Here is a 273,531-nt window from a genome sequence, read left to right on the forward strand (position 1 = left end):
TCAGTAGCACAGTAGCATCTCGAAAAATATTTGAATAATTCCTGAAAATCCCTAAGGATTCTCAGAAATTCCCAGTCGTCTGGGATGTATTCTACGAATTTTAGAAAATATTTTCAATCATTTATAGAAGTCAGTAGCATCTCAAAAAATATTTAAATAATTCCTGAAAATCTCCAACGATTCTCAGAAATTCCCAGTCATCTGGGATGTATTTCAAAAGCTATAATAGTTATTTATGCAACAAGTTGCAAAATGATGATTTTTTCAGCACGAGTCGTACATTTATCCAACGAGGCTTGCCGAGTTGGATAAATACGACGAGTGCTGAAAAAATCGAGTTTTGCAACGAGTTGCATACAAATTTTTTTTGCAATCCCGAGGAAAGATGGGTTTTCATTAATTAAATTACTTATCCTTGAGCCCTACATGGAGTAGATACCATTTTGTTTCAACTAATCTTTTTGGTCAGAGTAGGACATGAAACAGGTCGACAGTCAGTCCTGCCATAACTTTTCAAGCTCCATCCAAACCAGTTAACGATTTCAAGAACCCTTCAACTCAAGAATGAGTGACTCCGATTCGGACAGCCCCATGGATGTTGATGCTGCGGCGGAAGCGGCGTTGGCTGGACTGCTACCTGAAAAGTCCAAAACGCTGTACGAAAACTCATACAAACGATTTAACGATTGGCGCACGAAAAATAAAATAGCTGCAGTCGACGAAAAATGCATGCTTGCGTATTTTTCTCAAGAAATGGGTAGCCAAAAGCCATCTACCAGCTGGACCCACTACTCCATGCTCAAGAGCACATTAAACATGCATATGGGCGTCGATATAAGTGGGTTCCGAAACCTGATTTCATTCCTAAAACGAAAGTCGGATGGCTTTCGTCCGAAAAAATCAAAGATTCTTACAAAGGAACAAATCTTCAAATTCCTTAAAGATGCAGATGATACCATTTATTTGGCAACAAAGGTAAAATTTTTAATATATAAATACACATACATATGTGGCTAACGAAAATTCTATACATTTTAAGGTGGTGCTAATTGTTGGTGTTTATGGGGCGTGCCGCCGGGAAGAAATTTTGAAGTTGACATTGGCGGATATAGAAGACATGGCGGATAAAGTTACAATCACCATCCCAAACACCAAAACCAAGATTATGCGGCAATTCGTTATTACGAAGGGAAATGCACCGGAGGTCGACATGCTGAAGCTTTTCCGGCAGTACGCGCAGATGCGTCCAGCGGGCCTAACACATTCTCGGTTCTTCGTCGGATATCGGGCTGGAAAGTGCACGAAGCAGGTAATAGGCATCAACGCGATCGCAAAAATGCCAAAAACCATCGTCTCACGAGTACACAGGCCATTGTTTCCGACGATCATCAGCTTCTCTCCTCGCAGACTCTGGAGTAGACATTTCTACTTTGAAGAGACATGGCGGATGGAAGTCTTCAGCAGTTGCTGAAGGTTACGTAGAGAATTCGTTGCAGCGGAAGAAGGAGATTGCGGAAAAAATTTTCGGAGCTGATGGCGAAAGTTCTCGGGAGTCGGAGAAGACCGAGAATATGCCTCTCCAAAGTAATTCAGCAAATTTGGATGAAAGCGCTGATCTCGCGCTACCGTCTACATCGACAGTACCTCGGCCTCCGGAATGCAGCTTTGCTACGTTACCGTCCACTGCGTCAAATACCCCATATCCAGTCCAATTTAACAATTTAACTGCCTGTACAATTAATTTTTATCAAAATAAGTAAACTAGAGATAAGATACCGTAAAAAATAAATAAATGTTGCTTGTTAAACGTTACATGTGTCTTTCATTTTTTATTAAACTGAAAAAAAAAACTTGAGAATAGCATTTCCTTATTTGGACTAGATTTTCATGTTCTTAAACCAAGAGTTATAAAACAAATTAATCCTCTGAAAAAAGGTCAGTTTGTAAAGTGTTGCATAATAGGCAACATTATACCACACTTTACTGTTGCATAATGTGCTACATTATGCAACACTTTTCTGTTGCATAATGAAAAGACAAAAAGTAGGCCGTTACTGCACATCAGCTCACAGCGTAAACAAGCCTATTATGATTAGGAATTGCAAAAAAATATTCTCTATCATTTTCAGAATTAAGTAGCTACACGTAAAATATATAAATGATTTCTGAAAACCTTTAAAGGTTCTCGGAAAATCCCAGCTTTCAGAAATATATTCTTTTGAAATTATACAAGGAGATTTGGGAGAACTATTTCTTATTTCTCGAGGAATCCCCAGATGAGATTCCTGGATAGAAAAAAAATCCTTAGGAAATCACTAGACGGACTCTTCATATCGAATTGTTGGTGCAATCCCCAGATGCAATTTCTGTAGGAACCGCCAGATAGAATTTCTGGTAGAATGTCCAGATCGAATTTCTGGATGAATCCCCAGATGTAATTCCTGGAGTAATCGCCAGATGGAATTCATTGGGCATTCCCCATTAAGAGTTTCTGGAAGATAGAATTACTAGAGGAATACTCAGATGGAATTACCGTCTACCCTCGTTCGTTTGACCGCATGTAATCTGAACACTTTTTAGTTTGACCCCCTCTAATCTGCACATCGTTCAAACTAAAAATGGTTCAAACGTCATTCTGCTAATGGAACGGTGTGAAACGGAACGCAGAACCAAAACAAAACACCAAATCAGGTTGCCAGTAGTGTGATTTTCGATGCTAACAGAGTTGCTAGACGTTCAAATTAAAAATGAACCCCGTTGGTTTGCATGAGGTGCCGTTCAAACGAACGGGGGTAGACGGTATTGGAAGAATTATCACACGGAATTCCTGGAATAATTCGAATTGAATTCCAGGATGAATTAATGAAGGAATCTTTAGAATCTCCTGAAGGATTTTCAGAAAGATCTCATCGAATCTTTTTCAAGATGTAATTTAGGAGGAATACAGATATTACATTTCCTTCCAAACTGAATTCAAGGTACACTTACCGAACATCTCGTTCTTGTTCTGCAGCTGATGCACCATCAGGAGGCGCTCAGTTTTCAGCTGCACCTTGAGCAGCTTCAGCTACATGGTTCACTCGTCGTTTGATGTGTGGAAGGCGAAATTTTCGACGGTATTCGGTAAAACCGGAGCGGACTCCTATCCACTATATCCCACCGTTGATAGAGGATGTGAGACGCGAGGGTAAACTCTGGTTGGAGGATTCCCGTTGCACCGAGGGCTGCTGGGACGGTGGCGAGTCCGGAGGCAGCACGGTCTGCGGCGTAGCGCCCTCAGTGGCTCGCCGGTTCATCATCCGGTCGATTCCCTCCGGAGGTGGGCGCCCTCTGCCCTCTGCTGGAGAATTTTCAAGGCGAAATTTAGAAAGAATCCAGGGATTATGTTCCTGACAGAATATCCTATCAACAGCCCTACGTCAAAAAAATCAGAGAATTTTAGAAAATTCAGATCTGGTGCTCGGCCAGCAACCACGCAGTTTTTTCGGTGATCCGTTCCCTATAATATACGCCTGCAGTTCCTTCCGCAGTTTGCAATTTTCCTTCACGTATTTCCATTTTGAGTGTAAGACCTACAAGGAGAGATAGGTAATCTAAGATTTCTCTTATGCAAATTAAATTTAAAGGACACTTACAGAACTTCTCGTTCTTATCCTGTAGCTGTTAGAGTTGCCCCTCCGGTAACCCTTCTCGTAGCATTCGGCTTCCAGCTGCGCCTTGCACTCCTTCATCGTTTCGGTTGATCGTTTTCGGTGTGGGAGGGGAAATGTTCAACGATGTTGGCCCAACCGAATGGTACTTCCATCCACCATGCCCCTGTGTCCGCCGCTGATCGATGATATGAGCCGCGAGGATACTCAGGCAAGTTCTTGCCTTACATCGAGGGCTGCTGGAAGTGTAGCGGAGACAGAATGGCCTGCGACATAGTATCCTGAATGGCCCGCCGGATCATCATCCGGTCGATTTCTTTCCGGAGGTGGGCGCCCTCCAGCATCGATTTGAGAAAATATCTGACAGCAATCTGCTGCCGTTTTCAGAATCCGTCGCAGATCTGCTGGAAGAACCGCTCCGGATACCAGACGCATCTAAAGAACAGCAACAGCAAGAGAAGTGATCTGAGGATGTCCCGCATAATCACAAACTGTAAATGCAACGTTTCTCATACTGTAGATGACCATTAGCAATTATCATTTAACCATTTATCAAACTATCGGAGATAACAGTAAGCTAACCATTCCAGGTACAGATTTGCCAGTTTGACAAATGGTAATCCGCCAATTTACAGTATGTGGAATAGGCGGTTAAGATTGGTTACCATAAAAAATCGCTCGTTTTCTCGAACAAATTTTTCGCAATACAGTAAAGAATATGGTCAATATATTATCCAGTTTCCGGACGATTTGCTGTATAGCAAATGGTTAGAGTACAATTTAACCATACATATCGAGAAAAAACTTCAATGTATGTATTACGAGTGATTTATAGTTCTTCATAGTAGAATAACTGTGTATCGTACTGTTATCATATGATTGTGTACTGTTATTTTGTATGAGTACCGCGAGAGAGAAATAAGTAACAAATTAAATATTAAGCAAAGAATCAATTACTTTTATTCATGAAATCGCGTAGACATCACATACTTGCCGCTAGCTTGGAAGAAGTTTGATTGGAAATCGAATCGACGAAACTCCATCCACACTCGATTGTCCCAGCTTTGAACGCATACATAGTAAACAGCACTCCTTCAGGACTTGCCTGCAGAGGAGATATAAAGATAACGGTCAGTTCACTTTCACCACCAGCATTTTTAAGTTGGTACAAATTACTCACCATAATTGAACGATGCACCCCATGCCTCATTCCGAACGTTCCGAATTGTCCAAATCTCGGTCCGGATGATTGGGTCACCGGATCAATGCCGTGTAATGTGACCGTCCAACTGTAGGCCGCCGATGGATGCCTCCGGGTGGAAACTGTTTCTTAATACAAAGAGAAAAAATGCACAGTAGGTATAAGCTGGGTGGACACAATGTTTCCGTTAGATAAAATACTCATCTGTAACAGCTACTACGGATCCAGTGCACTGATATTAGACGAACCAAAAATGCTTCAAAACAAAATTTCAATTTGAATTTGCTGCTTCCACATTTTTTTGTTTTGTTTTAAAAGCCACCAGTCGATTTTCATTGGTTCACAAATACCAATGCGTGCCACTGTTTCTCATATTGTAAAATATCAGTAGCATATAGTAAAACGCATGTATGTAAGTGTGTTGCACAGAATAAGCACGAACAGTTTGACATACATTACTTGAGAGCTACAGTCTCCATATAATTCAACAATATCTGGGCAGTATAATATAATGTCACCACTTGGTATGGATTGCATGGTCCGTGATTTATAGTTGATTGCGTTCAATCTCATATTCTTCAACAAAAAAGCAACTGTTTGCCATACGGTAATAGCTACAGATACATGAAATTTATTGTTAGGAGTTTAAGACAAACTGTAAATCTCTATGCGGGGTGGGCCGTCTCGGTCAGATACAGCTCGTAGTATGGGAAGTGCACCTTGAGGAAGTTGTCTGGAAGGGATACGTCTGCTGCATACAGAAGCGAAACTGTTGGCGGAATTCCTGCTCGCCTGGTTATGTGGGAATCCTTCATCTGCCAAGAGAGAAAAACCAATACATACTAATTATAAGAACACTTAAACAAGGCAAATTAACACCTAAACTCACCCGGGACCAGCGGAGTCCGTCCATGTTTTTTGTTTTTTCATTGCACCGGCGGGACTGCAGCAGAGAGAGGTTCGGGTCATTTTGACATTTTGTTGCCTTTGTTCGAATGTATTCGAATTTGGAGTAAGTGAGAGGTGAGATGAACTTCACCATTCGGTCTCCTTCTCTCACACGCCGCAAAGCCAAATGTCAAAATGATCGAAGCTTGACGGTTTGATTTTTCGTCGATATATTCGGCACTGGGTAACGACAGAGTGCACTCAGGGAAAAAGAGGGCAGTTTTTTACACCCGGATCCGATTCTTATTTTTGAACATGTGCAATCTACTGCAGTATAGATTTGTTCGTGCAGTTGAAAATCGGAATTTCCGACACGCGAAAATCTGCTAAACTGTCTGTCGGACGTACGTCGCGGGCACAGTGCGCTGGATAGAGGGCCAGGTCGATTGTCGGATGTAGGGAATCTTCGGGTTTCAACCGCGACGACAATATTTTTGCCTGGGTTTGTTAGAAGCTAGTCCACCATGGTCATCCAGGCCATAGGGCACTGCATGAAAATCTTTTCTTCTCTTTCGCTCTTACTGAAACTTTGTAAACAACAAGGCCATGAAACGTCAAAATCCCATACAAAATCAAAACAGTGCAGTGTCCTATAGGGCACTGCATTGTTTTGATTTTGTATGAGATTTTGACGTTTCTTGGCCTTGTTTTCAAAATTTCTGTAAGAGTGAAAGAGAAGGAGAGAATTTCATGCAGTGCCCTATAGCGAGGCTAGCTTCGTCGATGACTGTTTCTCAATTACAATGAAAAAAATATTGCGACATTTGCACCCATTTAGACTCGGCCGAAATTCATTATCATCACAGTCGAATTTCGCACACGACTTCGCAGCGGCTGACATACACAAATTCGGTTGAGTTCATCGCAGGGGCGTCGGATGCACAGCGGATAAACAAAATAAGTTTGATTAGTGTCAAATGCCGCTGGGAAATGATGATTCAGTGGATTTTCAAATTATCACAGTAGTCTAAACATTGATGATAAACCCAATAACGCATCCATCAAACTAGACGGCTGCCGAATGATATCTCAATCAGCAACCGCTACACTCTTTATTCATTCCCGGTATGTACAATTTGCAAGGGGCTAGTCGCTTGGAACATTGTGCCAAGAGGTGCCAAGCACACCGTCTTATACGCTGTGTGGCACACCGAGGCACTCTGAGGCACAATTTTGACACTTGAGTTTGGGTGAAAAAACTAAGCAACCATGTGCATTTGACCTGCAAAATGAAAACAAACAGTTGGTTGTCTTGGTAGTTGCCAAGCAAAATCTGAATCATCAAGCAGTGGCACTTCGGGGCACACTGAGGCACAATTCAATACCCGGTGGCACACTAAAAATAATTGGCGCAAGTAAAGATGTGCTCAGCGACTCCCCCTTGACAATTTGGCAATCTTCTTCAATGACAACATAAATACCTACACCAACAAATCCAACACTCCAAACTCGTACCTGAAGGTTCGACGCTATCCGAGCGTTTAACGTTATACCGAGCGTTATACCTAACTTCCAACAGGGTTTACAGGGGTGAAGGTGACTTGATTCGTCAATAGAAGTTGCCCAATGAATTAACTACATCGGCTCTTTTCCTACTCTCCGCATCGACCAATGTGGCGCTAGCTTCTATGCGCGAAAAATCGCTAAAAGTAAATCGCAAAAATATTGTATGGCGAATAGCATCTAAAGGCAAATTTATCGAAGTGGAATACATTATTCGAAAAAATATTTGGTACTGGTTGTGAACAATGGTGACTACTATTAAGCCTACCAAATATTTTTTCAGTAAAAGCTTTCTATTTCAAGTAATTCAAGTTTAGATGCTTTTCACCATACAAAATAAAATTGATTTACTCCTGCTGATCAACTGTGAGTGTGCGCCAAGCGGGTAATCCATCCCGGATAAAAAATTACCATTCATTACATGGTAAATATTGTTAACATATGACTGGTTTTATTGTTCACAATAAACCACACAGTAGATATATTGTTACTTTTTACAATAGAAATCAAGCTCATATAGCTCATACAATAAGTGAACATTAGCTTTATTAGTGACTAATTGATTCGAATGTTTTTCAATAGTTCTTTAATAATTTAAAATTTCTATCAGTAAAAATCAATTTAAGTTGTTTTTATACAGTTGGAAAAGTGTCTGCAAAGTTCTCATGGACTTTTTATTAAAAAAGGGTTTATTTTTCAATCACATATAAAACAATTCGTAACAAATAAATGACAATATATATTATTGTTGCTTGGATCATGTTGTTCTACTCTGTATAGTCCGAGCTATAATCAAATACACAATCACTTGACATATTTTTTTTTGTTTTCATTTTAAATTTTAGTACAGTAGATGTTTCGGTTATCGAATGTTAATCGTTAAAACTGCAACGACTGACAGACGTCAAACCGTGTTGGCAGATGAAGCACTCAATTAATAACTGAGGAAGTATTTATAGAAAACTTACTGAAAACTTACTGAGTTCTCTTGGAAGCAAATGAAAGCTACTACATCCTAGTAGAACGCTATTGAATTTTATTTTGATTGGACGTTCGGTTACCGAGATATCTTTCAAAGAGTGCTAGGGAGTAGTACAGTACAACTTAATTATTTTAGATATTTTTGACAAAGTGTATCACCATAAATTTCTCAGCCGTCTATCAACCGATTTGGGTTCTTAAGGCCCCAAACGAAAGCTACTACATCCTAGTAGAACGCTATTGAATTTTTTTTGATTGGACGTTCGGTTACCGAGATATCTTTCAAAGAGTGCTAGGGAGTAGTACAACTTAATTATTTTAGATATTTTTGACAAAGTGTATCACCATAAATTTCTCAGCCGTCTATCAACCGATTCGGGTTCTTAAGGCCCGAAACGAAAGCTACTGCACCCTAGAAGAACGCTTTTGAATTTCATTCCGATTGGACATTTTGTAACCGAGATATCTTTCGGGGAGTACTTTGGAGTAATACAACTTAACTTTTTAAGAGGTCTTTGACAAAATGCTTCATAATAAATGAATCAGCCGTGTGTCAATCGATTTGAGTTCTCTCAGCATCAAATGAAAGCTACAGCATCCAAGTAGTATGCTATTAAATTTCATGCCGTTTGGACATTTTGTTTCCGAGATATCTTTCCACGAGTACTAAAGAGTAATGAAATTTACGCTTTTGAGAAATTTTTGATAAAATGTATCATAATACATTTCTCAGCCGTTTGTCAACAGATTTTTTATGATCATATTTGGTTACACAAGTTAGTTATACATGAAAATGCAATTGCTGTGGAAGTAAAATGACCACATAGACATCCCTCGCTTAAGAGTAGAAAGCCTTTTGATTTTTCTTTGACATCCCTTATACTGAACTGTAAACTGTAAACAAAGAAACGTTGTTAATAAAAGTTGTTCCTTTTCTCTGGTAGCACGCGTTTCGAGATATTTGCTCATTCGTTCCGAATTGTTCGTTTACGGGTTAATCCGCGGTACGCTGCGAAGTGCTCTGCCAACAGGTTGTGGACCCAGGGTTCGGTAAAGTGGACGGAATTCGCGAAAGACTGGTTCCCGGAGGAATTGCGTTATTTTTTCTCCGACGTCGTTCTGTGGCTGTGCTGCGCGAATAGAGGAAAGATGGCCGACAGTGTGAAAGTCACATTCGCCAAATTGAACGGCAGTAATTACGTGTCATGGAAATACCGTATGATGACCATGTTGGAGCGGGAGGAAGTTTGGCACGTAATCGTGGATCCGAAACCGGAAGAAGTAGACGAGGCATTTCGCCAGTGGCAGAAGGATGATAGGAAGGCCCGCACCACCATCGCCTTATTCGTGGAGGACAACCAGCTCCGGTTTGTCAAGAAAGCGACGTCAGCGAGGGAGATGTGGCATAACCTCAAAACCTATCATGAGAAGGCCACTATCGGAAATCAGGCACTACTGTTGCAACAGCTGTGTGCACTGAATCTCAGCGAGGGCGGCGATGTGGAGCGGCACATTGAAGAAACGGAAAATCTCTACGAGCGACTGGATAACGCCGGGGTGGAATTGAGCGAGCTGCTGCGTATTATTATGATGCTGCGGAGCTTGCCTCCATCATTCAACAGTTTTGTCACGTCTTTGGAAAATCGGCCGCAAGAAGATTTGACGATGGATTTGGTCGTGGCTCGACTGCGGGACGAATGTCAAAAGCGGGCAAGTCAACCAGGAGCCAGCGGAAACAACGAGAAAGCTTTGAAGACAGAAGTGAAGCCGAGGAGTGACAAACGGAAATGTTTCTTCTGTAACATGCCAGGCCACCTGCGAAAGAATGGACTACCCGCTTTGCGCGGAGCCACAGTTGATCAGCAGGAGTAAATCAATTTAATTTTGTATGGCGAAATGCATCTAAACTTGAATTACTTGAAATACAAAGCTTTTCCCGAAAAAATATTTGGTAGGCTTAATAGTGGTCACCATTGTGCACAACCACTACCAAATATTTTTTCGAATAATGTGTTCCACTTTGAAAAATTTGCCTTTAGATGGTATTCGCCATACAATATTTTTTCGATTTACTTTTAGCGATTTTTCGCGCATAGAAGCTAGCGCCACATTGGTCGATGCGGAGAGTAGGAAAACAGCCGATGTAGTTAATTCATTGCCGGAAGTTTCTGGCAACGAAGAGAAATGACAACGTTAATCAAGCTGCGCCTAAATCCAGCGAGCAGCAGGCGAAACAGGCTCAGGCGGAGCCGGAACCGAAGCCGAGACCATCGACCAGTTCGAGCACGGTGCAGGGCGCTGTGTGCTTCATTGCCGGAGGAGCGATTCCTGGAGCCTGGACGATAGATAGTGGCTGCACCTGCCATATGACCAACGATCGTCAGTTTTTCAACGAGTTTCAAAGGGACGTCGTGGTCGAAGTGACGCTTGCTGACGGTACCACAACGAAGTCAGCAGGCTGTGGTAACGGAGTACTGTTTGGCGTGACTGGTGATGGAAAACGCATTGCAATCAGACTGGAAAGTGTTTTGTACGTGCCGACGTTGGAGGGCGGATTGATTTCTGTTCGGAAACTGGCTCTGAAAGGATTCGCAGTTGTGTTCCAGGTTGATCGCTGTGAGATCCGAGCGGCGGATGGAGCTGCCATTGCAGTTGGCGAAACGGTTGGAAATCAGTATAAACTCAAGACGGCGGAGCAGTGCAAAGCGGTCATGGCTGACAACCACAGCGATCGATGCCAGCACACCTGGCACAGGCGGTTGGGCCATCGGGACGCCAGCGTACTGAAACTAATCGAATCAAAGGATTTAGCCAATGGATTGGACGTGAAGGACTGTGGTCAACAACTTGTCTGCGAGTGTTGTCTTCAAGGGAAATTGGCACGGAGTCCATTCCCACCGGTCGTCGAGCGCAGTTCCAAGCAGCCTCTGGATTTGGTCCATAGCGATCTATGTGGGCCTATGGAACACTCGACACCGAGTGGCAACAAGTATCTAATGACCGTAATAGACGATTACAGCAGATTTTGTGTGGTGTACCTCCTGAAATCGAAGGCTGAGGCGGCGGATAAGATTCGTGAATACGTGCGCTGGACTGAAAACGTCTTCGGTCGGAAGCCACGAGCTATCAGGACGGATGGCGGAGGTGAATACACCGGGCACGAATTGCTGAATTTCTACAAGGCAGAAGGCATCGAGACACAGTTCACGGTTCCCTACTCCCCCCAACAGAATGGGGTAGCGGAACGGAAAAACCGTTCTCTACAAGAGATGGCCAATTGTATGCTTTTGGATGCCAATTTGCCAAAGCGGTACTGGGGAGAAGCGGTGCTCACCGCAGCATACACACAAAATCGGCTGCCATCGCGTGTCGTCGAACGTACTCCCTACGAGATGTGGACTGGATCGAAACCGGATCTTACTCGGTTCCGGGTATTCGGATGTGCTGCTTACGTCCACATTCCACCCAAGTAACAATGACAGCTGAATAACAGCTTATTCAGCCAAAATTTTCAAAATCTAGCTTGAGTGTGCTTTATTTGTCTGTTACACAGTAACAATGTTTGTTGGGCAGACAGCAAAAGGAAGAAGTTTGATCCCAAAGCACAGAAACTTGTATTCGTTGGCTACTCGGATCACCATAAAGGATTCCGATTTCTTGATCGTGCAACGGACAGAATCGTGATTAGTCGTGATGCTCGTTTTATGGAGTTGGCGAGCGTATCGGAGCAACAGGAACCCGACGATCTGCAGGAACGAGTTGCTGGCCAGGAGGAGACATCTGATGGTGACTGCGAAGTGACAGCGAATGGTGGTGAATACGAAGCGGAAGTGATTCAAGAAGAAGCCGGTAGTGAACGATCGGTATATGAGGACGCTGATAATACGGACGAAAGTGATTTCTTCGGATTCGAAGACGAGAATGAACTAGAAGCAGAAGAAGAAAATCCCGAAGGTGAAGTGTGCTTGAGAAGATCTGATCGACAAACTCGCGGAGTTCTACCAAAACATTTTGAGAACTATGTGGTTGGACTTGTGCAACATTGTGAAGAGCCAGACGATTTCCGGCAGGCTTTGGCCATGCCTGAATGGAACACTGCAATGAAAGATGAACTGAAAGCCCATGAACTGAACGGAACATGGGAACTCGCGAGTTTGCCGATTGGGAAGAAAGTGATTGGTGCCAAATGGGGTTTTAAACTCAAACGTGACGAGACGGGTAAAGTGATCAAGCATAAAGCTCGAATTGTTGCGCAGGGCTATACACAACGTTTCGGTGTAGATTTCACCGATGTATTCGCTCCGGTTACACGGCAAACAACTTTGCGTGCGTTCCTTGCAATTGCGGGGAAACAGAAGTTAATCCTGAGGCAGTATGACGTAAAAACAGCTTATTTGAATGGTTCTTTGGACGAGGAGCTGTACATGCGTCAGCCCCCGGGATTCGAGGCTAGCGGTCAGGAGGAGTTGGTATGCCGCCTCAAGAAGAGTATATACGGCCTGCGTCAATCAGCGAGATGCTGGAACAAGGCTCTGGACAGCGTGCTTCGTGACCTCCGGTTCCAGCAGTGCGAATCAGACCCATGTCTGTATGTGCGGCGGAGTGGATCGACCACCGTTTATCTACTGGTGTACGTAGACGACCTTATTATTGGGTGTACGGACAAGGACGAGATTCATCGCTCTACGTGACAAATTCGACATTACCGATCTTGGACCAGTACGATTCTTCCTGGGCTTCGAAATAGAGCGAGAAAGCGGTTACTATTCGTTGAAGCTCACTTCGAACATCGAACAATTGGCTGCCAAGTTCGGAATGCAAAATGCGGCGCCAGTGAAGACTCCGATGAATCCGGGGTATGTTACCGCTAATTGTGACAGCAAGAAATTTCCAGATGTGAGCCGTTATCGTAGTCTGGTGGGAGCTTTGTTATATCTGGCCGTGAACGCTCGTCCGGATGTATCCATCAGCGTTGGACTCCTGGGAAGAAAAGTGAGCGATCCCAATCAAAGTGACTGGGCTGCAGCTAAGCGAGTACTCCAGTACTTAAATACAACGAAACACCATAAGCTGAATTTCGGTCCGGGCCAGGATTGGAAGTTGGTAGGCTACTCGGACTCCGATTGGGCGGGTGACCAGCGAACGAGGAAGTCCACGTCCGGTATTGTATTCTTTTTCGGGGGAGGCCCCATCAGCTGGATCAGCAAAAGCCAGGCAACTGTAGCGCTCTCCTCGTTAGAAGCCGAGTATAACGCGCTAACCGTGGCGTGCCAGGAAGCCATCTGGATCAGGCGTTTGCTGCAGGAGCTGGGCGAGCCCCAAAGTGAAGCGACGACTCTTTTTGAGGATAACCAGGGCTGTATATGCTTTGCGAAGGCGGTCGAGTGAAGCACATCGAAACAAAAGGACATTTCATCCGGGAGTTATGTGAACGCAAGACCGTGGTACTAACGTACTGCCCTACAACCGAGATGGTCGCCGATGCGTTGACCAAGCCCTTGGGACCATCGTTGCATATCAGATTTGTAGAGCGGATTGGACTCGTGTCTTAGTGGTAATTTAGGAGGAGTGTGGAAGTAAAATGACCACATAGACATCCCTCGCTTAAGAGTAGAAAGCCTTTTGATTTTTCTTTGACATCCCTTATACTGAACTGTAAACTGTAAACAAAGAAACGTTGTTAATAAAAGTTGTTCCTTTTCTCTGGTAGCACGCGTTTCGAGATATTTGCTCTTTCGTTCCGAATTGTTCGTTTACGGGTTAATCCGCGGTACGCTGCGAAGTGCTCTGCCAACAATTGCATCAAATACATAAAAGCTACTATCTCTTTGTAATATTTGAGCTTAATAAACAGTAGCAAAAATATCACGGAATGTATGTAGGAAAAGCCTTTTTTTATGATCAAATTTGGTTTCTCAAGGAGCTCTGCATGAAAATGCAATTGCATCAAATATATAAAAGCTACTATCTCTTTGTAATATTTGAGCTTAATAAACAGTAGCAAAAATATCACGGAATGTATGTAGGAAAAGCCTTTTTTATGATCAAATTTGGTTTCTCAAGGAGCTCTGCATGAAAATGCAATTGCATCAAATATATAAAAGCTACTATCTCTTTGTAATATTTGAGCTTAATAAACAGTAGCAAAAATATCACGGAATGTATGTAAGAAAAGCTTTTTTTATGATCAAATTTGGTTTCTCAACGATCCGAGGCCCGGAGGGCCGAGTCTCATATACCAATGAACTCAGCTCGACGAACTGAGCAAATGTCTGTATGTGTGTGTGTGTGTGTGTTTTTTTTTTTTTTTTTTTTTTTATTCTAGGAGTCCAAAAATCTTCTAAAGACGCTGTGTGGGATTCGAATGTGCGCCTACCCACTAAAAACACTCTCCTAGTTCGCCTCCACCTTAAATTCCCCTCCGGTACCACCATGCAGTATTTCTTCGGAGGGGAGGCGTTATGTGCCTTGTGCACCATCACCAATTCGTTATCCTAGTTTTCTTCATGCTATGCGCACCGCTTCATTAGTATGCTGTTAATATTACAGTATCGCCACTAAGCGACATGCATGCTATTTTTCAAATTTGTTATTCTAATTCGTTCTTGGCCTTTCGGCTCCTGTTAGCTTGTTATTGCTTAGCGTACCGCCATTGAGCGGCAAACTCTATGTTAGTACCACAAATTTGTTATTCTAAAGCCACGCTGAGTTCATCGGCTCCTACTGATGTGCCCCGAAGAACGATGCCCTCCCGGTGCCGCCCGAGTGCCAATCAGCACTCGAGGCTTCCGCGCACGACTCGGATAGTCCCCGACGGTGGATATATCCTACCCGACGAAGAGTTTCCCGACACTGAAACTTCTCCCGCAACCGACTTCCCGGGCAGATGCCAAGGTCAGTCCTGCGATTCCGGTTGGAGACGGCTTCCGGTTCACAGGCGCCCTGACGACCATGCTCCGGTGCTTCTTCCCGATCGCTCTACTCTGACAGTCCCCGGCGGTGGATCTGTATTACTCCGACAGAGAAGTCCCCGACGAAAGACGTTCTCCCGTTACCGCCCGTGTGCCATTGAGCACAATGACTTTACGCGGACTACTCGGATACTCCCCGGCAGTGGATCTATCCTACTCCGACAGAGAGTTCCCCGACGTAGGAAGTTCTCCCGAATACCGACCGAGAGCCAGTAAGCTCCACACCTTAATCGCTCACGACACCGGTAGTCCCCGACGGCGGATCTACCACACGCGGACGGAACTACTACGCTTGCCCCGGATTGTCTCTACGATCATTCATTTGCTGCTCTCGCCATTTCCGCTGGAGAAACGACATTATCTTTACCACCGCAGCATTCACCGCGTTCCAGCAGGCTTCGTCGCGGCACATTCTAGTCACAATGTTGTCGGCCCTTATACCAGCACCGCAGATTGCTGTCATCTCGCTGCGCTCCACAGTGAAACGTGGACACTCGAAAACAACGTGTTCCGGCGATTCCTCGACATCTCCGCACTCAGGGCAGAACGGCGACCCTGCGTGTCCGAATCGGTGCAGGTATTTCTTGAAGCAGCCATGACCTGACAAGAACTGCGTCAAATGGAAATTCACTTCCCCATGATCTCTGTTTACCCATTCTACCAAATTTGGAATAAGCCGGTGGGTCCACCTTCCCTTCGCTGTGGTATTCCACTCGTGTTGCCACTTCGCCATCGTGACGACTCGCGCTGCCTTCCGAGCTCCTCTAGCGCCCCTGGCCTCGTAGCACTCTTTGTCCTCTTCCAGAACGAAGACGATAGGGACCATTCCGGCGATCACGCACACCGCATCCGATGATATCGTGCGATAGGCGCTCGCCACTCTCATGGCCATCAGTCTGTGCGTGCTGCAGAGCTGAACGCGATTCCTCCTAGTTTTTGTTGCGGTCGCCCAAGCCGGACCAGCGTACCTTAGGATCGATGTGGACACGCTAGCTAGTAACCGCCTCTTGCTACTGCTGATTGCCGAGTTGTTCGGCATGATCCTCGACAATGCTGTGATCACCTTTGCTGCTTTTCCGCAGGCATAATCGACGTGGCTATTGAAATTTAACCGGTCGTCGATCATAACGCCGAGATGCTTTAATTCCCGCTTGGAGTCTATGGCATGTTCCCCGACTATGATTGCAGCCTTCTGCACCACCTTGCAGTTGCTGATCAGCACCAGCTCCGTTTTCTGGTGGGCTATGGATAGTTTCTTCCTCTGCATCCAGCTCTCAACAGCATCTACCGCCTCCGTAGCAAGTATCTCCACTGCTTCTAGGGACTCGCCAACTACCACCAACGTGATATCGTCCGCGAATCCGACGATTTTGACGCCTGTCGGTAGCTGCAGTGTCAGCACCCCGTTGTACATTGCGTTCCACAACGTCGGACCTAGGATAGACCCCTGTGGGACGCCTGCACTTATCGTGACGTTCTTTTGCCCTGCACTAGTATGGTAGCACAGAGTCCGGTTTTCGAAGTAGCTACTGAGAATCCTGCAGAGGTAATCCGGAACCTTCATCTCGTGCAGCGCTGTAGCGATGGCTTCCCAGCTTGCGCTGTTAAATGCATTCTTCACATCGATCGTGACGACGGCACAGAAGCGGTTACCCCGTCGTTTTTTCGTCCTTGCTTTGTCGGCTGTAGCAACAACCGCCTGGATAGCATCTATCGTTGACTTCCCTCTTCGGAATCCGAATTGCATCCCCGACAGACCATGCTCTCCTTCCGTGAAAGTTGTCAGCCTATTGAGGATGACTCTTTCTAGCAGCTTGCCGAGCGTATCCAGCAAGCATATCGGCCGGAATGAACCTGGTTCACCGGGTGGCTTGCCTGGTTTCGGTAGCAGTACCAGTTTTTGCCTTTTCCACTGAGACGGGAAACACCCCTCATCTAGGCAGATCTGCAGAGATGTCCGGAACATATCTGGGTTGGCCTCGACAGCTGTTCTCAACGCTATGTTGGGGATACCATCCGGGCCGGGCGCCTTCTTCGCCTTCATTTTCTTGGCCGCTGCTATCAGCTCGTCGTTGGTGATACTCACTCTCTCCTCGCCTGTATGGCCGTATGGAGTCGGTGGCCATATCGTAGGCTCGTGTTGAGGGAACAACCCTTCGACGATTACTTGCAGCTTCTCTGGGCATGTCTCAGCGGGTACCGCTGGGCCTCTGATTTTGGCCATCGCCACTCTGTATGCATCTCCCCATGGATTTGCATCAGCATCCCGGCACAACTCCTTAAAGCTTGTTTTCTTGCTCCGCTTGATCTCCTCCTTCAGAGCAGCTTTTGCGGCTCGCAGCACTACTCTACGTTCTTCTCTCTCGCCGTCGGTTCTAGCTCTTTGCATTCGTCTCCTGGCTTTGAGGCAGGCTTTCCTGAGGTCCCGAAGCGCTTCATTCCACCAGTATGCCGGACGACGTCTATGGTTCGGCTCGAACTTTCTAGGCATGGTTGTGTCGCACGCACGCACCAGCGCTGCCGTTAGCTCCTCCGGCCTTAGATTCGATCCCGGATCTTCTCTTCTGAGAGCTTCGACGAACAGCTCCTTGTTGAACTGCTTCGTCTTCCACATTCGATCGCGAGGTTGACTGCCAGTTAGTGTACTCCCTGGCCGTGATCCAATACTATACCGGACCTCCTGGTGGTCGCTGTGAGTGTATCCGTCGCAAACTCTCCAGTTCATGTTTCGCGCCAGCACGGGACTACAGAAGGTGATGTCGATTATTGATTCTCGACCATCCCTTCGGTAGGTGCTGGTGCTTCCTACGTTGGCCAAGTCCACGTCGAGCTTTGCTAGCGCTTCTAGCAGAACACGCCCTCTTGGGTTGGTGAGGCGGCTGCCCCACTCAATCGCCCAGGCATTAAAGTCACCGGCGATTACGACTGGTCTCCGGTCGGCTAGCTTGTCGGTTATCTCGTCTAGCATCTGGTTGAACCGTTCTGTAGTCCACCGAGGAGGTGCGTAGCAGCTACAAACAAAAACTCCGTTAATTTTGGCGATCACGAAGCCTTCGTTTGCCTGGTACACTACTTCCTGGATGGGATACTTCCCCATCGTCCATATAGCAGCTGTCTTCGCCTTATCTGCGATCCAGTTATCGTCTCCAGCTGGTATACGATACGGCTCAGAAAGGATAGCCACATCGCACTTCGACTCCGATACGGATTGCCACAGCAACTGTTGTGCTGTGTCGCAATGGTTGAGGTTTAGTTGAGTTACCTCCACTGCGGTTTAGTACCTCTCGCCTGCTTAAAGGCCGGACATCTAGGGCCTCCCGTCGCGTGTCTGTTGCGACTTTTGTCGACACAAAACAGACATCTTTGCTCGTTGTTGCAGTCTTGCGCCTTGTGACCTTCCTGACCGCACCACCTGCACAGCTTACTCCTGTCGATTCCTTTGCAGTTCCGCGCCAGGTGGCCGTATTCCAGACACCTGTAGCACCCTTCCGGTCGCTGGGAGAACCTCAGTGGGCAAACTGAACAACCGACTTTGATTTTGCCGATTGTCATCGCTTTGTTGGCTGCGTCTACTGGAAGCTTTATCGACGCTGCCTGCGTTCCAAACGGTCCTCTTCTCAAGCGTACCGTCATTTCCACGCCTTCCAAGTTACATTGATCCCTCATGGCGAGTCGCACTTCCTCCTCGGTGGTGATCTCGTCCAAATCCTTGCATTGGAGCGTCGCTTCGGGACACATGGCTTTCACGTGCACCTTTTCGCCCATTACTCTCTCTGTAAGCTCTTTATACGCTGAGCTTCTGTTTTTCGAGTCTCTTTTCAACTCGAAGATCATGTCTCCTGCTTGGGTTCGTCTGATCTTCTGGACGTCATCACCAAACTCCTTGAGTTGCGGATCCGTTCTCATGGCCCGCAAGACGTCGGCGTACGTGTCTTCGCTGGTTTTTACGATGACCGCTTCACCTTTCTTCCTCCTCCTGATAGGTTTTTGCGTTTTAGCGCTATCCTTTTTGTTTCTGTCCTTCCTGTTCCGGACTTCGCGCCAGGGGGAATCACCCTTTCCGCCGCTAATCACTTCGTTCGTCGGTCTTGCATCCGCATTCTTTTGTTTTTTGGGTGCTGCGAGCCTTTCATCTCCAGGTGATGATCTGGTTCTCTTTGGGGTGAATGCTGGTGTGCTATCCATCCCCAATGGCTTTCCTTTCGTCTTGGTACCTCTACCGGGGGCTGTTCCGGTTTTCGCCTGTTGTAGGACCGCTGCTGCCAGGGCGTTCTTAGTCGCCGCCAACTCGGATTCAGCAGCTTCCGCTCTCTGTATCAGCCTTCTCCAGTCTTTGATGGCTGACCCAAGGCTACCTTGGATCCTTGCAACGAGGTCCTTGATATCCTTGTGCACGTTGTGCCTTTTGTCAACGAACTCACGGAGTTCGTCCGCTACAGTTTTCGCAGCTTCCACCTTTGATTGTTTTGGAAGCACATTCCATGCGCTTCGCAGCTGCCGTTGCTGCTGCTTCTCGTTCTGTTCTTGTTCGCGCTGCTGTTGGTCACACAGCTCCTGCTCTCGCTTCTGCTGCTCGTGCAGCTCTTGTTCCCGCTCCTGTTGCTCCAGCTGCTGTTGTTGCATCTGCTGGTTCTGTTCTGTCGGCGACCTCGCCAGACCGCTTCTTGCGAACGGATTCTCCGCACCTTTGCCGTTGATGTTGTTGTTGTCGTTATCTTTATCCATGCTTTTCGGGTCCCCCCTCCGAGCCGCTATCTCCACTCGTCGTAAGTAGTCGTCTATTGATCTCATGGTTGTCTATGTAACAGGGAGGCCATGATAAGGTTGTCACGGTCCTTCATGGGGTACCGTGATCAGAGCCGATCGACGCTAGTCAGGAATCTTCAACTGAGCCTACTTTCCACCAGCTAAGGTGGCGAGTTTTGAACGTACTAGGAGGCCTGCCACGGTTTTAACGGGACGGGGGCAAACGTACCATTAGCCCAAATGCCGTTTCAGAACGGTGTCACCCATTCTTAGTAAGGAAGTGGAATAATACGCAAACCAGCTCCATAGCGTCGTGTTGATTAAATCCTTGTGAAATCCTAGTCTTTGCAGCCAGTATACCGTAATTAGGACCTAACTGGTATCGGTCCTAATGTGCTCAGCGGCACGCCTTCTTTTGAGCCACCTATGGAGTTAGGCGCTCGGTCACTTTTCCACCTCCTAGAGGGTGTAGGGGGCAGAGAAAGTGCCAACTGGTGGTTTTTCATTGGCGCTAGGGAACAAGCCCCTAGCTCCCACCTCCTGTGTGTGTGTCCTAGTGTGTGTGTGTGTGTGTGTGTGTGTGTGTGTGTGTGTGTGTGTGTGTGTGTGTGTGTGTGTGTGTGTGTGTGTGTGTGTGTGTGTGTGTGTGTGTGTGTGTGTGTGTGTGTGTGTGTGTGTGTGTGTGTGTGTGTGTGTGTGTGTGTGTGTGTGTGTGTGTGTGTGTGTGTGTGTGTGTTTGTGTGTGTGTGTGTGTTTGTGTGTGTGTGTGTGTGTGTGTGTGTGTGTGTGTGTGTGTGTGTGTGTGTGTGTGTGTGTGTGTGTGTGTGTGTGTGTGTGTGTGTGTGTGTGTGTGTGTGTGTGTGTGTGTGTGTGTGTGTGTGTGTGTGTGTGTGTGTGTGTGTGTGTGTGTGTGTGTGTGTGTGTGTGTGTGTGTGTGTGTGTGTGTGTGTGTGTGTGTGTGTGTGTGTGTGTGTGTGTGTGTGTGTGTGTGTGTGTGTGTGTGTGTGTGTGTGTGTGTGTGTGTGTGTGTGTGTGTGTGTGTGTGTGTGTGTGTGTGTGTGTATGTATGTGTGTGTGTATGTGCGTTACAAAAAAAGTCACGCACGTTTCTCAGCCGTCTGTCAACCGATTTGAGTTCTCTTGGAAGCAAATGAAAGCTACTACATCCTAATAGAACGCTATTGAATTTTTTTTCGATTGGACGTTTGGTTACCGAGATATCTCTCGAAGAGTACTTATGAGTCATACATCTAAACTTTTTAAGATTTTTGACCAAGTGTATCATAATAAATATTTCGGCCGTTCGTCAATCGATTGGAGCTCTCTTGGCACCAAATGAAAGCTACAGCATCCTAGTAGATCGCCCAGAAATTTTATTTCGATTGGACATTTGGTTACAGCACAGAGAACAGACATCCAGGCTAGAACAAATTTCATCCAGAAAGTTGTGTAAGGATTTGAATCTTCACTTGAGTGAGGTTGCAAACCAATACACGATGACAACACTAACGCCGCCAAACACCATATTGCCACAGTCAGTGGTGAATTGAAACATTTCAAGTGGTGAATAAAATTAGCATGGGAAATTAATCGATTGCAGCGCCACGCATAAAAATGTAACAAATACATACATGCGACACATCAAACTGCGGCATTCTGGATAACCTGATGAACAGTTAGCAAGAAAACAGTCTCAGACCATATCCAAGCCGGTAGTGTTCCGGAACCGGTTCCGGGTGTCCCGCCGGAAGTGGCCAAATATAAAAGTGAACCAAATCCATGCATGCGACACATCAAATTGCGGCAATTTCGATAACCTGATGGACAGTTAGCATGAAATCAGTCTTAGACCATATCTGAACCGGTAGTGTTCCGGAACCGGTTTCGGATGTCCCGCCGGAAGTGGCCAAATATAGAAGTGAACCAAATTCATGCATGCGACACATCAAATTGCGGAAATTTCGATAACCTGATGGACAGTTAGCAAGAAAACAGTCTCAGACCATATCCAAGCCGGTAGTGTTCCGGAACTGGTTCCGGGTGTCCCGCCGGAAGTGGCCAAATATAAAAGTGAACCAAATCCCGCCAGAAGTGGTCAAATATAAAGTGAATGAAGTCCATGCATGCGACACATCAAATTGCGGCAATTTCGATAACCTGATGGACAGTTAGCATGAAAACAGTCTCAGACCATATCTGAACCGGTTGTGTTCTCGAACCGGTTCCGGATGTCCCACCGGAAATGGCCGTATATATTGACAAAACTTTTGCATACGGCACATCAAATCACGGCTTTTTCGACAATTTGATGACCGGTTATTGAGGAAGTAGGCTAAGACCACATTATGGACTGTCAGTAGTGCCAAAACTAGTTCCAGGTTTCCCTCCGAAAGCGGCTAAATATAAAATTGAGCCAAAACCAATACCTTTTTTGATAACCTAATAAACTTTAGCAAGCAAATAGGCTCAGACTATTTAAGAGACTATCGGTAGTGTTCCGCAACCGGTTCCGGGCCGGAAGTGACACCAAACCCATGCATGCGATAGCTCAAATCACGGCTTTTTAGGTAACATGTTGAACAGTTGCAAGAAAATAGACGCAAGCCATATCAGTGTGTTACGGAACCGATTACGGGTGTCCCACCAGAAATGGTCAAATGTAAAAGAGAACCAATGCATGCGACATATCAATGACTTATTCAGTAACAAGATAAACGGTTAATCAACAAATAATCTCAGACCATATTTGGGAGAACCGGTAGTGTTCCAGAACTGGCGACAAGACGAGTAACGCGTCGCAAGTGGTAAAATAAAGAAGGGAACTAAACCATAGCGGCGTTTTTGATAATCTGATGGACGGTCAACAAGAAAATAGTCTCAGACTACACCTAGAACTTGTAATAATATTTCGGAATCGGTTGCGGGTGTTCCATCGGAAGTGATTCAATAGATGTGAACCAAAATCACGCATGCGATACATAAAATCGCGGCTTTTTCAAAAATTTGCTGAACGGTTAGCAAGAAAATAGCCTCAGATCACATTAAATTTCGGCTTTTCAAGTAACCCGATGAACAGTTGACAAAAACATAGTCTCAGACCATATTTGAGACAACCGGAATCGGTTGCAGGTGTCCCGCTGGAAGTGATCAAACGAAAAATTTTACAAAACCTATGCAAGCTGCACATCAAATAGCGGAATTATAAAGGTGAATTATAAAGGTGAACAAGCTTTTTTGAAAGCATGTAAACGTTGGGTAAGATTATAAGATTATATATGCAAGAGAACAAAATCGTGACCAGAGCGATCTCTTCACATCACACCATTTCAGATTCCTGCGGTGTAATGTATAGAAGGATGGATCAACGTTTTATGGAAAAAATATAATTTAATCGCATCAACACTTTGTACAATTTTTCAATCTTCAATCTCCTTATGCTTCTAAAATTACTGCTCACAATTTGGGTGCGGCTGGTTGAGCCCTCACTTTTCTTATTGCGATTGAAATTTGAAAGGAAATGAAATTCAAGAATTTGAATGCATTTTTCTCGTATAAAGGTCAAATTTTACAAGAATCATGTTACCAATGATAATAAAATATAGCCTAAAGTGTGCTGAAATAAACATTGGCGAAGATCACAAAGTGATCTGTGATTGCGAATAAAGTTAACCTTCTTCATGCATTATCTGAAGCTCACCCCGCTGCCGTAGTGGATCATAATGACCCTTATACACGACTAGGGTTAAGGTGGTCAAGCAGTCAACTGAGAGGTCTGATATTTTTCAGCTTTGTTTTGCTGTTGAACATAACATCGGCATATGTATCATCAATAAGTTTCGAAAATCGATGATGGCTTTGTTAAAATTGTTGCTTTTCTATATGAAGTGTTTTCAGGATTCAGGAAACGGCTAACGTGGAAGTAAAGTTCATGAGTACATATTCGACGAGAAAGGCACTATCACCACTAGGTGGATTAATCTGGGTTTTTATGATCAAATTTGGTTTCTCAAGGAGCTCTGCATGAAAATGCAATTGCATCAAATACATAAAAGCTACTATCTCTTTTTACCCTTCTTACACCCATAAGAAGGGTATAAATACCGCTTGGAAAACCGACTTTCGATCCGAGGCCCGCAGGGCCGAATCACATATACCAATCAACTCAGCTCGACGAATTGAGCAAATGTCTGTATGTGCGTGTGTGTGTGTGTGTATGTGTGTGTGTATGTGTGTGTGTGTGTGTGTGTGTGTATGTTACAAAAAAAAGTCACTCACGGTTCTCAGCCGTCTGTTGACCGATTTGAGTTCTCTTGGAAGCAAATGAAAGCTACTACATCCTAGTAGAACGCTATTGAATTTTATTTTGATTGGACGTTCGGTTACCGAGATATCTTTCAAAGAGTGCTAGGGAGTAGTACAACTTAATTATTTTAGATATTTTTGACAAAGTGTATCACCATAAATTTCTCAGCCGTCTATCAACCGATTTGGGTTCTTAAGGCCCCAAACGAAAGCTACTACATCCTAGTAGAACGCTATTGAATTTTTTTTTTTGATTGGACGTTCGGTTACCGAGATATCTTTCAAAGAGTGCTAGGGAGTAGTACAACTTAATTATTTTAGATATTTTTGACAAAGTGTATCACCACAAATTTCTCAGCCGTCTATCAACCGATTCGGGTTCTTAAAGCCCGAAACGAAAGCTACTGCACCCTAGAAGAACGCTTTTGAATTTCATTCCGATTGGACATTTTGTAACCGAGATATCTTTCGGGGAGTACTTTGGAGTAATACAACTTAACTTTTTAAGAGGTCTTTGACAAAATGCTTCATAATAAATGAATCAGCCGTGTGTCAATCGATTTGAGTTCTCTCAGCATCAAATGAAAGCTACAGCATCCAAGTAGTATGCTATTAAATTTCATGCCGTTTGGACATTTTGTTTCCGAGATATCTTTCCACGAGTACTAAGGAGTAATGAAATTTACGCTTTTGAGAGATTTTTGATAAAATGTATCATAATACATTTCTCAGCCGTTTGTCAACAGATTTTTTATGATCATATTTGGTTACACAAGTTAGTTATACATGAAAATGCAATTGCATCAAATACATAAAAGCTACTATCTCTTTGTAATATTTGAGCTTAATAAACAGTAGCAAAAATATCACGGAATGTATGTAGGAAAAGCCTTTTTTTTATGATCAAACTAGCTGTACTCGGCAAACTTTGTCTTGCCTACTGCGTTTTTTGACGTTTCAAGTTTCTAGTCAAGACCAAGTCCCTGGTCGAAAGATCAATTTTCAAAAACTCTCAATTTTCCATGTTTTTTGGCTCATAAACCTTCCTTGGGTGAAAACTAACAGAACAAAACTTAGACGATCAAAATTGGACCTTCCGTTCGCAAGTTATGCGCGGTCCCACGTATGCCACTGCATTTTTATATATATAGATTTGGTTTCTCAAGGAGCTCTGCATGAAAATGCAATTGCATCAAATATATAAAAGCTACTATCTCTTTGTAATATTTGAGCTTAATAAACAGTAGCAAAAATATCACGGAATGTATGTAGGAAAAGCCTTTTTTATGATCAAATTTGGTTTCTCAAGGAGCTCTGCATGAAAATGCAATTGCATCAAATACATAAAAGCTACTATCTGTTTTTAATATTTGAGCTTAATAAACAGTAGCAAAAATATCACGGAATGTATGTAGGAAAAGCCTTTTTTATGACCAAATCTGGTTTCCCAAGTTAGCTCTACATGAAAATGCAAGTGCATCAAATATATAAAAGCAACTATCTCTTTTTAATATTTGAGCTTAATAAACAGTAGCAAAAATATCACGGAATGTATGTAGGAAAAGCCTTTTTTATGACCAAATCTGGTTTCTCAAGGAGCTCTGCATGAAAATGCAATTGCATCAAATACATAAAAGCTACTATCTCTTTGAAATATTTGAGCTTAATAAACAGTAGCAAAAATATCACGGAATGTATGTAGGAAAAGCCTTTTTACCCTTCTTACACCCATAAGAAGGGTATAAATATCGCTCGAAAAACCGACTTTCGATCCGAGGCCCGGAGGGCCGAGTCTCATATACCAATGAACTCAGCTCGACGAACTGAGCAAATGTCTGTATGTGTGTGTGTGTGTGTGTGTGTGTATGTGTGTGTATGTGTGTATGTGTGTGTGTGTGTGTATGTGCGTTACAAAAAAAAGTCACGCACGTTTCTCAGCCGTCTGTCAACCGATTTGAGTTCTCTTGGAAGCAAATGAAAGCTACTACATCCTAGTAGAACGCTATTGAATTTTTTTTCGATTGGACGTTTGGTTACCGAGATATCTCTCGAAGAGTACTTATGAGTCATACATCTAAACTTTTTAAGATTTTTGACCAAGTGTATCATAATAAATATTTCGGCCGTTCGTCAATCGATTGGGGCTCTCTTGGCACCAAATGAAAGCTACAGCATCCTAGTAGATCGCCCAGAAATTTTATTTCGATTGGACATTTGGTTACAGCACAGAGAACAGACATCCAGGCTAGAACAAATTTCATCCAGAAAGTTGTGTAAGGATTTGAATCTTCACTTGAGTGAGGTTGCAAACCAATACACGATGACAACACTAACGCCGCCAAACACCATATTGCCACAGTCAGTGGTGAATTGAAACATTTCAAGTGGTGAATAAAATTAGTATGGGAAATTAATCGATTGCAGTGCCACGCTATTGCCACTTCTGTTGCCGATTTCAAAAGACCGTTAAATTCCTTACACAGTTCCAGAACTGGAGTTGGATGTCTGTTCTCTGTGGTTACAGAGATATCTTTCGAAGAGTACTTAGGATTTATACAACTAAACTTTTTGACATTTTTGACCAAGTGCATCATAATAAATATCTCAGCCGTCTCTCAACCTATTTGGGTTCTCTTAGCATCAAATGAAAGCTACAATATCCTTGTAAAAGGCCCTGAGATTTTATTTCGATTGGACTTTTGGTTACTGAGATATCTTTCGAAAAGTATTTCAATAAATTACTTTTTACCCTTCTTACACCCATAAGAAGGGTATAAATACCGCTTGGAAAACCGACTTTCGATCCGAGGCCCGCAGGGCCGAGTCACATATACCAATCAACTCAGCTCGACGAATTGAGCAAATGTCTGTATGTGCGTGTGTGTGTATGTGTGTGTGTGTGTGTGTATGTGTGTATGTATGTTACAAAAAAATGTCACTCACGGTTCTCAGCCGTCTGTTGACCGATTTGAGTTCTCTTGGAAGCAAATGAAAGCTACTACATCCTAGTAGAACGCTATTGAATTTTATTTTGATTGGAAGTTCGGTGACCGAGATATCTTTCAAAGAGTGCTAGGGAGTAGTACAACTTAATTATTTTAGATATTTTTGACAAAGTGTATCACCATAAATTTCTCAGCCGTCTATCAACCGATTTGGGTTCTTAAGGCCCCAAACGAAAGCTACTACATCCTAGTAGAACGCTATTGAATTTTTTTTTTGATTGGACGTTCGGTTACCGAGATATCATTCAAAGAGTGCTAGGGAGTAGTACAACTTAATTATTTTTGATATTTTTGACAAAGTGTATCACCATAAATTTCTCAGCCGTCTATCAACCGATTCGGGTTCTTAAGGCCCGAAACGAAAGCTACTGCACCCTAGAAGAACGCTTTTGAATTTCATTCCGATTGGACATTTTGTAACCGAGATATCTTTCGGGGAGTACTTTGGAGTAATACAACTTAACTTTTTAAGAGGTCTTTGACAAAATGCTTCATGATAAATGAATCAGCCGTGTGTCAATCGATTTGAGTTCTCTCAGCATCAAATGAAAGCTACAGCATCCAAGTAGTATGCTATTAAATTTCATGCCGTTTAGACATTTTGTTTCCGAGATATCTTTCCACGAGTACTAAGGAGTAATGAAATTTACGCTTTTGAGAGATTTTTGATAAAATGTATCATAATACATTTCTCAGCCGTTTGTCAACAGATTTTTTATGATCATATTTGGTTACACAAGTTAGTTATACATGAAAATGCAATTGCATCAAATACATAAAAGTTACTATCTCTTTGTAATATTTGAGCTTAATAAACAGTAGCAAAAATATCACGGAATGTACAGGGGATGGCCAAAATGTTTGGGATAGGCAACTTATTTTCTCCCACAAAAAAAATCAACATGCTATAACTTTTCATAGAGTGCATCAAAAAATCTCAAATTTTGACTGTTTGTCAAACTATTATATGTGCATCATTGGAACAAATTTGGGCTCCATTGATTAATGTTTCGCAAAGTAAGAACCGTTCGGGTAAAACACTATTTTTTTGGCAACTCATTTTTGAGTTGTCTTATCTCGGAAACCAGTAAACCGAATTGAATGAAATTTTGAACGTAAACTAACAATATGTATATGCTTCACAAACGATTAAAACATAGGTACTTTTTAAACTATGAAAAAAGTTATCATGGATTGACACTTTTTGGATTTTTCTCGAAAAAGTGTAATTTTTTTACATCAATGTCTATAAATTTTAGTGTTGATATCCAAAGATTTTCCACTTCTGTTCTCAAGTTATCTTTAATCAGATATATTAGAGCCTATTTAGATTGAAGAAAGAACACATTTAGTAATTTTTGTGTGGTATTGTAAATTTGACTTATTTTCCTCTATATGGGTAAAAATTTCAACCCGGTATAACTTAATTCGTCATGAGAAAATATTACATTTTATAACATCGAATTAAGTATCAATATATTGTTGATAAACGTTAGAAATTTCATTCAATTCGGTTTACTGGTTTCCGAGACATGAGAGTTCAAAAATGAGTTGTCTAAAAAATGATGTTTTACCCGAACGGTTCTAACTTTGCGATACATTAATCAATCGAGCCCAAATTTGTACCATTCATTTATTTAGTTCACATCAAATTCATGATATTACTGAGTCAACAATTTGGCGCCATAATACTCGATTTGCAGCTGCAGCTCTCCATCCTCGGTCACGCCCAACACTCGCCAGATCACGCTCCACCTGGTCCGCCCATCGTGCTCTCTGCGCTCCACGCCTCCTTGTACCAACCGGATGGTTAGCAAACACCAACTTTGCAGGGTTGTTGTCCGGCATTCTTGCAACATGCCCTGCCCACCGTATCCTTCCAGCTTTGGCCACTTTCTGGATACTGTGTTCGCCGTAAAGTGCAGCGAGCTCGTGGTTCATCCTTCTCCGCCACACACCGTTCTCCTGCACACCGCCGAAGATCGTCCTTAGCACCCGTCGCTCGAAAACTCCGAGTGCTTGCAGGTCCTCCTCGAGCATCGTCCATGTCTCGTGTCCGTAGAGAACCACCGGTCTTATTAACGTCTTGTACATGGTACATTTGGTGCGGGGGTGAATCTTTTTTGACCGCAGTTTCTTCTGGAGCCCATAGTAGGCACGACTTCCACTGATGATGCGCCTTCGTATTTCACGGCTCACGTTATTGTCAGCCGTTAGCAAGGAACCGAGGTAGACGAATTCTTCTACCACCTCGAAAGTATCCCCGTCTATCGTAACATTGCTGCCAAGGCTTGTCCTGTCTCGCTCAGTCCCACCTACCAGCATGTACTTTGTCTTAGCCGCATTCACCACCAGTCCGACCTTTGCTGCTTCACGTTTCAGGCGGGTGTACTGTTCTGCCACCGTTCCAAATGTTCTGGCAATAATATCCATGTCATCCGCAAAACAGACAAATTGGCTGGATTTCGTGAAGATCGTACCCCGGCTGTTGAGCCCGGCTCGTCGCATAACACCTTCCAGGGCGATGTTGAATAGTAGGCAGGAAAGTCCATCACCTTGTCGTAGTCCCCGTCGAGATTCAAATGAACTGGATAGTTCACCCGAAATCCTTACGCTGTTCTGCACACCGTCCATCGTTGCTCTTATCAGTCTAGTCAGCTTCCCGGGAAAGCTGTTCTCGTCCATAATTTTCCATAGCTCTGTGCGGTCGATACTGTCGTATGCCGCTTTGAAGTCGATGAACAGGTGATGCGTTGGGACCTGGTATTCACGGCATTTCTGGAGGATTTGCCGTACGGTGAAGATCTGGTCCGTTGTCGACCGGCCGTCGATGAAACCGGCTTGGTAACTTCCCACGAACTCATTTACTTTAGGTGAAAGACGACGGAAGATGATCTGGGATAGCACTTTGTAGGCGGCATTCAAAACGGTGATCGCTCGAAAGTTCTCACACATTAACTTGTCGCCTTTCTTGTGGATGGGACAGATTATCCCTTCCTTCCACTCCTCCGGTAGCTGTTCGGTTTCCCAGATCTTGACTACTAACTGGTGCAGACAGGTGGCCAACTTTTCCGGACCCATCTTGATGAGTTCTGCTGCGATACCGTCCTTACCAGCCGCTTTGTTGTTTTTGAGCTGGTGGATGGCATCCTTAACTTCCCTCAGCGTGGGAGTTGGTTCGTTCCCGTCCTCTGCTGCACCAACATAGTCATTTCCTCCGCTGCCTTGGTCCTCCGTGCCTACATTCTCTTCGCCATTCAGGTGCTCGTCGAAGTGCTGCTTCCACCTTTCGATCACCTCACGTTTGTCCGTCAGGAGGCTCCCTTCCCTATCCCTGCATATTTCGGCTTGCGGCACGTAGCCTTTGCGGGATGCGTTGAGCTTCTGGTAGAACTTGCGTGTTTCCTGTGAACGGCACAGCAGTTCCATTTCCTCGCACTCCGCTTCTTCCAGGCGGCGCTTTTTCTCCCGGAAGAGACGGGTCTGCTGCTTCCGCTTCTGTCTGTATCGCTCCACATTCTGTCGGGTTCCATGCTGCAGCATTACCGCCCGCGCTGCATCCTTCTCCTCCAGAACCGCTCTGCACTCCTCGTCGAACCAATCGTTTCGTCGACTCCGTTCTTTCAGTATATCGGCGAGTATACGGGTGCTCCCGATGAAGTTGAGAGATCTGCAGTTCCACGTACCGAGCTTCCAATCGCAAGTCCCTTTTCGTCGCTGTGGTCGTCGCCATTGGTATCGGTTCGCATTCTTCTCTTGTTGATTTTCCGGTGCTAGTCTTTTTTACGGCTGGCTCGCAGGGCCTGACACCAACCCACTAACCCAGGGAGCTGGGCTTACCTTCCCGGAAGCTACGGGTTCTGTACCAATGATGCGCATATAATATGTTGACAAACAGTCAAAATTTGAGATTTTTTGATGCACTCTATGAAAAGTTACAGCATGTTGGATTTTTTTGTGGGAGAAAAAAAGTTGCCTATCCCAAACATTTTGGCCATCCCCTGTATGTAGGAAAAGCCTTTTTTACCCTTCTTACACCTATAAGAAGGGTATAAATACCGCTTGGAAAACCGACTTTCGATCCGAGGCCCGCAGGGCCGAGTCACATATACCAATCAACTCAGCTCGACGAATTGAGCAAATGTCTGTATGTGCGTGTGTGTGTGTATGTGTGCGTGTGTATGTGTGTGTGTGTGTGTGTATGTATGTTACAAAAAAATGTCACTCACGGTTCTCAGCCGTCTGTTGACCGATTTGAGTTCTCTTGGAAGCAAATGAAAGCTACTACATCCTAGTAGAACGCTATTGAATTTTATTTTGATTGGACGTTCGGTTACCGGGATATCTTTCAAAGAGTGCTAGGGAGTAGTACAACTTAATTATTTTAGATATTTTTGACAAAGTGTATCACCATAAATTTCTCAGCCGTCTATCAACCGATTTGGGTTCTTAAGGCCCCAAACGAAAGCTACTACATCCTAGTAGAACGCTATTGAATTTTTTTTTTGATTGGACGTTCGGTTACCGAGATATCTTTCAAAGAGTGCTACCCGGATAAAAACTAACCATAGGGTGTTTGGTGAAAACCATTCATGCACCATACAGTGTACCAGCTACAATAATGTATATTGTAATGAAATGGTTCACTAAAAGCTTCGCACATTGTAGCTACTATACATTTACATTCGATTTTTATGTAACAATATATTATACTGTTTTTCTTACGTTTGAACCATTCACTTTTCCGAAACATTATTTTTCCGTGCATTATTAATTATTTATTCAGTTTTAGATTTTTTCCGTGCTTTGTTTTGTTGATGTTTGTGACTTTTTTGATGCAAAGGAAAGGAAAGAAAAAAATGTGAATAAGTTGAAACATAAATTTAAAAGTAAAAAGAAAATCGCGTTAAGTACTGTTCCTTTGAATCCCACTAAGAATCAAAGGAACAGTACTTAACGCGTTTTTTTTACTTACGGTTATTCCCCTAACAAGCCCAGGTTAATCATCATCATTAATTTAAAGTCAATAAAATGTTTAAATAAGTAGTAAACCAGATCTCTTAAGAACTGCAGATCCAAGAGATATGGTGGACTAGGTATGTAGAGTGCGATGAGAGGAATACGATTGACGTACTTTATCGTAGAGCCATCTTTAACATATGGACTGGACTGAATACTGAAAGAAATTCTAATATAGGTTCGTCTGTGGGTTCGCTTTTTAACCTAACTTATACTTGAATCGAACTTGACAGTTTTCCCATGAGTTGTTATGTATTTCCCCGTGTATTTCAATCTTTGGTCAAACTGGAGCCTCAATATTGCAAAAACGGTTAAGCACGCTGTAATGATACTTATGTACCTCGTCACCCACTTCATGCAACTACATTAGTGGTCTAATAATACTTAGCGCGCTCGGCATAGTTCCATCATGCCGCTCAAAGTGTTGCCACAAATAATGCTTAGTTTGCGAAACCCAGTTATCTGGCTGGTGGGGCATGGGAGCCTAAGCTTCAACTGTTAATGCAATCAGAGACTAATCAGACCTCGACTCAGACTTAGACGTGGGCGATCCAATATAAAGGGTTATCCAAAACGCTCTGGAGAATTCCCAAAGCGCATTCTCATAATGCTAGTAAGCCTAAGATGCCATTAACAGGCGGAAAATGACAAGATAATATAACATTATATGGTTTATGTAATGTAAACCAATACAACATAACAAAAGAGAACCATTCCAAAACCATTTAATTAAATGTATAACCAGTAGTGAAACTACAATTGAAAACAATATATTTACGGTACATTTTATTGTTTGAAACCATATGTGTACCATACAATGTACGGTTTATTAAAACCCACGTATCAGTACAGGTCGGACTCGATTATCCGGAGACTCGATTATCCGGAGACTCGATTATCCGGAATTCGATTATCCGGAATTTTAGACTCGATTATCCGGAGTATTTTTATTGCGATATATTTTTTTTTATTTCAATGATGAAATTTGACATAATTAAGTATTATAACAGAGTGCAGACACGATTTTGGAAGCCCCCGATTCCGTTTTCCTCCGATTTTGTCGGCTTTTTGACCCGATTATGTTAGCCTTTTTTAACGAGAGAATTAAAATGTTCAACACTCAGCATTAACATTTTACATTTCCAGTATTTTACAGTGTATCTCAAATTCAGTTGATAATTTTTGGCGTCATATACAAATTACGTAACAAAAAAATCTCGCGTTATATTTGAAAAGGGCCAAACAATTTTAAATTTCTTCACAGAGAGAAAACGCTAAATGTTGCATCTGTTTTCAAAACATGCCGTGAACCACCCAGGAAATTTTTAAAGAATGATTGCTGGCATTTCTTCAGATAGTGTTTGTGGGATTTCTTCAAATTTTTCTTCAAGGGGAAACCTTTTAGAGATTTATTTCCTTTTGCTTGGTATTCCTCCAAGAATTCCTCCTGAGGCTCCTTTGGAATTCCGCCGGATATTGCCCGAGGAGATTTCACGAAAAATTTTCCGGCCAATAGGGTCCTAAAATGAAAAATATTTTCCCGATTTTGCTGCATAACACGAAGATGCATGCTCTTCTGATCTCAATGGTAATTTTTCCGAACTTAAACAATGACAGAATAGTTAATAAACTCGAAAACAAAATAATGATGAGCAGGTCTTGTTTGACATTCGAGGTCAACCTTGACGTAATGAAAGTGAAACGGTGGGTTGCAAAAGACATCACATTGGCTCACTTTTGACAACAAATGTTCCTGTTTGACATACACGGTAAACAAAATTTACCCAAAATTGAGTGCTAAACAAGGAGTGTTGCAAAAATTATTAAAATTTTTGAAAATATATTTTATGGGCTTTACCTAATAGGAATACTTAAAAAATGAGTAAATACGTCGCTTTAATCAATGCTTCATCGAACTATGCAGAAATTGTGATAGGCCTTTAGGAGCCTATTCTTGTTAAGATTCCATCAGGATTTTATACTGAAAGTCTTCCACGGATTTTTGTAGTTGTAATTTAAATACCCACAGGTGGATTTACAGTTTTTTTTTGTGGAATTATTTATGGGGATTTCTCCAAGTATTTCTTAAAGTTTCCTCTGAAATTTTCTGTTGATATTTTACCAGAAGTCCTTGAGGATTTCTTTAGGTATTCATGCAGAAATTTCTCCTAGGATTCTTTCAGGAATCTTCCAGATATTTTTCTTCATTATTTCCAGCAGGTTTTTTTGCATGGATTTCTTCAGAAATTCTTCCGGATATTCCTCAGAATCTTTTAGAGATTTTTCCAGGAAGTTTTAAATTAGGCATGTGTTCTTCTACTTCTTCTTCTTCTTCTTCTTCTGTATGGCTCTACGTTCCCACTGGAACTTGGCCTGTCTCTCTCCAACTTAGTGTTCTTTGAGCACTTCCACAGTTATTAATTGGAGGGCTTTCTTTGCCAGCCATTGCATGAATTAGTATATTGTGAGGCAAGCACAATGATACACTATGCCCAGGGAGTCGAGAAAATTTCCCCGACCGGAACGGGAATCGAACCCGCCGTCTCCGGATTGGCGATCCATAGCCTAAATCACTAGGCTAACTGGAGACCCATAAATTAGGCATGTACACTTTTCAAAAATGTTCTCTGATTCTCAAGTCCAACCCATATTTTGATTGGCATCCAAGAAGAAGTCACTGGACAAAATTTCAGCCAAATCCATTGAAATTAAGAGGTCTAAAGCATAGTTTTTAGGACACATTAGGCATTCAAAACTTTTAATAATTTTCGCTCAACTCCTACATCATTGATACCGAAGAAGCAAATAACCAGCAAAAGCAGTTACTTCTTTTTGGATGCCAATCAAAATATGGGGGTGGACTTGAGAATCAGAGAACATTTTTTTAAAATTACACAGGCCTATTCTTCCTATACATATTCCTTCAAGAGTTTGTTCAAAATGTTTGTTGGGTTGGCACCACTGCTCTCAGTATCGTTTTTTTATGTGTATTTTAACATAACGCTAATTCTACACTTTCTCAGTATCGTATGTGTATTATAGACACACGGAAGAGGTTGTTTCTAGATTATAGCACTCTGAAAATTAACGCTGAATTCATCATACAACAGCCCCATTCACTTCAAAAGTTTTTTTTCTCGTCCCTCAACATTTTCTCCAATTTACATAAATCACACCCCTTTTCCTCAACCATGCCTTTTTAGGGATTTAATGGATGGCCCCTTACGATTTATGTTTTGTTTCACGAACCAATAACCTTATTATTTAGTTCAAAATTGACAGATAAGTGCCCCGATTTTGTAAACCTTAAACACTATTAGGAGCATACGGAATACAGCATACTAAGGGAATGTACATAAATTACGTCACATTGAGAGTGGCGGGGAGATGCAGCAAATTGTCATGACCCATTAAAGCTTCAGAAAACTTGTATAAAAAGTGTGACTAGGGGAAGCAGCAAAAAAGATTTTGACGTAATTTATGGACGACCCCTTATTCGAATTTCTGGCTACGCCACTGCTTCATGAAAATGAAATAACAAAAACATGTATTTTCAAATGTTTTTGAATTTTGGTTTCATTTTTATATGTGATTCGATTATCCGGAAAATTCGATTATCCGGAGTAAAATAAAAATCGATACTCCGGATAATCGAGTCCGACCTGTATTTATAACAATTCATTTACAATATATTGTATGGTTTTGCAAAAAAATATATATGGAGAAAAATATTTTTTTATATTGTTACGATACTTAACCACCCGTATAGTATATTTTAAAAATCTTATTTACAATATACTGTATTGGGTTCTACATTACATTTTATTGTTTTTGTATTTTTATTTTTACAGTGGTGTCTATTGTAAAAATATGGTTTTAAATAGTACTGTTACAATACAACGTTCGGTTTTTCTACTGTATTTTTTATTCGGGTAGGGAGTAGTACAACTTAATTATTTTAGATATTTTTGACAAAGTGTATCACCATAAATTTCTCAGCCGTCTATCAACCGATTCGGGTTCTTAAGGCCCGAAACGAAAGCTACTGCACCCTAGAAGAACGTTTTTGAATTTCATTCCGATTGGACATTTTGTAACCGAGATATCTTTCGGGGAGTACTTTGGAGTAATACAACTTAACTTTTTAAGAGGTCTTTGACAAAATGCTTCATAATAAATGAATCAGCCGTGTGTCAATCGATTTGAGTTCTCTCAGCATCAAATGAAAGGTACAGCATCCAAGTAGTATGCTATTAAATTTCATGCCGTTTGGACATTTTGTTTCCGAGATATCTTTCCACGAGTACTAAGGAGTAATGAAATTTACGCTTTTGAGAGATTTTTGATAAAATGTGTTCGGATCAAGATCGGCACAAACAATTTTCGTGAATCGACCGTTTATTTTTGGCAGATCAAAAATTTTAGTTTGATTTTCTCCTCTATTGGCTTCCCTCCTACCTTCCTTTACAAGCAACGTAGCCACGAATTTTGTCCTCGAAATACTCAAATTTGGACCACTGTGCAAAGTCTCGTCCTCGTCGTGCGTCGATATCTGATTCCTTAGTCTGCTGTCCAATGTCTTGTCCCGTCGGGCCTCAATTTCAAGCAAATCTCCAAATTTGTCCCCGTGGTCCGAAGAATATATGTTTGCTTGTGATCGTTTAACCAAACCTCTCGTCTACAAATCACTCGCGCACCTTTCTCTATCTCCACTTCCTTTTTAATCACCAAACAACTATCCTCAAATTCTACTTTTATTAATATACCGATTATCCACAATCGCAAAATGGTATCTTCAAAACTGATTCAATTCTTCCTATTTTGTTTTTATTTACTTCATACCTTTGACAACTATCTGACTCTCTCTCCTTCTCATGTCATCTCTACTGTCACTCTGACACCTGTCAAACGACACTTACCAATACCTCATCGACCAAACGCATATCTCGTGGCAACCGGCACTTATGCAGTGCTGCCAGAACATTCCCCGGCCCGTAACTCTGTCCCGGAGGCCTCATCCGGCTCAGGGTTACCACAGTCTATCTCCATCCTGGCCAGCTTCACTGTCGCTCGCTTGTACCTTCCAGTGCTGGTACGCACCCACGCTTGACGGATTCTTCCGTCGCCGGACGCGATGACCTCTTCAACTACTCCACCGACCCAGCACTTCCGGTTAGCACCCTCGACCACGTACACTACCTCTCCAACTCGCAATGGCTTCGATTCGCCGAACCATTTCGTCCTCTGATTCAATGACGGCACGTACTCCTTAATCCACCGTTCCCAAATCACGCTGGCTAACTGCTGCGAACGCTGGAACGCGTCCCGAAGGGCCTTGGCTGGTTGGGGAGGTAACCGCGTCACACACGGTTGGTTCGGAGATGCACCCCTCAGAAAATGGTTTGGAGTGAGTGCTTCTACTTCTACGGACTCCTGCGACACGTATGTCAGTGGACGGGAGTTGATAATGTCCTCCGCTTCCACAATTGCCGTCTGCAGGATCTCGTCCGTCAATCGCCTTCCGTCATCGAGCGCGGTGAGCGCTTCCTTCGCCGAACGTACCAATCGCTCCCAAACGCCACCCATGTGCGGTGCGGCCGGGGGGTTGAACGTCCATTTCGTCCTCGCGTTCGTCAGTTGGTCTGCACAGTCATCGCTGATACCCTGCACAGACTCCACTACTTCCTTGCTGGCTCCTCGGAGATTCGTCCCGTTGTCCGAGAAAAACTCGACCGGCCAGCCACGACGGCCGATGAAACGGTGTATCGCCATCAAACACGACTGTGTCGTCAGTCCATGTGCCACCTCCAAATGCACCGCGCGTGTTACCATGCAGGTGAACAGCGCGATCCACCTCTTCTCCGTTCTGCGTCCTATGGTCACGTCGAACGGCCCCAGGTAATCGACTCCGACGTAGCTGAACGGCCGTAGATTCGGCGTCAGTCGCTGCACTGGCAGTGCCGCCATTCTTGGAGTGTCAGGCCGACAACGATTCACCTTGCACCATACACAAGAAGCTGCCACTTTCCGGACTACAGCATCGACGTGGAGAATGTAGAACAGCTGCCGCAATTCGTTCTTCACCGCCTGACGGTATCCATGGCCACTCCGCTCGTGGTAATGCTGAACGATCAGCTGCGTACCCGAATAAAAAATACAGTAGAAAAACTGAACGTTGTATTGTAACAGTACTATTTAAAACCATATTTTTACAATAGACACCACTGTAAAAATAAAAATACAAAAACAATAAAATGTAATGTAGAACCCAATACAGTATATTGTAAATAAGATTTTTACAATATACTATACGGGTGGTTAAGTATCGTAACCATATAAAAAAATATTTTTCTCCATATATATTTTTTTGCAAAACCATACAATATATTGTAAATGAATTGTTATAAATACTGATACGTGGGTTTTAATAAACCGTACATTGTATGGTACACATATGGTTTCAAACAATAAAATGTACCGTAAATATATTGTTTTCAATTGTAGTTTCACTACTGGTTATACATTTTATTAAATGGTTTTGGAATGGTTCTCTTTTGTTATGTTGTATTGGTTTACATTACATAAACCATATAATGTTATATTATCTTGTCATTTTCCGCCTGTTAATGGCATCTTAGGCTTACTAGCATTATGAGAATGCGCTTTGGGAATTCTCCAGAGCGTTTTGGATAACCCTTCATATTGGATCGCCCACGTCTAAGTCTGAGTCGAGGTCTGATTAGTCTCTGATTGCATTAACAGTTGAAGCTTAGGCTCCCATGCCCCACCAGCCAGATAACTGGGTTTCGCAAACTAAGCATTATTTGTGGCAACACTTTGAGCGGCATGATGGAACTATGCCGAGCGCGCTAAGTATTATTAGACCACTAATGTAGTTGCATGAAGTGGGTGACGAGGTACATAAGTATCATTACAGCGTGCTTAACCGTTTTTGCAATATTGAGGCTCCAGTTTGACCAAAGATTGAAATACACGGGGAAATACATAACAACTCATGGGAAAACTGTCAAGTTCGATTCAAGTATAAGTTAGGTTAAAAAGCGAACCCACAGACGAACCTATATTAGAATTTCTTTCAGTATTCAGTCCAGTCCATATGTTAAAGATGGCTCTACGATAAAGTACGTCAATCGTATTCCTCTCATCGCACTCTACATACCTAGTCCACCATATCTCTTGGATCTGCAGTTCTTAAGAGATCTGGTTTACTACTTATTTAAACATTTTATTGACTTTAAATTAATGATGATGATTAACCTGGGCTTGTTAGGGGAATATCCGTAAGTAAAAAAAACGCGTTAAGTACTGTTCCTTTGATTCTTAGTGGGATTCAAAGGAACAGTACTTAACGCGATTTTCTTTTTATTTTTAAATTGATGTTTCAACTTATTCACATTTTTTTCTTTCCTTTCCTTTGCATCAAAAAAGTCACAAACATCAACAAAACAAAGCACGGAAAAAATCTAAAACTGAATAAATAATTAATAATGCACGGAAAAATAATGTTTCGGAAAAGTGAATGGTTCAAACGTAAGAAAAACAGTATAATATATTGTTACATAAAAATCGAATGTAAATGTATAGTAGCTACAATGTGCGAAGCTTTTAGTGAACCATTTCATTACAATATACATTATTGTAGCTGGTACACTGTATGGTGCATGAATGGTTTTCACCAAACACCCTATGGTTAGTTTTTATCCGGGTAATCCGATGGTTGTCCGGTAGAATCACCGGAAATCGTAGGTCGAACGGTAGAAATTCCGCCCTCTCGGTTCGACCTTCGATCCGAATCAATCCATCCTCATCGATCATCGGAGTCAGCTTGTACAGCGGACTGGACCTCTCGATCGCTATCCATCGGTCCACCGATCGGTCTTTGTTCTTCCACAGCACTTTCAGCTCGTCGATGAAGCTCTCCGACTGCGCTACTTTTAAAAGACACCGCTCCGCCTTCTCATACTCCTCTTGTTTCAGTGGTATGCGAACTGACGCTCCTGTGGATGCCATCCGCACCTTCAACTGGCCGCTCGTTGCTCGTAGCGTTTCAGCCGGCAGCCTTTCCTTCCTTCGCCTGCAGTTCGACACGAATCGATACACGCAGGCCACTGTTCGTACCAGAACCGTCCACTTCGAAAAGCGGCTCGCGTCCACGAGAACCGCTGGAACCTTCACATCGTGCAGCAGTAGGTGCACGCGTAACTCCTCCGTCGTGTTCGCCGGTGGCATACTCTTCCTCGGCCAATCTTCCTCGCTCTCGTACAGAAACTGCTGTCCTCTCACCCAAGCGCTGCTTGGCTTTGTATTCGGATCCTTGCCCCACTTTGTCAGCTGATCAGCTACGTTCAGCTTCGTGGGCACCCATCGCCAGTCTGCCAGCCTCGTCAGGCTCAGGATCTCTCCGATGCGGAAACCGACGAACTGCTTATACCGACGCTGATCAGATCGAATCCAGGAAAGCACGACCTCTGCATCCACCCAGAACGCCACCTTGGTGATGACGAAATTGTGGTTTTCACGCACCGTTTGCGACATCCGTGCAGCAAGCACCGCTGCCAGAAGTTCCAGTCGCGGAATCGACAGCTGCTTCAACGACGCCACCTTTGCACGACTGGTCACTAGCGCGCACATCACTTCTCCTCGTACCATGGCTCGGAAATACGCCACGCATCCGTACGCCGTCTCGCTCGCATCCGCAAATATATGCAGCTGCACGTCCTGGATCTCTTCCGACCGTGCACTGCCAAAGTAGCTCCGTGGAAGCTTGAATGCTCGAACTTCGGCCAGAATGTTCGTCCACCGTTTCCATTTGTTGAACGCCGCATCGTCGACCACGTCGTCCCACTGACAGCCTGTCCGCCAAAGATCTTGGATCAGCATCTTTCCTAGTATTGTTACTGGCCCCAGGAATCCCATAGGGTCGAACTGCGCCATCACGATACTGAGCACGATTCGTTTGGTCGGGCGTACTCCTCCTCGAAGGACGGTTGAATACTCTGGTTTCGACGCGGTGGCAAAGCAGAAAGTGTCTTCGACCGTATCCCATACGATTCCCAGCACCCGTTCGTACTCCGTGCTCTTGTCCAGGCTAAAATGAACTGCTGTTTCCCTGCTTCGCTCCCCGAGTTCCTCCAGGACCGCATCTGAATTCGAAACCCAGTTCCTGATGTGAAAGCCACCGCGGGAGTGAACATATTTCACCTCACTAGCTCGCTGGATCGCTTCTTCCACAGTGTCCACGCTATCGTAATAGTCGTCGACGTAGTGACGCTTGACTATCGCTACGGCCGCTTCCGGATACTGTTCCGAATACTGCTCGGCGTTCAGATTCTTCACGTACTGTGCTGAACTGGGTGAACACGTTGAGCCGAAAGTCGCTACGTCCATAACGTATACCTGCGGAGCTTCGTCACTGTTCGCCCTGAAGAGAAACCGCTGCGCCTGCTTGTCCTCCGATCTGATGCGAATTTGGTGGTACATTTCCTGGATGTCACCACCGAAGGCGATCGGACGTTCTCGGAAATGGCAGATCACTCGTGGCAGCGGAACCAACATATCCGGACCTTTAAGCAGCTCGGAATTCAAGGAGATCCCGTTCACCGACGCAGCAGCGTCCCAAACCAAGCGGACTTTGCCCGGTTTCCTTGGGTTCACCACGACGTTCAGCGGCAGATACCACGCAGTTCCCTGTGGTGTTTCCGCCAGCTCCACATCAGTTGCTTTGTGAGCGTATCCCTTCGACTGGTATTCCTCTATCTGCCGACACACGTTCTCCTTCAGCGCTGGGCTTCGCTCCAACTTCCGATCAAGTGCCGTCATCCTTCGGTGGGCCATAGGGTAACTGTCGGAAAATCGCCTTTCGTCGCTTCGCCACAAGACCCGTTTCAAAACGATTGCCCACTCGCTTCGTCGTCGACTCGAATATCTGCCGAGCCCGCTTCTCTTCCGATGGCTCTGGTACGGCGAACGATGTATTCGGCGCTTCTTCCAACACGTATTGCTCCCGCATCATGTCATGGAGCTCCTGATTGCTCACTGGTGCGACGGAGTGAAGATTCAGGTACGTCTGCACCATCGGTCTCCGCTTTTCGGAACCGTAAATCGTCCAGCCCATCTTAGACCGAACGGCGATCGGCTCATTCGGCTTTCCAACCCGTGACTCCAGCGGCGCGAACAGATGCAGATTATCCAGTCCGATGAGGATCGTAGGCACACCTGAGGGAAAGTCCTTTGCCGGCACTCCCGCGAGATGTGAGTATCGCTTGACCACCTCTGCGTACCGAATGTTCTGTTTGGGCAGCTGCAACTCTGATACCGTTCGCGTATTGAACAGCGGATACTTTTCCTTCGAGCCCTTCGCCGACATGGAAATCTCTACGGTCCGAGACTCGTTCTCAAACCGGTTGATATTGCCGGTCCACGTGACTATCAGCGGCTCGAGTGTTCCTTCTGCCTTCAGCCGTTTTGCCACTGCATCATCCACCAGCGTCGCCGACGAACCTTCGTCCAGAAACGCGACGGTATCGTACTGTCGCTTGCCGACGTAGAGCGTCACTGACATCATTCGGAAGATAACCGTGCAGTCCGACTTCGCTTTTTGCAGCTGCACTGATTCTTCCACTCGGTGCAGCAGAGGATGATGACCGCCCCGGCAATTCCCCATCATACACCGGATCTTCGACGAACACCGACCTCCACTGTGCTTGTTCAGGCAGATTCCACAAAGTTTCTGCCTCTCGACTTCGCGTAGCCGCTCCACGACGTTCATTCGTCTGAACTCATTGCAGTTACGGATGAGATGATCCGTTCGCTTGCATATCCAACATGGCCGGCTGGCCATCTCGCTGCGAGAACCTTCGCTCTGCTTCCGCTCGGATTCGTGCACATGTACAAACTCCTTTCTCCTCGGATTCTCTCTCCCAGGCCGCGCTCGCTCATTCACTGACAGCGTTGAGAACTCCGTCACCTCGGAGACGTCGGAAACGATGTCGGTTGTGAATCGAGTGAACATCCTCAGCGGACTGTCCACTCTGCCGCGCTTATACCGGACCCAATCCAGCTTGTAGCTCGGCGGCAATTTGTCGACCAGCTCCTGCACTAGCATGGGGTTGTTGAGGTGGTCGTTGAGCTGTGCCGCCTCGAGATGATCGCACAATTGCTTTACGGTGATGCCGAAACTTATGAAGGTTTCCAGCCGATCGGCTCTCGGCGCTGGAGCGTTTCTCACCTTCGTCAGCAGCGTCTTCAACAGCTTCTCCGGCTTGCCGAACAAGTTCCGTAAATCTGCAATCACGTCCGGAACTGAGTCTGGTAGAACCAGCCTGCTTCTCACAGCCTCCAGTGCGTCGCCTTGCAAGCAGTCCTGTAGCCGCTTCAGGTTCTCCAGATTCGAAAATCCGCATGCCGCCGTCGTGTATTCGAAGCTGCTAATGAACAGCGGCCAGACTTCTGCTTCTCCCCGAAACTTTGGAAGGTGTTGCGACACTGCTTTTCGAGCAGCTAGTTGCTCCCTGGAGATCCGACCAACGCTTGGCCCTGGCCCTTCAGCACCTCTGCTTCTCCGCAGACTGCTATGCCGGCTGCTTTCCGCTCGATCGTCTAGCTGCTCTCCGCCCGGATAAAAAATTACCATTCTTTACATGGTAAATATTATTAACAAATGACTGGTTTTATTGTTCACAATAAAACACATAGTAGATATATTGTTACTTTTTACAATAGAAATCAAGCCCATATAGTTCGTACAATAAGTGAACATTAGCTGTATTAGTGACTGATTGATTCGATTGTTTTTCAATAGTTCTATAATAATTTAAAGTTACTATCAGTAAAAATTAATTTAAGTTGTTTTTAAATAGTTGCAAAAGTGCCTGCAAAGTTCTCATGGACTTTATATTAAAAAAGAGTTTATTTCTTAATTACACTTAAAACAATTTGTAACAAATGAATAACAATAAGTATTATTGTTGCTTGGATCATGTTTGTATAATCAAATACAAAATCACTTGACACATTTTTTATAGTATTCGTTTTAAATTTGAGTACAGTAGATGTTTCGGTTATCGAATGTTATTCGCTAAAACTGACAGACGTCAAGCCGTGTTGGCAGAGGAAGCTCTCAATGAATAACTGAGGAAGTACTTATAGAAAACTAGCTGAAAAGCAGGTTTAGCCAAGTGAGGATGTTAAGACAAGAAAAAGATGAACAATGATTTTTCTAATGTTTTCCAATAAATTAAAGGAATCTAGTAAATAGTGAACTGCCATTGATAACAATACAAATACAATTAGTTTAATGGGGTCAATTGAACCGATGTTAAAATAAACATGCAATAATATTTGTTGTTATGTAAACAGATTTCGCCTTTGAAAAACCAAAGAATTCATATTTCTCGGTAACATTTTTCTCCAGCATTTACAGATACTAATGGCCACATGAATTGTGAACGATTTATGGTATGGATCATACGACCTGAGGTCTGACTTGTGATATTTGGCAGTTATTTGAAAAGATTGAAGATAGATCTTATCAACAGCTGCCAAGCAATACATACCAGACATACATCAGAGTGTTTGATTCTTATCATAAAATGTGCATATCATTCTGGCGGCCGTTAGTGCTCGTAAATGCTGGATATAAATGTTAGCGGGAAATATAAATTCTATGGATTTTCAAAAGCGAAAACTGCTTACAAATAACAACAAATATTATTGTATTTTTATTGTAACAACGATTTATTTGACGCCATTCAATTAATTGTATTTGTATTGTAAGAACAATGAAAAAACATTAAGATATATTGTTATCTTTTGAAAATTGCCCTAAAAATGTCTCATAAAAACACAATACATTCTATTGTTTTTCGCGAAAAAGTGTATGAAAATTTTCTCAAAATTTTATGGTTAAGATACATAACGACCACCATTTTTTATTGTAAAAGTGCCATTTACCATTCGCCGAATGGTATAGAACAATAGGGGTGATGGTGAGTGTGTTGTGTAAATTACAATATGTTTAATGGTGAATATTTTTCGAAAAAATGGTGTTGTAATAATAAAATTTATCGTATTTTTATGATACTTTTTATCAGGGCGTAGATTCGGCCAACTCTTGGCCCCGGCCCGTCAGCAACTCTGCTCCTTCGCAGACTGCCTCGCCGGCCGCTCTCCGCACGAACGTCTTTGAACGACTCGTCGCTGCTGCTGTCGCCATCACTGTCGCTGTCCTCACTTGAGCCATCTTCAAATTCTGTGATCACCGGCACTTTCGACATTGGCTTTGGCTTGCCAACTTGCTTCGAGCATCCCGTTCCAAATGGTTCGTCTCCTTTCGGGTACGCTCCCCGAAAATCCGCGGTCGACGGCTTGTCGACTGCCACTGACTGATCCTTCAGCCACTCCTTCACTCTCTTCTTCGGATGGTCCTCCGAAGCTTCGCCAACAGCGCTTTCTTGGTCTTTCAGCGCGTTGACTCGGTTGACGCTGCTCGTAAACTGCCTCCGAATCGCTTCCCGCTTCTTCACAAACGCTTGCTCTGCTGCCAGTTGGGCGTCCAGTAACTTCTGTTCGTGCTCCAACTGCTGCTCCTCCATTTCGCGTTGAACCTGGAGTTCCAGCTCACGCATCTCCTGTTCTTGCCTCTGCTGCTCTTCCTTCCACGCCTTCTGCCTAGCAAGTAGCTTCTTCCGCGCCGCCATCTGCTTTGCAAAGGCCTTCTCCTTGGCGAGTTGCTCCTCTTCCAACTGCTTCTCAATCGGATCCACATCAGAGCCAGCTCCCAGTTCGGACCCTCCATCGCTTCTTTGGCCGGACTTCTTGCTCCGCTTCTTGGCCGCTGCATCCGGAACTTTCAGCTGCTGCGCACTACTTGGGAGACACTGTGGGCACCGCCAATCACTGTTGACAACCCCTTGATCAACACCAGCGCAAGAAAAATGTGCCCAGTGTTGACACTTCCCACATTGGACCCAGTTTACGTCCTCAGACATCGACTCCGACATCGAGCAGAACAAACATTGCTCGGTCTTGGAGGGTGAGGAAGCCATTCCGAAGAATCCGATTTAAAATTTTTGATTTTGTTCGGATCAAGATCGGCACAAACAATTTTCGTGAATCGGCCGTTTATTTTTGGCAGATCAAAAATTTTAGTTTGATTTTCTCCTCTATTGGCTTCCCTCCTACCTTCCTTTACAAGCAACGTAGCCACGAATTTGTCCTCGAAATACTCAAATTTGGACCACTGTGCAAAGTCTCGTCCTCGTCGTGCGTCGATATCTGATTCCTTAGTCTGCTGTCCAATGCCTTCCCAGCACGGAGGAAGTTAGGCGTTCGACACTGTTAGGCATTTGTTAGATATGTTGCTCATCGAAAATTTCTGGAGAGCATAAATCATAACCCCGAAATTATGCTCAGTGTTCGATTCTTTCGCGCATTGTTGACATTTGCCTGAACGGCAGTTAAAAAAATAACTTTGTTGTTTGCGGCAGCGTTCGTCGGTCGGGAAAATGTAAAAAATTGCGCGTTCCAATTAGTTAAAACCGTAACAACCTGGTAAGAACCATTTCAGTCGTTCCGTCGTCCGACCCGTCAGCTCCTCGCCGCTGCTACTGGCCAATAAGTCCGGTTCGTTCTCGTCGTACCGTTGCCGGAACCAGTCATCTCCAAAACAGTGTCCGATTCCGTTAAGTTTGGCCTCATCGTGTCGGTGAGTCATTTTAATTTTAATTTGATTTATTTTTCATTTAATTTTTATTTAATTTTTATTTAATTTTAAAATTTAAAATTTATTAATCAAATTTTAATAAAATTTAATTTAAATTTTCATTAAATTTTATTAAAATTTTAACAAAATTTTAATAAAATTTTAATAAAACTTTAATAAAATTTTAATAAAATTTTAATTAAACTTCAATTAAATTTTAATTAAATTTTCATTTTTTTGAATTTAAATAAAATTTTAATAAAACTTTAATAAAATTATAATAAAATTGTAATAAAATTTAAAAAAAATTTTAATAAAATTTAAATAAAACTTTAAAAAGTTCTAATATTTTTTTTATAAAATTTTAATAAAATTTTTAAAAAATTTAATGAAATTTTAAAAAATTTCAATAAAATTTTAAAACATTTAATTTAATTTTAATTTAATTTTAATAAAATTTTAATAAAATTTTAATAAATTTAATTTTCATAAAATTTTAATAAATTTAATTTTAATAAAATTTGAATAAAATTTGAATAAAATTTTAATTTAATTTGAATTCAATTTTAATCCAATTTTAATTAAATTTTAATTAAATTTCAATTAAATTTTAATGAAATGTTAATTAAATTTTAATTAAATTTTAATTTAATTTTAATCAGATGTTAATTAAATTTTAATTAAATTTTAATTTAATTTTAATTCAATTTTGTTTTGATTTTTATTTAATTTTAATTTAATGTTAATTTTAATTTAGTTTTAATTTAATTTTCATTTAGTTTTAATTTAATTTTAATTTAATTTTAATTTAATTTTAATTTAATTTTAATTTAATTTTAATTTAATTTTAATTTAATTTTAATTTAATTTTAATTTAATTTTAATTTAATTTTAATTTAATTTTAATTTAATTTTAATTTAATTTTAATTTAATTTTAATTTAATTTTAATTTAATTTTAATTTAATTTTAATTTAATTTTAATTTAATTTTAATTTAATTTTAATTTAATTTTAATTTAATTTTAATTTAATTTTAATTTAATTTTAATTTAATTTTAATTTAATTTTAATTTAATTTTAATTTAATTTTAATTTAATTTTAATTTAATTTTAATTTAATTTTAATTTAATTTTAATTTAATTTTAATTTAATTTTAATTTAATTTTAATTTAATTTTAATTTAATTTTAATTTAATTTTAATTTAATTTTAATTTAATTTTAATTTAATTTTAATTTAATTTTAATTTAATTTTAATTTAATTTTAATTTAATTTTAATTTAATTTTAATTTAATTTTAATTTAATTTTAATTTAATTTTAATTTAATTTTAATTTAATTTTAATTTAATTTTAATTTAATTTTAATTTAATTTTAATTTAATTTTAATTTAATTTTAATTTAATTTTAATTTAATTTTAATTTAATTTTAATTTAATTTTAATTTAATTTTAATTTAATTTTAATTTAATTTTAATTTAATTTTAATTTAATTTTAATTTAATTTTAATTTAATTTTAATTTAATTTTAATTTAATTTTAATTTAATTTTAATTTAATTTTAATTTAATTTTAATTTAATTTTAATTTAATTTTAATTTAATTTTAATTTAATTTTAATTTAATTTTAATTTAATTTTAATTTAATTTTAATTTAATTTTAATTTAATTTTAATTTAATTTTAATTTAATTTTAATTTAATTTTAATTTAATTTTAATTTAATTTTAATTTAATTTTAATTTAATTTTAATTTAATTTTAATTTAATTTTAATTTAATTTTAATTAAATTTTAATTTAATTTTAATTTAATTTTAATTTAATTTTAATTTAATTTTAATTTAATTTTAATTTAATTTTAATTTAATTTTAATTTAATTTTAATTTAATTTTAATTTAATTTTAATTTAATTTCAATTTAATTTTAATTTAATTTTAATTTAATTTTAATTTAATTTTAATTTAATTTTAATTTAATTTTAATTTAATTTTAATTTAATTTTAATTTAATTTTAATTTAATTTTAATTTAATTTTAATTTAATTTTAATTTAATTTTAATTTAATTTTAATTTAATTTTAATTTAATTTTAATTTAATTTTAATTTAATTTTAATTTAATTTTAATTTAATTTTAATTTAATTTTAATTTAATTTTAATTTAATTTTAATTTAATTTTAATTTAATTTTAATTTAATTTTAATTTAATTTTAATTTAATTTTAATTTAATTTTAATTTAATTTTAATTTAATTTTAATTTAATTTTAATTTAATTTTAATTTAATTTTAATTTAATTTTAATTTAATTTTAATTTAATTTTAATTTAATTTTAATTTAATTTTAATTTAATTTTAATTTAATTTTAATTTAATTTTAATTTAATTTTAATTTAATTTTAATTTAATTTTAATTTAATTTTAATTTAATTTTAATTTAATTTTAATTTAATTTTAATTTAATTTTAATTTAATTTTTATTTAATTTTTATTTAATTTTAATTTAATTTTAATTTAATTTTAATTTAATTTTAATTTAATTTTAATTTAATTTTAATTTAATTTTAATTTAATTTTAATTTAATTTTAATTTAATTTTAATTTAATTTTAATTTAATTTTAATTTAATTTTAATTTAATTTTAATTTAATTTTAATTTAATTTAATTTAATTTTAATTTAATTTTAATTTAATTTTAATTTAATTTTAATTCAATTTTAATTTAATTTTAATTCAATTTTAATTTAATTTTAATTTTATTTTAATTTAATTTTAATTTAATTTTAATTTAATTTTAATTTAATTTTAATTTAATTTTGATTTAATTTTAATTTAATTTTAATTTAATTTTAATTTAATTTTAATTTAATTTTAATTTAATTTTAATTTAATTTTAATTTAATTTTAATTTAATTTTAATTTAATTTTAATTTAATTTTAATTTAATTTTAATTTAATTTTAATTTAATTTTAATTTAATTTTAATTTAATTTTAATTTAATTTTAATTTAATTTTAATTTAATTTTAATTTAATTTTAATTTAATTTTAATTTAATTTTAATTTAATTTTAATTTAATTTTAATTTAATTTTAATTTAATTTTAATTTAATTTTAATTTAATTTTAATTTAATTTTAATTTAATTTTAATTTAATTTTAATTTAATTTTAATTTAATTTTAATTTAATTTTAATTTAATTTTAATTTAATTTTAATTTAATTTTAATTTAATTTTAATTTAATTTTGATTTAATTTTAATTTAATTTTAATTTAATTTTAATTTAATTTTAATTTAATTTTAATTTAATTTTAATTTAATTTTAATTTAATTTTAATTTAATTTTAATTTAATTTTAATTTAATTTTAATTTAATTTTAATTTAATTTTAATTTAATTTTAATTTAATTTTAATTTAATTTTAATTTAATTTTAATTTAATTTTAATTTAATTTTAATTTAATTTTAATTTAATTTTAATTTAATTTTAATTTAATTTTAATTTAATTTTAATTTAATTTTAATTTAATTTTAATTTAATTTTAATTTAATTTTAATTTAATTTTAATTTAATTTTAATTTAATTTTAATTTAATTTTAATTTAATTTTGATTTAATTTTAATTTAATTTTAATTTAATTTTAATTTAATTTTAATTTAATTTTAATTTAATTTTAATTTAATTTTAATTTAATTTTAATTTAATTTTAATTTAATTTTAATTTAATTTTAATTTAATTTTAATTTAATTTTAATTTAATTTTAATTTAATTTTAATTTAATTTTAATTTAATTTTAATTTAATTTTAATTTAATTTTAATTTAATTTTAATTTAATTTTAATTTAATTTTAATTTAATTTTAATTTAATTTTAATTTAATTTTAATTTAATTTTAATTTAATTTTAATTTAATTTTAATTTAATTTTAATTTAATTTTAATTTAATTTTAATTTAATTTTAATTTAATTTTAATTTAATTTTAATTTAATTTTAATTTAATTTTAATTTAATTTTAATTTAATTTTAATTTAATTTTAATATAAATTTAATTTTTAATTAATTCAAATTCAAGTTTAAATTAAAGTTAAAATTAAAATTAAAATTAAAGTTAAAATTAAAATTCAAATTGAACAGGCTCCGAGTTTTTTTTATTGAATTTGTTCCGTCCAGCTTTCATTCGAGGCAAGAGTACGGTTGTAGTAGTGAACGTCGACAAAAGTTCACTACTACAATCATACTTCTTGCTCGGATGACAGCTGGAATGAAAACAAGCAGCATAAAATTTATGCCTAACATTTGTCTAACAGCCCATAGTAAAACATGTCTAACGTTAGTCTAATGTTAGACTAACAAACATGTTTCGAATTTGCAACATGCCTAACAAAAGTGTGTCATATCTGTCTAATTTTAGACTAACATTAGCCAAAAGTGAGACAAAAAGTTAGCCTAACATGCTGGCCAGTTAGTCTCACATTAGGCTAATGTTAGGCTAACCCTCCGTACTGGGTTGTCCCGTCGGGCCTCAATTTCAAGCAAATCTCCAAATTTGTCCCCGTGGTCCGAAGAATATATGTTTGCTTGTGATCGTTTAACCAAACCTCTCGTCTACAAATCACTCGCGCACCTTTCTCTATCTCCACTTAATCACCAAACAACTATCCGCAAATTCTACTTTTATTATTATACCGATTATCCACAATCGCAAAATGGTATCTTCAAACTGATTCAATTCTTCCTATTTTGTTTTTATTTACTTCATACCTTTGACAACTATCTGACTCTCTCTCCTTCTCATGTCATCTCTACTGTCACTCTGACACCTGTCAAACGACACTTACCAATACCTCATCGACCAAACGCATATCTCGTGGCAACCGGCACTTATGCAGTGATGCCAGAACAAAATGTATCATAATACATTTCTCAGCCGTTTGTCAACAGATTTTTTATGATCATATTTGGTTACACAAGTTAGTTATACATGAAAATGCAATTGCATCAAATACATAAAAGCTACTATCTCTTTGTACACACTAAGATTCAGATGTTCCAGCTCAGCAATTTTTTCACTGAGTTCAGTATTTTTTCCATCTTTTTACTGAGTTTTCAACAGCAGATTTATTTCGGTACACTCGGTAATCGTATTTACCGTTCACCAGTAACGATATTTACCGTGCTTTAGTAACTTTTGACAGTTTGTGAGCTGAGCTCGGTAACTCATTTACAGAATATCCGCAAAATAAATAACCGAGCGTACCGAGTTAAATCTGCTGTTGAGAACTCAGTAAAAATATGGGGAAAATACCGAGCTGATCTTAGTGTGTAATATTTGAGCTTAATAAACAGTAGCAAAAATATCACGGAATGTATGTAGGAAAAGCCTTTTTTACCCTTCTTACACCCATAAGAAGGGTATAAATACCGCTTGGAAAACCGACTTTCGATCCGAGGCCCGCAGGGCCGAGTCACATATACCAATCAACTCAGCTCGACGAATTGAGCAAATGTCTGTATGTGCGTGTGTGTGTATGTGTGTGTGTGTATGTATGTTACAAAAAAATGTCACTCACGGTTCTCAGCCGTCTGTTGACCGATTTGAGTTCTCTTGGAAGCAAATGAAAGCTACTACATCCTAGTAGAACGCTATTGAATTTTATTTTGATTGGACGTTCGGTTACCGAGATATCTTTCAAAGAGTGCTAGGGAGTAGTACAACTTAATTATTTTAGATATTTTTGACAAAGTGTATCACCATAAATTTCTCAGCCGTCTATCAACCGATTTGGGTTCTTAAGGCCCCAAACGAAAGCTACTACATCCTAGTAGAACGCTATTGATTTTTTTTGATTGGACGTTCGGTTACCGAGATATCTTTCAAAGAGTGCTAGGGAGTAGTACAACTTAATTATTTTAGATATTTTTGACAAAGTGTATCACCATAAATTTCTCAGCCGTCTATCAACCGATTTGGGTTCTTAAGGCCCCAAACGAAAGCTACTACATCCTAGTAGAACGCTATTGATTTTTTTTGATTGGACGTTCGGTTACCGAGATATCTTTCAAAGAGTGCTAGGGAGTAGTACAACTTAATTATTTTAGATATTTTTGACAAAGTGTATCACCATAAATTTCTCAGCCGTCTATCAACCGATTTGGGTTCTTAAGGCCCCAAACGAAAGCTACTACATCCTAGTAGAACGCTATTGAATTTTATTTTGATTGGACGTTCGGTTACCGAGATATCTTTCAAAGAGTGCTAGGGAGTAGTACAACTTAATTATTTTAGATATTTTTGACAAAGTGTATCACCATAAATTTCTCAGCCGTCTATCAACCGATTTGGGTTCTTAAGGCCCCAAACGAAAGCTACTACATCCTAGTAGAACGCTATTGAATTTTTTTTTTGATTGGACGTTCAGTTACCGAGATATCTTTCAAAGAGTGCTAGGGAGTAGTACAACTTAATTATTTTAGATATTTTTGACAAAGTGTATCACCATAAATTTCTCAGCCGTCTATCAACCGATTTGGGTTCTTAAGGCCCCAAACGAAAGCTACTACATCCTAGTAGAACGCTATTGATTTTTTTTGATTGGACGTTCGGTTACCGAGATATCTTTCAAAGAGTGCTAGGGAGTAGTACAACTTAATTATTTTAGATATTTTTGACAAAGTGTATCACCATAAATTTCTCAGCCGTCTATCAACCGATTCGGGTTCTTAAGGCCCGAAACGAAAGCTACTGCACCCTAGAAGAACGCTTTTGAATTTCATTCCGATTGGACATTTTGTAACCGAGATATCTTTCGGGGAGTACTTTGGAGTAATACAACTTAACTTTTTGAGAGGTCTTTGACAAAATGCTTCATAATAAATGAATCAGCCGTGTGTCAATCGATTTGAGTTCTCTCAGCATCAAATGAAAGCTACAGCATCCAAGTAGTATGCTATTAAATTTCATGCCGTTTGGACATTTTGTTTCCGAGATATCTTTCCACGAGTACTAAGGAGTAATGAAATTTACGCTTTTGAGAGATTTTTGATAAAATGTATCATAATACATTTCTCAGCCGTTTGTCAACAGATTTTTTATGATCATATTTGGTTACACAAGTTAGTTATACATGAAAATGCAATTGCATCAAATACATAAAAGCTACTATCTCTTTGTAATATTTGAGCTTAATTAACAGCAGCAAAAATATCACGGAATGTATGTAGGAAAAGCCTTTTTACCCTTCTTACACCCATAAGAAGGGTATAAATATCGCTCGAAAAACCGACTTTCGATCCGAGGCCCGGAGGGCCGAGTCTCATATACCAATGAACTCAGCTCGACGAACTGAGCAAATGTCTGTATGTGTGTGTGTGTGTGTGTGTATGTGTGTATGTGTGTATGTGTGTATGTGTGTGTGTGTATGTGCGTTACAAAAAAAAGTCACGCACGTTTCTCAGCCGTCTGTCAACCGATTTGAGTTCTCTTGGAAGCAAATGAAAGCTACTACATCCTAGTAGAACGCTATTGAATTTTTTTTCGATTGAACGTTTGGTTACCGAGATTTCTCTCAAAGAGTACTTATGAGTCATACTTCTAAACTTTTAAAGATTTTTGACCAAGTGTATCATAATAAATATTTCAACCGTTTGTCAATCGATTTGGGTTCTCTTGGCACCAAATGAAAGCTGCAGCATCCTAGTAGATCGCCCAGAAATTTTATTTCGATTGGACATTTGGTTACAGAGATATCTTTCGAAGAGTACTAAGGATTTATACAACTAAACCTTCTGAGATTTTTGACCAAAAGTATCATAATAAATATCTTTGCCGTCTATCAACCGATTTCGGTTATCCTGGCACCAAATGAAAGCTACAACATTCTAGTAGAACCCTATACAATTTCATTAGGATTGGACATTTGGTTACCGAGATATCTTTCAAAGACTACTTGGGAGTAATACAGGTTAACTTTTTTAGAGATTTTTGACTAAGGGTACCATAATAAATATCTCAGCCGTTTGTCAACCGATTTGGGTTCTCTAAGCACCAAATGAAAGCTACAATATCCTTGTATAAGGCCCTGAAATTTTATTTCGATTTGACATTTGATTACTTAGATATCTTACGAAGAGTATTTCAATATATTCTTTTTTACCCTTCTTACACCCATAAGAAGGGTATAAATATCGCTCGAAAAACCGACTTTCGATCCGAGGCCCGGAGGGCCGAGTCTCATATACCAATGAACTCAGCTCGACGAACTGAGCAAATGTCTGTATGTGTGTGTGTATGTGCGTTACAAAAAAAAGTCACGCACGTTTCTCAGCCGTCTGTCAACCGATTTGAGTTCTCTTGGAAGCAAATGAAAGCTACTACATCCTAGTAGAACGCTATTGAATTTTTTTTCGATTGGACGTTTGGTTACCGAAATATCTCTCAAAGAGTACTTATGAGTCATACTTCTAAACTTTTGAAGATTTTTGACCAAGTGTATAATAAATATTTCAACCGTTTGTCAATCGATTTGGGTTCTCTTGGCACCAAATGAAAGCTACAGCATCCTAGTAGATCGCCCAGAAATTTTATTTCGATTGGACATTTGGTTACAGAGATATCTTTCGAAGAGTACTAAGGATTTATACAACTAAACGTTTTGAGATTTTTGACCAAAAGTATCATAATAAATATCTTTGCCGTCTATCAACCGATTTCGGTTATCCTGGCACCAAATGAAAGCTACAACATTCTAGTAGAACCCTATACAATTTCATTAGGATTGGACATTTGGTTACCGAGATATCTTTCAAAGACTACTTGGGAGTAATACAGGTTAACTTTTTTAGAGATTTTTGACCAAGGGTACCATAATAAATATCTCAGCCGTTTGACAACCGATTTGGGTTCTCTAAGCACCAAATGAAAGCTACAATATCCTTGTATAAGGCCCTGAAATTTTATTTCGATTTGACATTTGATTACTTAGATATCTTACGAAGAGTATTTCAATATATTCTTTTTTACCCTTCTTACACCCATAAGAAGGGTATAAATATCGCTCGAAAAACCGACTTTCGATCCGAGGCCCGGAGGGCCGAGTCTCATATACCAATGAACTCAGCTCGACGAACTGAGCAAATGTCTGTATGTGTGTGTGTATGTGCGTTACAAAAAAAAGTCACGCACGTTTCTCAGCCGTCTGTCAACCGATTTGAGTTCTCTTGGAAGCAAATGAAAGCTACTACATCCTAGTAGAACGCTATTGAATTTTTTTTCGATTGGACGTTTGGTTACCGAGATATCTCTCAAAGAGTACTTATGAGTCATACTTCTAAACTTTTAAAGATTTTTGACCAAGTGTATCATAATAAATATTTCAACCGTTTGTCAATCGATTTGGGTTCTCTTGGCACCAAATGAAAGCTACAGCATCCTAGTAGATCGCCCAGAAATTTTATTTCGATTGGACATTTGGTTACAGAGATATCTTTCGAAGAGTACTAAGGATTTATACAACTAAACCTTTTGAGATTTTTGACCAAAAGTATCATAATAAATATCTTTGCCGTCTATCAACCGATTTCGGTTATCCTGGCACCAAATGAAAGCTACAACATTCTAGTAGAACCCTATACAATTTCATTAGGATTGGACATTTGGTTACCGAGATATCTTTCAAAGACTACTTGGGAGTAATACAGGTTAACTTTTTTAGAGATTTTTGACCAAGGGTACCATAATAAATATCTCAGCCGTTTGTCAACCGATTTGGGTTCTCTAAGCACCAAATGAAAGCTACAATATCCTTGTATAAGGCCCTGAAATTTTATTTCGATTTGACATTTGATTACTTAGATATCTTACGAAGAGTATTTCAATATATACTTTTTACCCTTCTTACACCCATAAGAAGGGTATAAATATCGCTCGAAAAACCGACTTTTGATCCGAGGCCCGGAGGGCCGAGTCTCATATACCAATGAACTCAGCTCGACGAACTGAGCAAATGTCTGTATGTGTGTGTGTGTGTATGTGTGTATGTGTGTGTGTGTGTATGTGCGTTACAAAAAAAAGTCACGCACGTTTCTCAGCCGTCTGTCAACCGATTTGAGTTCTCTTGGAAGCAAATGAAAGCTACTATATCCTAGTAGAACGCTATTGAATTTTTTTTCGATTGGACGTTTGGTTACCGAGATATCTCTCGAAGAGTACTTATGAGTCATACTTCTAAACTTTTTAAGATTTTTCACCAAGTGTATCATAATAAATATTTCTGCCGTTTGTCAATCGATTTAAGTTCTCTTGGCTCCAAATGAAAGCTACAGCATCCTAGTAGATCACCCAGAAATTTAATTTCGATTGGACATTTGGTTACAGAGATATCTTTCGAAGAGTACTTAGGATTTATACAACTAAACTTTTTGAGATTTTTGACCAATTGTATAATAATAAATATCTTAGCCGTCTGTCAACCGATTTCGGTTACCCTGGCGCCAAATGAAAGCTACGACATTCTAGTAGAACCCTATACAATTTCATTAGGATTGGACATTTGATTACCGAGATATCTTTCAAAGAGTACTTGGGAGTAATACAGGTTAACTTTTTGAAAGATTTTGGACCAAGGGTACCATAATAAATATCTCAGCCATCTGTCAACCGATATGGGTTCTCTAAGCACCAAATGAAAGCTACAATATCCTTGTATAAGGCCCTGAAATTTTATTTCGATTGGACCTTTGATTACTGAGATATCTTACGAAGAATATTTCAATAAATTCTTTTTACCCTTCTTACACCAATAAGAAGGGTATAAATACCGCTTGGAAAACCGACTTTCGATCCGAGGCCCGCAGGGCCGAGTCACATATACCAATCAACTCAGCTCGACAAATTGAGCAAATGTCTGTATGTGTGTGTGTGTGTATGTGTGTATGTGTGTGTGTGTGTATGTGCGTTACAAAAAAAAGTCACGCACGTTTCTCAGCCGTCTGTCAACCGATTTGAGTTCTCTTGGAAGCAAATGAAAGCTACTACATCCTAGTAGAACGCTATTGAATTTTTTTTCGATTGGACGTTTGGTTACCGAGATATCTCTCGAAGAGTACTTATGAGTCATACTTCTAAACTTTTTAAGATTTTTGACCAAGTGTATCATAATAAATATTTCGACCGTTTGTCAATCGATTTGGGTTCTCTTGGCACCAAATGAAAGCTACAGCATCCTAGTAGATCGCCCAGAAATTTTATTTCGATTGGACATTTGGTTACAGAGATATCTTTCGAAGAGTACTTCGAATTTATACAACTAAACCTTTTGAGATTTTTGACCAAAAGTATCATAATAAATATCTTAGCCGTCTGTCAACCGATTTCGGTTATCCTGGCACCAAATAAAAGCTACAACATTCTAGTAGAACCCTATACATTTTCATTAGGATTGGACATTTGGTTACCGAGATATCTTTCAAAGAGTACTTGGGAGTAATACAGGTTAACTTTTTGAGATTTTTGACCAAGGGTACCATAATAAATATCTCAGCCGTCTGTCAACCGATTTGGGTTCTCTAAGCACCAAATGAAAGCTACAATATGCTTGTATAAGGCCCTGAAATTTTATTTCGATTCGACATTTGATTACTGAGATATCTTACGTAGAGTATTTCAATAAATTATTTTTTTTTATTATATTCACTTGTTATCTTGCATTTGTTTTTGACCAGTCTATGGGAAATTATTTTTCAATAAATAATGCTGATCTCATACAAAGTGTATTCTAGCAGGTTATTGTTTTCAACAAAATTATAATTAACAAATTACAAATACACAGGAATTTTATGAAAACTAACAATATGTTAAATGAAAGCTTTAAATTTATATATTGTGGGAAAAATGCAAGAACTGTACAGCCAAAATAACTAGTTAATGCCAAAACTGATTAACTTAGTAGATGTATCATTTTTGTCCTTTCAACACCATAACCATGAATACCAAGTACTTCGGAGTTAATTTATTCGACTGATTAAGAGATATTAGACAAAGTGCATCTTGCTGATTTTTTTTATCCATTTGTTAATCGATTCAAGATTATTTGGCAGTTAACAAAAGATACAATATTCCAGAATATGAAAGCTATTTTTTTAACATTCCATATAAGATTCTTGGAGGTATCTGGCATTACTGGTAAGTCCATGGTCTATGCTATTTTGGGAACCATTTCACTAGATGTCAAATCCACAATATTTTCTAGAACTTTTGGCCAATCGCACAAAATAAATTTGCTTAATACGCATAATACAACAATATTTTTAATAAGTGTAAGAAGGGTTCTGTTCACCATAGGTGGATTAAATCGGGTTTTTTATTATTATATTCACTTGTTATCTTGCATTTGTTTTTGACCAGTCTATGGGAAATTATTTTTCAATTGATAATGCTGACCTCATACAAAGTGTATTCTAGCAGGTAATTGTTTTCAACAAAATTGTAAATAACAAATTACAAATACACAGGAGTTTTATGAAAACTAACAATATGGTAAACGAAAGCTTTGAATTTATATATTGTGGGAAAAATGCAAGAACCAGACAGCCAAAATAACTAGCTAATGCCAAAACTGATTAACTTAGTAGATATATCATTTTTGTCGTTTTTACACCATAACCATGAATACCAAGTACTTCGGAGCAAATTTATTCGATTGATTAACCCTCTAATACCCAACCCCGCCTTTAGACGGGGTATAGTTTGAGCATTTTTGTAATTTTTGTTCCGTGGAAAATAAGAATTTTTATATTTTTGGCTGATATTTAAAACTGTTTTGTATATCTCAAAATGGTTTTTGGTGTATTTTAAAGCGTATAAACATTTTTTAAAAATCATTGAAAAATTGATGTTTTGGTCACCTTTTAGAAGTCATTGTTTATTTTTTATTCAATCGCTACAATTAACATATTTTAAATTTTTCCCAAATCATTCTATCCTAGTTTAATAGTTTAAGAGAATCGAATACACTCTAAAATTATTTTCCCTAAAATTACACAGAAAATAAAATTTTCTATGAAAAAAATTTAAAATAAAAATATTTCAACAAGGGAGTCATAAAATCTCAAAATGTTTTCATCTCAAAAAATCCGTATCCCAATAGGCTTCCAGGAAAAATATAAAACTCTGGGGATGTTCAAAAATAAAAATTAGAAAAATCAAAAACTGAAATTCACGAAATCGAGAATTAAAAAGAATCATCTTCCAAAACATGTTTAAATCGATTTTAGATGACGAAAAATGATATTTAGATCAAAATAAAAAATTTGGGTATTAGAGGGTTAAGAGATATTAGACAAAGTGTATCTCGCTGATTTTCTTATCCATTAGTTAATCGATTCAAGATCTTTTGGCAGTTAACAAAAGATACAATATTCCAGAATATGTAAGCAATTTCTTTTAAATTTCACACAAGATTCTAGAAGGTGTCTGACATTTCTGGTAGTTAAGTCCATGGTCCATGATGCTAATTTGGAAACCAATCCACTAGATGCCAAATCCACAATATTTTCTAGAACTTTTGGTCAATTACACAAAGTAAATATGTTAAATACAAATAATACAACAATAATTTTAATAAGTGTAAGAAGGGTTCTGTTCACCATAGGTGGATTAAATCGGGTTTTTTATTATTATATTCACTTGTTATCTTGCATTTGTTTTTGACCAGTCTATGGGAAATTATTTTTCAATTGATAATGCTGACCTCATACAAAGTGTTTTCTAGCAGGTAATTGTTTTCAACAAAATTGTAAATAACAAATTACAAATACACAGGAGTTTTATGAAAACTAACAATATGGTAAACGAAAGCTTTGAATTTATATATTGTGGGAAAAATGCAAGAACCAGACAGCCAAAATAACTAGCTAATGCCAAAACTGATTAACTTAGTAGATATATCATTTTTGTCGTTTTTACACCATAACCATGAATACCAAGTACTTCGGAGCAAATTTATTCGATTGATTAACCCTCTAATACCCAACCCCGCCTTTAGACGGGGTATAGTTTGAGCATTTTTGTAATTTTTGTTCCGTGGAAAATAAGAATTTTTATATTTTTGGCTGATATTTAAAACTGTTTTGTATATCTCAAAATGGTTTTTGGTGTATTTTAAAGCGTATAAACATTTTTTAAAAATCATTGAAAAATTGATGTTTTGGTCACCTTTTAGAAGTCATTGTTTATTTTTTATTCAATCGCTACAATTAACATATTTTAAATTTTTCCCAAATCATTCTATCCTAGTTTAATAGTTTAAGAGAATCGAATACACTCTAAAATTATTTTCCCTAAAATTACACAGAAAATAAAATTTTCTATGAAAAAAATTTAAAATAAAAATATTTCAACAAGGGAGTCATAAAATCTCAAAATGTTTTCATCTCAAAAAATCCGTATCCCAATAGGCTTCCAGGAAAAATATAAAACTCTGGGGATGTTCAAAAATAAAAATTAGAAAAATCAAAAACTGAAATTCACGAAATCGAGAATTAAAAAGAATCATCTTCCAAAACATGTTTAAATCGATTTTAGATGACGAAAAATGATATTTAGATCAAAATAAAAAATTTGGGTATTAGAGGGTTAAGAGATATTAGACAAAGTGTATCTCGCTGATTTTCTTATCCATTAGTTAATCGATTCAAGATCTTTTGGCAGTTAACAAAAGATACAATATTCCAGAATATGTAAGCAATTTCTTTTAAATTTCACACAAGATTCTAGAAGGTGTCTGACATTTCTGGTAGTTAAGTCCATGGTCCATGATGCTAATTTGGAAACCAATCCACTAGATGCCAAATCCACAATATTTTCTAGAACTTTTGGTCAATTACACAAAGTAAATATGTTAAATACAAATAATACAACAATAATTTTAATAAGTGTAAGAAGGGTTCTGTTCACCATAGGTGGATTAAATCGGGTTTTAACTTAAAAATTACCAAAATTCCTAAGGTACAAAATATGAAAATTTGAAAAGTTTTGTGACATATTAATTTTGTACCAAACGTGCATTCAAACAGTCCAATAACAAGCTTTCATATGCTGGGTAATTATTATTATTATATTTTATTAAAGACACTTTACCAAAAAAGTTGGCATTCGTGTCCAGCTGGGTAATATAAAACATAAATTCCATTCTCAAAATATTATTATTTTACTTTTTTCGAATAATTCATTTTTCAATTTTATGACTTAGGCCACTTTGGCAGTGAAAATGTCATTGAAATACAAAAGCTGGTATGCTTTTAATTAAGAATCATAAAACTACAATACATTATCTTTGTTATAAGGCGAAAAAAAAATATCAATTCCGTTTTTTGAGAGTTTTGGCCGCCCCTTTGTATGGAGCCCGACCAATGTGCGATGGTCAAAACAATCGTCTTTTGATTTGTACTGCAAAAATAGTTGAAAAGTGTACCATTACATTACAGTAATTGAAAGAGAAAGTGAACAAAGAGAGCCTCTCAAATGCAGATAGGACCTATTGAAATGTTTGGCCTGATTTGTTGTTTTGTAAACAGATTTCGCCTTTGAAAAACCATAGAATTCATATTTCTCAGTAACATCCAGCATTTACAGGTAGGTACTAATGGCCACATGAATGAATTAACTACATCGGCTGTTTTCCTACTCTCCGCATCGACCAATGTGGCGCTAGCTTCTATGCGCGAAAAATCGCTAAAAGTAAATCGCAAAAATATTGTATGGCGAATACCATCTAAAGGCAAATTCTTCAAAGGGGAACACATTATTCGAAAAAATATTTGGTAGTGGTTGTGCACAATGGTGACCACTATTAAGCCTACCAAATATTTTTTCGGAAAAAGCTTTGTATTTCAAGTAATTCAAGTTTAGATGCATTTCGCCATACAAAATTAAATTGATTTACTCCTGCTGATCAACTGTGGCTGCGCGCAAAGCATGTAGTCCATTGTGAACGATTTATGGTATGGATCATATGACCTGAGGTCTGACTTGTGATATTTGGCAGTTATTTGAAAAGATTGATGATAGATCTTATCAACAGCTGCTAAGCAATACATATCAGACAGACATCAGAGTGTTTGGTTCTTACCATAACCCTTTCGGGACGGAGCACAAAAAAGTTTAATTTCCATACAAATTGCTCAACTTTGGGACTTCAGAACTCTTAGATTTCCCAAAGAAGCAACAATTATTTTTCCTCATTTGAAAGAACTACTCTTTATCTTTCGATTTCTAGCTTTGACTACCTGGATAAATCGGAAATAAAAAATATGCGACACATACAACTTTTTCATATTTTACGGTTTTTGCCCACTTTTTGTTTAACTTGTTGTGGTACATTTCACAGGCAATGTAAACAAGAGTTTATTTACACACAAACAAGTATAGGTAATGGCTTAACTATTGAAACAGTTTACATCACATAAAACAAAGTATAAACAGACGAAAAAAATATGCAAAACTGTTACCGCTCAACAGTATAATTAATTAACTGCATCGGCTGTTTTCCTACTCTCCACATCGATCAATGTGGCGCTAGCTTCTATGCGCGAAAAATCGCTAAAAGTAAATCGCAAAAATATTGTATGGCGAATAGCATCTAGAGGCAAATTTATCGAAGTGGAATACATTATTCGAAAAAATATTTGGTAGTGGCTGTGCACAATGGTGACTACTATTATGCCTACCAAATATTTTTTCAGTAAAAGCTTTCTATTCCAAGTAATTCAAGTTTAGATGCTTTTCACCATACAAAATAAAACTGATTTACTCCTGCTGATCAACTGTGGGTGTGCGCCAAGCGGATAGTCCATTGTGCTGGTTCGTCACGAAAGGGATAAAATGTGCATATCATTCTGGCTGCCGTTAGTGCTAGTAAATGCTGGATATAAATGATAACGGGGAACATAAATTTCATGGATTTTCATGGATTGTAACAACGATTCATTTGACGCCATCCAATTAATTGTAGTTGTATTGTAAGAACAATGAAAAAACATTAGGATATATTGTTTCCTTTTGAAAATTGCCCTGAAAATGTCTCATAAAAACACAATACATTCTATTGTTTTTCGTGAAAAAATGTATGAAAATTTTCTCAAAATTGTATGGTTAAGATCAAGAATAGATAGAATTTAGGCTTTTCTGCGTAGTCTTCCTTTTGCCTGCGATTGAAATCGGTCTCTTCTACGATGCTGCTGAAAATGGTTCACTTGCTTCCTATGGGCCGAAACGACGTCTAGCTCTTGATTGCATCTCATAATCCCATCACTTCCTCACAAAATATTCAAAGTTCCGCAGACTTTCACAAAGGTGCTACGCGAAAATAGTTTCTATTGGGTTTCTATTACTTTCTTTATACTTCTCGGAAAATGAATTAACTACATCGGCTGTTTTCCTACTCTCCGCATCGACCAATGTGGCGCTAGTTTCTATGCGCGAAAAATCGCTAAAAGTAAATCGCAAAAATATTGTACGGCGAATACCATCTAAAGGCAAATTTCTCGAAGTGGAACACGTTATTCGAAAAAATATTTGGTAGTGGTTGTGCACAATGGTGACCACTATTAAGCCTACCAAATATTTTCTCGGGAAAAGCTTTCTATTTCAAGTAATTTAAGTTTAGATGCTTTTCGCCATACAAAATTAAATTGATTTACTCCTGCTGATCAACTGTGGCTGCGTGCAAAGCGGGTAGTCCATTGATCCAAAACCAAATAATCCCGAAAACTGAGAAGCTGGACCGCGACTGAATCAAACAATCAAACGTCACAACAAAACGAAACTATCTCGATGCATGTGTAGTGGTGGGTGAAACATCAGTTTTGACAGTTCAAGTACACTGTTAATTTGTAGTACTGGATGATAATCGCAAATGCATTTAATCAGGCCCCTGACACGGCCTATATCAATGCATTGGAATCATGGTAGACAGGATGTCCTGGGCGCTAATAAATAGCGCCCACTGTCAAATGCGAAAACATCAACAATCAGTTTTTGGAATCATTTTTTCCAGCTGTTATGATCACAAAACACTTCATACTCGCTTAAATATTAATGTACGGTAAGAGGAGCATGCGATTAGTTGAATTAAGCAACCCAACAAACACGCATTGTGAATGTGATTTCGTGTGTGGCTCACAACATCAAACAAAAGCTGCGTTTGTTGATTACACGCTCGTTTCAATTTGCACGAATATGAATATAAGGCATTAAATGCAAATTTTTGAAGTGAAACGCCCCTTGGTTAAGATACACAACGACCACCATTTTTTATTGTAAAAGTGCCATTATATTCGTTGAATGATATAGAACAATAGGGGTGATGGTGAGTGTGCTGTGCAAATTACAATACGTTCAATGGTGAATAATTTTCGAAAAAATGGTGTTGTAACAATAAAATTTATCGTATTTTTATGATATTTTTTATCAGGGATTGAATGCAAATTGAACGTGTAAACAGCACCATTCATCTCACTTGAGCAAATGACTTGACATGAACGAAACATGCTGAACTTTTTCATTCAAGTCAAACGAAATCTCACTTGATGCCTGGTTTACATGGTGCAAGGTGACTCCTAGATCGACACTACTACACTACACTACACTACTAACAAAAAAATCTTCCATAGACATTCATGGAGATACAGAAATTTTCGGTCTCTAGAACAACGGTTACCTTACTAACATTCCTTCCTTTTCTCGATTATTATAAAAACGAGGTCAGCGCCGCTATTGACCTTTCTTAAGTTGGGAGCTCTCGAACTGTGCACATCTAGGTACACATTGAGAATGCAGTTACCCAACTAACAATCACTCATTTAACAGGCACCATTATGACGAATTAATTCAGCATAATGTTGAATAACATTTGAATTATTTTCACTTACAACCTATGTTCGGGTTTTGTTCACACAAATTTGGAGAAGTTATAAAGCATGTTGTGCACCAACTTATTTTTTTGTTGTTCAAAGCGTTTTACAAATGTACAAGAAAGTTGTTATTAAGCTTTGGCAAAAATGACTGAAAATAAATAAAATGCAAAAATGTTGAACTCTCACGATAGTAATTATTTGCTCTCATGTTGAGAACACCTATTATGAAATAAGAATTACATATAAAATTACTGTCAGTATTTTTATCGCACGGTGAGAAAACTTGTATCGAATACGGCCAAAAAGTGTTGGTCCTTATTGAAGATATTGTTTCCAGACGAACTAATTGCGATATGAATATGTTTTTGAATGTATGACAATATGTGGCGCGGTATGGTCTTGGACATGGTGCATTCACAGCATCTGTTCAGGTAATCTACTCCCCTAATAAAAATATATTATAAACTGCTGATAAGATGAATCATTGTATCATTCCATATATGATCAGGATGATAGCCCATAAGGGTTGTTAAGCACGTTTTATCATATTTTTCTATTAGGGTCATGCTCAGTCGAAGATCCGTTAAGCATTTTTTTTTTATTTATGCTTTTCTCATGGAATCTTGATAATATGTTTAATAAATAGTGCATAAGGATGTTTAGGGATACTTGAAATGTGTCGATTTCTGAATGCTGTTTTGTTATCTAGGTTACTGTGGGAACAATATTCAGTAAACACGACAGCACTGAAATGTCAAATGCATCGATCCAAGCATCTCGTACAATCGAACTGCTGCGGAAGATAAAAAATATAATAATCAAAGTACAAGATATCTTGTTACAGACTAATAATAATAAATAAATGCCTCATTTTTTACGTTGATTACGTCTCTTGGCACTCAATGTTAAGCAACATAATTCTATTCTGTTTTATTTTATGTGATTCGTTTAAAATTTTGGTCCTTTAATAACTTGGTTGTCTAAACAGTTTTAGCCATGATTTATCCCATAATCCGAACAAAGTTCCGAGTCAAACTATGACGGGCTGAAGGCGTTTATTTGACAAGTGAAAAGCACATTGTTCAGGAGCATATGCTTATTTATCGATACAGCTTAATAAGATGCAGACAAATGTTTTGTTAAACTCTTTTGTTAAGAAATCAATACTTGTCGAATAAATTTTTTATTAAATTTTTGAAAAGTGCTTCAATTTATCATTGTTAATACCGATGAGGAAAGTCGAACATTGACTATTTTCTCAATTGAAAAATTATTTAAACAGTAATGTATAGAGCATAATTTTAGTTCAGCTATCATTACCATTATTAAGCAACAATGTGCTTGTTTGTGACTTGCAATTGTTAGTTGGGTAGTCCGAATACCAAAATCGTTGGTGTGCTAGATGGTACAGTAGACGTTCGCTCGTTGCAAACGGTTTAACTGCAATGCTTTATAACTGCAAGTCCGCTAAGTGCAACAATTTTGCAGTTATCGCACCGCTATCTGTCAAAAACAAAACGTCAACAGAGTTGCGATGTTTTTCAGATGCACTACACCTGCATTGCGATGTTTTTGAGTGCATTCTGGCTGCGTCCAACAGCATTTGACAACTGTTTGACGGCTGTCAGTCGTTGCAGTTAGCGAATTTCATTCGGTAACTGAAACGTAAACATGTTGCACTTATCGAACGTCTACTGTAGTTGGAAACTGATGTTTTGTGGCTTCTCAGTCTTGACAACATCAAAGCGTTGTTATTTTATTTTGCCCCACGTTTCGGTCCATTTGGGACCTTCTTCAGGGACTCAATAGCTAAAGTGGACGAGAACACTGTAACTATTGAGTCCCTGAAGAAGGTTCCAAACGCAACGAAACGTCAGACAAAAAAAAATAACAGCGTTTTGATTTTGTCAAGACTGAGAAGCCACGAAACATTAACCGAATACCAAAAGACCAGACCGAAAAGCATGAGGTATTGTTCTTTCCATTCAAAACCACCCCACCTTTCAATGACTTCAAAAAAGCATTATTTTATTTCCTATTGTATTTTGTTTTCTTTCTCTCTGGTTCTCTGATGTTTTGATATTTCAAACAAGGAGGTGTCAGTTCTTTTCACTTACTCTTTGCGCTGCATTACGTACACTTGTTGGGGTTTCCTTGACGAAACTACCACTATTGTTTGCTTTGTTTGTTGATTTTGTTTTTAGTGGGCGCAATGTTTTTCGTTTTTATCTTTTATTTTTCTTTTGTCAGGCAGAGAGAGAGATTGGTTCCATTCAACAAATGTATGTATGTGTTGGTTGTTCTGTGAAAGAATTTTCGTATTTATGTTCGTTTTTGTAAGCTTTTTTTTAACAATATCCCTCGAATGGGTCATTCGTATAGCTCTTGGAATGCTTTCCGTCGACTGACAATAGTGTGAATGTGTTTGTGTGTATTTTGTGATTGTTTGTAAGTTAAGAAAGGGCAAAACTTCTAGGCAATTGAGAAACAGTTATCCATTGAACAAACTAAGGGGAATAACTTGATACAGCTGCCGCATCCTTCCAAAACATCAACTAAACCTTCCTGAGTTGTCCCTTTCGATTTGTTTTGATCTATTCGCTCCAAAGTCGTCGCGCGTTCATAAGGAGACTCGTAAAAGAAGCGTAAATTGGCAGTGTGGCAAAGAATTCATACATCGGCCATATTGAATAGAACGTGCTGAAAAGGTGAGGAGTAGCATGTGTTAGTGAGATTGTATAAATAAGGCCGCAGAAGTCCAATACTTACATTCTATAGTAAATCCTCGGAACCGATCCTCACGTCGCTGTCGGGAGATTGACGTTGACGAGAAGATCTCAAAAGCTTGCTTCCGCTAAACGTAGTCAGTTCAGGTTGATCTCGTAAGCCGGCTTCTTCTAAGCATACTCAGGCGGCAGCTGATTGCAATCAAAGATTCTAAACTCAACTTCAACGTAACGGATTATAGAGAACTGAACAACTAGCTTCTGTTCGAACCCTACCATTCGCTTCTCTGAATGTATATAAAGTTCTATTGTTTCCTCATTTAATTCAATGTTGCTCTATTGAGATATTTTACAATCTACGGAAAATTCAAAACGGATAACGCCGAAATTTAAGAAGTTCGATTCAATATAAACGCAAAGTATGTCTTCCGATCGATTTTTCCTAAGCATTCTGAATAGTTTTACAAGTGAAAAGAATAGTGTTCTAATCTTGAATCTGTTCCGTTCGGATTGATATTCTTTTTTTTGGCTCGAGACACGCTGTCTGTATTCTTGTTTTCGTGTGACCATTTTCCTACAAAAAAAAAAACTTAGTGCTGGGCGATATACATATTTTGCAATTCTTGCTCTTGAACAACTTTGTCCGTTTGCGCTGATTAGTTTTTCTTTTCTTTTATAGGTTATCTAGTCTACAAAGAGAAGTTTGTTACACGGCTTAGGATGGTCGTTCAGCACTTTGCAAAAGACGTCCAAATGTCGCGGAAACGGAAATCGTGTGCTATGGGTTTCATGCTGCTCGACGCATTTATCTGCACGTGGTTGGCAATCTGTAACTTGACATTTTTCAGCGGATGATGCTGGTGATACTGCCACTTATTTGGCGAATCGTACCGATAAAGAAATTAATAGAAAATTGTTAAGAACTAAAGAAAAAGTACGCAAAGCCCACATGAAACAAAAAACAGAATTTACAAATGTGATTGTTGAAGAAAGCGAAAACCGATTAAAACTAAATACAAAATGTTGAGAATGTATACCAAAAACTTTGATTTTTGGAACAATAAGATAAATAGGGGTATCCACAACGATCCACGACAGATCCGGCTGGAATTCACTTTAAAAGTTAACGTAAAAATCATTTTAAAATAACGTTGAAGGTCAAAAGTTTAGTTTTGTTCGTTAAACTCAGCATTTCATTCCGCTATAAACTCAAGCCCAATAGGTTATGGGCCCAGTTACCGCTGGAAGTGCGTGAGTTTTGTGGATCTTTGTAGCATGTTTTCGATTCGAGCTTTGTAGGGAGCAGGGACGGCATGATCCTCAGTTTCTGAGCAAAAGTTAACGGTTTAAACATGGAAATGGGCTGCACTGTGCACAGTTTCTATGCGGAATGCCAACCTTGGTCGGAAGTGCTTGTGAAAAACAATATGACGGACACAAAAGCTACGATCACAAAGCTAAACGGCGGGAATACGCGGTGAGGAAACTGCTCTGCCGAAGGAGAAACTGCCGATCCGAATCCAGCAACCGCTGATACGACCTGGATCTCCAACAACGAGAAGGCGCAACCAAGCGCAAATCTGGTGTGGTCTGGTACTGGACGACATCGCGTCGGAATCGACGAACCATTCAGCTATTTTTAGATCAGCAGAATCCAGAACGAACGCTTTCAGCTAGTCATGAGTCTTGCCATACTATTACCCGGATTGTGCTTCAGTTTGGTGTTCACAGATTTGTCGGCAATCTTTCTTCCTCATATAAATATCTTGATTTATCAAGTTAATTATTCTTTAAGAGCTTTTGCTATAAATGTAATTCGGGTAAAAAATACCAATAATATGGTTTTGCGTGTAATAACAAATGTCAAATGTTTTTATAGCAAAAAAGGTACATCCTTGGAGGTGCATCACACAGCTCAGTGAAGAGCTATAAGGCAATCTGACGTTTGATCATCTTTCTCTGTTTCGCTGCCGAGGAGGATAGGTTTGTTTTCATACGGAAACGTTTCCCTATGAAAATATTAAACACAAAATTGCTATCTTCTGTGGCTGCTTGAGAGAGAAGGGTGATGAACGCTAGATTGCCTTATAGGAGCTATACCACTATACCACTGGAGCTATACCACTGGACTATCGCACGAGTTTTCAAGAGTGCGAAAACGTAAATAAAAGTGCGCGTTTGCTGCAAATCAACTCGGTGTGTTCAGAGCACTTATTTAGCATAAATCAAAGAAATAGTGCGCCGAAGACATCAACTGGTTTTGATGCAATCGCGCACTTTTATTAACGTTTTCGCACTTATGAACACTGAGTGCGCAGTCCAGTGGTGAACTAAATGCGCAATACCTAGATTGAATAAATGAGAGGCACTGCACTGGTAGCGATATCAGTCAGTGCCTAAGATTGAAGAACAAAGCCTCGCCTGTGTTTTTTAAGTCCAACAGGTTATGGGCCCAGGGACCTAATAGTAATAGGGTGGTGGTTCGAGAAGCGAGGAGACCAAGATGCGGTATCCAAGATACGATGAGGAGGCCAATACCCGATGAGGTGTCAAGATGCGATGAGGCCTGATGCCAATATTCGTTGAGACATCAAGATGCGGTGAGGGGACCAACACTCGGTGAGGATTGATAACCGTGTGGGACCTGCGCTGGAATCAAGAGGCAGAGGGTGCTGGCTGATCGAGGACGCTGGAGCTGGATGGCAGAAGCTACTCGGGGCGGAAGACGCATTGAGCCAGGAGGAGCTTGATAGTCTCTTTAGTAGCAGACGTTGGTTGGAGCCAGGAGCCTGGTAGCAGAACCTGCTTGAAGCCAGGAGGAGTCTGGTAGCTAGGTTGCAAAGGAGGAGCTCAGTAGGCTGGAGGAGTTCGGTGGCCAGGTGAAGCTAGGGACGCGTCGGATCTGAGTGTGTGATGAGGAGGAGTGTGGTAGATATCAACTGGTAGATAAATGGAAATAAATTGTAAATGTGTTATACCTAGATTGCATAAAGGAGAGGCACTGCGCCTCGCTTGTTTTTATTTCCAACAAAACGTCATCGAATAGACCGACTAAACAGTCTCGGCTCGTAGTCGTGGATCGATGAAGATCGCAGCTAAATGCGCGTCAGAATGTGAACTGTAGGACACATGAACACCGACACTTGGTCCAATTACTGTCGGGCCTTTTTGGATTCTAGACACCGAGCGACCAACACGCATTTCTACCAACAACGAAAATCTAGTTGAAACGTTTGAACTCAATCTACCCTTTCATCCGTTCATTAAGTAGTTCTTCCGCACTTGTGGCTGCCATTTTAAAGTGTAGAACGTGAGTTTAACACGACTTATGCCCTTTTATTCCGCAAAATGGCAGGTGTTCTTCTTTGCTTCTACCTTGAACGCAAATTCATCAACGACAGCATCGATCTCCTGTAGTTTCCTGGTGATAGGCATCGAAGTTCATCATCTTTCAGAATCAGCTAGGTTGTCCGGATGCTCTCCTAGTCATGTCGAAAGACTTCCCAAAAGAATTGCCTCTTCAAACCATATTCTCCACTATTTATCCGTATCCAACTGTTTAAGAAAGCTAGCGACCCAACTAACAATGATAGCTGAACAACAGTTTATTCAGCCAAACATTTCAAAATCAGGCTTAAGAGCGGTTTATTCATCTATTGTACAGCATTAATGTTTCATTAAGTCTCTCCACGAAGTTGCAAGATGTGGTAACTTAATAATCGTTTTCCTAAAATAAAAACGCAAAACTAAGCATGATTTACCAAGCTCTGATTACTTCGGCTAATGTTGTGTGTCGTCATAGTTGAATGCGTCGTGAATAACCCTCACTTTAATCAACTAAACAAATACCAAAATGGCCTACGCACCAGCAGCATTTAAAATGAAAATCAAAACACTATCTAGTTCATCTCTCGGTTCGCCAACGTGTTTGCACCCTCTCCTGTAATCTAGAGGACTTTTGTAGTAATTCTCGATAAGTAAATACTCCTAAACTTCAACTAATTATAAGATCAAATGTGTAACTATAGATTTTAGATTCTCAATAGTGTGAATGTGGCTGAACACGTCTGTCTCTTCATCCTCAACGACCGGTCCTACTCGAGCGAGATGTCTCTTTCGCTGTGCTACGCTCTATCACTTATGTTCGACCTTATTGTACGCTTCCGTCACCGTAACTACCTTTAAAAAATGGCTATCTGGATTGGAATTGTGTTCCGTTTTGGGGCACGCGCGCTGCCATAACGTTCGAAGGTCTTTCGTCATAATAATTTACATAATACGTCTAAATGGTTTTGTTACTAGAGTAAAGAATTCCGCGGATTCTGGAAAAATCTAACCGTGCCGTCCCCTCCCTCCCGGGCTCGTCCCACCTTTTCCTCCGACCGGGGAACCCAGGGATTGTCGTCGATGCCTTTCGTCGTCGTCCGAGTGCACACCGCCGAACCGCACTAGGCTTCTGCTCCTTGGCGAGCAGCGAGAAGAGGACGACGCTAGAACCTAAAGCGAGTAAATTCGCGAAATCGATCGAATATTTACATTTAACCGCCGCCGAAACTGCTCCAGCCGAAACGTAAACGTGCGAGTCCTACGCAGTTGATAACTACATGGTTCCCACAAATGTTAAAAAGAATCTATCAGATCGAACGCGTTCCCAACGGCGTTCACCTGCTCGACCACCTTCCACTTGTACTTGAGGGCCTTCTCCGTGAAGGGATCCTCCGTTTGGATGTCGATGTTCTCGAACGAATTGGGCAGCACTAAGCGGAAGGCATGGAGAAACATACGCGGCGGCGACGTGTCGATCTTCAAACTGTACGTGTAGTCGCCGACGATCACGTGCCCGATCTGGGAACAGTGTAACCGGAGCTGATGACGCCGGCCGGTGATTGGTCGCAAGAGCACTTTGGTGACCGGCTTCCCATTGTAGTAGCCTCGATCCAGCACCAGCACTTTGGTGATGCTGCGGCGGGGATTTTGGCACAGTTCATCCTCCAGGATGGTGCACATTTTCTTGCTGGTGTCCTTGAACCGGATGTCCTCGCCTGGAAAATTCCAAAGAGTTATGCTCACGAATACGAAGACGCAATTCCCTCTAGTTACCCTAATCATTTCAAACCCAACATTCATGAATAAATACATAACCAATCATGGAAACTCACACTCACCGATCGCAATGTCGATCACTTCCTCGTCGAAGTCCGTGTGGCCCCGCAGCAGCGCCAGGTAGTACTTTCGCGCCCGTTGCTCCTCGAACACCTGGCAGACCTCCTTGCAGGCGTTCTTGTTCAGCGGAATGCACAGGATCCCACTGGTGGCGAAGTCCAACCGGTGGGCAAAGTAAAAATCATGCGTCAGGTTGTCCTGCACGTACTCCGGGAATTGCTTCCGCATGATGGTTTGGACCGTTTTCTGAAAGGAGGAATGAGATAAACATATCGTGAAAATATGATGTTGGGTTGAGGGGGTTCTAACCATGCTCAACCGCGAATGGAGCCTTGGATGCACCAGGGCAAACACCCCAGTAAGCAGCCCTTACTACACTACGGCGGGGCACTACCCAACTAACATTTCCAGCACTATAAGCTTCAGTCATTTGCTTTCTGTTGTGTAACCATCGAGTAAAAGCAGTCAACGCTGAATAAAAGGAAAGCTAGTCAAATATAAATCATAAGCTACTACACGACTGCAAAACAAGCACCATATAGCTACCAAACTCGGTTTTCAGAAATCCATTGCTTGTCACTGGGGCTGCCTTTACTCCACTCTATTCCAACTCCGGTAGATTTCCCGGAAGATGTGAAAACTTGAACACATCGAATAGAAGTCCCCACTAACAAAACAGCTGCTACTTTACAGTACAATTCGTTGTACTGACAAATCCCCAAACCAGCAGCGCTTTAAAGGCCGTTATGCCTTAACTTATCGTTTGACAGTCTTTGGTACTTTCTCGTCCACTCGTCCCAAATTCCTTGCTTGCTCACTACTAACGCATCACTCATGGTGATTGTGTTGAAGAATGTTTGAGGAAGTCTAGTTTGGTTCACTGCCTCATGGTCAGCCTTCTCGTTTCCTTGAATACCCATGTGGCTTGGAATCCACTGAATCCGGATGTTGTTTCCACGCATTCCGTAGAACTCTTTGTAGACTTCCGCAAGCATGAATTTTCTTCAAAGGATTTCTCGTTAAGCAACATATCGCAGGCCCGTGAGTATCCGTGAGTCCGTGAGTATCACTGCCTTCTTGTAGCCCTTGTTTTTGATTAATTCCACCGCTTTAATGATACCAAGGAGTTCGGCGTTCGTAATGGAAAAGTTGTTGTTGATTCCCTCACTGATAACTTCCGAGTCAGTTTCGTCGAAGACTGCAAAGGCCACGCCCGTGGCCGTTTTGGAAGCATCGGTGAAAACCTTGTGGTGTTCATAGCTTCCTTAAATAGCGTTTGCCAGATTTTAGCGTTTGCGTTGTCCTTCGGTTGGTTTTTCGTTAGTGTTGTTTTGACGACCCTATCGAACTCCACTCTTTCGAAATACCGCATTCGCATCAGGAATGGCATTTCCCGATCCGACGGGTGGACCTGATAGAGCAGGTCTACGTGTTTATCGGCCATCTCAGTGAGGTACGATTCGTTTCTCATTTCCCTGCTCAGTGTGATGCTGATGAATTCTAAGAAGTACACCAAAACCTTGCGACTGGCTACCGGTCCGCAAACATCGGAATGCACCAAGTCCAACGGATTTTCTGCCCGCGACGAACTAGAACGAAAAGAACTTCTTGTGTGCTTACCCTGAGCGCATGCGATGCAGTCCGCTGTTGCACCAAGTCGTTGCGACACTCCGTCCACCATCGTAGGAAGCTTGCTCAAATACTGCTGATTCAAATGTCCTAGCCTTCGGTGCCACAAGTTGGTACTGTCCGTCACTAACGCTCGTTCCGATCGCTTTTGATTCAGCTTGTAGTACATTCCATTCTCTTGAGTACCGGTGACCACGATATCGCCATCCTCGTCTCGAACTTCACATCCTTCCGCTTTGAATAACAATGTCATATTCTTGACGCAAACCTTGCTAATGGAAAGCAGGTTCGTTGTCAAGTCCGGCACCATCCAAACGTCTTTTATTTCTATTTCCCCTTCTTCCAGTTCCAGCTTCACCGATCCTCTAGCCACAGATTTGATGCTTTGACTACTGACGGTTTCGATTGATTGTACCCAGTCCGTTTGCTTGTAGAATCCTTCCTCGGTCCGCGTCATGTGCGAAGTTGCCCCGGAGTCAAAATACCAATTTTCTCTTCCAGATCCCATCGCTAACGAGACACACAAAGCTTTACCTTTAGGCTTGAAAGAGCTTGAAGGTTGCTTCTGAGGACAATTGGCAGCATAGTGCCCCGGTTTCTTGCATGTAAAACAGGTACCGTTCTTCTTTTCTGCACCACCTTTCGTTCGCTTCCACTTCTGTTTCGAATAGAGAGCACCCTCAGCGCTGGAACTCTTCAAAGGCCATTTGACGTCTTGGATTATGTTCGTCTTCACCTGAGACGAGACTCGCGAAGACGGTCTTCTTTTCCTCAACTGTGTTATTTTTTTCTTCTTCCTATCTGTGTTGACATTATGTTTTGGGCTGGTGGTTCAAACACGTACGTAACCGCATCACCTCACATGCAGTGTGACCATAGACTAAACTGAATCCCATTCACGCACAAAATCATGTTGAGGTGAAATTTTGCATCGCCAACAATCGCCAAGCCAAAAAATCATTGGAATATTTTGTTTTCATTTTATTTTTGACAGTACAGGAGAAGAAAATGCTGCTCGGAGTGAGTTTTGGCTTCAGAATTTATCTCGGATAGCAATACTTTCCTCGTTTTAGGTAACGTAATCAAACGGGCTACAACTGACAGCTCAGATGAGCTACACTTGACTAAAGTGTCTCGAGTATAAGGCAATCCATGACGACTTTTCGCGATGGGGGTGACAGCCAAAAATGTAAACATAGTGTGAGTACAACTTACCAAAGTTTCGTCAAGTGTCGTCGGTGCTTAACAAATTTCTTTGTATTCAACTGTCACCCCGATCATCGTATGTCAAAAATACATGGTAAACAAAAGAAATCAGCTGATCGCATCTGTCTCATGGATAGCCTTATACCAAAGTGGCGAATCCTGGTCGTTTTGACAGGTCTCCTGCTCGATTGGAACTATGGGGATGACAGCAAATTGGCTGTTCCAATTTTGACGTTTCTCCTCTTTGTTATAGGCCTTTTCATGTGACAGATCCGTACATGCATTTGTTTACAAAGCTTGAACAACAGCTGCTAACAAGAACGTGTCATCTTCATAGAAGAACTGTCAAACGCCCGAACAATCAGCTGATTTAAGACGTCAAATGAAAAGGCCCATTCCAGACTCGTTACACTTGACCTGAGACGAGACTCGCGAAGAGGAAAAAAAGCAACGTCAAGTGCAGCCCAACTGAGCTGTCAGTTGTAGCCCGTTTGATTACGTTACCTAAAACGAGGAAAGTATTGCTATCCGAGATAAATTCTGAAGCCAAAATTTACTCCGAGCAGCATTTTCTTCTCCTGTACTGTCAAAAATAAATTGATAACAAAATAATCCAATGAATACTTTGCTTGGCGATTGTTGACGATGTAAAATTTCACCTCAACATGATTTTGTGCGTGAATGGGATTCAGTCACACTGCATGTGAGGTGATGCGGTCACGTACGTGTTTGAACCACCAGCCCAAAACATAATGTCAACACAGATAGGAAGAAGAAAAAAATAACAAAGTGGAGAAAAAGAAGACCGTCTTCGCGAGTCTCGTCTCAGCACTTGACGTTGCTTTTTTTCCTCTTCGCGAGTCTCGTCTCAGGTCTTCACTACATCCGCGGTTAACTCCATGCCCGATGCTTGAAGGCTCATAATCATCGGATTGTAGTATTCGGGCAATCCTTCAGCAGCAATGAAGCCAGCCATTGATCGTTGACTTCAAAACCGATTTCGCTCAAATCATCTGCTGTTGTCACCAACTTATCGATGTAATCTTCCACAGAATCACATTCTTCCAACTTGATCGTCGTCAACTTGTCCAGAAGACCAAATCGTCGAATCAGCCCGTTGTCCTGGAAAGCTTTCTGCAGTTTCTCCCATGCTTGTTGAGCGGTTTCCGCATGCATGACCAAACTAAAGTTGTGCTTCTCTAAGCTTAAACAGATAGTCGCCAATGCTCAGTCACACATATCCGGGTCGACTGCAACATTTTCCAACGGCTTGACCGCACGCTACGTACCTTAACGTATTAACGCCATTTTCATTGAAAACGCCCACGATGCATAATTCTGCCTTCCTTTGAGCTTCTCCATGGCCGGTAGGTTTACAGCACTTCCGAACGTTCGAACCGGAGCTCCTGGTCGTACACCAACTCCACTAGTAGTCGCGCCTTCGCCGATTCCTCCCGTTCCTCCGCTAGTGCTTGAACCGCCACGAGAACTCTGGTTCCTCCTCTCCTCTTCTTGGCGTAATGTCCTCATTGGGACAAAGCCTGCTTCTCAGCTTAGTGTTCTATGAGCACTTCCACAGTTATTAACTGAGAGCTTCCTCTGCCAATGACCATTTTGCATGCGTATATCGTGTGGCAGGCACGAACATACTCTATGCCCAAGGAAGTCAAGGAAATTTCCTTTACGAAAAGATCCTGGACTGACCGGGAATCGAACCGGTCACCCTCAGCATGGTCATGCTGAATAGCCGTGCGTTTACCGCCTCGGCTATATGGGAACTCTGGTTATCCCTTGGAAGAACCATTCCGGAAACTTGCACGAACTTTGCCAAACGATTATTTCAAGCTTTTGCCAGCTCTGGGCCCATAACCTCTTGAGAGGAATGGAAAACGCGTGTTTGCTGGTTGAGCTTTGAAGAACTAATGAATATTTATTTTCAGTTTATTACATAGAAACAAGTGGTTGCTAATAAGCGTGTCGGTAGCTAGGGTTGCCAAGGATAACAATTAACAAATCGTAGGTTACTACTCTATAAAATACAAAAACAAAGTACAAAGTACAAAGTAGGCGGAACCGAACACGACCGGATCCGTCTGGGTAGTAATGTTACGATAGACGGGTATACTTTCGAGGTGGTGGAGGAATTCGTCTACCTCGGATCCTTACTGACGGCTGACAACAACTTGAGCCGTGAAATTCGGAGGCGCATCATCAGCGGAAGTCGGGCCTACTATGGGCTCCAGAAGAAACTGCGGTTGAAAAAGATTCACCCACGCATCAAATGCACCATGTACAAAACGCTAATAAGACCGGTGGTCCTCTACGGGCACGAGACATGGACCATGCTGCTAAGTGTAGAATTAGCTATAAGTTAAAATACACATTAATAAAAACAAAAAAAAAATGGACCATGCTCGAGGAGGACCTGCAAGCACTCGGAGTTTTCGAGAGACACGTGCTAAGGACGATCTTCGGCGGTGTGCAGGAGAACGGTGTGTGGCGGAGAAGGGTGAACCACGAGCTCGCTGCACTTTACGGCGAACCCAGCATCCAGAAGGTGGCCAAAGCCGGAAGGATACTGTGGGCAGGGCATGTTGCAAGAATGCCGGACAACAACCCTGCAAAGCTGGTGTTTGCAACTGATCCGGTTGGCACAAGAAGGCGTGGAGCGCAGAGAGCACGATGGGCGGACCAGGTGGAGCGTGACTTGGCGAGCATCGGGCGCGACCGAGGATGGAGAGCGGCAGCCACAAACCGAGTATTGTGGCGTACTATTGTTGATAATGTCTTGCCTTAATGATGTTAAACAAATAAATGTAATGTATGTATGTGTACATTGTACAGCCAACGATGGACGTAAAACGAGGTTGAGGAGTATTTCAAAAATGTTTGTTTCCTTGACCTCTCCTAAGCATACATTGCAACAGGTTTGCGTAATTAACCCTAAAAGGGATACCTTCATGGCCTCAGTTTCGTCACCTCGCTGAGTGTGTTCCATCAAAGACGAGCTCTGAAAGGCGCCTGGGGTCCAATGGACCCCAGGTATCCCTTTTAGGGTTAAGTAACCTTTCGTTACTTGCACGGTTGGCCACCACCGTCAGTACCAGTGTAGTCAGTCCTGACTACAAAAAGCGAGGTTTTTTTCAACGTGTTGTATAAAATACAACAGCGCGATCGCTCGAGGGTTAAGTAAACTATTAAACTATTTTAGTATAAGCAGAAGATTCTAAAACAGGATTTGGCCAACAAAGTAAGCACGTCGAAGTCCAATGATCATCGTGTCAAGGGACGTTTCAAACTGGGTGCGTTTATACTTTCTATGAGTCTTTAAGGGGATGACAGCAAATCGACTGTTTAAACTTTTTCCTAATTAGTTATTTTTTTCAGATTTGTTAATACCTGTTATTGCAACAAACAGCAAACTGTTAGTATTCGACTGATGCTGAGTTTCAAATATTAAGTAATCAGAAAGTTTACCCTTCAATTATGACAGAATATGTACAATTTTCTCCCAGATCCCACAAAAAAAAAAAAAACACTTACCTTTTTCGTGTCGTTGGAATTGATGAGCAAATCGTGTTTCTTGTTGATGACCAGGAAGTTCCCGCTACTGTACAGAACGTCCACCGTTTCATCCTTCTTCTTGTAGTTGTTTCCCTCGCACAGGGACAGGATAAAGCTCACGAACCGGTCGCACAGGACCAGGAATGCTTTGACGATTTTCTCCACCAGTCCGGTGGAGAAGAACTGGACGATTCGATCCACGATTTCATCGATCATTGCTTGCTACACTGCGTGATGGCTGGACCCTCGATTGGATTTTCGATTTAAAACTAATGTGCTACTATTTACTTAGTGGCTAGCAGTTCCGGGATTCGAAAAGCGTAAAAGGACTAGCTATTTATCTGCCTACTTTGCGTTTCCTGTCGTCTATTTTGGGTTCCGCGGAATCTGTCAAATTATTTATTCACGATGCATTCGGGTTTTGCTCCTCTCGTTCGTGTCCTGTTGGTGGACGTTTCTCTCGCGATCTCCCACGGCTCTCCGTCGTTTTCCAGCACCTCGTTCGAATCTTCTTCAATCTCGCTCTCGCTCTCTCCACTGCTACTGCTGCTGGTGGAAATCCTGCTGCAAAAATGATTCCACTAGCATCGAGCAAAATTCGTCTGGCCCAAGGGAACCCTCGATTCCTGGCAGTTTTTCGTGCTGTTGGCCATTCGAACGCGGCTATCGCAATACGGCAACGGTCGGTCCACCTTCGGAACTCTCATCACCAACTAGTTTCGGTCGCGGACGGGGCCAGCAGGATGGAAAATTTGGGAATTTTCTTCTCCTCGACACGCACTCGAAAATTTGTAGCTCCTCCGCACTGTGCACAATAATCCTTCACCACACTACCGAACTGACTGGATGACGATTACCCACTTACAACATCACCGCCGTTCGCTCTCCGTTGCCGAGTGTGACTGAAAGTCCTTTCCACGAGCGAGAATATCCTGTCACGATCCGCTCGCATCCGCTGATGTCATCGAAGGTTTTCCTTTGGACTGTGCGATGTCGATGTCGTTTCCTCTCGTTATCCTTGCTAGTGCGGTCGGTGTCGGCGGGGTGTTTTTGACAGTTTGTTTTGCTTTGGCCGCGCGCTCGTGAAAACTATTCGAAGCCAAAGAGAAAAAACTGTTCGAACTCGGGATTGGTTTGAGAAGGTCGAAAAGCAAGCTGGTCGCAGTGGAGTAAGAAGATTTTTTGCTTTATTTATGGAGCTTCTGCTGATTTTTTCGAATTTTTAGCATTTCAACGAGAAACTCGACCTCTACACGAAAAAAATACCACACGCAGAAAAATGACGCTTTTTTGAAACAATAAAACGCTTGGTTGATTTTCAAACTAAGAATTTACTTATACCAAAGTTATATTTCTCTCTGTTCTTACTATGAGTTTATCGATTAAAACAACCAATCACCATTTTTCATACAACGTTAGAAACTTCATTTGTTTCTGCAAAATGGGGACCTCAAACATGGCCTGGAAGCACTCACACATCTCTGAAAAACTTACCCCAACTTCGCCACAACGAGGAAGGTGTAGCAAATCCATCACTGCAACTTCCAAGTGCAGTTTTGGCCGTGATGGATAACCACGCGCAGGTACTAAAGACAGCATTCGCAAAAAGTTGGTCGACTTCGCCTTTTAGTCTCTTTTTATTCGATCTCCTTTCCACCAGCTTGCCGAGCGCCTAAAAATAGATTTCCGAGCTGCCGCAGGAGCTGCCGTCACCAACACAATCACATTCCGGCTTTGTTATTGTGTATTCAGTTCAAAGTTTGCTTATCCCGACTGTTTGTGAAACTGTTCAGAACAGTCGTCGAATATCGAGGGGATTCTCGATGTATTCTACACTGCAAAAACTGCAAATATTTATTCTATGTGAAAATTCACATCGATACAATTGACCTTCCCACACATACATTTTATTACCTAAAATATAATCAACATGTTTGTTGCCCATGCTTTAGATAAGTTTTACAAATAGTTAGTATGTGTTATCACCTATATCCAAAAAATATGTGTGTACACACATAATAACAATGCATGGGCCCGTGATGATATGATGATATTGTTCTACCATCTATTGTAGCAAGGCAGCTGCCTATAGCACTGGAATAATCTGAAAAGCGATTTGATCAAGATTGTCCTGTTGTTAGTAGTCAGTCATTCTCCTGTATGAAGGGCCAAAAAGGGTTGTGCGGACCCGCAAGCAGAGACACTTGCGCGAAACCCGCGTCAGGGGAAAAGAATCTCCTTCCAGAAGAAAGTTCTCACGAACAACTGCAAAATCAAGCCCTCGATTGACAGAATACTCCCAATAGATGGGGTCGAAGAGCCCGCCCTCAATCCACGAAATGTTAACAACAAGGAGGAGGCAGTTCCAAGCTCCTGTCCAAATCGTTTCAATCGGGTGCCCTGATGGTCCCTCCCTTTCCAAATATATGATGAGATATGTATATGCAATATATGTCAGTGTGTGTTGTGTATGTTTTGTTATACATTTGTTTGAAAAGCAATCATAATCATGGTTAATAAGCATTTACAAACAAAACATTTACCTGATTACTCCTGAAATAAAATGTGGATTAGCATCAAAACATTAAAAAAAAGCACATCAAATCTCGATCCTGGAATGTCTGCTCACCACTGATCGGCCACTTTAGGCATGAAAACATTAACAAGATCGAAATTTGATGTGGTAGTAGATCTTACGCCGCAACGCACCATTCTAAGGTGATCTACCCACGTTACGGGGCAAATAACAATGCATGGGCCCGTATAGAAAAATACGATTGATGAAATCGTTCATATCATACGATATTTCTGGAGCAACATTTGAAAAGGGCATACAAGCATTGGTAAACAATAGCTTCATACGTCGCTCCTGAGCCTCCCTCAGCTTATTCACAAAAACTAAGACCGTTTTATCAGATAGAGCAAAGATCGATCTTTCGGATAACAGTGTTCATTTGCGTGGGCGGGCTGCTGTTATGCTCTACGGAGCGTTTTAGAAAAAAAAACACAAGACCTCTTGGGCCCTTTTCAAATGTTGCTCCAGATTTGTTCGTGGAATGATTGTTATAAAAGTTATAATAGTTCAATGATTGGATGATTAGGGCGAAAAAATTGGCATTATTCAATATGTTTCAGGAATCATAACATTTATAATGATGATACATCCAATAGTACATTAATAATTTTTAATAATATGGTTTTGTACGCTCGGTAAGCAAAAGAAGTTTTTATTCGATGCACAAGCATTGCAATCCTTTTGGAGTGGGAAATCAACCCATTTGTGCAAATTTCGGTGTAAATGCTTGTGTAAATGGATCATTATTAGCGCTGGAATCCAGTAATTCTGATCTCTAGAAGTGTCCAGCAAAGAGCACTTTGTAGAAAAAAAACTGACTCAATGCCAGCAGCAGCCATGGATTAACTACTGCAAGTTTCTTGGCAAATTCTCATGAAAGCTTACCTTTGCCGGCTGCCATAGTATGCAAAATGCCAAAAGGAAGATCGGTCGTTGATACTGGGGCACAACACTTCGAAGGGTTCTTACTCTTGGGGATTTTCCTTCCGCAACTTCTTATGTGCAATGTTACCTTTTCGCATCTTCAGATGAAGAACATTTATACATTTGAGCCACCCGCGAGCACTAATTCTGTTTGGAGTAGCGAGTAAATACCGTGCGAGGAGTAGTGGAAGCTTGGATCCAAATCACACGGTTCGATTCCCGATTCAACAAAAAAATTACAAAAAAACACATCGGAAGTAAGCAATGATTCACACAATCGTAGACAAATTTGACAGTATCCGAAAAATGCCCGCAGGGGTGTACTTTTTTCTCAGTCGACAAAGCAGATTCGATGAAATATTTCCATTTTGTTTTTATTATTCGCTGTATCATAACGTTGATGATAAACTGATCATAACATGTATAATTCCGCAAAATTTTTGTTCGAGAAAAATGGCATTATTGAATGGTAACGATACTTAACAACCCATTCGGTCTATCATCAAAACACCAAAAATGATAACTGCAATCATCAATATGATTTGTCTTGTCATCGATTTATCATCCAGTTTACGATAACACATGTGATCAGAAAATGATACACTGTTAAATTGATGTATCATATCGGTTTATTCGGGGGGTCTGTGTCAGCCGTTCGCGATGTGCGAAGTGAAAAAATGGCGACTGAAACGCGTTTACAAAAAAAAATGCTGCAGAAGTTGCAGCTCCCAGTGGAGTTATTTTACGTAAATCATAGCGGCCATGTGCACAGGGACATGGAAAAGTTGTCCTCAATCACTTGACATCGAAAAATCATTGGAAACTCGGTAATTTTCAAGTGTTTTCACAGTTTGGAACATCACTCGGAGCTGCAAAGTTGACCGCTTGGTCGTTCTCTGGTGGTTCACATTCAACCAACTTTTCGGTGCAGTACGATGTTTGACTCATTTCAAATGAGCTTTTGGCTTTGTTTTAAAATCAATTCTACAGTTTTATGCGAGGTTTTATGTGATCTAACTTGTAACATTAATCCCCAGTAAAACTTCTATTCTCTCATATCAAAACCATTTGAGCACATCTATTGATTATATTTGCCATTCTGTATTGTTTTTATGTGTAATCACACATAAGAACGATAAACACCGAGAAACAGCTCATTATGTGTGTGACACATAAACAGTACAGTGACGATTCGTTCGTTGAGAGCTCGTTAGATGGGCTGTCTCGATGGTTGAATGTTCACTGGTTGGGGCAAAACCCAACTAAAAAGCACTGTCAATGTCAAAATAGATGTCAAAACGAGTTTGACGTCTGACCGCCGTCGCATCACAGCTCCTGTATACAGAACGTTTACGCAAGTATGTGAGTGTTCCGTGACGTATTTCTCGTCACTTGCGTGTGTCTAGAGCATTTTGATCAGTTGTCAGTTGCCCCAACGAACGAACACGATTCGCTAATCGGGGCGCAGTCGTGACCCAACCAGCGAATCCGGACTGTATTTGTCTAGACACATTGCAAAAATATATGTGTACGAAACATAAAATAAATATTTGCAGTTTTTGCAGTGTACAGAAACCAATTAATCAGCAAATTTGTTCAAGCACATCATTATTTCAAACGTATAGGTCTTCTGAAGAACAAACATTAGCAATTATCCTGGAAATAATATAAATTGCATTTATTAAACCTCACTTTAAAACATTTGAAACATTCATTGCGAAAAAAAATATTTTCATAAATTTGATGAGTGATAAACATTGCATCTGAACACCCCCCGACTTCCGCGCCAAAAAGCTGGTGGCTTCGCTGCCGGCAACAGCTGATCAGGGCGACCGATTATCTGTCCTTGTTCCACCAATTGAATGTCAAATCCGTCACCGACTGTTTCACCGACCGTTTGAAACGGCGACTGTTTCGAACAGTCGTGAACAGTTTGGAACTGGACGGTCAATAAGCCAGCGTCCATTTATTACGTAACGCTAAAATTGGCATTTTTAGACCCCCCTCCCCCCTCCGTAACGCTTTTTTGTATGAAACCCCGAAATTTTTTGTATGGACCGTAACTCTCGGCCATGCTCCCCCCCCTCCCCCTATAGCGTTACGTAATTTGTGGATGGCGCCTAATAGCAAAAGTGCAGTCGTTTGAAACAAACCGTTATTTTATATTGAATCTACCAAATCTCTGTTCTAACAAACTGTCAAAAAATTCGACAAATGAAAATATCTAGATTGAGTTTAAATAAGGGCGAAAGTAACATGAGCGAGTTCTCTTCATCTATTCTCTCTTCTGCAAATTAAAGTGACAAGTCTATGGTGACAAGATACAAATTCAATCGAACTTTTTTACACTTAGACGCTAGATTGCATCGCAACCTAGTGATTTATGACCAAAAAATGAAACCATACTTGCATCTCGTCACTCTTATTTGAAGAAGAGAGAGTCGATGAAGAGAACTCGCTCATGCTACTTTCGCCCTTATTTAAACTCAATATAGATATTTGTATTATCAAACAATGGAACAGTTCATTTTAAACTTGAAATTAGTTTGTCGCTATAGTAAACTGAAAAATTGGTTGATTTAAACTAGATTTTAATTGTGTTTACAATTTATTTCTCTGCGTGCATATGGAATATATAAGAAAATCTCGCGTTTAGTATACAGGCGTGTAGATACAGGCGTATCTACAATGGTCAATTTCTCTCCATCGACTTTCTCTTCGGATTATTCTGCGAAATACGATCTATATTCGGGTGATCTATTATGCCTCTCAAGAAAAATCAGAGTATGGCGATTACCTGCCTCTGGCTTCTGATATTAGCGCGACAGTCACTAATCATAACAGCGTCACCAGATTTAAAAGTATATAATTCCACTATATGGGGTTTGACAGCAAGAACACTCATTCCACTGAGCTACTCTTTCCGTTCGTCACAAATACATTCAAAAACATCTGTCACTTCGCGAAACCCACGTGCTTTTGTTTTTGACGGGAACACTTTTTCTTTTGTTTTGCCTTGCGACTGTCATGCGGCGGTATGCCTTGCGAGCGTACGACCGCCGCAGGACTCTAATAAAAGATAAGCGCGACAATATCCACAGACAAACAGACGTCTCACCTTGCGTCTCACTCTACTCACTTCTAATCGTTTCCCTTTTCAACAGATTATTCAAATATTCCGTAGTTCGCAAATCGCTCGCTCATTGCACTCGAATCGTTTTTGCTCCTGTTTGACATTTGCTCACTGCCACTATCTACTCAGTGGGTTTGCGTACCACAGCCGAGACCACAGCATAATTAGCATTGGGCGATTGTGTTTGCGTGACGATGATTTTTATTGTAATTTGTTCCAAGTGATACGTCTGTTTATTACCGCCTATTCTACATACTGTAAATTGCCGAATTTCCATTTCTCATACTGGCAAATATGTACATGGTATGGTTATCTTACTGATTTCTCAGACAGTCTGAGAGTTGGTTAAATGACAATTGCTTGGTCACCTACAGCATGAGAAACGATACATTTACAGTTCGTGATTATGCAGGAAATAACAAGGCCAAAAGAGAGAAATGGTTGGTACACTCGATCGGTCGCAGTTATCGGCAATGTTATCGGTCCCCTAGTCGGTCCCTGACCAACACGGATGACATGGGCAAATGGGATGGTTGTTCACCGGATTCACTGACGTGGTGATCGGTTTCTGACCGACACAGGTGGCTTGGGCAAATGGGGTGATTGCATGTACCCCAAATTTTCAATTTTACCGATACAAAAGTTTGGATGAGGGGCGTTTGAGAATGTGGAGTTGTAGTCCGATCATTCATTAGGACCACTTCCTGGTGTTGGCCGGGGCTCAGCAACACTCAGAACAAATAACATATTATATTTAAAAGTTCTGCACTTAGTTTATGACCAGTTGCTTTTGCACTTGAAAACTATGTGCAGCGCTATCAATTTTTTGTCGATTCAATCATGATAGAACTTATGTGCGTAGCTTTTGGTTTTCAATCGTTCAGTATATGGGTTTCATTGGAACGAATAATAGACTCATTTCCACGTGGGATTAGCTTCAAAATGTAAATAAATGAAAAAAAGGAAAAAATGTCGATCGAGCTAATTTTATTTCACGAATAAAGCACCTCGTACAGCACCATACCCGGATAAAAACTAACCATAGGGTATTTGGTGAAAACCATTCCTGTACCATACAGTGTACCAGCTACAATATAGTGTATTGTAATGGAATGGTTCGCTTAAAGCTTTGCACATTGGTAGCTATTATACATTTACATCCGATCTTTATGTAACAATATATTATACTGTTTTTCTTACGTTTGAACCATTCACTATTCCGAAACAATCTTTTTCCGTGCATTTTTAATTTTTTATTCAGTTTATGATTTTTTCCGTGCTTTGTTTTGTTGATGTCCGTGACATTTTTGTTGCAAAGGAAATGAAAGAGAAAAAAGTGAATAAGTTGAAACATCTATTTAAAGTCAATAAAATGTTTAAATAAAGTGGTAAACCAGGTGTCATAAGGACTGCATATCCAAGAGATATGGTGGGCTAGGTATGTAGAGTGCGATGAGAGGAATACAAATGTAGGTCAACTCGGAAAGACGCAGGCCAGATTACCGTAAATCAGTGGATGAGTTCAATACTATTCTTTCTCTTCTTCTCTCATGTGAAATTGCCTTGTACAACAACCGATTTAAATGCGATTTATCTTTGACATTTTTAACATAAGGACTGGACTGGACACTGAAACGACTTCTGAAATAAGTTCGTCTTCGCTTTTTAACCTAACTTATAGTTGAATCGAACTTGACAGTTTTCTCATGAGATATGTACACATTTCATAGTTCAGTCAAATTGGAGCCTCAATATTGCAATAATGGTTAAGCACGCTGTAATGATACTTATGTACCTCGTCACCCACTTCATGCAACTATATTAGTGGTCTAATAACACTTAGCGCGCTAGGCATAGTTCCATCATGCCGCTCAAAGTGTTGCCACAAATAATGCTTAGTTTGCAAAACCCGGTTATCTGGCTGGTGGGACATGGGAGCTTAAGCTTTAACTGTTAATGCAATCAGAGGCTACTCAGACTTAGACGAGTTTAGGTTAGTTTGGCCAGAACTGCCATTATCGAAGGAACATGACGAGATAATATAACATTATATGGTTTATCTAATGTAAAACAATACAACATAACAAAAGAGAACCATTCCAAAACCATGATTAAATTTATAACCAGTAGTGAAATTACAATTAAAAACAATATATTTACGGTACATTTTATTGTTTGAAACCATACGTGTACCATACAATGTACGGTATATTAAAGCCCACGTATCAGTATTTCGAATAATTCATTTACAATAAAATGTATGGTTTTGTAAAAAAATATATATGGAGAAAAATATTTTTTTATATTGTTACGATACTTAACAACCCGTATAGTATATTGTAAAAATCTCATTAACAATTCACTGTATGGTGTCTAACATTACATCTTATTGTTTTTGTATTTTTTATTTTTACAGTGGTGTTTATTGTAACAATATGGTTCTAAATAGTACTGTTACAATACAACATTCGGTTTTTCTACTGTATTTTTTATTCGGGTATACTAGCTATTAAAGATGAAGAAAATGAAGTAATCCCGTTGTCGACTCCGCCATTCATTCAGCACTTGGGAGAACCACCGGACGCAGGCATGACGGAGCTAGATTGTTTCTGCTGCGAAAGTTCGTCATTTTACCGATAGTGAAGCGATTGTGTCCGATGCTGCAATAGTAATTAACTGAGTTTGAGTGCTAAACATGTTACTAAGAAAGAATTATGTACTTACCTTTGAAAATATCCATTATTCGGGCAGGCTAATTCAATTTAACAGCGCACTTTCGTGCAAAACATTCGTCTCCTGTGCGCGCCATTATGGTTTCTTGTCGTTTTGCTTGCTTTTAAATTTTATGTGCGCAAGGTTACGTCTTATGCTGTAACACTTAGAATGTATGCTAGTAATAGTATAAATCACCTTACTTATAGATTTTATTATTTGCACATAAACGGGCGATTCTCTCTCTCGCCAGCAATCTATGGGGTTAGCGCACATTAAATCTATCAGTTGATTAATTTGAGTGCAGTATAGGAAAGAAGAGCAATTTCTCTGTCTAGTAATGTTTGTGAATTTCGTGGGAAACTTAAAATATGACCCACAGATGTGAAAGAGTGGTTTGTTTCAAAATGCAGTTACGCCCTTTTGAAATGTTGGTGCCGATATGAATAAAACTGAGTAAATACTCTTTATTCAGATCTCTGTGAAGATTCACAGACATTTGCTCTACGGCTTCACATAGGTTTAGTAAAGATTATTTACTCAACCATATCTACCTATGGATTACTGCACGAATTTATTCTGGCCTGCTTACTCTTACACGAAATTTGACGTTTGAGTGGTGTCGGCACCTCTTAAACGTCAAATTTTCCGTTAGAGTCAGCAGGCCAGCAGAAATTCGTGCAGTGGACCATGGTCACTAAATTGGTGGACGCAGATTTGCTTTGTTGATTGATGATGGGCGGAGCCAACTAACATTAAAAGCGACGCGTTAAGTAAATCAGTATTTGGAGATTTTACTGGGGGAACCGTGGGGGAAACACTGGCGTCACAAACCGTACTGAATTTGTTCCTGACATTAAAAATATCTTTCTATTAAACCGTTCGCAATGCTGTTTTATTATGGCGCCAGCACCAAACCGAATAGCGACGTTTTGACTAGCGACACTTTTCGACTAGCGACACTTTTTTTCAGTACCGGGTAGTGTGCGCTGTGTGCGTTCAATGATGCACTATCATATACGTCACTTCCGATACAAAATAAAACAGCATTGCGAACGGCCTTTAGCATGGTCCACTGCACAAATATGTATGCTGGTCTGCTGGTCCACAGCCTGGTCTTCATATCGACAAAGCGATATTGATGATATTCGACCATGGCGCCCGATCCCCATTTCACCTCTGACAATTTGGTGTGATTGTGTGGGTGTAATATCCCGCAACGGGATGTGTGCTGGTAGACGGGGTGGAAAAAGCTGGAAAACGCTTTGGGAAAAACGGGAAAACAACAACAAACGCCACCCACTTGTGTGTTGGTATATGTATCATTCGTCATCGTCGCCCTGGTAGTTCGTCAATATCGTTCAGTGGTCACCAATTTTGGGCAAGAAGGTACCATATATCTGGAGCTCGATTTAAATAGGTCGTATGTGCTTTTGTCGATATAAAATTCGATCAGGTTATTTTAGTTATTGTATCAATATGGAAGATATTTTTGAGACTTTTAATGATGGAACGGAAAGCTTATTTTCTGAGGATTCTGCTGTATGTATCAACTTTGTTCAATTTCAACGGTTTTCGCTACAATAAGTAAATCCAACTGATCTAATTTTTAATCGACAAAAGCACATACGACCTATTCAAATCGAGCTCCAGATATATCAGGCCAAACATTTCAATAGGTCCTATCTGCATTTGAGAGGCTCTCTTTGTTCACTTTCTCTTTCAATTATTGCAATGTAATGGTATAGCACATTTAGTTCACCACTGGACTATCGCACTAGTTTTTACGAGTGCGAAAACGGTAATAAGAGCATCGCCACGGGAGTCCTCATCGCTATCCCTATTACACCACTCCTTGTCGGGTGCTATTTTAAGATAGCACCCCACCTTCCCACCAGTGGTTTCTATTTTGGGTTTAGGGACTTGAAAAACATATTGATTTTCCACCGTGCGTTGCTAAAAGTGGTCCTTACTTTTATCGGACGTAGTACTAACTGAAACAAATAAAATATGCCCTTATGGCTTTTGATTAATCTTGCATAAAGTCACAAAGGCATGAAGGGTCACAGACAAACACACGCAACACTTCTAACATTTCGTCACAGACAAGCATATGTCTCCAGTCTCCCTCTAGTCATTTCTTATCGTTTTATTTTTTAAAGAATATTCAAATCAAATATTCTGTAGTATGCTTGGTAGTATGCAAATTGTTCGCAGACGGCGCTCACATAATTTTTGCTCCTGTTTGACGTTCGCTCACTACCGGCACCTACTGAGCGTTTTGTGAAATAGCGTGTTTGCCATTGGTGATTATGTTTACATGACGATGATTTTAATAGCAATTTCTTTCAAGTGATACGTTTGCTATTCAAAATCATAGTCGTGGAAACATATTCACCCAATCTTAAAGGACTGAGCTTGGCCAATAGAGTGGCCAATCATAAACTAGGTGACAACTGTGAGCGAATGTAAATCTTGAACATAAACGCTGCGAGCGCCACAGATGGGCAGTTGGTCAACTATTAAATTTTTCAATAAACCGTTGAATCGGTGTACGTGGGAATTATTAGTGTTGTGTCTGTTTGTTTGTGATAGGGTGCTGGAAAACATCTAGTCACGTAAGACAAAGTGCATCAATATTCACCTCATGCTTTATTGATCCACTGCTGTTCATTTTCCACACCACTGCTCAGCTTACTTCACCACAAAATATAAATAAAGAAAATGACGTCACACAAACCATCGGAATAGCAACTCAGTGCAAGATTTGAGTGGGTCCCCAAATGTGGAAACCCATCACTAATCCCATGTCGCGTCCTTATTTTCCATTCCCGTTTAGATACCACCGGTGTGAACATGGGTCCCTATTCAGGGCCCGGAAATAGGGATAGGGACCCAGATAGGGACGCCCGTGGCGATGCTCTAAAAGTGCGCGATAGCATCCAATCAACTCGGTGTCTTCAGAGCACTTGTTCACCATAGATTGAAGAAATAGTGCGCCGAAGACATCAACTTGATTTGATGCAAGCGCGCACTTTTATTTACGTTTTCGCACTTATGAAGTCGCAGTTCGCAGTCCAGTGGTGAACTAAATGCGGTATACACTTTTCAACTATTTTTGCAGTACAAATCAAAAGACGATTGTTTTGACCATCGTTCAATGCTAGGAGACAATCATAATACAAATAAACAGCTGATATATTAACGAAAGAGAGGGAAACCAAAGAGAGCCTCTCTTCTGCAGATAGGACCTTTAGACATGTTTGGCCTGATTTCTTCTAAACTTGTCTCAACCATTTTTGCAGTTCAACGCTCTTCAATACTAAACATTCTAGATTGAGTTTAAATAAGGGCGAAAATGATTTATTCTTTGAGAATTTTATTTACCTCGGATAAAATTATAAACCTCAGTTTTGGAGAATGCCTTGCGAATCCCTGGTTCAATGCCGCCGCAACACACACTTGCATCTTCTGTTGCATCTTCAATGAGCATTTCTCATCGCCAGAAAGATGACAGAAGCATTTCCCAGCTGTGCGATGCGAACCGACCCATTTCTGTGTGGGTGTTGGTCGGTGCTGGACTGGCTGGCGGCGGTGACGACGGCAGCACAATCCTCAGCCAGCCACACATTTTACCAATTTTAAACGCCACATTTGTTGTGGCCAATCAGTTGTCCAGGCCGGATCGGTTCGTGATAAATTCCGCAAACATGGTGGTCGCGCTTGGCTCCGCTCGCGCTAGTGATATCAGTTTGCCACTCTGAACAGATGTTAATCGATTGGTGATTTGACACGGTAGATCCTGCTGGATTAACAAATGTGACGAAATTATGGTTGTGCGTATCGGAACCGGTTTGCGTCGTGGTCGAAACAGGCCTTAAAGAAGGGTTTTTGCTCAGCTAAATCAGAAAAGTGTGTGAAGTTTAGATGCATCTGTGGCAGTTCTCAAAATCATTAAATTTTCATCGCATTGATTAAACTGATTCAAAGGTGTTTCCCGGTGCCTTATGATTCTTTATCCACACAAAGAGTGTCCTAGAGTGGAAAATGCCATTGAAAAGTAGTTTAAAAATCGATCGCATCCCAAGGACACCAAGTGCAGTGCGATTCCGAACGGCGACAACGGGGGTGGTTGGAAGCGGATTTTCCGGAGCGAAGAAAATTGTTCCGGGTGTTGGTTTATTGCATGACCGAAGAAGAAGGGCTAACACGTGCACCAGTAAGCCAGCTCACCACTATCATCGCCGGCGGCACCAGCTGGTGCAGCAATAGCAGCGCTTATTGCGGTAAGTGATTTAAATTCATTAGAGGGAAATGGCGATCAAATGCACCATTCGTACAAAATAATGTTTTTGGCTTAATTTGATAAAAAGTTTATGAGCTTTACTACTACACTACCGTTCTAGGTAATATAGTTGTTAGTTTTGGACGATTCTGACTACTTTACTTCGAGCAATTTAATTTGGTGTTTACATTCAGAAAACATAAACAATAAAATATGTTAATACAGCTGCCATCTTAAATTGTGGGTCGCCATCTTGGATTTTCGACCGTCATCTTTGTTTTCCTGGTCACCTTTTTGCACTCTAGACGTACATATCAAATACAGTCAGGTTTTTACGCGGTTTCTATTTACGCGGCGACGTTATTGAAAACTACATATAATTTTTTGTCGCCTTTTTTTTGGTCGAAGGTTGATCGAGAAAGGGCCGTATGAATAAAAAGTAGTAATCCACAGTTTACTACAATTTTGTAGTAAATACTACAATTATTGGTATGAATAAAAGTAAACAAAGCATTTACTACACTACAAGTTTCGAACTTACTACTTTTGTGGAACATGTTCCACAATCGGTATGAATAAAAGTAGTATTTACTACAAGAAATTTGTAGTCTGCTCCTGAGGTTGCTACAAAGTCTGTGATGCGTGTGTATGAAATCACAACTTGTGTTTGCAGTTCTCTTTTGACGATTGCGCTTATTTTTTTTTCAACAAAAAGATTAATCTTCGAGAATGTTTAATTAGATGCAAGTTTCGACGAACATTACCTTCCGGAAACCGAATAAAGTACCATCAAGTTCCAGCAAAATACGATGTTTTGCCGTCGTGGTCCCATGGGGAGGGTTTTTGAGCAATTTATCCCACATGGAGCACCGCGATGATGTGGCAATTGAATTTTCATGATTTTTTTACAGACAATAGCGGCTTTTGCTGCGGCTTTTTATTAATGTTCTGGTGAGTTGAAGCTACTGAGGAAGTCTGTAAGAGCATCGCCACGGGCGTCCCTATCTGGGTCCCTATCCCTATTTCCGGGCCCTGAATAGGAACCCATGTTCACACCGGTGGTATCTAAATGGGAATGAAAAATAAGGACGCGACATGGGATTAGCGATGGGTTTCCACATTTGGGGACCCACTCAAATCTTGCGCTGAGTTGCTATTCCGATGGCTTGTGTGACGTCACTTTCTTTATTTACATTTTGCGGTGAAGTGAGATGAGCAGTGGTGTTGAAAATGAACAGCAGTGGATCAATAAAGCAAGAGGTGAATATTGATGCATTTTGTCTTACGTGATTAGATGTTTTCCAGAACCCTATCACAAACAAACAGATGCAACACTAATAATTCCCACGTACACCGGTTCAATGGTTCATTTAAAAATTTAATAGGTGGCCAACTGCCCATCTGTGGCGCTCGCAGCGTTTTTGTTCAAGTTTTACATTCGCTCAATATTGTCACCTAGTTTATGATTGGCCACTCTATTAGCCAAACTCAGTCCTTTTAGATTGGGAGAATATGTTTCCGCGACTATGATTTTGAATAGCAAACGTATCACTTGAAAGAAATTGCTATTAAAATCATCGTCATGTAAACATAATCCCCAATGCCAAACACGCTACTTCACAAAACGCTCAGTAGGTGCCGGTAGTGAGCGAACGTGAAACAGGAGCAAAAGTTATGTGAGCGCCGTCTGCGAGCAATTTGCAAACTACAGAATATTTGGTTTAAATTTTCTTTAAAAAATAAAACGATAACACAGCGCAACATTTTTTTGTCCCAAGAGCAATCCTATGTGTCTCTGACAGATTTTGGGCCGCTGAATCCGAATCCGGGCTCAGATTTGCTCCAACACGTCACAATTTTGAGCTATACCTCAATTTATAGGGCAAAATATGCGATTTTGGGCTTTTTTGACTGCAAGCCATTAAACATGGAAATATTTTTTTTAAGCAATCAAAAGGTTAATCTGTCAATTAACATCTAAATTAACGACTCATGCAAAATATTTCGTTCTACTTAATCAAATTTGATAGATTTAAGCATTTTATGTTAGTATGAAAACTTGCATGCAACTTTTGAAGGGTGACTTGTATGGGAAATATCGTACCTAACATAAATCGCTTAAAACTATCAAATTCGATTTGGTAAAACGAATTTTTTTGCATGAGTCGTTAATTTAGATGTTAATTGACCAATTAACCTTTTGATTGCTTAAAAAAATATTTCCATGTTTAATGGCTTGCAGTCAAAAAAGCCCAAAATCGCATATTTTGCCCTATAAATTGAGGTATAGCTCAAAATTGTGACGTGCTGAAGCAAATCTGAGCCCGGATTCGGATTCAGCGGCCCAAAATCTGTCAGAGACACATAAGTTTGCTCTTGAGACAGACCAAAAGTTATTTTTTGTTACGCTGTGTAAGAGATGACTAGAGGGAGACCGGAGACGTCTGCTTGTCTGTGACGAAATGTTAGAAGTGTTACGTGTGCTTGTCTGTGACCCTTTATGCCTTTGTGATTTTATGCAGGATTCATGAAAAGTTTGGGCATTTTTAATTTGTTTCAGTTTGTACTACATCCGATACAAAATGAGGACCACTTTTAGCAACGCACGGTGGAAAATCAATATGTTTTTGAAGTCCCTAAACCCAAAATAGAAACCACTGGTGGGAAGGTGGGGTGCTATCCTAAAATAGCACCCGAAAAGGAGTGGTATAATAGGGATAGCGATGAGGACTCCCGTGGCGATGCTCTAAGCGTGGTCTGTGGCGCAGCGGCGACCGTGAGTGCATGCCGATACACATGGCGCAATTGAGACAGATTTTTATCCAGCTAAGATGCCCTCACGATCACCGCGGTATCATGTAAAACGAACGTGGAGTACTTCTTCAGTATTGTTAACTTAAATGAGAAAACTATTGCATTAATCACTATTTTGCGACCATAGTTTGTTCTGGATTGCCAACTGGTGGAGAAAAGCAACCAAGAATTAACTACCAAAACAAAAACAAATAAAGTAGTAAATACTACTTCGAAATTTTCGAAAGTAGTATCTACTACATTGTTCGAAAAATGGTTTTATTCATACCAAAGCTACTACTTTGGAGTGGATCATATTTCAAAGTAGTAACTACAAAGCACGAGTAGTTACTACTTTTTATTCATACGGGCCATTGTGTGACTTTTTACGTGGTTTTTGAGATTTCGAACTGAGTTCACGAATTAAAGCGATACGTATCTCCGGCGAAAAAAAAAACTTGACTGTATCCCCAACTTGTATGGTTTAACAACAATCAATACGAAACTAGCAATTCGCCCGTGACCCCAGTTTCGTCAGATTTCAATGACCCCAATCCCCCAGTACGTACTTTTTGAATGCGCACAAGGAGGCGACGCTTTTGACACTTCTAATTGTCAATCGTGTTTTTTTTTTCATGTTATCATCGGTGGCGTGGTTGCTGGAGGTGGATGAAGTGGCCATAGCGGACGGACTTTTACATATACTGCTGGATGGTGCCGGGTATCACGGACGCAGATCTGAGTGATCTCACGGAGCATAAGCGGTGGTTCATAGAGAGGTCATTATGGTATCAGCTTTGCAGTGACGCAGCCGGAAAGAACAAAATGGTTACGAGGTTGTTGATCTCTCACAGGCCACACGATACTGAGTGCTTTACGACGCTTCAGGTCAGAACCCAATGGATATTCCAATGTTTCGGTCGGCAGGAAGATAAGGATTGCGTGACAACTTTTGATGGAACAGAAATCAACGCGATTTATGAATATCTAGAAGCCCGAAATAAACACCGTGTACACATATTTTGTGGACTACACTGGGGATTTACCCAGCCATTTTTCCCCGCGTCAGTTATTCCAGGGATTCTCTCGAGCTTGGAGCTTTCCAGGAGATTCCCAATGTGGAGCTTTTTCTCCAAAGGAGAAATTCTGACCCGAAACAAGTTCAGCGAGCATGTTGGTTTATTCAGTTAACCTCACGGATATACTAGAGGATTATCCTCAGAAGGGTTCACTTTGCCATTGATAGGCACACGGTCCCTAAGGACGTCTAACACAGCAGATTTCCATAGGAGAGCCAGGTACAACGCAGGAACGTCGGCTTTGCTGATACGAAGGGATTTTTTTCCGATGGAAAATCGATTCAACTGCAAACCCAGTGGATTGCACACCGGGACCCTATCCGGTCTACCTACGTGCCAAGGTGCGTAGCCACCATGCTGCAGATCAAATCAACTGTAGCTTCCGGAATGGGCTCGAAAAACCTCGATTCTCCCAGAATCCTTTTTGATTTTTTGGGTTTCCTGAAGGCGAATTTCGGCGCACTTTTTCTTCGAAGAAACGATTTTTTTTTGCTGGTGAGTAAGGGAAGAAAATTTCTTCTCTTCCAAGAAATTGTGCGCCGGAATTCGACCACTGGACGTTTTCGGACGAGGGAGAAGTAGTGTCTAAGTCAAAGGTGTGGGTGGACCCTTGTTGGAAAATACTTTGTTTATTTATTTCATTTTAATAATTTACACTGGACCAGTCTGTGCTGTTGCACAAGTGAGATGTGCATCTTCAGCTTCGATAGAATTGACCGGGACTCGGGAACGATAAGGCAAGAATGACGTTGAAGGGAGTGCGCTTTTATTGATAAATGACCAATAATGTGGCCCTAGGTCTTTCGATGACGCAAGTGGAGGTCACTTCATGTAGGATCCTGATGAAAGGCAATTCCTTGATCGCTCTGAGAGCTACAGCCAGATGCTTTTCCGTGGACGCCGAAGCAGATGATTTTCGTGTCATTTTTTCCAGACATGAAATAAATAAACAAGAATGCTTTGACCATGGTAACGGGATTGCCGAATTTACTTGTTTGCTATGATGAATGGGCAAGAACATGAAGCGAATTCACAAGTGAAGGCGCCGCTTCGAGCGAAAACAGGAACGGGCGAATTTACTGGGGGAGCGAATGGCGTCATGAATTGAACGGAATTTGTTCCTTACTTTTACATCTTGGAATTAAATCTATGGTTTAAGATCCTAAAACTTCATGAAATCAACGCCATCTTGAATTGTAGGCCGCCATATTGAATGGGACAGTAGTTTTAGATTCCGCGAATTCCTTGCAATGCTCAATATACAACTGCATAAAATAGCCGCCATTTTGAATTGTGGGCCACCATATTGAATTTTAGGCCACCATAATAGATTACACAGCGTAACAAAAATTAACTTTTTGTTTGTCTCAAGAGCAAACTTATGTGTCTCCGAAGGATTTTGGGCCGCTGAATCGGAATCCGGGCTCAGAATTGCTCTAACACGTCACAATTTTGAGCTATACCTCAATTTATAGGGCAAAATATGCGATTTTGGGCTTTTTTGACTGCAAGCCATTAAGCTAGGAAATATTTTTTTTAAGCAATCAAAAGGTTAATTGGTCAATTAACATCTAAATTAACGACTTATGCAAAATATTTCATTTTACCAAATCGAATTTGATAGTTTTAAGCGATTTATGTTAGGTACGAAATTTCCCATACAAGTTACCCTCCAAAAGTTGCATGCAAGTTTTCATACTAACATAAAATGCTTAAATCTTTCAAATTTAATTAGGTAAAACGAAATATTTTGCATGAGTCGTTAATTTAGATGTTAATTGACCAATTAACCTTTTGATTGCTTAAAAAAAATATTTCCAAGCTTAATGGCTTGCAGTCAAAAAAGCCCAAAATCGCATAATTTGCCCTATAAATTGAGGTATAGCTCAAAATTGTGACGTGTTGGAGCAAATCTGAGCCCGGATTCGGATTCAGCGGCCCAAAATCCTTCGGAGACACATAAGTTTGCTCTTGAGACAAAAAAATGTTGCGCTGTGTTATTTGGTCTAAAGTTCCATAAAATAGTAGCCATATTGAGTTTCCTATGTAATATTTTTGAACTGCGAACCAAGCTCTGAACATCCTTTCCATACCAAACATACCACTTTTGTATGATTTTAGAGCTTGTCATTATGTCATTAAACAGACGCCGTCTCGAGTTTTGGCCGCCATGTTGGATTTTAAGCCGTCATGTAACATTTTGATTACTCTAGACATCTTTCCCATTCCGCATATACCAATTTTGCATGATGTTTAGCCTAAAACTCCATAAAAGAGCTGCCATGTATTGTGGACCGCCATCTTAGATTCTCTGGTCACCATTTTTGGACTCTAGATATCTCATACCAAATATATCCAATTTATGGACAAGGTATTTGGGGTACATAGCTCAAATTTTCTAGAGCACCGTTTTTTTTAGAATCGGTGAACGGGTATGGCTGTAAATGCATCACGCTGATTATTCAGTGGCTGTCATCAGCGTGATGCATTTTTATCCAAATCCGTTCAACGGTTCTAAAAAACGGTGCTCTAGAAAATTTGAGCTATGTACTCCAAATACCTTGTCCTTAAATGGTTTTAAGATCGAAATCTCCATAAACCAGCCATTATCTTAAATTGCGAGTTGGCATTTCGCATTTTGGGCAGCCAACTTGAATTTTGAAGTTGGGTAAGGTTTCTTGTGGTACAATTATGAAGCCTTGTCTGCAAAAGTGCTATTTTTTATGCTATTTATATATAGCAGTTTGACAGCGCGGACATCATCGGGACCAGTGGATACGGAGATCGGGAGTTCGATTCCAAGTAGTGTCAAGTACTTTAATTATTCAATTTCTAAAGCGATAGTTCCAGTTTCACATGTATTGCGTCACCGGTATCCATAACCTAATTATATTTAATCGATTAATGAGGCTGAAAAAGCGCCTTTTCAAGATGTTATTCAGTTAGTGGTTACATAGGAGCTGAGAAAAGAGCTATGACTTTGTGGCATAGAAGCTGCCCGCACAGCATATACATGTGGATTAAGTTCGCCAGATTCATTGGTATATGGCTTGCATGGAAGCTTTCGTCCATATGTACAACACAGTACTCAGCATCAAGTCGTATTGAGGACGCTTTGTTGATTTTTACACTCACAATAAATGTTAGTTGGGCCATATTGTGGATTTTCTGAGCTCCAGGTTGAATTCTGCCCACTATTCTTCAACCATTCTAAAGGTAGCAAAAAATCGGCGCAAATTGAATTGTCGCATGATGGGTCTTAGTTAATTTTTATTTATGGCCACATAAAGTGTGAAGTGCATTTCATCCCGCTCTCTTCTGTTGAAAGCTATGAGCAGTTTCACACACTGACTGCTGTAGGGCTTCCTGGTGAGTAGGCGTCAAGAAAGTGGCGTGTGCCACAGAGTCCAAATCATACCTAAAGGGAAAATGCGGGAAATGCTTTCGTAGCTTGCTGGGAGGAATTTAGTGGCTATTCCCGCTATTTCCAATAATATTTCACGTCTTCTTCTGCCCAATTCTTTTGCGCTTCGTTTTAAACGCATGAGCATTGTTTTGCTACTGCTATTAGTACCGGTAGTTATTTTTATGGCTCGCGAATGTTATACTTATGGTTGCCCCGAGCTAGACCTAGGCTACCGACTTCTTTGAAGCACTAGGATTAGTATATTCAATTAATTCACTCAATTCTTAAACGTGAAAACCATTAGTTCTTTCATGGATAGCCAAGACTGTGAATCTGTGATTGATTATGACGATTTAAAAACACTTCATGTTTGTGTTCATTTACGCGCCGACCAATTGCATTGGCTGATGGATCTAAAGGAACAACCGTAAAAGCACAGACAAACAGACGTCTTACTCTACTCACTTTCCATCGTTTCCCTTTTAAACGGATAATTCAAATGTTTTGTAGTACGCAAATCGCTCACTCACGGCGCTCGCGTCGTTTTCGCTCCTGTTTGGCGTTTGCTCACTACCGCCTAATTTGCTATTATGGTTCCGTGACGATGATTTTAAATGCCTTTTGTTCCAAGTGATACGTCTGTTTGTGGTAAAAGTGTCACGATCAGGGTTGTTGGCCATCAGCATAATGACATTATATTCAGTGACGATGAACATTTTATTTCTATCTTCGTCACAAACAAAACATCGCTTGACGGTTTATTCATGAACACAGTCACCTTCTAGGTACGTAGTGAAAAAAAATATTCGAGTACATCGTCGCTCTCTTACTTCTGTCAGTTGCTCGAAAGAGATCCACAACTGAACCATTTCATCAGTTGTCATGTTTTGCTTGACGAAAAAATAATAAATTTAGTCGAGCATTTTTGTTCATTCGATACTCGATGAATACGCATTCTGCTTAATTTTCATGGCCTTTACTCTAAATTAGGAGAACACCCGCTTTGAGGCTTAGAGCATAGATCTATTAAGGATGGTTTGATATTAATTGCGCATGAAAACCTATCACTAGAATCAAATGTTATGCTGTTATCGAAGCAAGCAGTGCTGATCGCGTTCTAACCAGTAGGCTTAGTAGGCTAGCCAGGACGAAAGTTTTCAAGTTGTCATTATTCCTCAAGAACTTGAAACGTTACCCGGTCATCCTATACAGCGGCCGTTCGCTCGTTGCAAAATGTTTACTTTGCAACGAGCGAATGCCATTCGCTAATTGCAACGTCACTTTGACACTAAAGTGCATCGAAATGCACTGACAGCATGACTGACAGCACGAATTTGACACTTGATTGCTTTTTAATTGCAAAAACTTGTCAAATTTTGCAATTAGCGGACTTGCAACTAAAAAGCGTTGCAACGAGCGGGTTTGCAACGAGCGAACGGACGCTGTACCTTCATTCAAGAAATGAAAGTTTCATTTAATAATCAAAACTAAGTATTATTTTCACGGTTTTCAATATTCAAGTGTAAGGACTATGTGCTGTTCTTGCGTATTGGTTGAAATTCTCAGGTTGGAAATATTACAAGAAACACCTGACAGAGCTGAAGAAAATCTAAATAAGGCTGAGTATACGCCACACTACTAATTTATAAAACGAAAAATTCGGATTGGTAAAACATATATGCATTGTACTTTTCCTCTTTTTTAGAACAAAGGGAAAAACCATATGTACCTAAGTAGGACCACATTGCTTGCCGTGAATAATGAAGATACTGACACTGAACAACATAACGCAAAGGGCTCATCATCATTTACCATTTTTACAAAGGCTCCACTTGGCGGTTTACCAACTCAAGTTAGTATTAAACAAGTTAAACTACACGGACATAGTAAAGGCTTAATATCACATAAAGCACGACTTAGGTATATTTACTTTTTACCATACTTATTCTATGTGAATCTAGGTTAGACTCGTTCAGCTAACCTGGCAAACGGTTCAACCCAATTACCGCATAATCGAGGTCTCCGATGAAGAAATCTGCCGTGGTAGCAATATTCCTCTCACACTGATACCCGTTCTTATCAATGCAGTTGAAGCCCGGAAATTGGTGCGAGCGAAAATCGATTTTCTCCAAATCCTCGCGCCGGACCTAACTTCGGAAGTGGGGCGTTGTTTAGCAGACCTGATGATCTACACAACGTTACGAAGTTACGTCTGATGCATAGATTTGGAGAAAGATCGATTATCGCTCACACCAAATTCCGGGTTTCAACTGAATCAATAACATAATTTACTTTAGCATCGTTTCTAAAACTGGACGTTAGTCGTGAATCGAATCTCAGTCCTACCTGCAGCTCATTCGAGTTGGGCCAAAGTCAGTTTTTGTGAAATATGAGCTTTTAAAAAACATCATTATGCACAATACATTCCACTAGACAAAGATGGGAACACTCACTTGCAAAGAGTTACACTCACTTGCTATTTTCTCAGCTCAGAAGCGTGCAAACAAAAACCGATGTATGGACGACTTTTGCCTTATGGTTTTGTGTAAAAGTTTGTCGAATATAGTAGAGGTCGCACACGCATACCGAAGTCGCGAGGGAGCTGCGAAAGCAACTCTCCACGAGCTGAATGTAAATTACACTCGCTTTCAAAGCTCCGTCACGACTTTGGTATATGCGTTTGCTACCTCTACTCTATTCAGCAAACTTTGAGACAAAACCACAAGACAAAAGTCGTCCATACATCGTTTCTTGATTGCACGCTTCTGAGCTGAGAAAATAGCAAGTGAGTGTTCCCATCCCTGCCACTAGAATAAGACTATAATACTGTTTTAAATTCATGTATTTGTTTAAAAGAGCCTCGTTGGATAAATGTACGCCATGTGTTATGAGACTCTTCAATGGAGAGTATTCATTTAGCAAATACAAGAGTTCAACTGGAAAACGCTTTCCATTTATCGTTTATGGCGGTAAGCCGATAATGTTTCATTGCTCGATTAGCAGGATAACTGACGTTGGACGAGATGACTTCACACCCCGTTTAATGAGGTAGGTTGAATTCCATTCCAGAAATCGAGTACGAATTGCTGCATTCCTACCCATTTGATGGTGAATGAGTAAGCGCAGAATGCAGCAACTTCGAGCAAGTTCAACCTACCTCATTGACCAGGACAAATATCTAAAACTAATGTACAGTTATTGCACAAGTATTGGTCAATTCCTTTTAAATATCATAATGAACTGAATGACTAGTTGCGGATTCTATAACACTAGCCCAAATGTCACTAGCCCGAACGACACTAGCCCGAATGTCACTAGCCCGAATACCACAAGCCCGAATTGAAATTCATCTATCAGTATCTTGATAATAATATAATACGGAAGAACAGCGTGTGGGCTAGTGTCTTTCGGGCTAGTGACTTTCGGACTAGTGTTACAGAATCCTAGTTGCGACCTTGGTTGCGACAGATGGACCCAAAATTGTGCAATGACTGTAATATGTAAAAGATGATAGAAGAGATTTGCGATGTCACACGAATAAAAAGCATCATTTTTTAATCATTTTATTTCTTTGTTTTTAAAACGGATTTCAGCTTATCGTAGAGAGTAACAAACACAACTTCATTTGTGAAGATTAACTAGGGCGTTTTCCGCTGTAGAACCGGAAGTATGGCCGGCTTATATATATAAAAACAAGTTCAAGAAAAATAACCGAATTCAGTTTAACAAGTACGCCTCCTACGCTACACCGAGTCCATAGAAATTGCCTTCCAGTCGTAGAGATGGTGCAGAATTTTGTCGAAGACATCACCGTTCAATTTTATGAGCAGGATATTCTGCAAGACTTCATCAGAGAGTCCACATCGAAGATCAGAAAATACTAGATTTAAAGCGCTAAACGCCCTTTCTACCGACACTTGGGTTGAGGGAGCCGCTAGTATAACCATCGCCAACTCATAGAGCTCTGGATGTGTGCTCTTACGTGCTCTCCAGTGGTTCCAAGGATCATAGTTGAATGGCTGTCGGGGTTCTGCTTCCAACTGTCGTAGCTGCTTATGGAATGAAGATGTTTCGCATGCAAATGATGACGACCCTCCAAACATCTCAGTGATGAAACTGTCCATGTCGTCCTGACTTGCTGATTGATCCAAAGATGCAGAGGAAGTTTGGTCAGCTGACGAACCACCTCCTGATGTAGAAGGGACAGCCTCCTTGATTGATTTCAGTCGAAGCCATAGGGTTTTGAGAAAGTTCTGAAATAAAAGTACAATGAATTGAGTATTTTTTCTCGATTTCCTGGAAGATTCTAATACGAAAGGTAATTTCATTTACACACCTGCACTGATTCTTTTTCATCTCCTGTCGTGAAAACCGTTGATCCGGGGAAGTTTAGTCGTGGGTCCATGTATATTGATGCTTTGAAGCCAATGCTTTCAGTTAGCTTCTTAAGCCGATCCTTCAATGCTTGTGATAACGGCTTCGAATATGGACTGTCAATTTTTTCGACATCGTAAATTGTTCTTAACCATTGCAAGTAAAACTCGTTCAACGGAACGTGCTTTTTTTGCAATGTTTTTGTCAGCTCGTAAACTGGTTCGAAGGCGTTAACGAAATTTTTCAAAAATAACCAGTCAGCATCCGATAGCTCTGAGGAGAAAAAAATGTTATTTAGTTTATAGGCTTATAGGCTCATCATGAAAAAAATACAACCAGAAAAGACCCACTACAGGTCAAGAATGGAACCCTTAATATGAAACTGCTGCTATACTCACCAAGCTCTTTGTACTGCTGGCCCAGTTTGCGGTAAAATACTTCTTGCTTGACGATGGAATTACACATTTTGTATTTTCCATTCCAGCGAGTGACACCCCACAATGGAGCTGTTGTTGCCTTCATGTGTTCAAAGAACAAACTGTATTTAACTTTTCGGGAATCTTTTACAAATTCGGTGATTTTCTTCACATCTGCATCATTCTTTTTGACCACATCACCAACAGCCAGCTGTACGGTGTGAGCTGCACATCGAACAAGATTCAGATGAGAGCCAATTTCTTGGCTTACAGATTCCAGGAACACGTCAGTGTCTTCGGATTCCGGCACTTCTGGGTTAGCTTCGATAGCTTCGATTTCTGCCAGTTTCTGCAATTGCTTAATAGCAGAAATCATATTTGCACCATTGTCCGAGGTAGCAGAATAGATTTGAGAGATGTCCACTTCAAAGGCCTGCAGCGTTTCGAGGATTATTTCCTTGAGGAATTTTCCTGTTTGTCCCTCCTTGACTTCGAGCACGGCTAAAAGTAGGTTAGGGGTGGTGGGGGTAAAGTGGACAACCTAAGCATTTTGGTCGTTTCCCGCGGAAATGCGGCAAAATCCATCTGCTTTTCCGAGTAACATGGAAGGTAATGATATACTCTAAAAATCTTGTAAGGGGTTGCCTTCAAAAAATATTGTTTTCTTTAATTATTTTCTTCACCAAATCGTGCATCAAAATAGCGTGAAAAAAATTGGTGGGGGTAAAATGGACAATCGATGGGGTAAAATGAACAAGTCGTTAAAAGTTATATAACAGCATATTGTTTCTATGTTTTTAAAAACAAACTATCAAATTTCATACGATACCTCTATTTTGTTGTTTTCAAACTTTTAATACAAACTTTGAAACACACTTAAATAATTATTGTAAAAATAGTGTAGAAAACAACTAGGGGCAAGACACTGTGAAATCCGGAGCAACTCTGAACAATCCTGAGTAACTCTTTTTGGTCGAATCCATTCAGAAACGTCTCTACGAAGCGGGAAATCAGGCAAGACTGCTCGATTTTTCACTCGTATCAGGCAACACTTCGGGATAACCAGAGTGATCCAGAGCAATCCAGAGAAATTCTGAGCAACACTTCGATAACAGAGTTACTCTCGCTGTATCTGTCTTGCCCCTAGGAAAACAAGCACTGTTTTGGATGAAAATTATATTTTGTTGATATGAAATTTTTTTTTATAACTTTTTACTTCAACTATCTCACGATAGGTATGACGGCTAATGATTCTGAAGTTTGCAAAAAAATATATGAAATTTTGGTGAAATTTGAACCGATTGTCCATTTTACCCCCACCGGTCTGATTTTGTTAAAATTATTCCCAAAACATTTTTTTTTACAAAACTTATTTTTTTTCGGTCAAATATATTCATCTACGTGGGCTCTATTGGTATAGGGTGTAAAACTTGTTATAATTTGAAAATAACTTACGAGAAAACCTTAGCAATTATAAGCAAATTTTACATCATTTCCGATTTTTCACGTGATTTTTAAAGTTTTTGTCATCTTGAAGAGGTTTATTTGATTTCAGTGGTCAAGATCAGCAAAAGTATAATGATTCATGCTTAGGCATAAGCTTCAATCGTTGAAACATTTTGAAAAACAATAAAAGCCATGAAACTGTACCCTGTCCATTTTACCCCACCTGTCCACTTTACCCCACCACCCCTACAGTGAAAAACACCGACGTTATTGTGGATTTATCGGCTACTTGTATTCTACCGGTTACTTAGGTAGCCATTACAAAGAAGCCGTTTTCATATAAAAATCAACTTGATTGTCAAAAAATGAATGTCGCTGAGTAGCTACTGGCAACGAAGAATAGCGCATACAATAAAAATGTTAAAAATCATTTTTATATTATTCTTTTTATAAAACGGCTACTTTGGAGGCCATACTGAAGCGACCGGTAGAATACAAGTAGCCGGGAAATCCACAATATTTTTGTTTGAAAAGAAAGGCGGTGGAAATAATACAGGGATGTTCAGTTTGTTTATTGATGATAGGTACTTACCAAGCGTTCGAATTACAATTTCTCCTCCTTTCTCGTACTGTGCTTGGATGCACACTATGTGGCGGTTATGTTTTGATGCAGAATCAATCATGATCGAGATCATTTTTCCGCGCATCTCTTCTTTAATCGCCTCCTTGATTTTATGGGCTGCAGCGGTTAGGTGGTCTTTGATGCTGTGCCGGTTTATACCGAATTTGAGAGCATCAGTGAGAGGGTTCAAAATCAATCGGAAACCTTCCCACTCGAAGCAGTAGAGGGGGAGATGATGCTGTGTGACCAACTTGATGCAGCCCTGTAGTAGAATCGTTTTGTCGATGGCAACCAGAACCTTCGGAACAATGCGACTTTTTTTCTCCGGTACTTCGGTTTTTCCAATAAGCTGCAGCCGAGCAGCGGCTTCCGGATGTTTCGTTCGGAAATGTCTCAGGAAATTCCCGATGTCCAGCCGCTCCTGACGATACACGCATCCGCTCATCGGATCTATCATGCATCGATGAGTGCTTTCCTCGACACGCATGCATTCCAACGCACGGGTGCTGAAATTATCTTTCCGTTTTTCACTACTTTCGGCCATTTCCACAAAATTGAATCACACGCGTCGGGAAAACAAACAAAACTGATGATGGTGCTAAGACGACGACGACGGCGGCGGAGACAAACGTCAAACTTGGTGATAGTATTGAGAGAGAATGAACCACCTGACAAGTTTTTCAAGTAGATTCATTCAACGCTTGATGGTTTTTATTATTTTTTTGTCCTCGCATACAAACACAAAGAGAATAGAGGGCAAACAATAAGAGAGCATTCTAGTTTCATCGACATACGTCGCTCTTTCGTCGTCACTGATGAATGACGCATCGAAATGAAGATTTTTTTGAGGTGAAGATTTATTTTTGGTTTTCGTCAACCGTCACTGACGAAAAAGATGGTTACCAACTCTGGAGGCAAGGATGTAGACTATCATCGCTACTGTTCCTCATCGTAATCAACGAGATCCTGGTAGGTGCGATTGACCGTGAACTAAATCGTGGATTACTTTAGCAGCCCATTACCATGGAGCACCTAAATAATAACTTCTAATTGACTGATGACGTTGCTCTCCTTGCTCTCCTTGCTCAACGGCGATCTGATATGCAGAGCAAGCTCGATGATCTTGCCAATCGTTCCTCAGCGGCAGCTTTACGGTAGCTGTGCAATCAGTGGAGAATGTTGAAAGCTTCCAATATCTTGGTAGCCAAATGGCGGCAGATGGCAGCACCAAGATCGACATAGGTGAACGGATCAAGAAGGCGATGCCTGCTTTTGCGAGTTTAAGACATGTATGGATAAACAACCAGATCAGTCGACGCACCAAAATCCGACAATTTTCAACACGAACGTGAAATCTTTGCTGCTATACGTTAATGAAACCTGGTGTGTACCAGTGGAGAACACTCAACGGCTGCATCAATAGATGCCTGCGGTACATAATTCGTGCATGGTGGCCTCACAATTGGATCTCTGTTGAGAACCACTGAACAGTCTCGCGTCTCTCGCCGCTCTGCTTGCTCACCGATAGCATTTCAATATGCGATCGGTTGAAGCACAAAGGCAGACATTAGGATTAGAAGTATTGTAGTCGTCCTACCGTGTACGTGTCGCGTCATAGTCATGTAAAGTTTTGTGTAAATAAAGTTACGTTTTAATTTGTTCTTGTTTACACCTGGAGTATCATTCCACTATCATGTGTCTCGGCCACCCCGAACTCCAGGATGTAACAATCTCCAACGTGGAGCTCCATCGTCGATGTCATCAAAAGCCGATAGCGACAGGAATTCGGGGGCGAAAGTGGAGGTGGGTCGTCCACAAACTACTCAGGGGCGGAAACGAAATCTGCAAGCAAGCGTTAGACTGGAACCCAGCAGGTCATCGCAGCAGAGGCAGACCCAGAGGCTCATTGCGGCGCAGCCTCAACAACGAAATCAAGCAACAGAAATTTGACCTGGCCAAAGGTCAAGGCAATGGCCGGCAATCGCCCAGGATGGAAATCTTTCAATTCGGACCTCTGCACCACCATGGGTACCCAGGACTGAAAGTAAGTAAGTCTGAGAAGGTTGCAGGGGCGTTTCATGAGGATTTTAGGGGCGTTTCATGGGGTCTCAGGAAGAATCACTGGCGTTCAAGATGGGCTCAGAGCGTTCCAGAGGTTTTTAGGAGACTTTTCTGGAGTTCAAAAGTATCTTAGGATGATTTCAAAAGGTTTCCTCAGGGGCGTATCAGGTGGTCTCAGGAGGACTCAAGAGATTTAAGGGCCGTTTCAATGGTTTTCATGGGGTCTCCGGAACTTTCCAGGGTGGCTCTGCAGCTCACTGAATATCTTGAAACGCCTCTCAAAGGGCTATAAATTGTGTATAACAAATCAGAAACACCCCCGAGAAACTCATCTTGAATGCCCCTGAAGCTCAGCTATGAGTCTCTAAAACTACAGTAAGCCATCTTAAATTCTCATGAAGCCCCTCAAACACCCCTGAAACTCCCTGGAACCCCATCATTTAAGGCTCTTATGAAACTCTAGAAACCCTCTTGACCCCTTCTCTAATTGGTTTCTTTAGCGGTGTTGAGATAATTCTATATTCAGAATCTGCATGCAAAACTGAGCCGAAATCCAAATTTTCATGATTTTTGGAGCCCGGGAACCTATTTAAAAATCAGTAAGACGTTTGTATGGGAGCGATTTGTCGAATCACCCCTCGTCGCATTTTGTACTGGGCGAAGCTGTCAAGCAATTGGCCAGCTGTCAAAAGGTGATTTTGAAAAATCTCTTCCAAAGCGATTTTAGATACCAAAATGAAGTTCTAAAGATCTGAAAAAAATCATGGTGTTTCAGAAAAAGGTGTTCTTTCGTATAAAATCAAAAAATCAATACATTTTTCTTAATTTAAAAACCTAATTCTCAAAGAATAACCTTTTCTTGAGAACTGAAGTCGGTGTTTCAAAGCTAAGTGGTTTCTCAAGCGACTTAAACTTCTCAAAAATTGTATGAAGAAATAAACATTTATTTTATTTTTGAAAAAAAAAAAATACCCGATTCTACTAAAACGTAAACATGTTGCACTTAGCAAACGTCTACAAAACCCTAATTCTAAGCACATTTTTGGCCCTTTAGGGTCCTATAATCGTTAGTTTTAATAGAATCTAGTATTTTTCCTCACAAAATATTCATGTTTTTTTGCTTTTAAACAATTTTTTAGAAGTTTATGTTCCTTTCAGCTACCTGTAACTGAGCAAGAGCCGTGTTACTCCCAGCAAGGATGAAACCCCCGTCTTCAAGCCTCAGGGTCGGCAAGACGCTCGTGACACTCCGCGAAAGAAAACACTTATAGATCGGCTAAAGAAACTCCCTCTATATTCTTGGTCTCGTGTACACTTTTATTTCACTTCCTTCTTGACGTCCTACTCTCCTACCACTTTCCTCTAGCTATCTCCCTCCTAGCTTTCTGGCGTCCGCCCTTAACACCGGACGACGCCTCCCACTTTCTTACTTCTCTACTCCTACCTTATTCGCACTTCGTTCTCACTTCTTTGGGGCCCCGCGCACTGCAACGCCTTCGCTCCGCTCCTTTCGCCTGTCCACTGGCTTCACTCCTCCTTCCTGGGCCAGGGGGCGGGCAATTCTTCTCCTTTCCTCTTTCTCGATGGCTGCAGCCTCTCGCGGACCTTCCTCCTGTCCCGTGCGCCCCTCGAGTGTGTTGACGGACTCGAGGCTTCAGTGATCCGTAGAGTCACTGGAAAAAGCCTGGGTTCGTCGGCGCGTTTGGTGGTTGTATCGGGTACAGGGGTGATGCGGACGCACTACAAAAAGGTGAGTAGGGACTACGCTGCGGTGTGGCTCCAAAAGATACCGCAAAGTTCGGTTTTAAAATAAAAACCGCGAGGTCCTGTGGGCACAATGGGAGAATCGCGATGGCGGGTTAAGCACTATACGGATGGGCTAGGTTCGGGGTATTGTTACGGAATTTACCTGGATGTCCGGATTGCTCCAACTTCTCCACTTTCCTTTTCTCCTTCTTTCCACTTTTCCGTGCTTTCAATTCTTTCTATTAACTTCTCCAACTAAGCTTCCTTCCAACTTTACTTTTCTTCAACAAACTTTCCTTCTACCAACTTTTCAAACGACTGTTGTCTCTGAAGATCACCAGGCTAATGATCCTCCGTTTTGAAGATCGTTGACCCCGAACCATTGGCCATTGACCCGTCGTAAGTGCCGAAGATCCTCCTCATCATGGCCACCCAGTTCGCCTCCCATGGCCGCCCATTTCGCCACCCCCATGGCCGCCTATTCGTGCAGTCCTGTGCAGCCTGGTGGTGGCTAGCAGAACTACCGTCGTCCTTGTATAGGGCAGTGCAGTGATGGCTGCGTTCGTGGGATTTTTGGGACGTTACACTTAACCTAACTACAAACGTTTTCTTTTTTTTAATACAAAATTCAACGAATACTACACGCGACAAATCTCATCAATACTGGACGTTACACTGACACTTGTTACATACCACTCAGCTTTGAGATACAGACACGATCATTTTTTTAGCTAAAAAGATCATTTTCAAATAACTAATATTCATCATTTCCTCTTTTTGCAAAAGATTTAAGGGACGGCCTAATATTCACGACAAAGGAAACAGCGCGTACACAAATCGATTAGTCGAAACACCATCCCAAAATACACCCACAGCTGAAAAACTCTGGGCGTCGCATTAGTTGCAAGATCGTCAAAAGTTTATGCACATTTTAATGTATACACCTTGAGTACAAAAAGAGATTTCAGTGTACTGTAATATACAATTTGAAGAGTAGTTAGGCATTTCTCAAAGTGCTCTAAGGCAAATTACGCATCGACATAATAAAGAAAAAAATTTATAATCTGCATCCAATGGTAAAGATACACCGTTATTCGCTCGCAATACATTTACAGCGGTCATTAACACCAGGAAACAATTTATCGTGACCAGAGTTGGTAACCATCTTTTTCGTCAGTGACGGTTGACGAAAACCAAAAATAAATCTTCACCTCAAAAAAATCTTCATTTCGATGCGTCATTCATCAGTGACGACGAAAGAGCGACGTATGTCGATGAAACTAGAATGCTCTCTTATTGTTTGCCCTCTATTCTCTTTGTGTTTGTATGCGAGGACAAAAAAATAATAAAAACCATCAAGCGTTGAATGAATCTACTTGAAAAACTTGTCAGGTGGTTCATTCTCTCTCAATACTATCACCAAGTTTGACGTTTGTCTCCGCCGCCGTCGTCGTCGTCTTAGCACCATCATCAGTTTTGTTTGTTTTCCCGACGCGTGTGATTCAATTTTGTGGAAATGGCCGAAAGTAGTGAAAAACGGAAAGATAATTTCAGCACCCGTGCGTTGGAATGCATGCGTGTCGAGGAAAGCACTCATCGATGCATGATAGATCCGATGAGCGGATGCGTGTATCGTCAGGAGCGGCTGGACATCGGGAATTTCCTGAGACATTTCCGAACGAAACATCCGGAAGCCGCTGCTCGGCTGCAGCTTATTGGAAAAACCGAAGTACCGGAGAAAAAAAGTCGCATTGTTCCGAAGGTTCTGGTTGCCATCGACAAAACGATTCTACTACAGGGCTGCATCAAGTTGGTCACACAGCATCATCTCCCCCTCTACTGCTTCGAGTGGGAAGGTTTCCGATTGATTTTGAACCCTCTCACTGATGCTCTCAAATTCGGTATAAACCGGCACAGCATCAAAGACCACCTAACCGCTGCAGCCCATAAAATCAAGGAGGCGATTAAAGAAGAGATGCGCGGAAAAATGATCTCGATCATGATTGATTCTGCATCAAAACATAACCGCCACATAGTGTGCATCCAAGCACAGTACGAGAAAGGAGGAGAAATTGTAATTCGAACGCTTGGTAAGTACCTATCATCAATAAACAAACTGAACATCCCTGTATTATTTCCACCGCCTTTCTTTTCAAACAAAAATATTGTGGATTTCCCGGCTACTTGTATTCTACCGGTCGCTTCAGTATGGCCTCCAAAGTAGCCGTTTTATAAAAAGAATAATATAAAAATGATTTTTAACATTTTTATTGTATGCGCTATTCTTCGTTGCCAGTAGCTACTCAGCGACATTCATTTTTTGACAATCAAGTTGATTTTTATATGAAAACGGCTTCTTTGTAATGGCTACCTAAGTAACCGGTAGAATACAAGTAGCCGATAAATCCACAATAACGTCGGTGTTTTTCACTGTAGGGGTGGTGGGGTAAAGTGGACAGGTGGGGTAAAATGGACAGGGTACAGTTTCATGGCTTTTATTGTTTTTCAAAATGTTTCAACGATTGAAGCTTATGCCTAAGCATGAATCATTATACTTTTGCTGATCTTGACCACTGAAATCAAATAAACCTCTTCAAGATGACAAAAACTTTAAAAATCACGTGAAAAATCGGAAATGATGTAAAATTTGCTTATAATTGCTAAGGTTTTCTCGTAAGTTATTTTCAAATTATAACAAGTTTTACACCCTATACCAATAGAGCCCACGTAGATGAATATATTTGACCGAAAAAAAATAAGTTTTGTAAAAAAAAATGTTTTGGGAATAATTTTAACAAAATCAGACCGGTGGGGGTAAAATGGACAATCGGTTCAAATTTCACCAAAATTTCATATATTTTTTTGCAAACTTCAGAATCATTAGCCGTCATACCTATCGTGAGATAGTTGAAGTAAAAAGTTATAAAAAAAAATTTCATATCAACAAAATATAATTTTCATCCAAAACAGTGCTTGTTTTCCTAGGGGCAAGACAGATACAGCGAGAGTAACTCTGTTATCGAAGTGTTGCTCAGAATTTCTCTGGATTGCTCTGGATCACTCTGGTTATCCCGAAGTGTTGCCTGATACGAGTGAAAAATCGAGCAGTCTTGCCTGATTTCCCGCTTCGTAGAGACGTTTCTGAATGGATTCGACCAAAAAGAGTTACTCAGGATTGTTCAGAGTTGCTCCGGATTTCACAGTGTCTTGCCCCTAGTTGTTTTCTACACTATTTTTACAATAATTATTTAAGTGTGTTTCAAAGTTTGTATTAAAAGTTTGAAAACAACAAAATAGAGGTATCGTATGAAATTTGATAGTTTGTTTTTAAAAACATAGAAACAATATGCTGTTATATAACTTTTAACGACTTGTTCATTTTACCCCATCGATTGTCCATTTTACCCCCACCAATTTTTTTCACGCTATTTTGATGCACGATTTGGTGAAGAAAATAATTAAAGAAAACAATATTTTTTGAAGGCAACCCCTTACAAGATTTTTAGAGTATATCATTACCTTCCATGTTACTCGGAAAAGCAGATGGATTTTGCCGCATTTCCGCGGGAAACGACCAAAATGCTTAGGTTGTCCACTTTACCCCCACCACCCCTAACCTACTTTTAGCCGTGCTCGAAGTCAAGGAGGGACAAACAGGAAAATTCCTCAAGGAAATAATCCTCGAAACGCTGCAGGCCTTTGAAGTGGACATCTCTCAAATCTATTCTGCTACCTCGGACAATGGTGCAAATATGATTTCTGCTATTAAGCAATTGCAGAAACTGGCAGAAATCGAAGCTATCGAAGCTAACCCAGAAGTGCCGGAATCCGAAGACACTGACGTGTTCCTGGAATCTGTAAGCCAAGAAATTGGCTCTCATCTGAATCTTGTTCGATGTGCAGCTCACACCGTACAGCTGGCTGTTGGTGATGTGGTCAAAAAGAATGATGCAGATGTGAAGAAAATCACCGAATTTGTAAAAGATTCCCGAAAAGTTAAATACAGTTTGTTCTTTGAACACATGAAGGCAACAACAGCTCCATTGTGGGGTGTCACTCGCTGGAATGGAAAATACAAAATGTGTAATTCCATCGTCAAGCAAGAAGTATTTTACCGCAAACTGGGCCAGCAGTACAAAGAGCTTGGTGAGTATAGCAGCAGTTTCATATTAAGGGTTCCATTCTTGACCTGTAGTGGGTCTTTTCTGGTTGTATTTTTTTCATGATGAGCCTATAAGCCTATAAACTAAATAACATTTTTTTCTCCTCAGAGCTATCGGATGCTGACTGGTTATTTTTGAAAAATTTCGTTAACGCCTTCGAACCAGTTTACGAGCTGACAAAAACATTGCAAAAAAAGCACGTTCCGTTGAACGAGTTTTACTTGCAATGGTTAAGAACAATTTACGATGTCGAAAAAATTGACAGTCCATATTCGAAGCCGTTATCACAAGCATTGAAGGATCGGCTTAAGAAGCTAACTGAAAGCATTGGCTTCAAAGCATCAATATACATGGACCCACGACTAAACTTCCCCGGATCAACGGTTTTCACGACAGGAGATGAAAAAGAATCAGTGCAGGTGTGTAAATGAAATTACCTTTCGTATTAGAATCTTCCAGGAAATCGAGAAAAAATACTCAATTCATTGTACTTTTATTTCAGAACTTTCTCAAAACCCTATGGCTTCGACTGAAATCAATCAAGGAGGCTGTCCCTTCTACATCAGGAGGTGGTTCGTCAGCTGACCAAACTTCCTCTGCATCTTTGGATCAATCAGCAAGTCAGGACGACATGGACAGTTTCATCACTGAGATGTTTGGAGGGTCGTCATCATTTGCATGCGAAACATCTTCATTCCATAAGCAGCTACGACAGTTGGAAGCAGAACCCCGACAGCCATTCAACTATGATCCTTGGAACCACTGGAGAGCACGTAAGAGCACACATCCAGAGCTCTATGAGTTGGCGATGGTTATACTAGCGGCTCCCTCAACCCAAGTGTCGGTAGAAAGGGCGTTTAGCGCTTTAAATCTAGTATTTTCTGATCTTCGATGTGGACTCTCTGATGAAGTCTTGCAGAATATCCTGCTCATAAAATTGAACGGTGATGTCTTCGACAAAATTCTGCACCATCTCTACGACTGGAAGGCAATTTCTATGGACTCGGTGTAGCGTAGGAGGCGTACTTGTTAAACTGAATTCGGTTATTTTTCTTGAACTTGTTTTTATATATATAAGCCGGCCATACTTCCGGTTCTACAGCGGAAAACGCCCTAGTTAATCTTCACAAATGAAGTTGTGTTTGTTACTCTCTACGATAAGCTGAAATCCGTTTTAAAAACAAAGAAATAAAATGATTAAAAAATGATGCTTTTTATTCGTGTGACATCGCAAATCTCTTCTATCATCTTTTACATATTACAGTCATTGCACAATTTTGGGTCCATCTGTCGCAACCAAGGTCGCAACTAGGATTCTGTAACACTAGTCCGAAAGTCACTAGCCCGAAAGACACTAGCCCACACGCTGTTCTTCCGTATTATATTATTATCAAGATACTGATAGATGAATTTCAATTCGGGCTTGTGGTATTCGGGCTAGTGACATTCGGGCTAGTGTCGTTCGGGCTAGTGACATTTGGGCTAGTGTTATAGAATCCGCAACTAGTCATTCAGTTCATTATGATATTTAAAAGGAATTGACCAATACTTGTGCAATAACTGTACATTAGTTTTAGATATTTGTCCTGGTCAATGAGGTAGGTTGAACTTGCTCGAAGTTGCTGCATTCTGCGCTTACTCATTCACCATCAAATGGGTAGGAATGCAGCAATTCGTACTCGATTTCTGGAATGGAATTCAACCTACCTCATTAAACGGGGTGTGAAGTCATCTCGTCCAACGTCAGTTATCCTGCTAATCGAGCAATGAAACATTATCGGCTTACCGCCATAAACGATAAATGGAAAGCGTTTTCCAGTTGAACTCTTGTATTTGCTAAATGAATACTCTCCATTGAAGAGTCTCATAACACATGGCGTACATTTATCCAACGAGGCTCTTTTAAACAAATACATGAATTTAAAACAGTATTATAGTCTTATTCTAGTGGCAGGGATGGGAACACTCACTTGCTATTTTCTCAGCTCAGAAGCGTGCAATCAAGAAACGATGTATGGACGACTTTTGTCTTGTGGTTTTGTCTCAAAGTTTGCTGAATAGAGTAGAGGTAGCAAACGCATATACCAAAGTCGTGACGGAGCTTTGAAAGCGAGTGTAATTTACATTCAGCTCGTGGAGAGTTGCTTTCGCAGCTCCCTCGCGACTTCGGTATGCGTGTGCGACCTCTACTATATTCGACAAACTTTTACACAAAACCATAAGGCAAAAGTCGTCCATACATCGGTTTTTGTTTGCACGCTTCTGAGCTGAGAAAATAGCAAGTGAGTGTAACTCTTTGCAAGTGAGTGTTCCCATCTTTGTCTAGTGGAATGTATTGTGCATAATGATGTTTTTTAAAAGCTCATATTTCACAAAAACTGACTTTGGCCCAACTCGAATGAGCTGCAGGTAGGACTGAGATTCGATTCACGACTAACGTCCAGTTTTAGAAACGATGCTAAAGTAAATTATGTTATTGATTCAGTTGAAACCCGGAATTTGGTGTGAGCGATAATCGATCTTTCTCCAAATCTATGCATCAGACGTAACTTCGTAACGTTGTGTAGATCATCAGGTCTGCTAAACAACGCCCCACTTCCGAAGTTAGGTCCGGCGCGAGGATTTGGAGAAAATCGATTTTCGCTCGCACCAATTTCCGGGCTTCAACTGCATTGATAAGAACGGGTATCAGTGTGAGAGGAATATTGCTACCACGGCAGATTTCTTCATCGGAGACCTCGATTATGCGGTAATTGGGTTGAACCGTTTGCCAGGTTAGCTGAACGAGTCTAACCTAGATTCACATAGAATAAGTATGGTAAAAAGTAAATATACCTAAGTCGTGCTTTATGTGATATTAAGCCTTTACTATGTCCGTGTAGTTTAACTTGTTTAATACTAACTTGAGTTGGTAAACCGCCAAGTGGAGCCTTTGTAAAAATGGTAAATGATGATGAGCCCTTTGCGTTATGTTGTTCAGTGTCAGTATCTTCATTATTCACGGCAAGCAATGTGGTCCTACTTAGGTACATATGGTTTTTCCCTTTGTTCTAAAAAAGAGGAAAAGTACAATGCATATATGTTTTACCAATCCGAATTTTTCGTTTTATAAATTAGTAGTGTGGCGTATACTCAGCCTTATTTAGATTTTCTTCAGCTCTGTCAGGTGTTTCTTGTAATATTTCCAACCTGAGAATTTCAACCAATACGCAAGAACAGCACATAGTCCTTACACTTGAATATTGAAAACCGTGAAAATAATACTTAGTTTTGATTATTAAATGAAACTTTCATTTCTTGAATGAAGGTACAGCGTCCGTTCGCTCGTTGCAAACCCGCTCGTTGCAACGCTTTTTAGTTGCAAGTCCGCTAATTGCAAAATTTGACAAGTTTTTGCAATTAAAAAGCAATCAAGTGTCAAATTCGTGCTGTCAGTCATGCTGTCAGTGCATTTCGATGCACTTTAGTGTCAAAGTGACGTTGCAATTAGCGAATGGCATTCGCTCGTTGCAAAGTAAACATTTTGCAACGAGCGAACGGCCGCTGTATAGGATGACCGGGTAACGTTTCAAGTTCTTGAGGAATAATGACAACTTGAAAACTTTCGTCCTGGCTAGCCTACTAAGCCTACTGGTTAGAACGCGATCAGCACTGCTTGCTTCGATAACAGCATAACATTTGATTCTAGTGATAGGTTTTCATGCGCAATTAATATCAAACCATCCTTAATAGATCTATGCTCTAAGCCTCAAAGCGGGTGTTCTCCTAATTTAGAGTAAAGGCCATGAAAATTAAGCAGAATGCGTATTCATCGAGTATCGAATGAACAAAAATGCTCGACTAAATTTATTATTTTTTCGTCAAGCAAAACATGACAACTGATGAAATGGTTCAGTTGTGGATCTCTTTCGAGCAACTGACAGAAGTAAGAGAGCGACGATGTACTCGAATATTTTTTTTCACTACGTACCTAGAAGGTGACTGTGTTCATGAATAAACCGTCAAGCGATGTTTTGTTTGTGACGAAGATAGAAATAAAATGTTCATCGTCACTGAATATAATGTCATTATGCTGATGGCCAACAACCCTGCTTGCCTCACTCCAGCAACGACCCGGATGGGATCGGACAAAACACCGTTGTGCAGTACTTTGCACGAAAATGCCCTGTACTGTGCTTCAATGAGGCCGATGATTTTCTCAGGGATACCCTTGAGCCCGTGCTTGAGAAGCTCGGGCGTGAATTCGTCTTTCCCAGTGGCCTTGTTGTTCTTCAGTCCTCTAATGGCTTCTACTATGTATTCTACCAGTAACCAGGTCCCCGCAATACTTGAATGGCAGCCACGCACACACCAAGCGTCTACAATTCACGAGGCAAAAGGCTCACTCGTCCATGTTCATTTAAGGTCGTAACGTTCCAGATACCGAGTTTCCAATCATAGTCCTTTTTTTCGGGTTTGTGTTATTTGGAATAAGGTCTCGTAGCAATATTTAGCATAATCATTCGATTATGTCAAATGTCTATAATATGCTAAACGGCCTTATGCCAAATATCCTGCTCTTGATTTTTCTTCTGACCAAGAATATTTATCATTAAGGGTTGGTGACGGTTTTGACGTAGGACTACGTCTCTCTTTTCTATACCGGGTGTCATTCTTAATTTTCAGAAATCGGCCGCGTTACGTTTGAAGTGGAGATTTTGAGCGTTAATAACTCAGCCGTTTCTCGTTGAATTTTCAAAATTTTGGCTCCAATTGATTGGAAATCTTTACACCAATTATGTCCAATATTAACATTTGCTGATTTTCAATAACAAACTATTGAAAAATTGGGAAAAGTGAACCCATGTTTATTCCAGCCAATCACGATCGAGCACATTTTGGATGCTCCCGTCGAATATAAAAGCTACTGCTTCTTCGCATCTTCCCTCATTTGTCTTTGTCGTCTCGAGGTGAACGCATCGAACGAGAGCTGTTCACTTTCTTTGTTTGCGTTTTCGCTCATTCTTCTTTGACGGCCGTGTCGGCTCGGTGTCGGTGCGGTGGTTGTCGGCAAGGGTGCTGTTGTACATTCGCCTTCTAACCGTCTAACCGTCGCAACAGACCAAGGAAGGAATACTTTCATCGATTGTTCGGCGGTGGTGGCAGAGGCAGCAGCAAAATCCGGAATCGCACCCACGGCAGCAAGCGGCGGGCCAATTTTCGACGGCTTCCAGCAAACAGCACGGAGAAATCCAACACGCATTGCGTGGCATGATAAATTCATGTCAATTTTCTGTCTGAAATCGTCCAATATTCAAACGGTTCTTTTCAGAACCATAGAAAATTATTCCTCAAGAGTTGTGAATCAGATAATTATTTAATTCCATCGCTCGGTAGAAGTGTGGTGCAACCGAAAAGTGAAAAACTGTATGTTTGGTTGCCCCGCAACAATAATTATGCCGGCCACTAATGATTCCACCAGGAATTTAGCAACGTTTTATCATACCCAGACCATTTTTCGTGAAACATTGTTTGATTTAACCATTTTTCGAATTTAAATTATCCAAATCTTCCAATATTTTGGTTACTTTATTCGTTAAATGAAAATTTTCCCATTTCTCGGTTGATTAACCGTTTCAAGCGTCTGGTGCATGCGGGGCGGGGCATGTAATCGAAATAACCTGGAATCCAGTCAAATGGGAGGAGCTTCATCTGCTAATCTATGGACATAAAAGCTGTTCCCCCTGATTTCTTTCGTCATTTTCGTTGGATCAGTCAAGCAGGGTGGATGTCACCTCCACAGCTGAGCAGTGGCACATCAACCCAGCCGCAACTCTCGGCTATCGTGCGGATAGCACCAGGAATCTCATCCATGGCAGAAAGCGGCGTACCAGTTTTCGGTGGCATCCTGTATTTAGCATTAAGGAGAAAACCAACACGCATTGCGAGACATGATGTTTTCATGCCATTTCGTTCCTAAAATCGTCAATTAATCAAACGGTCCTTTTCAGGACCACCGAAAATAATTCCTCAAGAGTTGTAAATCAGATAATTTCATTCCATCAATCGAGAAAAATGTGGTTCAATCGAAAAATCAAAAATTGAATTCCGGTCACTAATCGGTCCACCCAGAATTTAGCAACGCATTGTCCTATCAGAACCATTTTTCGTGAAACACTGGGGAGCGTCCAGAAATTACGTCACGTTTAAAGGGGGGGGAGGTGGGTCAGCAAAGTGTGACAACCCATACAAAAATTTCAGAGGTCCCATACAAAAAGTGTGACATAGGGATGAGGAGGGGTTGAAAATGACTAATTTTTGTGTGCCTTAATTTAAGGACGATCCCTTGTTTGATTCTAGCATTTTTCGAATTAAAATGATCTAAATCTTTTTATATTTTGGTTACTTTATTTTGTTAAATGAAATTTTCTCTCATTTCTTGGTTGAAAATCATTTGAAGCGTCCGAAGCATGCGGGGCGGGTCATGCAATCGAAACAAACTGGAAAGCCAGCCGAATGGGAGGAGCTTCATCTGCTAATCTAGGGGCATAAAAGCTGTTTCCTCTGATTTCTTTCGTCATTTTCATTGGATCAGTCAGGGAGGGTGGAGGTGAATATCACGTCCACGGCTGCGCAGCAGCACGTCAACTGCGACGAGTGATAGCACCAGGAATCTCATCCACTGATCACGGCTGCGGTGGGCCCGGCAATGGAAGTTACCTCCGCAACTGGGTAGCTGCGCACCAACCCAGCGAGGGCTCTCGGCTATCTATCTGATAGAACCAGGAATCTCATTCACGGCAGCAGGCGGCGGCAGTTTTCGATGGCTTCCCGCATTCAGTGTGGATAATTTTCAATTGTCTTTCTAAAATCAACCGTTATTTGAACGGACCTTTTCAGGACCAGAGAAAATTATTCCTTAAGAGCTGAGTGTCGCGGACTGACTCAATATGCTCTCTCATCGGGAGCCAAACATTGAAGATGGAGGTTATGTTAAACCTTGTTGAACCTGTGTGATTGATTGAAGAGTATTGTAATCTAGGTGCTGCGGATATAATCAAAACTGTTGTCACAATATCTCCATTTGCCGCTGTCAAGCCGTTGGAAAGCGAGGAGAAGGATAAACATTGTTTTGAGTCTATTTTAGCTAATTTTGTAACAACTGTCCATCAACATTTCTATCGCGAATGGAAAATAATAAACTTTGAACACGAGAACAAAATCGGAATAATGGTGGATTGATCATGTTTATCATTTCCGAACAGCGTCGCGACGGCGTGTTTGTCAACCGCGCTGAGAGAGGTGGTTGCAAGAAAATTGAACGCTCGTGCGTGTTTACAAGCTGTGTGCCGGGAGTGTGAAGGTGTGTGTTAGCTAGCTTGAAAAATAAAACCGTTTCTATTCGCACCACCTAGCTTAAGGCTTTTTACGGCGTCATCACCATCAGCAGCCATGTTTGATATGTGGCTCGAAATTTCAAAGTGATAATTCTCAGCTACGAAAGCGAATATTGGTATGAAAAAGTATCATCCCATATGCTCACTCGCAGTGATTGCGATGATACTTTTTCAGCTGGGTTACTGCAGAATTGTCAGTTTCTTATCACTTCAAAAACGCGAGGCAAACAATCATTGAAAATCAAAAAGTCAATGATTTGTTTGAAAGCACAGTGATGCATCATGACACCTTAAGAGTTATGAATCGGATAATTTTCGGATATATTTCAACGATCGGTAAAAGTGTAGTGCATTCGAAAAGTGAATGGTTGAATGCTTGGTGGCTCAGAAACAGCAAAATCGATCACTAATCTTTCTACCCGAAATTTAGCAACGCGTTATCTTATTCGGAGAATTGTACCTGAAACATTGTTTCATTCTAATATTTATCGAATTAAAATGATCTTAATTTTTCAATACTTTGATTAGTTTATCCGTTCGATTCGAAATTGTCTCAAAGAACGGTTGCAGTAGTTTGAAGCGTCTGACACAATGTGGGCGGGTCATGCAAACGGAATAAACTGGGAAGCCCGCCGAATGGGAGGAGCTTCATCTGCTAATCTAGGGGCATAAAAGCTGTTTCCTCAGACAACTTTCGTCATTTTCCATGGATCAGTCAAGGAGAGTGGAGATGCCACCTCCCAGCTAGGCAGCAGCACACAAACTCAGCGATGACTCTCGGCTATCGTGGTGGCAGCATTAGGAATCTCATGCACGACAGCAAACGGCCGCATTCAGTATGGGTAAAATCGCATTGCGTGATGAATTCATGCAATTGTCTTGCCAATATCTTCCGTTTTATAAACGGTCTTTTCCAGGATCAGCGAAAATGATTCCTCAAGAGTTATGATTCGGATAATTAAAAGCGACAGATTGAAAGCTTGGTAGTTCAGCAATAGTGAAGTGGCTACTAATATGTTCTTCCTGGATGAAAACAACGTATTGTCGAAAGAGTTTCACGTTAAACTTTCGTTGAAAAGATCTATCTAACGCCGTTCAATTATCTAATAATAGGCTCCTAAAGGCCTATCTCAATTTTTGCATGATTCGATCAAGCATTGATTAAAACGACATGTTTACTCATTTCTTAAGTATTCCTATTAGGAAAAGCCCATAAAATATATTTTCAAAAAAATCAATAATTTTTGCAACACTCCTTGTTTAGCACTCAATTTTGGGTAAATTTTGTTTACCGTGTATGTCAAACAGGAACATTTATTGTCAAAAGTGAGCCAATGTGGTGTCTTTTGCAAGGGTTCATTCACAAATGTCATAACGCCAAAGTTGGCCTTTTTTGATACCCACCCACCCCCTCGTTACACTGTTTGTATGGGAAAAAAATATTTTTGTTCGAGCTGTAATACCATGAAGGACACCCACCCACCCCCTTCAGCGTTATGACATTTGTGAACAAGCCCCAACCCGCCGTTTCACTTTCGTTACGTCAAGGTTGGCCTCGAATGTCAAACAAGTTCTGTTCATCATTATTTTATTTTCGAGTTTATTAACTATTCTGTTATTGTTCAAGTTCGGAAAAATTACCATTGAGATCAGAAAAGCATGCTCTTTCGTGTAATGCACTAAAACCGGGAAAATATTTTTCATTTTAGGACCCTATTTTATGCGCTCGATGAAAATTCTCTCATAGAACAGTAATTTAACCATTTCTCTTCAAAACGAAATAACTCTTGAACTAGTCAACATCTTTCCAAGTAACCGAACCAGCTGAATAACAGCTTCTTGAGCTAAAGTTAGCTTAAGAGTGATTTGTTTTACTCTTATACAGCAAAAATGTGTGTTGGGTTGTGAATGCGTTCAGCGAAAGCGATCACACAACAACTTTACTCAACACATCAGTCCACCATTTGTATTATCATAACAACAAACATTGTATTATGGAAATATAAAAGTCGGAATCTCGTTCCAGCCTTTGTCCTACGTCAACATTGCGGTTATGTCTCAGACATTACCCACTCCTAGTTTTTCAAAGAAGGGGAGGTTATAATACTGTCGCTTAACGTTTTCATAATTGCAAGTTTTTAGAGACGAATGCCGCATTGCGGTAAAACCTCTTAAAAAAAAAAATGCAAGCACATCAATAGATATTAGTATAATCTTTAAAAAATATACTTCGTCTTTCCGATCTGATGCAATCACTATTGCTTTTATTTGTCCTTATTTTACATGGTTTGTAAATGAAACTACCATGCCAAGTATTCACAAGTGCGGAGCAGTGCGGATGCAGACGACTATTAATCAATAGGTCCCGACTTCGAATCTTGTCAATGTTGTTTGTTTAAAAAAAAAGTGATTGAAATATGGTGTTGTAGGAAAAGAGACATTTCAGTTTGCAAACAAACGAAAAAAATTAAAAAAAGTTAGTTCACTTTTGCAAATTTATCGATACAATCCCATTGAAGAAACGTTTAAGAAACTTTCTGGGTGACCTCTGCTCAATCAGATCTGGTGATATCGAAACTTCAGTAAAACTTTGTTCAACATGTTTTATTGTATTAGAGTGGAATAATTGTCGTAGCATGGGTTTTATCATAAATCTAGCTGTTAATTTGCTATAATTGTTTCTTAGACATTTCATAGGCATTTAAACAACAAAGCATCATACAACTTAGTTGAAAAAACGTTGAAAAAGAGTTTCTAATATGCTGATGGTTTAAACGTTGTACCATAGCTGCACAACCGCAGTACGATCATTGAATAAACATAAATTTCCTAAGCTTATAGACCGGTTGAATAGATTCCCATTTCTGGGCGAACAAGAGTTGAAGTATAATTTCAATTAAAGTAAATCAAATATTCTTCAGCTTGCAGCTTAATAACGCTGCTTCGAGAAGCATTTCTTAAAGTAATAATTAGGTTCTTTAGAGGTATCCGGATTATTCCATAATTGGATTGTCCGCCTCAAAAATTAGTCGAAATCCAAAATTTCATAATTTTTGGAGTCCGGGAACTATTTTTAATATGCATTTAAAGTTTGTATGAGGAAATTTTTTGTTCGGGTCGAACTGTCATTTTATCGATTGAACTGATTCTATCCACGAAAATAAAAACTGTTTTGATAATTTAACCATCAAAACAAAGGTATTGAAATCCAATAAAATCACGTTATATTCAGAAAAATGAGCTCTTTTGATTAGGCTATAGAAAATAGTAATATTATATTCACTAAACAACCCAATTGCTTCTTGGGTGACGGTGGCTCAATCGGCTCAACAGAGCACACGCTGCACAGTGGTGCGAGGATGGTCAAAACCTAAAAAAATGAAAATGCTTTTCACGTAGATGTGATATTTTTGTCAGCATTCTAAATATTTCAACTGTCAAAATCCAAAATTTCAGATTGATTCCCGTTTTTCAGTCAAAATTGATCTAAAACCATAGTACGATGCGAACGACAGCGATGTGGTTGTGTGATTTTGTAGGCCTAAGATCAGTGTTTTCGATTGGTGTATGATTTACTTTGCGAAAACTTGCGATAGTTTTCGTGATTTTCATAGGTTTTTTATGGTTTTGAGTAAGATGTATTGGCTGCCTTTTGTTCAGCCACTATGCGACTTGGATCGCAGCCAGCCTAGTATCAAAATCGGTGATTCATCTACAATCCCAAGGAACATTCACTCATTCAACCAGCATTGCAATGACATTTTTATTCCACATTTGATTGAATTACAGTTTAACATTATTTCATCACAGCTTGTAATAAGGCGTTGTTCAAATAAAAATGGAGAAGTTATTCAGCAATATTTTCTGCAAGCGCGATACAGACTTTACAGTCGGAAGTAATCTGTGTTATACCAGCCTCATATTAAACTTGTATTCAGCTATAATAACCTGCTGCGAAAACAAAAAACAAATTGAAATGCGAGGTGTAATCATGTTTATTTGTCGCATCTCATCGCATTTATAACACACAAGCTCTTCTATAAATTTCTCAACTTGGGATTTGAACTCGTGATCTCCCAATCACCCGTCGCATGTCTTGCCGACTACGCCATCCTGGAATTGGTAAGTTGCTCGCTGAAAGTGTAACATCTTCGCAATGCTGTGAAAGATCAATATTCAGATTTATGGAAGGTTGTAAATATTTATTTTAAAAAAGTTGTGAAGATGACTGCAACTTTGAAATTGCTACGAAAATTAGCAAATGTTTCGAATATTTTGCATTGGAGTGCAACAAACATCTATACATATTTAATATTGAGGAACGTTCCAATACTGCTCTATTATAATCACTTTGACCTGTTGTTCAATCGAAAAGTGATAATCGAACAAATAAATCATAAACTCTTTTAAATAGCTTACTGTTAAGCCATTATTGGACGTTCCCACAATAGCTGTAGTATTAACATCGCAGGCATTTTTTCAACTTATGTAGACCACAATAATCAGCTAGCGGAAACTGTGGAACATAAGCTTTTAACGCGTAGAAAAAAGTTCTTCTTCAGCTTATATTAAAGCTAGTAATGGCAAATCGAACAAACAAAAATTGCTGACGTTTGTTAAGCTTATAATTAAATATGCTGTTCACATACGTGCCAAATGTTGCATTTTGGCTTATTTACAATGTAAATAGCATCATATCGGCTTATTATTCAGCATTTGGTTTTGTTCAGCTGCGGATGTTATAAACCAACAATAGTTCGACATGTATGCTTATTAATTACTTTGAATTGTTCCTTGGGTAGTTACAGAATGCAACTCTGCTTTGAAATAGGCCTGTAATAGTTGAGCAATCGTACCTCGAAAAAGACCAGAATTTCAAAACTGAAATTTAGTGACTACCGCTCATTTATTCAAAGAATAAGAGAATTGCTGCTAGTTCCAACAGTGACGAACGCCAAGAAGAAGGGTAAAAATAAGACAATCTTGGTATAACAGAAATAATAATAGGTGCATTTATACGGCACCTATATAACAGTAGGTACTTTTTGTGTCAACGGTAACACTCATATTCCACAATTGACGTACAAACTTTAAAAGGCTCGTATTCTGCTCGTCCATCTAAAGGCATACTATTTTCCAACAGGCGTCATAGAGGTGGATCCTTGAGCCGCAAATCGAGGCGAAGTAGTCCTACTACTCCTCATTTCAATGACCTCGCAAACTCGACCGTAATCGTTTTCCAGGAAAGTGGAATTCTTTTATTTCATCGAGCGCACGAATAAAATGCACAACCGGGGAAGGGGTTGAATGAGGTGAGGATGAACGGACAGACGACGGAAGGAATGTGAACAACAATGAATGGAAATATGATAGTGGCAATGAGATGAATCTAAATAGGAACTACGTAGGTACCTTCCTAAGCAAGCTATCATCGTTGTTAGGCGTGGGCTAAGTTTAGTAGCTTCACATCGATTACGAATGATGATAATGGCAGTGAAAATTGTGTTGAAGAGTTGTGGCTACGTGACGCAATACATCATGAAACGGAAAGTGGAAAGAGGATGATGACTCACTTTATTCACCCCGCTTGGCATGGAAAAGGGGACATGACTATCCAGTTCGTAATAGGTGATAAGTATACCCATTAGTATGGGACACGCTTGTATGGAAAAAATAAATCCTCGCTCCAGTCGACTTTTTAGATCCCATTTAGGTCCCATATGAACTGTACAAAATTTCAGCGCAATCGGTGAAACTATAATTTAGCGCAAGCGGTTCAAAGTTTTCATAGGATTTACTATGGGAAAAGTTACACTTTCAAACAAAAAATCCCAGAGGTCGCCCATTGTCTCGTTAATTCAAATCAATCAATGCTTATTGTAGAAAAATCATTTATGAAACTTTCCTTCGAAGACCACAAAACGATTGGATGTGTGTGGAAAAAGTTATTGATTTATTACCGATTAGTGATCCGACGAACGGCTTTTCGTTTTGTTTTATCAGCAGCACTGTAGCTGCTGCCTTGGCTGCTGCTGTTTCTGGGGGTGGTGATGCCACCCGCCACTCCATGCAGCAACGGCAGCAGCAGTGCTGCTGATAAAACAAAACAAAAAGCCGTTAGTTGAATCACTAATCGGTAATAAATCAATAACTTTTTCCACAAGCATCCAATTGTTTTGCGGTCTTCGAAGGAAAGTTTCATAAAGGATTTTTCTACAAGTAGCGTTGATCGATTTGAATTAAGGAGACAAGGGGCGACCTCTGGGAATTTTTATCTGAAAGTGTAACTTTTCCCATAGTAAATCCTATGAAAACTTTGAACCGCTTGCGCTAAATTATAGTTTCACCGATTGCGCTGAAATTTTGTACAGTTCATATGGGACCTAAATGGGATCGAAAAAGTCAACTGGAGCGAGAATTTGATGTTTGTCCCATACTAATACCCATATGAATTTAACAGTGAATCAGCTAAATTTGCAATCTTACACCGTTCATCAATTACATATCAATTTCCATGATAAGCATACCTTCTTATCATTATTTGTAAACAACAGAAATAAACTGCCCCATGTGAGGTAATTAGATAAGCCACGTGCGTATGGCTTGCCCTTCCCCTTGGGAAACACGCGACATCACTTGAATCTGCTTAATCGCCCATGGGGCCATCAATCTTTGCGCGATTGTTTTGCAATGATCTTACCCAGAAATGGAAATGGGAAACGCAACTTCGCGCAACTCGAGGCAATGCCAATTGAATTGAACGAACCAAGAAACGCACTCGGTTCAGTTCGGCCCCGCCGCGGGGTCAACGATGTTATCAGTGGTATTAATTATTTTCAATTGATAACATTGCTGGTCGTCGCTAAACGAACAAACTAGCCGGCGCAGCGCGGCAAGGCGGTTACTCGCCCGGAGGAACACAAGTGCACCAATATTTCACGGAAGGGGCCGGTCTTGATTAATATTGAATGATTAATTGGTCTTGTGTGTATTGTGCCCATGGGTGTGTTTAGCCATCAACAAATGGCAAAGTGATTGATTGAGCAGAGTTTGAGAACTGGTAGTTTAATTAAAATATGTTTAAGTTAACAAGAAACAACGTTTAGTTTAAGTGGCTCTTAGAACGAGGCTAAACATTACATGAACAAACCTTTTTCTTGTTAACTTAAATAATTCCCCACTGCTTTGGTGGCATTTGAACTCACTTTAATCAATTATTGTATTTCATGGGCAATTATGCACCCACAGGCAGTGCTGTTATCTGAACAGATCTGATCTATGACTCTGACTGATTTAACATGCAGATTAAATTACAAACAATTGCTTATGATACACCGGGACAGAATGAAACAGGTGGGGTAATATGGAATAACGGGTTAACATGATGTTATCTAAGGGGCCGTCCATTAATTACTTAACACTCCCACTGCCATGCCATAAATCACTTACACCAACTGCCATGCCTCAAAACAGTGGGAACGGTATTTTTCAACTTCTAATATCTCAGCCATTTTTCATCCGATTTGCTTTTGAAGCAATGCATTTTCCCAGCCTTCTAGAAAATTTTCATGCTATGGATTGGATCAAAGTTCTATTTTTGAGTACTCAAAAACTCGGAGCAAGTACCTTAAAAAATGCTGTTTTTCTGGAGCCATTCCGAATGTAAAGTAGTTTCCACACATATTTTAATGTTAAATTGCTAATATTAATAAAGCAAAATTGTTGCTTAGAAATATATGGAGATATTCAATATTTAAGACTATAAAATCTTCACAAAATTACGTATAATACAGAAAATTTGTATATTCGGTATGAACTTTACATTCATAGCGACAACCCCCTGTGTGTTATTGCTTGGAAACAAGTACGTATACAGATTGTGAAAAGTGTGTGAACTACAAAATCTTCACAAAATCCCGTATAATACAGGGAATTTGTATTTTCAGTTCGAACTTCAACCTCTGTCGTCGCAACAACCTCTGTGTTTGATTGCTTGAGAAATGATTATGTGTACATTAAGAATACTTTACCAGAGCGATAGATAGAAAAATGATTCTTAGAAACTACAAAATGTTCACAAAATTATGTATAATACAGATTTTTTATATTCGGTTTGAGAGAAGTTATTCATTGCGATAACCTCTGTGTTTTATTGCTTGAAAAGAAGCACATGTACATGAGAATAGTTTTTCGAAACGATTGTGAAAAGTGTGTGCTTAGAAACTACAAAATTTTCACAAAATTATGTAGAATGCAAGAATTTTGTATTTTCGGTTTCAACTTCACGTTCATCGCGACAACCATATGGAATATCTTCCAGAAACCCTTTTAGAATATCTTCCAGAAAATTTAACTAGTGATTATCTCAAAATTAATTTAGGAATTCCTTTAAACATTGTACAAAACATTCTTCTGGGATCCCAATATTTCGTTCATAAATTATTGCATACATGGATTCCTTCATATTTTTTTCTAGGAATTCCTACAGAAATTTATACAGGAATTTGCTAAGAAAACTTCCTTGGGGTTTCCTAAGTAATTCCTCATGGGATTGCTTTCGGGATTCTTCACTGGATTTCTTCAGGAATTCATCCTGGGATTATTTCTTCTGTAATAATTTCAGGAACAACTCCAGGGATTATAATAAAATTCCTCCAAGAATTCCCCAGAAACTCCTTCAAGAATTTCATCAGGAGTTTCTCTTGGAATTCTTTCAGGAACTTTTCCAGGAATTAATCCATTGCTTTCTCCAGGAACTTTTTTAAAAATTCTGTTAGGAATGCCTCTCGAAATTGCTTCCGGGATTTCTCCTGGGGTTTCTTCAGGAACAAATGCAGCAGGGAATCCTTCAGGAGCTGCTAGAGGGATTCCTCTAGGAGTACATCCTTTTTTCTTAGAATTACATCAGGATTTCTCCAAAAATTCTATCTGTAATTTATTCAAAAACTCATACTGGGATTCCTCCACGAATTTGTTCAGGGATTCTATAGAAATTCTTCCAGTGATTTCTCAGGGTATTGTTGCAGGGATTCTTCTTTAAATACCTCCAGGGAATCCTTCAGAAATGCCTCTAGATATTCCTCTAGGAATCCCTCCAGAAATTCTTCCAGGAATTCTTCTAGAGATTCCTCCAGGAGTTTCTCCAGAGATTCCTCCGAAAATCTCTACACGCTTTCCTCTAGGATATCCTGCAGAAACTTCTCCAGGAATTTCTCCAAGGCTTCACTCGGGAATTCCTTCTATGATTTTTTCTGGAACAACTTATTTTTAAAATTCCCGTAGTAACTCTTTTTAGGATTCCTTCAGGAACTCCTGCTTGTATTCTTCAAGGAACTCCTCTAGGAATTATTTCAGTACTTCCTTAAAGAACTGTTTAGGGATTCCCTTGGGAATTTCTATTGGAATTGGTTCCGGGATTCCTTCAGAAGATTCGTCAGGAATTCCTCAAGGGATTTCTTCAGGAACTGCTAGAGGGATTCCTGCACGAAGTCTTCTAAGAATTTCTTCAGAATTTCTCCAAGAACTCCATCTGCGATTTCTTCCGGAATTATTTCTGGTATTCTTCTACGAATTCCTTATGAGTTTCCTCCGGAAATATCTTCAGGAATTCCTCTGGGAATTCCTGAAGGGATTTCCCTGAAAATTCTTCCAGGAATTCATCTAGATTCCTCTAGAAGTTCCGCCAGAAATTCCTCTAGGGATTTTTCCAGGAGATCCCCTGAAAATTTCTTGACAGGCATTGCACAAGGATATCCTCCAGGGATCCCTTCTAGAATTCCTCTAGGGTTTTCTCCATGCAATCCTGCAGGACTTCCTCCAGGAAATGCTTCAGGGATTCCTCCAAGAATTCCGCCTGGAATTTCCCAAGAAATTCCCATAGGAATTTTTCCAGGAGTTCTTCAAGGGATTCCTCCAAGGGTTTTTCCAGGTACTCCTGCAGGAATTCCTCCAGAGATTTCTCCAGGAATTACTTCAAGGATTACTCCAAGAATTCCACTACGATTTTTTCTAGGCGTTTTTCCAAGGATTGTAACTTGGATTCATGAAGAAATGTCTCCAGGAATTTTTTCAGATGTTCTTCCAATAATTGGTCCAAGGGATTCCCCAGGAGTTCTTCCAAAAGTTTCTCCTGGAATTGCTTCACGAATTCTTCCGGGGACTTCTCCAGGAATTCATGCAGGCATTCCTACAGGATTTCATCCAGGAATTTCTGTAGGGTCTTCTCGGGGAATTCCTCCAGAAATAACCCAAGAAATTTCTTCAGGGGTTGCTTCAAGAAATCCACCAGGAATAGGGGAATCAACATATTTTGGACACAGCAACGCACCAATATTTTTTGGACACTTACGGCAAAAACAAATGCGAGTGTCCAACATATATTGGCGTAACGCTGTGTCCAAAATACGTTTTCCCCTAGATCTAGGAATTCCTTTATAAATTCTGTCATCAATTCATCCAAGAATTTCTACAGGAAATCCTTCAGGGATTCCTTCAAAAGTTCATTCAAGATTTTCTCTGGGAATACCCTTTGGAATTTTTCCAGGAATTCTTCCAGATTTCCCTGCAGCAGTTGCTGCAGCGATTCCTTCAGAAATTCTGCTAACACTTCATCCAGGATTTTCTTCAGGGATTTCTGCACGAATTTCTCTAAGGATTTCCCCAGGGATTTGTCAGAAATTCCTTCGAGAATTTCTCCATGAATTGTTCCGGAAATTCCTCTAGAAGTTTTTCCAAGAATTTCTCAAAGGATTATTACAAAAATTTCTCCAAGAGTTCCATTAGAGATTCCTCCAGAAATCCAGTAATTGTTTCAATAATTTCTCTAGAGATTCCTCCAGGTTATCTTCCAGGAATTCCTCCAGCAATTCCCACAAAAATACCTCCAGGAATTCCTCCAGGTTTTTGTTCAGAAATTTCTCCAAGACCTCCTGCAGGAAAATCTCCAGGAAATACCCCAGGAATTTCTTCAGGAATTGATCCAAGAATTGATCCTGAACATTCTTCAGAAATTATATCAGCAATTTCTCCAGGAATTCTTCAGAAAATTAATTAGGAATTTCTTCAGAAATTCTCCAGGAATACCTTCAGGATTTTTTCAGGGATTCCATCAGGCATTTCTCCAGGAAATACTCCAAAGATTCTTTCAAGAATTGTTTCAATGATTCCTCCAGGGTTTCTCCATGAATTTGTCCTGGGCGTTTCCCAAGAATTCCTCCAGGAAATCCTTCGAAGATACCTCCAGGAAATCCTTCAAAGATTCATCCAGGAAATCCTCCAGAAATTCCTCTGATAATCAAAGATTTCTTCAGCAATTCTTCCAGGAAATTTTCCAGGAATACCTTCAGGTATTCCTCTAGAGATTTCTTTAGGAATTGCTTTAGGGATTCCTCCTGGGACTTTTATCTAAGGATCAAGGATGGGATCATTCATTTGTAATCATTTACATTCACTTGCGAATGACTCGCTTCAGAAACATCGTAGTAAAAATTAATGTATGGAGCACTGTTTCATTTTTGTTTTACCTGAAACTTTGTAGAACAATGTACTAGCGTAGCGTCAACAAAAAAGTCAACAGAAGGGAGCAAACGCAACTCTCCACGACGTGAATGTAATTTACATTCACCGCATGGAGAGTTGCCTTCACAGCTCGTTCACGAATTTGGTATGCGTGTGCGTCCCTAATGCTATTCGGCGAACTTTTAGATAAAACTACAAGGTTGAATTCATCCATACGTAGTTTTTTGATAGAATACTTCTGAACTGAGATAGTATCAAGTGAATGTAAATCTTTGCAAATGAATGATCCCATCCCTGCTAAGGATTCCTCTAGGGATTAGTTCAATAATTTCTTCCGGGGTCCCTTCTGTATTTTTTCTAGAAATTCCCCCAGGAATTTCTCCAGGGATTTTTTCAGAAATAGGAAAATAATAGAAATAGAAATCTTCCAGAATTCCAGGAAATCTTCCAGAAATTCCTCAAAGATTCTTCCAGGGAATCCTTCTGGAATTTCTCAACAGTTTTTTTCTAGAAATTTCTTCAGAAATTCCTTACAGAAATCCTCTGGAGATTTCGCCAGGAATTGCTCCAAGAACTCCACCAGGTATTTATCCAGGAATTGCTGCTAGGTTTCATCCAAGAATTCCTCCAGGAATCCCTTTAGGGATTACGCCAGGAATTTATTTAGAAGTTGCTCCAGGCATTTCTTCAGGATTCTCTCTAGAGATTTTTTCAGGAATTGCTCCAAGAATTTCTCCAGGATTCCTTAAGTTATTTCTCCAACATTTTCTCCAGGAATTCCTCAAGAGATTTCGTCAGAAACATTTCAAGGGATTCCTCCCAGAATTCCTCAAAGAATTTCTTGAGAAGTTACTCCACGGAATTCTCCAGAAATTTATCTATGATTTCTTCTAGGAATTCCTCAAGAGATTTCTTAAGAAATTTATCAAGGGACTCCTCCCAGAATTTATCCAGGGATTCCTATACTTTCAGAAATTCCTCCACCATGAATTCTTCAAGTGATATCTTCAGAAATTCCTTTTAGGTTCTCTTCAAAAATGCATTAAGGAGTTCCTTCAGAAATTTCAGAAATCCTTCAATCAACTTTTCCAAGGATGTACCCAAGAATATTTCCAGGATTACATGACAGTTTTTTTTTTATTATTTCAACAATTTCTGGAGGAATTTCTCTTGCGAATAGTATTAGAAGATAATTTAATAAAGATGCATACAGGAACCAGGAAATTATCCAAACATTCTTTCAGGAATCCCTCCACCAGTTTCTTTAGAAGTTTACTCAGGGATTCCATTAGTAATTCTTACAATAAGCGAGACAATTAGTCCTCCAGGGAATCTTCCAAGCAATACACATGCCACAAAAGAGTCACGGCAGTTCAGGTTTTGGTTATGCAGAAGTCACAGTGACTTACTTTAAACATATAAGTACTTACATGCTAAAAGTGATTTCAGACATTTCTTCAGGGACAATTCATCAGGAATTCTCCCAGGGAAGACTCTTTCGGAATTCTCTCATGAGTTAATTCAGGAATTTCTCTAAGAAATGCAACAGGAATTCCTCTAGGAAATCCTTCTTAAAATATTCCAAACATTTATTTTTGAATAAACTCCAGGATTTCCCAAACACTTCATTATTGGAGAGTTTTTCGGAAATACCTGCAGGAAATTCTACAAAAATTCTTCCAAGGATCCTTCTGGGAATACGACAGTTGACATTTCTATAGCATAGGTTCCCAAACTTTCAGATGCGCGACTCCCTCTTGCTAACAAACGTACTTTTTTGCGATTCACCATAGAAATTCTCTCATATGTTGTCTGTTACAGTAAAATATTCGACTGTACATCGCGTCCCCATGGATGAAGGCCGGCGACCCCCCTGGGGAGTCGCGACCCACAGTTTGGGACACCATGTTCTATGGGATTATGCTCTGATATGAGTACATGCAGTATATGAGTATATAAAACCACTTTAGGGAGATTCCAGCAAGGATGTACTCGGAACAATTCAATTGAAGGTTTATTTTTAGAGGAATAGAGATCCAGGACATTCCAAGATTTACAAACTGGATAGTTAATTACTGAAAAAACTCCAGTTAGTCATGGAAGATATTATGTAGACTTTTTGAAAAAAAAGCTTCGGACGGGTTTCCATTATGTTCTACTGGAAATATATGTTGAACGAAATCATGAAGAAAAATCTGGGTCAGGGACTGAGCTCCAAATATAATATGTAATGCACGAGTGAAAAAAATCGTAAATCTTTCAGAAATTTGCCACCGCTACCAGCACTACCTTGATTAGAGTAGAAAATGCAATTTTTTCAACGTATTGTACAAAATAATGGTTAAATAATGCTTTTGAATATAATGTTATTATATTCAATTTCATCGTGTTACGTTTAGTTGTAAAAGCTAGTAGGTACACATTTGCTTAGGGTGCTTGACCCCTCTCCCCCCTGACCGAAAAGCTGGCTACGCCCTTGAGCTGTAGTAAGCGCTATAGATCATCACGGAATCATGTACAATTTAGGAAATTTTACTGTTAGATTGGAACTTCCCGTACGTAAAGATAAATCACCTGGTCTAACAGTGTTTACACACGAAATTTTTTTTTATTAAAATTGTGTTTTGAAATCCTAGAAATCTTTTTAAAAATCGTATAATAAAAAAGATATGTTAACACTGAATCGAAATAAACAAACGATAATTTAAAAAAAAAAACTACATAATTTTCGCTAAATTAGTAATAACACAGAAATTTGTTATGTCCGATTCTAATTTTGGACACCCTCCAGGTAAGATGCGTGAAAGAAATTACACAATTGAAACAAGATCTGCAAGATGTTTAATGTTCATATCAATCTCCTAAATATCATCCAACAGTAAGAACAAATAGAAATCGAAACAAGAAAATAATAAGTAAACAAACAAAGATTACGATAGAAAGTTCTTCTCATGTACTCTTGATTATTTCGAAATAATTAAACAAAGAGGATGCCGCTACGAACGCTGTGTTTTCACCAAAAATACAAATTTTCTGTATTTTACGTGAAGGTATTGTAGTTCTAATGGTTCCATCTTCTCACAATCATTCTGGATATGTATTCTTATGGGTTGTAGGTCATTTCCCTAGAATGCCTTTCCACAGAATCCCATTCCCCAGAAAAGAAATCCCCAGAATGAGCCATTCCCCAGAAAGCCGTTTCCTAGAATAGGATATTCCCCAGAATTGTTCATATCAGCCATTCCGTAGAAAAATGATATAGTAGTGCAACTCCGATTGCCATGAAACTTTGTGGGTTCGTAGTTCTTCAAAAATAATTAGACCCGTATTTTTTTATTTCCTCATTAGGGTGATCAATTTTCAGATAGGGTGGTTCTAAAAATCATGGTTTTTTAAAACTAAAATTAAATAAAATTATAACTTTTGAACCAGTTAATCGGTTTTCTTTTTTTGTTTGAAAGCCATTGAATTCTTAGTTTTCAGGAAAAATGCGGTGAATGGGCCAAATTTTTTTTGTGCAAAAAATATGCAAATATATTAGTTTTTTTCACGTTGTCAAGGTCTCGGAACCAAAGGGGTACCCTGGTTTTATATTTTTATCAGAAAATTCAGGAAATTTGGCGGAACATATCAAAAAAACAGAAATGTATGTTTTTTAGTTTTTGAGATATGATGTTTTGAATATAGAGAGTCATATAATTTGATACTAGCTGCTCTAAAATTGCTTAAAATTGTACATTCGCGTAAAACTTTGCCTTGTATTGCTTTTTTGAGTGATTCCTGGTCTTTTTAGTATTTATACATGTATAAGGATTCAAAATATGATCAAATTAAAAAAATGTTTTGTAAGGGGAAAATGAAATTCAAAAACGTATATTTGTTGAACGAGTAGGTTTGAGGTCAGGGAACTGCCACTGTACGTAATTTCGTGAAGATTGTATATTTAAAGTTTACAAGCCTCTCACAATTATTCTGGAAAGTATTCTCATGTCTTCAAACAATTAACCACAAGGGTTGCCATAATGAATGTGAAGTTTATGTGATAATGAATTTATGTTAATGTGAAAATACAAAATTTTCGAATTATTCGTAACTTTGTGAAGATTTCGTAGTTTAGATTATCAATTGTTTAGAAAAGTTGTTCTCATGTTCTTGTGATTGTTTTCAAAAAAATAAACACAGTGGTTATCGCGATAACTGTTGAGTTTGAACCGCAAATACAAATTTCCTGTATTAGCGTAATTTTGTAGTTTCCTTAATTCACACTTCTTACAATCACTCTGAAAAAGTATTCTTTTGTACACGTGATTGTTTTCAAGCAACGAACGTGAACGTGAAGTTCAAATCGAGTATTGAAATTCCCTGTGTTTCACGTAATTTTCTGAAGATTTCGTAGTTTTTAAGAATCATACTTATCCCCATCGCTCTGGAAAAGTACTTTCATGCGCATATGATTATTTAAAAGGGAGTGTAGAATTAGCATAAGTTAAAATACACAAAAATAAAAACAAAAAAAAAATATTTAAAAGAATAAATTATACACAGGAGTTGTCGCGATGAATGTTGAGTTCCAACCACAAATACAAACTTCCTATATTATACGTAATTTTGTGAAAACTTTGTAGTATTGATGATTCATACTTCTCCCTATCACTGCCCTGTAGGAATGTATTTTTATGTATGTATGTTTGTGATTGTTTTGAAGCAATGAAACACATGGATTGTTGCGACGGGCCTGAATACAAATTTCCAGTATTTCACGTAAATTTGGTTTTTTTTAGTTCCTAACATTTACACAAATGTGAAGTTCAAACCGAATATACTAATTTTCTGTATTATACGTAATTTTGTGAAGATTTTGTAGTTTTTTATTGTTTACACTTCTCACACTCGCTTTAAAGAATATTCCTATGTACACGTGATTATTTTCAAGCAATAAAACATGGGGATTGTCGCGATGAACGTGAAGTTCGAACTGAAAATACTAATTTCCTGTATTATACGTGATTTTGTGAAAATTTTGTATTTGTTAAGATTCACACTTTTCACAATCGTTTGGAAAAAGCTTTCTCACGTGCACGTGATTGTTTTCTAGTAATAAAACACAGGGGTTATCGCGATGAATATTTGAATGATGAATTGATTGATGAATATAAAGTTCAAACCAAATATACAAATTTTCTGTTTTATACGTAATTTTGTGAAGATTGTATAGTCTTAAATACTGAGTATCTCCAGATTTTTATGCAATAATTTTGCTTTATCAATATGGGCAGTTCAACATCAAAATATGTGTGGAAACTACTTCACATTTGGAATAGCCCCAATAAACTGATTTTTTAAGTACTTGCTCCGAGTTTTTGAGTACTCAAAAATAGAACTGTGGTCCAATTGATAGATTGAAAATTTTATATTCATCTAGAAGGCTGGGAAAATTCATAGCTTCAAAAAATTTGCAAATTGGATGAAAAACGGCTGAGTTACATCAAGTTGAACTTACCGTTCCCACTGTTTGGGAGGCATGGCAGTGGGAGTGCACACAGTGGTTGAAATCGCGAAAAACACGATCGTGGGCATTTTGAGTGTGATAATGTGAAAATAATATAATGTGATGTTCTGCAAAGTTGTTACATATTTTAAGGAGCAACTTTTGATAACTTTTGATTTTTGATAAATTTACCCAAAAGTTAGATGAAAAATCTATTTTCTACAAAAGCAAAGAAAACTAAATGGTGTCTTCAGCAAAGTTATAGATAATATCATGCAGAAAAATATTGCCGAAGAGACTTTTGCTCTATCTTTTGAAATGAGCGATATATAATAAATTTAGTATAAAAACCACTTAAAACCTTGAAAAGCCACTAAATGCTTTATATCTCTTTTGGATTAGGTTTTCGAGGCTTCCGATGTTCTGAAGACTTTTTCATTATGTTATTGTGCATCTTTTTTCTTATGACAGTGTTGCCATATTTTCATTGTTTCTATGTGATTTTTTAATTTTCCTATAAAAAATAACTGTTTTTAATAATGAGATATCTCGAAAAGTTGCAAAAAGTTGCAAAAAATTCAAAGCATGATGAAAAGTTGAATGAAATTGCTATCTTATACAGGTTAACTGATGAGTTGCTCTCTGTCTCTTCGATGCTTAAAATCTGTTTGAAAATTGTCACTTTCACACTTTTTAATGTTGAAATAAATACTTTTTCCATGTGATAACCTAAAAATTGTGCTATACAATGTTCAGCAAAGTTGTTGCATATTTTTAGAGCAAACTTTTGACAAAATTACTTTTTAAAAAAATTGCCTTAAAGTTAGATAAAAAAAATATTTTTCTTAGGAATCCGCAAATCAAAATGGCGTCTTCAGGAAAGTTGTTCTAAATGTTAAATGGAAAAACTTTGTCGAAGACACCATGACCATTTTAGAGCTGATTTTATGAAAAAACCCCCTTAAATGTTTAGAAAAACATGAAAATTTCACTTAACTTTTTTATATTTGATTTCCTTGACATGGAATGTTTTAGGAACTTTTTTGTATTCAATAAATGCACAATTTTGTCGAAGACACCAAGAAGTTATCTTGAACATTTCTCTTGATAACATGCGTTTTCAAAGAAAAAAGCACATTTTTGAACCAACATATTTTTTTCATCTAACTTTAAGGCAATTTTTGAAAAAAGTAATTTTATCAAAAGTTTGTTCTAAAAATATGCAACAACTTTGCTGAACATTGTATAGCACATTTTTTAGATTATCACATGGAAAAAGTATTTATTTCAACATTAAAAAGTGTGAAAATGACAATTTTCAAACAGATTTTAAGCATCGAAGAGACAGAGAGCAACTCATCAGTTGACCTGTATAAGATAGCAATTTTATTCAACTTTTCATCATGCTTTGAATTTTTTGCAACTTTTCGAGATATCTCATTATTAAAAACAGTCATTTTTTATAGGAAAATTAAAAAATCACATAGAAACAATGGAAATATGGCAACACTGTCATAAGAAAAAAGATGCACAATAACATAATGAAAAAGTCTTCAGAACATCGGAAGCCTCGAAAACCTAATCCAGAAGAGATATAAAGCATTTAGTGGCTTTTCAAGGTTTTAAGTGGTTTTTTATTCTAAATTTATTATATATCGCTCATTTCAAAAGATAGAGCAAAAGTCTCTTCAGCAATATTTTTCTGCATGATATTATCTATAACTTTGCCGAAGACACTATTTAGTTTTCTTTGCTTTTGTAGAAAATAGATTTTTCATCTAACTTTTGGGTAAATTTATCAAAAAACAAAAGTTATCAAAAGTTGCTCCTTAAAATATGTAACAACTTTGCAGAACATCACATTATATTATTTTCACATTATCACACTCAAAATGCCCACGATCGTGTTTTTCGCGATTTCAACCACTGTGGAGTGTTAGGATAGGCCGAAAAATTCCTTCTTATCTGCAAACAGCCTTTAAACACTAAACACTAACTGCGTAAGCCATGATTATCTGATTATTGAAATGTCTCATGTAAATGGCGAATGAAATAATCAAAGATTGCTTTTTGGTGATTGCGACAGCTTAATCAGTTTACGCTGTTTAGTGAGTGCCCTAAATGTAAAAATGTACGTTTATTCCAAGGTTTACTCATACAAATCTCTATCGCAATGCGAAATACGGGAACGCAATCAATCGCATCCAAATTTTGCAGTTGTTTTGAACGCTAAAAGTAATCGAAAAAGTGTTATCCCAAAAAATCGACCTTGTTGACCCAGTCTATTATTCATGCTTTATAAATTTTATATTTATGAACATGAAAAAAATGTTAAAACATTATTTATAATAATTCTCATTGTCCAAATGCCGCTTAACCCGCTCAGTTGGCCCGCGGCACTATCAACACTATTCACACTACGCCGGCTCAACACGTTGCTGCTAGCAGCAGCAGTTGTTGTTGTTGCTGCTGTTATTGGTGTCGATTTGTACGATGAATGATGATTACATCCAGCCGTCGTTGTTCGCGTTCGGTCAGTCCCAGTCGAGCGCTGCTACTCCCCGCGTCGTGACGAACTGAGTACGAGCTGCTCCCTCGCCGCGCGCGCGATATTGCCTTATCTTATATGTGACTACGTTCGCAACACCGTGTGCCAAGTCCGCGCCGTCCACGTTGAGTTTGCATTTTTGTTTTTTTACGTCTCTAGCTTAAATTTTTCGGGGAAATAGTGTTTGCAAAAGTGTGAAACTGCACCAGCGACGTGTGTCCATAGTGTCACGGTACGCAGATTTAGCTGGAAAGTGCTTGTGAAGTAATCCGGAGTGATCTGCGGAGTATGTGCACCGGAGCTCTAGACGTTTGTTTACGGATGTGATCTTGAACCTGAAACCGCAGTCGAACACGTTTTTCTAGAAAGCAATACATACTCAGACGGAGAAAAGCTGTTGTGATTGTGAAGAGCTTCGATAGATGTGTGAGAAGAAAGATACTAAAAGCCGTGTGACGTCGTGCTAAAAAATTGGATCATAGTAGATGCGTCACCGTTGATACAACGTGCAAGTCACAGCAACTCATGGGACGACATCGACGGCGACGGTCGTGACGATACTCGTGATAATCATCATCGCACAGTTCAGAAAGGTGACGAAATTTTATGATTTTCTTGTTTAATATCAGCGTGTCGTCTGTACAGACTACAGGCAGAACCAACACTTAATCTTAATGACATTTTTTTCTCGGAACTGGCAATAGACGGGCTTGGTGGTCTAGTGGCTACCGCTTCTGATTCATGTGCAGAAGGTCATGGGTTCAATCCCTGGCCCGTCCCTTTCATCCTACTTTGTATCTTTCTATCTACTTCCTCTCTCTCTCTCTTCTCTATATATACAACTCATGTATATTCATATGTTCATAGCCATCGCTAGAACCAGAAACGAATTGGAAAAAAGTCGTTTCCCTCCCTTCAAATTTCCACGCACAGCACAGTGTATATAACGCCTACAAGTTATGCAACCAAAGCGTGCTGTGCCGCTTGACCTTATTCACCTCATTCACCACACAATCTATCACCTTACGAACACTATAAATAACCCCATATCCATGGATCGCATCACCGACCCAACGGTGACTCCCAGATCTGCCATCCTTTCAGTCTAACAAATACCCCAGTCCGTGCTGGTTGTGGGGATGCAGAGGTGATCTCGGTCTTTAGTAGCAACAACCAGCACACTCTAACATTCCTTTCCCTTCCCAACTGACTATAAGGACGTGGCCGGCGCCGTTATTGATCCAAAATGTATGAGCTGCTAGAATTGCACTTTGAGAATAAGTGGAGTGTCCCAGCCCTTATTCATTTGGATCTCAGTGCAATTGGTACCAGCTCAGATCAATCACGGAGTAGCAACCATTGATATGTATAGTCAGATTTGATCGTTTGATCGTTTTTTTTTTCTCGGAACTGGCATAAAAAGAAAAAGTTTCCTTGGAAAACAACAAAAACTTGTCTGTCACGGTCGCGTCGCCAGATTTGGTCGTGAAATGGTGACAGCTCAAGAAATAGCGCGACAAGCGCGAAAAAATTCCCGCAAAAAAAGTCGGTGCCGGTTTATCGCGTAGTAGTGTTTGCGCGATATTTGTTTACATCAGGTTTTCGTACCTACCTTCCACACCGGCGTAGACTTCGAAAGTGTTGAATTAGCAAAACAAGACGATGATACCGAAACGTGCAGCGTGAGCGCAGTGTAGACGTTGATCATTGCGCTGGCATGCTGTGTTCGCGCGAAATTGAAACAAGTAAAAGGTCGTTTGATAAATCATTCGTCGATAAGTGTTATGTTTCGCGCGCCATCAATTAATATCGTTGTTTGCTGCCGGATCAGGTTTTTAGCTTAGATCTGCCTTGCACAAACGATAAGCAACCGTCCTTTCATTTCCCTTGAAGAGTAGGTAAAGAACTGATCGAAATGACTTGCAATTTACAAGTTCATATTTTAACTGGATTTATGATTAGAAGTTCAAGCTCAGTCATATTGTGTGCTATCTAGGTTTATGATTGCTCCAAATCTACATGTTCTACATGTATAAAATGAACTGTATATCGATAGTTCGATAAAATGTTTACTTTTTTAAGCAAAGTAGAGTATTGGTTTTTTAACTAAGCATCGTAATTTTGTCTTAGCGTGACATCCCAACTGTAGCAAAGACTGCTTCTCAGCTTACTGTTATATGAGCACTTCCACAGTTATTAAACGAGAGCTTTCTCTGCCTTATGACCAATTCGCCACTTTGTAAATTTTATACAATATGTTTGTTCGAGGAGGCGTGCTGAACTTGCAGTACTTGTAGTTCCCACAAGTTCGACTCAATCTAAGACACCAATATCATATTTGTTTGCATAACCAGCAGAACCACAAATTATATTGCTGGGATTTCCCTGGAACAGGAATCGAATCATCGCATTCAATTTCAGTTTGGTCTGCTGTAGCATCAGGTTCCAAGCTATCGTTTCGTAGAACTGCCAGATCTAAACAAACACATTTCCTGTTTGTATAGTAAAGGGTATGAAATATCGTTTTTGCATTAGGTAGGCATAATTTGTGTCACACAACCCAACCCAAATATTTCCTTACTTTGTTGTCCTATTCAACAAGGTTTAGTTTGCAATTTTGTTATGATTTTATTTCATATGATCATTATGATCATTTCACCAAATAAATGTTAGTACGAAAACAAGAAACGCAAATGTAAGTACTGTTTTTTGATATTCTCACTGCGGCCATTCAGAATGGTTCTACGGATGGGAAAGAGTATCGTGTCATTTTTTTTTATCTTCCTTCCCATCTTCAACGGATTATTATAAGTTCAACGCAATCGTTCAGGTTCTTTGAATGACATCATTGATAAAGTTTCTAGAATATCACATATCCTACTGTAAAACTCAAAGTCAATCCTTGACTAGCTCATCCAAAAATTATGCCTCGACCAAGTTGGCAGAACGCTGTTCATACCCTTTTCTGAACCGAAGGGCAGGGAATTTGCAACATTTTTATTAAACACAAGTCCAACAGATAGGGTTTCGAACTACTTGGCCACCCGCGTCAATTCCGGCACTAGTGCGAACTTCAGACAAATCAAATGGATCATCCACTTCCGTGTCACCCATCTTCTGTCGCAGACTAGGAGCCACTCGTCATGATGCTAAACGTTGTTTTGAGCACACTCTGAAGCCGCACAAGTGCTCAAAACAACTATTACATGCAGACGAGTGCACCTAGTCAGCACAAAGATGGGTGCCGAAGTGATATCCCATTTGATTTTGCTGAAAGTTCGGCACTAGTGCCGGGAATTGGCGCTGGACTAGGTGCAGTAAACTCGTTCAAAATCAACTTTCCGGCAGAAAATCTTCATAACAATCACTGTTAACAACAAGTACACGCAATAAGGTATTTAATTTAGATGACAGAAGTGGACGAAAACGGCCGTTGCGTTGTGAATTGAGGTAATGCACAAATTTGTTTACCTGTAGTGCCGAGAATAGGGTCAAAAACCCTATTGTGATAATACGATCAGAAGCTCGTTCTATGTTGACTTCCGGAGTTCATTCCGACTGAATTTCGACAAATGTGGAATTAGCGAAGAATGAATTAAAAAGTGTGGTATTGAAAAGTATCAAATAAATGGGGTAATACTTGGTAATACGGCATTAAAAGCCGCCGCTTAGAATTTGAAAATGCCCACCACAATGGCCACCTTACAAATCATTACAATTGCAAGAGCACAAATCGGGTTTTCTAGCAGACCAACAAGGCTGAAAATGCCAGTCGTTGTTTATTGCTAATTTAGAGAAAACTTTCCGTTTTACGGTAGAACGAAAAGCTACCGCAGCTGTCACACTACTGATTTTCACTGAGGTATCATCGATCTACCCTAGCGATGCCTTGGATAGCCTTGGATACGACGCCGATGATCATTGTTTGTTGTTGGTTTTCAGTTCAATTCACCTTGCAAGCATACTTTGATTTGGCCTTCAGTTTCAATGATAGGATGATTTTCATGCCTGCGGTAGGACTTTGACAGCTGCGGTAGAACTCGGCGGTTACCGCAGGGTGGAAATTTTTCTAAAAATCCGCAATACTCACTCGCAAAAAACATTCAGTTAAATTTTCAGCCTGCTTCGTTTGGATGCCTAGATGCAAGGTCTCGGGATGCAAGCAAACATGACGCAAAATGATTTTTTTTTTTTGAAGTAGACGAAAGGGACCTTCACCTTAACAAGTTCTGTACTGCCCCCACTCGCATAACAGTCCCATTTGCAAAAAGGAGGATTTGAGAAAACGGCATTTGAAGTTTGAAAACGTGTTTCCATATAAAACTTTAAAAAATCGCCAAAATTTGAAAAATATTTCGATCATCTCGAAACTTTCACAGATTGCTTTGCACATGAATATATAACTGTAAAAAATATTACAATCGCTACAAAGTTATTCAGTTTTGTGTTTCGTGACACAAAAATCCATTATGGGACTGTTATGCGGGTACTTTTGATATGGGACGCTCATGATTTGGTATTTTTTTCACACATTGACATAAAAATTCGTATTTTTTATTATTGTATTTGGAAGTACATCGAAAATGGTGACTATTCATAACGTTAACTCAAAATTGATGAAAAGTCAAATGGGACTGTTATGCGAGTGGGGGCAGTGTATGAAAGACACAAAATGTTTGTGTGAGACGTAATGCTTTGACAGAGCATACAGGGGATACTCAAAATAACTGGGATAGGTAAAATTTTCACTTTTCCAAAAATGTTTAACTCGCTGTAACTTTTCGAAAAGGGCATCAAATAATCTCAAATTTTTACTGTAAGTTCATCAACTAGTTGTGTATCAGTGGTCAAAATTTGGAAAAGATCGAGCCATTCTACACGAAGTCATAAAGGTTCTAGAAAAAGGTATGATTATCCGATAGCCAACTTTGAGCTGTTATATCTCCGGATTCAATGAACCGAATGCAATGAAATTTTGATCATTTATGACTTATATAATGAGCTATCAAAAACTTTTGAGTCAACTTAAAATTCTTTATACGAAAGAAAATTATTACGATTGTATTATTTTTCTAATATACCACCAATTTATCCAAAACTTCATCATCGTTTCAAAATTTGAGATAGTAATTGACTTTAATATGAATATGTTTTGAAAGGAAGTAACAAAATAACTGGCATTAAATTGAAAAAGTAATGGGATGCATATGAAAAATAGATAAATTTACTAAAAAAACATAGAATAAATCAAACCGCCATAACTTTTTTTCTTATTATTAGTTTCAAATAAAGTACCCTGTTTTTCAAAGTTATTTGAGAATATTTGATGCCCTTTTCAAAAAGTTACAGCGAGTTGAACATTTTTTGGAAAGTGAAAATTTTACCTATCCCAGTTATTTTGAGTATCCCCTGTATGTTTTTGCAAATCAGTATCATCAGTATTTTATATATCTCATTTTGGTATCATCATTCGCGGAGCCAGCTTTTTCTTTTTTCTTACTCACTCCCCTAAACATGCGAGAGAAAGAGCGGAATGAAAGAGGGGGCAAGCTGCCCTCTCTTCCATCGCTCTCCCTCTCGTGCATGTTTAGGAGAGCGAGCAAGAGAAAAGAAAATGCTGGCTCCGCCAATGGGTATCATAATCGCTAAACTTTTTCGCAATGGTTGATTATGCAACGATTTTTTTTTTATTTTTATTCGTGAATTTTAACTACAGCTAAGTGTAGAATTAACTTAATGTTAAAATATACGTTAATGAGAACAAAAAAAAACTACAGCTAATTATTCATATGTATAATGAAAAATAGTTGCATATTGTTCATTATGCAACTCATTTCAACTACAATCAAGTATCAATGTAGTTGTGAAACATTTTGATTCTTAAACAATTAGCGTTGCAAGGAAAAAATGATGCTCTTTAAAATTGATTCAAAATAAAGAACCAGATTTGAAATTCTAAACGATTAAAAAACGATCAATTCTCACTATACATGTCAATGGTTGCTCCTCCGTGGTTGATCTGAAACGGGTACCAATTGCATTGAGATCCAACTGAACTGGGACATTCCACTTATTCTCAAAGGGCAATTTTAGCAGCTCATGCATTTTTGATCAATAGCGGCACTGGCCAAGTCCTTATAGTCAGCTCGGAAGGGAAAGGAATGTTAGAGTGTACTTGTTGTTGCTACTAGAGACACCTCTGCGTCCCCACAACCCGCACGGACTGGGGTATTTGTTAGACGTAAAGGCTGGGGGATCTGGGAGTCACCGTTGCGTTGGGTCGGTGATGCAATCGATTGATAGGGGATTATTTCACCGCATGTTTGCTATTCAAATCGAAAGCCGCCAGATCAATAGTATTCATGAGGTGATAGATTGTGTGGTGAATATGAAGGTCAAGCGGCACAGTTCGCTTTGGTTGCATACATGATTTTCATGTCTGTAAAGAAAATATTAAAAAAAGCTAATGAAAAATATCGATATTAGGTAGTGATAGGGCAGGATCGTGGCTTCCGGCTGGGATTGGGATCACACACGGGCAGAACACTACCGGGGCCGGTCACTATCGCCGGAACTGGGCACCACAAGAATTCACCACACAAAAACTACTAGTTTTACACTTCTGGATCACTTTATTTGGCGTTTTGGAAAAGAACTTTATTTCTCGAAGGTTCGATTCTTACTGACTAATTTTATTCTATTTCGTTCTAGTTTTACCCTACGTTGTGTGAAATATTTCCATTTAAATGTGCTATAAAAAAAACTACTATAAAATCAAACATTTCAAATTGCTACCAACTAAACTGACAGCACGGTTACTGTAGCGTACCTGCTTTCGACAGCTAACAGTTTGAGAACTGTCAGGTAGGTATTTTATAAAACGGCTAATGTATGTATGTATATAGGTAGCCACCATCCTAGCTTGAGTCTTGCTCTGCATGCAGTTCCACTTAACAGTGAAGAATAAATTTCATTACCGCTCTGAATTCAACATACCGCTGTATGAAGGGCCAAAAGGGGGTGTGGCGCCGTGGCGGACCCGTAAGTAGAGACACTTACGCGAAATCCGCGGGTTTATAAGAATCTCCTTCCAACAGTATGATCCAACAGGGTGAATAATGAGATTCACATCACTTGTCAAGCTTTCTACGGGATGGTTTGTCACAAGAAGGGCGCGTCAAATCCATTGCAACTGTTGGGATAGAAGTACCCACCTACAAGGATGTTATAGTATCGGTATTTTATAAATCGGCTAATATCTCAAAAATAGTAGGTTTTGTAAATTTGACGTCTTCGTCAAACTTTTTCAGCATAAGTAGCCGTACAACTTTGCCGAAGACATCATATCGCTAAAATGCAATTTGGCCAAAATGACTTACAGGACTTTTATGCGAATAACATACGAAAAAATCACTACCGTTCAGAATATCGACTCTGTGAAGGAAAATGTACTCTCCAGTACAGTGTCTTGCCCCAAGGATTGAACCCATAACCTTCTGCATACGAATCACGGATGTCGCCGGTGTTTGCGGCTTTCTCGCCTTCGTCGGCTAGGGAGTCCGCCCACTCTCTTTTGTCCCGTCTGCATGAACGTTTCACTTCCTTCATAAGAGCCGAATAGCGCTGACGGGCTTTGGCTCCTCGTGTTTTCGCTCGTTCTATCGTGGCTTTAGCGTTCCTTCGCTCCTCTGTATTCCTCCAGGTATCTTCTGCGATCCATTGCTTTCTCCAGGTGCGTAGCTTACTCAAATTATTCTCGCCGGTGGCAAGGAAGGCGTTATTGATGGCGCTCCATTAATCTTCTACGCTTTCACCTTCTGGAATATCCGTAGCACGGTTCTCTAGCTCCTCGACGAAGGACCTTTTCAACGCAGCGTCTTCATGTCGGCGTGTGTTGAACCGGCGCCCGAGTTTCTCCTCCTATTGATGAGTCCTACCAATACGCAGGATCTCGCCGATTAGGAGGTAATGATCGGACGCAATGTTGGTGCTACGTTTGTTCCGCACATCAAGAAGGCTCCGTCTCCATTTTCGGCTGATGCAGATGCGGTCGATTTGATTTTCCGTGACGCCAGCACTTATATTACTTTGTGCACTGGTCGATGAGGAAAGAGCGATTCCCCAATTACCATGTCGTTTTTGCCACAAAACTCTGCAAACAGGTCTCCATTTTCGCTCATTTCTCCGAGACCATGGCGTCCCATGACGTGCTCATAGTCCGAGTTATCGGAACCCACCTTCGCGTTGACGTTGCGCATGAGGATCTTGATATCACCTTTCGGAATCTTGTCCACGACAGCATTCGTAACATTGGATTGGTGCGTAACATTGGATCATGGTAAGGTTTCGAATCCGTGTTTCGAATCTTGTTGTAATTATTCTCTCATTAAGAGGTTCCCACTTCATGAGCGTAGCGTGGGCGTGAGCGCTGAGCAGGAATCTAACTCCACGGTGGCGAGGAGCGTATTCACCTCGAAGGCCAGCGCATAGCAGAATTTGACCTGACGCCAATCTGTGTTCTCAAAAGTTCGGCCAACGGACTTTGCTCAGTCCTAGGATCTCAAGTTTCAAACAGCATGCCTCCTCAATGCATTGGCTGGTTGTGCCGGTTTACCCTGCTGGGCTGCTGGGCTAGGGTTAATACATTCAAAGTTCCAATTGTTGTCCGTTATTTCGTGCTAAAAGTCGTTGCCGTTGAATCAGTTCGTAATCTTTCATTTTCGGTTTCTGTAACGGTTTTTGGGTTTCGGAAACAGTAGGTTGTTGGCCTAAGGTCCCCTATCCACCGTGGTGGGGCTGCCACCTTAGGTATATCTTCCGGTGGAGGAGCATTTTTGCATTTTTTTTTTTGTCTCCCCAGTCTCCCCTACACATCAACAAATTAGCCAGCTTGATAGTAATGTTTCTCAATCTTTAAAATTTGCGTTCGATTACGCTTTGGCATACTGCTTATTAAACCAAATCTCGCTCACGGCGACTGGGTAAGATGTCCGATTCTAGTCAGATTTTTTTCTGATTCATTCATCTGAAAGTAGTTCTTTTCACGTGTTTGCATATAGCTGCCGCGGAACTCTTATCCTATCCGTTGACCATTCGTGAGATCTGGAGTGATAATTGCTTACAGCAAATATTTATTAGGAATGACGCGCGTTTTACGAACACGTGTCTGGGTAGCTGGTTTCTCCACAACGATCGTCATCCCGATGACGAGAAGACTAACAATGTACATATTGAACCAATAAGCAAATTCGTTCCTTCCATGAAAAGTATAGGTCGGGATCGGCCTGTGACAAGTCGAAATGGCGTAATAGTATATAATTCAAGTCGAGTCTCTGATACGAGAAACCTATCTTATCGGTTCTTCCCCTTCCTGCCTGACCAGTTCCACTTCATTAATGTCGTTTCTTTTTTTATTCCATAATCATTTGCGGAATGCAATTTGCAACAACAAGTTCCATCGGTTATCGATACCTATCTATGTATACTTGATGAATATAGATTTTTTTTTTGATGAATCACAAGTAGTGCGATATTAGAAGAATGTTTTTTAATTAATTAAAAGTAATAAAGCAAAGAATAAGATATTCGGTTTCAGATTGCTTACTTATTTTCGATTTTGCGAAGTTTAATATCACCTGCAACGTTTAATCACCTTTAATCAATCAAACAAACAAAGGTATTTAATCACCACATGTTGGTTCCTATGGAGAGCAATGTTTGCCAGAAAATCATCACGGATTAGGTGCTGGACAAAGCGTTCTAATCATTTCAGAAGAAATAAGTCAAATTGATAGGTCTGATCTTCAAACGATGCATTATCCACTTGTGGGATAAACTTGACAGTTTAATCCCGCCAAGATTTGGAAATAGCAAGGCTGCAAACAAGCAGTTTTATCAAAACATGTTTAAAGTATTTACATTTTGGAGATTTAAAAGAGGCAAGCGATTTAGTGCGCATTCAATCGATGTCTATCAGGTTCATCCGAAGATGTAATATCCACACATCCGGGGAAGTGAGTATCGAATAAGCATTCCAGGAAATCATCATCAGAGGAAATTAATTGGGGCTCGAGGCATGACTCACGAGATTGCTATTTCATTTTTACTGAAAGTAGCAAACATCGGGTCAAACGCAAAATGCCGAACCATATAGGACAGGTGTTAATTAAAGCATTATATTGGACCAGAGCTGTATTTTTATGCTGAAGATTGATATGAGCTGTTATAACCATAGCCACTACCCAAACTAGGCAAGATCAAACTTTTACAATCACAACACAAGAAAAAAAGAGCAGCGATGAAAACCAATTCGGTATCGATTGAAGAACGCCAGAGGCGAAGATACACAGAAGACACTGTGAAGAACGCATAATACGAAGAGCCATATAGATTATAATTAAAGCTAAACAACATACTAATCCGCCGGGGCCCGTGGCGCAGTGGCTACACGTTCGCTTCATAAGCGCATGGTCATGGGTTCGATCCCAGCCCCGGCACTTCGTCAGTTGCTCTTTCCCCCGAGAGCGACTGGCACTTGACTCTCTTCTGAGCTCTCATAGCTCAAACGGACCCGGATATTTGGATATCGGCGAACGGCAACCCATAATGGACGACCCCCATTCGGACTGGAAAAGAAACAACAGCCACACATCATTTCCATCATCGTTCTCATCATTCTACCAAGGACAGGGTAGAAAAGTGAAAGCAGCACAAAGACAAACCAGTTCGTAGAACCAGATAGTAGAATAAGAATATAATAGAATACATTTAGGCGCTGTACAAAGTCTAAGTGCAGCCGCCAATTGGAATCGCTCACGTAGTGCCCTAGTGGACAAAAGAGCTGTAAAATAGATTAAGTGGTTAAGAACGAACATACTAATCCCACCTTTATTTAGCCTCGCAGTTGAGGCTTAAGAAGGATAGCAGATTATCTCGGAGAAACACAAGGACAACTGCACCATTGCTCCGGTTAGCGCAATGGACACCCGGGGCAGAATGGACACCCTCAATATTTTGAAATATGCGAACTTTTTTGAACTTTTAATGAAGGGAGAATATAGTCCATTTGTCTAAAACGTAGTTTCAGGAAAAAAACATTCGAAATTAAAATTATACTTCATTTTACACGAAAAAGTTGCGTCCTCCGATTTTTGTGCATGGAAATTATAATTTTCACACCATCTAAAATAAGATTTAGTGATTAATTTATTGCCGGTCGATTGAAACCTGATATTTCTAGAACACATGCAAGTAGTTTTGCTGTATCTACATGCTTAACATGTTTATATTTTCTTCTTTATTATATCATAAATCAAGTTTGGAAATATCTTCTGCTGCCGGGGCAAAATGGACACTCACCTTTTCGAAAGAAGCGGCAAGGGAAAAATATAACCTAAATCACAAACCAACCAAATTCTTCGATTTCAGTATATTATCGGTTAAATGTTCACTATAGTAGACATAGGGTGAAACAAATTGGTCAAAAAACGACAGCAGTGGAAAATAGTTGTTCTAGGCACAGCTGTACATGCCGACAAAAACGAAGCTTTATCCAAAACAGCCTGAATTTAAATTAACTGAACAAATATGAACTACTTCGGCGTATTATTCATCCATAATAGTTGTTTTGTAATGAAATGACTTTATAGGTGTAAATAATGTACGAAATTCGTAAAAGTCTCATGGTGTCCATATTGCCCCATGGGGGTGTCCATTCTGCCCCGTATGCTTGAAGACGGTCATGAAAAACTAACATTTTTCATAACATTTTTTGAAGTGGATAAATCATTTTTCTTCGTGAGCATTCTTATGCAATGGATGCTAAATAGACTTTAAAGGGATACATGTATCAAAAAACTAAACTTTTTTGACATCTTGCCAGGTAAAGTTGGCAAAAACCTTAGGGTGTCCATTAAGGTGGCCCACACTTATATGAAAAACAAAAATTTTCTAAAAATACCAAGTCTTACCTCCTCAATCAGTTGTTTTGGACTCCCAGAAGCTACGTTTAAAATTTGAGCAAAATCGGTTGATCCTAAGGGGGCGCTCAAAACGCTTGAAGTTTGTATGGGAAAACTTGGCCAAATGTATGCAAAAATTTAAAGTTTTCGAATTTTGCCGCTAGGTGGCGCTGTAAGCGTTCAATGATCAAACCCTTTGGTATTATTGTAGGTGACTATATGCCAAACAACTTTGTCGAAGACCGCAAAGTGATCCAACGTCTGTGAAAAAAGTTATACCCTAGGAAAAGTGAGAACAAACTTTATTGTTATTTTTCCAATACATGTAAAGGAATAATATCAATAATGAAATCTCAATACTTTGCCTCACTTTGCCTAGGGTATAACTTTTTTCACAGCCGTCGGATCACTTCGCGGTCTTCGACAAAATTCTCTGGCATATAGTCACCTACAACAATACCAAAGGGTTTGATCATTGAACGCTTACAGCGCCACCTAGCGGCAAAATTCGAAAACTTAAAATTTCTGCATACATCTGGCCAAGTTTTCCCATACAAACTTCAAGCGTTTTGAGCGCCCCCTTAGGCTCAACCGATTTTGCTCAAATTTTGAACGTAGCTTCTGGGAGTCCAAAACAACTGATTTAGGAGGTAAGACTTGGTATTTTTCGAAATTTTTGTTTTTCATATAAGTGTGGGCCACCCTAATGTCCATATTGCCCCGCCTACCCCTATATCTCAAAAATAGTAGGCTTTGTAAATTTGACGTCTTCGGCAAACTTTTTCAGCATAAAAAATAGCCAAACAACTTTTCCGAAGACACCATATCGCTAAAAATGCAATTTGGCCAAAATGACTTAGGGCTTTTATGCGAATAACGTAAGAAATAAGGGGCCGTTCATAAACCACGTAGACTTTTTGGAGGGAGGGAGGGGGTCTAGCAAAAGTCTACGCTCCATACAAATTTTAAATTTTTTGTATGGACAAAAGTCTACGAGGGAGGAGGAAGGGGGTTCTGAGATGGCAAAATTTTGGTCTACGTGGTTTATGAACAGCCCCTAATCACTACCGTTCAGAATATTGACCTGGTTCATAGATATATTTTCTCTGAAAACACCAAATATGGATCTCGACATTTCGACGAGCTAGACGTTTTTTCCGTGTTTCCTGCCCCATTGTGGGACGGACCAGGGATGGAACCCATGACCCTCTGCATACGAATCACGGATGTCACCGGTGTCTGCGGCTTTCTCGCCTTCGTCGGCTAGGGAGTCGGCGCCCACTCTCTTTTGTCCCATCTGTATGAACGTTTTACTTCCTTCTCGAGAGCCGAATAGCGCTGATGGGCTATGGCCTTGGCAACGGCTTTGGCTACTCGTGTTTTCGCTCGCTCTTTCGCGGCTTTGGCGTTCCTTTGCTCCTCTATATTCCTCTAGGAGCAAGACATTGTGCAAACGAGAGCAACTCTGAGAGATTATGAGTTACTCATTTTATCGATGATCGACGAAATTTGTTGAAAGACATCCCTAAAACTGCAATTTTCATTTAGCACACGCAACATTTTGTAGGCATAAATGGGAGAAATTCTGAGGAACTGTGAGGAATTCTGAACAACGCCTCGAACACAGATTTTCTCACGTTAGATCTTTCTTGTCCCTGCCTAGATATTCCTACAGGTATCATCTGAGATCCACTGTTTTCTCCGGGTGCGTAGCTCACTCAAATTATTCTCGCCGGTGGCGAAGAAGGCGTTATTGATGGCGCTCAATTGATCTTCAATTGTTCCGTGTTCTCCAAAGTTCGGCCAACGGACTTTGCTCAGTCCTAGGATCTCAAGCTTCATACGGTATGACTCATTAGCTAGTTGTGCCAGTTTACCCTGCTGGCTTAGGGTTAATGCATTCCAAGTTCCAATTTTTGTCCGTTGTTTCGCGCTAAAAGTCGTTGCCGTTGAATCAGTTCGTAATCTTTTATTTTCGGTTTCTGTAACGGTTTTTGGGTTTCGGAAACACTAGGTTGTTGGTTTAGAGTCCCCTATCCACCGTAGTGGAACTGCCACCTTAGGTATAGCTTCCGGTGGAGGAGCATTTCATTCTCAGCCGCTGGATGCCAGAACAGACGCTGTTTGAGCCGCACCTCCTTGGTGAACAGACGCTTGAGACGTACCTCCTCAATCTAGCTGAACTCAGAAGGACAACATTGCCCAGGCTGCACTACCAGCTAAGCACACAACTCTTAGCTGGCGGTCTTTGTCATCGCTTGACCCGTGGAAGCATGAGGTAGGAACTTATGAGGACCAGAGCTATGTTGGACGCTCTCCTTTGTCATATTGCTCTAGCTCAGGGCTATTTACTCTCAGGGTCGGCTGCCACTTACTACGGGAGGACTCACGACACCAACACTAGTCAACAACAGAGGGGGACAACACAGGAAATTCAAGCCCTTCTTCCTAGATCAAAAAACGCTGCACAAAACTAAGCTTAAACATTTTTATTCTTATTATATTACAAGGTTACATCGAGTAAAGGGGGGGGGAGGGTTATATCGTTGCGGCCGTGCTAAACGTTGGAGCTCATGCAGTGGAGAGAGAGAGAGAGGTAGTTGTTTATAGTTTACTTGCCCAAGATGCCACCTAATAGGCGGAATGCCTATAGTTGTAAGGGGTCCGTGGTCTTCTGGCTGGAATGCTGGTCGGTTGGGCCATACTCCTACTGGCGATTCTTGAGGGATGGCTGGCTGCGGGAGGAGCCTTCCGAGGATCCTTCCGAGGGATGTTCTGATCTGGGTTCGCTTCTTCCGTCCTTTCCTCTAGTGGGGTTGAGAAACGTGTGGTTCGGTCTAAATGGTGACGTCCCGTAGACTCATGTACGCGGTGACAGCCAATCGGATTTTGAGCACTCCCGAGAGCGGGGAAACCCACGGCCCTCCCGGGGACCCTCACCTCAATGGCGGCGACTGTCACTCTCGCGCCACGTGTGGCTCGTGGAAATAGCGATGGGGCTCGCCGGCCACCAGCCTAGGGCTCGCCACCAGTCCCAGTAGGGCGGCAGATACTAGTCGTAGGGGGCGGAATCCAGCGTCTGGAAGGCGACGCACGCTATGTCTGAACCAGCAGATTATAAAAATTGAATGTACATCAGGTTTCTTTCTACCAAACATCAGTATTCAAGCTATATTTTCATTTGCAGAAGGTTTTAAAATATTTCATCGGAGAAATTTTGATTTTTGCACCTTTTTAGCTGTTTTTCATACAAATTTACATGAAATTCTCATTTTCGGCCAATTTCGCTCCCATACAAAATGTATGGAAAAATTTTCACCGATAGAATATTTTGAAACCTTCTGCAAATGAAAATATAGCTTGAATACTGATGTTTGGTGGAAAGAAACCCGATGTACAATCAATTTTTATAATCTGCTGGCTCAGACATAGCGTGCGACGGTGATCCACGGAGCACTTCCTCACTTTTTCTAACTCGGCAGTTCTTCTAGGGGGAAATCCACTCAACGCCCGGGGTTCGGGGCCACTTTTTGGTCTTTCTTCTTTTCGGCGTTATCCGGTGTCGACCCTGGTCCGACGATACAGGGGATCAATCCTTGGCGGGTTATTCCCGGTGGACACGTTTCGCAGGAAAAAGAAAATCGTCTTTACACGTCCGAACTATCGGGTTGTCCAAAACTTTCTGCCAGCTATTCTATTTCTCAATCAACTTCTCCGTTTCTTCTCCCGCTCTCCTCTTTTCTCTCTCCCCCTCTCTCTCACTCGGAAGTACACAGTTCTGACAACTTTGGAGATATTATATATATTTACAGGTGATGAGATTATGAGAAGTGAGACAACTACGAGGGGTAATATACCCTGCCTATCTAAGACTAAATTCTAGAATAATATTTGATAATGTCCTAACGTTTGCCCTCACACTACTATAAAGCTAGGAGGAAAAAAAAGGTCTTAAACCTACTGCATTTGTCCCGCAGTATTGTTGCCATGGTTTTGGTAACACCTTATCGACTCACCATTTTGCAGCCCGTCCCAATAATACAGGGCTTAAAATGCTCTGATTGACTTTCCGAATGTTACTCTAGCACATCACTACACTGAAATAAATTTTGTTGTAGTTTCTACCGAATCCATGGTAAAAACAAGAACTGTACCAACAAATTTCAACCGAATGCAAAATTCTGTTAAATGTACTGAAACATTGTCAGTAATACCATGCATGCTGTATTTTTGACTAAAAAAAATCTTGTTGCTACTATTTTGGCATTGTTATTTTAACCATGTCGACTTGAATGTTGCACGTCTTGGATAAACATGGTCAAAAATACAATGCCAAAATAGTTGCATCAAGAATATTTTACGTCAAAAGTACAACATGCATGGTATTATTGACAATGTTTCAGTACATTTAACAGAATTTTGCATTCGGTTGAAAATTGTTGGTACAATTCTTATTTTTACCATGGATTCGGTAAAAACGACAACAAAATTTTTTTGGGTGTACGCTAATGCTGTGTATAATAACTAAGCGAGCGTGACTGCTTAAACAAGTTCCCGTTTGATTTCAGATTCGGGTCACAATATTTTTCTGAATCATCTTTTATGCACCTTGAATTGTATCTAGAATAAAACGGAGAAGCTCGTTTCACATGTTTGCATACTGTTGTCGCGGAATGCTTGTCCAATCCGTTTGTCATTCATGAGATCTGGAGTGATAATTGCTTACAGCAAACATTGATTAGGACTGACGCGCGTTTTGCGAACACGTGCTTCCAATAGCTAGTTCATCATCCCGGATGGCAAGAAGACAAACAATGTACCTCACATATTGCACAAATCAAGCAAGTAGCGAAATTCGTGTCCACCATGAAAAAGTATAGGTCGGGATCGGCCGCGTGACAAGTCGAAATGGCGTAATACATAGTATATAATTCGAGTCTCTGATACGAGAAACCTATCTTATCGGTTCTTCCCCTTCCTGCCTGACCAGTTCCACTTCATTCATGTTGTTTCGTTTTTTTTTATTCCATAAACATTTGCGGAATGCAATTTGCAACAACAAGTTCCATCGGTTATCGATACCTATCTATGTATACTTGATGAATATAGATTTTTTTTTATGAATCACAAGTGGTGCGGTATTAGAAGAATGTTTTCGAATTAATTAAAAGTAACAAAGCTAAGAATGAGGAATTCGGTTTTAGATTACTTACTTATTTTCGATCTTGCGAAGTTTTGCACTACATCACGATTAGGATAACACATTAGACCTGATTTGCGGCTACCGCTCTCCATCCTCTGTCACACACAACGCTGTTCAGATCATGTTCCATCTGGTTCACCCATCGTGCTTCCTGCGGTCCACGCCTCCGTAGTCGAATCAGTCGCGAACGGAATCAGTCGCAAACACCAACTTTGCAGGTTTGTTATCCGGCATTCTTGCAACATGCGCTGCCCACCGCATCTTTCCGGCTTTGGCCACCTTCTGGATGCTGGGTTCACCGTTAAGTGCAACGAGCTCGTAATTCATCCTTCTCCGCCACACACCATTCTCCTATACACCGCCGAAGATCGTTCTTAGCACGCGTCGCTCAATATGTGGCGGTAGTGAGCAAACTTCAAACAGGAGCAAAAATGATGCGAGCGCCGTCAGCGAAATACTGAATAGTTAAGCAAACCGTTAAAAAGTGAACGATAAGAGCTGAGTACAGTGAGACGTCTGTTTATCTGTGTCCGAGTGCTTACAGATCCTCCTCGAGCAAATTCCATGTCTCGTGTCCGTAGAGGGCCACCGGTCTTATTAACGTTATGTACATAGTGCATTGGGTGCGTGGGTGAATCTTTTTATACCCCAGCTTCTTATGGAGCTCGTAGTAGGCACGACTTCCACTGATGATGCGCCTTCGAATTTCACGACTGGCATTGTTGTCAACCGTCAGTAAGGCTGCGAGTTTCCTTCATTATTGCCTTGGTGTATTGTGCCTACGTACTCCATGTCATTCAGGTGCTTATCGAAGTGCTGCTTCCACCTTTCCATTACCTCAGCCCGTCCGCCAAGACTCTCCCGTTCTTATTCTTGCATGTATCAGCTCCTCAAAACATCGTCAAATATGCAAGTGCCCCCGGTGATGTTTAGAGATCGTCAGTTCCTCGTACCAAATTTCTAATCGTAAGTTCTTTTTGTTCGCTGGGATCGTTGCTATAGATCTTTGTATTATTCTTTTGACTTTCCATTGCGTTGCTTTTACCGGCTAATTGGCAGGGTCTGACACCAACCTCTAGATTTCCGGAGGACCATGGTGCAAAGTTAAGTTAAGAGTCCTTCACTGACACTCAGACGTTGTTCAGCTGCTCCTAATGTGGGGAACATATACTGTAGTGAGCCATTCCTAACCGTGAGAACAGACGCTTAGGCTTACAAAAGCAAACACTCTTTTACCTGTCAGCCTACGAACAAGCTCCCACCGAAGTTCGTTATTGGATCTTACCTAAGGTTTGTTACTAGTGATGTGTTGAAATGTCCAAGATATGTGAGATTTTCGTGATTTTGTGTTTCGTAATTAGTATTGTTATTTCAAACCAAAGAAGTCCATGTCTGTACTGGACACTACCCAACACCCACGGTGATGTCCTCTCTCTTCTTCTTTTTGGCTTAACGTCCTCACTGGGACAAAGCCTGCTTCTCAGCTTAGTGTTCTATGAGCACTTCCACAGTTATTAACTGAGAGCTTCCTCTGCCAATGATCATTTTGCATGTGTATATCGTGTGGCAGGCACGAAGATACTCTATGCGCAAGGAAGTCAAGGAAAATTCCTTTACGAGAAGATCCTGGACCGACCGGGAATCGAACCCGTCACCCTCAGCATGGTCATGCTGAATACCCGTGCGTTTACCGCCTCGGCTATATGGACCCACGGTGATGTAACGCAGCAAATAGTTCTGCTACTCACCACCAGGCGTTGCAGAAGGACATGTTGGGCGGCCATTGTGGGTGACGTTCAGAGGGCCATGATGGGGCTAAAGATGATGGCCGGATTACAGCACGATCGAAGGCTTGGAACATAAACCGCCATCGCTAATCGAGCAATTACGTTGCCAATCTCGAGAAAGCAAGACGTCCCAAGAAACAGAACTAGCTGAATAACAGTTTCTTAAGATAAAGTTTGCTTATGAGTAGTTTGTTCCTCTCTTATATAGCAAAAATGTTTGTTGGAGTGAGCTAACCAAGTAAATGCTAAAAATTAAAACTGTTCGGGAAATAAGTTTGTGAAAGTGACTTTGTCACATAAGTCAAATGGAAGAATACAGTGGAAGAACAGAAATAGCATCCAGGTTACCCAAGACCTACAATAATTCCGACCAAACCCATCATTAATCGCCAAAATCCCCCGTACAAGACCCAAAATGCTTACCTGAGTTATCGCTTTGGGTAGCCACAGGCTTGATAATCCTCCTCGAAATCAAAAGAGTTTTGCATCAAGCTCTAGAGCGGTGTTTTGCTTCCGCCTCGTCGCGAGGGAACTAACGAACCCCAAACAGAGAGGCAATAAAACTGAGCGAGGAAGAGGGGAACGAAAAAAGAAGCCGACGATTATTTCGGGTTTTGGAGTGCGATTTTTGCCTCGAGAGTCTTTCTTTGTATGGGAGTGGAACTCCCGAGTGCTTTTTGAGTGTGAGTGGACGTGAGAAACACAACAAGCAATTATGAGTGTTGGACGAACTCCTCGCTGCGCGACAAGCTCGCGCTCGGTGTTGTTGAGGATTTGCGTTGTGCTTTCTGAATTTTATTTTCACTCCTCAGAAAATCGCTGAAATCGCTTCCTCATTTTCTCGTGAGGGAGTCTCTGTCAAGCCTGCCAAGCGTTTACCTGTAAATAGGCTGTACTTTTCATTAAAAGGGCCCGCGTATTCCTCCAAGGTTGCCCGGAGGATTACCGGAAGTACGCCTCAACCCTGTAAGAACCAACCGTAGTCCGAAGTCTGGCCCAAACGTCTATTGCGACACTCCGTCGACCTGATAGATCGCCATTGGCCAATCAGATGCCTCCTAAGCAGTGAAAAGGTGCGGCCATTTTGAATGTATCCAGATTTCACGCGCCCAAACAACTGTAGCGACTCTGACTGCGCCAAACAGCCGCCCAACTCAGCGGACGACAAGAAGCAGAGAAGGATATCAACGAAGAGAAGGTGTTGTAGCGGAGCAAGAAGAAGGGGGCCCGCCAATTGAGAAAAATAAACAAGAAAGAGGTATGAAGTAGAAAGTAAGAAAGTGGAGAACAGGAACAATCAATAAAGAAGGTACCTAGATTGTGTAGTGCAATAGTTGTAATAAAGTGGGTTTGTGTAACGTGAAGTGTTTAAGTGTTTCCTTGGCCGCGATAGTCCATTCCGTACGCCGACACTGAGGCTGTTGAAGGAGGGGCAGAGATCGCCCACTAGTTACAGGTTGCTTGCAACTCGGCCGGTGCAACGGGGAGGTACGGATAGGACGAGTTAAATGACCTCATACCTCAATTGGGTATGTAGTACGCGTTACCTTTACCGTGCCCCTCAGGCCATATCAACGAGAAGCCTTTATTGGCATATAGAGTTGAATCTATTTTATCTTCATGTATACACTTCTTTTCACCTATTTTCACTATCTTCCCATATCATAACGGCCATGAGGCATTATCCATCGTGACTTGCGTTTCATGAAAACAATTATTTTGCAATGCATATATTCAGAGACTCCTCACCTGTAATAGCAGGCAGTAACCTCCAATTACTGTAGGGGCCGTGACATATAGTAGTACATAGTACTAAGTAGCTTCCCTTGAAATGCACCGAAAGTGCAACGAAGGCACCTCGGTCTGTCTGGCCGTTTTATGTATTGCGGTGTGTGCATTTTCTCGCGGTTTCCGTAAACAGTCCAATCCAGCGATTCGCTGGCAGCAAAAACATACAGTTGCTTTCAAAATGAATACACTCCATATTTTTAGTCTACCGTATTGTTCATTTCATAGGTGTGTCAAATTAGATACTGTTTTAAGATAAACTTGTAAGCATTTAAATTCAAAGGATATCTGTATATACTACGATAAGCCAATTTCCCACTAGACACTACTCACTAATAACATGGAATCATTGCAACACTCAGTATTGCAGCACCATAAAGTTTGATATCACCCAAAATAAGGATATAAAATATGGAGTAAACCCAGAACTTAGAATGTGCAGGTGTTGCATTGGGTCACAATCGTTTTTACCCTGGAGTTCCTGTTTAGGGTGATGTCAAACATTGAGTGTTGCAATATCCGATTCCATCGATTCCATATTTTCGATAGCCAGTGTATAGTGCAGCGAGTGCAGCAGCGAAAATCGCAAAAATCATTATGCAAATATGAAGCGATTCTTCAAAGGGCAAGTGTTGTGGCTCGGGTTTGACGTAAGGTATAAAATTAGCTCCTTTGTAAAGCAGTTACGGGAGCGGGTTGCATATAATTCCAGGGCTGGCTGCGCGTAATTACCAGTACAATTGTCAATTATATTACTAATGTGCCTGCCGCCTATTCTTGCTATTCCTACATTTGTTTGCAGTAACAACACGAATGACATGTTATGATGACAAGTGTGCCTATAGACCCAGTAAACTGTATGTAATTGAATCAATTATAGCCGTTGCGGCTAGATGAACTATTGGAATCAGGTAGGGATAGTAAATACCGTAATCCGGGGTCAAATTGATCACTTTAAAACAACTTTTGCGGATAACATCAGTGCCAATTCAAATATTGCCAAAAGAATTTCTGTAAATCCTGTACCCAGTGGATCTCCATGGAACCATGTAACAGAATTTTGTTCAGCAAATTTAATCTTTAAGTTAAATAACTCCAAATATCAAAAAATTGGAAGTATCACTTTGGGGCGAAATTGATCAGTATACAATTAAGCATCGGTTGGAAAGGGAAATTTCTTCCTTCGTTTAATTTTGCTCTTCTAAAACTGAACAACGCGTTTAAAATCTTACAACTAGTGAATTTAACCCTAAAATATCTTCATGACCTCAGTTTCGTCACCTCGCTGAGTGTGTTCCATCAAAGACGAGCTCTGAAAGGCGCCTGGGGTCCAATGGACCCCAGGTATCCCTTTTAGGGTTAATATTTTAAATGCAAGATTAAATATTAAAATTTCCCCTTAAACGCCTTAAGGTAGGCAATTTCATTTGAAATAAGTGATTTCTATCACAATAAATTACTATTTCATCATAAAATGAACTTTATTTTAACTATTTCATGTTCTGAATAGCTACATAACTTCCCAACCAAGGCTCTACAAAAATGTTAAAGCAGAGAATTTACGGGAAGTCCTATTAGCAATCGATTGTTTAGTAGCAATGATTTCAGCTAAATGAGAAATACATTGCAAATTCCTAAAAAAATAAGGCAAAACTAATTTTATTCTACAAAACATAAAGTCTACGCTCATCTCTAGACATCTACGAACCAGATGACGTAAAAAGTTTAAGACCATTACGACGCTTATTTATGAGTTCCTAGTATGGAATTTCAATGTAGTACCCGAATGTTCAATTTCACCCCGCTGATCAATTAGACCCCAGTTTACGGTACGATGTCAATGGGACATCGCGAGATGGGTTGGATAATAGCCACGTGAATGAAACACTCTGCTATCTTAGATGAGTTGTATATGACGCATTAAAATGTGTACGTCTATCACCATTTAATTGAGATTCAATTTAGTTTAATTGCATTGCTGGTAGTATTAATCTTATAAGTGCCAGAACTACAATAATCACATTAATTACCTGTATAAAAATCTCTTTAATTTTCCTATCGCGATTTGACTATGAAACAGATTAACAGATTTATGTAGATATTTTTTAACTGAATATTTCTCGCTAAAACCAGGTCGCCATTTACATAAAGTTTACAATTTTTTCTTGCTTGTTCGCTAGAATAGGATTGAATCCCTACAGCCACAGCTGTAAAGGAGTGGTTATTCAGCACAACCATGCTAAGGGTAACAGTTTCGATTCCCAGTCGGTCTAGGAAGTTTTCGTAAGGGAAGTGCAATGCATGGCTTGTCCTACCCGCGATTTTCAGATAAATACAAAAAAAATATCAATATATTTTACAAAACATCCTCCTCTAGAATGGATAACTTGAAAAAAAAAAATTAGATCGAACTATCATCAAAGAAAAAAAATCGGTGGCGCCGCTACTAAAGCTGGATAGTTTGTCTAGCAATTCCGTAAATAATTTCTTCACTCAGACAGCACTCAGCCAGGACAAAATCAAACAAACAGCGTTACTCAGTTTTTTAAAAGAGGCCAAACTTTATGATACGATATAGTGATTTAACAAAAGGACCCCGACATGGACATCGACATCGCTGAACATCGAAAAGTGATAGAGTTTTTTCGAAAGCATCAATAGAATAGAAAATTGGATTTACTTCTGAACATTGTCAGCCCCTTTCCCCTGATTCTAAAACAGGTTTCCACTATCCCAACCTATCCCCTTTTTCTGGTAATACGAGATGAACCAGCCGAGGGCTGAAAATCTCAATAATAAAGAAAAATAATAATAATAATTTCTTCATAGACTCTTTTAATAAATTTTGAACAAAGCATTACTCAATGGATTCAATAAAGAATTATTCCCACGAAAACTTTATTGCAAAATTCTGCAGAGAAATTTCACGCAATATTTGTCCAGAAAAAGCGAAGTTAACTCCATTGAGAGCATTCATGTAGGAGTAGTTATTATTTCAGCAATTTGTTTTGGATTTTTTTTTCACGAACTCTTCCGCGGTTTCCATTATTTTTTTCTTTCTGGATGTCTCTAGTGATTTCTCCTGGAACTATTAAAAAGCGGACGGAACATTCATTTTAGATTCCATAAGAAATGCTGTCAAAAATTTCACCATTAAATTCTTAAACACTGTAAGGAATTCAGTAAACAGAAAAGAATTTTAATAAGGCAGTTACAAATACCGTTCACAAACTCGAACACACAGTAGACAAAAGTGCTCGTCAAGCAAATTGTAATAACGCTGTAGTTCTCGTGGTTCCTTTCTATCCTGAGGAAGATACATTAGAAATCACTCGTGACATTATTGAATGCTATGGTTCGAATGTCGGCACTGATGTAATTGTGTCAGCTGGTTGGCTTGGTGGGAAAAACAAACCCAAAATGCACTCATCCCTATTCGCGTCTCGTTCAAGGACGGTAATTCGAAAGAAACAGTGTTTAGTAAAAAGAAGGAATACGGAAAATTACTTTCTTCTGCGGTCGATAGTAGCTATCTTGTGAATGGTAAACCAACTTCGATTACAATACGTTATGAGTTGACTCCGTTGTCATTAGAGTTGTTAAGTCAAATGCGCGAATATCAAGAAAAACTTAAAATCAACCCAACAAACATTTTAACTGTATAATTGCTGAACAAACAGCTTTCAATCAAGCTTCAACTTAGGCAACTGTTATTCAACCATCTCTGTTTCTTGGGAAGTATGTGTGGACTAGCAGAGGCGGTAATGTTTTAGTTCAAAAGACTGAGCACTCAAAACCGGAAATGATTAAAACAAGGGATGATTTGTATGAGCTAGTAAATCGGTACAGTAACAGCTCTCCGGTTAGGGACACTCCATCACTTGTAAGGAAGTGCAACAATAGCAGTAACAATTAGTTTTAAAAAAAGTTTTATTTTTGTTTATTTTGTCTTTTTTAATATTTGTTTTATTTAAAATTGCTAATGTTGGGTAAGATATCAAACTTTGAACTAGTCAAATTGTAATCTTAATTTGAACCATTTCGGAATTCATTAAAACGACGTACTTTTTAGGCAAATATTGTCCCGAAAAAGATGTTAAACAGCTTTCTGTAATATAACCTGATAGCATGGACTTTAAAGGCATTGAAAAAAGCGTTTTTGTCATGGAAAACAGGCAATTGAAAAAATACTGTGATTTCACCCATTTCCCCCCAGAGAAAGCACATATTCGGTGCACTCATGCAGCTCATGCATTGTATCACACGCAATATGTGAACACGTCAAATGAAAGCTTATTTATCGTAGAATCGACCAACCGAATAATATTCCGCATTATTTGTCATAAAATTATCAAATTTAAGTAATTCTTACTTGGAGAATGTTATCTTAAGTTGAACCATTTGTAATCTAAATTTGAACTAGCAAACGGGGGCGAGCTTCCAGTGTTGGCCTGCAGATTGCGCTAGTGGTTGTTTTATTTACTCTTGGGGGATAAAAATTTCCAAATTTAGTTTCCAAGTTCCTGAAGAGTTTAGAACATTCTTAGTTGAAATTCCACTGCCTAATGAAAAATTGTTATGGGAATTAGCAGATTCATGTGTTTCTATTGTTCAGCACGAAATTGGCTGTTGTGGGAGATGCTCGAGCTGCTGCCGCCAGTAGTTCAAATTATGATTAAAATTGGTTCAAATTATGATTACGATGGTTCAAATTAAGATTAAAATCATTGTTGACGAATAATCGATTTTTTCAATGTAATTCGGTGCAAATACAAACTTTTTACCACTTAGCAGAAAGCTTATACCCGTGGCTTTCATGTACATAAGATTTTGCCGTGGTAAATTATTTCCATGTGGGAGAAAAAATCACTCAAAATTTGCGCTACTTCGGAAAGCCGCAATTTGGTTCAACTTTTGATTATCTACCCTAATATTTTTTTTTCATTTTTTTTTATTCTTTATTATTGTGTTTTTTAACTTAATGTTAGTTCAACACACCTTTAATTTTTTTTTGCCTTTCTCGTACACTAAATGTACTGGAAAGGCTATATGTTCACTCCAAAAATGACTTTTCGATAGAAGGCCCGGAGGGTCGAGTCACATATACCAATCAACTCAGCTCGACGAATTGAGGTGATGTCTGTGTGTATGTATGTGTGTGTGTATGTATGTGTGTATGTGTGTGTACAAAAAAACTCACATCCCTTTTTGGCAGTAAACCTCATCCGATTTCAATGACCGACGGTTCATTCGACGCAGAATCTGGTCCCATTGTTTCCTATTGAAAATGGTTCGAATCGGTCCAGCCGTTCCGGAGATATGGCCATTTAGGTGTTCCGGAACGGTACCCCAGGAAAGGGCCAGATATGAAAATGCATCAAACCTATGCATGCGACACATCAAACCACGGCATTTTCAATAACCTGATGAGCGGTAAGCAGAAAAATAGTCTCAAACCATATCTGAACCGGTAGTGTTCTCGAACCGGTTCTGGGCGTCCCGCTAGAAGTGGCCAAATATGCAATTAAACCAAACCCATGCATGCGACACATCAAACCACGGCATTTCCGATGACCTGATAGACAATGAGCAGGAAAATCATCCCAGACCATATCTGAACCGGTAGTGTTCCGGAACCGGTTCTAGGCGTCCCACTGGAGGTGGCCAAATATACAATTGAACCAAACCCATGCATGCGACACATCAAACCACGGCATTTTCGATGACCTGATGGATAATGAGCAGGAAAACCATCTCAGACCATATCTGAACCGGTAATGTTCCGGAACCGGTTCTAGGCGTCCCGCTGGAGGTGGCCAAATATACAATTGAACCAAACCCATACATGCGACACATCAAACCACGGCATTTTCGATGACCTGATGGACAATGAGCAGGAAAATCATCTCAGACCATATTTGAACAAGTAGTGTTCCGGGACCGGTTCCGGGGTTCCCGCCGAAGTGGTCAAATCTGAAAGAGAAACAAACCCGTACATGCGTCACATCAAATAGCGGCTTTTTAGATTACCTAATGAACGGCCAGCAAGTGTTTCGGAATTGGTTTTGAATGGCCGGGAGAGGCCAAATGTAAAAGTAAACCAAATCCAGGCATGTGACACATCAAATCGTGGCTTTTGCGATAACCTGATGAACAGTTAGCTAGAATAGCCTTAGGTCACACTAAAGACAACTGGTAGTGTTCCGGAATGGGTTCCGAGAGTCCCGTCGAAATTGTCAAACTCTGCATGTGACACCTTCAATTTGCAGCGTTTTTGGTTAACCGATGAGCAGTTAACTCAAGACAATTATGTCAGACCATATTTGGTTCAGCCGGTAGTTACCTAGAATCAGATCCGGGTAGTAAAATATAAAATTTAACCAAACCCATGGATGCGGCCTATCAAATCACGACCAGTCTTGTAAATATTGTAAATATTGTAAATATTGTAGTCTTATAAATATTCGACACTTTTCACTACCTTCATTTCGTTGCAGCAGTCGGGTGTCAGCTTGCTTTGTTACATTCGTGCGCTACCGTTACCTCTTACCTACACACAACACGAGCAGTAGAACGAAGATCAATAAACATAAGAAAGAGTCAAATCAATGTCATCTCAGATGATGACTCATTTGACACGATGACACGTGTGTAATTCTAGCATAACGCATAGATTCTCAGCCAATTCCGATTATGAATGTTTAATATGAGTTTATTCTTTCATGTTGCATTGAATACGGCACACAGATGGGCAACATAGCTCTTGTTATGGAAGAAGACAGGAATAACAAAAGTCGAACCGTCTTCCGAAACCGCTATCGTGGTGAAGTGCATTCGTTGGACATTTTTGTTTCGAACAGTAGTTTGATTGATTGTGTTGCGAATACCGGAGACAAAGAAGGCCGAATATCGACGAAAAGGTTCAAATGACTGTGATCTCTAACAAGACTGATCACGACTTATCGGCATCCTAACGGAAAAATAGGGTCAGACCCGGTAGTGTTGCGGGTTCAGCTGTGGCTTCAAAAGTGGGTAAAAGTAAAAGTGAATCAAACTCATACATGCGATATATCAAATCGCGGTGATTAGGTAAAGGTGAAAAATAAGCAATAAAATAATCTCAGACCATAATTGGGACAACCGGTAGTGTCATGGTCCATGACTCATGGAATCAGATTCGGCTATCCCACCGGATATTACCAAATATAAAAATGAACCAAACCCGCATATACGACACATCAGATCGCAGATTTTTTGATAATCTAATGAACGATTAGCAAGGAAATAGCCTTAGATCACATTAGAGACAAGCTTTTGTGTAGCAGAATCAACGTTAATGTGAAAATTTAAATCGTGGCTTTGTTTAATGGCCTGATAAACGTTAGGTATGAACAACAGTGACGAATCGATATAAGTTCACATATATGAAAGAGAACAAAATATAGACAAAACTAAAGCGATCTCACCAAATCGTACCATTTCAGATTCCTAAAGTGTAAATTTATAGCAGGATGGGTCAACGTTGAATGGAAAAATAAGATTGATCGCGTCAACAGAAGATGGCAGCTGTTTTAAGTAATATTGAGCTCTAAAACTATGTAAAATAAGTGTGTTTGGTATGGGAAATATGTTCGGAGTCCACTAGAGTATCCAAGATTATGGTCCAAAATCCAAGATAATTGCCCAGTATTCAAGTATAGGCACTTATAGGATTTTTAATTCTTGCATTATGGGCATATTTTGTATGGAAATCAGAATTCAAAATTTGTAATCAGAAAACCCAAGCTGTCCGCTGTTTCACAAGGTCTGCAATATGACTATAGTTTGAATAGGAAAGAATGCCGGTCTTCGTCCAAAACTGGTAACCAGAAAATCATAAACGACATGCCAAAATTCAATACGGCGACTATTTTATGTAATTAATGAATACCAGGACATCCAAGATGGTGTCTCAATGTTCAAGATGGCGGTTAGTTTAGTTGGGGTGGATATCCGGAGTCATAAAATGATGACCGGAAAATATAAAATGACGTTTCAAAATGTTGCGGCTTCATGACACTTATATGGTTTGAATTTTGTTTTATAATTTCTGAATATTGGATGTTATGCTAATATAAAATGTATCCATATTGAGTAGATATAGCAAGCAGTTTTCATTTTGTATTTATGTCAATGTCGTCAACATGTCGCTTGAGTTTTGTTGAAAGGATATTTTAAAGCACGAGAAAGGCACCATCACCGCTAGGTGGATTAATTAGGGTTTTTCATGAATATATCGATGACTTCAATTTGATTTATCCGGAATGCGTTGATGATCAGTTTTGAATTGCTCAATGGAATATTAGAGGGTTGAATAATTTGCAGAAATTTGATAATATTGTCTTATTTTTAGATAATGTCCATGTTTCAATTGATGTTCTTGTTGTTAGTGAAACGTTGTTGAAGGCAACCAATTGTGGTTTATATAAAATATCTAGGTTTACTCCTGCTGTTTCTTGTCATGGAACTTCATCCGGTGGCCTTGCTGTTTATGTTAAAAATGGGTTAAGATTTAATGTTATAATTTTTTTTGTTTTGGATGGTTTTCATATGATTCATATGGAAATAAAAAAAATGGGCTTGACTACAAAGTTGTTGGATTGTACAGACCACCGTCCTTTGATTTTAACAAGTTTTACGATGAATTGGAGAATATACTGTCTGTTCAAAATAGCCGTTCACGTTTTTTGGCTGGTGATATGAATATTCCTGTTAATTTATCAAATAACAATGTTGTGATACGTTATAAAAATCTCTTAGAATCATATATTTATTACTATTCGAATACGTTTGTGACTCGTCCAACAAGCAAAAATATTTTAGATCACCTTATATGTAGTAGTGACGTTTTGAGTAACATAAGAAATGATACAATTTATACAGATGTTAGTGATCATTTACCTGTAATTTCCTCGCTCAAGCTCAATAAGCCAAAGAAGTCGACTGTCCTAACAAAAAAAGTAATTGATAAAGCTAAATTACATGATCTTTTCAAGCAGTTTTTGGATGGTTTCAATTGTAGTGATGATGTAAATGGTTCAATAAAAGCTATTACAGATACGTACAGTAGTATTCTCGAACAATGCACGAAAATCAAACGGGAGCATGTTAACTTGAAAACATAGCATTGTCCTTGGATAAACTATTACGTGTGGCAGTGGATAAAACTTAAACATAAATACCTTAAAAAATTTAAAAATGACCCTCAAAATGAACATTTGAAAACTATGCTTAAACATGTGAGCAGAAAATTTGATAACGCAAAGCAAAGATGTAAAACTGATTATTACAGACAATTATTGGAAAGCACTTGTCATGCTAAAATGTGGAAAAACCTGAATGAAATTATGGGACGTTCTAAAGAAAAAGCTTCTTTTGAGCTAGAAATTAATGGGCTCAAAACATCTAATAATGCAGAGGTATGTGAAAACTTCAACAATTTTTTTGCTCAAATTGGCTCTAACCTTGCCGCAAAAATACCAAAATCTAATGTAAATCCTTTGAGTAATGTTACCAGAATAAACCCGTCAATATTTTCAAGACCTGCGAATGTAAATGAAGTAACTGAAATAATTAAGGATCTCAATGTTAATGAAAGTTGTGGTCCAGATAATTTCCCTGCTACTGTAATTAAAAACAATGCATAAGTGTTTTCAAATATTTTTGTTGATCTCTTTGATAAAATTTTAGTGAAAGGTAAATATCCCGATTGTCTCAAAATAGCAAAAGTGACACCTGTTTTCAAGTCAGGAATTTCGTCAGATCCGCTTTAGGCCTATTTTTACTCCCTCTGTTTTCAGTAAAGTTTTTGAAAAATTATTGGTGAACAGATTGGTAAATTTTATAATTCAAAACAATATTTTGTATAAGTATCAATACGGGTTTAGGAAAGGGAGCAGTACTACAACAGCGATAGTTGAACTTGTTGAGTTTTTGCTTGACAAAATAGAGAGTAAATGTTTAGTTGGAGGGCTCTTTATTGACTTGAATAAAATCCTTTGACACGCTGAATCATAATATTTTGCTCCAAAAGCTGGAATATTATGGGATTTGGGGCGTGGCTAATGACGTAATTAGAAGTTATTTGACAAACCGACTACAATACGTAGCTATTGAAGGGTCTGGAAGCTCGCTAAAGTCATTGAATGTCGGAGTTCCCCAGGGAAGTAATATAGGGCCTCTACTATTTCTTATTTTCATAAATGATCTAGGAGATTTACAACTTGAAGGCATACCAAGGTTATTCGCTGATGATATAGCAATTTTCTATCCCAATAATAATATCTCTTCGATTATTACTAGCATGAATAATGATTTACACATTCTAAAGAGGTATTTTGATTCCAACTTGTTGCCTTTGAATTTATCGAAAACAAAATACATGATTTTTCACTCCCCGCACAAAAAAGTTTCTTCACATTCGAATCCGTATATTGAACAGACAACTATTGAAAAAGTACTAACTTTTAAATATCTTGGTGTGTGGTTTATATCTGACAATGAGCATCTCTCAGTGTATTAAGAGTTTTATCCCTCAATATGTCAAAAGACAATTGATAACGCACGCACATTGACCATCCGAGGTAACGCTTACGCTATCGAGTGACAACTGCTGACGAGATCATAGCAAGCCGCGACTCTTCCTCTTTCATCGGTCAGCGTCCGACCACGTCGGACGCATAGTGTATCGTTTCACTGCGCTGAGCGATTCTCATCGAGAACCATCAGCTAAATTTCCACACTTGGCTTAGTGTTAGATGATAACACAGCGTAACAAAAATCAAATTTTGGTCTGTCTCAAGAGCAAACTTATGTGTCTCTGACAGATTTTGAGTCGCTGAATCCGAATCCGGGCTCAGATTTGCTCCAGCACGTCACAATTTTGAGCTATACCCCAATTTATTGGGCAAAATATGCGATTTTGAGCTTTTTTGACTGCCAGCCATGGAGCATGGAAATATTTTTTTTAAGTAATCAAAAGGTAAATTAGTCAATTGGGTTCTTTAGGGGTATCCGGATTATTTCATAATCGGATTCTCCGCCCAAAAATTAGTCGAAATCCAAAATTTCATAATTTTTGGAGTCCGGGAACTATTTTTAAAATCCATTTAAAGTTTGTATGGGGAAAATTTTTTGTTCGGGTCGAACTGTCACTTTAACGATTGAACTGTCATTCTATCCACGAAAATTAAAACTGTTTTGTTGATTTAACCATCAAAACAAAAGTGTTGGAATCCAATAAAATCACGTTATACTCAGAAAAATGAGCTCTTTCGATTAGGCTATAAAAAATAGCAATATTTTATTCACTAAACAACCCAATTAACCTCTATATTAACGACTCATGCTTAATATTTCGTTTTACCAAATCAAATTTGATAGATTTAAGCATTTTATGTTAGTAAGTAAACTTGCATGCAACTTTTGGAGGGTGACTTGTATGTGAAATATCGTACCTAACATAAATCGCTTAAATCTCTCAAATTTGATTTGGTAAAACGAAATATTTTGCATGAGTCGTTAATGTTAATTGACCAATTAACCTTTTCATTGCTTAAAAAAAATATTTCCTTGCTTAATGGCTTGCAGTAAAAAAAAGCCCAAAATCGCATATTTTGCCCTATAAATTGAGGTATAGCTCAAAATTGTGACGTGTTGGAGCAAATCTGAGCCCGGATTCGGATTCAGCGGCCCAAAATCCTTCGGAGACACATAAGTTTGCTCTTGAGACAAAAAAAAATGTTGCGCTGTGTAATCTTTCTTAGGGTAGTCATTTAGAACATATTCAAAGAAAAATCTCATCCTTTTGTGGTTTGATGTACCGTCTTCGACCTTTTGTCCCTCGCAATGCACTTCTTAAGTTTTATTTTGGTTGCATTCATTCCCATCTACAATACCTTGTGATCGTCTGAGGCCATGCCAGCAAATCCAAGCTTAAAAAACTTCAAGTTTTGCAGAACAGGTGTCTCAAAATAATTTATTCATTGCCTCTGTTATATTCAACATTCGATCTTTATAGCACATTAAGGGAGCGTCCATAAATTACGTCACGCAAAAATTGCCCATGTTCAACCCTCCCTCCCCCCTATGTCACACTTTTTGTATGGGACCTCTGAATTTTTTGTATGGGTTGTCACACTTTGCTGAACCCCCCCTCCCCCCTAAAAGTGTGACGTAATTTATGGACGTTCCCTTAACGCATAGAGTACTACCTGTACGAGGCTTGTGTGAACTTCAGTCTTGTTTATTCATATACGACGTGATTAAAAACCCCAATATGCACCACAACTTAAATCTACGTACGAGAATTCATGGTCACTACACAAGACATGCCAATAACTTAGTAAGATCTAGAGCAAACAGTAATGAGCAATTGTATTCGTAGTTTGAAAATAACGACTCAGCCGAAATTTTTTTCCGTCGTAAAGCGCTTTATACTGAAAATTTGTTCCACAAATTTTGGCTCTGAGGGGGGGGGGGGGTTGGTTAACCCTAACCCCTCCCCCCTCCCTGGCTACGCCAGTATTGTGCTTGCCTCACAATATACTAATTCAAAGATAGCATTCTTTTTCTTCTTTATTGCTCTACGTCCGCACTGGGACTTGGCCTGCCTCGCTTCAAGTTAGTGTTCTTTGAGCACTTCCACAGTTATTAATTGAAGGGCCTTCTTTGCCTGTCATTGCATGAATTTTATATTCAGAAAATTTTCCCGACCGGAACGGAAATCGAACCCGTCGTCTCCGGATTAGCGATCCATAGCCTTAACCACTAGCCTAACCGGAGACCCCCAAGAAGGCAAAGAAAGCCCTTCAATCAATAACTGTGAAAGTGCTTAAAGCACACTAAGAAGAAGAAGAACAGCTCACAAAGAGATAACTGACAATCGCCCAGGATGGAGATCTTTCAATTCGGCCCTCTGCACCACCTTGGGTGCTAAGGACTGAAAGCAAATAATTTCAAAAATAATGGCCTCACTTTACCTGGGGTATATTTTTTTTCACAGGCGTAGGATGTTTAAAAACATTTTTAAGTTACTCTTTTTATAAAACGGCTACTTTGGAGGCCATACTGAAGCCAGTGTTGGAAATACTCACTTGCAAGAGTGATACTCACTTGCTTCTATCACAGTCCAGATGCATGCTATCAAAAATGATGTTTGAAGGACTTTTAGATTGTAGTTTAATCTAAAAGTTTGCCGAATAAAGTAAAGGTCGCAGACGCATACCAAAGTTGTGAGAGAGCTGTACGAGATGAGTAAAATTCGTGTAATTTATACTCACCGTGTGCTCACAGCTGTCTCACGGTTTTGGTATGCGTCTGCGACCTTTACTTATTTCGGCAAACTTTTAGATTAAAGTATAATCTTAAAGTCCTTCAAACATCATTTTTTGATAGCATGCTTCTGGACTGAGATAGAAGCAAGTGAGTATAACTTTTCGCAAGTGAGTATTCCCAATACTGACTGAAGCGACCGGTAAAATACAAGTAGCCGGTAAATCCACAATAGCTTGGCTGCATCAGAGCCACTGAGTCAGAAGGGACGAGAAAGACACAAAAGGAGACGCCAATTACTTCATTCTCGTCATCGACCAACAGCATTTTTGCAACTGGTGCTGGACAATGAACGGCACCGAGCGCTTGAACTCGCACGAGTGTTTTGCATAATCGGAAACACTCGGGCTCCGTGTTACCCGAAGCGCAAAACACCGTGCCAGTGCCTGAGCACCGCCACCGACACCGGTGTTGAGCCACCAGGCACGCTGCGTGTTCGTTATAAAACACGATAGCTAGGTGGTGGTTTGGCCCACGGTGGTGTGTTTGAGCATCGACTCCTCGTGCAGTGCAGTGTTTGGCCATGTCTGGATCACTTTGCGGTTTTCGACAAAGTTTTTTGGCATGATGTCACCTACAAGAATTCCGAATTATTAAATGCTTACAGCGCCACCTAGCGGCAAAAATCGAAAACTTAAGATTTCTGCATACATTTAACCAAATTTTCTCATGCAAATTTCAAGCTCGTTCATCACTCCCTTTGACTCAATCGATTTTGCTCAAATTTTGAACATTGATTCTGGAATCCAACTGGGAAAACTGGAAAACAACTGCATCATGAGGTTTGATTTGGCATTTTTCAATTTTTTTTTGTTTTTCATATAAGTTTGGGCCTCCCTAATATGGAACTTGTCAAACTCTTCGAAAGAGTTTGGCACATGCATTTAATGATGAATTCTAATTTCATTAAATTCCTACCAGAATTCCTCCAGTCATTTCAGATAGAATTTTTCCAAAAAAACTCCAATATTTTAAAAAATCCTGCTTAAGAAGTATTTGCTAAGATTCACCCAGCAATCACTGTTGGAACTTATCCAGCACATTGTGATGGAGTTTTTACAGGATTCCCTCCTCAGATTCCGCTAGAAAAAAATCCTTCTGTGACAGGATTTTTTTTTTCAGAGATTGCTGAGATTCAGCGGTAATTCTTCCGAAAATTCTTGAAACGATTTCTCCAGGAATACCTGACGGAATTCCATCAGGAGTTTCTTAAGAGATTCCTGTTTGTTTTTTTAGGGATCCCTTCTTGAATTTTTCCAAGAATTTTTCCTGGGATGCCTCCAAGATTTTTCTCATAGTTTTTTTTTTCCTTTAGGAATTCCTCCTGAGTTTGATCCATGGTTTCTCGCTGTGATCTGTCTAGAAATTCAAAATATAATTCCTCCAGTCACTCGTGTTAGTTTTTGCCTTTCTCGTACACTAAATGTACTGGAAAGGCTATATGTTCACTCCAAAAATGACTTTTCGATAGAAGGCCCGGAGGGTCGAGTCACATATACCAATCAACTCAGCTCGACGAATTGAGGTGATGTCTGTGTGTATGTATGTGTGTGTGTATGTATGTGTGTATGTGTGTGTACAAAAAAACTCACATCCCTTTTTGGCAGTAAACCTCATCCGATTTCAATGACCGACGGTTCATTCGACGCAGAATCTGGTCCCATTGTTTCCTATTGAAAATGGTTCGAATCGGTCCAGCCGTTCCGGAGATATGGCCATTTAGGTGTTCCGGAACGGTACCCCAGGAAAGGGCCAGATATGAAAATGCATCAAACCTATGCATGCGACACATCAAACCACGGCATTTTCAATAACCTGATGAGCGGTAAGCAGAAAAATAGTCTCAAACCATATCTGAACCGGTAGTGTTCTCGAACCGGTTCTGGGCGTCCCGCTAGAAGTGGCCAAATATGCAATTAAACCAAACCCATGCATGCGACACATCAAACCACGGCATTTCCGATGACCTGATAGACAATGAGCAGGAAAATCATCCCAGACCATATCTGAACCGGTAGTGTTCCGGAACCGGTTCTAGGCGTCCCACTGGAGGTGGCCAAATATACAATTGAACCAAACCCATGCATGCGACACATCAAACCACGGCATTTTCGATGACCTGATGGATAATGAGCAGGAAAACCATCTCAGACCATATCTGAACCGGTAATGTTCCGGAACCGGTTCTAGGCGTCCCGCTGGAGGTGGCCAAATATACAATTGAACCAAACCCATACATGCGACACATCAAACCACGGCATTTTCGATGACCTGATGGACAATGAGCAGGAAAATCATCTCAGACCATATTTGAACAAGTAGTGTTCCGGGACCGGTTCCGGGGTTCCCGCCGAAGTGGTCAAATCTGAAAGAGAAACAAACCCGTACATGCGTCACATCAAATAGCGGCTTTTTAGATTACCTAATGAACGGCCAGCAAGTGTTTCGGAATTGGTTTTGAATGGCCGGGAGAGGCCAAATGTAAAAGTAAACCAAATCCAGGCATGTGACACATCAAATCGTGGCTTTTGCGATAACCTGATGAACAGTTAGCTAGAATAGCCTTAGGTCACACTAAAGACAACTGGTAGTGTTCCGGAATGGGTTCCGAGAGTCCCGTCGAAATTGTCAAACTCTGCATGTGACACCTTCAATTTGCAGCGTTTTTGGTTAACCGATGAGCAGTTAACTCAAGACAATTATGTCAGACCATATTTGGTTCAGCCGGTAGTTACCTAGAATCAGATCCGGGTAGTAAAATATAAAATTTAACCAAACCCATGGATGCGGCCTATCAAATCACGACCAGTCTTGTAAATATTGTAAATATTGTAAATATTGTAGTCTTATAAATATTCGACACTTTTCACTACCTTCATTTCGTTGCCGCAGTCGGGTGTCAGCTTGCTTTGTTACATTCGTGCGCTACCGTTACCTCTTACCTACACACAACACGAGCAGTAGAACGAAGATCAATAAACATAAGAAAGAGTCAAATCAATGTCATCTCAGATGATGACTCATTTGACACGATGACACGTGTGTAATTCTAGCATAACGCATAGATTCTCAGCCAATTCCGATTATGAATGTTTAATATGAGTTTATTCTTTCATGTTGCATTGAATACGGCACACAGATGGGCAACATAGCTCTTGTTATGGAAGAAGACAGGAATAACAAAAGTCGAACCGTCTTCCGAAACCGCTATCGTGGTGAAGTGCATTCGTTGGACATTTTTGTTTCGAACAGTAGTTTGATTGATTGTGTTGCGAATACCGGAGACAAAGAAGGCCGAATATCGACGAAAAGGTTCAAATGACTGTGATCTCTAACAAGACTGATCACGACTTATCGGCATCCTAACGGAAAAATAGGGTCAGACCCGGTAGTGTTGCGGGTTCAGCTGTGGCTTCAAAAGTGGGTAAAAGTAAAAGTGAATCAAACTCATACATGCGATATATCAAATCGCGGTGATTAGGTAAAGGTGAAAAATAAGCAATAAAATAATCTCAGACCATAATTGGGACAACCGGTAGTGTCATGGTCCATGACTCATGAAATCAGATTCGGCTATCCCACCGGATATTACCAAATATAAAAATGAACCAAACCCGCATATACGACACATCAGATCGCAGATTTTTTGATAATCTAATGAACGATTAGCAAGGAAATAGCCTTAGATCACATTAGAGACAAGCTTTTGTGTAGCAGAATCAACGTTAATGTGAAAATTTAAATCGTGGCTTTGTTTAATGGCCTGATAAACGTTAGGTATGAACAACAGTGACGAATCGATATAAGTTCACATATATGAAAGAGAACAAAATATAGACAAAACTAAAGCGATCTCACCAAATCGTACCATTTCAGATTCCTAAAGTGTAAATTTATAGCAGGATGGGTCAACGTTGAATGGAAAAATAAGATTGATCGCGTCAACAGAAGATGGCAGCTGTTTTAAGTAATATTGAGCTCTAAAACTATGTAAAATAAGTGTGTTTGGTATGGGAAATATGTTCGGAGTCCACTAGAGTATCCAAGATTATGGTCCAAAATCCAAGATAATTGCCCAGTATTCAAGTAAGTGCCTATTTTATAGGATTTTTAATTCTTGCATTATGGGCATATTTTGTATGGAAATCAGAATTCAAAATTTGTAATCAGAAAACCCAAGCTGTCCGCTGTTTCACAAGGTCTGCAATATGACTATAGTTTGAATAGGAAAGAATGCCGGTCTTCGTCCAAAACTGGTAACCAGAAAATCATAAACGACATGCCAAAATTCAATACGGCGACTATTTTATGTAATTAATGAATACCAGGACATCCAAGATGGTGTCTCAATGTTCAAGATGGCGGTTAGTTTAGTTGGGGTGGATATCCGGAGTCATAAAATGATGACCGGAAAATATAAAATGACGTTTCAAAATGTTGCGGCTTCATGACACTTATATGGTTTGAATTTTGTTTTATAATTTCTGAATATTGGATGTTATGCTAATATAAAATGTATCCATATTGAGTAGATATAGCAAGCAGTTTTCATTTTGTATTTATGTCAATGTCGTCAACATGTCGCTTGAGTTTTGTTGAAAGGATATTTTAAAGCACGAGAAAGGCACCATCACCGCTAGGTGGATTAATTAGGGTTTTTTCAGAAATTGTTGCTGGGACTTTATCTGGAATTTTTACAGAAATTCCTAATGATATTATTCCACATAGTTCTTTAGGAATTTCACCAGCAGTAACTTTGTATATTACAGAATTCGCGGTCCTTCGGGGATACCTCCCGGAATTTCTGCAAGCATTCCTCGAGGAGTTCTACCAGGAATTTATCCAACAATTTTTCTAGGGATTTCTTCAAGAGTTCTTCTGGGGATTTCTACGGGGTTAGTTTAGTTCAATGATTGCTCCAGGAATTCTTCCAGGGATTTATCAAAGAATTAGTCTAGTGGTTTTCTGTAGGTTTTTTTTTACGACTAAGCGGACTTTTTCGTTATGGACGTTCTTATTTCCAGGATCACATGTAATCGAATTCGCTTCCACTACTGTCTACTGTCATTTGGAGTTTACATGCTATGTTCCAGTAGGAATGATATCCTAAGTAACATTTTATAGTGAAATGGACTAGAAGAGGTCCATATAAACATCATAAAACCAAATTAAAAGGTATTAGGTTTTATGACGGTTATCAAAACCTCTTCAAGACTACACACCTAGAAAAAATCATGTAATTTTAGGTGTCCTGAACCTGACATATACGAGCGCCTTCAAAGACACAAATTTAGAGATCAAAACTTGTAAATTTACGTCTTCGAGGACTTATATTTTCTTAGCGTCTAGCAATCGCTAGAATCGATCTGATAGATGAAACGTATAAAAGTAAAATATTGACATGCCTGGATTCAAACTCAGAATCTGCTGATTGTGAGCCACATCTCTTACCTCTCAGCTATTTCACCAAGTTAGAAGGTGGCAGATGAATATGATACTGATTCTACGTTTCTGGTGAAGTAGATTTGTTGACATCTAACGCAACCAACCAAGACTTACATGATGCGCGTAAAATTGAGTGCAATTTGTGATTCAGACTTGAAATTGTTTACGTTCTTTGATGTTTCTGTCTCGTGCAAATTTCAGATTTTTTAAGTGTGTAATTGTTCATCGAATTGTAACTTGGGATGCCAAGTATAAGTGGAAAATGTAATTGTTGTGCTGTAAAGAGCTAAATAACATGTCTCATACAACTTTGTTACCGAAAACTCTAAAAAAACTGAAAATTTGGTACTCTATAACTGGGGAGCAGACTTAGTTCCAGGAGGGGTGTAATATCATACGGACAATTCTATAAATCACGCTTATTATTTAAATAGCAAAAAGTTTGATCCAAAAAAAGTTACGTTATATCGAGTTTCGTTATATCAAGGTTACATTATGTCGAGGTATGACTGTATTGGCTATGTTTTTTAACTTAAACTATGTACAGTCGGATCTCCTATTAGACGCTGCCACCCACTTTACGTCCACCGCGTTTTCCAAGCTGTCTTCTAACCAATTCAGTTCAATTTTTGTATGTGATGAGTCTATAGTAAGCACTAACTGCACTGAAAAAAAGCATCTGGATTGCATGTAATACAGCTGAGAAATTACGGTGGACGTAAAGTGGGTGGCAGCGTCTAATAGGAGACACGATTGTACCATAAGGAACCGCTAAACGAGTTTATGTAGACTCGTTTTTTTGTATCAAATGAGGCCCAGGTAAATGCGCGGATATTCAGCTGATGGTGACACGTTCGTTACCCGGTTTTCGAAATAGAAGTTTCTTCGACTTCCTTGGCTATAGAGTATCTTTTGTCCCTGCCAGTGGCCAGGTGCCACACAACATACTCATGCAAAATGATCACAGGCACATGATACTCTCAGTTAATAACTGTGGAAATGCTCATAGAACACTAAGCTGAGAATAAGCAGGCTTTCTCGCCAAAAAAAAAAGAGTTAAAATATTGGGCGAAGGTGTAGAAGCTGGTTACACATCGAATAAGTTGTAATCCGTAGATTTTACGTAATCTTGCGTGCATGCCTGCGAAAATAGATTTTTGCCATATGTTAAGATTTTTTTGCAGTATACCCACAACAAGTTCGTTGATATAATTAATTCACAGACAAACAGACGTCTCACTCTATTCACTTCTCATCGTTACCTTTTTCAACGGTTAGTTCAAATATTTTGTAGTTCGCAAATCGCTCGGTCACGGCGCTCGCATCGTTTTTGCTCCTGTTTGACGTTTGCTCACTACCACCATCTACTGAGTGATTTGTGTAACAGAGCTTGGTTAGCATTGGGCGATTATGTTTTCGTGACGATGATTTTTATCGCAATTTGTTTCAAGTGATACGTCTGTTTGTCTGTGATTAATTTATACAGACATTTAGCACTGTGTTAGTAACAAAAAACATCGTTGACAACGCATGCTTGAAATTACTGAATGAATAAAGACTGATTCACTACTTAGCGACTACATGACAATAATCAATGTGTAATCATTAAGTATACCCTATATCTATTCAATCGCACTTAGATGTGAATGAGATTCGCAAATGGAAAATCTTTCACTCTATGTCTGTTGCTATGTGACTTACTCTATTACCCTATTCAAAATGTTCTAAAATTCTCTCATTTTATTTATTTATTACAGAATCACATTCCTGCCTAAGAAGAGTCACCATGCTGCGTTTCAGCCACGACATTGACCTACTAAGCCCAAGCTGCCGAAACTCGTCGGTTTGTTGAACAGGTTGTTCCAGAAGTTCTCACCAGATCAACCAAATGACGGACGAGGTAAAACTCAAACCATTAATCAACGCCCTCGTCGCTAACACTAGTTACCGGGTGTCACTCCAAAGCTATTCGCTGCTGTTTCCGTCGTTACTTCCGCTCGTAAGGATTTAACTGGGGGACACATCGCGCTTTTAAGTTAGGCCTTACTTTCGCTTGATACAGTATTTTTGTGTGGAAGAAGTATAGCAGTTACTCTATTGTTTGCCGAAAACATGGACGAGAAAGGAATCAAGTTCCTACCGACGACAACTAAACCACGACCCAGAATGCCGAAAGTCGGATGGAGGCGATCCGTGTCAGGTAGGTAACTGGTATCAGTAGTTTAGTGAAGAGGCTCGGCCTAGGGCTCGACATGGTAATCGTTCTGCTATTCAGCAAGATCATGTTGAGGTGTCTCAGTTAGATTCCCAGAATAGTGCAGGATTGTAGATCTGAGAGCTTATACTCCAAAGAGTTGCTTGATATCCTTTAAGTTGAATACTAAGTCTTACTTCTATGGTCCTGATGAGTAAACTCTCTACAGATCCTAAGTCTACCTCAAATGTGTACCATTTATAGACAACTAGTTACTCAACTCACAGTCAATTTTTCAAAACTTTTGGTACAATAAAATGTTTTGTCTATCCTCTATTATTACACAGTGATACCTAAAGGATATCCTTTCCCTTCACAGATCGCATCCCGGCCCGGTTGGTGCTGTACTTCCTGTCGTGGTCCGGATTCCTGGTGTCGTTCATGATGCGCAACGACATCAACTTCGCCCTGGTGGCCATGGTGCGCGACAGTTCGTCCAACTCGTCCGTCAACGGCCACTGCGCACCGTCCAGTATGGCGGCCCTGGCGGGATCATCACCATCTGCGGTGACCAACGGCAACTTTTCAGAATCGCTGCTACTGGGAAATTTTACCGCCAGCGGCGACGACGATGTAGGGGCTGGTATTGATCTTCTGATGGGAGCGGACGTGGTGGCGGAACGACGCGATGAGAATCTGTACGGGAATTTTGACTGGGACTCGACGGTTCAGGCCGTCATCAAGGGTTCGTTCTACTGGTGCTACGTACTGTCGCAGGTGGCCGGCGGAGTGGCCACTCAGTACTTCGGGACGAAGAGCGTGTTTGGCTGGAGTCAGTTCTTCACGGCTGCTTGCAGTTTATGCATTCCGTACGCTTCGGACATTCATTATGGAGTGGTTATTTTACTGCGGTCGATCCAAGGATTCGCCAGCGGGTTGACGTGGCCTGCTATGTATGCCATCGTTGGATACTGGATACCACCGGTCGAACGGAGTCGGTTCATGTCCAGTTTCCAAGGGTTTAGTATTGGAATAGGATTAACTTACCCGTTGTGTGGGTTCATCATTGCCCACTTTGGTTGGAGATTGGTGTTCTACACGACCGGTACTATTGGAATGATTTGGTGCCTGTTTTGGTACCTGCTGGCATTCAATACCCCTCAAGAGCATCCTCGGATAACGCCGGAAGAGCTGGAGTACATCGAACTGAATGTGAGCGAAGACATCAAAAACGGTCAGGGCATGAAGGTGCCCTGGAAGAAGATATTTACATCGATGCCGGTGTACGCCATCGGTTTGACCACTTTCGGGCGTATTTGGGTTCACTATACGTTCATCATGTCCGGACCGGAGTACATGCAGAAGATCCTATGTTTCGACATTCAGCAGAATGGACTGCTCAGCGGAACACCATTCCTGTGTTCGTACTTGTCCTCGGTTCTGTTCTGCTACATTGCTGACATTCTGGTGCACAAGCAGCTGATGACACTGACCAACGTGCGGAAACTGTTCACAGCCTTGTCGCAAATCGTGCCCGGCGTTCTGGTGCTCCTGGTTGGATACCTTGGGTACAACATTGTGACGGTGCTGGTGCTGTGGTTTGTTGCCGTCACGTTCATTACGGCGTCCTATGCCGGAGCCATGGCCAACATCGTGGATATTGCGCCCAACCTGGCTGGACCGGTGCTGGCGTTTGCGCAGACCATTCACATGACGGCGTCGTTCCTACAACCTCTGGTGACCGGAGTCATGGTGACCGATGCGGTAAGTTTTGGGCGAGCTTTTAGTTTCTCATTTTCTTTTGAAAACTGCAGCGGGTTTTGTGCGCGTTCTCTCTTCTTCTCATTTTACTTCTCCACTTGGCACTTTTGGAACTGCTCTCCTTACCACAACAGATGATGTGCCGCTTTCCCTTTACACCTACTTGTCTTCATCATCCTTGAAATTTAGCTACACGGGCGAGACAGGCTATACTAGCTTCCGACTATATCGGCGGTCCTACATCAGGAATCTAGGGGCAAGACACTGTGCAAACGAGAGCAACACGCAACACTTTGCAGTTTGACATTGGTGCCAGATCACACTTTGGCATAAATGGGAGAAATTCTGAGGAACTGTGAGGAATTCTGAACAACACCTCGAACACAGATTTGCTCTCGTTAGATCTGTCTTGCCCCTAGTCCGGAATGCACTAAGCGGCACTGAGAATTCCTCCAGGACTTTGATTTAGGGATTACTCTAGGAGTTCACTCTGGGAATGCCGTTCTTCCTAGGAATTCCTTCAAGAGTTCCTATTGGAGAATGGAAGTTTCTTGAATGGAAGCCTCCTATTCAATAGAAACTTCCTATTCAATAGATGTTTTTTCTGGGAGTTTCTCCAGTAGGGATCCCTCAAGAAGTTACTTTTGTAAATTTCTGCAGCAGTTTCCACTGTGGATTTCTCCAGGAATCTCTTCTGGAGATTTTTCGAGGAATCCTCTCCGGGGATTCCCCCTGGAGATTACGCTAGGAAATCTCTCTGAAGATTCCGTCGGAAATTTTGTCTGCCGATTGTGCCATGAATTATATCTGAAGATTCCACCATGAACTCTAAGATTTCACTAGGAATTTCCTTTAGAAATTCCTCCATGAGTTTCATTTTGGTATTTCCCATGTGTTTCTTCAGGATTCCCTAGGAGATCCGTTTATAGATCCCTTCATGCGCTTCATCCCTCTATTCCCTTCATGACACCCTCAGGAGTAATTTCTGGGAAATACTTCAGAAGGAATTGCTGGAAGGAGCTTCTAGAGACATTCGCAGATGAAACTCCCGAAAAAACTCCCCAGACGAAATTCCTGGGGAATCCTCAAAAGGATCTCCTGATAGAATTTTAAGGAAGAACTGTTAGAATAACCCTTACAGGTATCGCCAACGAATGAACTCCTGGAGGAATCCCCAGAGGGAACTCCTGGAGCAATTCCTAGGTGTTGCGACGGGAATTCATCCCGCCGCAGATATTTTTCGGACGCTGGACAGAAACAGGTTTTCCAGTGTTGCATTCGGCTAAATACTCAAAACTGTAATTTATTATTGATAATTAGTAACATAAAATATAACAGAAATTAATGCGTACACTTTCAGTTTCGTCCTGACGTAAACAAATTACGGATACAATGACAATAACCATCTACATACAACATGCAATTTGACGTTTCACTACAGCTTGCGTATATAACTTGTACAAGAACTTGTATGCAAGCGATACAACATATTTATGCACAATTACAGTGCCGTTCATAAGCGTTGGCATGGACGAACACTAGGGGAATTCTCAGAGGGAATCCCTAGAGGAGTCTCTAAAAGAAATCTCCAGAAGGAATTTCTGGGAAATCCCTATAAGGAACCCCTGAAGGAATCCCCTGTGATAGCTCCTAGAGAGAGAGCTCCATAGAATACTTCTAGAGAAATCTCCAAAAGGAACTCCTGGGAAATTCTCTTTCTCCAGAGGGAATTCCAAGAGAAATCTCCAGAAGGATGTTGAAGAGGAATCTCTAGGAAGTTCTAGGAAAAATTCCTAAAAAGAACACCTGGAGCAATCTAGAAGGAATTCCTAGAGCAGAAACTGGAAGAGCTAGCGGCAAGCTTGCTATTTGATGAAAACATTCGCGAAATGATGCGATTTGCTTTCGACAACGAATACGTTTTCACCCATCCTCGCTTTATTCAATCAACCTCCCATACGAGTAGCACACGAACGGACTCAACACTGATCAGCATAGTTGACTCTTCCTTTTCGCCGTTGAGCCGTTGCGTTCCAGCCAAGCATCTCTTTTCATCGCTTTCGATGCTTTTCGACAGCTTATCGCGAAGCATCGTTGGATGGAAGCTTTATTAGTATGGTATCGGTACATGCGAATGTTGCCTCTGTGTGCGTGTCGAGCGTTTGTGCCGTAGCTTCGCAAACCAACCTATTCGGTATGGTTCGGCTGTTCGGGCGAGCATGTGGCGGCACAGTCAGATGTGTGCAAAATCGTTTGTGATTTACATCATGTTCGTTTTGCCACCTCTTTGCTGCTGGTCATCGCTGATCAGTGCACAGTTCAATCGCACGCGATAAATATACAGTTGATGAGTTGTGATGAGCACTAGTGAGGTGATAATTTGCATCATTGGCTAGCGGAATCTCCGGGACTCCTGGAGAAGTCACTGTAGTATCCGAGCTTTTCGGCTGGTCTGCCATCAGCCGATTTGTTCTCCCGCACTCAACTGACGATACGTCCATCTGCCACAAATTTGTTCACTAAACTGGAGTACATCTAAATTTCCATTCAGCACATGCTTACGCATGGTTGCCGTTTCTGGTACATCTCGCACGCAAGGTGTCAAGTTAGCGTTAGCGTTTTGAGAGCACGTTCACAAGCATTCATTCGTGCACGCTAAAATAATGATAATCGCACACGGCATGATAAGACTTTCAAATTGTCCAAACTCGCAAAATATACAACTCATGAGCTGACACCTCTGGCTACTACATCCGCCTTCTTCTCCATTCTTGTTCTAAATAAAAAAATATCCTCATCATCATCACATCGTCTGTTTGTCTGTGATCATCATCACATCATCTGTTTGTCTGTGATCATCATCACATCGTCTGTTTGTCTGTGATCATCATCACATTGTCTGTTTGTCTGTGATCATCATCACATCATCTGTTTGTCTGTGATCATCATCACATCGTCTGTTTGTCTGTGATCTTACCTCCCGGTCTACTCCATAGGGCACTGCATGAAATACTCTCCTTCTCTTTCACTCATACAGAAATTTTGTAAACAACAAGGCCACGAAACACCAAAATCCCATACAAAATCAAAACAGTGCAGTGCCCTATTGCCGTTTTGGCAGGAAGTCTTACGGGGGAATCTGTTATTCCACGTTCCAGCCTACTCCGCTGATTTTCAGTCAGGGAGTCTTACCGGGGAATCTTTGTTTTCACTTGCCGGCCTACTCCGCTGATTTTCAGTCAGGAAGTCTTAGGGAACGTTCAAAAATTACGTCCATGATTTGGGGGAGGGGGGGGGGGTCTAGAAAAGTGTGACAGTACGTGTATTGGGTATAGGAAAAGTGCGTGACAGAGGGGGGAGGGGGGGTCTAGAAATCCCGAAAAACGATGGACGTAATATTTGAATCTTCCCTTACCGGGGAATCTTTGTTTTCACCTACCAGCCTACTCCGCTGATTTTCAGTCAGGGAGTCTTACCGGGGAATCTTTGTTTTCACCTACCGGCCTACTCCGCTGATTTTCAGTCGGGAGACTTACCGGGGAATCTTCGTTATTCCATCTTCCGGCCTGCTCCAGTACCCATTTGGTAGAAAGCATTACCGGGGAATTTCTTATTTCAGATTCTGGCCTACTCCGCTGATTGTCGGTCAGGGAGTCTTACCGGGCAATCTTTTCTTCCATCAACTCATACAAACCAAACACAATTTCCCAGCGCTGTTATCTCCCGGCGAGAGCGCTACGGTTTCGAACCGGCTGCGCCATTGTAGTATCCGAGCTTTTCGGCTGGTCTGCCATCAGCCGATTTGTTCTCCCGCACTCAACTGACGATACGTCCATCTGCCACAAAATTGTTCACTAAACTGGAGTACATCTAAATTTCCATTCAGCACATGCTTACGCATGATTGACGTTTTTGGTACATCTCGCACGCAAGGTGTCAAGTTAGCGTTAGCGTTTTGAGAGCACGTTCACAAGCATTCATTCGTGCACGCTAAAATAATGATAATCGCACACGGTATGATAAGACTTTCAAATTGTCCAAACTCTCAAAATATACAACCCATAAGCAGTAGAATAACTAGCCACAGAAGTCCAATGTCGCGACTGTTTGTGTGACTAACATCTAGTTTGCCATGCCCTTACAGCGTCAGTAGCGGTACTAAAGGTGTCAAATAAATTTTGTTTACCAAAACAAAAGATTCTCTTCAAGCTAGACACTTAAAAACAATCAATAATCACAATAAAAGTTATAAATTTAAATAAATAGGAAAAGTGACTACAGCGCCATTGGAGTTCTAGTGTATTTCTATTTCATAAGCTGACACCTCTGGCTACTATAGTCACCTCAGGAGTCACCTGACAAAACCCCTAAAGAATTCTACAGAGGAACACACTTATTTATTGCCGTTTTTCTTTTTGAACCTGGGTCAGTTCCAACCCGAACTCTGAATAAAGAAACGTTTTCAGGTTTGCGATTAATCACTGCAATGGTGTGCGTGAGTTTGAGGTCTGGTTTGACGGGTTTGACAGTTTGACTAGCTTGTTGCGTTCTGTTGCGTTTGTTGTTCGCGTCTGATCCGCTGCGGTTCTTTTTTCAAAGGAGAAAATATTAAAATAAAACATAAAATGGAAACGAAATCGGTAAATCTGGCGGAATATGTGCCGGCCGTGGATGATACCGGCATGATCCTGCGAGAAGGCGAATACCTGTTCCTGAAAAATATTTCAAGTAAGTACGAAGTTCTCTACAAATTCTCTGGGGTGAAGCGTCGAATGGAGGAGGATTCCGGGGGAAATTTGGTGGTGGGAAATCGGCGAAGGCGGGGGAAATTCGGCAACTTCAATGATTATTTGGTAAATCTGGTGGGGGGGGGGGGGTCTAGCATTCTGTGATTCGACAGTGATTCCGGTGGAATAAGATGACTACGGGGTAATCAGGTAATTCTGGTGAGAAACCCGGAGGGAATTCAGTTGTTCTGGCGGAATTTGGTTCATTTCGGGAGGAATTCAGCGGTGCCGGTAAGAATTCGGTGATTCCCGGGGGAAATTAGGCAATTACGATGAAAATTTCGGATGGAGTTTAGTGATTCTGGGGTAAATTAGGTGATTCCGGAGGAAATTGCGGAAGGAATTCAGTGATTCCGGGGAAACCAGGTAAAATGCCGGAGGGAACTTGATGATTCTGGGAGAAATTCGGCGATTCCTGTAGGAATTCTGTTATTCTGGGGGAAATTCAGTGATTTCAAGGAGAATTCGGTGATTTCGGGGGATTAGGGGTAATTCCCGAGGTAATTCCGGAAAGAGTTCAGTGATTTTGCGGTTAATTTGGCGATTTCGGTAGGAAGTAGGTGATTCTGGGGTAATTTGGTGATTCCGGGGGAATTGGGTAATTCCGGTGAAAATTCTGTGGAGAATGGGAGGGAATCAGGTGATTCAGGATGGAATTCCGGTGGAAATTTGGGGATTGCGGAGGGGGAATTCAGTGATTCCGGGGAAATTTGGTTATGCCGGTGAGAATCCCGGAGGGAATTCGGTGATTCTGTGGGAAATTCGGTGATACCAGTAGGAACTCGATGATTCCGGGGAAAATTCAGCGATTCCGGGGGATTTAAATAATTCCGGTAAGAATTCAGTGATTCAGCGGGTAATTAGGTGATTTCGGTATGAGTTAGTTGATTCCGGGGGAATTGGGTAACTCCGGTGAAGATTCTAGAGGGAATGCAGTGATTCCGGTGGGAATTAGATAAGGAATTGAATTGAATTGAATTGAATTGAAGGAATTCCTGGAGAAATACTTGAAGGAATTTTTGGAGGAATCCCTGAAGGAATTCCTGAAGGAATCCTTGGAGGTATTTCTGGACGAGCCTCTAGAGGAATTTATGGAGAAATTTCTGAAGGATTTTTTAGAGGAATTCCTTGGGGAATCTCTTTGGAAGCTTTTGGAGAAGTTCTTGGGGATTTCTTGAAAATCTCCTGAGGAATCTTTGAAGGAATTCCTTAACGAATACCTGGAGGAATCCCTAGAGGCACTCCTGAAAAAATTCTGGAGGAATTTCGTGAGGAATTCCGGGACGAATTCTTGAAAGAATCTTTGGAGCGATTTCTGCAGGAATCTCCGAGGGAATTAATGAAAGAATCTGTGGATGAATTTCTGGAAGAATCTCTGAAAGAGTTCCTGGGTGAGTCCCTAAAGAAGTACCTGGAAGAATCCCTCGAAACATTCCTGGATGAGTCTTTGGTGAAATTCTTGAAGGTTTTTCTGGAGGAATTCGTGGAGTATTACCTGTAGAAAATTTTGGATGAATTTCTTCGGGAATTCTTAGAGGATATCCTGTAGGGATCCTAGTCGGAGTTTGTGGAGGAATCTCTGGGAGAATTTCTTGAGGATTTCCTGAATGAACTCTTAGAAAAATTGTTGAAAGAATTCGTGGTGTATTTCATGGAAGAATCTCTGGGAATTCTTCCCAGGAGAATGGGAGGGATTTCTGCAGGAATTCCTTCAGGAATCGCCTAAGAATTTTTGGAGTGATTTCCGGGAAATTCCTAAAAGAACCACTGGAGGATTTCCTAGAGCAATCTCGATGGGAATTTCTGGAGGAATTCTGGAGAAATTCCTGGAGGAATTCTTTTAGGAATAAATGATGAATTCCTTGAGAAATTACTGGAGGATTTTCTCCACCAATACTGGAGGAATCTCTGGAGGAATTCCTTGAGCAATTCTTGGAAGAATCCCTAGAGACATTTCTGGATGAATATTTGAAGGCATTCTGGGACTTCTGGAGGAATCGCTGGAACAACTCTGGAAAAATTCCTAAAGGAGTTTTTTGAGGAAGAACTGGAGGAAAGCTTTAGAGAAATAACTGGAGGAATCGATATAGTAATTATCGGCGGAATCCTTAGAGAAATTTCGAGAATTTCCAGAGGAATTCTAGTATGTATCTATGGAACATTTGCTGGTGGTAAACCGAAGGAATTTTCCTGGGGGAGTTTCTGGAGGTATCCTTGAAGGAATTCGTAATGAAATGGTATGCTCAGTGCATTTGCGGATTATCGCTGTTATTTGTATGAAAAACCATAAAGTTAGAGCCGTCACATGACTAGTTTTGTAATGTGATCAAAATTTCCTTGATACTGAAGAAAAGTGAGATCAAAACAGTCTCTCCAGCCTCTCCGGGTCTCACCGGAACCGATTCCGGATTATCCGGATGTGGTCAATGCGCTCATGCCCTAATTTTCGCGCTGCCTTTTAGGTTCTAGATGAAAAAAGGAGGAATTCCTGAAGAAATTTTTGGGAAAATCTCTAAAGAGACACCTGGAGGATTCCTGGAGGAATTCTTGAATTAGACCCAGAAGGAATTTCTTGAGGATTTCCTGAAAGAACGCTTGGAGGAATTTCTAGAGGATTCCCTGGTGGAGTTTCTGAGAATATCCCTTGAAAAAATCGTGGAGAAATCCATGAAGCAATTCCTGGACGAATTTCTGAAGAAATTTCTGGAGGAGTGTGTGGAGGAATCCCTGAAAAAATCCTAAAAGTATTCTTGGAGAATTTCCTGGATGAATCCATGAAGAAATCCCTGGAAGATTTCCAGGAGAAATTCCTGGACGAATTTCTGAAGGATACCAGGAGCAATTCCTGAGAAATTCTTGGAGCGATTCCGGTAGAAATTTCTGGGGTATATCCTGGAGGTATTTCTCGGAGGAATGAATGGAGGAGTTCTGAGAGGTATTCCTGTGGAAATTGCTGGAGGACACGCTAGAGGAATTCTTGAAAGAATTACTGGATGAATATCTAGAAGAATCTCCAAAGGAAATCTGAGAGATTTCTATTTCTGTTGTTTTTCTATTTCTGAAAAAAATCCTGGAATTTCTAGTGGAATTGCTAGTAGAATTGCTGGAGAAATTCTCGAAGGAATACCTAAAGGAATCTCTGGGGGTATCCTTGAAGAAATTTGTTATGAAATCTCTGGAGAAATTTCTGGAGGAATTCCTGGTAGAATACCTGGAGGAATCTCTGAAAAATTCCGGAAGGTATTCCTGGAAGAATTTCTGAAGCAATCCTTAGAGGATTTCCTGGGAGAAACCTTGGGGAAACTTCTGGAGGTTTTCCTGGAAGAATCTTCGAAGTATTTCCTGAAGAGATTTTATGAAAAATTCTCTGGAAGAATCCCTTAAGCAATTCCTGATGGAATCTCAGAAGAAATTCCTGGAGAAATCCCTAAAGGAATTGCTGACATGATTTCTGAAGGATGTCCAGGAACAATTCCTGAAGAAATAATTAGAGAAATTCGTGGAGGAATTCTTGGAGAAATTCTTAGAGGATTTGTTGATTCCGAGTGGATTTCGGTGATTCTGGGGAATATAATAATTTCGGGAAAATCTGGGGGTTCTGGCGGAATTTTGGGAATTGGGTTTCAATGTGCCATTATTAACAACTTTCTCAACACCTCCATTGTGACTTCATCTCCTACAAACTTTCACTTAATATGTTCTATTCAATGTTTATGATTGTAATTGTTATCTTCACAGATGGTGAAATTGTTCAGGCCAGGTTTGATGATGTTGCAAAATCGTACGGATTGGAGGAGGGAAACCCAAGTCCTGCTACATCGCAGCTGTGCAAAACAGTAGTAACTTGGTCAGAAGACCAAACTCGTCTACTGTTATCTCTCTATCGGGACAAGATGGAGGAAATTGGGCCCTTGAAGCGGTATAGAAACAAAAAAGAAATGTGGGAGAGTATTTCGAAGGAAATTGCTGAGCAGCTTGGCGTCTCCTTCACTGCGTCTCAAGTTGAGAATCGATTCAAAAATGTTGCGAAGAAAAACAAGGATTGCATAAAAAACAACCGAACGTCGGGAAGCTCAATTATTCAGACACCGTTTGATAAAGAGATGTCCCAAATTGCGGCGCTGGACGACTCCATTGAGCCGGAAATCATATTGACACCAACCTTTATAAGAAGAAAAACATGCACTAACGTAGCTCCGGAAGCCAAAAAGCGGAAGAAAGAATCAGGTTCAGATACGCCAACCGAAAACGAAGATCCGGCAACACCATCAACGTCCTACGCAAAAAGAGAAAAGGACCTAAATGCTCAACTCCTTGAAGAATATAAAGCAGAATGTACTCGGAAAGCCGAGAGGGAGAGGCAGAAAATGGAACGGCATAAGGAAAAAATGGAAAAGCTCGACCAATTGACCCACATCTTGACGGAATTATCAAAGAAAATTTAGTTAAGTTTCTTTTAACACTTCCTAAAACAGAATTTCGAAAACTTGTAGAGCACGTTTTAATCTGTTGTTTTGTTTTTTAATTTTTAAATCAATAAACACAATTCATTGAATATTTACTACATGGTTTGATTTAATATCTATACACGAAAGAAAAAATAGACCTTTCCCTGAAGGAATTCCGGAGAGAATCCCTGGAGAAATTACCGAAGGGATCCCTTGAAGAATTCCCGAAAGATTCCTTAGAGAAATCCTTAAAAGTATTCCTGGAGGAATGCCCGAAAGAATCGCTGGAGGAATGACAGAAGGAATCACTGTGGGAATCCCTGGAAAAAATTCCTGAAGGAATTGAGAATTCCTTTTGGGGTTTCTTCGAGAATTTCTCCAGCGGTTTCTTCGGGAATTCCTCCAGTGATTCTTTCGGGCATTTCTCCAGGAATACTTTTAGGGATTTCTCTAGGGAATCTTGGGGAATCCTTGGAGGAATTCCGGAGACAATCCCTGGAAGAATTCCCGAAGGAATCCTAGGCATTCCCGAAGAGATCCCTGGAGGAATTCCCGAATCACTGGAGGAGTTCCCGAAGGGATCCCTGCAGGAATTCCGGAGAGAATCCCTGGAGAAATTCCCGAAGAGATCCCTTGAAGAATTCCCGAAAGAATTCACAATGCAATTTCCGAAAGATTCTGTGGAGAAATTCCCAAAAGTATCCCTGCAGAAATGCCCGAAAGAATCCCTGAAGGAATTTCCGAAAAAATCACTGGAGGAATTCCCGAATCGCTGGTGAAATTCCTGAAGGAATTGAGAATTCCTTCTGGGGTTTGTTCGAGAATTTCTCCAGCGCTTTCTTCGGAAATCCCTCCAGGGGGAATATTTCCAGGGATTCATTCGGTAATGCCCCGATTCCTGGAGAAATTCCAGAAGAATCTCTAGAGGAAATCCCGAAGGGATCCCTGCAGGAATACCCTATAGATTCCCTTGAAGAGTTCCCGAAAGAATCCCTTGAAGAATTCCCAATTAAATTTCCAAAAATTGGAGAAATGCCCAAAAGAATCCCTGAAGGAATTCCCGAAAAAAATCATTGCAGGAATTCTCGAAGGGATCTCTGGAGAAATTCCTGAAGGAAATGAGAATTCCTTCTGGGGTTTCTTCGAGAATTTCTTCAGCGAATACTTCAAGAATCCCTCCAGGAATTCTTTGGGGAATATTTCCAGGGATTCATTCGGAAATTACCCGATTCCTGGAGAAATTGCCGAAAGATTCCCTGGAGGCGTTTCTGGAAGAATTTCCGATGGAATCCCTGGAGAAATTCCCGAACATAGCACTGGAGGAATTCCCGAATAATTCCCTGGGGAGATCTCTGGAGGAATTCTCGAAAAAATCCCTGGAGGAATGCCCGAAGGAATCCTTGTAAGAATTCCGGAGAGAATCCCTGAAAGAATTTCCGAAGGAATCCCTAAAGGCATTCCCGAAGGAATCCCTAAAGGCATTCCCGAAGACATCCCTGGAGGAATTCCCAAAAGAACCCTAGAGGAATGCCAGAAAGAATCACTGGGGGAATTTCCGAGAGAATCCCTGGACAAATCCCGGAAGGAATATAGAATGCCTCCTGGGGTTTCTTCGGGATTTTTTCCAGGGGTTTCTTCGAGAATCCCTCCAGGTATTCCTTGAGGTATTCTTCCAGGGATTGCTTAGGAAATTTGCCAATTCCTGAAGGAATTCTTGATGGAATCACTAAAGGAATTCCCGAAAGAATCCCTGATGGAATGCCTAGAGGGATTTTCAATGGAATCCCTAGATAAGTACCAATGAATGATGAGTCGGGAAAATGACATAAGTAGGAAGGGTGATGTCCAGGGGGGCAGCGAAAGCCAAAATCCCCGTAGCTCACAACAAAAACACGTCCAAAATTGTTTGTGCTGTAAAACGATGCTTTACACAATTTCTTACTGATTTATTTGCTATCTTCGCGTTGTCGTGTAATTTCGAACGATTGCACGCTAAAATTTTGATAACCTTTTGCTAGTTTTACACGTTTTACTTAAGTAATAACTTATGGTAATGACTAATTCGCAAATGTCGTTCACATCCCAGATCTGTCAGAGTGCCCAAAAGTGTCAATTTCCCAAACATGTCAAATTCATGTGGACTACGGCTCATCTATTCGTGGTTGACGTCCGCGCTACCCCGCTGGTGATGTCATTCAAAAATGTAAAAAAAACACTACACAGTTAACGTTACACATTGTATTCGGATTTGCAACTAAACTTTCGTTATTGTTTAAATGTGCATTTATAGCAAAGGATTTTTACAAACAGCACTTATTCAAAAGCTGGAAAATAATCATATTTCATCGGGAGCTTAGATTGTTGGCGATTGATTCTCGTTTCAGTTCACCTAGTCTACGGAGAGCAGCATTACGAGCAGCTTGAGATCCACTAACAGATGTTGTTGGTGTGTTTCGTTCTCCTTGATATGCTCGTAACACATCTTCCTCTTCATCGTCTTCTTCTTCCCATTCATCGCCCAAGTCAATGCAAAGATTGTGCAAAGTGCAACATGCCAGCACGAATTTGCTCATTCTTTCAACGCGAAAAAAATCAAGCCGCATCAACTGTCGAAAACGGTTCTTCATTATTCCAAAAGTATTCTCAATCCTTACTCTGGTTTGGCTGTGGGCTAGATTGAATTTCACCTGTTTTGCTGTCAAATTTCCATAATCCTTGAATGGAGTGATCAAATAGTCGCGCAACGGGTATGCAGCGTCTCCTAGCAGATGATATCTGCCATAACATTTCTCCTGCAGTTGATCACTGATCGGTGATAAAGAGAATATTCGTGAGTCATGGATACGACTGGGAGATCCGACACATACGTCAATGAACCGCCTCTTAGAGTCACAGATTCCCTGAAGCGTAATTGAAACCATGTCATGCCGATTGATATAAGTAGACCGGATTTTGTTGGCAGGCTTTCTGATGCTAATATAGCATCCATCAATGGCTCCAATAACGTTATCAATGCCAGCAATCTGCAATGGAAAATAATTTACCAATTAAATCAAAGCGCAAAAAATAAAAAAAATATAAAAATGCGGTAATAGTAGTTTACGCAAGCGGTAATAGTAGTTTACGGCAAGCCTCGTTGGATAAATGTACGACTCGTGCTGTAAAAATCATCATTCTGCACCGAGTTGCGTACAACGTTTTTTGCAGCTTCATAAAATACCACTTGAGGATAGTTTTTAACAAAACTGTTTCACACTGATGTTCATAGCCATAATTAAGGAAATCTGATCATAGCAGGTTATACAGTACAGTTGTCGCAATGAATGAACCATTACAGTACTGTAAATTTGGTGTGGGAAAGTAGGCCTTTTCCTGTCAGATTTGCATGAGGTAAAATGACCTATAGAGGTAATCACGTTCAAATGTATGCGTGCTTTTTTGTAGATGTAGTTGTGAAACTGCGAGGAAAATATTTGCACTCTTGCCCCGGACGTTAGTTTTATCATTATTTACCCGTTTTACCCAATTCGATTGGGTAATATTTGCATATGCAATCTGAATAGCCTTTCAATCGGCGTGCACTTTTGTGTGAGGAAAAATTTGCGCTAGTGTTCGTGTGTTGAAATGTCACTTATCTCTATTACGATGAGAAGTTGCAAAAAAACTATTACTATAAAACAGACAAACAGACGTAAACACTCTAGTCATTTCCATCGAACACCGATTTATTGGTCAATTTGAAAAGTTGTTAGTTAGCGCCTCACTCGTGGCGCTCACATCGGTTTTGTTCGAGTTTGACTTTTGCTCACTACCTCCACCTAAATCAAGGTTGGCCAAACTCGGTCTTTTTAGTTTTTTTTTGCGAATACAGGCGGTGGCCAAAATTTTTGGAACAGGTAACTTTTTACTCTCACAATAAAGTTCAACAAGCTGTAACTTTTCAGAGTTTATCAAAAATTCTCAAATTTTGACTTTGCATCATTGTTACATTTTGTACATTTGAGCTAGATTGGTTAATCTTTCGCGAAGCTAGAAGCGTTCTCGTAAAACTGTTATTAGACAACAAATTTTTGAATTGTCATATCTCCGAAACTAGTGAATCGAATTGAATGAAATTTTAAACGTTTATCAACAACATATTAATGTTTCAAATACGTTGGAAAAAGTCATGTTGGATTGACATTTTCGATCGAACCGGTATAGTTTTATTTGTTGTGAGAAAATAATACATTTTATAACGTCGTTTCAAGTTTTAATAAATTATTGATGAATATGTATGTATGTATGTATGAATATGTACTCAAAATTTCATCAAGTTCGATCCACTGCTTTCGGAGATATGACAGTTCAAAAATTAATTGTCTAAAAACGGTTAAGTGAACGGTTCTAGCTCAACGAAAGATTAACCAATCGAGCACAAATTTGTACCAATGATGCACATATATTAGGTCAAAATTTGAAAAATGGTGATAAACTGAGAGACTTTATTTCATTATTGGAGAAATGAGATGATTTGAGTTAAATACCACTGGATTCTCTGTTTTAAAGCTAAAAATGTACACATTCGGCATACTTACTCCTTTGAAACCAGCCGCAACTTGTTGTTTTTCTTCCTCCGACTCTGGGAATCGAATCACAATTGAAGAGATATCGCAAAAAAAGTTCAAAATGTTTTCCAAACATCTGAAATATGTAGCTTCACACATGTTGAACATATTGGCAATCTCTCTGTATGAGTTTTTGTTTGCACAAAACCTAAAAAAGTGAAGGATTAGAATAAGTTGAAACCTAAAAACCGAATGAATGATTTTAGTCAAGTTTAGTTGGTCAGTACACAAAATTATAAAACAATAATGTAATGGCAAATTTCGAAGGAATAATGGAATCCCAGAAAATCTATGAGGAATCCCAGAAGGCACTCCTTGAGAAATCGTAAATGAAATTGCTTGAGGAATTCTAAAAGAAATTTTTGGCAATATTCCCAAAGAAAAAATTGGTGAATACCCGGAAGAAATGGTAAAATTTCTTTCCAGGAGTTCCTTTTAAAGTTCTTATGGCAGTTCCTTTTAAGATTTTTCATAGAAATTCCCTTCGGTAATAAATACATGAATTTACTCTTGAGAATTCTTTAGAGCTCTTTTCGAAGGCTGCTTAAAAAGTTCCTTCCGGGATTATTCAGCAAAGGAATAAAAAAGTTCTGGAATTCGACCAGTTATGCCTCCAGGTTTTCATTTGATAATTTCTCAGATAGCTCCACATGTAACTTCCTGAAATCTTTACTTCTCCACACTAGCGTGCGCAGTGTTCTTGCTTAGGGGGGGGGGGATCACTACAATGATGGTGCAATATAATATTATTATGATCATGGTACAAAATAGAATCATGGTGTTACACGCAATAAGAATTTCTAAGAAAGGGTTTCAACATGCTGTGGTGCTAACATCGCCAAGTACTTGATATTGGGATTCTGGAGAAGGCTTCGGATGGTGATGATTTCAAGACAATGCGAAACTTTAACATGAAGTCATTATCTCGACTCTCATACAATTTTTTAAACGTATTAAATGCAATAGAAAACATCGAGAAAATTATCAGTTATTAAAAAAAAATAATGTCGTTCTAAACGAACTTCAATATTGGACAATTTGTGATACTAGAATTGGATAAAACTCCATAGATTGAGTCAGAATTCCTAGATAGAAAATTTCGATCGGAATGTTGTTGCAGAGATTCCTCCAAAGATTCTTGCATGATTTCCACCAGCAATTCCCCCAAAAATTCTTCCAGGAATTCTTCCAGAAATTCTTCCAAAATACCTGCAGGGGTTTCTTCCAGGAATTCCTCCACAGATTCCGCAAGGCTGGAGGAATTCCTCCAGGGTTTTTTTCAGGAATTTCTGCAGGAACTCCTCCAAGGATTCATTTATGAATTTCTTCAGAAACTCCTAAAAAATCCTCAAAAAAATCCTATTGAAATCCCTACAGGAATTCTATCAGAAATTCTCGAGGAGTTCCTTCAGACATTCCTTCCGGAAATTTCTCCAGGAAGCCTCATATTCCTCCAAAAACTCCTCAAAGAATGCCTCCAGGAATTCCTTCAGAGATTTCTCCTGAAATTTCTTCTGGGAAAAATCCTCTAGGAATGTCTGCCAGAATTTCCCCAATATTTCCTCTAGGAATTGCTCCATGGATTCCTCCTAAAAATCCTAAAATAATTTTCGCGGATGTCTTTTCGAAATTCCTCCAGATATTCCTCTAGAAATTGCTCAAGAAAATTATCCAGGGATTTCTACAGGAATTCCTCCAGGGATTCATCCATGAATTTCTTCAGAAAATCCTTCTAACATTCATCCAGAAATTACCCCAGAAATTCATTCAGAAATTTCTCAAGGAAGAACGCCATAAATTCCTCCAGGGATTTCTCCAGAAAATCCTCTGGCAATTTCTGCTAGAATTCCTCCAGAATTCCTCAAGGAATGTTTCCTGGAACCAGGGATGCCATATATACAGATTTAACTGTATTATACAGATTTTTGAACATTCGTACAGATTTCGATTTATATGCAATACAGATTTTTGAGCTAGAGGGGCTATTTTATTTTTGTATGGGATACAGCTTTTTCACCCAAATTTTGTATAAGATACAGATTTTTGAAAATACCGATACAGATTTTTCAAAAAATCATCTGGCACCCCTGCCCGGAACTCTCCCAGGAATTCCGCGAGGATTTCCTCCACGGACTCCTCCAGGAATTTCTCCAGGATATTTTCCACGAATTTCTTTTTCCAGGGATTCAATAATGATTTTTTTTCAGAAATTCCCCAATAAAATCCTCCAGAAATTCCTTCAGAAATCTCTCGAAGAGTTCCTTCAGACATTCCTCCAGAAATTTCTCCAGGAAGCCTTACATATTTCACCAGAAATTCCTCAAATAATTCCTCCAGTAAATACTCCAAGAATTTCTTCAGAGATCCCACCTGAAATTTCTTCTAGGAAAAATCCTCTAGGAATGTCGGCCAGAATTCCCCCAATATTTTCTCCACGGATTCCTTTAGGAATTGCTCCACGTATTGTTGAAGGAACTTCTCACGGATGTCTACCAGGAATTCCTCGAGAAATTCCCTCCAAGAAGCTTTAAATATTTTTACAGAAAATGCTTAAGAATATCTCAAGGAATTTCCCTAGTTATTCCTCCAAGAATTCTTCAATAAATTCCTCCAAAAAATTCTCTAGGAATTTCTGAAGAAATATCTCCCGGAATGCAAACAGGGATTCCTCCAGGAATTTCTTCATGGATTCCTCTAGGAATTCTTCAGGTATTCCTCTAGAAAATCCTCCAGGAATTTGCCCAGGAATACCTCCAGGAAGCCTAAAATATTTCTCCAAATTTACCCCAAAGAATTCCTTCGGGATTTCCTCCAGGAAATTCTTCATTAATCGTTCCAAAAATTCTTTCAAAAATTTCTTCTGAAGTACCGCCAGGAATTTCTACAGGGATTCCTCCAAAAAATTCTGCAGGGATTTTTCAAGGAATTCTTCCCCGGATTTCTCCAGAAATCATATAGAAATTCCTCCGTAACTCTTCCAGTAATTCCAAAAATTTCTACAGGAATTTCTCCATGGACTTCTCCACAAATTCTTCCAATGATTCTATCAAGAATTCCTCCAGATATTTCTCCAGGAATTCCTGCAAGGATTCATCAATGAATTCCTCGAATAGTTCTTCCAGAGATTCATGCAGGAATTCTACCAAAAACTCTCTGAGGAATTCCTACAGCAATTCATCCAGGAATTCCTCCAGGAATTATTTCATGGATTCCTCCACGCATTTCAATCTGGGATTCCTTCAGAAATTTCTACAAGTATACTTAGAAAATTCTCCACGGTTTTTTTTCAGTGATTCATCTTAGAATTCCTCCAGGGATTTCTCTAGGAATTCCATAAGTAATTCCTTCAGGATTTCCTCTTCATATCTCTTCATTAATTTATTAAGAGGTTTCTTCATAATTTTTTGAAATAATTCCATCATCTATTCCAGGGATGCATCCAAGAGTTTCTCCAGGATAACCCGAATATTTTTTTGAGTTACTTCAAGAATGTCTTGAGGAATTCCTCCAGTGATTTGTGTCGGAATACTCTATGATAATTTTCAAGGGATGCATACAGGAGACTGGAAATTCATCAAAAAGTCATTCTGGAATTCTTTCGCAATCATCTTCAAGAAATTTTTGAAGTTCATCCACGGATTTGTTTGTACCCTCTGTAATTCCTGTAATTCCTTCTGTAAAGGAATTCCTTCAGAAATATTTCCAAATTTTCCAGAAATGTTTTCAGGGTTCGGGAGTGCCTCAATTGTTTCTTCTAAATTGAAATATTCATATTCGAATTCATTGAACTGAAGTTCAGCTGAACTGAATTTCAACTACAGTGGATGACACCACAAGACGCCGCTTTCATTATCTCGTCTCTTCTTTGTCATGTTCATTCTCGGCCTCGTGTCTATTGACCAATCCAAATTCCTGTGTGGTAGTGGTTTGTGTTCAGATTTCCCGTGTTGATCTATCTGTAAGAACTTTGTAAACATCTTTTGTTCTCACGTATATGGATAGGCTTGCATTAGGTTTCGTGAGACATTTTTTGGACAACTCAATGGGTAACTGTGTTTGTTTATTTGTGTTCGTTTTCGCACAAATTGAACAACATTGTGCTGATTGTTTTCGACACTGCCTGGAGGAATCCCGGAAGGAATTCCTGAAGGAATCCCGGAAGGAAATCCTGGAGGAATCCCGGAAAGAAATCCTGGAGGAATCCGGGAATGAATTCTTAAAGGAATCCCGGAAGGAATTCCTGGTGGAACTTCAGAAAGAATTCCTGTAGGAATATCTGTAGGATTTCTTGAAGGAATCTTTGGAAAGAAATCCTAGAGGAATCCCGGAAGAAATGCCTAGAGGAATCCCGGAAGAAATTCCTAAAGCAATCCCGGAAGGAATACCTGGAGGAATCGCAGAAAGAAAACCTTAACAAATCATACAAGAATGTTCTGGAAATTTCCAGAAGCAATTCTTGGTGGAACTCTAAAATTATTTCTTGAGGAACTACGAAAAGTATTCGTGACGGTATCTAGAAAATATTTTTGCGAAATACTTTAAGAAACTCATGGGGAAATGCCGCAATGGACCCCAGAAGAAATTCTCGAAGGATTCATGGACTAAATGCATAGAGCAATACTGGATGAAAATATTGAGGTAATCCCAGCTGCATTTTGTGTAATAGATCACGGTCTTTCTTCCTGGAGGAATCCCGGAAGGAATTCCTGGAAGAATACCGTAAGGAATTTCTGGAGAAATCCCAGAAATAATTCCTGGAGGAATCTCGGAACGAATTTCTGGAGGAATCCCGGAAGAAATTCCTGGAGGAATCCCGGAAGGAATTCCTGGAGGAATCCCGGAAGGAATTCCTGGAGGAATCCCGGAAGGAATTCCTGGAGGAATCCCGGAAGGAATTACTGGAGGAATCCCGGAAGGAATTACTGGAGGAATCCCGGAAGGAATTCCTGGAGGAATCCCGGACGGAATTCCTGGAGGAATATCGGAAGGAATTCCTGGAGGAATCCCGGAAGGAATTCCTGGAGGAATCCCGGAAGGAATTTCTGGAGAAATCCCGGAAGGTATTCCTGGAGGAATCTCGGAAGGAATTCCTGGAGGAATCCCGGAAGGAAATCGTGGATGAATTCCGGAACGAATTCCTGGAGGAGTCCCGGAAGGAATTCCTGGAGGAATCCCGGAAGGAATTCCTGGAGGAATCCCGGAAGGAATTCCTGGAGGAATCCCGGAAGGAATTCCTGGAGGAATCCCGGAAGGAATTCCTGGAGGAATCCCGGAAGGAATTCCTGGAGGAATCCCGGAAGGAATTCCTGGAGGAATCCCGGAAGGAATTCCTGGAGGAATCCCGGAAGGAATTCCTGGAGGAATCCTTGCAAAAATTCCTAGAGGAATTCCGGAAGAAATGCCTGAAGGAATCCCAGAAGGAATTTCTGGAGGAATCCCGGAAGAAATTCCTGGAGGAATCACGGAAGGAATTCCTGGAAGAATCCCGGAAGGAATCCCGGGAGGAATCCCGGAAGGAATCCCGGGAGGAATTCCTGGATGAATCCCGGAAGGAATTTCTGGAGAAATACCGGAAGGTATTCCTGAAGGAATCGCGGAAGGAAATCCTGGAGGAATCCCGGAAGGAATTCCTGGAGGAATCCCGGAAGGAATTCCTGGAGGAATCCCGGAAGGAATTCCTGGAGGAATCCCGGAAGGAATTCCTGGAGGAAACCCGGAAGCAATTCCTGGAGGAATCCCGGAAGAAATTCCTGGAGGAATCACGGAAGGAATTCCTGGAAGAATCTCGGAAGGAATTCCTGGAGGAATCCCGGAAGGAATTCCTGGAGGAATCCCGGAAGGAATTCCTGGAGGAATCCCGGAAGGAATTCCTGGAGGAATCCCGGAAGGAATCCCGGAAGGAATTCCTGGAGGAATCCCGGAAGGAATTCCTGGAGGAATCCCGGAAGGAATTCCTGGAGGAATCCCGGAAGGAATTCCTGGAGGAATCCTTGCAAAAATTCCTAGAGGAATTCCGGAAGAAATGCCTGAAGGAATCCCAGAAGGAATTTCTGGAGGAATCCCGGAAGAAATTCCTGGAGGAATCACGGAAGGAATTCCTGGAAGAATCCCGGAAGGAATCCCGGGAGGAATCCCGGAAGTAATCCCGGGAGGAATTCCTGGATGAATCCCGGAAGGAATTTCTGGAGAAATACCGGAAGGTATTCCTGAAGGAATCGCGGAAGGAAATCCTGGAGGAATCCCGGAAGGAATTCCTGGAGGAATCCCGGAAGGAATTCCTGGAGGAATCCCGGAAGGAATTCCTGGAGGAAACCCGGAAGCAATTCCTGTAGGAATCCCGGAAGGAATTCCTGGAGGAATCCCGGAAGAAATTCCTGGAGGAATCACGGAAGGAAATCCTGGAAGAATCTCGGAAGGAATTCCTGGAGGAATCCCGGAAGGAATTCCTGGAGGAATCCCGGAAGGAATTCCTGGAGGAATCACGGAAGGAATTCCTGGAGGAATCCCGGAAGGAATTCCTGGAGGAATCCCGGAAGGAATTCCTGGAGGCATCCCGGAAGGAATTCCTGGAGGAATCCCGGAAGGAATTCCTGGAGGAATCCCGGAAGGAATTCCTGGAGGAATCCCGGAAGGAATCCCGGAAGGAATCCCGGGAGGAACCCCGGAAGGAATCCCGGGAGGAACCCCGGAAGGAATCCCGGGAGGAACCCCGGAAGGAATCCCGGGAGGAACCCCGGAAGGAATCCCGGGAAGAATTCCTGGATGAATCCCGGAAGGAATTTCTGGAGAAATTCCGGAAGGTATTCCTGGAGGAATCGCGGAAGGAATTCCTGGAGGAATCTCGGAACGATTTTTTGGAGGAATTCCGGAAGGAATTTCTGGAGGAATCCTTGCAAAAATTCCTAGAGGAATTCCGGAAGAAATGCCTTAAGGAATCCCAGAAGGAATTTCTGGAGGAATCCCAGAAGAAATTCCTGGAGGAATCACGGAAGGAATTCCTGGAAGAATCTCGGAAGGAATTCCTGGAGGAATCCCGGAAGGAATTCCTGGAGGAATCCCGAAAGGAATTCCTGGAGGAATCCCAGAAGGAATTCCTGGAGGAATCCCGGAAGGAATTCCTGGAGGAATCCCGGAAGGAATTCATGGAGGAATTCCGGAAAGAATTCCTGGAGGAATCCCGGAAGGAAATCCTGGAGGAATCCCAAAAGGAATTTTTGGAGGAATCCTTGAAAAATATTGTATAGAAATCCCGGAAGAAATGCCTGGAGGAATCCCGGAAAGAAAGCCTTAGCGAATCATCATGCAAAAATCTCCTGGGAATTTCCAGGAATTCTAAAATTATTTCTTGAGGAACTACGAAAAGTATTCCTGGAGGTGTCTAGAAAAAAAAATTCTGAAAAATTTTGGTGGAAACTCATATGGAATTGCCGCGATGATGGATCCCAGAACAAATTATCATGGACTAAATGCCTGGAGCAAATTCTTGGGGTTATCCAAGCTGCATTTTCTGTAATAGATCACGGAATGTCTTCTTAGAGGAATGCTGTCTTGGAGAAATCCCAGAAGGATATGTTCCCGCAAGGATCCCAGAAGACATTCCTATGAAAAATACCTTAAAGAATTTCAGACGAAACTCCTGAAGCAAATTCTTAGTCCGGGAGCGGTAACGTCGTGTACTGAGTACATGCACTGAGGCATGTACCATGAAAAATGCACGCTTGTTGTACACAGTGTAAGCGTGGTGCCGCTGAAGATGGTCGAATACGCGATTGCTAGTGGGGTAAGGAAGATCCTGGAGGAGTCTTGGAAGCCGTTCTTGAAGAAATCCAGGAAGGAATTTCCGAAGTAGTGTCGAAAGATGTTTCTATAGAAATACCATAAAACTTTTGCAAGAACCCCAGAAGGGATTTCTAGAGGATCCCGAATTGCGGAATCAATCCTGGAATAAATTCCTAATTAAATACCGGTAGTAATCCGGAAAGGAACATCTCGAGGAATCCCGGAAAGAAATTCTTGGGAAAACCTAAAAGGAGGAACCCCTGTATAAAGTTCTAAAGAAATTCTGGGAGCAGTTCTGAGAGGGCTCTCGAACGGAATTTATATAGCAGTCCCCAGAAGAGACACGGATATAATTCCTGAACAAGTCCGGAAGGAATTGTAGGAGAAATGCCAAAAAGCACTGCTCGGAATTCTAGAAACAATTCTGGAAAATCCTCAAAGAATGTTATATAGGATTTCCCGGAGGAATCCTTGAATGAACTTCAGAAGGAATTGTTTAGGGAACCCCGGTAGGAACTATCCTAGACAGAACTCCTGCGAGAACCTTAGAAGGAATTGTTGGAGAAATACCAGAAGGTGCATTTGCTTTGTAGTATTTTTTCGACGAAGAACGCCCGTATTTATCAAAATAAAACAAGCATTTATTTATACCTATTTACACACGTATTTTCCGTTTACATTATGAGCTTAAAACGACAAATCGTAACGGAACGACGCAACGGCAATTTTAGGAGATTCCGTATTTGCCGTTCCTGCCGTTCTCATTGTGTGGCAGGATCTCTTGGAGAAATCAAAAAAGGAACTCCTGAGTCCTGGAGATACTCAATTAAAAATCATCTCCATAGTTTTGGAACGATTGAAAACAATAATATTGAAATGGTAGTTTTTCCTACTTTTGGTGACCTAATCATTTATGGTTTAAATGACACCGCTACCGAAAAGAATCCGAAGATACAATCAATATAGAAGAACCGGAAGACCAACGAAAGTAAAGCAACAATATCTTACCAGAGAAACGAAAGCATCTGTTGTTTTGCCGGAACATTCTTACGTCCAACGCCAGCATTTGCAACATAGAACTCAGAACCTTCGTATCTGGACACGAGATGTTCCGCTGTTGATCTTTTAAGGCGGAAATTACGGCGGAACTGTAAAAAAGCAAAGAAATTAATCAAAGAAACATGTAATTAAAAACCAATTACCTACCTCTTCGTCGGAATATTTGGCGACAACGTCTTCCACAAAATTCTCCACCCGATGCCTCTTCTGCCGATCTTTCCGACCACACGCCTTGAACATCAGATCTTCAAAAACAGGATCGTCAGAGTCTGATTCTGATGATGATGATGATGATGATGCACACATCAGATAGCTGGAAACCACCTGTACAGCGGCCTGCACAACGCCATGCAGCAGATTTCCCCCCGGATTACTCATTTTTGCACACTTTTTTCAATCGAGAAATCAACTACGAACTGTTACTAAAAACGTAAACACGAAACCGATTTGACAGATGTATGTTATCAGTGTATTGGTGCAACAGGTTCAAACTGTAAAAGAAGTCAGTGCGAACCCGTCGTCTAAAAAGTTCAACCTGGTGCGAACCTAGGTTGAACCTAAGCGAATAAAGAAACATTTTGACAGCGGTTAGGTTGGAACTGGGGCGAACCTAGGTTGAACCTGAACAAAAAGAAAAACGGCATATGATTTAGGTGTTCGGTAATTTTTCCAACTGGGTTCGGGCAGTAAATCACCAAATTAAAGACAATTCAGTATTTGTCACGAAAATTTACTGACCTTCAGTGAACAGACTGCCCTTTTTACTGAGTATGACAAATACAATAACTGAACTTTCAGTAATGTTGGTACTTTACTGAACACAGCCAAAAACCAGTGAAACTAAGTACCGACTTTCAGTAAATAATGCTTTTCTACCGAGTTTTCGTGAGAAATAAATGTAAATATTCGATTGCCCTTCGGAGCAGCTGTCAAGCGGCAAAGATATTCCTCCTTCAGCAGCTTTGTTCACCATTCGATTTTCAGCAGGAAATTTAGCCGCTGCTGCGTTTTCGCTAACTAGGGTAAGTATTAGCACAAAATCTACAAGAAATTGCATATTCCTAATGAAACGGCTTTTGGCTAACGGTGCTCATTGTGAAACTTCTACCGTAGATACGCATGCAACGACAGCGGGAGGATTCTCGAAGCTGGTCTAGTGTACCCAAATTGTTTCCCTAAGCAAATTGTCGTAGATTTTGTGTTTCCCTAGTGAGGCAAAAACAATTCAATTAGAACAATTAGTTCAAGGATCCGCCTCCTTGAGAGAATGAAAATGAAAACTTAATAAAATAAATAACCGGGATAGCGGATGCCTCCTGGAGAACCGGGGACCCAGTGCATTTCAGTAAATAAATAATTAACTGAAAAGCCAGTAATTTTTTTCATAAAAAAATACTGGGTTTTTCGGTAACTTTTGACAGATCTTCAAATTTCTAGTTTACTGAGTTTTTCGTAATGATTAAATTACCGAGTAGTCAGCAGTTCAAAACCCCAGTAAAATTTTACCGAAGTCGGTAATCTGAAATGGCTGTGAACTCTTGAAAGAATTTCCCCAGGAGTTCACGATTTCCTTCTTAGGAATTCCCCAGAAATCCTTTGTGAAGAAACCTCCAGCAATTTCTTTCGGGGAATACGTACTCCAGCAGTTCCATCCGATGTTTCTCTGGCAGTTATTTTCCATCACCAATACCTTCCAAGTAATCCTAGTTTATAAACTAAACTATCACCCCATTATTGTCCAATTGCAGCAAAACCTGAACCAATGGTTGCACGTGTTCGGCGTCAGTTCGGTGGTAGCCATCAGCTGCTACCTGGTGTTCCAGTTTTTCGGCACGGCAGAAATTCAACCCTGGAACTACCCGGTGCCGGATCCGGAGGTCTGCTCGACGGACGATTCTGCCGTGATAGCGAACCAGCCGATGCTCAAGGTGTCGTCGGTGAGCGGCGCCGGGTTCAAGTACAACCGCAGCGGAGGTGTTGACGATGACGACGAGAACGATAGCAGTGATAATTGAGGTTAAGCTAGTATTAGGGCTAAGGTTTAGCAGTTTTGTCGGATATAAAGAGATTGCAGAACGTGATACAGAGAATTGGGATGCAGAGTGGAAAGCGACTCGATTAACACGGGAGTGTTGTGAGAATTCGGGATACGTGAGATATGCGTAACGGTTGAGTTCCATTGCTACGAAGGAATTTTCATTAGTTTTCTCTTTTGGAACATGTGGGGTTCATGCGAGTTTTTTTTATTTATTGCTGGCACTACGCCACCAAATCGGCCGCGATGCCTTTTAAACCATGTCTGAGACTAGGGGCAAGACACTGTGTAATCCGGAGCAACACTGAGTAATTCTGAGTGACACTTTTTGTTCGAATCCATTCAGAAACGTCGCTACGAAGCGGGAAATCGGACAAGACTGCTCGATTTTTCCTTGGTATCAGGCAACACCAGAGAATACCAGAGTGATCCAGAGCTACCCAGAGGAATTCTGAGCAACACTTCGATAACAGAGTTACTCTTGCTGTATCTGTCTTGCCTCTAGGTCTGAGATAGTGCTTCGACCATTAAATTGCGAAAAATTTAAAGACATTTTCTATGTTTTCTTTGTATTTTTAATAATTATTTAATTTAATATAAAAAGTTGTTTATTTTTATAATAAATATTCTAACATTTTATTGATATACAGGCCCGGATTAATGATTATAGGCCCCGAGCGAAAATGAAGAATTTAAGTAGGGTAATTTTCCAATTGTTGCACGGGGTTTATCTAGCAAAAATATTTAAAAAATCTTAAAAGTTATTTTTGCTACTTGTTAATTATTGAAAATTGGGATTCCCAACTCATGTCCAAGAGCCTCACCTTCATTTAAATCACGCTGTAGCTCATGTCTATTTGGTCTCGGAGAGCATTAATGGCAATGGTTGATTGATTGATTTGTCTTTATTTAAGAGACTTTTAGCCCGTGGCAATGACAATGGAACTTAACCACAATGCACAAACAATCGACAGTTTTAGGGATAAGGCAACCAGACTAAACGAAATGGACGCAGTGCACTTCTCAAAGAAACAGTAGTTTAGGCAATAATGTTATGAACTTTGGTACGGCCGCTACCGGTGCACCGATCACCTCTATTTATAGGTGTAGTTGTTTCTTGAACCAGAATTCCAGCAATTACCAACTAAGTTTAACCCCCAGATGCAAACCATATATCCGTACCGTAGAACGCGTTAACGATTGCATGCACAGTTACTTAAGGAATCATGGACAGTGGAGTTGTGCTGGTTTTAAGATATAGGGGTTTTGTCCTTTTTGCGTTCGAAAATTTTGGCCACAACGATTTCTTGTTTCAAAATCGAAGGCCTCAATCGTGCGAAAGTGGGCAAAACACCTCTAGTCTAGAGTGTTCTAAGAATCCAACTACAATGAGAGAGAAGTTCCGTGTTCATAAAAATGTGTATTTCCAGAAGTGATTGCAAACAAACGTTTATTAGAGGAAACAAAAAGTTCTACAAACAATAGATTAGATAAAGAGAGAGACAATGTAGCACTCACACATACACCTACATATAACTATGCAAATACAGAACAGTCTTAAAACAGTTATTATAACACCTATTGAAGAAAACTTGTTGTTTAGGTTTCTAGTTTTAACGGATCTCACTCTTATATAGATACTTGCAGAGATATAATTAATAAAGCAAATAAAAAAGAAAACCATGTTTTGTAACAAAAACACCTTTGGCGCCTGTAACCACAGTGTGTAACACATAATGCAAGTTTTGTTTTTTTTTAAGAGAAAATCTCCATTTATATATCAGGCCTCTCTTTGATGTGTCGAAACAAATTTGAGGATGTACAAATTCGTAGATCAAGGTGGGGGAATGTTTCTTTCGAGATTTGACCCGCTTTTGGTACGAAAAGCCTGGTATGGTATATGGCTCATGATCATTGATCTAGTCCCACCACAAAATAAACACCACACCAATCGCGCTGCCAATTGGAAGATTTTGCTGACACCAACATGTGGTGGCTCCAGAGAGGAGCTGCTGCAACCATCAGGCATTTTACACAGGTGGAACTTGATAGGACATGTCCTGTAAGAAAATACTTGGGTAGGACAATCAGTTCTACTTAGCTTAGCTTAGCTTGGCTTAGACTGAATGCATATTGCATATTTACTTTCGAAACACTGCGAAATGTTCGAAACCTGCACACTACATCATAGGCGGCTTTGTTGTCCTTCATTATTTCCAATGCTCAGCTCGTGGATGGGTGTCGAGACAATGAAGAATTACATTGCTGCCTATGATGTAGCGCGCAAGCTTCGACCAACAAACACGTGCTATATATAACAGCCGAGAGTAAACGGGGGAAGATGTCCTCACCCTGCTTTAGTTAGCTGAAACCGCAACTAAATTAAGTTTTATCATGATGTGGTTTTTTTTTTATTCTTATTCACTTAACCTAATTTACAGCTCTTTTGTCCACTAGGGCACTACGTGAGCGATTCCAATTGGACGCTGCACTTTGTACAGCGCCTACATGTATTCTATTCTAATTCAACTATATCGAAACTGGTGCCTTGTGCTGCTTCAACTTTTCTACCCTGTCCACGGTAGAATGATGAGCACGATGATGCTGATGTTTTTGGCTGTTGTTCCTTTTCCAGTCCGATTGGGAGGTCCATTATGAGTTGCGGTTCGCCGATATCCAAATTCCGGGTCCGTTGGAGCTGTATGCTCCGAAGAGGGTCAGGTGCCAGCTGCTCTCGGGGGGAAGAGCAACTGACGAAAAACTGCAAGTGCCGGGGCTGGGTTCGAACCCATGACCATCCGCTTATGAAGCGAACGTGTGGACCACTGCGCCACGGGCCCCGACTCCATCATGATGTGGTCTTGTACAAAAATATTCCTTAGGGTTTCAACTACCATTCTTTCAATTCTGAGCCAAATCGAACTTGCCAAACCGACCTGCTAAATAAGAGACTGGAGGTCATCGAATTTCCCAGCGCCAGCTCAGTTTTTAACCGATTGAGCTGAATCTTTCACAGATTGTTCTTCTCATCCAAAGGCACGATTCTAGAGGGTGCCCAGTGGATTTTTTCGACGTTTTTGTATTTGGGCCAGTCTAGAGCACATCTTCACACGATGAGTCGTAGAAATAGGAATCGGACTCGGAGAGTTTCAAGAAGAATTCCTAGTGAACTCCTGAAGAAATCCCTAGAGGGAACTTTTGAAGAAATTCAAGGAGAGCTCCTGGAGGAATGCCCTGGAAACTACTGGAGAAATTCCCGAAGAAATCATGAAGGATTTCTCAGAGTACTCCCGGAAAAAACTCCAAACAACTCCTGGAGGAATTCCCGAAGAGCTCCTGGAACAAATCATAAGGAACTCATGGAAATTTTCGGGAACTTATATGGGGATTTTAGAGAAACACCTGGAGGAATTTTCGTGGGAAACCTGAACCCCGAACAACTCTTGGAGGAATTTCCGTGGGAAACCTGAAGGAATGTCATGGGAATTCCTCATGGAATTCCTGAGGAGCTTCTGGAAGAATTCTCAAGAATTTAGTTTCTTGTAGGAAATCCGGAGAAACTCCTGGAGGAATTCCCCGGGGATATTTGGAGAAATTTCCGAAAAATCCCTGAAGAAATGTTCAAGAAAACTCCTGGAAAAATTTCCGGGAAACTCCTGGAGGACTCTTGAACTCATGGAGGAACTCCCGGGAAACTCTTGAAGGAATATCAGGGTAACTCTCGGAGGAATTCTTAATAATCTCTCGGAGGAATTCCTGGAGAACTCTTGGATGAACTCCCCAGGAACTTATGGAAAAATTCTCTGAAACTTCTGGTGCGAGGGGGAATTTACGAAAAAAAATCCTAACGAAATTTCCAAGGACTTTCTGGAGGTAATCCAGAGGAACTCCTGGAGGAATTCCTGCCGAACTCTTGAAAGAATTCCCGAGAAACTCCTGGAGGAATCCCCAAAAACTCTTGCTTGATACTTGATGGACTACAACTCCTCGTAGCGGTGAGTCTACGCCGAATGAAGCATTCGCCTCCGCTGGTCTCGGTCCTGGGTAAATCGCTTCCACTCGCCGTGAACGTTTAGAGCCCTTAGGTGCTCCTCTCCTCTCCTCTTCTTCTTGGCGTAACGTCCTCACTGGGACAAAGCCTGCTTCTCAGCAGTGTTCTGTTGCGACAGATTCAATCAGCTTAAAGCTACAAAAAATAGTTTATATTTTAGGATAGGTTTGTTTACAAATTCAGTCGTACCTACAATTCAGTCTCCGTACTAGTCAATCTGCACACAACAGAACTGAAACTTTTAGTCCTAATTCTAGTCCTTAGTCTGTAAGTAGTTTTATAAGTTTTAATATAGCATAAGTTTTATCTTAGAATAACAATTTCACTGCACCTTCACTTCAAATTACAATGAAACTTTAATCAATCTTCTGTTCAACTGAAAAATACAATATCACCGTCTATTCTTCCAGTCGTCGGTCGGTTTTCTGCATATCATTTGTTATTGTTTTCCTACCTATTCTGTCTCGTTGTTCATTCGCGTTTGGTTTCCATAGGGGTAGTTGATACTAGGGGCTGTTGTGGCTAACATGTTCTATGAGCACTTCCACAGTTATTAACTGAGAGCTTCCTCTGCCAATGACCATTTTGCATGTGTATATCGTGTGGCAGGCACGAAGATACTCTATGCCCAAGGAAGTCAAGGAAATTTCCTTTACGAAAAGATCCTGGACCGACCGGGAATCGAACCCGTCACCCTCAGCATGGTCATGCTGAATACCCGTGTGTTTACCGCCTCGGCTATATGGGCCCTTAGGTGCTCCTCAACTGCAAAAAGCCGCCGTGTGCGGGGCCTACCACGAAGCCGACGACCCCTTCCTGGTTCTCTGCTGAATATGGTTTTAGTTTGTCATTCCTGCGGCATACGAGCTACATGCCCAGCCCACCGCAGCCTGCCGTGTTATATTCGCTTCACTATATCCATCTCTTTATATACTTGGTACAATTCGTGGTTCATGCGAAACCGCCAGATGCCGTCCTCCAGTTTACCGCCGAGTATGGTTCGCAGCAGTTTACGTTCGAAGCCTCCAAAGGCTCTCCGATCAGCTTCTCTCAATGTCCACGATTCATGGTCGTATAAAGCGACCGGAAGAATCAGAGTCTTGTACAACGCGAGCCTTGTCTTTGTTTACAGCCTACGGGACTTCAGCGGGTTACGCAGGCCGAAAAAGGCCCGATTCGCAGCTGCAATCCGTCTTTTCACCTCGCGGGTTACTAGAGTACCATGATAAACAAATTCGTTCACAACATCAAACTTTTCACCACCTAACACCACTTCGTCACCACTACCACGGCCGGACCGACGTTGACCACCAGCAATCATGTAGTTGGTCTTTGTGGTGTTAATCGTTAGTCCAATCCTCGCAGTCTCCCTTTTGAAAGGTATAAACGCCTCTTCCACCGCTATATTAAACAGTAAGTTCGAAAAAGCATCGCCCTGCTACAGCCCGCCTAAGGTTACGAACGATGACGAAATTTCATCCGCAACCCGTACACTTGATTTCGAACCGTCAAGCGTCGCACCAGCTTCGCCGGAAAACAATGTTCGATCATAATTCATTTCTCTTCACTGAATCGTACGCCGCCTTGAAATCAATAAACAGATGATGGGTCTGCAACTGCAAGTTGTACTCCCGAAATTGATCTGATCCGTCGTTGATCGACCCTCACGGAAACCCGCCTGGTATTCGCTGACGAAGGACTCCTCAATCGGCCTCAGCCTGTTAAACAGAATTCCGGACAAAATTTTGTACGCTGAATTGAGAAGTGTTATTCCTCTGTAATTCGCGCACTCCAGTCGATGCCCTTATTGTATAGAGGGCAAATGAGACCATCCAACCAACTAGCAGGCAGTTCTTCCTCTTCCAATATGCTAATATAATACTTACGGCACAGACAAACAGACGTATTACTTGGAACAAAGTGCGATCAAAATCATCGTCACAAAAGCATAACCGCCAAATTCTAATTACGCTGTGTTTCGCAAACCCACTGAGTAGATGGCGGTAGTGAGCGAACGTCAAAAACGATGCGAGCGCAATATGAGCGAGAGATTTACGAATTACAGAATATTTGAATAGTCCGTTGAAAAGGGAAACGATGGAGAGTGGGTAGAGTAAGACGTCTGTTTGTCTGTGATTACGGTGTAATAGTTGATACAGCTGCTCACTACCGTGCTTGAGATGCTCGACCGGGAGTTCATCCTTCCCAGCAGCCTTATTGTTCTTCAGCCTCTAAAAGTGTCTTGACCTCGACTACCGTTGTAGGTTTCACAGCTTGTCTGTCGTCGTCGATTCGAATTCTGTCTGTCGCTCTTCCATTCCCTCTGTTCAATAACTCCTCTCTCCACCTGGCAGCCACCATTGTTTTGTCTGTCAGCAAGTTTCCTTTACGGTCGTTGCACATGACGGGAGAAGGCGCTCATAGTGGAAAAACCAGTGCAAACCCACACTAAATTCTGTATCTCACGAACGCATGCAGTTTTTCTAATGAACAAAACGGTTCTAGGCGTAAAATTGTCTGGAGAATCGAATGAAAGTGGTTAAACAGACCGCACGGGTCATTATCCTGCTCATGTTGCCCTGATTCCTCAGTTTTTATTGAATTGTATATGAAACTACACACTAACGCCGCTCAGCACTAAAATGCATAATTTCCAGACTACACCAAAAATGTGTAACCCTTGCACATTCACAAAATCAGCTCCTGTGTCCGCAAAATCGTTAAATTCGCAAAAAATTTTGTACAGAAATCTAGCTAAAGACCTTGGAAAACAAAAAAAATATCAATATTTCGTATCTAGACGAATGTACGAGCTGTTTTTGAGAATGTGTAACTAACACATTTTTGTGTGATCTGGAAATTATGCACTTATGAGTAGGGCTTACACATTTTAGTGCTGAGCGGTTTTACTGTGTAGCTCTAAAACACTTATGAAACATGAATGTGGTTTGCCTTGAGGGACTTTTCTAAAGGATTAATATGTAGAGAATCGATTGAAAGTGATTGCAGTGACCACGCGGATGTAATTAGGCTCATTATACCCTAATTCCCCACATATATTGTGTTTTGTTTGAAATTAGCTATATAACTCGCAAGAAACTTAAGGGTGGTATGCTATGAAGGGATTCTTTAGTGGATTATGATACATGGAATCGATTAAAAGTGATTGCAGTGACCGCGCGAATGTTTGTATGAAAATGCTGGAGCTCGATTTGATTAGGTCGAATGTGCATATTCAGTACATCATGGAAAACGCTGGAGCAAATTTCCAGAACGAAAATTAATTCCTATTTTACAAAGATCTTTAAAACGTACTCAAACCAAATGTTTTTGAAATGAATACGAATTGTACTGTCGTCGTGTGAAACAGAATGTATGATCTCCATATTGTCGTCGCGGTTGAAACCCGAAGTTTCCCCACACCCGACAATCGAATTTTCTCAAAATCTATACGTGAAACCTAACGTCGGACGTAGTGCGCTGGACAGCGGACCTGGCCCTGTATCCAGCGCTCTGTGCCCGACGTACGTCCGACACACGGTTTAGGAGAAACATCGATTTTCGCGTGTCAAAAATTCCGATTTTCAACTGCACGAACAATACAAAAATCTGAAATTGGAGCAGAATTTTTTTTTTTGAGTCGGTTTTTGGTTCCGTGTAGGACATTCGACCCAATCGATTCGACCTAACATCATCCACACTTTTACTTACGACAGGAGTGTTTCGACTGTTTGACAGTTCATTTTGTTTATGCGTCCTACAACGATCGGTCAGTTGAACGCTAATGCCGTACATTCGACTTAGCGTCAGTAAAATCTTAATTCTCTTAAAAAATAATTTCAATAAAATGATTTTTGTTTTCTAATAAGCGTGCAATGCAAGTAAGTATTATTATTATCCATATAAAACCCATTGCTAATTAAAATTTCGGGTGGCAACATTTTCAGGGCTGTTTTTGAACTAGTGGCGATTCTTGGATTGACCAGTTCGATCCGGCAATCCAGATATCAGATAGTAATGGAAATGTTCCACGACATAGTCATGCGGAATCGGGAGGCCGATTCATGAGGAACTTGGACTTCGTCGGTGCTTGGACATCACCACTCGGTGCAAGATGAAATCCCAGCTTGCTCTAAAAATGTGTAAACAAACAGTGGGCTTCAGCACAAGTACGCACAGTGCCAGTTGCGCGAATCGCTTTCAAGGGTATCACATTCCGTTCCATACGTGAAATCCTACAGCTTCAGAACCAGCCGGAATAGTGTTCTTCACGTGCACTCACTGTGGAGAGTCGCTTAAAAGCAAGCCGTCGAATCGCACAGACTATCAGAAAGATTTCATCAGCAAGGAGATGCCCATACCAGCTTCATTACGAAGGCGGAAAAATGCTTCGGTAAAGATTATGTGCTGAAAGCAAATGCCAACAAGGGTGCCAAGATGCAGGAAGCCTGGCTGAATACGATCCGACCACCACGATGACCCACTGCTTTTTTTACTGCTTTCACAAGAACGATCACCGTGGCGTAGAGATTGAATGGTTAGAAGTTCCAGGTTAGAAGATCTGCAGGAATGTAGTTTTGCCCGATGTCAGTCAACCTAGGATGTTCTCAACTGCATCGTGTTTTCAACAAAGATGTCACATATTTCTAGCTTCCGCGTACGGAGATTTAAATCACGGCTACCCGCTTCCAGAACACCAGAAAACATTCGGGAGAATCGTTGGAACTACATATCGGGAGGCAATCCAATATATGTACTGAACCCAGAATATAATCAGTTGCTTTATCAATTAGGTAACATGGATCATTATCATTCAATTGCTTCACAATATTTTAAATTATCTTAATAAAGACTAATTGTTTTCAACGTTACTGAAGCATATTTCGGTGGTATATATTACAATACCTAGAATGGCATTTACAGGAGCGAAATTTCCCAGATTAACACACTTCGTGAAATCCTATTAAGTTAAGTATACGCAGATATATTAAGGACAAATGTCTTGAAATCTCGCTTTAACAGTGCATCAGAACCTCAGACGCACAAATCTCAAGAAACAAAATCCAAACAACAGTGATTATTATTCTATTATTGCCTGCTCACTTGTAATAAGCTTCAAATAAGAAGCTCAGATTCAACATTATGTACTGACAGGAAACGTAATACCATACCCATTTCATGAATTTCTTTCCAGTTTTGCCGCCGTGCAGCTATCCATGCATTTGTCTTTTTCTTGGCGTATCGTCCCAACTGGAACAAATCCTGTATCTCAGCTTCTATATTCTATTAGTATTGCACCATTATTGTAGTGACCCCCCCTCCCCCCCCCCCCACTAAGCATGAACCCTGCGAACGCTAGTGAAACGATCTCTACATTCATATGAATATTGCTGTATTAAAACACGCCGCCATCTACGGAAGATAATTCGGCTTCGTCCCAAAAAACTAACTCCTTGTGTTTTCCGCATGCTGATTAGAGATTTAAACAGTCCGTCGTGCACCGGTTTGTCATTAACCCTAAAAGGGATACATTCATGGCCTCATTTTCGTCACCTCGCTGGGTGTGTTCCATCAAAGACGAGCCCTGAAAGGCGCCTGGGGTCCAATGGACCCCAGGTATCACTTTTAGGGTTAAATACAACACTAATGGTTAAGAGGAAGTCATGTCCTGCAAAGTATCTTCGTCTTCTACACAGTGTGGCCATTGCAAACTGTTTGTTCGAGCAAGGTCGACACGGTCAAGGATACTTCTACCTACCGAGCTTCTAACGACATCGAGTGCTCGGAATCGAGGTTTTATTATTTCTCAGATTTCGTTATTCGTGTTTCAAGGGTATATAACAACGTTATCATTGATTTAGCAGATATGGTTTAATTTAATTGAGATTATAGAATCGTAGTTTTGAGGATGGTTTTGAGGTGATACACAAATTATGTCACGCAAAAATCGACCTTTTTCAACCCCCCCTCCCCCCTTTCTCACACTTTTTGTATGAGACCTCAAACATTTTCGTATGGGTCGTCACGTTATACAAAACAACCCCCCCCCCCCCCCCCCTGGAGGCGTGACGTAATTTGTGCATGACCCCTTTCGGGGGAAAGTAATATAATTGAAATAACTATAGAATGTCGTCAAAACTATATCTTTGTATTCCATGCTTACTTCTTCTTTTATCAACATCCGTTGTTGGAAATGATGGTGTTTTCCTATTTAGATTCTGGCAGTCAATAGTACGTAGGTAGGTTTTGTAGTGATCGAGATTTGTTGAGTTGAAACTTGGTGAACGGATCTCCTCATTTTAAGGCCTAGAAGCAAGCTTCGAAGTCTCAGCTTCCTGTCGTGCAGAATTACACATGCTGACTTCTCTGCCAATGGTGGAGGAGCTGCGTAGTTTGAAATTTCATGATAAGTTGATGGAGGACCGATTGTTCGTAATGATTCATATCTGCTGAGTTGGAACATTTAAATATATCAAGAAATATGCTCCTGCTGATACTACGCCGTTCTTTGTAGCATTCGGCAGTAGTGGTCTGTATGGATCCTTCTTTCGAGCCAGTGGGTCTGAGAGGTTCTGAGATCTTTTGATACGGTATAACACCACGCCCGTATCCACTAAAAGCGTCAGATTGTTTATACCACTATGCTCCTCTGTAAAAATAAGTGAATGGTAAGCACAATTTGATTGCATTTATCTTTATGACTCACCTGGTCAACTTTTTAGTCAGTTTTGATAAGTACAATAAGTAGGCAACTTGAAAAATATTCAAGAATATCAAAATTAAAATTGCAAACTCAGAGGTCGTAAGAACAGTTTTTCACGCATTTGACAGATGCTGTTCATTGGACCTTTTGTTGACAAAAGGTCGAATACACGTTTTTTTGAATTTAGCTATTTTTGGTTAGAAACGACCTTTTTCGCACATTAGGTCGAATGAACATTTTTATCGTTTTTCGGAATTTCGGCGGTTACGTCGAAATGTTTTAAATTTTTAATAAATTTTGGAAATATAATATCGTGATAATATTAATACCACAGGATAAGCAGTGCATGTTCTATCCTTAGACGAAATAATCACGATTTGGGTAAAAATGTTACTTTCGACCTAATCAAATCGTGCTCCAGAATGTCTCTATAACTCCCAAGAAACTTATGGGTGGTACCGTCGGTGGGGGTGAGAATAGGTCAAAAAAGGATACCCAAAGATTGTTTGTTAAATAACAAATGCAATTGAAGTCGGAATAACTTTTTATTTGGTATGTATACTCTTCTATGTGGTATTGATAGTTTAGCAAGAAAGTATTTCATTATATGAATTGCTTACTAAACTACAAATGTTTGAAAATTGACCCAATCTCACCCCTTAGAGGGGGTGAGAATGGGTCAAAGTATTCGAAATCGCCTATCTATGAATATAAGTTAATTTTATCGATCATATCTAGTAAGCCTACACAGAAAAAAATGTTGTGTAATATTACATCTGAACTGCTGCAACCCGATCAATACGTCGGTTGCATGAATATTACACAGGACGATGTACACATAAGAACAAAAGATTTTACATCAAAACAATGTAATCGTACATAGGAATCGTGATTACATCGATTATTTAGTACATCGGAATGAATTACATCGGGCGGGTTGCATTTATTTTTTGCTGTGTACTTAAAAAACAATATAACCATGACTAAAAAAAACTTTTGTAATTTTAAAAGATGAATAATGTGGAAGTATACACTGACCACCTTCTGCTTAACCCAAGTTTAGAGTGTATTCATCCCCGAAGTTGACACCAATACAACGAGACAGCGACGAGCTGGCGATGCAGTCGTCGCTACCTATTCATAAGTTTTCTTTCACTCGAGAAGAGCGGTCAATAAAAAGTTTCTTTCCCGCATTGTTAAGTCGTCGCGTTTTATTTCTGCTGGTGCTCCTTTTTCGGACGTTCGCTGAAGTCGTTTCGCTTCCCTGTTGGTCGTAATCCACAACAGGTTATGTGGCCCAGCAAGTGAAATAGTGAAAAAGTGAACAATTAAAGAAAATTCGCGGTAACGGTGGAAAAATCTGGTTGAACTTTTTTTCGTGAAATTTCTACCACGCGGTCGCGACCGGAACAAAATGGCGGACGCTGCAAAAGTTTCCTTCCCCAAGTTGAACCAACAAAACTGGGCTTCGTGGAAACAACGAATGGAGTGGTTGTTGGAAAAGGAAGATTTGTGGGAGGTGGTCAGCGGCGTGCAGCCGGACCCGGCTGATGTGACCGATGATTGGCGGAATAAAGATCGAAAGGCTCGGGCGAATATCGGACTGTTCTTGGAAGAGAGCCAGTTCAAGTTAGTGAAGAGTTCAACCAGTGCGCAGGGAATGTGGAACGCTCTTAAGGAGAGCCATGAAAAAGCAACGATGTCCACGATAGTACATTATTTAAGTTTGCTTTGTGGTGCGAATATGAGTGAAAGTGACAGCATGGAAGATCATTTGAATTCCATGGAGGATTTATTTGACAAGCTGGCAGCCGCCGGACAGAATTTGGATGTGCCGCTACAGATTGCGATGATCTTCCGCAGTGTTCCGCCCTCGTACCGTACGCTCGTACAGAGCCTGCAAACTCGGGCGGATGCAAATTGGACTGTCGCGTCGGTGAAAGCAAGTTTGCTGGACGAATACAGTCAGCGAATTGAGCGTGGTGATCGGGTGTCGCGGGATCTGAAAGCGATGAAAACGGACGTGGCTAGTGAGCGGAAGGAAAAAGTGTGCTTTTTTTGCAAACAACCGGGACACTTTAAGAAGAACTGTAAGAAGTGGTTGTCTGTGAAAAGTGATCCGAACAAAATCCGGGAGAACAAGGATGGAAGCTCGAAAGACAAAAGTGCGAAGAACAAACAAGCTCACGGAGCTGGAAGTGCGGTTTGCTTTATGGCGGGCGACGGCCTATCGGGTTGGGTAATCGATAGTGGCGCAACGTGCCATATGACCAGCGACCGGTCATTCTTCGCGGCGTTGAATACGAGTGCTTTTTCGAGCGTAACGTTGGCTGACGGTAAGAAGACCGGCGTCGGCGGTGTCGGTCACGGTATCGTATTCGGAGTGGACGGCCAAGGTGACAGTGTTGAGATTACGCTGAAGGACGTATTATACGTCCCGGAGCTCGATGGAGGTCTGATATCGGTCGGACAGTTGGTCGCGAAGAACTTCGTCGTCCAGTTCAAGGAGCAAGTGTGTGAAATAATGAACCAGGCTGGTGAAATTGTCGTCGTGGGAGACAAAGTCGGTGCTCTATACCGGCTTGGTGTGGAGCAAGGTGCCAAGAAAATTGGCAGCGGCCATGGGAACTGCCAGCACCTCTGGCATAGGAGGATCGGCCACCGCGACCCCAAAGTCATGCACATCATGGAAAAGGACAAGTCGGTAAGTGGATTTCATTTTAATGATTGTGGGATTAGAATCACTTGCGAGTGTTGCTTGAAGGGCAAGCTGGCCAGGCAGCCGTTTCCGGCTAAGCAAGCGAGGAGCACCACACGTCCCCTGGAGATAATTCACACCGACTTATGCGGTCCAATGGAGACGGTCACTCCTTCCGGTAACCGCTACATAATGACTTTAATCGATGATTTTAGTCGGTATACTGTAGTTTATCTACTTCGCAAGAAAAGTGAGGCGGCCTCGAAGATAAAGGAGTATGTTCGCTGGGTGAAAAACGTATTCGGCAGAAAGCCTCTCGTGATCCGCTCCGACGGAGGCGGCGAGTTCATGAACCGTGACTTGCAAGCATTCTACGAAAGCGAAGGGATAAAAGCCCAGTTTACGACTCCGTATTCACCCCAACAAAACGGAGTCGCCGAACGGAAAAACAGATCGCTGCAAGAAATGGCGATTTGTTTGTTGGCGGATGCGAATATGACCAAGCTGTACTGGGGAGAAGCGGTGATGACGGCAGCGTACCTGCAAAACAGGCTGCCTTCTCGTGTGGTGGAGGGAACACCCTACGAACTGTGGACCGGGCGGAAGCCGGACATAAGGCACTTCCGTATTTTCGGCTGCGAAGCTTACGTGCACATCCCCGATGCGAAGCGGTCAAAGTTGGACCAGAAAGCGGTGAAGTTACGTTTCGTCGGGTACAGCGAGGACCACAAGGGGTACCGTTTTCTTGATGAAGCTACGAACCGGATAACTATTAGTCGAGATGCTAAGTTTCTGGAGCTTGGCGATGGTTCGGAACAGGACATGGAACAGGAGGAGCTTGGCGCGGTGGGCGAGGAAATAGAAATCCCGTGCAAGTCAAAAGAGCTAGAAGGAGAACCCGGTAGTGACAGCAGCTTCGAAGGATGGGACAGTGCCTCGGACGGGTCAGGTGAAGAAATGTTTCGTGGATTCGACGAAGCAGAGATGGACAACCGTTCTGAACGTGAGCTCGAAGATCAAGCGGACGCAGTGGAACCACAAAACGTGGACAACGACGAAGGTCAAGAATTACGGCGTGAAGATCGAAGATCGCGAGGCGTGTTGCCGAGTCGGTTCAACGATTTCGTCGTCGGTGTAGCTGAGAGTTCCCAGGAAGAGCCGTCGTGTTACAAAGAAGCTGCGAAGGTTACTGAATGGAAGCAGGCAATGGATGCGGAAATTCAATCCCATGGTTCGAACCAAACGTGGGAGCTAGTGCAGTTGCCAAAGGGTAAAAAGATAATAGGATCGAAATGGATTTTTAAGCTGAAGCGGAATGAGATCGGCGAGGTCGTCAAGCATAAGGCGCGCTTGGTGGCCCAGGGTTATAACCAAAGGTTCGGCATTGACTACGTAGACGTGTTTGCTCCAGTCACTCGCCTGGCAACACTTCGCACGGTTCTTGCAATCGCCGGAAAACGGCAAATGATTTTGCACCACTTCGATATAAAGACAGCTTACCTAAACGGAACTTTAGAGGAGGAGGTTTATATGCGCCAGCCTCCGGGGTATGAAGCTACTGGCCAGGAGAGCTTGGTTTGCCGGATCAAGAAAAGTATCTACGGGCTCAAGCAGAGTGCCAGATGTTGGAACCGAGCGTTGCACGATGTACTGATACGACTAAACTTCAAGCAGTGCCAGTCCGATCCATGTTTGTATCTACGTAGTGATGGCGATAGAACGGTCATTCTTCTGGTATACGTCGATGACCTGCTGGTGGCTTGTAAGGAGGAGGACGAGATTCAAGCTATTTACATGGCCCTACGTGAGGCGTTCGAAGCAACCAACCTTGGGCCGGTGCGTCAATTTCTTGGATTGGAAGTGCAGCGTAGTGAGGGATATTACAGCATCCGGTTGGCCAGCTACATTGAAACATTGCTGAACAAATTCGAGATGGCCGACTGTAACCCGTCAAAGACGCCGATGGAAGCTGGATATTTGAGCGTAGATGAAGAAAGTGATCAGCTTGTGGACATTACGAGATACCGCAGTCTGGTTGGTGGGCTTTTGTATGTCGCGGTCAATGCCAGACCAGACATCGCCGTAAGCGTCGCTATTCTTGGAAGGAGTGTGAGTCGACCAACAGAGCGTGATTGGAAAGCAGCAAAGCGTGTAGTGAGGTACCTAAAAGGTACCAAACAGTTCAAACTCGAATTCAGACCAGGAGATGGATGGGACCTAGTTGGCTATTCGGACGCCGACTGGGCCGGCGACCAAAGAAGCAGAAGATCAACAACAGGATTCATCTACTTCGTTGGATCCGGGCCTGTTGCCTGGGTTAGTCGACGCCAATCAAGTGTGAGCTTGTCCTCAATGGAGGCCGAATATATAGCGTTGAGCGAGGCTTCTCAGGAATTGATCTGGTTGCGGAGACTACTGAACGAGATCGGCGAAGATATCAGTATGGCGACTACCGTGTATGAGGACAACCAGAGTTGCCTCAGTTTTGTGAAAGCCGAGCGTACCTCCAAACGATCCAAGCACATAGATACCAAGATGCACTTCGTTAAGGATCTCTGCGATCGAGGAGACTTAAAGCTTGTCTACTGCCCATCTAACGAAATGATAGCGGATGCACTCACTAAGCCTTTGGGTGCTGTCCGTTTCCGAGAGATGCTGGAGCGAATGGGCATTCGCCAGTAACGACCGGTGCTCAGTGAGGAGGAGTGTGGAAGTATACACTGACCACCTTCTGCTTAACCCAAGTTTAGAGTGTATTCATCCCCGAAGTTGACACCAATACAACGAGACAGCGACGAGCTGGCGATGCAGTCGTCGCTACCTATTCATAAGTTTTCTTTCACTCGAGAAGAGCGGTCAATAAAAAGTTTCTTTCCCGCATTGTTAAGTCGTCGCGTTTTATTTCTGCTGGTGCTCCTTTTTCGGACGTTCGCTGAAGTCGTTTCGCTTCCCTGTTGGTCGTAATCCACAACAAATAATCCACCTAAAAGGGCTAATACAACCGAAAAAAAATGTTGAAATTTGATAAAATAACGTTTGTATGTTGTATCGCCATTTCTAGCCACAATAATCATCCTCATTTAAAGTTTCAACCACCATGAGAGGAGGGGAGGGGAGGGGGGTTTACAATGATGGAGGGACGCATTGGAAGATTGCATGAGAAATGTTTAACCAAACCGAAATTCGACGTTCATTCACTTTCCGACATTGTACTATGTCATCGGTTTTATAGCCTCTGTATTTCCTCAATCCCACTACTGTCTGGTAGTTTCAGGATATTTCCTTAAAATTTCAAAAATGAGTGGAGAAGAAGAACGTTTTTAAGTCTATTTTGTGAGCTTACGATATTGCAATACACTAATCGTTAGATGATGATTGGAGGAGCTGTCCATGTCCATGTTTATAGTTATATATGGTTTTAGGCACTAAACGTATGGACACACTCGCTTGACACTTCTGCGACATATTTTCGAAAAAAAACGTACTTTTATGAAGATACGGTAACCATGGCACCACTCTAACACCAAATGGGGACTGGATAACAAGTTGAATTGTTAGTTAAGGTTATGTGCACTCGATAACTTGCTTGACCCAATCTCACCCCCATTTTTAATATTTAGACATAGGGTCGAAAATATTGAATTTTTATATAAAAAGTTCATTAACAACCCACTGTTTTTTGTTGCATCAACCAGGTAATACCTACAGCTAACTACTTATAAGAAAAATTATGGTTAGGTGCTTGTGTGAAACATTGCGATGGAGAATTTTTTTCAGAGTGATTTACTAGTAGTTTCATCATATAAGTTTAGCCACAATTTGAACAAAAAAATGATTATTGCTAAACATCTTTTTCTGCATCATGACGTGTAAAAACATCTCCTGTTTAAAATAATATAAAGTTTTCAATATGAATTAGCCATAGTTGATGAGCTATTTAAAATTTTATGTTTCTCCGTTTTGACCCAATCTCACCCCCCAGACCCATTGTCACCCCCATCGACGGTATGTTAGAAAGCGTTCATTGGAGGGTTAATATACAAGGAATCGGTTGAAGGTGATTGCAGCGACCACGCAAATGTAATTATGTTCATTTTACCCTAATTCCTCACATATATTGAGATTTTTATAAAATTATCTCTTTAACTCACAAGAAACTTAAGGATAGTATGCTATGAAGGGTTTTTTAGTGGATTATGATACAAGGATTCGATTAGAAGTAAATGCAGTGACCGCGCAAATGTAACTATGCTCATTTTACCCTCATTCTCCATATATATTGACTTTTGTATGAAATTAGCTCTATAACTCACAAGAAACTTAAGGGTGGTATGTCAAGAAGCATTTATTTGGAGGATTATGATACAACGAATCGATTAGAAGTGATTGCATTGACCGCGCGAATATAGTTATGTCCATTATACCCTAATTCCCCACACATATTGAGTTTTGTATGAAATTAGCTATATAACTCACAAGAAACTTAAGGGTGGTATGCTTCTTTAGTGGATTATGATGCATTTATTTGGAGGATTATGATACAACGAATCGATTAGAAGCGATTGCAGTGACCGAACGAATGTAGTTATGCTCATTTTACCCTAATTTCCCACATATGTTGAGTTTTGCATAAAATTAGCTCCATGACTCACAAGAAAATTATCAGTGATTTGCTAAGAAGGGGTTCTTTAGCGAATTATGATACAAGAAATCGATTAAAAAATATTGCAGTCCCCGCGCGAATGTGGTTATGCTCATTTTACCCTAATTCCTCACATATATAGTATTTTGTATGAAATTAACTTATAACTCACAAAAACTTATGGGCGGTATGCTGTGAAGAAGTTCTTTAGTGGATTATGATACAAAGAATCGAATAGAAGTGATTGTAATGATCGCGTGATTGTTATTCTACCCTACTTCGCTACATATATTGAGTTTTGTTTGGTATAAGCTCAATACCTCAGGTATCAGAAGGTCGGCTCCAGAGGCACGTTCTCCTCCATTTGTGCCATCATGCTCTAAACCACACAAGAAACTGCAATAATTTTTAATCGATTCCTTGTATCATATACCACTAAAGAAACTTTTCATAATTTATTTGTGAAATGTGGAATTTCATACAAAACTCAATATATGTGGGAAATTAGGGTAAAATGAGCATAATTACATTCACGTGGTCACTGCAATCATTTTTAATCGCTCTCGTGTATTATAACCCACTAAAGAAACCCTCCATAGCATACCATAATTTCCTTGTGAGTTATGGAGCTAAATTCATGCAACACTCAACATATGTGGGGAATTAGGGTTATATGAGCATGACTACATTCACGCGGACATTGCCATCACTTCTAATCGATTCCTTGTATCATAATCCACTAAAGAAATCCTTCATTACCATCACCATTAAGTTTCTTGTGAGTTATATAGCTAATTTCACACAAAACTCAATATATGTGGAGAATAAGGGTAAAATGAGCATCATCACATTTGCGCGGTCACTGCAATCACTTCTAGTCAATTTGTTGTATCATAATCCTCCAAATAAACGCTTCTTAACATACCACTCATATGTTTCTGATGAGTTATAGAGCTAATTTCATACAAAACACAATATATCTGGGGAATTAGGGTAAAAAAGCATAAACGCATTCTTGCGGTAACTGCAATCACTTCCAATCGATTCTCTACATATTTATCCTTCAGAAAAGTCATTCAAGGCAAACCGCATTCATGTTTCATAAGTGTTTTAGAGATAGTTTCACATAAAAGTCAATAAAACTTGAGAATAGGGTCTTAAAATGAAAAATATTATCCCTGTTTTGCTGCATAATACAAAGGAGCATGCTTTTCTGATCTAAATGGTATTTTTTCCGAACAGTGACAGAATAGTTGGTAATCTCGAAAATAAAATATTGATGAGCAGGTCTTGTTTGACATTCGAGGTCAACATTGACGTAACGGGCCCATATAGCCGAGGCGGTAAACGCACGGGTATTCAGCATGACCATGCTGAGGGTGACGGGTTCGATTCCCGGTCGGTCCAGGATCTTTTCGTAAGAGAAATTTCCTTGACTTCCTTGGGCATAGAGTATCTTCGTGCCTGCCACACGATATACACATGCAAAATGGTCATTGGCAGAGGAAGCTCTCAGTTAATAACTGTGGAAGTGCTCATAGAACACTAAGCTGAGAAGCAGGCTTTGTCCCAGTGAGGACGTTACGCCAAGCAGAGGAGAGGATTGACGTAACGAAAGTGAAACGGCGTGTTGCAAAAGACATCACATTGGCTCACTTTTGACAACAAATGTTCCTGTTTGACATACACGGTAAACAAGATTTACCCAGAATTGAGTGCTAAACAAGGAGTGTTGCAAAAATTCTTAAAATTTTTGAAAATATATTTTATGGGCCTGAAGTGTAGAATTAGCTTCATGTTAAAATACACATTAATAAAAACAAAAAAAAAAAAAAAAATATGGGCTTTGCCTAATAGGAATACTTAAAAAATGAGTAAACATGTCGTTTTAATCAATACTTGATCGAATTATGCAGAAATTGAGATAGGCCTTTAGGAGCCTATTAGGGTAAAATGAGCAGGATAATGACCCGTGCGTTCAGCTTAACCACTTTCATTCGATTTTTCAGACAATTTTTCGCCTAAAACCGTTTTGTTCATTAGAAAAACTGGATGCGTTCGTGAGATACAGAATTTAGTATAGGTTTGCAAAGTTTTCTTTACACTGTGCGCTGTTTTTTTCCGCACGCCAATGACAGTTTCGTAAAACCTCCGCATATCATATCCCAAAAACTCATTAAGTACTAAATTCTCCGTAAGCCCCGTGTGGGTGTGAGCGCTTGTGGAGTTTGGTATTTCACTGGGAAGGAATCACCCCTCACGTGCAGCACACACAACTTACTCAGGCTGACGTCGGTTCGCAAGTGGCAAGAGTGAACGCGGTTGGCTGACGCCTGGAGTTGTTGCTACGCAAGCAGGGATGCTAACATTGTCTGCTTGACAGTTCGCATCACATTCAAATGCGCTATATCGCCTGCTGTGATCAATCTCCTTTCCACAGCTTTATGCAGTACATCTTATATCTCACATCCTCCTTCTACTCTAAAGAAGTTTTACACATTTTTAACAAAAAATGAATTTCCGTTTCTCAATTTGGAGTGTTTACTCCAAAAATCTTGTTCTTTCAGTCTATATTTAATCTTATACCCAAATTTATCCCATTGCTCCGTCGTTCAAATTCGAGATATCTGATAAAATACATTACAGATAAAGTTTATTGCCTTGCCATTCATTGGAACACTAGTCACAGAAAACAAACTGCATTAACATAATCCTTCTTCTGGCCAGCCAACATTGACGACACTCTTTGATAAAAAATATATTGTAACCATTCGATACCACATTTGCACGAATCAAAACTACGTGATTTTTCTAATATTTTTTTTTTCGTACATTGCCAATGTTTATCTGCCATGACAAACAACACGATGCAAACTTCCAATCCGATATTAACGCGAAGCAAAACAACGGGATCTTTCCAATCTAGCTTTTCGTCAGCGGAAATTGCCGGGACTCTCCCTTCACGACAGTCTCTCAAATAAAGATAAATCAATCAATCAAAACCCTTCACGACAAACAACACGCTGTAAGCTTCCGATCCGACATTTGCGCGAAGTAAAACAACGGGATCTTTCTAACCTAGCTTTTCGTAAGCGGACATTGCCGGGAGTCTTCCTCCACGACAAACAACACGCTGTAAGCTTCCGATCCGACATTTGCGCGAAGCAAAACAACGGGATCTTTCTAACCTAGCTTTTCGTAAGCGGACATTGCCGGGAGTCTTCCTCCACGACAAACAACACGCTGTAAGCTTCCGATCCGACATTTGCGCGAAGTAAAACAACGGGATCTTTCTAACCTAGCTTTTCGTAAGCGGACATTGCCGGGAGTCTTCCTCCACGACAAACAACACGCTGTAAGCTTCCGATCCGACATTTGCGCGAAGCAAAACAACGGGATCTTTCTAACCTAGCTTTTCGTAAGCGGACATTGCCGGGAGTCTTTCTCCACGACAAACAACACGCTGTAAGCTTCCGATCCGACATTTGCGCGAAGCAAAACAACGGGATCTTTCTAACCTAGCTTTTCGTAAGCGGACATTGCCGGGAGTCTTCCTCCACGACAAACAACACGCTGTAAGCTTCCGATCCGACATTTGCGCGAAGCAAAACAACGGGATCTTTCTAACCTAGCTTTTCGTAAGCGGACATTGCCGGGAGTCTTCCTCCACGACAAACAACACGCTGTAAGCTTCCGATCCGACATTTGCGCGAAGCAAAACAACGGGATCTTTCTAACCTAGCTTTTCGTAAGCGGACATTGCCGGGAGTCTTCCTCCACGACAAACAACACGCTGTAAGCTTCCGATCCGACATTTGCGCGAAGCAAAACAACGGGATCTTTCTAACCTAGCTTTTCGTAAGCGGACATTGCCGGGAGTCTTCCTCCGCGACAAACAACACGCTGTAAGCTTCCGATCCGACATTTGCGCGAAGCAAAACAACGGGATCTTTCTAACCTAGCTTTTCGTAAGCGGACATTGCCGGGTGTCTTCCTCCACGACAAACAACACGCTGTAAGCTTCCGATCCGACATTTGCTCGAAGCAAAACAACGGGATCTTTCTAACTTAGCTTTTCGTAAGCGGACATTGCCGGGAGTCTTCCTCCACGACAAACAACACGCTGTAAGCTCAAAACAAAACAATTCGATCACTCTAGCGCTGCTGGAATTTGTTCTTTTGTTGCACTTTCACACTCTTTCCCGTCAATAATTGCCCATGCACAAACAGTTTTCCGCAGGCATGCTCCAGCGGGAGCTACGTCCCCAAAAAATATCACACCGAACTTCCACTTTTCTCATATGGGTTTTGTGTTTCCCTCACTTGTTCACTAATGCATGCACATTGAAGGGTGATTCCTCCCAGCAAAAATATAGGTTCGATTTCCTCAATTAAACGAAAAAAACTGGCAGGAATTCGCCAATGTGGAGTTTGGTATTTCACTGGGAAGGAATCACCCCTCACGTGCAGCACACACAACTTACTCAGGCTGACGTCGGTTCGCAAGTGGCAAGAGTGAACGCGGTTGGCTGACGCCTGGAGTTGTTGCTACGCAAGCAGGGATGCTAACATTGTCTGCTTGACAGTTCGCATCACATTCAAATGCGCTATATCGCCTGCTGTGATCAATCTCCTTTCCACAGCTTTATGCAGTACATCTTATATCTCACAGCGCTGAGGAGGAAACCAACTCCCGCGGTGACGAGGAGCGTGTGCGTTCTCCTCGTCGGCCAGAATACAGCATAATTTGACTCTATGCCAATCTGTGTTCTTCAAGGACTTTATTCAGCCCTCGGATCTCAAGCTTCATACGGCATGCATCTTTAGCTAGTTATACCAGTTAACCCTGCAGGACCAGGGTTAGTAGTTAGTACATTCCAAGTTACAATTCTTGTCCATTGTTCTGCGGACCTTTGTTGGTTGTGCTGCATGGTGGTGGTCGATTTCTCGGCTTATTCTTCTCCCACACGGTGTACACTGAACGTAAACCTCCACCTGAAAACGACTAAGAAGCCATACGGTCGGGCCCTAGTTCGACACTCGGTCGAAAACCATATGATTAACCGATCGTATGATGTCATCCTAAAATTGAATGACAGTCTTGTGAAAATGTAATGCCAATCAACTTTGGTTTTCTAGCTATTAACTACCGATTTTTTTTTATCGCTATCCTTTCCAAGCTAGTTTTTTAATTGATGGGCAGGGTGCCCTCACGGATTCCTCTTTCCAAAAAGATGGCATATCCGGTAGCCACCATCTTAGCTTGAGTCTGGCCCTGCGTGAAGTTTCACTTAATAGTAAAAATTAATATTACCACTCAATTCAACAGCAGTATGAAGGCCGTAAGTAAGAAACCTGCAAAGTCCTGGTAACTTAACTTGATATTCCGATACTTTTAAATTGTTTCGGATGGTTGTTCCCTGTACGGATTATCGGATTTAATTGAATTCCATCCACTTCGAATTTTCGATTGTTTCACGTCTCATTTACTTCTTACTTCCTTTGATACTGCTGATACAACTTCAACAGGAAAATCGTCTCATCGATACCTATCTCGGCACTGTAAAGGCTCTTCACGCGAATCTTTACCTTTTGCAAGATTTCCTTCTCCGGTGGCGTCAAGGTTTCCTGGATTTCCGCGATGTACTCCTCCGATTCGCCACGGTCCTTCATCGCTTCCACAATGCTATCCAACCGTTGGCTCTTCTCGATCAGTCGCTTGTTAACCGTTTTGTCGTGCGTCGACCGGGTGATCGAGTTGTACAGTGACTTGTAGCAAATCTCCAGCAGCATTGCCACGATCTGCGTCTGGTTGACGTAGAACAGAAAGAAGGACTTGGGAGCACCGGCATTACCGCCGCCTGTTTTGCGGAATGTCTGAATCTGGAGGAAGTTTTCCTCCAGTAACTTGTAGGTCAGCTGTTTGGCTTCCTTGGCGGGGATCATTGCTTCCTTCTGGATGTCTTCCTGTTCGATGTACTTCTTTATGCGAATTACCCGGAAGATTCGAGCCGCCTTGGAACCGTACTTTTCTGTGATAACATTTTCGACACAACTCCACGTGAGCTGTTCTAGGATTTTCTTCATGTTGACCGTGTACTGACCGCCTCCGGTGTCGCCGAATTTGCTAACAAAGTTGACCGATTCGATCACGGCCACGTACTGATCAAGGAACTTGATCATCTCCAAATTGTTAGACTTCTTTTCACAGAGTTGCTTTAGCTCCACCATCGGGATCGGGTTGGACACCAACTCCCATGGTTTGGTCCGCGTGTACATCAGCTGGAGAAGATACTTCAGGCATTCACCGGCACTAGCATCGATCAGCCGTTCCGCCGCGTTAATCATGATTGAATCGCGGAAATCCAAGTGAAACTTCTCCAGGTTCACCAGCCAGTGAATGCCTTCGTCGGGGGCTTTGGTACTTTTGCCCTCCTGCAGATCCAACAGCTTCCGAAGATCCAACTCTGGCATTTGGAAAAGATTCGCACTTTCATAATCCAATTGCACCACTTCGTTGGCTGAATCAACCGGTTTTGGATCCGGTGCGCGGATAAAATAGTTTTTCGCCACCAAATCGCCAAACTTCTCCCGGAACTTGGTGATGGTGTTCTTGTCCTTCACATCGGCAATGGCCGTCGCCTTAAGAATCACGTAGGATGCCGTCTGGCAGCCGGCTCTTAGCAACTCTTCCGTCAGGGTGGCCGACTCGGGCCCATACTTGGTCTGAATGAGATGCACGAATCGAGGATAGCGCAACACCATTAGAACCTTTTCGTAGTCCAGTATGTACTCGGTCGCTGTGCCGGTCTTGTTCGGTTGATACCGTGCAAGGCCGAATTTCAGCAGAATTGCTAGGGCTTTACAGACCTAAAAATCGAAATTTGAATGAGATTGTAAACTTCTTTTAGGGCTCAAAAACTTACCTCCGATTTAGTGAGTCCGGTGCTTTTGATAATCATTGGAAGGGTTTTGGCGACGGCGGCGAAAAGATCGTCGGCCACCATGCGCACCACATCGCCAAAGTGCTGCTGCACTATGCAGGAACATAGCTTACCTAGCTGGATGGACATTTCGAGGCGGAACAATATTTTATAGTCACAAAATTAAAGTACAAAATGTTTGTAGAATTCATTCAACACGTTTCCAAGATCTTCGGGCAGGTTTTGTGTTTATACGCATGAGTGTTTTGACGTTTCTCGAGAGGAGACAAAAAAAAGCCGGTGTCGATGAGTGACTTTTCGGAACTCAACCCTGCGAAGGACTCGCAACGTAGGGGTGCTGCGGAATTAAAAGCAAAAACTGAATCGATCATTCGCGACTACGAAGGTTGATGAGCCGGGAAACACTCTTTCTTCCTTCGGAGTTTCTTATGGGAGTATGAGTGAAAAAAAGCAAAAAATCTTCCCTCCTTCACTTTCTCACAGAAAACCGCAAACAAAATCATCACCTTTGTAGTCCCCAATTGAATCAAACTTTTCAGGTACAGAGTCTGTTCTAGAGGCACGACAGTATGTGCAAACGAGAGCAACTCTGAGACATTGCAGACTACATCCCAAATTGGACTATCACACTTTTTTTGGTACGCCTAAAAAGTGTGATAAAAGTGCACATTTGCCTCGGATCGTCTCGACGTCTTCGGTGCACTTATTCCTCCATTTACAAGGAATACGTGCACCGAAGACCTCAACTCGATCCGACGTGGCCCTGCGCTGCAATCACACTTTGAAGGTGTGTGCACACTATTGTGTCAGTCCAATTTGGGGTGCAGTCAGCAATATTCTGAGTTACTCTTTTTATCGATGATTGACAAAATTTGTTGAAAGACATCCCCAAAACAGCAATTTTTATTCAGCACACGCAAAACTTCGCAGTTTGACATTGGTAGATCACACTTTGGCATAATTTTGCGAGCGCATCCAGCATAGGCTGACCATCCGTCCCGTATTTAACGGGACAAAAAATTTTTCAAACATTTGTCACTGGAGCATAGTTAACGTTTTTGACTTAATTATTCGTTCTTTCTAGCTAAAATAGCATTATTCACAACATGCAGTTCTGTTTTTGGACATTGATTTGCTTTTTGTTGAGTTTCCAAAATGTGTCCCGTATTTAAACGGGACAAATCTGGTCAGCCTAATCCAGCAGCGACCGGTAAAGTTTGCTGCAATGATGGAGGGCTGCCAAACAGGGTCTCTCTCTTCTTGGCATAACGTCCTCATTGGGACAAAGTCTGCTTCTCAGCTTAGTGTTCTATGAGCACTTCCACAGTTATTAACTGAGAGCTTCCTCTGCCAATGACCATTTTGCATGCGTATATCGTGTGGCAGGCACGAAGATACTCTATGCCCAAGGAAGTCAAGGAAATTTCCTTTACGAAAAGATCCTGGACCGACCGGGAATCGAACCCGTCACCCTCAGCATGGTCATGCTGAATACCCGTGCGTTTACCACCTCGGTTATATGGGCCAAACAGGGTATACGGGGTATAGAAGCGCACCGTTAAAGGTGCTCTAAGAAGAAGATGAAATATACACGATTGGAGTGTTGGGTTCGATTGAACTAATTACTAATTAGGTTTTAGACCGAGACTTGTGATACGGTAAAAACGATAGTAATGAAACGCGCGTCCGTCCGGGTGTGCAGTCAGTAGGTAAACTGATTTTATTATTCTATCTCCACACTGCTGTACCAGACAGTCAGTGGTGTAGCTAGGGGTGGATGCTACAGTTCTCCCCCTTTTAGTTAACAACATATTTACTAAACAGGTTCAGCAAAACTTAACTGCCGCAAGCATCCTTTTAAACAATACAATTCAACGGCTAAACTTAACTACCGCGAAACAATAGAAATTCGGTGAAACAACATACCGGAAACTAATTCAATTTCAATGTCTTCATGACAAGTTACAATTCAAACAAACAAACAAACATAAACAAACAAACTAGTAATATTCAAAGTCATTGTCTTTCTTCAGACGCTTAGGTCGTTTTGAACGCCTGACCAACTCCTGTCGGTTCTTCGATGGTGGTGACGAACGATTCTGCATACGACTTGACGGGCCGGCCTGCGGTTCGACTTGTTCGGGCGGCAAACTTGACGATTCTCGTTGATCTTCCTCTCGTGACACACTTCGTCGGCGTGGAACACTAACCTCCACTTCAGGACCACGAGCTGTGACCCTGTTACGAACGTCCTCGTCACGGTAGATGAAAGACTCGGATGGGAAACCGTAAAATTCGTCTTCGTCGTCGCTAAACCTTTCGTCGTCGTCCTCTCTAGTACGTTTTCTTCGTTGAATCCTCTCGCTCCTTCCCAAGACCAAACCTCGGCGCTTCGGGGTGCCAACCAACTTGAGCTGATTGCGGTGAGCAGAGTAAACTCTTCCTCCAACAGAAACCTGAAAGACATTTGAGGAGATACGTTTGAGAAATTTGGCTTCTAACCATCGTCTAATATCCGTAGGTCTGAAATTTTTGTAGTAAACTATATCTCCAGGACGCAACTTGTCAATCCAGTCATGCTTCTTAAACTTAGGACTATGTACAACACACTTATCCACTTCCTTGGGCTTCGTCGAATGATGCTTAAAACTATTCTTTGGATGGGTCAAATCCAGCAGCGTCTTCGGCTTAAAACTAAACAAACGTTCGGATGGAAATGTTCTTCCGTCCTCTAAACAAGTATTCCGGTAACCAAACAAGAAATACGAAACAAGGTCTTCAGTACTCAAACCAGTCATATCCGGATCCAGTAGAAACTTCTTTAAACCTTCCTTGACTACTCGAACCATGCGCTCCGCTTGTCCGTTGCTCGATGGGTTGTACGGTGGACTCTTCATTACCTTCACTCCATGTTTTTCGAAGAAAACTATAAACTCTTTCGAACTAAACGGTGGTCCGCCATCTGTAACAACTACGTCAGGTAACCCAAACCTAGCGAAAACGCTCATAAACTTTGAAATTACTCTCCTGGCATCTGTTCCAAACTTCATGTACTCAACTTCCAACCATTTAGAAAAACTGTCCACAATGACCAGGAAAACCTTGTTGTCGAAGTAGAAGAAGTCTGCATGAATACGTGTAAACGGTTTAGTTGTAGGAATCCAACTGGAACTTGGAACTGGCTTTGCAACTGCATTCATCTGGCAACACACACTACATGTTTTGACGAAACTTTCGATGTCACTGTTCATGCCATACCAGTAAACTGTCCTTCTTGCCATCTGCTTGATCTTGGTGATTCCTGAGTGATTCTTGTGCAGCAGCTTCAACATCTGCTTTTGTAAACTAGCAGGAATAAACACACGATCCTGGTACAATAAACAACCTTCGACCAGTTCAAGATCTTGATGCTGTGCATAAACGTCCAAAAAACTACGCTCCAACTTCTTCGGCCAACCATGCTTCATGTAGAAAACTATTGTCTGTATAAACTCATCTTGCTTTGACTCGCTGGCAATTAAAACATGGTCCAAAGGAAACTCATCGTAAACGTTCAAACTTTTGATAAACTCTCGTTGCAACGAAACTGGAACTTCATCTGGCAAAGGAAACCTTGAGCAAAAATCTGCATTGCCCATCTTCGCTGACGGTCTGTAAACAATGTCGAAATCGTAGATATTCAGTTCCATTACATATCTCTGCAGACGCGTTACGAACAACGAATTTTTGCCTTCTTTGCCAAATATGCCTATCAACGGTTTATGATCTGTATACACAGTAAACTTTTTTCCAAACAAAAACTTGTGAAACTTCTTTATGGTACTCACAACGGCCAACGCTTCCAAGTGTAAAATTGGGTATGACTTCTGCGAGTTAGTTAAGGCTCAAGCATCCGGCATCATTTTTCGGAAAATAAAAAAGCAGTTTTCTCGCTGTAAGTCGAAACATCGACCATGAAAATATATTCACTGCATTCTATTCCTCATGTGGAATGCAGTGAATATATTTTCATGGTCGATGTTTTGATTTACAGCGAGAAAACTGCTTTTTTATTTTCCGAAAAATGATGACGGATGCTTGAGCCTTAAACTGAAGGAGGTAAAACTAATGGGCTTCTCTTCTCCATTGATTTCGTGAGCAATCACGCCACCTAACCCATAACTGCTAGCATCTGTTACAACAACAACAGGCTTTTGTGGATCAAAAAACTCAAGTAGCTTTGAAGACAACAAACATTGCTTACTTTCGTTAAACACTCGATGACACTCATCGGTCCAGACAAACTTAACGTCTTTCTTTAGTAAACGATACAAACAGCTTAAACGTGAGGATAGATTTGAGATAAACTTACCGTAGTAATTTATCAACCCAAGAAACGCTTTCAACTCGGTGACGTTATTCGGAACATTAGCTTTCCGAATCGTTTCGACCTTTTCTGGACACGGCAACAAACCTCTATCGGTTAAAATGTGACCCAAAAATGGCAAACTTGTCACAAACCATTTGCATTTCTGCAAATTTACTTTAATTTTGGCTTTAGAAAGTCGCTCCAAAACCAAATAAAGCTTTCTTAAACAATCCTCGTAATCCTCACCAGCTATTAAAACATCGTCTAAGTAGCAATAAACTCCGTCAATGCCTTGCAAAACTTGATCCATGACTCGCTGAAAAATAGCAGCACTTGAAGAAGCACCTTGTGGTAAACGATTATACGAAAACAAACCTTTGATCGTATTAATCACCATAATTTTCCTAGACTTTTTCGACAACATTAACTGTGTATACGCTCCGGCAAGATCTAAGGAACAAAAAACTTTCGCACCGGCTAGTGAAGCAAACATATCCTGTGTCAACGGTAGCGGATAGGTGTTCGGAATGATCACCTTGTTGATCGAAACCTTGCAGTCGATTACCATCCTGATACCACCGTCTTTCTTCACTACAACGATCACCGGCGATGCCCACTCGCTTGCATCGATCGGTGTTATGACGCCATCTTTCTCCAAACTGTCCAAATGTTCAAAAACCTTGTCCTTTAAACGCAATGGAACGTCATACGCACGTTTGAAAATCGGTGATGCTCCTTTCTTCAACACTAGATCCGCCTCAAAACCTTTGATGGGAGTAAACAAAGACTTATCAAAAACATTGGCAAACTTACCCTTGATATCGTCCACGACACGTTCCTCCGACATCGGCAACGACAGCTGATTCAGGTTTGAACTACTGCCGAACGCACTCCTCCATTCCGGGAAAAAGATGTCCAGCCAATCTCGTCCTAGTAACGGTGTGAACGAGCTCCCACAGCGCAAAACAACTAGTTTGACGAACTTCCGCCGTCCGTTCAACTCCACCTGCACTGGAATCTGTCCTTCGACCACCAAACGACTTCCGTTGATCACCGCTAACTTCTTCGTACACTTCTGCATCGGAATATCGGCGAATTCTCCCTCGTAGGTGTCCTTGCTGACTACGGAAACTGCAGCTCCACAGTCTATCTCCATGTCCAGACGAATCCTCTCGACCAACACTGATCGGAAACACGGCTCGTTGATTTTGCCGATGGAAGAGATCATCAAGCACTCCATGTCCTCATCGTCCGAGACAGATCTGTTCAACCGCCGACGTAAACTCTTCGTGTACTCCGTCATCTTCGGTTTTTCTGCAGGAGAATCCACAAACTTCACTGATTTCTTCTCTTTGTTCTTCAGGTCGTAGCAGAAGCGACGTGTGTGACCATCTCTGCCACAGAAACTACAGTGAAACTTCCGTGATCGGGATGAAGAACGATTTCCACGGTTAGACGAAACTGGACTGCGGCTCCTGTACCGCTTGCTTGCTCCACGGCTCCGACTCCTACTACGGTATCCACCACGTGAAACTGCTGGCTCTTGTCGCTTTCCAAGCCTGTTCAAAACACTCACTCGACCGGATTCACGAGAAACTAGCTTTCGGTTCGCTCCAGCTAACTCTCTGTTGATGATGATCTTCTCCGCCTTGGCTAGCGTCAAACCTTCCTCATCGAACAAACGCTGTTGAACATCCGGGTCGCGAATTCCACACACAAGCTTGTCGCGGATTGCGATGTCCTTGAACTCGCCAAACTCACACATCTCCGCTTGCAGCTTCACAGCTAGGATGAAATCCTCCGCACTTTCGGTAGAACCTTGGACTCGTTGATAAAACTTGTAACGCTGGATCATGTCGCTCTCTGTCTTGTCGTATCGCTTCTTCAACGCATCCGTAATCTCCTTGAATGACACTGTCTTCAAATCCTTTCCGGGAAACAGAAGCTTCAATTCGCTGTACACTTCCTTGCCGCATGCCGCCAAAAACGATGCTTTTTGTTCATTCGGATCCGCTACCTTGTTGTTGATGAAGATCCATTCCATCTGCTCCAGGTACTGACTAAACGGAATCGTACCGGGCACGTACGGCTCAACGTGATTCACTAACGGCATACTGACAGCAAAAAACAAACTACAAAAGCTAGAAAACGATTTGATGAATTATTACACAAAACCAAACTAGATTTTTTTTTTCAGTGTAATAATCGAAAAAAACTGATCAAAACAAACAGCTGACAAAATAAATGCAAAAACTTAAAAACTTTTTTGCGAAAACTTTTTGTTCAATTTTTCAACAGTTTTGACCCACAGTGCAAACTATGTTGTTACTGTGTCAACATGAAAACTTTCAAACTGTTTTCAAATGATCGTGCTCAACGACAAACTTTATCAACGAAACGTGAAACAAACAAACAATAAACAAACAAACCAAACTGTTGTCGTCGCTCAAAACTAGCATAAACTATTTCTGCTTTTTCCTCTGAGCATAAACTATGCAACGATGTCGCACAACAAACTGCGAAACAACTTTTGTTGCGGGGAAACGGTTTTTGCAGCAAACCTGTGCAAAGCGCAAACAAACCAACTCCGGGGCAGTGTAGGTACTGCACAAACTGTTGCTGTTGTTCCCTCCGCCGTCGACGTCGTCGCAAAGGGATGAATGGGGAATGGGCTGGCTCGCAGTAAAACGCCCAACAGTGAAAACCACCAAAATCACTGCAAAACTAGCACTTTTCGCACTTCCCGGGACGCGAAACTACTCCACTTCTCGTCGCCACTGAAATATACACGATTGGAGTGTTGGGTTCGATCTTGGGGCAAGAAACTGTGCTGCAGAGTACATTTTCATTCACAGAGTTGCTCAGGATTTCTCCGGATTGCTCCCGTTTTGCTTGAGTATTGCCTGATACTATCGCAAAAACAAAACAATATTGCCCGATATCCCGCTTTTCTTGCAGTTTTAGGGGTGTTTTTCAACAAATTTCGTCGATCATTGGTGAAAGGAGTTACTCAGAATTTCTCGGAGTTACTCTCGTTTGCACAGTGTCTTGCCCCTAGGGTTCGATTAAACTAATTACTAATTAGGTTTTAGACCGAGACTTGTGATACGGTAAAAACGATAGTAATGAAACGCGCGTCCGTCCGGGTGTGCAGTCAGTAGGTAAACTGATTTTATTATTCTATCTCCACACTGCTGTACCAGACAGTCAGTGGTGTAGCTAGGGGTGGATGCTACAGAAGATAGAAGATCTGCGTGTAAAAATCGCCGATTTCGATTCTTAAAAACCTTATGGCACATCCCTACGCGCGTAACTCACGAGCTCCCATATTAGTGAGTGCCTTGTTTTGGTTTGTCTGGTCACCGCCCAATCCGCGACGACGACGACGACGTACAGCTAGAAAAACGAGAAAAACAGCAAAACAAAACAATGGCAGACGAACGGAATTTCCGCTCAACCTATTACGAAAAAGTCGGCTGCCGGAGCGTGGAGGAGCGCAAATCTTTGGAAATTCTGCTCAAGGACAAACCGCTCAACGTGCTCAAGTTGAAACAGTTTTGCATTCGGTTCACCGTGCCCAACATCCACCGGAGTGTGCTGTGGAACTTCCTGTTGGGTAAGTATAGTAACAACAGCATTCCGATTTGTAATTTGTAATTTGTAATTTTATTAGTGATAACGTAAACCTGGTAGTTACAAAACTATTTTTCAAGTCAAGGAAGAGTATTGATCGTTGCTTCGCTTTTTATTCCCGAAGGTGTCACCCCGGCGTACACCGATTCATGCAAATACGTCATGACCCAGAGGGAAGCGGTGTATGAAGATTTACTGCGTGCTTTGCAGGTGATGAGAATAGTCGATGATAAAACGCCAAAGCCCAAGGTCTTATACGCGATGTGGCTGCTGGAAACCAAGCAGCTTTGCCTGGGATACGATCTGAATGTAAGGCATTACCTGATGCTTCACATGGCCTGATTTCCCTTAAAATTATCTATACTCTTCCACAGCAAGAAAGCCACTTCAGCAACGTGACGGAGGTTCTGTTACAGATCTTCGACAACGACATCGAGATCTATTGGATGTCCAAGGGTTTTCACGAGTACAGTCAGGAGATCATCGAAGAGATGGGGAAACTGTCCGACTTGACCGGCACAATTCTGGAGAAAGAGGACAACGGTTTGTACATACACCTGAAATCGTGCGACATCTTTCCGGTGCTTCCGCTGGAGAAGTGGTACGGATCGTTCTTCGCCGGGGTTCTTCCCGAGCTGGCCATCATTCGGATATGGGACAAACTCTGCGGCGGGTCAATCAAGATTGTAATATTTGTGCTGATCGAAATCCTGCGAACCCTGCGGAGGAGGGTGCTCCGGTGTGTGGATCTGAAATCGTTGCTCGAGTGCATCGACACTGTAAGTGGAATAACATGCTTGAATATGGGACAGGGAACGCAGAAGCTGTTATTCATAGCAAATCTCCCTTTGCAGATCAAGGACGAACAGGAAACGGCCGACTTGATTGTGAATAAGGCCATCGAGCTGTGGCAGCAGAACAAGGGTCACAATGAGTTCATTCTCCAATCCAAAGTAAAGTCTCTCATCTAAAGTGTTCGTTCATTATCTAGTTGAACTAAAAATCGAACTGATTTTTTTTGTGTTATTCATATATATTATAAGTCTTAAACTGTAAGGAATTATAGAATTTTGTTCGCTTCATTTAAACTTTTTGGCTATTCATTTGCTCCCGATGACGTTTGTCCATTTCGAGCTGCTTCACCCGAGTGTAGAGGGCACTGCCGGCTAAAACCACGACATTGGAAGTCCACCATAGGAACGATTTGATCTCGCTAAACCAGGTGGTGGCCAGCACAGTTTGCGCACAAGCCTTGGCCGTTCCGGAAATGTTGTGCGTCAGAGGTGATGTCACCTTAATCTGCAGCGCCGTCACGAATCCGATGGCAAATCCACAGATGCCTCCCACGGTCATCACTCCCCAGAACCATGGCTCGGCCAGGTGTTCATAATCCATTACGACCTGGAACTCCCCGTTGATCAGCATCAACGGAATGAAAATAACCGCCGAATAGACGTTGTTATAGTAACTTAGCAGCCACACTTTCTGATTGACAAACTGTAAAGTGCGCTTGGTGTAGATCGAGTACAGCGACAGACTCAACGACCCAAGCACTCCAAAAATCGTCCCGATGAGCGAAAACGATTCCGTCAAGCTTTCCTGGTCTACTCCGATCCAAAATCCGATCACAATCAGCAAACAGCACAGCACTGCCTTGCCGCTGGTCTTCTCCCCAAGCAGCAGATACGTCAGAGCTACGTTGAATACCGTAGTCAACGAACGGCCCACGTAGTAGAACGCCACTCCGACATACTTCAAGCAGAGATTATTCGTAGCAATCATCGCCGTGAACAAGAGCGACAGCGGTAATACTTTCCGCATTACCTCTCTGTCCAGTGGATTTCCGGACGGTACATTGAACATGCCCGGGTATTTCCGGCTAAGTGCCATCATCACAAAGCAAATGCTCGTCGAGGTCAACACCTGGAACCATGTTACGAATAGAGGCGCGTCCAGCTCCAGGCCACTCAAGAGGGCTTTGTTAACGAACACCGTCAGGATGGATACGACCCTGAAACCAAAGAATATTCATCATCTTTTCACAGATCACTGTGCTGTAGCCGGCTGATTGATTACTCACCAATACGCAGCAACCACCGCCAATATCCGGACATATTTGGTGAGCAGGCCACCCTTGTTGGTTTCCAGCGGCTGATACATGGTGTGCTTGGGGTCGTCGGAGACCGATCAAAAGCTATTGCGAAAATTTTGCGGATTGTTTTCCCTAATCACTGCGGCCGCGACGGGATCGACACGCAGGATATACCGATACGCCTCAAGCTGAAGCACCCAACATGAGCAATCAAAACAAAAGCTTTGTCAAAATACAGCTAAATTTGTTCGACTTTTTCTCGCGGTGCTCCAGGGCTCTCATCGCACTCACATCAGTGGCCCTGTGACTGAAGGTAGTACACGGAGAAACGAAGGTTCGTAAAAACTAGATTGAGTTGAAATAAGGGCGAAAGTAACATGAGAGAGTTCTCTTCATCGACTCTCTTTTCTGCAAATAAAAGTGACAAAATGCAAATTTAATCGAATTTTTTTACACTTAGACGCTAGATTGCATCGCAACCTAGCGATTTATGACTAAAAAGTGCAACCATACTTGCATCTTGTCACTTTAATTTGAAGAAGAGAGAGTCGATGAAGAGAACTCGCTCATGTTACTTTCGCCCTTATTTAAACTCAATCTAGTAAAGAGTTATAACATACACTGAACTACAAATCAACCCAAATTTAAGTTGTTTTGACGCAATCCCGGTCTTCCGTGGAATAACTCAAATTTGCGTTAAACAGCGAAAGTGGTGAGTGAGTAGTTCTCGTTTGAGAGCGGCAAAAAAATTAACCCAGTGGTAAGTTATTTTCACCCAACGGAGGCCTCAAATGACGCAAATTTGGGTTAATTCAAGAAAACCCAAATTTGGTTCCTTCCACGGAAGAGCAGCGGATAGGTCGGTGCTTCTCTCTTTGTTTTCGACAACATTGCGGTGGGGCGAGGGAGAAAACAACCCAACTTTGAGTTAAAACTTTAAGCAGTTTAGCCAAATTTGAGTTTTTAAAACTTATTCTTTGGGTTATAATATTTTTCCGTGTATAGGGCAGTGCATGAAATTATCTCCATCTCTTTCACTCTTACAGAAATTGTGTAAACAACAAGGCCACGAAACGTCAAAATCCCATGCAAAATCATAACAGTGCAGTGCCCTATATGCAGTTATAGGGTACTGCATGAAATTCTCTTCTTCTCTTTTACTCTTACAAAAAAATTGTAAACAACAAGGCCAAGAAACGTCGAAATTCCATACAAAATCAAAACAATGCAATGCCCTATAGCATATAGGGCACTGCACTGTTTTGATTTTGTATGGGATTTTGAAGTTTCGTGGCCTTGTTGTTTACAAAATTTCTGTAAGAGTGAAAGAGAAGGAGAGAATTTCATGCAGTGCCCTATAGAGATAAGTGACATTTCAACACACGAACACTAGCGCAAATTTTTCCTCACACAAAAGTGCACGCCGATTGAAAGGCTACTCAGATTGCATATGCAATCGGTCGGGGCTGCCACTAGGTGACGACAATGATGGGTGTTATATGAGCTCGCTGCCGTACACTACGTCAGCGCGGTCGGTCATCATTGCAGTCGAGTTAACTTCTTGCCACTAACCGATGGACTTGGTGCGATTTGGGTAAAACGGGTAAATAATGAAAAAACTAACGTCCGGGGCAAGAGTGCAAATATTTTCCACGCAGTTTCACAACTACATCTACAAAAAAGGCACGCATACATTTGAACGTGATTACCTCTATATGCAGTCGGGGCATTGTCATTATGAAATCGATGAAATTTAGAACATTGCAGTCGGGGTTTAGCGTGTGGACAGAATCCTCCGCAGTCCAGTCACAGGGGTTTCCTTTTCAAAACAAAAAAGGAAACAACCGCTGTCAGTCCAAAAGATCCAAAGATTATTTTTCACGAATTTTGCTGCATTTTCTGCCCTTTCGGCCAAAGTTTTGATCAAAAATTTATTCAAAATAGAACTGCTCAGAATCGACCATTTGCTCAAGTGGTGCGCGAACTCGGTGGCTTATCCCACAGCGTCATGGCCAGTTGGGCAAACCGGCCCCCGATAGGGGACGGTTCCTTCTCCGGTGCGGCCAACAACAACAACCCTGCGTCCGTTCGAAAGAAGTGGAATCTTGAAGGTGAGCATGTTTTTAACCGTAATCGGGGAATGATGTCATTCAGACTGGTTTCTTGCCCATCTGGGTATTGGTTTCAGATAAAAAGTCCTTGCGCAATTTAAAGTACCACTTTGCGGAAGATGGTTGCTCGGATGTGCAGTACACGTTGGCCAAACAGCTGCTGGAGGAGAACGCTGAAACGGACCCGGCGCATAATCACGCCCAGGGAGTGCACTGGTTGCTTCGGGTCGCCCAGCAGGGTCACGAGCAGGCCATTGATTTGCTTAGCGATTGCTACAGGAGTGGGCGTGGAATTAACGAAGCGAACGAGGAGGATGTGCGAAGCTGCTTGGCGATGAGCCCGGGAGAACGATCGGCTAGACGGGCGGCACAGGAGCTGTTTGCCTCGCTTTCGAATGGGGAAGAATATGTAACGGCGGCGCAGCTGGAGAAACGTATGCGTGAGATTTACAAATTGGATAAAAAGCGGAAGCGAAGTAGGCCGGATGGAGCGGAAGCAGGCGCGGAAGATCGAGTGGAGGCCAGCCCGGATCGGAACGGGTCGTTCAGCGGTAGTCGGATGAATAGGAGTTCGGGCCAGTTCCATCCGGTGAATCACATTTCGGAGGCAAACCTTCTTTCGGCGGCAGTCAATTATTCCAACGGGAGACTGCCACTGGTCAGCAATGCTTTGACCCTGTCGGTGCCAAACCCTCAGAGCTTGGATCACGTACCGTGCTTCCACAGACCGTTCTTCCATCCGATTATGTTTTTCTCGCTCCTCTATCACCGATTGCTAGCCATGATTGCGACGTTCCCGGGCTCTAGTTTTAACGGAATCCAGCTTATTCTGTTACTCATAGCCTACTCGCTTTTTGCCAGTGATAATTTGTTCACGCTTGTTCCCGTCGCCGCCTACTATGTGAGCCTGATCGTGATGGTTTTGTGCAGTTTCAAGATGCTGAAATCCAAGCACGACTTCATCGATTTTCGAATGTGGTCCGGGTTGTTTCTCCGGTACGGCGACGAACACCTGAACACAGACGACTCGGAGAACCAGTATCTTCGGAACAACCTAAGGCCGTATCTCTACTTCTTCGTGGCATTCTTCATTAACGTAATGCTTCAGCCAAACATCAACGACCAGTGGTTGCCGTTTTCGGAAATCACCGTTGTGTCCTTCGTATTGACATTCGTGACGATGCTGGCGTTTATGTACACCTCCCGAGACCCCTTCCCCGATTACCTAATCCTGTTCTCCTTCGGACTGAACGTCCTGGCCAAGTATCCGTACGAGATGGACTCGGTAGTCACAACCGGATGGCGATTCTTAGACTTAAAAGTTCCCGCCTTCTCAACGTTCGTCATTGGAAATGGAATCGAATTCTGTTTGAACTGTCGGGCGCTGCTGTACTTAATCATTCCGACGTTTCTGACTGCGATTGCCCGGAGGAACGGCTGGCGTGGGATTTACCAGTATCTGATACCGCACTGTGTGACGCTGGCGTGGTTGCAGATCTGTATCATTGGGTCACAGTCGGCGACGATGTTTGGACTGGTAAGTGTGATTTTCTTACTTTTATTTTATTGATGTACAGTACAAGAGTATCGCTGGGTCAAGTTTGGGACTTGAGAGTAGGTATTGCACTAGCTGGCTTTTAAGTTCTGCCTCAAGGATTAGAAAAGGTGGGAGATTTTTTGGTGTATTGAGCTGTGGAAAGAATAAATTGTTATTCAAATGGTCAACGCAATTAACCCAAGGATCCCTATAGATGTTCTTCCAGGAATTCGCTAAAAAGTTCTCCTGAGATTCGTTGAGGTATTCCTCATGGGATTGCTTCCAAGATTTTGCCACGGTTTTCTTCAGGAAGTGATACAGGGATTCCTCCAAGAGTTCCTCTACTTACTCTTTTTAGGATTCTTTTAGGATTTCCTCAGGAATTTCAGTGATTTCTTCAGTACTTCCTCCTGGGATTTCTTCAGAAACTCTTCCGAGAATTCCCTCCGGAATTCCAGGAATTTCTCAAGGAATTCCTCCGGGCATTCCTCAAGGATATGAATTTCTTCGAATTTTTTTCCAGGGATACCTCCCAGAATTTCTCTAGAGATTTCTCCAGGAATTCATTTGAGGATTCCTCAAGGAATTCTCCTCGGAATTTCTCCAAGAGGAATTCCGCCAGGAATTTGTCAAGAAGTTCCTCCAGGCATTCCCCCTAAGGTTCTTCCCGGAATTGCTTCAAGGAATCCCCCAGAAATTCCTCCAGGAATTTTTCAAGAATTCCACCAGCCAGAGATTCTTCCTAGAATTTCTCCAGAAATTTCTCTAAAGATTCCTGCAGAAATTCCTTAAGAGGTTTCTTAAGAAATTTCTTCCACGAATTCGTCCAGGAATTCCTCCAGGTATTTCTATAGGAATTCTTCCAGGGATTGCTTCCGACATTCGTCCAAGAATTTCTCTAGGGATGCCTCCATTTATTCCTTCAGAAATTCCTCCTGGGATTCTTACAAAAAATCCTTGAACGAGCTCTGCAGAAATTCCTCCAGGTATACTTTCAGGAATTCATCTATGCATTCCTCCAGGGGTTCCACCAGGAATATGTCCAGAAACTGCTCCAGAATTTCCTCTAGATTTTCTAGGAATCGCTTCAGGGATTTTCCCAGGAATTTCTTTAGGGATTTCTCCAAGAACTCCTCTAAAGATTCCTCCACGAATTCGTGCAGAAATTCCTCCAAGGATTACTGCAGTAATTTGAGAATTCCTCCTAAAATTCCTCAAGAGATTTCTTCAAAAATTTCTACAGGGATTTCTCTCATAATTGCTCAAAGGATTTCTCCTGGAATTCATTCAGGGATTCCTGCAAGGTTTACTCCTCACGCATATCTGCAGGAATTCCTCTAGGCGGGATATCTCCAGGAATTCCACCAGCAATTGTGCGGGGAGCTCTTTCAGGGATTACCCCAGGAGTTTCTGTAGTGATTCCTTCAGAAATTGTTCTCGGGATCTTTTCAAAAATTAATTCAGAAATGTCAGAAATCTGTTCATCATCTTTTCCAGGGATTAAACCAAGAAAAAAATCCAGAATTATCTGAAGACTTTTTGAATTAGGGGAAATTGTGTATTTTCGGCAGTTTTGTTCATGAGGGGTTTCTTGAAAGCTGCTGAACTCAGATTTGGCCTCAAATCTTTCCCAACCAAGCTGAATTATACGACAAAGTTTCAGGAAATTTGGCCGACGAAAACCCTCCATGACGAAGAGAACAAACCTGCCGATAATACCTGAATAATACTTGAAGGATTTCTAGAGGAACTGCTTTAGCGATTTATATTGGAATAATTTAAGATAATTTCAGAGGGATACAGGAGTCAGGAAATCCTCCAAAAAGTCGTCCAGGAATTCTTTCATAATTATCTCCCAGAAATCTTTGAGGAGTTCATCCACAGATTTATCCACAAATCCATCGATGTATTCCTTCAAGAATACCCCCTGCAGCTCCTGCAAAGGAGTTTCTTCAGAAATTCGTCCTGCAATTCTGGGACTTACTTTAAACATATAAGTACTAACATGTTAGAAGTGCTTTCAGACATTTCTCCGGGATTTTTTTCAGAAATTCACCCGGAGAAGACTTTCGGAATTCTCCCAGGATTTCCTCGCGATTTTTTTCTAGAAAATGCACCACGAATTCCTCTAGAAATTGCTTTTTAAATTCCTCCAGACATTTTTTTGAATACATTCTAGCTATTCGTCCAGGAAATTCTTCAGGTGAGTTCTAGGATATTTCCAAGAATTCCATCATTTGAGAGTTCTTCAAACACCGAAAACAATTCATCGAGAATTTTTTCATAGATTCCCTTCAGAAATTCTTACAAGGACACCTTAAGGGTTTCCTCCTGTGATTGTTTCAAGGCTTCTACGAGAGTACCTTCAAAAATTCTTCCTTAACCTTCCGTAACTCGCGCGGTCACCACCGTCAGCACCACGCTTATACTGTAAAACTCCGCAAAGGCTTTTTGGAGAAGTATCAAGAGGAACTTTGAAAGAAATCCTCAGAGAAACTGGGACATCTGTAAATAAATGTTCTGGGAGTAAACTCAGAAAAAAAATTGAGGAAATTAAAGAAGGAACTCTGAAAACCTCTAAGAGATAACCCTGGAGTAACTACGGGTTGATGGCACAAATGTCCCAAATGGAGGATAACGGCCTTCTGAACTACGGGTGAAATCCCGCTAGGAAATCCAAGAGAAATATCGGAAAAACCTCTAGAAGAAATTACTGGAAGAACTTCTGCAAAAATCCCTGAACACACTTTTTTTATTCTAGAGGTTTTGATCCATGGATTTCGTTTGCTTCTGAGATAAACTGCTAAAAAACTATTCCAAAATCACCAAGAGAAATTTCTGAAAGAACTTCGAAAGCATTTTGACAGGATCCTCATCAACAAGAAACCCTGGAAGAAATCCTGAGGGGTGGCCGAAATCCCGTTAAAAATACTGCTGAAATCCTGGTATGAACTGTAGGAGGAATTCCAGGAACAAGTAAAATAAACCCGATAGAACACCGACAATATTTCGGAAGGATGTTTCAGCTTCTGTTTGTAACGTTCCATGTTCTGTCGGGTCCTTTGCTGCAGCATTACCGCCCGCTCTGCGTTCTTCTCCTCTAAAACAGTTCTACACTCTTCGTCGAACCATTCGTTCCGTTGATTCCATTCCACGTACCCGATGGTGCTCTCGGCTGCGTCGTTGATAGCTGCTTTCACTGTACTCCAGCAGTCCTCCAGAGGGGCCTCATCGAGCTCGCTCTCGTCTGGCAACGCGGCCTTGAGATTCCGCGCGTATGCTGAGGCGACATCCGGGTGTTTTAGTCGCTCTAGGTTGCGGTCGCCGGTACCGTACATTGTTGATGACGGAGAGTTTTGGGCGCAGTTTGACCATCACCAGATAGTGGTCAAAGTCGATGTTGGCGCCAAGATAGGTCCTGACGTCGATAATGTCGGAGAAGTGCCGTCCGTCAATCAGAACGTGGTTGATTTAAGATTCCGTCTGCTGTGATAATCTCCAGGTGTAACGATAGGGAAGGCTGTGTTGGAAAAAGGTGCCATGTATGGCCATGTTTTCGTTCGTTCGTTCGCTGGTGAGCGCTGAACTTTCCAATCGTCGGTCTGAATTCTTCCTCCTGGCCTACCTGAGCGTTTAAATCTCCTATGATGATTTTGACGTCGTGGCTTGGGCAGCGGTCGTACTCGCGTTCGAGCTGCGTGTAAAATGCCTCGTAAAATGCATCCTTGACATCATCAGACCATAATGTACAGTTGAGCTTAGAGTCCTTCCCTGGCACTCGGACGTAGATCTGCCGCCCCTAACATGGGGATCAGACGCTGTTGTGAGCCGCTCCTCCTGGAGAACAGACGCTCAGGTTTGCAGAAGCAAACCCCTCCTTCCCTGTCAGCCTACACACTCAATCCTGAATTGCCTGGTTCAGCACTTTTTTGACGAAAATAGAACAGCATAATTATTTCGGTAGCTTCGGTAATCGATTTTACTGAGGCTCAGTACACCAACTGTCAAAACCTGGTGCAAAAGTAAACAAAGCAGTAAAGCTGTATACAGCTGTTCTATTTTCGTCAAAAAATTACCGAACACGGTATTCCAAATTAAGTGTGTACGACCAAAGTTCCCACCGGGGTTGGTTACCCTATCTTCCCGAAGGTTGCTCGTAGTTTCCGGCCGGTACCACGAGGAGGTAGGGATAGGAGTTGCTGGGCAGAGGCTAGTGGATCACAATGGGATCTGTATTGCGCAGCATACCCAGCCTTTACCGTGCCAAATCCGATCATTAGAATAGCTAATATCATGGCTAATATGCAATGGGAATTAACGAAAACATTTAAAACCACGTACTTTGACAAACAAACATTTCAAACATGCGACCATTCTGCAAATCAAAGATATTAACAATGACTGGGTTAATGAACGTTGAATTTTGGAAATGGATTTACTAGCTTTGAGTAAAATTGATTAGATTAGGGTTTCATGAGGGCTCATATAGCCGAGGCGGTAAACGCACGGGTATTCAGCATGACCATGCTGAGGGTGACGGGTTCGATTCAGGTCGGTCCAGGATATTTTCGTAAAGGAAATTTTCTTGACTTCCTTGGGCATAGAGTATCTTCGTGCCTGCCACACGATATACACATGCAAAATGGTCATTGGCAGAGGAAGCTCTCAGTTAATAACTGTGGAAGTGCTCATAGAACACTAAGCTGAGAAGCAGGCTTTGTCCCAGTGAGGACGTTACGCCAAGAAGAAGAAGAGAAGAAGGGTTTCATGTTATTTTCTCAGTTCTAAAGAATTCGTAGATAGCATCATCAAGAAAAAAACAGTTAAATCTTCTTCTATCTTCACTTAGCTCCTGAAGCAACTAATTTCTTTCTGTATTTTTTTTTAACTACCGTGGGGTGCCCTAATTTCGTGCGGGCCCAAACTTCGTTAACTTCTGACATCTGAGAGCATTATTATCTAATTAACAGCGAAATCATCCAAAATTTGTTATATCCTCAAAACTGCATTTGATCTCAATACAATTCACAAAAAAAATAATGAAAAATGTGATATATGTCAAAGATTGAAAAATAAATTGCAAATGTATACAAATAGCAGATGCCATATTCAGAGATACGAGAAAATCAACACTCACGGAAGTAAACAAGTATTTCGATCTCTAGCAAAAGTAAATATTCCAATTTATGTTTGATTGTTTCAATTCAATATGTTTTATTATAATACGCAATAAAACTACTTAAAAATGTTGTTTTCTTATTTTGTTTCAACATTTATGTTGTTGGCGAAATTAGGAACCCACAATTTGTATGGGTCCCTAATTTCGTGCACTGTTTTTTTATAACTTTGTTTTAGAAGTTCTTGTGTACTTGTAGCCATCGCATGATTTGGTTATTAATAATAGTTCCAATAACTATTTTAATTGGTTTAAAATTAGCTAGGGACTGCTCATTAACTACGTAGAAAGTGAAAAAAAAAACAAACAAATTTATAAATGTGGGAATACTAAGTACGCTAGGGATGATTTTTTTTTATCCAAACATTGGGAGTAGTAGCTTACAGTCGCAAGTTTCATCCAAGCAATTTAAGGTATGCGCACAGCAAAATCTGGCCAAAGAAAATCAAGCAGTAATAATTCATTCCAACTTGTTCCCAAACCAAAAGCAATTCATCGTAAAAAAGCATTAATTTACTTTAAATCAACATCAAGCCATTGCTGATTTGACTTGTTATATCCGTCATCTCGAGTTTTGAGCTTGAGTCCTTCCGTAAAGTTTTGCACAGTACCTTCCACCGCATGCCAAGAAATTTTTACCACCTTTGTGTCAAAATCAATCTTATTTTTCGATGAAAGCTGTCGTTCTTGACATTTTTTGAAGGTTCCAATTCACGGTTACTCAATATTTTTCAATTGGGTTGAGTTTTGAAGTGTATGAGATTTTACGTTTTTTTGGAAAAATGCAGTACAATTTCTACATAGTTTTCTGCATACAAACGCAAGCATTCTCCGCCAAAAACAGGGGACAAAAATCAATTCAAATCAATACACAATATCTAAGCTTTTGAATAAGGGGTGCCAGCCATTTTGCCCGACATTTTCCGTAGTGAAAAAGATGATTTGCTGTACATGTATTTCTAAAAGTTCGGTTTTTCAAACCACAAATTCATATTGTTGACCAAACTATGTATTTCTTGCCAAACTTCGATTTTTTCTTGCTCTTAAGTTGATCTGCAACCTTTCCAGGTTGTAATGATGTATAGAACCGAATACTTGAAAGCTAACTTAGGTCTGCGGGGACGGTCGCTTTAATGTACATTGTCAGATTTTCAGCACGTTTGTGCAAAAACTTTTCGAGGACTTTTTGTTCCCTTGACTCTATTTTGAACACAATGTCAAAATATATCCCGAAGTAAATATTTTTCAATTCCTTACACAATAAACTTTCATTTGCGCCAGATATTGCCACGATTCGTTGAAAATTGAGAAATTTCTATCCAAAATGCGGTGGCTAGATTTTGCTGTGTGCATACCTTATTGCCGTAAGCCTTATTGCCAGAACACAAATTTGAAAGACGACACTTTACTAGAACTAACCTCCCGAGGAATGTGCCTATTAATGGCACGTAAATTATGTGACCTAATAGAAAGGTAAAAAACTGAATTGATTCACATTACTGACCATCAGTAAACTTAGTGAACATATGATTCAAATAGCAAACAATACTTTGTTTGATTAAGATGTCAATTAAAGAGCAAAACAAACGTCAAAAATAATAGCCCTTAAAACTACAGAAGCATTTTTGGAAATCTTAGTGTAAACATTCAGGATGAACATGGGAAACAGCAAATATTCACTCATATTTCGTCACAGACATCGATTTTATCTACACGTTGTGGTTTCATGGGTATTATACGAGTATGCTACGTTTTGAAAATTAACACATTTAGGCGAATTCTATGTCTTTTATAGTGAACGAAATTTGGACCCATTTTGAACGAAATTTGGAACCCGTGCACGAAATTTGGCACTTTCAAATAAATCGAAACTAATGCCGTAACTATTTTGTATAATGTGAAGTTGCCTAATTTATATTTTTCTTGGGAGCTACACTGCCGGTGGACGCATAAATGTCCCATGTGCAAAAACAGACAATCGAGAAAATCGCGTCCAAAGTTCGAAAAAAGTAAATGGTCTCAAATATGACGTATAAGTGCTGAATCGTGTTCTAACATCAACCAATTTTGAATTTGAGCACTAATTTTTGTTGTAGAGCGATTTTATAGTTCCATAGTTTTATATTTTAAGAAATATGTTCTTTTAACGTTTTCTAATCTATGTCTTTCGGATGGGAGATGACAAGATAGGTGTTGTTTGGTCGGTAGTCGACTTGAAAGAGAGCGAGCCCAGCTCGCTATGTTTATTAAACAATTAGGTATCTGCCTTACACATACACATTATTTGATCCGAGGGTGGTATACACCACAGTTCTTCCCCTTTCAGAACGTTTTTGATTTACAATACAAATATGAACTGTTCAATTGAACTCTGTAGACATTTAACTTTAACTAGTATCACATTGAATATTTTAAAACACGGAACACATTGAATAATATAATTAATCCACATAAATCTTATCACAGTTACTACGATTTCGAAAATCATTCGACATAACTCAGAATATAAGCTTAAACAATACACTTTCACAATACATTTCAATTTCAGATCGCCAGTTGGCGTTTTCGAATACATTTCGTATTTAATTCCGGCTTTGTTGCCTCCGCAAGAACAATAGAGTCTTAGTCCCGGACCTTTGCTGAATATATGTTTCCGGCTAATCATATAACCTGCTACGATGCTGTGATGATCCCACTGACTTGACATCATGCATTCGAAGCTCACCAAGTCAAAGACTGGTAACTCGCGTCCACAAACGGCCTTTGCACCATATATCGCCAAATAACAACTATAGGCCAACCAACTCCTGATGAAGTCGACAGTCGTCGATTTTATTTGTTCGCCAAATTAAAAATGTTGCCTCATCTCTGTTTCATTCCATTGGAAAGAAGCGTCATATTAGGTATTTGTTTGGAGCCTTTACTCACATTCTTCGCCCTCTTCTTTGTGCTACGAAACACCCATGAATAATTTTGCTAATTTATAATATCATCAATTAATTATCTTCGCACATTAAACAGTAAACATCTATTCCAGATCTCAAAAAATCATGTGACCACTAATCACATTCGTTTTATTCCAATTATGCCGATAACGACGGGCACTGATGTTATTTACACTTAAACCTTTCGCAACAACTCCTGCGGCAATTGTGTAGCACGATGAATCTGTAGCATGTTCTCTCCCTTTTGTTTCGCAATGATATGCAGCAGGCGTAGAAATGTGCAAAGCCAATGCGGTTTGATTATAAAATAATTAGCACTTTCACACGCGATAAATAGATTAGTTTTCCTTGTCGCCACTTTTATATTTTAAGAAATATGTTCTTTTAACGTTTTCTAATCTATGTCTTTCGGATGGGAGATGACAAGATAGGTGTTGTTTGGTCGGTAGTCGACTTGAAAGAGAGCGAGCCCAGCTCGCTATGTTTATTAAACAATTAGGTATCTGCCTTACACATACACATTATTTGATCCGAGGGTGGTATACACCACACATAGGATTTCCAATGGAACGTGACGCTTATGCGTCCACTTTTAAGAATATTACAAATCGGCCTTGCATTTTTTCAACAATTTTCGGAACAAACTACCAATTTTTATTTCCCCATATGATAGTACCCCATGATACATGGTCATGGGCTGCAAAATCTCAATATTGCCAAAAATGCACATGGGACAATTATGCTTCCACCGGCAGTACAGTGCCAGCACTAAATATTATTCAAGAAAATAATCTGATATACTTTATAGTAAATTTTCAATAGTTTATCAAACTTTGAGAATTCTTAAGTGCACGAAATATGGGCACCTCACGGTATCTATATTTTTGTTTCGTTAAGTATTTTCTTGTAGATTTTCAAATGTCCCTGAAAACCGCAATTCACGTTTCTGATAAATTGTAGATTTTCTGTACAAAATAGATTATTCTTCATTTTAGTGAAAAATTTCCAGTTCCGGTATTTTACCGGTACTACCCGTTATAAGTCCCAGTACCGAAATACTGATACTCACCGAACGTGGTCGGTACTGCGACCCCTACTACGGAGGAACTCTCAACCAAATCTCGACCCTAGGAAACGCATCCAGACTATCCATACGTTTGAAATTCGTTACTTACTCTCATTACTCCCCTGGAGGGCTAGTGTAATGCCGTCTCTTGATAAAGAAATAAACCAGTCCCCTATTGAAAATCTCTCTGATATGGTGACTTCAATCTTTCAGAGATCACGTGGAAGGTATCATGCAATGGATTTCTCTATCCTGACGTGGAGCGGTCAGTCTTTCACTCCACCGCATCTTGTCTTTTGGACAACTATAGTGCTGCAACTCTCGCTCAAATCAACCACGTTACCAATCAGAACAACCGTAGTCTGGACCTATGCTTTGTCAGTGCTCAGGAACCCATATGCGAAGCGCCGGCTCCTTTAGTGAAATTAACAGTCCACCATCCGCCTTTGCTGTTAACAATCGACGCAAAGTCGCCTCTTGAATTCGTCATTTCACCGATTGCCGTTTCCTATGATTTTCACAAGGCTGATCATCGTAGCATCGCCTAAGTGTTATCCGGTCTGGATTGGGGTGATATCCTTGACACCGAGGACATTGAGGTGGCTGCTCAAACTTTGTCCAATGTGCTGGCATACGTTATTGATAGACACGTCCCCAAGAAGCTGCACCGCAATACATCGCGTCGTCCTTGGGAAACAAACGAACTGCGTATGTTGAAATCTAGGAAGAGGGCCGCTCTGAGGAAATTCACCAGACTCCGCACACTGCTACTCCGGAACTACTATGTGAGGATCAATTACGAATATAAGCGCATTGCGAAACAATGCTTCCTTCGTTATCAGTGTGGCATGCAGAGGAAGCTTAAATCTCGTCCTAAACAGTATTGGAAATTCGTAAACGAACAGCGTCACGAATCCGGTTTGCCATCGTCTATGATGTTCAACGGTGATGTGGCCTCTTCTCCGCAAGATATATGTAATCTCTTTGCCGATAAATTTGCTAGTGTCTTCACCGATGAGCAACTGGATGACAACAACGTCACACTAGCCGCTAGCACAGTTCCACACTTTGGGCAATTGCTGAGCAGTGTAGACATCGATGAAAACATGATTGCCAGGGCTTCCGTTAAGCTCAAGACGTCGCACAACCCGGGACCCGATGGAATTCTATCGGTATTTGTCAAGGCGCAAATCATCAACCTATTGCCACCACTGCTTCACGTATTCCGACTCTCCGTAACTACTGGCCTGTTTCCGTCCACATGGAAGCTTGCGCACATGTTCCCAGTACATAAAAAAGGGAACAGGCAAGAGATTGGTAACTATCGCGGTATTACTTCGCTCTGCGCCATCGCCAAGTTGTTCGAGATTGTCATCATGGACCCGTTGTTCGATCACAGCAAATCGTATATTAGCACCGAGCAACATGGATTCCTGCCTGGTCGCTCAACGGCCACTAATTTGCTGTGTCTTACCTCCTATATACTCGAGAGCATGGAGAAACGCGTTCAAACCGATGCCATTTACACCGACCTGACTGCAGCATTCGATAAATTGAACCATCGTATTGCTGTAGCTAAACTCGATCGGCTGGGGATTCATGGAACCCTCCTGCAATGGTTTAACCCTTTGGAGACGGCATTTACGCCCTTCTGGACGCAACCTCGATGGTCTAGAACATGTTGGTGATGGTTGATTTTCTCGGCTGGGCACATGAACCATCCGTCTCCAAAGGGTTAAATCTTATCTTACATGTCGCCGCCTGTCTGTCGTCATAGGTGATTGTCAGTCCGTTTCATTTGCCGCAACGTCTGGTATCCCACAAGGTAGCCACTTGGGACCACTGATCTTTTTGATATATTTTAATGACGTGAACTTGGTGATCAAATGCCCACGATTATCCTACGCGGATGATCTCAAACTATATCTTCGTGTTCGGTCGATTGAAGACTGCTACTTCCTCCAACGTCAGCTGAATGCGTTTGCTGAATGGTATACTCTAAACCGAATGGAAGTTAACCCGTCCAAGTGCTCGGTGATTTCCTTTACGAACAAAAAACGGCCAATACAATTTGATTACAGTTTGTCCGGCACCCAAATTGAACGCGTCAGTCAAGTCAAAGACCTTGGTGTAGTTTTGGATGAAAAGCTCTCTTTTAAACAACATATCAACTACGCCGTCGGAAAAGCCTCTAGCATACTCGGCTTCATATTCAGAATAGCAAGAGAGTTCACGGATATTTTCTGCCTTAAGTCCTCGTACTGTGCTCTATCCCGATCCATACTTGAGTACTGTTCGGTTGTTTGGAACCCATACTATAACAATGGAGTTGAAAGGATTGAGTCTGTTCAACGGCGCACACTGGGGCAGAACTGAAAATACATGGAAAAAACCTCTAGCTCGTCGAGATGTCGAGATACTCATTTGGTGTCTTCAGAGAAAATATTTCTATGGACATGGTCGATATTCTGAGCGGTAGTCAATTTTTCTTACGTTATTCGCATAAAAGTCCTATAAATCATTTTGGCCAAATTGCATTTTAGCGATATGGTTCCTTCGGCAAAGTTGTTCGGCTATTTATGCTGAAAAAGTTTGCTGAAGACGTCAAATTTACAAAGCCTACTATTCTTGAGATATTGATTGATTTATAAAATACCTACCTAAAATCGATTTTTTTCATTAAAATACGTTTTTAAACAAATTTAATGTCCGTTTTCGAGTTATAATAATGAAAAATACTAAAATAAAACATATATCGAGGAAATTAGTTGAAAAAAAATAAAATATGCATTGATTTTATATAGACAGTTCCCGAAAAACACGCAAAATGTATATAGGACGTTCTTGCAGTCGGGCAAGTTCGGGCAAGTTTTTTCATCGGCAATCACCTAAAAAATACATTAGCTTTCATGTAAAAAATTTTCACAGACATGATATTTAATGATTTTTTCTAAATTGAGTTCAAAGTTTACTGTTTTGGGTGAATTAGTACAAAACTTTTGTTCATAAAATACTCCGTTTTAAGGTGCCAAGTAAACCATAAAAAGGATAGATACAATCTAGTAATAGATTTAGTTGTTTCTAATCTCCAAACAAATTGTAAAACACAAAAATGTCCCAAATGCCGCCAATAAAAGCATGCCTTGATTTTATCATTCGTTAATGATTTATTCACACGTAATGTATTTGCGTGATGATTCAATGACTGTTTTACAACACATCCAGATTTTGTAGAGATCTAGACATATGTTTGCTTCCTGTGATAGCCACTAATTTGAAAGACAGCTAAATAATAAAGGAATCAAATAACAAAGAATAGTTATTTACTGGTTTATTTCTGATGAATTGTTATTAATTTTGCTTAGCACGCAACATATTTAAATATTTAGTACGTACGACTACGTTAAAATAATTGAAAAGCTTTTCTATGTTTTTTACTCACATGCTTTTGAGTTTTTAGATCATTGAATACATTTATTTATGCTTATAACTCTCCATTTTTTTAATATCTGTATAATAATAATCATACAATCAAAAAATATTCATGATGTGTGACTGTATAACGCATTGACGAATGATAAAACCAAAGCATACTTTCGTTGGCGTTTGGGACATTTTTATGTTTTACAATTTGTTTGGAGATTAGAAACAACTAAATCTATGAATAGATGGTATTCATACTTTTCATGGTTCACTTGGCACCTTAAAACGTAGTATTTTATGAACAATAATTTTGTACTAATTTACCCAAAACAGTAAACTTTGAACTCAATTTAGAAAAAATCATTAAATATCATGCCTGTGAAAATTTTTTACATGGAAGCTAATGTATTTTTTAGGTGTTTGCCGATAAAAAAACTTGCCCGAACTTGCCCGACTGCAAGAACGTCCTATATACATTTTGGGTGTTTTTCGGGAACTTTCTATATAAAATCAATGCATATTTTATTTTTTTCAACTATTTTCCTCGATATATGTTTTATTTTAGTATTTTTCATTATTATAACTCGAAAACGGTCATTAAATTTGTTTAAAAACGTATTTTAATGAAAAAAAATCGATTTTAGGTAGGTATTTTATAAATCGGTCAATATCTCAAGAATAGTAGGCTTTGGAAATTTGATGTCTTCAGCAAACTTTTTCAGCATAAATAGCCGAACAACTTTGCCGAAGGAACCATATCGCTAAAATGCAATTTGGCCAAAATGACTTATAGGACTTTTATGCGAATAACGTAAGAAAAATTGACTACCGCTCAGAATATCGACCATGTCCATAGAAATATTTTCTCTGAAGACACCAAATGAGTATCTCGACATCTAGACGAGCTAGAGGTTTTTTCCATGTATTTTCAATCCTGCCCCAGTGTGCGGCGGTTTTTGAGATATGCTCTTCGACGTTTGCCTTGGTCCAATCCGTATAATTTGCCAAGTTATGAAAGCCGTTGCCAGCTGATAGATCTGGAACCTTTATCGACCCGTAGGGACACTGCCAGGGCTTTACTGGTCTCGGACACTCTGCAAGGACGCCTTGATTGCCCCGCCATTCTGGGTCAACTAAATATTAATGTTCTACCTCGTGCTCTTCGCAACAATTACATGCTGCGGCCACCCTTAAACCGGACGAGCTACAGTATGTTTGGGGGTGTTAACGGCCTGCAGCGTAACTTCAATAGAGTTCATTCATTATTCGATTTTAATGTGTCTCGTCAAATACTTCGTCGGAGGTTTAGTTTTATTTTTGACTGCGATATGTTACTTTGTTACGTTAGACTTTAGATTTAAGTAAAATCATTGGGGCTTATATAGAGCCTGTTGATTAGATAAATAAATAAATAAATATAGATGTTTTTTCCTACCATAACTGCTTTTTTTTGTAATACAAAAATGCACATTTTATAGCTCTCAAATATTATCTATCTATTCTAGGTCCGCGGTGCATTGGGTCTTTCCGGACTTCTCCTGTTCCTGCCTCTTTTCGGCATAGTTACTCTGCTGATTCCGGTCTTTGCCGCAATCGAATGGTTATCGCTTACCGATTCCACTGTCCGGCTGTGGTCCTCGATCGGTGCGGCCATCATGGCTATTCTGATCTCGTTCTACATGGCCGCGTCCAGACGAACGGAGAAGTACATTACATTCCTGCAGATATCGATCTGTCTTGTGGCGACCATCTTTTTGACCCTACCGCACATGATGTCCAACTTCGAAACGCTCCACGGGGCAGAGGCGGGCCTGTTCGAGTCCAGCACGATTCCGTCGGCTGACGGTGGCTCCAAAACTCAAGGAATGCCAGCAAATAGTTTGAGCTGGGAATCGTATTACAAATTCTGCCATCAGCCAGCCTGGGACCGCCTGGGGAACAAGATTAAAACCCAGCTAAGGTGCGCCCATCTGGACGGAACGGCCGTCCGCTGGGAGGGAAATGTAGTGGATTTGGAAATAGCCAGTCGAAAGAATTGGCGATCGGATTTCATTCAGAGCTACCTGCCACGGTTCCTGGCGGATAGGGTTGCCTGTTTGTACGGTGAACGCGTGGAACCGGAATGCGGTCCGGCCGAGGACCTCCGGCACTGTGAGGAGATGAAGAGTTTCATGCAGCAGCAGTCCCGTTGCCATCTGGACAAGTGGAACACGTACGAGTACGAACTGAAGGTGCGAATGCCGTCGCTGGGGCTGCTCTCGAAGCCGGCCGAGGTCACCCTGAAGGCGCAGCACGCGTTCGGAAATTTTACGCAGGGACTGAACAACAGCGATCGGATTTGGTTTATAGGTGAGTGGTTTTCTTTTATTTACCGATACACATGCAAATTGATCCTCAAGGGGATCCTTCTAATTCGGTTGACTCTTTTACATGGTTATTCCGTATATTTTTTTATATGGGACTACTCTGCCGTGAATCGCAAGTCAGTCCCATCTGCATTTTGGGCAAAAATGAGTTGATGGCCGTTTCGAGCTTTCTTCGGATGATCTTTCAGCTGCGTGCCAAAAAATATATAGCTTGTTCAGTAAATTGAAAAACAACACCAAGTCAGATTGTCCCATAATGAAATGTAATCGCAAGTCAGTCCCATTACGAACTTGTGCACCCTCCAGTACAAAACCTAACACTATTTTAACCAGGTTTCTATTTTTCACTGTTATGTTTTCACGTTTGAAACAATATGTGAAAGTTTTATGATGATCGCAGAAGTTTTCAATTCATGGCGATTTTTTAGAGTTTCGCATAGAAATCGAATTTGAAAACTTCAGAGGCCATTTTCTCAATGCCTACTTTTTACATATGGGACTGACTTGCGATTCACGGCAGTACTGCAGATAATAAAAACTTATTTGGAATATTACGTTCAATGATGAGAAGAGGTACTGTAAATCGCTGAAAATATTACTATCATGTTCTCGTCATCTCATTATGTCGAATTTCTTTTAACTTCTATAATGAAATCATGGTGGAATTCTAGATGAAATTCCTAAAAAAAATACATGGAATTCTCAGAGGGGTGCATAATCCTATTTGCGGATTGTAATTCCTGAAGAAATTGTTGTGCTATTTTTTTTAAATGAATTCTTCAATGAAATTTGGAAGATTTTTCGCAATTATTTTTGAAGGAACTCCTTTTGAAATTATCGGGTTTTCCCCGTTTGGCATAATGCTGTTTGGCATAAAGTCATTTGTCATAATTGTGAATGTAAGATGTGAGGAGCTGAATATGGCCAACCTGAATAATTTGCGCTCATTCTATTGCCTAAAGTCCCATATGATGTGTATTTCAAGAACAGATATTGACGCGAAAAGTTACACATAAAAATGATCAATATTACTTCAATTATTGTTATGCCAAGCGACCATTATGCCAAATAGGATTATGCAAAATGACCATTATGCCAAACATCTTTTACGCCAACGAATTACTGTGCAAAATGGCGGCTACATTGATTATACAGAAATCTAATTATATTGTGTATTGCTACTGTTGCAATCGATCAGGCATCTTGCGGAACTTCCTGAAGCCGACGTCTTCGGGGTACGCACACGGATCCCGAGATCCTTCCGAGGGCGGCAGCTTCGACGGTGATCTTCACATGGACTTGGACGGTGGTGGGGCTACCGGAAGCAGTGGAACTCGAACCGATCGAAGCAATATGCGTTTGGGACGGAAAAATCCCCTGATTGAACTACTCTCGATCGGCTGCATCAACTGCCAAAACCGGGAACTGACGTCGATGCACGTTTCCGAGGGATTGAAGGTGAATGCCCGGATGCGCGATCTGCTGCGCGGAATCAAGTATCTGCTGAACGTGATCTTCAACCCACTGGTGATCTTCAAGTGAGCTGAATTCTCGTCTTTTATTTTTAGTTTCGCGACTGTTATTACACCTACTTTTCAATAAATTGTTAAGTTTCACGTGAGTTTAACCCACCCTTCTTTTACGGAGTGTTTCGTCCTGATTTAGGTTTTAAGGCTTTAAGTAAGAGACGTCATGAAAGCTAGAAGTATTGCATTTACGGGAGAAGTTTTAGATTTGTATAAAAACATAGTTTCAAGGACTCGACTATAAACTAGAAAGGAACTGCTGTGAACGAGAGTTAACAAAGAAGATATAGGATAAAACAATGCTTTCATGATTGATGTATGTACTAACGTTTCGTTTACCAACTGCTTTATTTCTGTGCCTACTATTTCCCGAAGATGATAATATATGTAGCTAGTATATGTAAGTTAAGAACAAATAATAAATAATGAATGTGAATTGAATGAAGCATACGGATTTAAATTCAGAAAGAAAATTTCTTGTACGTGACTGGAAATGAGGCATGATTAGGTTGCTCACAAACTGCGCTTTCGGAAATGGTTAATATTTACTTACACCGACGCAGTCCAACAAATCAACAACAGATCTGTAATTTTTAGCGACTCACTGAGACGGACTCAGCCAGCTCAGGTAACTAAAAAAACTGTTACATTCAACGGATCGAAGCGGACATCGCAGGTAAAAACGTGCATTTCTGGAAGATTCCTGAATAATCTGGGTAACGAAAGAGCCGACGACGCAGCGCGTTGTGGAAGGAAGCACCCAACACTTCTTGATGAAGTTCCATGTCAGGACATCACCAGTTGGCTACAAAAGGAAACATCAAAAACGCAACAACTTATATGCAACCAAAGCCCTAGCAAGAAAACTCTGCGAATATTTCGGCACCAACATTTCAAAAGGGCGTAACTGCTTTTGCAACCAATGCCTTCTCACAGAGCTGTGGATCGTATTTCATTTATCTCACGCAATTCACATCCATTAATCGAAAGATGAGGATTTTATCTTTCTATTTGTGCTAGTGGATTGCTCGAGAGGGATGGGATACACTCCACAAGTTTGTGAGAAGACATTGGTTGTAAATGCAGTTACGCCCTTTTCAAATGTTGGTGCCGATTTAAGAGTAATGTTTTGCGAAATTCGTAGATAGAGACACATGCGCTTTTCAAATGAAAGCATATCTTTGATTTAACTACTTGCGAATTCAGTCGATAAGCGATCGAATCTGTGTGTCGAGTTTGAGGGGCAGATTCCTCAACTACAGCCTGATCAGCATCTATGCACTAACGAACGCTAAACCCGATGACATGAAGGATGAGTTGTATGAGAGCCTTGTTAAGGCCTACAGAGAGTGCCCAAATCAAGATGTCAAAATAGTCATTGGAGATGCAAATGCGCAGATCGGCAGAGAAAGATTTTTTCGACCTGTGATTGGAATGAAAAGTCTTCATTCCGTTACCAACAATAATGGTCTGCGCCTTGTGACATTCGTCTAATCGGCATTAGGCATGCTGCTAGAGCACGGGTTCCCAACCGGTGGTCCGCGGCCCCCTGGGGGGCCTTGAAGCCAGTCCAGGGGGGCCGCGATGTGACTAAAACAATTGTTAAATTTTTATTCTATTTTGTGCAAATTATAAAAATTTTCAATTTTGTATACCACCACCCCCAAAAGCCACAATTTGAGGAACAAATTTTCAGTATAAAACGCCTTCAGAAGAAAAAATTTTCGGCTGCGCCGCTTTTTTTCAGCTACGACTCAAATTGAATGTACATCACATCGAAATCAGAGTGCCGAATAAAAAAAAATGTATCATAGATCGTCGGAAATTCCTCCCACAACAAATTCCTGGCTACATCACTGTACCCAGAAAACTCGGTTTCGTTCATTTAATTCATATTTTTTTCTAAAAATTTTCATTGGGCCGCAGATGTTATGAGAATGCTTAAAGGGGGTCGCCATCTCAAAAAGGTTGGGAATCCCTGTGCTAGAGGTTGTCACCTGCTACAAAATAGCATGCGACAGATTTTTATATATAACGTCATGGAATGGATGATCCCAGATTAAAAAGAATGTTGGGGTTCTCATTTCTGTACTGCAGAACACTCACCAACAGAACCACAGAACCCATCGTCGATAGCCGAACGTTCGTCGGCGCAGTATTGTGCGTTTAGCACTAAATTGATTTCCGAAAAAACTTCATTGACTTCCGCTGCGTTTCCTATGCATTAAACATTACGTCGGAAGTAGTGCGCTGTATAGCAAACCAGATTTACTGTACAGCGCACTACTTCCGACGTTATGTTTAACGCATAGGAAAGGCAGCGGAAGTCAATGAAGTTTTTTCGGAAATCAATTTAGTGCTAAACGCACAATAATCAATAATGTAACTACGTAGTATCTGCCTATGCGGTGGGATAACAGACCATTAGGCCGGTCTCACAATTCTGGCTACCTGAAAACCCGATATTAAAGAGCACAAAACTCAGTATCGATCGTTCTGTACTAAAAGGGATCCACTGATACCACCCAATTGACGAACAATATTTTCATCGTGCAGTGGTGAATATCGATCCGTATGAGATCTGAGATCAATTTGCGAAACCAATCTTTCTATGATCAGTTCCAATTAACCCGTGCTGCATCTAAGATCGCAAAAGTGTACCAGTTGGTATTTTTTTAACAAGTGCGGTGTAGAAAGTTAAGGCCCCCTTTGGGGTTGAACTAGATTATTTTTCGGAACTTTGCATGCGTAGCATGGAGTAGTTAAGAAGTGCTTGAAATGAGATCGGTAAGAAGCCTAAGAGCATCGCCACGGGAGTCCTCATCGCTATCCTTATTATACCACTCCTTGTCGGGTGCTATTTTAGGATAGCACCCCACCTTCCCACCAGTGGTTTCTATTTTGGGTTTGAGGCCTTGAAAAACATATTGATGCTCCACCGTGCGTTGCTAAACGTGGTCCTTACTTTTTATCGGACGTAGTACTAACTGAAACAAATTAAATATGTCCTTATGGCTTTTGATGGATCCTGCATAAAATCACAAAGGCATAAAGGGTCACAGACAAACGCACGCAACACTTCTAACGTTTCGTCACAGACAAGCAGACGTCTCCAGTGCCAGTCTCCCTCTAGTAATTTCTTATCGTTTTATTTTTTAAAGAATATTTAAATCAAATATTCTGTAGTTTGCAAATTGTTCGCAGACGGCGCTCACATAATTTTTGCTCCTGTTTGACGTTCGCTCACTACCGGCACCTACTGAGCGTTTTGTGAAATAGCATGTTTGCCATTGGGGATTATGTTTATATGACGATGATTTTAATAGCAATTTCTTTCAAGTGATACGTTTGCTATTCAAAATCATAGTCGCGGAAACATATTCACCCAATCTAAAAGGACTGAGTTTGACCAATGGAGTGGCCAGTCATAAACTAGGTGACAATAGTGAGCGAATGTAAAACTTGAACAAAAACGCTGCGAGCGCCACAGATGGGCAGTTGGCCAACTATTAAATTTTAGCACAGGTGATCCACTGCTTTGCACTGTTCGTACAAATACAGGATAAGTTAGATCATTTCCATTTTTTCGTCAGATGTTTGTATACGTTTAATGAACTATTATGCCAAGTTTGGTGAAAATTTCTCTGCTCGTTTTTGTTCTAGAGCTAAATGATTCAGCAAAAGTCGGTATTTTTCCTATTTTTCCTATTTTAATTCAAACAATATTTAGAGACGAACCAGCTAAGGGCTGAAAGTCTCTCTAATAAAGACAAATCAATCAATCAATCAAACAATATTTGAATATTCAATATTCCGAAACATGAACATTATTTTCAACGGAAAAAAATACCAGCATGCCCTACAGTATGCATATTAGCACAATCAAATACCGTTTCATGAACAAGTTCTTGACAACAAGATCCTTCTTGATCTAACCTGTTCTTTGTTAGCATGTTTGTTTACATCCAAGACATTTGCCATTACTATTAGTGTTTTATGTAAAAATGTCATTATTTCATATAATTATAATGTAATCTATTTAGCGCCGGCAATAAGTCGCAGATTAATCCAGGAGGGTTTATATGGTACGATGAGAGAAGCCATAGATTCGAAGCGAACCATGTCCGAATACCGAACTACTTATGATAACTGCAAGAAGTCCCACAAGTTTCATTAAGTTTTACAGAAGGGCTAGATAAGAATCTCGAGTTAAATAAAAGGTGTAATAGATGATTTATAAAAAAAACATATACAAAAAAAAAAACAAAATTTATATATTTGCCTTCAGTGCATCCATCTTCCCAATGGATCACAGGTGATTCACCCCAAAAATCAATTTTTCCATTTCTAACGATATTTTGGAGTAAAACTATACATCTTTTGTTCTGGTGATTTGTTAAGAAACCATTTTATCTATTTTTAAATGTCAAAACACCTTGTGGGAAAGAAAGGGTTAAATAAGCCGTTGAATTGGTGTACGTGAGAATTATTAGTGTTGCATCTGTTTGTTTGTGATAGGGTTCTGGAAAACATATATAGTCACGTAAGACAAAGTGCATAAATATTCACCTTATGCTTTATTGATCCACTGCTGTTCATTTTCCATACCACTGCTCAGCTCACTTCACCGCAAAATATAAATAAGGAAAGTGACGTCACACAAACCATCGGAATAGCAACTCAGTGCAAGATTTGAGTGGGTCCCCAAATGTGGAAACCCATCGCTAATCCCATGTCGCGTCCTTATTTTTCATTCCCGTTTAGATACCACCGGTGTGAACATGGGTCCCTATTCAGGGCCCGGAAATAGGGATAGGGACCCAGATAGGGACGCCCGTGGCGATGCTCTAATAATAGTGAAGTGGCCAAGAATCTTACATAGCTATTGATCCCATCTATAGGCCTATTAGTTAATGCCACCGAGTGTGTCGTCGAGGGAGATCCGGTGAAGGTCAAGGCCGGCAAACTGCATGTGTGGACCGCAGTGGTGCCGTGGCGTCACGTGGCTAGCTCCGGTGGACACCGTCCGGGGCCCAATGAATTCGCCGTTGGGATACACTACAACACTTTACACACTTACAACACTAGCACCATTTAGAATTAAGTTGATTTACTTACCGGTCAGGCTAAGGCCGGGGTGGCCTCTGCTATACATAGTAGCCGCCTCCATTCCACTCGGTCCATGGCTGTTTGTCTCCAGTTCCGCATTCTGCGTAGGGTCCGCAGATCGTCCTCCACTTGGTCGACCCACCTAGCTCGCTGCGGTCCACGTCTTCTTGTACCGGTCGGATGACTCTCGAGAACCATTTTAGTCGGGTTGCTATCCGACATCCTGATGACGTGACCCGCCCACCGTAGCCTCCCGATTTTCACGGTATGGACGATGGTTGGTTCTCCCAGCAGCTGATGCAGCTCGTGGTTCATTCGCCTTCTCCAAGTCCCGTTTTTCATCTGCACTCCGCCGTAGATGGTACGCAACACCTTCCGTTCGAAAACTCCAAGGGCGCGTTGGTCCTCTGCACGTAGGGTCCATGTTTCGTGCCCATAGAGGACGACCGGTTTAATCAACGTTTTGTAGATGGTTAACTTCGTGTTACGGCGAACTTTATTCGATCGTAGAGTTCTGCGGAGTCCAAAGTAGGCACGATTTCCTGCCACAATGCGCCTCTGAATTTCTCTGCTGGTGTCGTTGTCGTAGGTCACCAGTGAGCCCAAGTACACGAATTCTTCAACCGCCTCGATTTCATCACCGTCGATATGAATTCGCGGTGGCGGGCGCGGTGATTGCTCCCTGGAGCCCTTTGCCATTATGTACTTTGTCTTCGACACATTAATGACTAATCCGATTCGCCTGGCTTCCCTCTTTAGTCGGATGTACGTTTCCGCCATCGTCTCAAATTTACGAGCAATAATATCGATATCATCGGCGAAACCAAGCAGCTGAACGGACTTCGTGAAAATCGTCCCACTCGTGTTTATCCCCGCTCTTCTTATTACACCCTCCAAAGCAATGTTGAACAGCAAGCACGAAAGACCATCACCTTGTCGTAACCCTCTGCGAGATTCGAAGGGACTCGAGAGTGTCCCTGATACTCGAACTACGCACATCACTCGATCCATCGTCGCCTTGATCAACCGTATCAGTTTATCCGGGAATCCGTATTCGTGCATAATCTGCCATAGCTGTTCTCGATCGATTGTATCATACGCCGATTTGAAATCGATGAACAAGTGATGTGTGGGCACTTTGTATTCGCGGCATTTCTGCAACACCTGGCGGATGGCGAACATCTGGTCCGTTGTAGCGCGTTCACCCATAAATCCAGCCTGATATTGCCCCACGAACTCTCTTGCAATCGATGATAGACGGCGGCATAAAATTTGGGAGAGTATCTTGTAGGCAGCGCACGGAAGCAAGCAACTACATTCAATAATCCATCAGATTATCAAAAAAGATTTGGGAGGGTGAAGCTGGTTGGGTTGCCTCGAAAATATTCCCGTCTATCGTAACATCGCTACCAAGGTTTGTCCTGTCTCGCTCAGTCCCACCTACCAGCATGTACTTTGTCTTAGCCACATTCACCACCAGTCCGACCTTTACTATACTTCACGTTTCAGGCGGGTGTACAGTTCAACCACCGTTCAAATATTCTAGCAATAATATTCATGTCATCCGCAAAACAGGCAAATTGGCCGGATTTCTTGAAGATCGTACCCCGGCTGTTGAGCCCGACTCGTCGCATAACACCTTCCAGGGCGATGTTGAATAGTAGGCAGGAAAATCCATCACTTTGTCAGTCCCCGTCGATATTCGAATGAACTTGATAGTTCACTCGGAATCCATACGTTTTTCTGCACACCGTCCATCGTTGCTCTTATCAGTCTAGTAAGCTTCCCGGGAAAGCTGTTCTCGTCCATAATTTTCCATAGCTCTGTGCGGTCGATACTGTCGTATGCCGCTTTGATGTCGATGAACAGGTGGTGCGTTGGGATCTGGTATTCACGGCATTTCTGGAGGATTTGCCGTACGGTGGTCCGTTGTCGACCGGCCGTCGATGAAACCGGCTTGGTAACTTCCCACGAACTCATTTACTTTAGGTGAAAGAGGACGGAAGATGATCTGGGAAAGCACTTT

At 40.6% G+C, this 273,531-nt stretch overlaps 10 protein-coding genes and 3 long non-coding RNA genes across 15 annotated transcripts in view; 6 read left to right on the top strand and 7 right to left on the bottom strand.

Annotated features, from left to right (window-relative positions):
- LOC134285581 (uncharacterized) overlaps positions 1 to 1,471 on the top strand; it is a 2,016-nt gene extending 545 nt beyond the window's left edge. Inside the window, exons 1-2 of the mRNA XM_062846638.1 lie at positions 1 to 975; positions 1,040 to 1,471. The exon at positions 1 to 975 is cut by the window's left edge and continues 545 nt beyond it. Coding sequence (XP_062702622.1) covers positions 565 to 975; positions 1,040 to 1,471 — 843 coding nt within the window. The 5' untranslated portion in view covers positions 1 to 564. The remainder of the gene's footprint in view (positions 976 to 1,039) is intronic.
- Positions 1,472 to 4,128: 2,657 nt separating this feature from the next.
- On the bottom strand, positions 4,129 to 5,978 carry LOC134285582 (uncharacterized). Its single transcript, XR_009996482.1, has 3 exons — positions 5,741 to 5,978; positions 4,831 to 5,666; positions 4,129 to 4,755 (listed from the first exon to the last, which is right to left on the bottom strand). It is a non-coding gene; the product is annotated as an uncharacterized LOC134285582 (long non-coding RNA).
- A 7,948-nt stretch (positions 5,979 to 13,926) lies between these two features.
- On the bottom strand, positions 13,927 to 46,392 carry LOC134291532 (uncharacterized). The gene is made up of 6 exons (XM_062859415.1): positions 45,526 to 46,392; positions 42,253 to 43,949; positions 40,082 to 42,188; positions 37,407 to 38,461; positions 18,782 to 19,656; positions 13,927 to 13,943 (listed from the first exon to the last, which is right to left on the bottom strand). The coding sequence occupies exons 1-6, from the start codon at positions 46,390 to 46,392 to the stop codon at positions 13,927 to 13,929; spliced, it is 6,618 nt and encodes a 2,205-aa protein (XP_062715399.1).
- Positions 46,393 to 67,960: 21,568 nt separating this feature from the next.
- Positions 67,961 to 81,323, bottom strand: LOC109400501 (RNA pseudouridylate synthase domain-containing protein 1). The gene is made up of 4 exons (XM_019673017.3): positions 80,227 to 81,323; positions 73,851 to 74,094; positions 68,729 to 73,727; positions 67,961 to 68,659 (listed from the first exon to the last, which is right to left on the bottom strand). Exons 1-3 carry the CDS (start codon positions 80,461 to 80,463, stop codon positions 73,306 to 73,308), a joined length of 903 nt encoding a protein of 300 aa, XP_019528562.1. The 5' UTR covers positions 80,464 to 81,323; the 3' UTR covers positions 67,961 to 68,659; positions 68,729 to 73,305.
- Positions 81,324 to 93,131: 11,808 nt separating this feature from the next.
- LOC109417800 (sialin) lies at positions 93,132 to 212,872 on the top strand. Of its 2 annotated transcripts, none has more exons than XM_029860270.2 (4): positions 93,132 to 93,877; positions 184,223 to 184,665; positions 185,039 to 186,423; positions 210,849 to 212,872. In XM_029860270.2, exons 2-4 carry the CDS (start codon positions 184,578 to 184,580, stop codon positions 211,113 to 211,115), a joined length of 1,740 nt encoding a protein of 579 aa, XP_029716130.1. In that variant the 5' UTR covers positions 93,132 to 93,877; positions 184,223 to 184,577; the 3' UTR covers positions 211,116 to 212,872. The 2 variants fall into 2 exon arrangements, with proteins under 2 accessions (XP_029716130.1, XP_019547520.2); XM_019691975.3 differs by lacking the exon at positions 93,132 to 93,877 and adding an exon at positions 142,890 to 143,504.
- Positions 100,277 to 108,902, top strand: LOC134285584 (uncharacterized). Its single transcript, XR_009996486.1, has 3 exons — positions 100,277 to 102,777; positions 102,860 to 103,006; positions 104,748 to 108,902. It is a non-coding gene; the product is annotated as an uncharacterized LOC134285584 (long non-coding RNA).
- Positions 108,897 to 133,680, bottom strand: LOC134285583 (uncharacterized). Of its 2 annotated transcripts, XR_009996485.1 has the most exons (4): positions 123,648 to 133,680; positions 119,115 to 122,879; positions 118,886 to 119,032; positions 108,897 to 117,144 (listed from the first exon to the last, which is right to left on the bottom strand). It is a non-coding gene; the product is annotated as an uncharacterized LOC134285583 (long non-coding RNA). The 2 variants fall into 2 exon arrangements; XR_009996484.1 differs by having other exon boundaries at positions 118,886 to 122,879.
- On the top strand, positions 189,780 to 195,652 carry LOC109401643 (uncharacterized). The gene is made up of 2 exons (XM_019674215.3): positions 189,780 to 191,148; positions 194,946 to 195,652. Exons 1-2 carry the CDS (start codon positions 191,046 to 191,048, stop codon positions 195,650 to 195,652), a joined length of 810 nt encoding a protein of 269 aa, XP_019529760.1. The 5' UTR covers positions 189,780 to 191,045.
- LOC109401641 (putative nuclease HARBI1) lies at positions 197,994 to 210,841 on the bottom strand. Its single transcript, XM_019674212.3, has 4 exons — positions 209,248 to 210,841; positions 209,050 to 209,189; positions 200,233 to 200,410; positions 197,994 to 198,678 (listed from the first exon to the last, which is right to left on the bottom strand). Exons 1-4 carry the CDS (start codon positions 209,476 to 209,478, stop codon positions 197,998 to 198,000), a joined length of 1,230 nt encoding a protein of 409 aa, XP_019529757.1. The 5' UTR covers positions 209,479 to 210,841; the 3' UTR covers positions 197,994 to 197,997.
- A 21,820-nt stretch (positions 212,873 to 234,692) lies between the features above and the next one.
- LOC109417783 (DNA-directed RNA polymerase III subunit RPC3) lies at positions 234,693 to 236,418 on the bottom strand. Its single transcript, XM_019691940.3, has 2 exons — positions 236,156 to 236,418; positions 234,693 to 236,099 (listed from the first exon to the last, which is right to left on the bottom strand). Exons 1-2 carry the CDS (start codon positions 236,300 to 236,302, stop codon positions 234,723 to 234,725), a joined length of 1,524 nt encoding a protein of 507 aa, XP_019547485.2. The 5' UTR covers positions 236,303 to 236,418; the 3' UTR covers positions 234,693 to 234,722.
- Positions 236,419 to 243,907: 7,489 nt separating this feature from the next.
- On the top strand, positions 243,908 to 245,242 carry LOC109400499 (TBC1 domain family member 7). The gene is made up of 4 exons (XM_019673015.3): positions 243,908 to 244,137; positions 244,279 to 244,463; positions 244,529 to 244,933; positions 245,009 to 245,242. Exons 1-4 carry the CDS (start codon positions 243,951 to 243,953, stop codon positions 245,123 to 245,125), a joined length of 894 nt encoding a protein of 297 aa, XP_019528560.2. The 5' UTR covers positions 243,908 to 243,950; the 3' UTR covers positions 245,126 to 245,242.
- On the bottom strand, positions 245,123 to 246,510 carry LOC109400498 (GDP-fucose transporter 1). Its single transcript, XM_019673014.3, has 2 exons — positions 246,235 to 246,510; positions 245,123 to 246,165 (listed from the first exon to the last, which is right to left on the bottom strand). Exons 1-2 carry the CDS (start codon positions 246,312 to 246,314, stop codon positions 245,238 to 245,240), a joined length of 1,008 nt encoding a protein of 335 aa, XP_019528559.2. The 5' UTR covers positions 246,315 to 246,510; the 3' UTR covers positions 245,123 to 245,237.
- Positions 246,511 to 248,081: 1,571 nt separating this feature from the next.
- Positions 248,082 to 266,841, top strand: LOC109417760 (wolframin). The gene is made up of 4 exons (XM_019691903.3): positions 248,082 to 248,357; positions 248,435 to 249,894; positions 264,010 to 264,853; positions 266,069 to 266,841. Exons 1-4 carry the CDS (start codon positions 248,255 to 248,257, stop codon positions 266,410 to 266,412), a joined length of 2,751 nt encoding a protein of 916 aa, XP_019547448.2. The 5' UTR covers positions 248,082 to 248,254; the 3' UTR covers positions 266,413 to 266,841.
- Positions 266,842 to 273,531: the final 6,690 nt, after the last annotated feature.

Source organism: Aedes albopictus, chromosome 1 (assembly GCF_035046485.1).
Source record: "Aedes albopictus strain Foshan chromosome 1, AalbF5, whole genome shotgun sequence".
NCBI lineage: Eukaryota > Metazoa > Arthropoda > Insecta > Diptera > Culicidae > Aedes > Aedes albopictus.

Bases quoted from the DNA above. Each gene is read 5' to 3' on its own strand.
- LOC109400499 (XM_019673015.3), top strand. From the start codon at position 243,951: ATGGCAGACGAACGGAATTTCCGCTCAACCTATTACGAAAAAGTCGGC. The intron at 244,138-244,278 runs GTAAGTATAGTA...TTATTCCCGAAG, and splicing joins GCTGTGGAACTTCCTGTTGG to GTGTCACCCCGGCGTACACC. The intron at 244,464-244,528 runs GTAAGGCATTAC...ACTCTTCCACAG, and splicing joins GCCTGGGATACGATCTGAAT to CAAGAAAGCCACTTCAGCAA.
- LOC109417760 (XM_019691903.3), top strand. From the start codon at position 248,255: ATGGCCAGTTGGGCAAACCGGCCCCCGATAGGGGACGGTTCCTTCTCC. The intron at 248,358-248,434 runs GTGAGCATGTTT...TATTGGTTTCAG, and splicing joins AAAGAAGTGGAATCTTGAAG to ATAAAAAGTCCTTGCGCAAT. The intron at 249,895-264,009 runs GTAAGTGTGATT...TATCTATTCTAG, and splicing joins CGGCGACGATGTTTGGACTG to GTCCGCGGTGCATTGGGTCT.
- LOC134291532 (XM_062859415.1), bottom strand. From the start codon at position 46,392: ATGGCTTCCTCACCCTCCAAGACCGAGCAATGTTTGTTCTGCTCGATG. The intron at 43,950-45,525 runs GTTCGTGCGGAG...GGCGGAGAGCAG, and splicing joins GCGACGAGTCGTTCAAAGAC to CTAGACGATCGAGCGGAAAG. The intron at 19,657-37,406 runs GTACAAGCGAGC...CGTTGACAAAAG, and splicing joins GTGCGTACCAGCACTGGAAG to GCACAACGTGCACAAGGATA.
- LOC109401641 (XM_019674212.3), bottom strand. From the start codon at position 209,478: ATGAGTAATCCGGGGGGAAATCTGCTGCATGGCGTTGTGCAGGCCGCT. The intron at 209,190-209,247 runs GTAGGTAATTGG...GCTTTTTTACAG, and splicing joins CCAAATATTCCGACGAAGAG to TTCCGCCGTAATTTCCGCCT. The intron at 200,411-209,049 runs GTAAGATATTGT...TCACTTTTTTAG, and splicing joins CAGATGCTTTCGTTTCTCTG to GTTTTGTGCAAACAAAAACT.
- LOC109400501 (XM_019673017.3), bottom strand. From the start codon at position 80,463: ATGATCGATGAAATCGTGGATCGAATCGTCCAGTTCTTCTCCACCGGA. The intron at 74,095-80,226 runs GTAAGTGTTTTT...TCCTCCTTTCAG, and splicing joins ATTCCAACGACACGAAAAAG to AAAACGGTCCAAACCATCAT. The intron at 73,728-73,850 runs GTGAGTGTGAGT...GGAATTTTCCAG, and splicing joins AGTGATCGACATTGCGATCG to GCGAGGACATCCGGTTCAAG.
- LOC109417800 (XM_029860270.2), top strand. From the start codon at position 184,578: ATGGACGAGAAAGGAATCAAGTTCCTACCGACGACAACTAAACCACGA. The intron at 184,666-185,038 runs GTAGGTAACTGG...TTCCCTTCACAG, and splicing joins ATGGAGGCGATCCGTGTCAG to ATCGCATCCCGGCCCGGTTG. The intron at 186,424-210,848 runs GTAAGTTTTGGG...GTCCAATTGCAG, and splicing joins GAGTCATGGTGACCGATGCG to CAAAACCTGAACCAATGGTT.
- LOC109417783 (XM_019691940.3), bottom strand. From the start codon at position 236,302: ATGTCCATCCAGCTAGGTAAGCTATGTTCCTGCATAGTGCAGCAGCAC. The intron at 236,100-236,155 runs GTAAGTTTTTGA...TTCGATTTTTAG, and splicing joins CCGGACTCACTAAATCGGAG to GTCTGTAAAGCCCTAGCAAT.
- LOC109400498 (XM_019673014.3), bottom strand. From the start codon at position 246,314: ATGTATCAGCCGCTGGAAACCAACAAGGGTGGCCTGCTCACCAAATAT. The intron at 246,166-246,234 runs GTGAGTAATCAA...CTTTGGTTTCAG, and splicing joins GCGGTGGTTGCTGCGTATTG to GGTCGTATCCATCCTGACGG.
- LOC109401643 (XM_019674215.3), top strand. From the start codon at position 191,046: ATGGAAACGAAATCGGTAAATCTGGCGGAATATGTGCCGGCCGTGGAT. The intron at 191,149-194,945 runs GTAAGTACGAAG...TTATCTTCACAG, and splicing joins GTTCCTGAAAAATATTTCAA to ATGGTGAAATTGTTCAGGCC.